Source organism: Doryrhamphus excisus, chromosome 14 (assembly GCF_030265055.1).
Source record: "Doryrhamphus excisus isolate RoL2022-K1 chromosome 14, RoL_Dexc_1.0, whole genome shotgun sequence".
Taxonomy (NCBI): Eukaryota; Metazoa; Chordata; class Actinopteri; order Syngnathiformes; family Syngnathidae; genus Doryrhamphus; species Doryrhamphus excisus.
Window position 1 is genome coordinate 6,397,515 of NC_080479.1, and position 204,130 is coordinate 6,601,644.

Below are 204,130 nucleotides of genomic sequence, written 5' to 3' on the forward strand. Positions count from 1 at the left end.
AATGACGCGCCGTATCATCCTTTGCGCACAATTTAATTGACAGCGAATAAAGTGCTGTTTTGAACAATGGTTGTGTGAGCCAAGCAATAAAGCACATCACACTAAATGTGTTCCATAAGTGCCAAAACGCTTTTCTTTGAGCAAGTTGAGTCCTTTTATGGACGTGGCACACATGTGCCATATATGGAGAACATTTTTACCACAAAGCCTATAGGTTGCTTGAAATACATTATCACAGCGAGAGAAACACATTTTCTCATTTTACCTGTAACTCCACAGCAGTGCTTTTCAGCCACACGAAACTGTTGCAGATAGAACGGGATGAGAACCTGCGTCAGGCACACTTGGAAGGAGCCTCCTGGCACCTTCCGCTGGTTCACAATGACGCGCCGTGACATCCTTTGCTCACAATTATTTGAGAGCGAATAAGTGCTGTTTTGAACAATGGTTGTGTGAGCCAAGCAATAAAGCACATCACACTAAATGTGTTCCATAAGTGCCAAAACGCTCTTCTCTGAGCGAGTGGAGTGCTTTTTTGGACGTGGCACACATGTGCCATATATGGAGAAAATTTTTACCACAAAGCCTATAGGTTGCTTGAAATACATTATCACAGCGAGAGAAACACATTTTCTCATTTTAGCTGTAACTCCACAGCAATGCTTTTCAGCCACACGAAACTGTTGTAGATAGAACGGGATGAGAAGCTGCGTCAGGCACACTTGGAATGAGCCTCGTGGCACCTTCCGCTGGTTCACAATGACGCGCCGTGACATCCTTTGCTCACAATGTATTTGAGAGCGAATAAGTGCTGTTTTGAACAATGGTTGTGTGAGCCAAGCAATAAAGCACATCACACTAAATGTGTTCCATAAGTGCCAAAACGCTCTTCTCTGAGCGAGTGGAGTGCTTTTTTGGACGTGGCACACATGTGCCATATATGGAGAAAAATTTTACCACAAAGCCTATAGGTTGCTTGAAATACATTATCACAGCGAGAGAAACACATTTTCTCATTTTAGCTGTAACTCCACAGCAGTGGTTCTCAGCCACACGAAACTGTTGCAGATAGAACCGGATGAGAAGCTGCGTCAGGCACACTTGGAATGAGCCTCCTGGCACCTTCCGCTGGTTCACAATGACGCGCCGTATCATCCTTTGCTCACAATGTATTTGAGAGCGAATAAAGTGCTTTTTTGAACAATGGTTGTGTGAACCAAGCAATAAAGCACATCACACTAAATGTGTTCCATAAGTGCCAAAACGCTCTTCTCTGAGCGAGTGGAGTGCTTTTTTCGACGTGGCACACATGTGCCATATATGGAGAAAATTTTTACCACAAAGCCTATACGTTGCTTGAAATATATTATCACAGCGAGAGAAACACATTTTCTCATTTTAGCTGTAAGTCCACAGCAGTGCTTCTCAGCCACACGAAACTGTTGCAGATAGAACGGGATGAGAAGCTGCGTCAGGCACACTTGGAATGAGCCTCCTGGCACCTTCCGCTGGTTCACAATGACGCGCCATATCATCCTTTGCTCACAATGTATTTGAGAGCGAATAAAGTGCTTTTTCGAACAATGGTTGTGTGAACCAAGCAATAAAGCACATCACACTAAATGTGTTCCATAAGTGCCAAAACGCTCTTCTCTGAGCGAGTGGAGTGCTTTTTTGGACGTGGCACACATGTGCCATATATGGAGAAAATTTTTACCACAAAGCCTATAGGTTGCTTGAAATACATTATCACAGCGAGAGAAACACATTTTCTCATTTTAGCTGTAACTCCACAGCAGTGCTTCTCAGCCACACGAAACTGTTGCAGATAGAACGGGATGAGAACCTGCGTCAGCCACACTTGGAATGAGCCTCCTGGCACCTTCCGCTGGTTCACAATGACGCGCCGTGACATCCTTTGCTCACAATTTATTTGAGAGCGAATAAGTGCTGTTTTGAACCATGGTTGTGTGAGCCAAGCAATAAAGCACATCACACTAAATGTGTTCCATAAGTGCCAAAACGCTCTTCTCTGAGCGAGTGGAGTGCTTTTTTGGACGTGGCACACATGTGCCATATATGGAGAAAATTTTTACCACAAAGCCTATAGGTTGCTTGAAATACATTATCACAGCGAGAGAAACACATTTTCTCATTTTAGCTGTAACTCCACAGCAATGCTTTTCAGCCACACGAAACTGTTGTAGATAGAACGGGATGAGAAGCTGCGTCAGGCACACTTGGAATGAGCCTCCTGGCACCTTCCGCTGGTTCACAATGACGCGCCGTGACATCCTTTGCTCACAATGTATTTGAGAGCGAATAAGTGCTGTTTTGAACAATGTTTGTGTGAGCCAAGCAATAAAGCACATCACACTAAATGTGTTCCATAAGTGCCAAAACGCTCTTCTCTGAGCGAGTGGAGTGCTTTTTTGGACGTGGCACACATGTGCCATATATGGAGAAAATTTTTACCACAAAGCCTATACGTTGCTTGAAATATATTATCACAGCGAGAGAAACACATTTTCTCATTTTAGCTGTAAGTCCACAGCAGTGCTTCTCAGCCACACGAAACCGTTGCAGATAGAACGGGATGAGAAGCTGCGTCAGGCACACTTGAAATGAGCCTCCTGGCACCTTCCGCTGGTTCACAATGACGCGCCATATCATCCTTTGCTCACAATGTATTTGAGAGCGAATAAAGTGCTTTTTTAAAAAATGGTTGTGTGAGCCAAGCAATAAAGCACATCACACTAAATGTGTTCCATAAGTGCCAAAACGCTCTTCTCTGAGCGAGTGGAGTGCTTTTTTGGACGTGGCACACATGGTGCCATATATGGAGAAAATTTTCACCACAAAGCCTATACGTTGCTTGAAATACATTATCACAGCGAGAGAAACACATTTTCTCATTTTACCTGTAACTCCACAGCAGTGCTTCTCAGCCACACGAAACTGTTGCAGATAGAACGGGATGAGAAGCTGCGTCAGGCACACTTGGAATGAGCCTCCTGGCACCTTCCGCTGGTTCACAATGACGCGCCGTATCATCCTTTGCTCACAATTTAATTGAGAGCGAATAAAGTGCTGTTTTGAACAATGGTTGTGTGAGCCAAGCAATAAAGCACATCACACTAAATGTGTTCCATAAGTTTCAAAACGGTCTTCTCTGAGCGAGTGCGAGTGGAGTGCTTTTTTGGACATGGCACACATGTGCCATATATGGAGAAAATTTTTACCACAAAGCCTATAGGTTGCTTGAAATACATTATCACAGCGAGAGAAACGCATTTTCTCATTTTAGCTGTAAGTCCACAGCAGTGGTTCTCAGCCACACGAAACTGTTGCAGATAGAACGGGATGAGAAGCTGCGTCAGGCACACTTGGAATGAGCCTCCTGGCACCTTCGGCTGGTTCACAATGACGCGCCGTATCATCCTTTGCTCACAATGTATTTGAGAGCGAATAAAGTGCTTTTTTGAACAATAGGTTGTGTGAACCAAGCAATAAAGCACATCACACTAAATGTGTTCCATAAGTGCCAAAACCCACTTCATGAGCGAGTGGAGTGCTTTTTTGGACGTGGCACACATGTGCCATATATGGAGAAAATTTTTACCACAAAGCCTATAGGTTGCTTGAAATACATTATCACAGCGAGAGAAACACATTTTCTCATTTTAGCTGTAACTCCACAGCAATGCTTTTCAGCCACACGAAACTGTTGTAGATAGAACGGGATGAGAAGCTGCGTCAGGCACACTTGGAATGAGCCTCCTGGCACCTTCCGCTGGTTCACAATGACGCGCCGTGACATCCTTTGCTCACAATGTATTTGAGAGCGAATAAGTGCTGTTTTGAACAATGTTTGTGTGAGCCAAGCAATAAAGCACATCACACTAAATGTGTTCCATAAGTGCCAAAACGCTCTTCTCTGAGCGAGTGGAGTGCTTTTTTGGACGTGGCACACATGTGCCATATATGGAGAAAATTTTTACCACAAAGCCTATACGTTGCTTGAAATATATTATCACAGCGAGAGAAACACATTTTCTCATTTTAGCTGTAAGTCCACAGCAGTGCTTCTCAGCCACACGAAACCGTTGCAGATAGAACGGGATGAGAAGCTGCGTCAGGCACACTTGAAATGAGCCTCCTGGCACCTTCCGCTGGTTCACAATGACGCGCCATATCATCCTTTGCTCACAATGTATTTGAGAGCGAATAAAGTGCTTTTTTAAAAAATGGTTGTGTGAGCCAAGCAATAAAGCACATCACACTAAATGTGTTCCATAAGTGCCAAAACGCTTTTCTTTGAGCAAGTGGAGTGCTTTTTTTTGACGTGGCACACATGTGCCATATATGGAGAAAATTTTTACCACAAAGCCTATAGGTTTCTTGAAATACATTATCACAGCGAGAGAAACACATTTTTTCATTTTAGCTGTAAGTCCACAGCAGTGGTTCTCAGCCACACGAAACTGTTGCAGATAGAACCGGATGAGAAGCTGCGTCAGGCACACTTGGAATGAGCCTCCTGGCATCTTCCGCTGGTTCACAATGACGCGCCGTATCATCCTTTGCTCACAATGTATTTGAGATCGAATAAAGTGCTGTTTTGAACAATGGTTGTGTGAGCCAAGCAATAAAGCACATCACACTAAATGTGTTCCATAAGTGCCAAAACGCTCTTCTCTGAGCGAGTGGAGTGCTTTTTTGGACGTGGCACACATGGTGCCATATATGGAGAAAATTTTCACCACAAAGCCTATACGTTGCTTGAAATACATTATCACAGCGAGAGAAACACATTTTCTCATTTTACCTGTAACTCCACAGCAGTGCTTCTCAGCCACACGAAACTGTTGCAGATAGAACGGGATGAGAAGCTGCGTCAGGCACACTTGGAATGAGCCTCCTGGCACCTTCCGCTGGTTCACAATGACGCGCCGTATCATCCTTTGCTCACAATTTAATTGAGAGCGAATAAAGTGCTGTTTTGAACAATGGTTGTGTGAGCCAAGCAATAAAGCACATCACACTAAATGTGTTCCATAAGTGCCAAAACGCTCTTCTCTGAGCGAGTGGAGTGCTTTTTTGGACGTGGCACACATGGTGCCATATATGGAGAAAATTTTCACCACAAAGCCTATACGTTGCTTGAAATACATTATCACAGCGAGAGAAACACATTTTCTCATTTTACCTGTAACTCCACAGCAGTGCTTCTCAGCCACACGAAACTGTTGCAGATAGAACGGGATGAGAAGCTGCGTCAGGCACACTTGGAATGAGCCTCCTGGCACCTTCCGCTGGTTCACAATGACGCGCCGTATCATCCTTTGCTCACAATTTAATTGAGAGCGAATAAAGTGCTGTTTTGAACAATGGTTGTGTGAGCCAAGCAATAAAGCACATCACACTAAATGTGTTCCATAAGTTTCAAAACGGTCTTCTCTGAGCGAGTGCGAGTGGAGTGCTTTTTTGGACATGGCACACATGTGCCATATATGGAGAAAATTTTTACCACAAAGCCTATAGGTTGCTTGAAATACATTATCACAGCGAGAGAAACGCATTTTCTCATTTTAGCTGTAAGTCCACAGCAGTGGTTCTCAGCCACACGAAACTGTTGCAGATAGAACGGGATGAGAAGCTGCGTCAGGCACACTTGGAATGAGCCTCCTGGCACCTTCGGCTGGTTCACAATGACGCGCCGTATCATCCTTTGCTCACAATGTATTTGAGAGCGAATAAAGTGCTTTTTTGAACAATAGGTTGTGTGAACCAAGCAATAAAGCACATCACACTGAATGTGTTCCATAAGTGCCAAAACCCACTTCATGAGCGAGTGGAGTGCTTTTTTGGACGTGGCACACATGTGCCATATATGGAGAATTTTTTATCACAAAGCCTATAGGTTGCTTGAAATACATTATCACAGCGAGAGAAACACATTTTCTCATTTTAGCTGTAACTCCACAGCAGTGCTTCTCAGCCACACGAAACTGTTGCAGATAGAACGGGATGAGAACCTGCGTCAGCCACACTTGGAATGAGCCTCCTGGCACCTTCCGCTGGTTCACAATGACGCGCCGTGACATCCTTTGCTCACAATTTATTTGAGAGCGAATAAGTGCTGTTTTGAACCATGGTTGTGTGAGCCAAGCAATAAAGCACATCACACTAAATGTGTTCCATAAGTGCCAAAACGCTCTTCTCTGAGCGAGTGGAGTGCTTTTTTGGACGTGGCACACATGTGCCATATATGGAGAAAATTTTTACCACAAAGCCTATAGGTTGCTTGAAATACATTATCACAGCGAGAGAAACACATTTTCTCATTTTAGCTGTAACTCCACAGCAATGCTTTTCAGCCACACGAAACTGTTGTAGATAGAACGGGATGAGAAGCTGCGTCAGGCACACTTGGAATGAGCCTCCTGGCACCTTCCGCTGGTTCACAATGACGCGCCGTGACATCCTTTGCTCACAATGTATTTGAGAGCGAATAAGTGCTGTTTTGAACAATGTTTGTGTGAGCCAAGCAATAAAGCACATCACACTAAATGTGTTCCATAAGTGCCAAAACGCTCTTCTCTGAGCGAGTGGAGTGCTTTTTTGGACGTGGCACACATGTGCCATATATGGAGAAAATTTTTACCACAAAGCCTATACGTTGCTTGAAATATATTATCACAGCGAGAGAAACACATTTTCTCATTTTAGCTGTAAGTCCACAGCAGTGCTTCTCAGCCACACGAAACCGTTGCAGATAGAACGGGATGAGAAGCTGCGTCAGGCACACTTGAAATGAGCCTCCTGGCACCTTCCGCTGGTTCACAATGACGCGCCATATCATCCTTTGCTCACAATGTATTTGAGAGCGAATAAAGTGCTTTTTTAAAAAATGGTTGTGTGAGCCAAGCAATAAAGCACATCACACTAAATGTGTTCCATAAGTGCCAAAACGCTTTTCTTTGAGCAAGTGGAGTGCTTTTTTTTGACGTGGCACACATGTGCCATATATGGAGAAAATTTTTACCACAAAGCCTATAGGTTTCTTGAAATACATTATCACAGCGAGAGAAACACATTTTTTCATTTTAGCTGTAAGTCCACAGCAGTGGTTCTCAGCCACACGAAACTGTTGCAGATAGAACCGGATGAGAAGCTGCGTCAGGCACACTTGGAATGAGCCTCCTGGCATCTTCCGCTGGTTCACAATGACGCGCCGTATCATCCTTTGCTCACAATGTATTTGAGATCGAATAAAGTGCTGTTTTGAACAATGGTTGTGTGAGCCAAGCAATAAAGCACATCACACTAAATGTGTTCCATAAGTGCCAAAACGCTCTTCTCTGAGCGAGTGGAGTGCTTTTTTGGACGTGGCACACATGGTGCCATATATGGAGAAAATTTTCACCACAAAGCCTATACGTTGCTTGAAATACATTATCACAGCGAGAGAAACACATTTTCTCATTTTACCTGTAACTCCACAGCAGTGCTTCTCAGCCACACGAAACTGTTGCAGATAGAACGGGATGAGAAGCTGCGTCAGGCACACTTGGAATGAGCCTCCTGGCACCTTCCGCTGGTTCACAATGACGCGCCGTATCATCCTTTGCTCACAATTTAATTGAGAGCGAATAAAGTGCTGTTTTGAACAATGGTTGTGTGAGCCAAGCAATAAAGCACATCACACTAAATGTGTTCCATAAGTTTCAAAACGGTCTTCTCTGAGCGAGTGCGAGTGGAGTGCTTTTTTGGACATGGCACACATGTGCCATATATGGAGAAAATTTTTACCACAAAGCCTATAGGTTGCTTGAAATACATTATCACAGCGAGAGAAACGCATTTTCTCATTTTAGCTGTAAGTCCACAGCAGTGGTTCTCAGCCACACGAAACTGTTGCAGATAGAACGGGATGAGAAGCTGCGTCAGGCACACTTGGAATGAGCCTCCTGGCACCTTCGGCTGGTTCACAATGACGCGCCGTATCATCCTTTGCTCACAATGTATTTGAGAGCGAATAAAGTGCTTTTTTGAACAATAGGTTGTGTGAACCAAGCAATAAAGCACATCACACTAAATGTGTTCCATAAGTGCCAAAACCCACTTCATGAGCGAGTGGAGTGCTTTTTTGGACGTGGCACACATGTGCCATATATGGAGAATTTTTTATCACAAAGCCTATAGGTTGCTTGAAATACATTATCACAGCGAGAGAAACACATTTTCTCATTTTAGCTGTAACTCCACAGCAGTGCTTCTCAGCCACACGAAACTGTTGCAGATAGAACGGGATGAGAACCTGCGTCAGCCACACTTGGAATGAGCCTCCTGGCACCTTCCGCTGGTTCACAATGACGCGCCGTGACATCCTTTGCTCACAATTTATTTGAGAGCGAATAAGTGCTGTTTTGAACCATGGTTGTGTGAGCCAAGCAATAAAGCACATCACACTAAATGTGTTCCATAAGTGCCAAAACGCTCTTCTCTGAGCGAGTGGAGTGCTTTTTTGGACGTGGCACACATGTGCCATATATGGAGAAAATTTTTACCACAAAGCCTATAGGTTGCTTGAAATACATTATCACAGCGAGAGAAACACATTTTCTCATTTTAGCTGTAACTCCACAGCAATGCTTTTCAGCCACACGAAACTGTTGTAGATAGAACGGGATGAGAAGCTGCGTCAGGCACACTTGGAATGAGCCTCCTGGCACCTTCCGCTGGTTCACAATGACGCGCCGTGACATCCTTTGCTCACAATGTATTTGAGAGCGAATAAGTGCTGTTTTGAACAATGTTTGTGTGAGCCAAGCAATAAAGCACATCACACTAAATGTGTTCCATAAGTGCCAAAACGCTCTTCTCTGAGCGAGTGGAGTGCTTTTTTGGACGTGGCACACATGTGCCATATATGGAGAAAATTTTTACCACAAAGCCGATACGTTGCTTGAAATATATTATCACAGCGAGAGAAACACATTTTCTCATTTTAGCTGTAAGTCCACAGCAGTGCTTCTCAGCCACACGAAACCGTTGCAGATAGAACGGGATGAGAAGCTGCGTCAGGCACACTTGAAATGAGCCTCCTGGCACCTTCCGCTGGTTCACAATGACGCGCCATATCATCCTTTGCTCACAATGTATTTGAGAGCGAATAAAGTGCTTTTTTAAAAAATGGTTGTGTGAGCCAAGCAATAAAGCACATCACACTAAATGTGTTCCATAAGTGCCAAAACGCTTTTCTTTGAGCAAGTGGAGTGCTTTTTTTTGACGTGGCACACATGTGCCATATATGGAGAAAATTTTTACCACAAAGCCTATAGGTTTCTTGAAATACATTATCACAGCGAGAGAAACACATTTTTTCATTTTAGCTGTAAGTCCACAGCAGTGGTTCTCAGCCACACGAAACTGTTGCAGATAGAACCGGATGAGAAGCTGCGTCAGGCACACTTGGAATGAGCCTCCTGGCATCTTCCGCTGGTTCACAATGACGCGCCGTATCATCCTTTGCTCACAATGTATTTGAGATCGAATAAAGTGCTGTTTTGAACAATGGTTGTGTGAGCCAAGCAATAAAGCACATCACACTAAATGTGTTCCATAAGTGCCAAAACGCTCTTCTCTGAGCGAGTGGAGTGCTTTTTTGGACGTGGCACACATGGTGCCATATATGGAGAAAATTTTCACCACAAAGCCTATACGTTGCTTGAAATACATTATCACAGCGAGAGAAACACATTTTCTCATTTTACCTGTAACTCCACAGCAGTGCTTCTCAGCCACACGAAACTGTTGCAGATAGAACGGGATGAGAAGCTGCGTCAGGCACACTTGGAATGAGCCTCCTGGCACCTTCCGCTGGTTCACAATGACGCGCCGTATCATCCTTTGCTCACAATTTAATTGAGAGCGAATAAAGTGCTGTTTTGAACAATGGTTGTGTGAGCCAAGCAATAAAGCACATCACACTAAATGTGTTCCATAAGTTTCAAAACGGTCTTCTCTGAGCGAGTGCGAGTGGAGTGCTTTTTTGGACATGGCACACATGTGCCATATATGGAGAAAATTTTTACCACAAAGCCTATAGGTTGCTTGAAATACATTATCACAGCGAGAGAAACGCATTTTCTCATTTTAGCTGTAAGTCCACAGCAGTGGTTCTCAGCCACACGAAACTGTTGCAGATAGAACGGGATGAGAAGCTGCGTCAGGCACACTTGGAATGAGCCTCCTGGCACCTTCGGCTGGTTCACAATGACGCGCCGTATCATCCTTTGCTCACAATGTATTTGAGAGCGAATAAAGTGCTTTTTTGAACAATAGGTTGTGTGAACCAAGCAATAAAGCACATCACACTAAATGTGTTCCATAAGTGCCAAAACCCACTTCATGAGCGAGTGGAGTGCTTTTTTGGACGTGGCACACATGTGCCATATATGGAGAATTTTTTATCACAAAGCCTATAGGTTGCTTGAAATACATTATCACAGCGAGAGAAACACATTTTCTCATTTTAGCTGTAAGTCCACAGCAGTGCTTCTCAGCCACACGAAACTGTTGCAGATAGAACGGGATGAGAACCTGCGTCAGCCACACTTGGAATGAGCCTCCTGGCACCTTCCGCTGGTTCACAATGACGCGCCGTGACATCCTTTGCTCACAATTTATTTGAGAGCGAATAAGTGCTGTTTTGAACCATGGTTGTGTGAGCCAAGCAATAAAGCACATCACACTAAATGTGTTCCATAAGTGCCAAAACGCTCTTCTCTGAGCGAGTGGAGTGCTTTTTTGGACGTGGCACACATGTGCCATATATGGAGAAAATTTTTACCACAAAGCCTATAGGTTGCTTGAAATACATTATCACAGCGAGAGAAACACATTTTCTCATTTTAGCTGTAACTCCACAGCAATGCTTTTCAGCCACACGAAACTGTTGTAGATAGAACGGGATGAGAAGCTGCGTCAGGCACACTTGGAATGAGCCTCCTGGCACCTTCCGCTGGTTCACAATGACGCGCCGTGACATCCTTTGCTCACAATGTATTTGAGAGCGAATAAGTGCTGTTTTGAACAATGTTTGTGTGAGCCAAGCAATAAAGCACATCACACTAAATGTGTTCCATAAGTGCCAAAACGCTCTTCTCTGAGCGAGTGGAGTGCTTTTTTGGACGTGGCACACATGTGCCATATATGGAGAAAATTTTTACCACAAAGCCTATACGTTGCTTGAAATATATTATCACAGCGAGAGAAACACATTTTCTCATTTTAGCTGTAAGTCCACAGCAGTGCTTCTCAGCCACACGAAACCGTTGCAGATAGAACGGGATGAGAAGCTGCGTCAGGCACACTTGAAATGAGCCTCCTGGCACCTTCCGCTGGTTCACAATGACGCGCCATATCATCCTTTGCTCACAATGTATTTGAGAGCGAATAAAGTGCTTTTTTAAAAAATGGTTGTGTGAGCCAAGCAATAAAGCACATCACACTAAATGTGTTCCATAAGTGCCAAAACGCTTTTCTTTGAGCAAGTGGAGTGCTTTTTTTTGACGTGGCACACATGTGCCATATATGGAGAAAATTTTTACCACAAAGCCTATAGGTTTCTTGAAATACATTATCACAGCGAGAGAAACACATTTTTTCATTTTAGCTGTAAGTCCACAGCAGTGGTTCTCAGCCACACGAAACTGTTGCAGATAGAACCGGATGAGAAGCTGCGTCAGGCACACTTGGAATGAGCCTCCTGGCATCTTCCGCTGGTTCACAATGACGCGCCGTATCATCCTTTGCTCACAATGTATTTGAGATCGAATAAAGTGCTGTTTTGAACAATGGTTGTGTGAGCCAAGCAATAAAGCACATCACACTAAATGTGTTCCATAAGTGCCAAAACGCTCTTCTCTGAGCGAGTGGAGTGCTTTTTTGGACGTGGCACACATGGTGCCATATATGGAGAAAATTTTCACCACAAAGCCTATACGTTGCTTGAAATACATTATCACAGCGAGAGAAACACATTTTCTCATTTTACCTGTAACTCCACAGCAGTGCTTCTCAGCCACACGAAACTGTTGCAGATAGAACGGGATGAGAAGCTGCGTCAGGCACACTTGGAATGAGCCTCCTGGCACCTTCCGCTGGTTCACAATGACGCGCCGTATCATCCTTTGCTCACAATTTAATTGAGAGCGAATAAAGTGCTGTTTTGAACAATGGTTGTGTGAGCCAAGCAATAAAGCACATCACACTAAATGTGTTCCATAAGTTTCAAAACGGTCTTCTCTGAGCGAGTGCGAGTGGAGTGCTTTTTTGGACATGGCACACATGTGCCATATATGGAGAAAATTTTTACCACAAAGCCTATAGGTTGCTTGAAATACATTATCACAGCGAGAGAAACGCATTTTCTCATTTTAGCTGTAAGTCCACAGCAGTGGTTCTCAGCCACACGAAACTGTTGCAGATAGAACGGGATGAGAAGCTGCGTCAGGCACACTTGGAATGAGCCTCCTGGCACCTTCCGCTGGTTCACAATGACGCGCCGTATCATCCTTTGCGCACAATTTAATTGACAGCGAATAAAGTGCTGTTTTGAACAATGGTTGTGTGAGCCAAGCAATAAAGCACATCACACTAAATGTGTTCCATAAGTGCCAAAACGCTTTTCTTTGAGCAAGTTGAGTCCTTTTATGGACGTGGCACACATGTGCCATATATGGAGAACATTTTTACCACAAAGCCTATAGGTTGCTTGAAATACATTATCACAGCGAGAGAAACACATTTTCTCATTTTACCTGTAACTCCACAGCAGTGGTTCTCAGCCACACGAAACTGTTGCAGATAGAACCGGATGAGAAGCTGCGTCAGGCACACTTGGAATGAGCCTCCTGGCACCTTCCGCTGGTTCACAATGACGCGCCGTATCATCCTTTGCTCACAATGTATTTGAGAGCGAATAAAGTGCTTTTTTGAACAATGGTTGTGTGAACCAAGCAATAAAGCACATCACACTAAATGTGTTCCATAAGTGCCAAAACGCTCTTCTCTGAGCGAGTGGAGTGCTTTTTTGGACGTGGCACACATGTGCCATATATGGAGAAAATTTTTACCACAAAGCCTATACGTTGCTTGAAATATATTATCACAGCGAGAGAAACACATTTTCTCATTTTAGCTGTAAGTCCACAGCAGTGCTTCTCAGCCACACGAAACTGTTGCAGATAGAACGGGATGAGAAGCTGCGTCAGGCACACTTGGAATGAGCCTCCTGGCACTTTCCGCTGGTTCACAATGACGCGCCATATCATCCTTTGCTCACAATGTATTTGAGAGCGAATAAAGTGCTTTTTTAAAAAATGGTTGTGTGAGCCAAGCAATAAAGCACATCACACTAAATGAGTTCCATAAGTGCCAAAACGCTTTTCTTTGAGCAAGTGGAGTGCTTTTTTTTGACGTGGCACACATGTGCCATATATGGAGAAAATATTTACCACAAAGCCTATAGGTTTCTTGAAATACATTATAACAGCGAGAGAAACACATTTTCTCATTTTAGCTGTAAGTCCACAGCAGTGGTTCTCAGCCACACGAAACTGTTGCAGATAGAACCGGATGAGAAGCTGCGTCAGGCACACTTGGAATGAGCCTCCTTGCACCTTCCGCTGGTTCACAATGACCCGCCGTATCATCCTTTGCGAACAATGTATTTGAGAGCGAATAAAGTGCTTTTTTGAACAATGGTTGTGTGAGCCAAGCAATAAAGCACATCACACTAAATGTGTTCCATAAGTGCCAAAACGCTCTTCTCTGAGCGAGTGGAGTGCTTTTTTGGACGTGGCACACATGGTGCCATATATGGAGAAAATTTTCACCACAAAGCCTATACGTTGCTTGAAATACATTATCACAGCGAGAGAAACACATTTTCTCATTTTACCTGTAACTCCACAGCAGTGCTTCTCAGCCACACGAAACTGTTGCAGATAGAACGGGATGAGAAGCTGCGTCAGGCACACTTGGAATGAGCCTCCTGGCACCTTCCGCTGGTTCACAATGACGCGCCGTGACATCCTTTGCTCACAATTATTTGAGAGCGAATAAGTGCTGTTTTGAACAATGGTTGTGTGAGCCAAGCAATAAAGCACATCACACTAAATGTGTTCCATAAGTGCCAAAACGCTTTTCTTTGAGCAAGTTGAGTCCTTTTATGGACGTGGCACACATGTGCCATATATGGAGAACATTTTTACCACAAAGCCTATAGGTTGCTTGAAATACATTATCACAGCGAGAGAAACACATTTTCTCATTTTACCTGTAACTCCACAGCAGTGCTTTTCAGCCACACGAAACTGTTGCAGATAGAACGGGATGAGAACCTGCGTCAGGCACACTTGGAATGAGCCTCCTGGCACCTTCCGCTGGTTCACAATGACGCGCCGTGACATCCTTTGCTCACAATGTATTTGAGAGCGAATAAGTGCTGTTTTGAACAATGGTTGTGTGAGCCAAGCAATAAAGCACATCACACTAAATGTGTTCCATAAGTGCCAAAACGCTCTTCTCTGAGCGAGTGGAGTGCTTTTTTGGACGTGGCACACATGTGCCATATATGGAGAAAATTTTTACCACAAAGCCTATAGGTTGCTTGAAATACATTATCACAGCGAGAGAAACACATTTTCTCATTTTAGCTGTAACTCCACAGCAATGCTTTTCAGCCACACGAAACTGTTGTAGATAGAACGGGATGAGAAGCTGCGTCAGGCACACTTGGAATGAGCCTCGTGGCACCTTCCGCTGGTTCACAATGACGCGCCGTGACATCCTTTGCTCACAATGTATTTGAGAGCGAATAAGTGCTGTTTTGAACAATGGTTGTGTGAACCAAGCAATAAAGCACATCACACTAAATGTGTTCCATAAGTGCCAAAACGCTCTTCTCTGAGCGAGTGGAGTGCTTTTTTGGATGTGGCACACATGTGCCATATATGGAGAAAATTTTTACCACAAAGCCTATACGTTGCTTGAAATATATTATCACAGCGAGAGAAACACATTTTCTCATTTTAGCTGTAAGTCCACAGCAGTGCTTCTCAGCCACACGAAACTGTTGCAGATAGAACGGGATGAGAAGCTGCGTCAGGCACACTTGGAATGAGCCTCCTGGCACTTTCCGCTGGTTCACAATGACGCGCCATATCATCCTTTGCTCACAATGTATTTGAGAGCGAATAAAGTGCTTTTTTAAAAAATGGTTGTGTGAGCCAAGCAATAAAGCACATCACACTAAATGAGTTCCATAAGTGCCAAAACGCTTTTCTTTGAGCAAGTGGAGTGCTTTTTTTTGACGTGGCACACATGTGCCATATATGGAGAAAATATTTACCACAAAGCCTATAGGTTGCTTGAAATACATTATCACAGCGAGAGAAACACATTTTCTCATTTTAGCTGTAACTCCACAGCAGTGGTTCTCAGCCACACGAAACTGTTGCAGATAGAACCGGATGAGAAGCTGCGTCAGGCACACTTGGAATGAGCCTCCTTGCACCTTCCGCTGGTTCACAATGACCCGCCGTATCATCCTTTGCGAACAATGTATTTGAGAGCGAATAAAGTGCTTTTTTGAACAATGGTTGTGTGAGCCAAGCAATAAAGCACATCACACTAAATGTGTTCCATAAGTGCCAAAACGCTCTTCTCTGAGCGAGTGGAGTGCTTTTTTGGACGTGGCACACATGGTGCCATATATGGAGAAAATTTTCACCACAAAGCCTATACGTTGCTTGAAATACATTATCACAGCGAGAGAAACACATTTTCTCATTTTACCTGTAACTCCACAGCAGTGCTTCTCAGCCACACGAAACTGTTGCAGATAGAACGGGATGAGAAGCTGCGTCAGGCACACTTGGAATGAGCCTCCTGGCACCTTCCGCTGGTTCACAATGACGCGCCGTATCATCCTTTGCGCACAATTTAATTGACAGCGAATAAAGTGCTGTTTTGAACAATGGTTGTGTGAGCCAAGCAATAAAGCACATCACACTAAATGTGTTCCATAAGTGCCAAAACGCTTTTCTTTGAGCAAGTTGAGTCCTTTTATGGACGTGGCACACATGTGCCATATATGGAGAACATTTTTACCACAAAGCCTATAGGTTGCTTGAAATACATTATCACAGCGAGAGAAACACATTTTCTCATTTTACCTGTAACTCCACAGCAGTGCTTTTCAGCCACACGAAACTGTTGCAGATAGAACGGGATGAGAACCTGCGTCAGGCACACTTGGAATGAGCCTCCTGGCACCTTCCGCTGGTTCACAATGACGCGCCGTGACATCCTTTGCTCACAATTATTTGAGAGCGAATAAGTGCTGTTTTGAACAATGGTTGTGTGAGCCAAGCAATAAAGCACATCACACTAAATGTGTTCCATAAGTGCCAAAACGCTCTTCTCTGAGCGAGTGGAGTGCTTTTTTGGACGTGGCACACATGTGCCATATATGGAGAAAATTTTTACCACAAAGCCTATAGGTTGCTTGAAATACATTATCACAGCGAGAGAAACACATTTTCTCATTTTAGCTGTAACTCCACAGCAATGCTTTTCAGCCACACGAAACTGTTGTAGATAGAACGGGATGAGAAGCTGCGTCAGGCACACTTGGAATGAGCCTCGTGGCACCTTCCGCTGGTTCACAATGACGCGCCGTGACATCCTTTGCTCACAATGTATTTGAGAGCGAATAAGTGCTGTTTTGAACAATGGTTGTGTGAGCCAAGCAATAAAGCACATCACACTAAATGTGTTCCATAAGTGCCAAAACGCTCTTCTCTGAGCGAGTGGAGTGCTTTTTTGGACGTGGCACACATGTGCCATATATGGAGAAAAATTTTACCACAAAGCCTATAGGTTGCTTGAAATACATTATCACAGCGAGAGAAACACATTTTCTCATTTTAGCTGTAACTCCACAGCAGTGGTTCTCAGCCACACGAAACTGTTGCAGATAGAACCGGATGAGAAGCTGCGTCAGGCACACTTGGAATGAGCCTCCTGGCACCTTCCGCTGGTTCACAATGACGCGCCGTATCATCCTTTGCTCACAATGTATTTGAGAGCGAATAAAGTGCTTTTTTGAACAATGGTTGTGTGAACCAAGCAATAAAGCACATCACACTAAATGTGTTCCATAAGTGCCAAAACGCTCTTCTCTGAGCGAGTGGAGTGCTTTTTTGGACGTGGCACACATGTGCCATATATGGAGAAAATATTTACCACAAAGCCTATACGTTGCTTGAAATATATTATCACAGCGAGAGAAACACATTTTCTCATTTTAGCTGTAAGTCCACAGCAGTGGTTCTCAGCCACAGGAAACTGTTGCAGATAGAACCGGATGAGAAGCTGCGTCAGGCACACTTGGAATGAGCCTCCTGACATCTTCCGCTGGTTCACAATGACGCGCCGTATCATCCTTTGCTCACAATGTATTTGAGATCGAATAAAGTGCTGTTTTGAACAATGGTTGTGTGAGCCAAGCAATAAAGCACATCACACTAAATGTGTTCCATAAGTGCCAAAACGCTCTTCTCTGAGCGAGTGGAGTGCTTTTTTGGACGTGGCACACATGTGCCATATATGGAGAATTTTTTATCACAAAGCCTATAGGTTGCTTGAAATACATTATCACAGCGAGAGAAACACATTTTCTCATTTTAGCTGTAACTCCACAGCAATGCTTTTCAGCCACACGAAACTGTTGTAGATAGAACGGGATGAGAAGCTGCGTCAGGCACACTTGGAATGAGCCTCCTGGCACCTTCCGCTGGTTCACAATGACGCGCCGTATCATCCTTTGCTCACAATTTAATTGAGAGCGAATAAAGTGCTGTTTTGAACAATGGTTGTGTGAGCCAAGCAATAAAGCACATCACACTAAATGTGTTCCATAAGTGCCAAAACGCTCTTCTCTGAGCGAGTGGAGTGCTTTTTTGGACGTGGCACACATGGTGCCATATATGGAGAAAATTTTCACCACAAAGCCTATACGTTGCTTGAAATACATTATCACAGCGAGAGAAACACATTTTCTCATTTTACCTGTAACTCCACAGCAGTGCTTCTCAGCCACACGAAACTGTTGCAGATAGAACCGGATGAGAAGCTGCGTCAGGCACACTTGGAATGAGCCTCCTGGCACCTTCCGCTGGTTCACAATGACGCGCCGTATCATCCTTTGCGCACAATTTAATTGAGAGCGAATAAAGTGCTGTTTTGAACAATGGTTGTGTGAGCCAAGCAATAAAGCACATCACACTAAATGTGTTCCATAAGGGCCAAAACGCTTTTCTTTGAGCAAGTTGAGTCCTTTTATGGACGTGGCACACATGTGCCATATATGGAGAACATTTTTACCACAAAGCCTATAGGTTGGTTGAAATACATTATCACAGCGAGAGAAACACATTTTCTCATTTTACCTGTAACTCCACAGCAGTGCTTCTCAGCCACACGAAACTGTTGCAGATAGAACGGGATGAGAAGCTGCGTCAGGCACACTTGGAATGAGCCTCCTGGCACCTTCCGCTGGTTCACAATGACGCGCCGTATCATCCTTTGCTCACAATTTAATTGAGAGCGAATAAAGTGCTGTTTTGAACAATGGTTGTGTGAGCCAAGCAATAAAGCACATCACACTAAATGTGTTCCATAAGTTTCAAAACGGTCTTCTCTGAGCGAGTGCGAGTGGAGTGCTTTTTTGGACATGGCACACATGTGCCATATATGGAGAAAATTTTTACCACAAAGCCTATAGGTTGCTTGAAATACATTATCACAGCGAGAGAAACGCATTTTCTCATTTTAGCTGTAAGTCCACAGCAGTGGTTCTCAGCCACACGAAACTGTTGCAGATAGAACGGGATGAGAAGCTGCGTCAGGCACACTTGGAATGAGCCTCCTGGCACCTTCGGCTGGTTCACAATGACGCGCCGTATCATCCTTTGCTCACAATGTATTTGAGAGCGAATAAAGTGCTTTTTTGAACAATAGGTTGTGTGAACCAAGCAATAAAGCACATCAAACTAAATGTGTTCCATAAGTGCCAAAACCCACTTCATGAGCGAGTGGAGTGCTTTTTTGGACGTGGCACACATGTGCCATATATGGAGAATTTTTTATCACAAAGCCTATAGGTTGCTTGAAATACATTATCACAGCGAGAGAAACACATTTTCTCATTTTAGCTGTAACTCCACAGCAGTGCTTCTCAGCCACACGAAACTGTTGCAGATAGAACGGGATGAGAACCTGCGTCAGCCACACTTGGAATGAGCCTCCTGGCACCTTCCGCTGGTTCACAATGACGCGCCGTGACATCCTTTGCTCACAATTTATTTGAGAGCGAATAAGTGCTGTTTTGAACCATGGTTGTGTGAGCCAAGCAATAAAGCACATCACACTAAATGTGTTCCATAAGTGCCAAAACGCTCTTCTCTGAGCGAGTGGAGTGCTTTTTTGGACGTGGCACACATGTGCCATATATGGAGAAAATTTTTACCACAAAGCCTATAGGTTGCTTGAAATACATTATCACAGCGAGAGAAACACATTTTCTCATTTTAGCTGTAACTCCACAGCAATGCTTTTCAGCCACACGAAACTGTTGTAGATAGAACGGGATGAGAAGCTGCGTCAGGCACACTTGGAATGAGCCTCCTGGCACCTTCCGCTGGTTCACAATGACGCGCCGTGACATCCTTTGCTCACAATGTATTTGAGAGCGAATAAGTGCTGTTTTGAACAATGTTTGTGTGAGCCAAGCAATAAAGCACATCACACTAAATGTGTTCCATAAGTGCCAAAACGCTCTTCTCTGAGCGAGTGGAGTGCTTTTTTGGACGTGGCACACATGTGCCATATATGGAGAAAATTTTTACCACAAAGCCTATACGTTGCTTGAAATATATTATCACAGCGAGAGAAACACATTTTCTCATTTTAGCTGTAAGTCCACAGCAGTGCTTCTCAGCCACACGAAACCGTTGCAGATAGAACGGGATGAGAAGCTGCGTCAGGCACACTTGAAATGAGCCTCCTGGCACCTTCCGCTGGTTCACAATGACGCGCCATATCATCCTTTGCTCACAATGTATTTGAGAGCGAATAAAGTGCTTTTTTAAAAAATGGTTGTGTGAGCCAAGCAATAAAGCACATCACACTAAATGTGTTCCATAAGTGCCAAAACGCTTTTCTTTGAGCAAGTGGAGTGCTTTTTTTTGACGTGGCACACATGTGCCATATATGGAGAAAATTTTTACCACAAAGCCTATAGGTTTCTTGAAATACATTATCACAGCGAGAGAAACACATTTTCTCATTTTAGCTGTAAGTCCACAGCAGTGGTTCTCAGCCACAGGAAACTGTTGCAGATAGAACCGGATGAGAAGCTGCGTCAGGCACACTTGGAATGAGCCTCCTGACATCTTCCGCTGGTTCACAATGACGCGCCGTATCATCCTTTGCTCACAATGTATTTGAGATCGAATAAAGTGCTGTTTTGAACAATGGTTGTGTGAGCCAAGCAATAAAGCACATCACACTAAATGTGTTCCATAAGTGCCAAAACGCTCTTCTCTGAGCGAGTGGAGTGCTTTTTTGGACGTGGCACACATGTGCCATATATGGAGAAAAATTTTACCACAAAGCCTATAGGTTGCTCGAAATACATTATCACAGCGAGAGAAACACATTTTCTCATTTTAGCTGTAACTCCACAGCAGTGGTTCTCAGCCACACGAAACTGTTGCAGATAGAACCGGATGAGAAGCTGCGTCAGGCACACTTGGAATGAGCCTCCTTGCACCTTCCGCTGGTTCACAATGACCCGCCGTATCATCCTTTGCGAACAATGTATTTGAGAGCGAATAAAGTGCTTTTTTGAACAATGGTTGTGTGAGCCAAGCAATAAAGCACATCACACTAAATGTGTTCCATAAGTGCCAAAACGCTCTTCTCTGAGCGAGTGGAGTGCTTTTTTGGACGTGGCACACATGGTGCCATATATGGAGAAAATTTTCACCACAAAGCCTATACGTTGCTTGAAATACATTATCACAGCGAGAGAAACACATTTTCTCATTTTACCTGTAACTCCACAGCAGTGCTTTTCAGCCACACGAAACTGTTGCAGATAGAACGGGATGAGAACCTGCGTCAGGCACACTTGGAATGAGCCTCCTGGCACCTTCCGCTGGTTCACAATGACGCGCCGTGACATCCTTTGCTCACAATTATTTGAGAGCGAATAAGTGCTGTTTTGAACAATGGTTGTGTGAGCCAAGCAATAAAGCACATCACACTAAATGTGTTCCATAAGTGCCAAAACGCTCTTCTCTGAGCGAGTGGAGTGCTTTTTTTGGACGTGGCACACATGTGCCATATATGGAGAAAATTTTTACCACAAAGCCTATAGGTTGCTTGAAATACATTATCACAGCGAGAGAAACACATTTTCTCATTTTAGCTGTAAGTCCACAGCAGTGGTTCTCAGCCACACGAAACTGTTGCAGATAGAACGGGATGAGAAGCTGCGTCAGGCACACTTGGAATGAGCCTCCTGGCACCTTCGGCTGGTTCACAATGACGCGCCGTATCATCCTTTGCTCACAATTTAATTGAGAGCGAATAAAGTGCTGTTTTGAACAATGGTTGTGTGAGCCAAGCAATAAAGCACATCACACTAAATGTGTTCCATAAGGGCCAAAACGCTTTTCTTTGAGCAAGTTGAGTCCTTTTATGGACGTGGCACACATGTGCCATATATGGAGAACATTTTTACCACAAAGCCTATAGGTTGGTTGAAATACATTATCACAGCGAGAGAAACACATTTTCTCATTTTACCTGTAACTCCACAGCAGTGCTTCTCAGCCACACGAAACTGTTGCAGATAGAACGGGATGAGAAGCTGCGTCAGGCACACTTGGAATGAGCCTCCTGGCACCTTCCGCTGGTTCACAATGACGCGCCGTATCATCCTTTGCTCACAATTTAATTGAGAGCGAATAAAGTGCTGTTTTGAACAATGGTTGTGTGAGCCAAGCAATAAAGCACATCACACTAAATGTGTTCCATAAGTTTCAAAACGGTCTTCTCTGAGCGAGTGCGAGTGGAGTGCTTTTTTGGACATGGCACACATGTGCCATATATGGAGAAAATTTTTACCACAAAGCCTATAGGTTGCTTGAAATACATTATCACAGCGAGAGAAACGCATTTTCTCATTTTAGCTGTAAGTCCACAGCAGTGGTTCTCAGCCACACGAAACTGTTGCAGATAGAACGGGATGAGAAGCTGCGTCAGGCACACTTGGAATGAGCCTCCTGGCACCTTCGGCTGGTTCACAATGACGCGCCGTATCATCCTTTGCTCACAATGTATTTGAGAGCGAATAAAGTGCTTTTTTGAACAATAGGTTGTGTGAACCAAGCAATAAAGCACATCACACTAAATGTGTTCCATAAGTGCCAAAACCCACTTCATGAGCGAGTGGAGTGCTTTTTTGGACGTGGCACACATGTGCCATATATGGAGAATTTTTTATCACAAAGCCTATAGGTTGCTTGAAATACATTATCACAGCGAGAGAAACACATTTTCTCATTTTAGCTGTAACTCCACAGCAGTGGTTCTCAGCCACACGAAACTGTTGCAGATAGAACCGGATGAGAAGCTGCGTCAGGCACACTTGGAATGAGCCTCCTGGCACCTTCCGCTGGTTCACAATGACGCGCCGTATCATCCTTTGCTCACAATGTATTTGAGAGCGAATAAAGTGCTTTTTTGAACAATGGTTGTGTGAACCAAGCAATAAAGCACATCACACTAAATGTGTTCCATAAGTGCCAAAACGCTCTTCTCTGAGCGAGTGGAGTGCTTTTTTGGACGTGGCACACATGTGCCATATATGGAGAAAATTTTTACCACAAAGCCTATACGTTGCTTGAAATATATTATCACAGCGAGAGAAACACATTTTCTCATTTTAGCTGTAAGTCCACAGCAGTGCTTCTCAGCCACACGAAACTGTTGCAGATAGAACGGGATGAGAAGCTGCGTCAGGCACACTTGGAATGAGCCTCCTGGCACTTTCCGCTGGTTCACAATGACGCGCCATATCATCCTTTGCTCACAATGTATTTGAGAGCGAATAAAGTGCTTTTTTAAAAAATGGTTGTGTGAGCCAAGCAATAAAGCACATCACACTAAATGAGTTCCATAAGTGCCAAAACGCTTTTCTTTGAGCAAGTGGAGTGCTTTTTTTTGACGTGGCACACATGTGCCATATATGGAGAAAATATTTACCACAAAGCCTATAGGTTTCTTGAAATACATTATCACAGCGAGAGAAACACATTTTCTCATTTTAGCTGTAAGTCCACAGCAGTGGTTCTCAGCCACAGGAAACTGTTGCAGATAGAACCGGATGAGAAGCTGCGTCAGGCACACTTGGAATGAGCCTCCTGACATCTTCCGCTGGTTCACAATGACGCGCCGTATCATCCTTTGCTCACAATGTATTTGAGATCGAATAAAGTGCTGTTTTGAACAATGGTTGTGTGAGCCAAGCAATAAAGCACATCACACTAAATGTGTTCCATAAGTGCCAAAACGCTCTTCTCTGAGCGAGTGGAGTGCTTTTTTGGACGTGGCACACATGTGCCATATATGGAGAAAAATTTTACCACAAAGCCTATAGGTTGCTTGAAATACATTATCACAGCGAGAGAAACACATTTTCTCATTTTAGCTGTAAGTCCACAGCAGTGCTTCTCAGCCACACGAAACTGTTGCAGATAGAACCGGATGAGAAGCTGCGTCAGGCACACTTGGAATGAGCCTCCTTGCACCTTCCGCTGGTTCACAATGACCCGCCGTATCATCCTTTGCGAACAATGTATTTGAGAGCGAATAAAGTGCTTTTTTGAACAATGGTTGTGTGAGCCAAGCAATAAAGCACATCACACTAAATGTGTTCCATAAGTGCCAAAACGCTCTTCTCTGAGCGAGTGGAGTGCTTTTTTGGACGTGGCACACATGTGCCATATATGGAGAAAATTTTTACCACAAAGCCTATAGGTTGCTTGAAATACATTATCACAGCGAGAGAAACACATTTTCTCATTTTAGCTGTAACTCCACAGCAATGCTTTTCAGCCACACGAAACTGTTGTAGATAGAACGGGATGAGAAGCTGCGTCAGGCACACTTGGAATGAGCCTCGTGGCACCTTCCGCTGGTTCACAATGACGCGCCGTATCATCCTTTGAGCACAATTTAATTGAGAGCGAATAAAGTGCTGTTTTGAACAATGGTTGTGTGAGCCAAGCAATAAAGCACATCACACTAAATGTGTTCCATAAGTGCCAAAACGCTTTTCTTTGAGCAAGTTGAGTCCTTTTATGGACGTGGCACACATGTGCCATATATGGAGAACATTTTTACCACAAAGCCTATAGGTTGCTTGAAATACATTATCACAGCGAGAGAAACACATTTTCTCATTTTAGCTGTAAGTCCACAGCAGTGCTTCTCAGCCACACGAAACTGTTGCAGATAGAACGGGATGAGAAGCTGCGTCAGGCACACTTGGAATGAGCCTCCTGGCACCTTCGACTGGTTCACAATGACGCGCCGTATCATCCTTTGCTCACAATGTATTTGAGAGCGAATAAAGTGCTTTTTTGAACAATAAGTTGTGTGAACCAAGCAATAAAGCACATCACACTAAATGTGTTCCATAAGTGCCAAAACGCACTTCATGAGCGAGTGGAGTGCTTTTTTGGACGTGGCACACATGTGCCATATATGGAGAAAAATTTTACCACAAAGCCTATAGGTTGCTTGAAATACATTATCACAGCGAGAGAAACACATTTTCTCATTTTAGCTGTAACTACACAGCAGTGGTTCTCAGCCACACGAAACTGTTGCAGATAGAACCGGATGAGATGCTGCGTCAGGCACACTTGGAATGAGCCTCCTGGCATCTTCCGCTGGTTCACAATGACCCGCCGTATCATCCTTTCCTCACAATGTATTTCAGAGCGAATAAAGTGCTTTTTTGAACAATGGTTGTGTGAGCCAAGCAATAAAGCACATCACACTAAATGTGTTCCATAAGTGCCAAAACGCTCTTCTCTTAGCGAGTGGAGTGCTTTTTTGGACGTGGCACACATGTGCCATATATGGAGAAAATTTTTACCACAAAGCCTATAGGTTGCTTGAAATACATTATCACAGCGAGAGAAACACATTTTCTCATTTTAGCTGTAACTCCACAGCAGTGGTTCTCAGCCACACGAAACTGTTGCAGATAGAACGGGATGAGAACTTGCGTCAGGCACACTTGGAATGAGCCTCCTGGCACCTTCCGCTGGTTCACAATGACGCGCCGTGACATCCTTTGCTCACAATGTATTTGAGAGCGAATAAAGTGCTGTTTTGAACAATGGTTGTGTGAGCCAAGCAATAAAGCACATCACACTAAATGTGTTCCATAAGTGCCAAAACGCTCTTCTCTGAGCGAGTGGAGTGCTTTTTTGGACATGGCACACATGTGCCATATATGGAGAAAATTTTTACCACAAAGCCTATAGGTTGCTTGAAATACATTATCACAGCGAGAGAAACACATTTTCTCATTTTAGCTGTAAGTCCACAGCAGTGGTTCTCAGCCACACGAAACTGTCGCAGATAGAACGGGATGAGAAGCTGCGTCAGGCACACTTGGAATGAGCCTCCTGGCACCTTCGACTGGTTCACAATGACGCGCCGTATCATCCTTTGCTCACAATGTATTTGAGAGCGAATAAAGTGTTGTTTTGAACAATGGTTGTGTGAGCCAAGCAATAAAGCACATCACACTAAATGTGTTCCATAAGGGCCAAAACGCTTTTCTTTGAGCAAGTTGAGTCCTTTTATGGACGTGGCAAGCATGTGCCATATATGGAGAACATTTTTACCACAAAGCCTATTGGTTGGTTGAAATACATTATCACAGCGAGAGAAACACATTTTCTCATTTTACCTGTATCTCCACAGCAGTGCTTCTCAGCCACACGAAACTGTTGCAGATAGAACGGGATGAGAAGCTGCGTCAGGCACACTTGGAATGAGCCTCCTGGCACCTTCCGCTGGTTCACAATGACGCGCCGTATCATCCTTTGCTCACAATTTAATTGAGAGCGAATAAAGTGCTGTTTTGAACAATGGTTGTGTGAGCCAAGCAATAAAGCACATCACACTAAATGTGTTCCATAAGTTTCAAAACGGTCTTAGCGAGTGCGAGTGGAGTGCTTTTTTGGACATGGCACACATGTGCCATATATGGAGAAAATTTTTACCACAAAGCCTATAGGTTGCTTGAAATACATTATCACAGCGAGAGAAACGCATTTTCTCATTTTAGCTGTAAGTCCACAGCAGTGGTTCTCAGCCACACGAAACTGTTGCAGATAGAACGGGATGAGAAGCTGCGTCAGGCACACTTGGAATGAGCCTCCTGGCACCTTCGGCTGGTTCACAATGACGCGCCGTATCATCTTGCTCACAATGTATTTGAGAGCGAATAAAGTGCTTTTTTGAACAATAGGTTGTGTGAACCAAGCAATAAAGCACATCACACTAAATGTGTTCCATAAGTGCCAAAACCCACTTCATGAGCGAGTGGAGTGCTTTTTTGGACGTGGCACACATGTGCCATATATGGAGAATTTTTTATCACAAAGCCTATAGGTTGCTTGAAATACATTATCACAGCGAGAGAAACACATTTTCTCATTTTAGCTGTAACTCCACAGCAGTGCTTCTCAGCCACACGAAACTGTTGCAGATAGAACGGGATGAGAACCTGCGTCAGCCACACTTGGAATGAGCCTCCTGACACCTTCCGCTGGTTCACAATGACGCGCCGTGACATCCTTTGCTCACAATGTATTTGAGAGCGAATAAGTGCTGTTTTGAACAATGTTTGTGTGAGCCAAGCAATAAAGCACATCACACTAAATGTGTTCCATAAGTGCCAAAACGCTCTTCTCTGAGCGAGTGGAGTGCTTTTTTGGACGTGGCACACATGTGCCATATATGGAGAAAATTTTTACCACAAAGCCTATACGTTGCTTGAAATATATTATCACAGCGAGAGAAACACATTTTCTCATTTTAGCTGTAAGTCCACAGCAGTGCTTCTCAGCCACACGAAACCGTTGCAGATAGAACCGGATGAGAAGCTGCGTCAGGCACACTTGGAATGAGCCTCCTGGCATCTTCCGCTGGTTCACAATGACGCGCCTTATCATCCTTTGCTCACAATGTATTTGAGATCGAATAAAGTGCTGTTTTGAACAATGGTTGTGTGAGCCAAGCAATAAAGCACATCACACTAAATGTGTTCCATAAGTGCCAAAACGCTCTTCTCTGAGCGAGTGGAGTGCTTTTTTGGACGTGGCACACATGTGCCATATATGGAGAAAATTTTTACCACAAAGCCTATACGTTGCTTGAAATATATTATCACAGCGAGAGAAACACATTTTCTCATTTTAGCTGTAAGTCCACAGCAGTGCTTCTCAGCCACACGAAACCGTTGCAGATAGAACGGGATGAGAAGCTGCGTCAGGCACACTTGAAATGAGCCTCCTGGCACCTTCCGCTGGTTCACAATGACGCGCCATATCATCCTTTGCTCACAATGTATTTGAGAGCGAATAAAGTGCTTTTTAAAAAAATGGTTGTGTGAGCCAAGCAATAAAGCACATCACACTAAATGTGTTCCATAAGTGCCAAAACGCTCTTCTCTGAGCGAGTGGAGTGCTTTTTTGGACGTGGCACACATGGTGCCATATATGGAGAAAATTTTCACCACAAAGCCTATACGTTGCTTGAAATACATTATCACAGCGAGAGAAACACATTTTCTCATTTTAGCTGTAACTCCACAGCAGTGCTTCTCAGCCACACGAAACTGTTGCAGATAGAACGGGATGAGAAGCTGCGTCAGGCACACTTGGAATGAGCCTCCTGGCACCTTCCGCTGGTTCACAATGACGCGCCGTATCATCCTTTGCGCACAATTTAATTGAGAGCGAATAAAGTGCTGTTTTGAACAATGGTTGTGTGAGCCAAGCAATAAAGCACATCACACTAAATGTGTTCCATAAGTGCCAAAACGCTTTTCTTTGAGCAAGTTGAGTCCTTTTATGGACGTGGCACACATGTGCCATATATGGAGAACATTTTTACCACAAAGCCTATAGGTTGCTTGAAATACATTATCACAGCGAGAGAAACACATTTTCTCATTTTAGCTGTAACTCCACAGCAATGCTTTTCAGCCACACGAAACTGTTGTAGATAGAACGGGATGAGAAGCTGCGTCAGGCACACTTGGAATGAGCCTCCTGGCACCTTCCGCTGGTTCACAATGACGCGCCGTGACATCCTTTGCTCACAATGTATTTGAGAGCGAATAAGTGCTGTTTTGAACAATGGTTGTGTGAGCCAGGCAATAAAGCACATCACACTAAATGTGTTCCATAAGTGCCAAAACGCTCTTCTCTGAGTGAGTGGAGTGCTTTTTTGGACATGGCACACATGTGCCATATATGGAGAACATTTTTACCACAAAGCCTATAGGTTGCTTGAAATACATTATCACAGCGAGAGAAACACATTTTCTCATTTTACCTGTAACTCCACAGCAGTGCTTTTCAGCCACACGAAACTGTTGCAGATAGAACGGGATGAGAAGCTGCGTCAGGCACACTTGGAATGAGCCTCCTGGCACCTTCCGCTGGTTCACAATGACGCGCCGTATCATCCTTTGCTCACAATTTAATTGAGAGCGAATAAAGTGCTGTTTTGAACAATGGATGTGTGAGCCAAGCAATAAAGCACATCACACTAAATGTGTTCCATAAGTGCCAAAACGCTCTTCTCTGAGCGAGTGGAGTGCTTTTTTGGACATGGCACACATGTGCCATATATGGAGAAAATTTTTACCACAAAGCCTATAGGTTGCTTGAAATACATTATCACAGCGAGAGAAACACATTTTCTCATTTTAGCTGTAAGTCCACAGCAGTGGTTCTCAGCCACACGAAACTGTTGCAGATAGAACGGGATGAGAAGCTGCGTCAGGCACACTTGGAATGAGCCTCCTGGCACCTTCGGCTGGTTCACAATGACGCGCCGTATCATCCTTTGCTCACAATGTATTTGAGAGCGAATAAAGGTCTTTTTTGAACAATAGGTTGTGTGAACCAAGCAATAAAGCACATCACACTAAATGTGTTCCATAAGTGCCAAAACGCACTTCATGAGCGAGTGGAGTGCTTTTTTGGACGTGGCACACATGTGCCATATATGGAGAATTTTTTATCACAAAGCCTATAGGTTGCTTGAAATACATTATCACAGCGAGAGAAACACATTTTCTCATTTTAGCTGTAACTCCACAGCAATGCTTTTCAGCCACACGAAACTGTTGTAGATAGAACGGGATGAGAAGCTGCGTCAGGCACACTTGGAATGAGTCTCCTGGCACCTTCCGCTGGTTCACAATGACGCGCCGTATCATCCTTTGCTCACAATTTAATTGAGAGCGAATAAAGTGCTGTTTTGAACAATGGTTGTGTGAGCCAAGCAATAAAGCACATCACACTAAATGTGTTCCATAAGTGCCAAAACGCTCTTCTCTGAGCGAGTGGAGTGCTTTTTTGGACATGGCACACATGTGCCATATATGGAGAAAATTTTTACCACAAAGCCTATAGGTTGCTTGAAATACATTATCACAGCGAGAGAAACACATTTTCTCATTTTAGCTGTAAGTCCACAGCAGTGGTTCTCAGCCACACAAAACTGTTGCAGATAGAACGGGATGAGAACCTGCGTCAGGCACACTTGGAATGAGCCTCCTGGCACCTTCCGCTGGTTCACAATGACGCGCCGTATCATCCTTTGCTCACAATGTATTTGAGAGCGAATAAAGTGCTTTTTTGAACAATGGTTGTGTGAACCAAGCAATAAAGCACATCACACTAAATGTGTTCCATAAGTGCCAAAACCCACTTCATGAGCGAGTGGAGTGCTTTTTTGGACGTGGCACACATGTGCCATATATGGAGAATTTTTTTATCACAAAGCCTATAGGTTGCTTGAAATACATTATCACAGCGAGAGAAACACATTTTCTCATTTTAGCTGTAACTCCACAGCAGTGCTTCTCAGCCACACGAAACTGTTGCAGATAGAACGGGATGAGAACCTGCGTCAGGCACACTTGGAATGAGCCTCCTGGCACCTTCCGCTGGTTCACAATGACGCGCCATATCATCCTTTGCTCACAATGTATTTGAGAGCGAATAAAGTGCTTTTTTAAAAAATGGTTGTGTGAGCCAAGCAATAAAGCACATCACACTAAATGTGTTCCATAAGTGCCAAAACGCTCTTCTCTGAGCGAGTGGAGTGCTTTTTTGGACGTGGCACACATGTGCCATATATGGAGAAAATTTTTACCACAAAGCCTATACGTTGCTTGAAATATATTATCACAGCGAGAGAAACACATTTTCTCATTTTAGCTGTAAGTCCACAGCAGTGGTTCTCAGCCACACGAAACTGTTGCAGATAGAACCGGATGAGAAGCTGCGTCAGGCACACTTGGAATGAGCCTCCTGGCACCTTCCGCTGGTTCACAATGACGCGCCGTGACATCCTTTGCTCACAATGTATTTGAGAGCGAATAAGTGCTGTTTTGAACAATGGTTGTGTGAGCCAAGCAATAAAGCACATCACACTAAATGTGTTCCATAAGTGCCAAAACGCTCTTCTCTGAGCGAGTGGAGTGCTTTTTTGGACGTGGCACACATGTGCCATATATGGAGAAAATTTTTACCACAAAGCCTATAGGTTGCTTGAAATACATTATCACAGCGAGAGAAACACATTTTCTCATTTTAGCTGTAACTCCACAGCAATGCTTTTCAGCCACACGAAACTGTTGTAGATAGAACGGGATGAGAAGCTGCGTCAGGCACACTTAAAATGAGCCTCCTGGCACCTTCCGCTGGTTCACAATGACGCGCCATATCATCCTTTGCTCACAATGTATTTGAGAGCGAATAAAGTGCTTTTTTAAAAAATGGTTGTGTGAGCCAAGCAATAAAGCACATCACACTAAATGTGTTCCATAAGTGCCAAAACGCTTTTCTTTGAGCAAGTGGAGTGCTTTTTTTTGACGTGGCACACATGTGCCATATATGGAGAAAATTTTTACCACAAAGCCTATAGGTTTTTTGAAATACATTATCACAGCGAGAGAAACACATTTTCTCATTTTAGCTGTAAGTCCACAGCAGTGGTTCTCAGCCACACGAAACTGTTGCAGATAGAACCGGATGAGAAGCTGCGTCAGGCACACTTGGAATGAGCCTCCTGGCATCTTCCGCTGGTTCACAATGACGCGCCGTATCATCCTTTGCTCACAATGTATTTGAGATCGAATAAAGTGCTGTTTTGAACAATGGTTGTGTGAGCCAAGCAATAAAGCACATCACACTAAATGTGTTCCATAAGTGCCAAAACGCTCTTCTCTGAGCGAGTGGAGTGCTTTTTTGGACGTGGCACACATGTGCCATATATGGAGAAAAATTTTACCACAAAGCCTATAGGTTGCTTGAAATACATTATCACAGCGAGAGAAACACATTTTCTCATTTTAGCTGTAACTCCACAGCAGTGGTTCTCAGCCACACGAAACTGTTGCAGATAGAACCGGATGAGAAGCTGCGTCAGGCACACTTGGAATGAGCCTCCTGGCACCTTCCGCTGGTCACAATGACGCGCCGTATCATCCTTTGCGCACAATTTAATTGAGAGCGAATAAAGTGCTGTTTTGAACAATGTTTGTGTGAGCCAAGCAATAAAGCACATCACACTAAATGTGTTCCATAAGTGCCAAAACGCTTTTCTTTGAGCAAGTTGAGTCCTTTTATGGACGTGGCACACATGTGCCATATATGGAGAACATTTTTACCACAAAGCCTATAGGTTGCTTGAAATACATTATCACAGCGAGAGAAACACATTTTCTCATTTTAGCTGTAAGTCCACAGCAGTGGTTCTCAGCCACACGAAACTGTTGCAGATAGAACGGGATGAGAAGCTGCGTCAGGCACACTTGGAATGAGCCTCCTGGCACCTTCGGCTGGTTCACAATGACGCGCCGTATCATCCTTTGCTCACAATGTATTTGAGAGCGAATAAAGTGCTTTTTTGAACAATAGGTTGTGTGAACCAAGCAATAAAGCACATCACACTAAATGTGTTCCATAAGTGCCAAAACGCACTTCATGAGCGAGTGGAGTGCTTTTTTGGACGTGGCACATATGTGCCATATATGGAGAATTTTTTTATCACAAAGCCTATAGGTTGCTTGAAATACATTATCACAGCGAGAGAAACACATTTTCTCATTTTAGCTGTAACTCCACAGCAGTGCTTCTCAGCCACACGAAACTGTTGCAGATAGAACGGGATGACAACTTGCGTCAGGCACACTTGGAATGAGCCTCCTGGCACCTTCCGCTGGTTCACAATGACGCGCCGTGACATCCTTTGCTCACAATGTATTTGAGAGCGAATAAAGTGCTGTTTTGAACAATGGTTGTGTGAGCCAAGCAATAAAGCACATCACACTAAATGTGTTCCATAAGTGCCAAAACGCTCTTCTCTGAGCGAGTGGAGTGCTTTTTTGGACATGGCACACATGTGCCATATATGGAGAAAATTTTTTACCACAAAGCCTATAGGTTGCTTGAAATACATTATCACAGCGAGAGAAACACATTTTCTCATTTTAGCTGTAAGTCCACAGCAGTGATTCTCAGCCACACGAAACTGTTGCAGATAGAACGATGAGAAGCTGCGTCAGGCACATTTGGAATGAGCCTCCTGGCATCTTCCGCTGGTTCACAATGACGCGCCGTATCATCCTTTGCTCACAATGTATTTGAGATCGAATAAAGTGCTGTTTTGAACAATGGTTGTGTGAGCCAAGCAATAAAGCACATCACACTAAATGTGTTCGATAAGTGCCAAAACGCTCTTCTCTGAGCGAGTGGAGTGCTTTTTTGGACGTGGCACACATGTGCCATATATGGAGAAAAATTTTACCACAAAGCCTATAGGTTGCTTGAAATACATTATCACAGCGAGAGAAACACATTTTCTCATTTTAGCTGTAACTCCACAGCAGTGGTTCTCAGCCACACGAAACTGTTGCAGATAGAACCGGATGAGAAGCTGCGTCAGGCACACTTGGAATGAGCCTCCTGGCACCTTCCGCTGGTTCACAATGACGCGCCGTATCATCCTTTGCGCACAATTTAATTGAGAGCGAATAAAGTGCTGTTTTGAACAATGGTTGTGTGAGCCAAGCAATAAAGCACATCACACTAAATGTGTTCCATAAGTGCCAAAACGCTTTTCTTTGAGCAAGTTGAGTCCTTTTATGGACGTGGCACACATGTGCCATATATGGAGAACATTTTTACCACAAAGCCTATAGGTTGCTTGAAATACATTATCACAGCGAGAGAAACACATTTTCTCATTTTAGCTGTAAGTCCACAGCAGTGGTTCTCAGCCACACGAAACTGTTGCAGATAGAACGGGATGAGAAGCTGCGTCAGGCACACTTGGAATGAGCCTCCTGGCACCTTCGGCTGGTTCACAATGACGTGCCGTATCATCCTTTGCTCACAATGTATTTGAGAGCGAATAAAGTGCTTTTTTGAACAATAGGTTGTGTGAACCAAGCAATAAAGCACATCACACTAAATGTGTTCCATAAGTGCCAAAACGCACTTCATGAGCGAGTGGAGTGCTTTTTTGGACGTGGCACACATGTGCCATATATGGAGAAAATTTTTACCACAAAGCCTATAGGTTGCTTGAAATACATTATCACAGCGAGAGAAACACATTTTCTCATTTTAGCTGTAAGTCCACAGCAGTGGTTCTCAGCCACACGAAACTGTTGCAGATAGAACGATGAGAAGCTGCGTCAGGCACATTTGGAATGAGCCTCCTGGCATCTTCCGCTGGTTCACAATGACGCGCCGTATCATCCTTTGCTCACAATGTATTTGAGATCGAATAAAGTGCTGTTTTGAACAATGGTTGTGTGAGCCAAGCAATAAAGCACATCACACTAAATGTGTTCCATAAGTGCCAAAACGCTTTTCTTTGAGCAAGTTGAGTCCTTTTATGGACGTGGCACACATGTGCCATATATGGAGAACATTTTTACCACAAAGCCTATAGGTTGCTTGAAATACATTATCACAGCGAGAGAAACACATTTTCTCATTTTACCTGTAACTCCACAGCAGTGCTTCTCAGCCACACGAAACTGTTGCAGATAGAACGGGATGAGAAGCTGCGTCAGGCACACTTGGAATGAGCCTCCTGGCACCTTCCGCTGGTTCACAATGACGCGCCGTATCATCCTTTGCTCACAATTTAATTGAGAGCGAATAAAGTGCTGTTTTGAACAATGGTTGTGTGAGCCAAGCAATAAAGCACATCACACTAAATGTGTTCCATAAGTGCCAAAACGCTTTTCTTTGAGCAAGTTGAGTCCTTTTATGGACGTGGCACACATGTGCCATATATGGAGAAAATTTTTACCACAAAGCCTATACGTTGCTTGAAATACATTATCACAGCGAGAGAAACACATTTTCTCATTTTAGCTGTAAGTCCACAGCAGTGCTTCTCAGCCACACGAAACTGTTGCAGATAGAACGGGATGAGAAGCTGCGTCAGGCACACTTGGAATGAGCCTCCTGGCACCTTCGGCTGGTTCACAATGACGCGCCGTATCATCCTTTGCTCACAATGTATTTGAGAGCGAATAAAGTGCTTTTTTGAACAATAGGTTGTGTGAACCAAGCAATAAAGCACATCACACTAAATGTGTTCCATAAGTGCCAAAACCCTCTTCTCTGAGCGAGTGGAGTGCTTTTTTGGACGTGGCACACATGTGCCATATATGGAGAAAAAATTTACCACAAAGCCTATAGGTTGCTTGAAATACATTATCACAGCGAGAGAAACACATTTTCTCATTTTAGCTGTAACTCCACAGCAGTGGTTCTCAGCCACACGAAACTGTTGCAGATAGAACCGGATGAGAAGCTGCGTCAGGCACACTTGGAATGAGCCTCCTGGCACCTTCCGCTGGTTCACAATGACCCGCCGTATCATCCTTTGCTCACAATGTATTTGAGAGCGAACCACCGGTCCTTGTACAAACGGGGCAGGAGTCTGGTTCGCATTGCCAGTAGTATGTCAAGCCTGTTTCAGGTAAACGTTGGCCTCCGCCAAGGCTGCCCTTTGTCACTGATTCTGTTCACAATTTTCATGGACAGAATTTCTAGCCGCAGCCAAGGTGTTGAGGTAGTCTGGTTCGGGGGCCTTAGAATCTCATCGCTGCTATTTGCAGATGATGTGATTTTTATGGCCTCCTCGGGCTGTGACCTTCAGCGTTTACTGGGACGGTTTGCATCTCAGTGTGAAGTGTCTGGGATGAGACTCAGTACCTCCAAATCAGAGGCCATGGTTCTCGCTGTACCGGACCGTCGTGGTGAAAAGAGCGTTGAGCCAGAGGGCAAAGCTCTCAATTTACCGGTCGATCTATGTTCCCACCCTCACCTATGGTCATGAGCTTTGGGTCATGACTGAAAGAATACAGGCGGCTGAAATGAGTTTCCTCCGTAGGGTAGCTGGACTCACCCTAAGAGATTATCAGGTTCAAACTCCTGTGACACTTGTAAAAACACTTAATTACAGAAGAGACGGACAACAATATTCAAAGTTTCTCGCAGCGAGGAGAGTGAAACAACATACCCAGTGACATGCCACTCCACTTTGAGTATGCCATTCATGCTCCTCTCTTTTTATTTTCTTTTGGAGGTCCCTAATACATGGTCGTGCAACTCTAAGGGGAGGGGGAAGCAAGCAGTTGCACAAGCTGTACTTGTTGTCTATGTGTGTGTGTATGTGAGAATAATTACATTTTGTGCATGTGTTCTTATCTTGGCACATTTTGCATGATGAAACTTCTTCAAGGTTGCTGCTGGCATTCCCAGGCACCTGCAAGATTAGTGGTGTTGGGAGTAGCTGGTCAGTGTCCGGGAATGTTCCGGCTTCAAAACACTCAAGACTAATGTGTATTGTCTAAGCAAACGGATATAAGGGTGATAACTTAATACTATAATAATTGAATTTACATTTTATTCTAACAGAGATAGGGTGAGAGCTCAGTCATCCGGGAGGGGCTCAGAGTAGAGCCGCTTCTCCTTCACATTGAAGGAGACCGGGAAGTCTGGGCTTCCCTACTAAGACTGCTGCCCCCGCGACCCGGACCCGGATAAGCGGAGGAAAATGGATGGATGGATGGGTGTTCTATGTAAAAAAGAGGGATCGCCTCAAACCAAAAATTGTGAAGAAAAAAATATTATTGAATAAAAATCAATAAAATCTCCCATATTCTGTCCAAGTTACACAAGCATACACCTTCCTAGTTACACAAGCACTTTCCCTGAGCCCATGCCAGCTAGGTGACATAAAACCATGATGAAGCTAGCCATATCACATGATACATGGCATTTATGGACAAGAAAATATTCAGTATTTTATATATACTCTATATTTTATTTTACGCTTTGTAGATCAATCATTTGGTTCTACAGTTTTTTGTAGTACTGTAGGAATTGGCCACCTTCACCTTAGGCCTCGTCCTAGTGGGTGTTGAGTTGGAGAAAGGATAACCACATGAGACTACAGTATGCAATAAGTATGCAAGTATGCAGTATGCAATAAGAGATTTATTCCTGACAGACAAACCTAATACAACGGATTTCCGGTCTTAATGTCTTTCCCTGTAGGCCTATCGAGAGATTGTTCTTAATTCAAAGCCAGACAAAAAGAGCACAGCTAACTTAGACTGTGCAGTTGCAGCGGTTGCCGGCGGCCAATGGGTGAAGACAGCGCCCTTCCATGGCAGGCAGATGTGGAGCAACCCGCAAAGGGGTAGTAAGGAGAGGGGTGAGGAGAGCCTGGAGCGTGTGGCATGTCCTTCACCCTGGGTGTCTAGAGATTTGCTGCTTGTGTGCTCCTTTGATGTGTCTATGCCATGGTAAGTCACATGTGTGGGTGTATTAAGATGCTGCAAATCACACAAAGCAGTGTGGGTGTAACTACCTTTAGATAACGCATGTTAAAGTTACATACAGGCGTGATGCTGTAATCTCGCGAGAGGGTACGTGAGGCGTGCAAGTCAGACAAGCGGAATACAGCACTCCCAAACAATCTTAACTATTTAAACATCTGCAAAGTATATCTAGATATAAACCAACATATTTAACGGCTGAAAAAGTTACAGTTCACAAAAACCTGGAAGATCTGGAGGAGTACATCGACGGGTGCTTTGATAGTATCGTCATGGGCAAGTCACCCAAGACGCCAAACTCAAAGCGTAGCCGTCCTGTGGACTCCCCTGGGGAGACGTCGCCACCAGGCAAAGACATCAAGGACATCCTCAATTCCATCAACAAGAGGCTGATTTGCTTGGACGGCCACCTGGCTCTTATGGAGGTACTCCATGTAGAATTTCAGGCCATCCGTGAGTCTCTGGACTTCAGCCAAAAACAAATAATCTCCTTGGTGACGGAGAATGCAACCCTCCGCGAATCGGTGAAGTCCCTCACCGACAGAGTTTCACAACTCCGCCAGGAAAACAAGTCCATGAAGGAAACGATCTTGGACCTTCAAGCTCGAAGCATGAGGGACAACCTCGTCTTTGCAGGAATTCCAGAGAAATCTGAGGAAGACCCAGAAGAATCCGTAAGGGCCTTCATGGCGCAACGGCTCAAGCTCCCAGCTGACGTCACCGGGGACATCACCTTCCACCGCGTCCACCGCCTGGGAGCCAAGAAGCCAGAAAACAGAAGGCTGAGACCCATCGTGACAAAATTTGAACACTTCAAGCAGAAGGAACAGGTGAGAGGCCGAGAGCTGAAGGGGACGGACTTCAGCGTGAACGACCAGTTTCCAAGGGAGATCCTCGACAGACGCCGTCGCCTGTTCCCTATCCGAAAAAAGTTCATCACAAAAGTCATCACAGTGGACAAACTCTTTGTTAGTGCACAGCTAATCTGTTAAGCTGTTAATGGTAACTGAATATGCTTGGTAAGGTAAGGTAACATCCTACTTTTTCATAGCAACATGATAAAGGTTCGTATATCATAACACGCTCATCCCTTGTTAACGCCTGCACTCTGCCTTCAAATACCACCTATTTCTCTCCCTTGCATGTCACCTCATTCCTTTCCTCCCTGTCTCACACTCTTTCTCACTGTCTTTCCCCTCTTTCACTCACTTATATTCCTGTTTGTCACTTGTCTGTTTACTGCACCAGCATGTCTATACAGTTCACACACACTCACTTAATCACAAACCGGCAAATACAAACATTGTACATAAAGACACACATGCATGCACACAGGTGACTCGTACTGTACATCTGACACATAATCACTGCCACTTAAACACACGCATATCTCACACATGCATACACCAATATTACACCTTCACTAGTCAAATCAGGAGGACTACATTATTTGCAATTTAAGCATATATTTAAATGCATATGCTTACATCACCTACAGGTACATATACTTCACATTTGCACATCTATACACACACATCACCATAAGCTAGTCTAAGATGTCCTCATTGCAATTTGTCACTTGGAATGTCAGGGGAGTCGGGTCTCGAGAAAAAAGACAAAAAATGTTTAACCATCTAAAAAATATCCAAGCAGACATTGTCTTATTGCAAGAGACTCACATCTCCAAAGCAGCTGCCCATACATTTCACTCACCACAGTTTCCACATATATACTTAGCAAATTACAACTCCAAAACAGAGGGGCGTAGTCATTTTAATTAGCAGGAGGGTCAATTTTACACTGCACAACAATATTACAGACATAGAAGGTAGATATATAATAATTGATATATCTGTGGACAATGTAAAATTTTGCATTGCCAACATATATGGCCCTAATGTTGATGACACCTCTTTCTTTCACATCTTTTTTTCTTCTTTCTCTGCACACCTGGATTCAAGCTTGATCTTGGGAGGGGACTTCAACTTGGTAATTAATCCAGATATAGATACGTAGGTCTAGCCCAGATGGGGGACATCGTGAGTCTCAATCAACAACAACACTGAAGAAATATATGATTGATTTAGGTCTTTGTGATGCTTGGCGCTCTTATCACCCAACTCACAGAGAATATACTTTCTCACCAGTGCACCACACTTACTCTCGAATTGACTGCTTCTTAACAAGTAGCTCAATCTTATCAGACATATCAAATATTCACATACACCCTATCATTATTAGTGATCACGCACCAGTCTCTCTCTTTCTCACTAACCAAACCACAAGTACACCTACTAAATGCTGGAGATTTAATACATCATTGCTTAAAGAATCTGACTTTCTAAAAGACTTTGAGAGAGAGTGGACAATGTTTTTAATTTTAATGACCAACCGGAAACCTCGGCTTGTGTTCTCTGGGGGACAGCAAAAGTAGTAATGCGTGGAAAAATTATCTCCTATTCATCATATAAGAAAAAGAAAGAAAGATTATTGGAATTGGAGAAAAAAAATCAAACTCCTTGAAATTGCTTATGCGGATTCACAAGATGAGAATACTCTGAATAATCTTAGAAAATTGAAATTATTTTTAAAAGAAATTACTGATAAGACAATTCAGTTGCAATTATAAAGACTATGTTTGGAGAAGTGTGAACATGCCAATAAATTTGGAAAATACTTAGCTAACCAACTAAAACTTAATAAAGAAAAAAGCTCTATCATCTCCATTAGAAACTCAGAAGGAGGAAATTAATTCAGTTTTTAGGGGCTTTTATAAAAAACTATACACACCTCAGATTAACCCTTCTGTTCCAGACATTGAAACATTTCTTAGCACCATAGAATGACCAAAATTGGAAAAAAATCAGGTGACAACCCTGGACTTACCCATTTCACAAACAGATCTTTATGATGCTCTACAGCAAATGCCAAATAACAAGGCACCAGGACCGGACGGGTTCCCTGACGAATTTTATAAAACATTCTGGTCATTGCTAGCCCCAGTATTTTTTTTAATGGTTCAGGAAATAAAAGAAAATACACGTCTACCCCCATATATGAACTCTGCTACAATCAGTCTCCTGCTAAAACCAGAAAAGGACCCAACATTACCTTCCAGTTATCATCCAATTTATCATCCTTATTAATGCAGATCTTAAATAATATGCAAAGCATTAGCTAGAAGACTGGAAAAAGTTACCCCTCATATAATACATCCCCATCAATCAGGATGTATCAGAGGGAGACACTCTGTTAGCAATGTACGCCGCTTAACCAATCTGATTAATCACTCTATCATCCATAATTTGGAAACCACAATCGTCTCACTAGACGCTGAAAAAGCATTCAACAGAGTTAACTGGAAATTTCTCTTAGCAACCATACAGAAATTTGGATTTGGAGAGTCATTAAGAACGTGGATCCAAGTATTATATAGCACTAAAAGGCCTCCGTTCGAATCAATAATCTGATGTCTCCAGAATTCACTTTACAAAGAGGTACTAGGCAAGGTTGTCCACTCTCTCCCCATTGTTTGCTATCTTCATTGAACCTCTTGCAGCTGCAAACATGTAAATATTAAAGGGATCCACACAACGAATGTTCATCATAAGATAAGCCTTTATGCTGATGATGTGTTACTCTTCCTAAAAAATTCACACTCCTCACTTCACCAAGCTATCACACTCATCAATAACTTTAGCACCTTTTCGGACTACTCTATTAACTGGTCCAAATCTACAATATTGCCCATTAATTTCGTTTTCCAGAGCACCCCCTCTATACCACTGCGCTCAGGGAATATCGGGTATTTGGGTATCAACATTTCCTCCAATCTGTCAGACCTGATCAGCTTGAAATATACCCCACTGTTGAAATCGATTGAGGATGATCTTGAACGTTGGAGAACTTTGCCGATCACTCTTATGGGCAGAGTATCCACTGTGAAAATGATGATATTTATCACATGGTTTGTCTGGTATCAGGCCAGGTATCATGCCCCCAAGTGTCAGATACTGGCACGCGGGGGGCCTCATACCAGACAAACCATGTGATGATCTTATTATCACATACTATTTAATCATGAGCTTATTATCACGTACTATTTAATATTTACTATTATACTAATATTTACTATACTATTTACTATTTAACCGCTAATATGTTGACAGAGCACAGACGGCAGCAAAACAAACACTGAGTGTTCACGCTTGTGCGCTGTTCTCTGATTGGTTGTTTCATGGGCACGATACCAGAGCAGCGCGCTCTGAGTGGACAGCTACGCGGGCTGATACTGGACATGGTTAAACTCTATATTTTATCAGTATCACTGCCCTGGGCTTTGACACAGTATCATTTCGGCCTTTTCCCGTAACATTCATGGGCGCTTTCAGGGCCAATTAATACTGTCGTATGTGATAATACCAAGGATCAATTATCTGTTCTCTGTGATCCCAACCAAACCATCTATAACTTGGTTTAAGTCATTAGATTCATATTTTAATACATTTATTTAGAAAAATAAGCCAGCACAAATAAGCCTAAAAACATTACAAAAATCTAAAAAATGTGGGGGCTTAGAACTGCCAAATTTCTCCAATTACTTCCTGGCAAATAGGCTACAGTATATCTTAAAATGGATAAAACCTAACCCATTGGATCAGTTATGGCTAGACATTGAACAATCATTTAGCCAAGAAATCCCCATCTTTAACTTACCTTTCATAAGTCAAATCCTTAGGAAAAATGATTGTTTTAAAAGTATAAATACAAAAATCACTCTGACAGCTTGGTGGGAATTTTTAAAAATAACTAGGTCCTCGCTCACTCCTTGCCAGTACACTCCGATCTGGAATAACCCTGATATATTGCTTTAAAAAACCCTTGGATTTTACAACATGGCATGAAAAATCAGTTGCATGCAAGTTGCATGGAAAATGTCATAAGGGGGAAAAAATTGTGTCATTCAAATACCATATTACACAGTATGGATTAAGCCAGAATAAATTTCTTGAATACTCACAAATTAAATCCATAATTAGAACTAGTTTCCTTAACATATCTTGGGAAAGCTATCCCACCATTGACCAATTCTTAAACGTATCCGCTCCCCAAACATTATCCAAGCTGTACATTCTATTGTCAAAGTGTGACACCGTTGGGGTTCCAGTCTCCAAATGGAACCGAGATTTCTCCACAATTTCTCTCCAAGATTTCTGGAAGCAAATATGCCTTAATTCTTCCTGTCTAATAAAAAATCCCAACCTACAGTTGGTTCAGTTCAAAACCCTTCATAGAGTACACTACACAGGACAGAGAATGTTTAAAATTGGTCTAACTGACTCTAACATCTGTGTACACTGCCCAGATCATATAGTAGATGATTATTTACACTCCATGTGGGCTTGTGCCCCCATTAATAATTTCTGGCAAGCAGTTTGTGAAGACAAGAATCTTTGGCACTTGGGACCTCTATTCCTTCCTCACCTGTATTATGCTTGTTGGCCGATCTTTCTACAATCAACGTAGAAACAAATCACACACAACTCCTCATCACAGCGTTAAAAGCATCGCCAAGAAAACCATTCTCAGCAATTGGAAATCCAAAAAAGAACTGAACATAGCCCTTTACAAAAATCTTCTGTTAGATCATATAGCAATTGAGAGAATGTCTGCTGAATCCAAAGAACAACTGTCAGAATTTCAATCTATATGGGCTCCAATAATCAATCTCTTAATCTAATTCTCGAAGGGCTGAGTGTGCCTGTCTCTGCCCCTGGAGGTCTCGTTCCTCTGGCTTGGGGCATGGTCTTGGTCGCCGGGTTGCCCTGGTGTCTGGGGGGTGGGCGGGTGGGTGCCATGTATCTCTGTCCCTTCTTGCTGGGCTGACCTGGTTTCTGTTGAGGGTTGGTGGGGGGCTGTCCGGATCTGGGGATGGGGCGTGGGTGGGGTGGTGGTGGTCGTCCCGGGGGCGGTGCAGGCTGTCCCTTGGGGTGGTGGTGTAAACGGGGTGCTGCATCCGGTGGGTGGTGGGCGCCTACTGCTGCTGGGGGGCCTGTGTGCACCCGGTGGCGCTGGTTCCTCCGCGGCCCCCTCGCCTCTGGGAGTGGGCCGGGGTTTGCCCTGGGTGCTCTGGCTTGGCTACTGTGTGGGACCGTGGGCGTGAGCATAGGTGGCTTTGGCCTGCCCTTGGTGTGGGCATGGGTGGTTGTACCCCGCTGCCCTTGTGGAGCCTTCTCCCTTAGGTATGTATATGGCTATATGTGTATGTATGTATATATTTATTATTATCATATCTAAAATACCTAAAATATCTAAATTATTAAAATTATATTGTATATAAATTATTATTATATATTAAGTATTAATAGTAGTATCGTTATTATACATACATAACTACTATTATCAATATATTATTATTATCAATTACTTTATTTTTATATATTATTTTTATTCTCTACTTTTATTTTTGTGTATGGAAGGCATGTGTGATATATGGGGACCGTGTGCTATCGTCCCACTCTGGCTGTGGCCATTTCCCGGGTGGGGCACCTGGTGAGCGCGTACGGGAGGGGGGGTCTCGTTTGTGCAGCTTGGGCTCTTGCCACGATGGACTGGGTGGGAGTTGTGTCCGGTCCTGTGGCCCACGGCTTGCTCCGGGTGGCTGGCTTGCCCCGCTCGGTTGGTCGGTAGTGTGGAGTGGGCGTGTGTGGTTCCCCGGTCCTCCCTGCTGCACTGCACCATCTCACATACATGTAGGACCTTGGGGGTGATCTGCAACTGGTTGTGCCGGGGGTGAGAATCAGAATCAGAATCAGAATCAGAATCAGAATAAGAATCAGAATCAGAATCAGAATCAGAATCAGAAAAGGGTTTATTGCCAGGCATGATCAAACACATACTAGGAATTTGTTTTGGTATAGTAGGTGCAGACACATCTATTAAAAAAGAATGAAAAATACAAAATATACAGAATAACAGTATAAATATATGTACACAGTCTGTTTTTTGTTTGTTATTCCGGAATTGCAGTCTGATTGTTTTTCCTAAAAGTCCAAACTGGGCATTAATGTAACGCTTATAGTGAAAGTGTCAAAGTGGCAGGATGAGGCAGAGGTGGGGTGTGAAGAGTGTCAGGTGGGGTTCCGGGCCTTGTTGATGAGGCTGACAGCAGACGGGAAGAAACTGTTCTTGTGGCGTACTCGTCGCCGTCAGAGATGAGTCCGATGAGGGTGGTGCCGTCCGCAAACTTCAGGAGCTTGACAGACTGGTGACTGGAGGTACAACTGTTTGTGTACAGAGAGAAGAGCAGAGGAGAAAGAAAGCAGCCCTGGGGGGATCCGGTGCTGATGGTTCTCGTATCGGAGAAGTGTTTCCCCAGCTTCACACACTGTTTCCTGTCAGACAGGAAGTCTGTAATCCACCTGCAGGTGGAGTCAGGCACGCTCAGCTGGGAGAGCTTCTCATAGAGCAGAGTTGGGAGGATGGTGTTGAAGGCAGAGCTGAAGTCCACAAACAGGATCCTAGCGTAAGTTCCTGTGGAGTCCAGGTGCTGGAGGATGAAGTGGAGGGCCAAGTTGACTGCATCGTCTACAGACCTGTTAGCTCTGTAGGCAAACTGCAGGGGGTCTCGGAGAGGGTCGGTGATGACTTTGAGGTGTGAGAGCACAAGGCACTCAAAGACTTCATGACCACGGAGGTCAGGGCAACGAATCTGAAGTCATTAAGTCCTGTGGTCCTTGGCTTTTTGGGAACAGGGATGATGGTTGAGGTCTTGAAGCAGGCAGGCACATGGCATGTCTCCAGTGAGGTGTTGAAAATCTCTGTGAACACTGGAGACAGCTGATCAGCGCAGTGCTTCAAGGCGGACGGAGACACAGAGTCAAGTCCAGCTGCTTTCCGGGGGTTCTGTCTCCTGAAGAGTTTGTTTACGTCTCTCTCGTGGATGGAAAGAGTCGTCACTGAGGTGGGTGAGGAGGGGGAGGGGAGGGCCTTTAAGGCAGGTCTTGGTGGAGATGGCTGGAGCTGGAGCTGTTTGCAAGGTGTCGAGGGGGATGGTTGCTGGACTGTCCCTTTGTCTTTCAAAGCGGCAGTAGAACTCGTTCAGGTCTCTGGGCAGTGGGGTCCATGCTGCTGGTGGCCTGAAGTCTACGGTGGTGGCTTGGGATTGCTGTGTGTTGGGCTGGGGCCTGATCTCGCTTATGGGGACGGAGGCCTGGGTGGCGTGTGGGGATGGGGGGCATGTGCCTCAGTGTCGCGCCTGCTGGGGGGACGGTGCTCTCCTGGGCGTTTGGGTGTCTGCTGCCACTGGTCCTATGCATCCCTTTCCTTGTCTTTGTCCATCCCCAGTCTTGCCTTAGGGCTCGTCGGGGATGGTTCTTCGGTACGTGGGTAGTGCGCTGCTGGTTCTGGGGGCAGGGAGGTCGGGCCTCCCGGTGGATGGTGAGGTTTGTTGGTGGCCTTGCGCTGGTCTTGACTCCTCGGCTCTGGTGCTTGGCCTCCCCGTGACTTGGAGCTATGGCTCGTCCTGTCCGGGGGTGAGCTGCCTGGTGGGTGTCGGCCGGCGCGGTGGGACGCCCTCCTGCTCGCATGCACCCCTCCCCCGCTTGCTCGCTTTGTCTGCCACACTGCTGTAGCCCCGACGCCGTGGTCGAGGGGGGGTCTGGGGGTGCTATCCCTTGGCGATCCATATCTCCCTGGGCTCAGGGCATGGTTGTGGGTCTGGGACCCCTGGGTCCCCCGCCCTTTGGTGCCCCGGACGCCCCACCCAGGGAAGTCCACGGTGTGTGCTTGCGTGTGTGCATATTGAGTGGATGGGGTGTGCGAACGTGTCTGAGCTGATTTTATGTATTTATTGTTTTAAATACTTAAATAAATAATTATTTGTTATATTATAATTATATATATACATATATATGTGTGTGTGTGTGTATGTGTATGGCTATATACAGGGTATACAGGGGGTGGGCTCTGCGGGGGTTTGGCTCAGGGCGTTCCATCTCTGCCCCCCGGTCCTCCATGGGGCAGTGGGTCCGGGCCTCTTCTGTCCTGGCCGGGGCAGTCCTGTGTCGGTGGTCCGGCCTGAGGTTACCTGGGGCGGGCTGGGTCCCGTTTCCTGGGGGTGTGTGGGGGCGGGGAGGCGGCCCCTTCAGCCGTGGACGGGCTCCCTTCCATTGTGCCCGCAGGTGTGTAGCCCTTGATTCCCTTCTGCTCTAGTGGGGTATGGTCTCCCGCCGGTCTCAGGGGTGTGGCTCTCCTCCGGCCTGCTGGCGCCCTGTTGACGGTTGGGATTGCTCCTCCATGGCCTCTTGCTGGTCTCTTCGGGGGGATGCTTTGGGGCCGGGTCTTGGGGAGTCCACCCACGGCACCCACGGGGCCGGTGGATCTCTGGCGGTGGGGGCTTGACCTGGCTGCATGGGGTGGGGTTTACTGGGTGGTAGAAGGCAGTCTCTCGCCTTTTGTCATTCTCAGTGACAATTACACATTCACACACACGCATAACCTTTAACTGATGCAATCCTTTTTGTCACTGTTGTTGTTATGGGAATTGTTGTTGCTGCTGTTTTTGTCTCTCTTTACTGTCTCCCAACCCCCACCCCAGTTTCTCTTCTTCTTTTCTGTGTTTCTTCTTGCTCCGGTCCGGTCGCTCCAAATGCGCATAACAAAAACATCAAATAACGGCAAATAAAATTTTATGATACAGGGAAGTTGTAGCTTACACCTCTCCTGACACAGAGCAAATCTGTTTACCATGTAAGGACCAACAATACTATCTGCCCCAATATCTGCCCCAATGGCTGGACAGGACAAAAAGAAAGTTTAGATAACGGCTAAACAAGTAAAACTAGGATAAAATATAAGTCCCTTCATTCCTTCAATACATAATCATTTCTAAGAGCCAAAACAGGTCAGCATTCAATGCATCACACATGAAGATACAGCAACCTGTAATTGTATCCAAGGCCAGCAGATGGTTTCGTGTTACCGTATGACCGCAAGAGCAAAAACATACAAAATTGAAGAGTTTCTAACATGGGAGTCAATGGCAGAAATTCTTGACTTTTGTCGGTTATAAGCGCCACAGAAGGCAATCCGTACATATCTCAGACATAAGAGTGACATTTTTGGAAAGGGAACGAAAATTCCCAAGTTTTCACCAGAATAAATCAATCTAGCTAAAACGGTGTGGCCAGGAAGATGAGTTATTTGCAAAAAAAAGTTTTTTTTTTTGCCTCCCGTGCTCTAGCGTCAGAGTGCGAGACGAGGGCCCTGCGCACCTCATTCTGACGAAGACAGAGCCAAAACTAAACATCAGCAAACTAGACAGCATGTTTTGCAGCTGTCAATGGGTGTCTGCATTGCAGTACAGGACTAAACACAAGGAACAATAAGATGGGCTGCTTTGCAGTGAATTACTGCATTATTTTTTTATGTATATTTTTTTCTTGATAAGTGAAATTTTAAGAATGGTCGATAAATTGCTGCGGGGCGTAAACGGTCGCTGAGTGGCATATTTGACACCCCCGTGGATGAGGGTTGGAGCTTCAACTTCTTGTGGAGTTCTGTTGCTGATTTTGTCTTCACTAGTTCAACTTAATGTAACTTTTTCTTGTTACAACTTTTTGAGCAAACACAGAAGTTTATATATTCTAATAATAGCCTTTTTACCATCTCACAAAGCTGAAATGCGCTTCGTCTTGAGTTATATATAACTTCATTGGATATTTACAAAATAGCAGAGTGTCAAAAGTGTCACTATGTGGACACCTCCTTAAATAAACAATACTCAGTGTACACACAATAAACAATTGCAACTCCTCGTAGGAGGTGTCACGTGACCGCACCTTCAGTGCATGAGCTAGAAAACATCCAAACCTGCCCAAACCAAATACTCGCTTGACAGGTGCTGATAAGCACCAAGCAAACAAAACTCGCCAGGGGCTATCAGGCTTGTCTTCTTGGCTTTCGGATGCCTGACTGCAGAAAGACTGGGTGTGCCTGTAATCACACAGTGATTAAATAAAACTAAAAAACCTGCCTGGGGTGGTCACGGTATGCGTAAACTGCCACTGCTTGTGTTTTTGGGTGAGTGGGTCAGACTAGAAGCTAACATAAGATGTGACTGTTTGCTTAGTGTAGCAGGCAGATGTTAGACTGACCTGCAAAGTGGGTGTGGCGCTGACAAAAGTGGACAATGCAAACGCTGCTGCAGACATTCCTGGCTTGGGCGCATCACTTGGAAGGCTTCTATCAGGCACGGCTCAAAAATGATTTGGAGGGGAAACAGAAGAGGTGAGGAATGTGATAAGGAAGGACGATTCAACTAAACTGTTGTGGGAAATCTAAGTAAAACAAACATATGTTAGCATAAAGCTGTTTTTAGGAACCTACTCTTAAAAACACCAATCAAAGATCCTCTATATGACAGGAGCAATTGCTATCTACTGTAAAAACACCAATCAAAGAATGGAGCGCTCTCCTGCGTTTTAAGCACCATACTACAGAAGTGCTATTCAGAGATCCTTTATATGACAAAACGCTAGTCAAAGATCATCTATATGAAAAGAATGTGCTGTTTTTAAGGAGTGCTCTGTTGCGTTTTAAGGACCACACTGCCAAAATGCTTGTCAAAGATCCTTTATAAAACAGAAATAATGCTTTACTGCAAAAATGCTAATCAACGGCCCTTCATTTGGGAGGAGCTCTGCTATTTTTGGCATCTCCTGACAAAACGCTCGTCAGAGAACTTCTATTAAAGAGTGATCTCCTGCTTTTACAGATTTATGGCAGAAATGCCAGTCAGAGATCTTCCATAGGAGAGTAGTGATCTGCTGTTTTTGTGCCATTGTGACTCCCCGGGTAGGGCATCCGGGGCGTTACAGGGCGGGGACCCATGGGTCCCAGACCCACAATCTAGGCCCCGAGCCGAGGGAGACGAGAACCAAGGGACAACAACACAGCACGGCAACCCACCATGCCAGCCGACACCCGCCGGGCAGCAAATCCTCGTAGTGGAAGCCCCACAGCCCCAAGCCACCAGGAGGCCAAGCACCAGAGCCAAGAAGTTAAGACCAACCGACGGGCCACCCCCAGCCACTGGGGGCCCGTCAAATGACAGCAACACTTATTTTTAAAGATCCTTTATGTGAGAGGAGTGCTTTGCTGTTTTTAAGATTGTACTGTAGAAATGCTATCAAAGATCCTCTATATCAGGGGTGCTCATTAAGTCGATCGCGAGCTACCGGTCGATCGCAGAGGTGGTACTGGTCGATCGCTGGTCGATCGCGGCGTGACATTAAAAAAATATCATCCCAGCATCAATGCCGTCACTTGATTGATATACAGGGCAGCCATTCAGATGACAACTGAATGTTGCCGTTCGGGCGACCAATCAAATCAAACAACGTCTCTAAGTGCAGCAGAACTTACGATGTCAGCCTATCATCCATCCCCGTTACTTGATTGACATACAGGACAACCAATCAGATGACAACTGAATTTTGACCTTTAGGTCACCGCTCATGCGTAAACAACGATGCAAAGTGCTAAGCTAGTCGGCGAATTGCGAGATTTTAAAGCCCTCGCTAAAGTTTATGGACCAAGTAAAAAGGCAAAAACTGGACCAAGTAAAAAGGCAAAAAACATATCACTTCCATACGGATATGGAATATTATACGGATATTGTGATACGGATATTATCCATGACTGATAAACATTTGGAAGTGTGCTTGAGGCTGGCTATCAGCAGCTACTGTCCGGACTCTGCATCCCTGACTGGTTCAATTCAGTGCAAGTCATCAAAGTAAACTCAGGTAATTACAAAAATTTTAATAGTTAATTATGTGTTTTGCAATATTGGCTCATTTGGTTATGTAAGGTACATCAACATACATTGTACGTACAAATAATCCTCAATGCATTTGAAAATAAATAGATGTTTTGCATTTTTGTAGTGGGTAGATCATTTTGACTCGGTCATTTTAAAAGTAGCTCGCCTGCTGAAAAAGTGTGAGCACCCCTGCTCTATATGATAGAATGGCTTTGCTGTTTTTAGAAATGTGCTGTAAAAAGGTGCTGAGACCAGGGATGCTGAGTCAAACATGAATAAACTCCAAAGACAACGTCATACTCCTCTTGGCGTCTTGGTGAAGTTGTTTTACGACTTGGAAACGCTGCTGGTGTTGTGTGGAAATCCATGATTGATGCAACACGCCTGTACAGGAAGGTAGCATGTTTTATGATATACGTATTTGATAAATGTCATTTTAATAAATGCGATATAGGAGCTTTATGATCATCTTTTTAATTTTTGTTGATTTTGTTGAAATGACTGGTTAAAGGGCGGATCGTGTTTAATTTCTCATTGCTAACTAAATAAATAAATTGCAATCCAAGGCATGACTCTTGTAGAGTTTCACATTTCCACAAAGCCCCTGAAGGTACCACTGTGCATTTTTGCCGGATACAAGTATAAAACGAGTACATATCGTCATGATCCGTAATCGTGTTTAAATAAAATGCTTATTATGTATTCACTCTTCACACTCTGTGATTGGCCAGTCACACACAGCCACCGCCTCTCCCTTGACGAACTTTGCAGGCGTCAGTCACAGAGGAGCTCAGCGGTGCCACATTCACGTACACGCTGCGATTGGCGAGTTAAAAACGAACGGCTCATTTTGCGTTGGTCACACTGCCTCCACTTTATTAGGTTTTCTTCAGCTCACCTCTATTTGGGTTTGTATCTGAAGTTACTAGGTCAACTTGTCTCAGAGCATATGGTGCATTTGACAAGACAAATGTACAGGCTTGTGTTACGTCAGTCGCTTATGCATCGGGGGTAGCATGACCGCTTTTTCCTTGAAATGCATGCCCATGACTAAGCAGATTACAAAGCATAAAAGTTAGTCTGTTGGTCTGGCTGCTCAAGTTCCACAGTCGATTAACCTAAAGATTCATGGCTGATTATCATCGATACAGGAGTCTTGCCAACGGAATGGTTCGCTCCTCTTACCGGATATCCAGTTTACATCCCTATTATTGGTGTACAATGTACTAACATTATTCAGATGAATAAAATGTATATATTTCATAAGTCCTTCTTCCCCAATCTGTTTGAAACACTTTTGTTCTGAAGAAATAACTTTGAGGCTAACTGGTAAGCTTGGTAGCTCCCATCTGGAGTCCCAGTAGGATTCCGGTGTAAACACTAAATCATAAGAGCGTAAAGGTGACTGTAGGGGTGTTATTTTATTTCATTTGAACAGATCAGATTACAATTGAGTGCATCACATAATCAGTTCATTTCATGTCTAGAGGGCTCTAATAATTTTAAAACAATACTTACAAAGTCATAAACAGGTTTTCTACGCTCTTAACTACAAAAGTATTTCATTTATGAACGATATTTTAATTTATTGATAACATATTGCGGAAATTCATTGATCGCAGAACTAGTATATAAATACTATTGTTGGTTGACATTCCCTTTTCTTTTTGCACTTTTGTTGTGGAAAATCATCTCAGAGATAAAAGCTGTTTTAAAGCAATTTTTTAAAAATGTCGTTAAGTCCACGCCTTTTCCGAGGAACTCAAGAACAATGAAAGACCGATGCTTATCTGCTGGAATGTGACGCCCACGCTGGCGTTTCTCCTCCTCGCTGGCAATGCAGTGGAATTTGTGCACCTGGAAACACCTGCACATGCAGTGCAAAGACCATAGCGCTAGGTTTCAGTGTGAGTAACGTCCGCTTCATCAAAACCCAGACACTCACTGTCTGTTTTCTGACGCAACCCTAGGAAGCACGGAAGCTTACCTGTCAACATTTGCATTTGAAAAGCAGCACATTTGACCTTTTTGGCCCCAACTGAAGCATTTCAAGCATAATGAAATGAATTAAAATACAGGCTTTAGAAGACCCATTCAAAGGTGTTGTGATATGTAGTATTCTACACTGGCCAATAGGTGTCAGTAATGTTGGGTGGGACACACAAGCACCAGACCTGACCAACATGCTTTTATTGCTACAATGATCTCAAAACAGGCACAATAATTCCCAACTCGGGCTCTGAGCCCCTGATGTCACTTCCTGTCCACCCTCCACTCAGCTCCCCAAGTGTTGGAACACAGCAACAGACACATTTTATTTAACATTTTAACATCAAAAATTCTTCTTGTCTTCTTGTTTTCTTCTTAGTCACATTTTAGTCAGTTCTACGTATGATACTCTAGTTTTATTTGAGGAAAATTATCAAACTACCAATCAAATGTTGGTATGACATATCTAATAATATACACATGTATATATTACTGGATGTATGGATTATATATATACAGTGTTTGCCCCCTTCCTGATTTCATTATTTTTATCAAACGTACCGATTTTTTTTATAGGAGAGCTACTTTTACAGAATTAACATTTTTTGTAACGTTTATTTCCATAGCTTATTTCAAGCCAAACAAAGCCAATATACTTGTTTATATACATAAACAACATGCTGGTACCCACAACTCACCTTTTCTATTTCCCAGTGGATTTATTTCTAGTCTTCTCACATTATTCACTGAAATCCTGAATGAAAAGCAGGTTCATCCACCTCTGCTGGGGCCCCTCCAGCTGCATCCGCTGCCTTCTGAAGCGCGGATGCAGCCGACTCCCTTTTCTGTGCCAGAGAGGAGATACAATATCAGTGTGCACAAAGCCTGTTTAAGCACAGCGCAAACGCTGATTCTTTCCGCATCACCTTTGCAGCCCTTTTTGTTTTTTACGATACTACCTATTGGGGCTCTGATACTGTATGACACTTTCATACAATTTACTTATTTTTTCATGTAAGATTAACATCTACATTGACAAATGTAATCGTTGAATCATATCAAATCAAGTCATATTGTTTGTACACTGTACACTGTAGGGTTGGAACCTATCCGAGTCTTCGGGCGAGAGGCGGGGTACACCCTGGACTGGTGGCCAGCCAACCACAGGGCACATATAGACAAACAACCATTCACACTCACATTCATACCACCAATTACACCAATTAACCTGCATTTTTTGGTCTTCCTGATCTCCTGACTATGTGTGCAAATGAGCCAGACTTTGAACATCCCTGCAGTAAAGCATCAAGTGAGGGTAAATGATTTACCGCTCCTCGTTAACAACAATTTGAAAATGTCATTATGCATACACCTGTCCACCATGAGATGACATCTTTTAGCTTTGAGTTATTCTTTCAGAACACAATGGAAGCTCTGAGGAAGTAGATAAGAATTCCTGGCATCCTGACTTTGGCGAGGAAACGTCTCCGGCTGCGACTGCCTCAGAGAGGGGAGGAAGTTCCTCTGAGGGGGGAGGGACTTTGCCGCCGGGAAGGCCTTAAAAGTGACCAGCCATGACCACCCCGGGATGTCACAGCAGAAGACGTCGGCTGCTGACACGGCGAGGAGTTCGGGCTCAAGTAAGTATATTATTTCCCTACCTATGTACTGCATGTATTATGTGTGTACCGTTCTATTCATTATGTACATTTATTGTTAGAAGTGGCTTCTGACATGGGAGTTACTTTCATTCTAGCCTGAATGAGACGTGCCGCTCTGCCGGGCCAACACCCTCTCGATAAAAAACACAAAGCAAACATTCCTTCCCTCATCACCTTTGACCACACTTGTGTAAATGTTCCAAATGTTACGCATTACTCAAATGACTGCTTTGATGCTCACACGCCACTCACCTCTGATGGCTTTCACTTCTAATACTTCTTGTTCTGGGGTACTGTCTTACTTCTACTGCTCTTGTACTAGGTGTACTCTTTCACTTCTAATACTCTTGTACTGGGGTACTCTTGTACTTCTAATACTCTTGTACCCAGGGTACTGTGTTACTTTTACTACTCTTGTACTAGGTGTACTCTTTCACTTCTACTACTCTTGTACTGGGGTACTCTTGTACTTCTAATACTCTTGTACTGGGGTACTCTTGTACTTCTAATACTCTTGTACTCGGGGTACTGTGTTACTTTTACTACTCTTGTACTAGGTGTACTCTTTCACTTCTACTACTCTTGTACTAGGTGTACTCTTTCACTTCTAATACTCTTGTACTGGGGTACTCTTGTACTTCTAATAATCTTGTACTAGGGGTAGTCTTGTATTTCTACTACTCTTGTACTAGGGGTACTCTTTCACTTCTAATAATCTGTACTAGGTGTACTCTTGTACTTTTACTACTCTTGTACTAGGGGTACTCTTTCACTAGTGAATATTCATTCATTCATTTTCTACCGCTTTTCCTCACAAGGGTCGCGGGGGTTGCTGGAGCCTATCCCAGCTGTCTATAATATAGTATAATGTAATTACAATACATATAGTGTATTTATAGTCTTTATAGTCTTTTTACAATTAATCAGTCATTTATTTCTTACTTTATGGAAAGAAATGACTTATTAAATATTACAATTATGATTATTCTTGTCTCCTGTTGTGTAAATGTTGACAGGTATGATTTTAGGTTGATCCTGAGCGACTGAGTTATTAGTGGTGTACCTCCTCCATTAGGTTTGTAAAACGTGTTTTCATTTGTAGACGTGTTTTCCATCTCTCGCTCCATGAAGTCTTCTAGCTTGGGGGCTGAGGTTTGCGTGCGGTATGAAGTATTGGTGTCTTCCAGACACATCTCTAGGTCGGGCTGCACGACGCTTGTAACTCACAAGCTGACGTCAGTGAACACATCAAAGTCTTGCTGGTTTTTGTGGGATGTATGTTTTAATTGTTGCGTGTAACACGGAGGGACTGACAGCTGCTATTTGTAAAGTTGGCTGACAGGAATGATGACACATTGCTGCTGCTTGTTAGAAGGATTTTATATACAGTATATTGTATTTGTTATTATACGGTGTAAAGTTGGCGTTGTTGAACAGAATGGTTTTGGCATCAGACAGTGACTTTTGTTTGCAATGATTGCAGCAAATCCTGCTTTTGGAGGCCCGGGGTTTTCCAATGAATTGTACTTTTGATATCATTACTCAGCAATCCCTTGCCAGTTCACACTTTTAATTTCAATAACACCCCTATCGTCACCTTTACATGCTATTACCCAATATACTGTAGGTGGCATAATAATAAGGCATATAACATATAAAAAACCTGTTTACGACCTTCTTCAGGGAATACACTTTATTCTACATTATTAGAGCCCTCTTGACATGAAATAATGACAATGGCCTTTATCCGTCACCCTTAGTTACCTTTACACTCCAATCCAAGATAGTAGCCATAATAAGACATTTAAGCCTTGAAACATTGACAAAGTGTGTGTGTGTGTGTGTGCACATGCGACTTTGTCAAACAAGGCTGCCGGTGAGCTGCTGTGTGTGTTGCACAAACACACTCGATGCTCCAGCCCACTCTGAGATGTGTACAGACATGCGGGTGGTTGGGCCTGTAGGTTCTCATTGTGATGTCGTCATTGCCACAACAACAAAGCCATTTCACACCTTTAGTCCACTAAGATGAAGAATGACGACTTTAAACATAGACCTTCTCATTAGCATTCACTTGGGAAAAAACGACTTGGATAGTTGACGGGCAGATCTTAGCATCTTGTCATTACGGATCAATGCCATAAAAGGTGATACTACGAGTCGATAATGAGGTGACATTTAAATGACAACATTAATTATCGGCAGCAGCCAATGAGCAAGCTTGTCTTATCTCCTCCACAGGTACAGATAAATATACACACAAAGCGTCTTGGATTCTGGCACAACCAAAGGTTTCCAGCACACGCAAAAGGAAACGTAACTTCAGGTGTGTATTTTCATATTTTTCCTTCAAGTCATTTAGAGTCTTATTTCTGTACAGCCTCCACCTCTGTCTGGAGTATGCTTGGTCACTTCTTGATCCTTTCATCGTTCTTTGTCAAGGTTGAGTGCATGATGTTTGATGTAAAAATTATTGCAAAAATATTGTAAAATGAATGTGAGTGTGAATGGTTGTTTGTCTACATGTGCCCTGTGATTGGCTGGCCACCAGTCCAGGGTGTACCCCGCCTCTTGCCCAAAGTCAGCTGGGATAGGCTCCAGCACCCATGCGACCCTCGTGGGGATAAGCGGTAGAAAATGAATGAATTAATTTAACATGCTACAGCGGAGGTGTCCACAATGTTGTGGCTTGATTTTGAACCCGAATGAGAACATGACAAAGGGGGATTAGGGACAGTTAGCAGAGCATAACATGCATATTTTGATATATAGTGGATTGGTTTTTATTTTTATAAAGAAAAGTTGAAAATCACAGTGGCACGCCAATCCTTCCATTTTTGTGTCTGCGGTTCATGGTGGAATGCGTTAGGACACCTCTGCTCTACAACATTAATATTTATTACTACTGTATGACTACTGCTGGTTGAAAACAATATTCAAACCAATTTTCAGCATATGTTTTTGTTACACAGGTGTAGCCTATTAGGCCAAGATGGAGTCTATTAACCAAAACCAGAACATGAACGCTAAATTCCATGGACCAGTGGCGGGTATTTATCTGGAGGCGACCAAGGAGAAGATCACCATATACCAAGCCATGAAAAAACGCCTGCTCAAACCAGGAACAGCGTTGGCCCTGCTTGAAGCACAAGCTGCCACCGTGGGCATTGTAGACCCGGTGAACAACCGAATATTACCTGTGGCGGACGCCGTCAAAGAGGAGCTACTTGGACCCGAGATGAGAGAGAAGCTCCTGATGGCAGAAAAAGCTGTCACTGGCTATGTGGACCCATACACTAACGGAACCATATCTGTGTTCCAAGCTATGCAGAAGGATTTAGTGCCAAGAGATTACGGCTTGAGGCTCCTGGAAGCACAGTTAGCCACCAAAGGCCTGTTTGATCCCGTTGCAAAGACACATCTTCCTGTTGACTCAGCCATCCAGAAAGGCTACTATGAAAAAGGTCTGTTGGATGACCAGATGTCCGAGTTGAAGGTGTTTTACAATCCAAGCACACAAGAACACGTCAACTATAAAAAACTCTTGGAGAAATGCATTGTGGAACCTGACACAGGCCTGCTACTTCTACCTGTCTTCATCACCTTCAAAGGTCTGAGACGAGGCATTTCCTCAACACAACTTCTCGATTCCAAGATCATTGACAAAGACATTTATGATGATCTGCAGAAGGGAAAGACCACGACTCAACATGTGATGCTGATAGAGAGGGTGAGGGAGTATCTTGAAGGTAAAGGCAGCATTGCAGGCATCGCAATACTCTCCACCAGTCAGAAAATGAGCATTTATGAAGCCATGAAGAATCACATTCTGATGCCTGGAACGGCACTAGTTCTACTGGAGGCACAAGCTGCAACTGGATTCATGATTGATCCTGTAGAAAATAAAAAATTCACAGTGGACCAGGCTGTGAAAAACAAACTCTTTGGCCCGGAATATTACACTAAGCTCCGCTCCGCTGAACGAGCAGTAACTGGATACAAAGACCCGTACACAGGGGAAATTATTTCCCTGTTTCAAGCTCTTTCAAAGGATCTCATCGTGAAGGAACATGGGATCCGCCTACTTGAGGCGCAAATCGCCACAGGCGGAATAATCGACCCAATCAACAGCCACAGACTTCCCACAGAGGTGGCCTTCAAAAGAGGATATTTTGATGAAGAAATGAACACCATATTGGAGGATTCAGGAGACGACACAAAGGGATTCTTTGACCCAAACACAGAGGAGAACCTAACTTATCTTCAGCTGATAGAGAGGTGTGTCATTGATCCTGTCACTGGACTGTGCCTCCTTCCTCTTCGTGACAAATCTGATGGATTCAATTTCAGCTTCATTGACTACCAAACTAAGATGGTCTTGAAGAAAAAGAAGGTGAGTGTGACATGTGGCAAGTACATGGGGATGACTGTATCACTGTGGGAACTGCTGATGTCAGAATACTTTAATGAAGAACAGCGTAAGGACATTATACGGAAGTACATACAGGAAAAGCTCACTATCGAGATGATTATCTCAACCGTTATGGAAATCATAGAGACATCTGTTAAAACAACAAAGGTTGTCTTTGAAGGCATCAGAGAAACTGTCACAGCCAAACAGCTGGTAGAGGCTGATATCATTAGCCAGGAGGTCCTCGATGATCTGAAAAAAGGAAAGAAGTCTGTCAAGGAAGTTATAGAGGATCAAAACGTAAGTGTGTACCTTCAGGGGAAAGACAGCATTGCTGGTGTTCTTCTTCCTGACTCCCAAATCCTGACTATCTACCAGGCCAGACAGAAGGGGAAATTAATGCCGGGAACAGCTCTGATATTACTTGAGGCACAGGCAGCAACAGGGTTCATCATTGATCCCATAGGAAACAGGAAGTTTTCCGTGGATGATGCAGTCAAAGCCAAGGTTGTTGGTCCTGACATGTGCCAAAAGCTGCGCTCTGCAGAGAAGGCGGTGACAGGCTACAAAGACCCATATGATGGGAAAACAATCTCTTTGTTCCAAGCCATGCAAAAAGACCTCATCTTAAAAGATCATGGAATTCGACTCTTGGAGGCACAAATTGCCACCGGTGGGATCATTGATCCAGTAAACAGCCATCGCATTCCAGTCCAAGTAGCTTACAGGAGGGGCTACTTTAATGAGGAGATGAATGAGATCCTGAGTGATCCCAGTGATGACACCAAAGGATTCTTTGACCCCAACACCCACGAGAATCTCACGTACTTGCAGCTCATGTCCAGATGTGTCACAGACCCCAGCACTGGACTCTGCCTTCTGCCACTCAAAGGCAGAAGTAACAAAGTCAACATAGACGATACCATGAAGGAGCTCTTCAGGACGACAACTGTTTCAGTCAGGTATGGCCGATTCAAGGGTAAGCACACAACGCTGTGGGATCTTATCAATTCAGAGTATCTGTCAGAGGAAAAAAGACAGGAGATTTTCAGAATGTTCAAGTCACGGAAAATCACAATTGAGGAAATCATTGTGCTTATTTTAGACATCATTGACAGCAAGGAGATAAAACAGCAAGAAGGGCTGAGCTTCAAAGGCCTGAGGGGAGAGGTTTCTGTTGTGGATCTTTTGGAGCTTGAAATAGTGGATGAAAAAACATACAGCAGCTTAATTGATGGAAAGATTAGGAGCACTGATGTGTTGAAAATGGACAGCGTGCGAGCCTACCTGCAAGGGACGAGTTGTGTGGCTGGGGTGATACTGCAGTCCTCCAACCAGAAGCTAAGCATCTGGGATGCACAGAGAAATGCTATCCTAACACCCGGCACCGCTCTTTGCCTCCTTGAAGCACAAGCAGCCACAGGGTTCATTGTTGATCCTCTGGCAAACAAAAAGCTGACAGTGGAACAAGCGTTCAGGGAGAAGTTAATTGGTCCGCAGATGTATGAAAAGCTTTTATCAGCAGAGAAGGCTGTAACTGGTTACATTGATCCATACACTGGCCAAAAGATTTCTCTTTTCCAAGCCTTGCAGAAGGATCTCATTGTGAAAGAGCATGGCATTCGTTTACTTGAAGCCCAAATTGCCACAGGAGGCATCATTGATCCCTTAAAGTGTCTTCATCTCCCTCTTGAGGTCGCATATAGGAAAGGTTATTTTGATGAAGAACTTAATCAAATTCTGTTGGACCCGACTGATGACACAAAGGGATTTTTTGACCCAAATACCAAAGAGAATCTGACATATTTGGAAATGTTAGCTAGATGTGTAAAAGATAAGGAAACCGGATTGTTTCTCTTGCCAATGACTGGTACACCAAAAGCTTCAAGGACAAATGTGAAAATGTACACTGATGGCCAGATTAAACAGGAGTTTGTCGAGACAACCGTGAGCATATCAGTTGGACACTTTGCGGGAAAATCTGTTTCCCTTTGGGACTTGCTCCACTCTGGCTATTTCACTCAAGACCAGCGCCTTGAACTGATTGAAAAATTCCGAGCAAGAAAGGTTAGCATCCACAACATAATCACAATTGTCATTTCAACAATTGAGAAACTGGTGAAGAGTGAAACCCCCCAAATAATCATGGGCCTCAGAAAGCCTGTGTCTGCCAAACAACTGCTCGATTCTGGCATTCTTAATGCTGATATGTTCAAACAAATCGAAGAAGAGAAAGTGACTCTTGAAGAAGTTGGCCAGCGTGAGCATGTGAGACGATACCTGAATGGAACCACAAGCATTGCTGGGGTTAAAATGTATCCATCCCAGACAGTTGTGAGCATATATGCTGCACAGCAGGACGGTGTGTTGAGTCATGGCATTGCACTTTTACTTCTTGAAGCACAGGCATCAACAGGATGGGTTATTGATCCTCTCAAGAATAAGTTCTACACTGTTGATCAAGCTGCCCGAGAGGAAGTAATTGGACCAGATGTACATCAGCAGCTTCTGTTAGCTGAACGAGCTGTCACTGGCTATAAAGATCCCTACACTGAAGCAACAATATCCTTATATGAGGCCATGGATGAACAGCTCATTCAAAGAAGTGGTGGCATCCGTCTTCTTGAAACACAAATAGCAACAGGTGGAATAATAGACCCAAATTTGAGCACCAGGCTTCCTGTTGACGTGGCCGTCAAAAAGAGGCTTCTGGATGATGAACTCAGAAATCTTCTGCTGAGCTCCACTGATGAAACAAAGGGGTATTTTGACCCAAATACCAAAGAAAAAATATCCTACCTGGAGCTAATGCAGAGATGTGAAAACGATCCAGAAACTGGACTACTTCTTCTACCATTGCAAAAAGAGAAATCCAACATTCTTCACACAGACGAACAGATACAACTCGAGTTTCAAAACACAACATTTGTCATGACTGCCGGGAAATTCAAAAACAAAAAAGTGACATTATGGGAAGTGTTGTTGTCTGAATATATATCCCAACATAAAAAGGAACAGCTCGTGCGGCAATATAAGACTGGTACCATGACGACTGATGAATTAATTGAAATACTCACAGTCATCATTACAGAGGTGTCATCTAAAGAAATAAAGTTCAAAGGACTGAGGAAGCAGGTGTCTGCAAGTGAGTTGTTTGAGTCCAAGATCATCTCAAAAGACATTTTTACACAAATCATACAAGGGGAAGTAACTGAAGAAAATGTAAACAAAATGGAGTCCATACAGAAGTATCTTAGAGCTACAAACTGTATAGCTGGTGTCAGAGTTGAGTCTACAAAGACGGTTATGAGCATATATGAAGCAAAGACGAGAGGCCTGCTGACCCCCGGTACGTCTCTTGTGTTAGTGGAAGCACAAGCTGCCACTGGCTTTGTCATTGACCCACTCAAGAACAAGAAACTTACGGTAGAAGAAGCTGTGGCCCAGGGAGTGGTTGGTCGTGAGTGGAAAAACAAACTACTCTCAGCAGAACGAGCAGTTACAGGATACACAGACCCCTACACTGGTGAGACGATCTCCTTATTCCAGGCATTGATGAAGGATCTCATCGTCAAAGATCATGGCATTCGTCTCCTTGAAGCTCAAATTGCCACAGGAGGCATCATTGACCCAGTACACAGTCACAGAGTGCCAGTGCAGGTGGCTTACCAAAGAGGATACTTTGACGAGGAAATGAACCAGATCTTGTCTGACCCAGATGATGACACAAAGGGTTTTTTTGATCCCAACACACAAGAGAACCTCACCTATCTCCAACTAATAGAGAGGTGTGTCACTGACCCAATGACAGGCCTCAACTTACTCTCAATTGTAAAGAAAGGCGAGTTCTATTTCTTTGTTGATGAGGCCACAAAACTCATTCTGAAATCTACGACAACCACCAAAGCAGGAGGCAAGTACCAAGGAATGACAGTGTCTCTGTGGGATCTGCTCTACTCCAGATACATCAATGAGGCTAAGAGGAGAGAACTTGTTCAGCAGTACAAGTCTGGAGCCATCACAATCCAACGCTTTCTGGAGATCACCTTGATGATCATTCAGCAGCAGACAACCACCACCTCATCATCAGTCGTCACATGTGTGACACCAGAAACAACACTGGACAGCAGCAACTCAAAAACCACCATCACCACCACCGTCACAGAGACCACAGACATTGAAAACTTCCATGGAATAAGGAAGGATGTCAGCGCATCAGAGTTGCTTGAATCAAAAATCATCGATGAGGACGTCTACAAAAATCTCTCCGCAGGAAAAGTCACAGTTGAGCAAGTGAGTCAAATGTACTCTGTCCGCAAGTACCTGGAGGGGACAAACAGCATTGCAGGAGTGTACTCACAGTCAACCAAGGAGATCCTGAGCATCTACGAAGCCAAATCCAGAGGCTGGCTGACTCCTGGTACGTCTCTGGTTCTGTTGGAAGCCCAAGCGGCCACTGGCTTTGTCATTGACCCGGTCAACAACAACAAACTTTCTGTAGAAGAAGCTGTGGCCCAGGGAGTGGTTGGCAGCGAGTTTAAAAACAAACTACTCTCAGCAGAACGAGCAGTCACAGGATACAGAGACCCTTACACTGAGAAAACAATCTCTTTGTTCCAGGCCCTGAAAAAAGATCTGATAGTCAAAGATCATGGAATCCGTCTCCTTGAAGCTCAAATTGCCACAGGAGGCATCATTGACCCAGTACACAGTCACAGAGTGCCAGTGCAGGTGGCTTACCAAAGGGGATACTTTGACGAGGAAATGAACCAGATTCTGTCTGATCCAGATGATGACACCAAGGGCTTTTTTGATCCCAACACACAAGAGAATCTCACTTATCTTCAACTAATTGAGAGATGTATCACAGACCCCTCCACTGGACTTAGTTTGTTGGTTATTGTGAAGAAAGGGGAGTTCTATTTCTTTGTTGATGAGGCCACAAAACTCATTCTGAAATCTACGACAACCACCGAAGCAGGAGGCAAGTACCAAAGAATGACAGTGTCTCTGTGGGATCTGCTCTACTCCAGATACATCACTGAGGCTAAGAGGAGAGAACTTGTTCAGCAGTACAAGTCTGGAGCCATCACAATCCAACGCTTTCTGGAGATCACCTTGATGATCATTCAGCAGCAGACAACCACCACCTTATCATCAGTCGTCACATGTGTGACACCAGAAACAACACTGGACAGCAGCAACTCAAAAACCACCATCACCACCACCGTCACAGAGACCACAGACATTGAAAACTTCCATGGAATAAGGAAGGATGTCAGCGCATCAGAGTTGCTTGAATCAAAAATCATCGATGAGGACGTCTACAAAAATCTCTCCGCAGGAAAAGTCACAGTTGAGCAAGTGAGTCAAATGTACTCTGTCCGCAAGTACCTGGAGGGGACAAACAGCATTGCAGGAGTGTACTCACAGTCAACCAAGGAGATCCTGAGCATCTACGAAGCCAAATCCAGAGGCTGGCTGACTCCTGGTACGTCTCTGGTTCTGTTGGAAGCCCAAGCGGCCACTGGCTTTGTCATTGACCCGGTCAACAACAACAAACTTTCTGTAGAAGAAGCTGTGGCCCAGGGAGTGGTTGGCAGCGAGTTTAAAAACAAACTACTCTCAGCAGAACGAGCAGTCACAGGATACAGAGACCCTTACACTGAGAAAACAATCTCTTTGTTCCAGGCCCTGAAAAAAGATCTGATAGTCAAAGATCATGGAATCCGTCTGCTTGAAGCTCAAATTGCCACAGGAGGCATCATTGACCCAGTACACAGTCACAGAGTGCCAGTGCAGGTGGCTTACCAAAGAGGATACTTTGACGAGGAAATGAACCAGATTCTGTCTGATCCAGATGATGACACCAAGGGCTTTTTTGATCCCAACACACAAGAGAACCTCACCTATCTCCAACTTATAGAGAGGTGTGTCACTGACCCCTCCACTGGACTGAGTTTGCTCCCGTTGCACAAGTAAAAAGCAACTTTAACTTTTGCTCTTGTACTTTGTTTGCATCTTGATATATACTGTCATGAATACATTTTTTAATCTGATTGCACTGAATACTTTTCTTATAATTTTATAAAAAATACTTTATAATTTTGAAAAAAATACAGGACATTGGTGTGTTTTTAATTACCAGCAACATACCTTTGTTTCATTGTGATAAGGAGTGATTGAGATCCAAACGCCATTCTATCCATTCAATCACTTTTAGTTTTAGTTGAAGTTTACCAAGCCCTTTTCTATAATTTTGAGATAAATGTGAGAACTAATTCTTGTTTTCATTGAAATAATTAAATATTTTAAACATGTTTTCCTGCGTTGTTGAAAAATCAGCGATTGAATAAATGAATGTGAGAACTTATTCTTGTTTTTTATTTAAATAATTATGCCCACATATATATTAAAATGATCCTTTATGTCCAGTATATTCAAATATGAGCCTAATAGAGGGAAAATTGAAGTACACATACAATGTTGTCCGGTAAAAAACATACACACACACACAACAATAGAGGAATGTATAGATTTATTGTTATTTCCCTGTAACAATAGCAATATTTCCATCTGGACAGACTGTTATTGTACACCATTATCATTTACACACTACTCCAACTTGTCCAGCAACTGTCGAATGTCTTCTTGTCCACGATAAATCCTCTTCAGTCCTCTTGGAAGATATCGACAGGAAGACAGATTGAGATAGTTGAGTGCCGTTGTTTGGCTGATGAGTGGTCTGCAAACAGTAGAGACGATGGTAAAACTAGTAAATGGGAAGTACGTTCAGTCCATGCGTTCCTGGTACCTGAGGGCACATGTCGTGATCCTGGTCCCGCTCAGGTTGAGTGAACGCAGAGTGTTGCCTTCAGTGGCTCGAGCAAGGTGGGACATGGCGACCTCCAGGTCCTCCTCTGAGAAGAGCTGATTGGCGATGTCCAGCTGTTGCAGTGTCTGGTTCCACTTCTGCGTCACCATGTGGAGGCCCTTCTTCAGGGACGACGAACCACCGTGGCTGCTGAAATATTGTCCCCAGAACAGACATTCCAGCTCTGCCGGGCACAAAGTAAGCACCATTCATTAGAAATAAACACAATCCAGATTTCACAAGGTGGAAATAGAAAACATTTAAAAATTACCGTATTTTCTGGACTATAATTCGTACCAGAGTGTAAATCGTACAAGGCCAAAAATAAACAATGGGGTCGAATAAAACATACATAAGTCGCACTGGAGCATAAGTCGCATTTTTTGCGGGTAATTTATTTTACAAACTACTTGACCAAAACAGACATTAAGACATCAAGTTCTAACAATAAAAGAATAGAGAACAGGCTGAATAGGCGTAAGATATGCTAACGCAATGCTTATTCAGCTCCACGAAAAATAAACATGAACAGAAAAGGTGTCCAGTGTTTATGTAACATCAACAGGTTTTTCATTAATAAGTCGCTCTACGTCGCAGGAACAGCCAAACTATGAAAATATGGTATTTGTATTTTTTTTAATTGTCTTTTTTTTCCTCATAATTAAAACCCATAATGAATGAAATTCCAATAAAAGAAATGTATTTTAAAACATATTAAAAATGTTTTTATCATACAATTAAAAAAACAACAAAACAAAACAAAGACACTACAAACATTGACATTGGCAATAAAAGCGATTGTTGTAATTATTAGTTATGTTTAGAACTCTACCTTCTTCTCCTCACTCGCCACAGAATCCAGGTTTAAGTCCTAAATCTTCCTGACACACTTACTAAGCACATTGTACATAAAGAAAATATAGCTACTCATCACTACTGAATGATAATATAAAATGATTCATTGACAGATGGAATCTGAATCTAGCCAAAACTAAATTATTGCATCTCAGCATACAATTATGGTGCATTCAAGAACTGTGGGTCAGCTATTGAAGCAAAACAGTGTCAGTGTCAGCTTTGTGTCAGACGTGGAAAAGCAAATCATGAGTGCAAAATGTTATAATTAATAAATAACTGAGTAAATTCACAATTACCAATATAAAATGAATGGCCAACAGGTCACACTCTAGGCACCCTGAACTAATCTTTCCTTCTCCACCACCAATGAAGAGAATGCTTTTTCATCAAAATAAAAATAGAATAGATAAAAATATTCCTCACTACATATACAAAACAAGGCTAGAGTAAAAACCTTTTCATTACCATGACAGGGCAAAGCCGCAAGACCAGCCGACGTGATTCGCGAGCAGCCGCGCAGGTCCAGCACTCGCAGCTGGGTGGAGGCAAACAGAATGTCCCACAAGTCTTTGTCGTTCATGTAGGAGTAAGATGTGGTGGCAATACAGAGCTCCTCCAGTGAGGGGAAGCCCAATGACAATTCGGTGCCGCTACGCATGGTCTTGTGCAGAGGTCGGACGTTCAGCATCCGGAAAGTCTGACATCAAGTACAATCGGTGGATGGATATGCCGTGCGAGTAGTCAGGAAATAATCCTCCAAACAAATATTGTATTTACCTTAAGTTTGGGGCATGCAGTCTGTAGCGCCTGGATGCAAATGGGAAGTTCGCCATCTTTACTGTCCAGCTTCGTGTTGACCTCCAACAACTCCAGATCACGACAGCATCCCCTCTGAAAGGCCAAAACACGGTGAACGCTTTGATGCTATGATGCTTTGCACACATCCACGTGAGAAACATGTTCTTACAGAGATGGCAGTCAACAGTCGGTCATTCTTCAGGCCGTGAGTGAACCAAATCTGTCTTATCTGACATCCGTAGAGTTCCAGGTAACTCAGAAGACCCTCCACCTGAAACTACAGCACAAAATAATATGTATACACTCACATAAACGTGAATTATGCAACAAAGGGGTGGGAAACAAGAATTACCTCTGTGTACTGGAGGTTTAAGCTCTGCAGAGAGCGGCTGTGCAGGCCGAGGCTTTGGAAGCCCACCTCCGTCAGGCCCGAGCAGTAGGAGAGTGTGAGGGCACCAAGATGAGGGCAGAACTTGGACACGACCTACATGTCATCATCATGTCACAAACAAGGTGGAATTATTAACCTGAATTATTTGTTATTTATTTGATTGACAGACTCATCACAAAATGACGCATACCTCTAGGCCAGGGGTGTCCAAACCGAGGGTTGCATGCTAAAAAAATATGTTGGGCCACTTGGATATGAACTCCATTCATTCATTCATTTTCTACCGCTTATCCTCACGAGGGTCCTCGCGGAAGGTGCTGGAGCCTATCCCAGCTGTCTTCGGGGGAGAGGCGGGGTAAACCCTGGACTGGTGGCCAGCCAATCGCAGGGCACATATAGACAAACAACCATTCCCACTCACATTCATACCTATGGACAATTTGGAGTGGCCAATTAACCTGGCATGTTTTTGGAATGGGGGAGCAAACCGGAGTACCCGGAGAAAACCCATGCAGGCACGGGGAGAACATGCAAACTCCACATAGAGATGGCCGAGCGTGATTGAACTCAGGTCTCCTAGCTGTGAGGTCTGCGCGATAACCACTCCTCCACCGTGCAGCCTGAAGAACTCCAATTTCCTCCTAAGGTTTCGTTAGGGTTTTCAATATTATTTAATGTAATCAAACAAACACCCCCTCCCCAAATGCCTCTATGGAAAATATAAAAAGTGCATGTCTTCAGAGCCTTTCTTGGGGGAGCCACATGATCTTGTAGCTCCCCCATGTGGTTACGGCCTTAAACAACAGCATAAAGTGTTCATACCTGACGCTCTTTACACTGTATCATTTTACTTCCACTATGTGCTGACCAAAAAAAAAGAAGCAGAGACCACACTTTTGACATCCCTGATTTAACAGCCCTTCATCAAGGTCAAACATGCAACATGACCTCAAATCACGAGAGCAACCGCAACCTATTTAGCTTGTTAGCTTCTTTGTGAAAACACATAAGTCGACAATGGTAATTAAAGAGAGAAGGGGAGTTGATTCAAGTAATTGATGGGCTTAAACCTGCATTGTATGGTGAGTAAACAATGACAATTGAAGATTGAAGATTTTATTTTGAATGGGTGTTGCTTACTTTGTGCCTGACAGAGCTGGAGAAACAGCTCTTGTTTTGTAAATGTTGATCCGAAATCGGTGCAGAAGGCGTTCATGTAGGTTCATTCACACTCACATTCATACCAATGGACAATTTGGAATCGCCAATCAGCACCCCCCGCGACCCTCGTGAGGATAAGCGGTAGAAAATGAATGAATGGATGAATGAATACACATCATGCCACACAGAAGTTTGCAAGGCGAGGAATGAGTCAACATATGCTCCAGCGATGCGTATTTAGCCTTTTCAAGGGTCAAAATGGGTGCAGAGTACCAAAATGTTTACATGTTGGCAAGTCTAAAGTCCTTAATGCATGTTTGTATCGGCACTGAAACATTATCAGTATCATGCACACATCACAATAACTCAATTCTAAGTGTGAGTATATGTTTTGGTGACTTACATCTACTGCATAGTTGACATTCTTGGTCCAGTGATGGAGGGAGAACTCTCGCAGTTGTGAGAATCTAAGAAAGCAAATATTTTTTTGTGCTGAATTCGACACAGCTCATCCAAATACCAAATCCTCATTTACCTCTTCTGTGCCAGCCAGTCTATCGTGTACTTGATTTTGCTCTCGGTTTTCGGGAGCTGAGTCTTCCCCGTTGTGATCCAGCAGTGGCCGAGTGAGACCTTTCGCCACAGGATGGGGCTGGAGGCGGCAACGTTCCACAGGCGACAGACTCTCCCTACCCTATGTGACAAACACAACCCAGCTTTGCAATGCCATTATTTATGTCAGAGAGGTGCAAAAGTAAAACTACCTGCACAGAAATGGCACAGCGCCATCTTGGGTAACCACCATCTTGAAAATATTGACCAGCACCTCCTCTGGAAGCATTTGCCCCCAACTGTGGTCACTTGGTGCCTCCAGTACAAACTCAGGGATCTCCTCTTTTTGCTTGACAACCGGTGCACTCATCAACTTTTTTCTCTTAGTTGGAATGCTTTTCCCTTTTCCTTTAGTCACCTTCCTCTTTTTGCATCCCTTCCTCTTGGGGGCCCAGGCAGAGCCGTCATATTGAGCGGTGCTGCTGGATATCACTAAGAGCATGTCCTCACCCTCGTGGACAGTGTAGTTGGGCTGAGCCACCCTGTTCACTCTGGCCTTCTTCTTCATTTTAGCCTTTTGAGGCTGACTAGAGTTCCTATTCAAAGTAGAATTTTTTTGTGACGTTTCTCCATCTCTTACTTGGCTGGACGCATTCAATTTACAGGCACCAGCGTCCTTGTCATCTTCGCTGTGGACTGAAAGTGCCCCATCAGCAGAGGCCATTGTGATGATGTTATCTTGTCTTTACCTCAAGCTTGATCCAGAGAAAAGCAGACAATGGTGAAGCTGTCCATCTGAAAACAGAATGGGAGTCATGTGAGCAGGCTTGAGAGGATCCTTTGATTAATTCATTGTCCAAGAAAAGTAGATTCGGGATTAACTCATTGTTATTTCTTTTGGATCTTTAATTAAACACAAACCTCAATAACTATGACCTCAATCCTAAGGCGAGTGCTCCATTACTTTCAAGGTGATACGGCATTTTGTTTGTAATCATAAAATATGATTATGTTAGTCGTATTATTAAATTACCTTGAAGCTCTTGTGGTTGAACCATATTGCCAGACCCAAACGTTTAAGACAGATTCAGTAAAAAAAAGAAAAACCCGGAACTACTAACTTTTCATAACACAACACAAGACAAAGCCAAATTGACAGGCTAGCGCTACAGCTAGCTAAAGAAAGCTAACTACAACACGCGGCATTAAGACAAAAATCGTTAATTCCTTAAGCGTGAGCCGACGTTAAATAGTATCAACCATCCTATTTTAAAAGATACGTTATTTCAGTAGTTTACAATATATTGTCCAAGCCTCAATGAGCTGTTCTGCAGTTGCTACTAAACGACTAGCATAAGGAGCGCTATGCATAAGAATCCTGCGATTGGTGGAACGTTTGCCTAAGGCCCGCCTTTCATGGTATTGTCCAATCACAATGTGGTGTTTTCTTCCGGGGTTCAACGACCAGCAAAGACGCGTTGCAGTGGTGTGGGACTTTTGTTACGGTAAAAGAAAAAAAGATTAACGTTTCAAATGTTATTCGGATAGCCTGCATGCTATTTAGTCATACAGAAAGTGTACAGCAGCAGCACTAAATAGAGAGTGTTCGATCATCAGAATGCTGTCTTTGATGCTAACTTTAGCTGCTGGTGTGGCTGCTAAACAATTGTAATATTGTATAATATTATATATTATATAAATATATATAATATAAATATATATGATTATTAATATTTTATATTAATATTGTGACAACAATTTACGGTGTTTGTTGACAGAAAGTGCTGGAAATGGAGGCGAACGGAAGTCACTCTCTCAGTGGAAAAACAGCTGTAACTGAAGATAACTTAAGTACAAAGACGTGGATATTGCACTACTGAAATGACCCTGACCTAATCAGCCAGTGTTTGTATTTTTCAGGAGATGAGTATTACTGGAAGCTGACAGCAGAATTTATTGGTCCTCAGTCGGGGGAAGGATTGGACCTCGGTAAAGAAACAGAATATTAATTCAAGTCGGGCTGATGAAGGAGGACAATAACGTCCCATGGATTGCAGTCATTGATTGGCTGAAGAGGATCTTCCCAGCTCACCGGTCAGCTGACTTCTGGCAGCTAATTGAAAGAGGCAGTACAGCGAACTTGAGTTTGGAAGGTGAGGCCAGGCTGACATTTCTGGAAACGTAGTATGTCAACTGTAACTTCTGTCAGCCCCATATGCAACAGCATCGAAGTGGAACGGGAACATCTTTTGAAAATGAAAGACTTTTCCGAACAGGCCAAATCTATCGAAGTGACGAACGGTTTGATTCGGAGTTGAGCAACTTTGTGACGAAGGAGAGGATTTCCCCGATCAACTTGCTCACTTGGCTTAGAAACGTCAACTCGGAATTTGGAAAGATGGGAAAATTGTGAACTCGGGGGCGCCCTACCTGCACAAGGTAGCTCACCTGGACATGCAGCTGTACCGCGACTTCTACGCCGTGTGGGTCTCCCTCATGGTGAGGCCATGCAGGAAACCCTGAAAAGTGTGTGTCTTGCATAACGATGTGACCTCACAGGCGTGCAACAGCGTGATGCTCGTTCTGGGCGTGCCCCTCAACAGCCTGGCTCTGTACATCTTCTGCGGCCACCGCCGCTCGCAGTCGGCAGCATCAGTATTGACCGCTACCTGGCTGTGGTGCACGCCTCAAGCACGCAGCATCCGTGGCGGAGCGCAGGTGCGGCCGGGTGCGTCAGTGTGGCCGTCTGAACTCCAGCGGTGGTGGTCACCTACTCTTTCCAGGTCAGTGCACACACACACACACACACATACACAGACACTCACAATACATTCGAAATGTTAACCCTGTTACAGACCAATGCACTAGAGCTGAGCACCTCCTGCGCCCTCCTTCCTGCCCTCCTCATCCTGGAGTTCCTCCTCACGCTCCTCTCATCCGGCGGGGTTTGATGGCCCACCAGCACAGACGAGGGAGAAGGGCACGCGCCGTCAGGCTGCTGACCGCCGTCCTCCTCATCTTCACCGTCTGCTTCACGCCCTTCCACGTCCGCCAGGTGCTGGTGTACTTCGGCGTCCACACGGGAGCGGGGGGGCACCCCGGCACGGGTGACGTGCTGGCTTACCATGTCACCGTGACACTGAGCAGCCTGATCAGCTGCCTGGATCAGGTGGTTTACTGCCTGATGACAGACAGCTTCAAGAGGGTGTGGAGCAGGGGTGCTCACACTTTTTCAGCAGGCGAGCTACTTTTAAAATGACCGAGTCAAAATGATCTACCCACTACAAAAATGCAAAACATCTATTTATTTTCAAATGCATTGAGGATTATTTGTACGTACAATGTATGTTGATGTACCTTACATAACCAAATGAGCCAATATTGCAAAACACATAATTAACTATTAAAATGTTTTGTAATTACCTGAGTTTACTTTGATGACTTGCACTGAATTGAACCAGCCAGGGATGCATAGTCCGGACAGTAGCTGCTGATAGCCAGCCTCAAGCACACTTCCAAATGTTTATCAGTCATGGATAATATCCGTATCACAATATCCGTATAATATTCCATATCCGTATGGAAGTGATATGTTTTTTGCCTTTTTACTTGGTCCAGTTTTTGCCTTTTTACTTGGTCCAGCTCCTTCACTCATTTTAGTGACCATAAACTTTAGCGAGGGCTTTAAAATCTCGCAATTCGCCGACTAGCTTAGCACTTTGCATCGTTGTTTAAGCATGAGCGGTGACCTAAAGGTCAAAATTCAGTTGTCATCTGATTGGTTGTCCTGTATGTCAATCAAGTAACGGGGATGGATGATAGGCTGACATCGTAAGTTCTGCTGCACTTAGAGACGTTGTTTGATTTGATTGGTCGCCCGAATGGCAACATTCTGTCACTTGATTGATATCAATCAAGTGACGGCATTGATGCTGGGATGATATTTTTTTAATGTCACGCCGCGATCGACCAGCGATCGACCAGTACCACCTCCGCGATCGACCGGTAGCTCGCGATCGACTTAATGAGCACCCCTGGTGTGGAGAACCCGCAGGAAAGGAGCACCGGCGCTGCGTTGGCGATAACTCACCAGGGTGGCTACGCTCACGCTGACCAGAGCGCCCACGTCTGCCGGCGTCATGGAGCAGAAACATGGACATGAGTGATGGAAGGATCTTCTTCTCAATCTTTGACGCATTTCCTCAGTGAAGCAAATATCCACTTATTGTTTTGATTTGCATTTCTGTTTTAGACCAGGGTCACCAACCTTTGGGGAACTGACACTTACTTCTTGGGTCCTGAATACCAAGGGGTACCAGTTTGATACACACTTCTCAAATATTAATTGACGGTGCCAACAGCGTCTAGCATTGAATAATAACCAGGTTACTCACATTTATAAGCCACACTGTTAATTGGACATCAAATGTTAAGACAACTCTAAAATCTGCGCGGCTGCCCTGGTGCATTCATGTGCCTGTGGCAGTGGTAGGGAGTGAAAGAATACTGGCTTACACCAGAGATTTTCGAGGACCAGACAACGCCACCCTGGGAATTTCACCCAGAGAGTCAATTTCTTTTTTTTCCCTTTCCCTCTTAAGGCATACACAGGTTCATTATACTCATGAGGCTGGAGACATGGTTCACATTATAAAAAAAAAATTAATAGATTTTATTAAGTTAAGTTAACATCCGTTTAAAATACCACACACAAGAAGGGGAAGAGGGAAACCTAATCAGGTGCTGAGGCTTACCAGGTGGACAATGGGCTAGTGAAGGGGGGAGGGATCCACCCAAAACAACTCAAAAAGCACCCAGTCACACGTGACACACTCACACAGGGTTGTGCAAAGAAAACCAATCCCAGAGGAGCACCGCACACGGAAGGCGGGGATACCGCCACCCAGACCACCAGCACCACCACCACCGATCCTCAGCAACTGAAAAGGGAATAAAACAATTAGTGGGGTCAAAAACAAAATAAAGCAATTAAACAAAAAGTAACAAAATTGTACTAACTAAATTAAAGGTAGAGCCACTAAACACAAATTAAACAAGCAAAACAACATGATAAACAAAAGAAGAACTATTCAAGGAAAATCCACCCAATTCCCAAAATCAAATAAAACAACTAGACTAGAAAATATAACTAAGTCAAAATAACCCTAAAACAAAAGGTAAACCTATAAAAATAATCTAAACAAGAGCAAAACCTATACAATTGTAACTAAACAAAAAGGGATCTACAACCCCACCATTAAAACACACACATAAAAGCGGAATTCTATAATAATAATAGAAATTGCACGTAGTGTCCGTCAGGAGAGGCCGAGCGGCCTGGCAAGTCAGTCACAGCCCAGCACGCGGGCCGACCACAGCAGGCAGAGCAGTCCAGAGCGCAGACAGAGGCCACCAGCGCCAAGCTCCCAGCCAGGCGAAGCCACAAGACCGAGCAGCAGCGGGACAGGTCAGCGGCAAGCCGCAGCACAGCGGCGGGAAAGCAGCCAGCCAAGGCAAGCAGCGGATGCGCAGACGAAGCAACGAGAGCAACCACAGAGACAGAACAGCGGAGACAAAGCAGTGGAGACAAAACAGCGGAGTTCTCAGACGGCTGGCATTCAGGCAGATTACACCTATCGCAGATGTTAAAATTAATTATAAGGCCGACGATGATGCGGTTATATTAGTACTCTACATACCTTCTAAGCAGATACACAGGCACATGAGAGGAGCGAGGGAGTAAACCCAGGCGGCTACGGGCGTCTCACCTATGACCACACTCGCATTAGCAAACTACAAGCATGCACAGCAACGGAGAGAGAGGGAGAGATAACACTCACCACAATAGGACGCCGAAAGACACGTATGCCCCAACAGCACACCGGTCACTGTCTCAATCGAACACTTGACCCCGGAAGTACACAGACGGAAGTGCAGAGAGAGAAGCAGTGAGAGGAGCGCTGCTTAAATACTCTCCACCTACCCAATGATTGGCCGGCAGTGAACTCTGTTTAACGGGACACGCTGCATAGGGGGATATGAATATACTCCTATGCTGCTACATGCCCATCTAGTGTTGCAAAATTCATTCATTCAATCACTTAAAGCAGCAAAAGAGGACACAAGTAAACCAGTCATTTGTACAAATGTTTAAAATATATTGCCCTTTCCCGTTTACATGTAATTGTGATTTAAACAAGAATAACAACGAAAAAACTGAGCTGCAGCTCGCAGGTTGTTGTGATGTTCGGGGTATCAGTGAAAGCATCTCGCGATCTGTCAAGTGAGGAAGTGTTGGAATGACGAACGGACTACAGACGTGTTTTTTAGATACATAAATTGTGTTTGAATTGCACTGCTGTTGATGTGTTCAGCTGAGAATAAAGTTCTAAAGAGCCGACAGTTCTGTGTGGAGCTACATTGTACCGCCATCTGTCGTCATAACAGAGAGCAGTGGCTTGCCATGATGCGCATGCGTTAATTACGCTGAAAAATTAACGTAATGAATTAAACAAATTAGTTACTGCCGTTAACGCCTTATTTTTGACAGACCTAGGTGAAACACTGTCGAGCTTAAGAGTGTTCCACGGGGATCCACTAGAGAGCAGTGTTTGTCCTGCCCCAGGGACTGTGTATGGACCATACACTTGCAAGAAGTGCAAATAGGAACTTCCTTTCACCTTCCAGTCAACTCCGAAGAGCTCTGACAAGATTTAGTCGTGTGTGTAAACGTACAATCAGATGGAACACCAAAATATAAACGATGGAACTATAACAAACCCCGTAGAACCTTTAAGAGTGTGTCATGAGAGCAATGTAGGCGAGTGGCGGTCTTCGGTTGTCAGAGTTCACTCGGTGTCACTTTCCACACTCAGCAGGCAGGTCACATGGTACACTTACACACACATTGGTTTCAGTTTCCTCGTCCACCGTGTACACTGCTGTGTTTTCCCAAACCCAAGATGGCAAACATATAGAAGAGGTCAGGTGACCTCTCCAGTGACCCCTCCCCGCCTGCTTTGCTCGTTTTGGTTTAGTTTGTTCTTAATGCTGCAAAACGTTTTCCTCTCAATTACTGGGATAGTTGGGAATACAAAAAATATAAAATATCTATAAATATTTATAATTAATTAATTATAATCTATAAAAATTGTTTCTATCCAAAGGAAACATTTGTTGGATGGCACGCATTTGCATATATATATTACACATATAAATAAAATTGGAAACAATATGCAAATTCATATGAAGTAATTTATGGGAAAATTTCCACCTTTTTTGCAACCCTGGCCTTATATTGTGCATGCTAACACCTCTTCTGCCATTTTTCTTTCTTTGTTAAATTTCTGTAAAAACTTCTGTAAAACGTAGGAAAGAAGAGTCAGAGCTGGTTTGATTTTGAAAAGGTGCGTTCATACAGTGTTTCATCATCCAGAGTCATTCTACATATTCTATGTGGTGCGTATTTACACAACATTAAGATATAGATTTCAATATCTAGGATATATACAGGCTTTATATAGAAAACCAAAATAATCATCTTTTTTTCCATAGCAGCAAAAAAAGAGGAAAGTAAGAGTAGGTAATTACACCTCTTTCCTAATGACAAAAGGCATCATAAGCACATTAAGAGTACACTTCCCATTCTTGAAGTAGTTCATTTCCAGGTACTGTATATACTGTGTATGTATAGATTGAGTTCATTCATCATCATCATCATCATCATCATGACAGAGTTGAGCAGAGGCGGAGTCACGCAGGCAACCGAAGAACAGGAAGACGGCCTCCACCAGGTGAAACGTCCAACATCCCAACCGAACGTGCATGGAAGTCATCCATCGCAACCGAAAACACTTTTTTTAAACATTTGCTCACACGTGTACCCCCAGAACGCAATTTATCCTAAAGCTACATCACATAATAATAATAATAATAAGAGGAATAAATATTCACTGCTAGTTTTCAACATTTTCATGTGCAAGATTTGTGCAACATCCAAACATTCATTATGTTTTAGTTTTTCTTAAGAGATGGAATCCGAGGTCCTGTACATCCGAAGCCAAGCTCCCAGCATGCCAGCAACATTCCGGCACAAGGCGTGGCACTTACACAATAAATACATCTTCCAAATCACCACACAGACGCCGACAGGGAGCCTGTCCTCCTCAACATCCTGCTCTTACTCGTACTCCTGCTCTTACTCGTACTCCTGCTCCTGCCCCTGCTCAACTCTTCTTCCTTTCTAGAAAAAACACCAACTCACCACATCTTATTCAAAAACCCAACTAAGTGTTAACACGTTGATATCAAGGAATACTGGGGCCACGCTCAGAAGAAAAAATACAAATGCCAAAATAAATCTATCAAAAAAACATACGATGGATGGGTGGGGGGATGTGTGGGTGGGTGAGTGGATGGGTTGGTGAGTGGATGGATGGATGGGTTGGTGGGTGGGTGGGTGGATGGATGGATGAGTTGGTGGGTGGATGGATGGGTGGATGGAGGGGTTGGTGAGGGGATGGATGGGTTGGTGGGTGGATGGAGGGGTTGGTGGGTGGATGGATAGATGAGTGGATGGATGGGTTGGTTGGTGGATGTGTGGCTGGATGGGTGAGATGAAAGTGAGATTTCTGTGAAAGAAATGAAATATTACTGGAATAAAGTACTTTCCCTTTAGGGCGTTAGAGTTGAGGTATGGTGAGAATAAAGTCATTAACATACGTTTACACAAAGTGTCATTTTCGAACACTAAAGTCACACAATATCTTTATCTTACATTTCTCTCCTAATATTCCCAGAATAAAGTATGGTAGTTTCATTTCAGGATGTTGAGGGTGGAAGATTAGGGTTTTAGATTGGATTGGATTCGATTGGGGTTATATTAGCAGAAAAAGGTGCCATTTAAGAATAACAACGTGGCAATATCGTTGAAGATTTCATCTGAGAATCAAGTAGTTTCATTTTTGGGGAATAAAGCTGAGTAGAATGACTTCCAAGGAGAGTCAGGTGGGAATATTCCAAGGTGAAGGAGTTTTCTTTTCAGTGTGGCCCCAACGTTGCCGTAACCGCAGTCACGGAATGACCCCGAGGGAACGCCACAGCGAGCGAACAAAGGCCCCACCCCCAAACTACCTTTTGACATCAGTACTGAAGTCAACATTCACAGAGCAAATACTTGTAATGCATTCAAGAAGGACCTCATCAAATGCTTCCAAAGTTCAAGTTTGTCCATCCAGCATTGTCGACTGTGGAGACATTCGTTTAAAAAACAACAACAACAACAAAAAAACCTGACTGAGCTTTGCCGCTTGGTCTACTTCCTCAGAGTTGTGAAAGCGGGAGCAAAAGTTGCCAAACGCAGCAGTTAAAAAAAAAACACCTTGCATGCAACTCTCTTGAGTGCCTTTCCAGCCGGAATTCCGCTTCTGAGTGCAAGAAGAAGAAGAAGAAGAAGAAGAAGAAGAAGGCTTGAAATTCAACTGGGTAGTTATAGCTTTTCCCTGAAGACGCAGGACGGATCCCACCCACATGCTGCCCTGCATTTATCCATCCATCCATCCATCCATCCAACAACTTCTCCCTTCTTGACGACTGTTCAGCACAAACAACAGAAGAAGCTAACCCACCAATACTATACTACCAGTACTATACTATACTGCCAGTACTATACTGTACTGCCAGTAGTATAGCTTTTATGGGTGCATCATTAGGGGGGAAGGGATCTACAGTACGCTTTTTTGTAGTTGTTGTTTTTACGGCAGGTGTATTGTTGTATTGCAACAGACCCCCCCCTCCACCCCAGGTAATCTCTTTGCAGCTCCCGTGCAGCCATTCAGCAACAGCGATTAGCATTTTGTAAAAGCTAACAAAGAGAAGCAGAAAAGAGACAAACTTCCTCTCTGGTCGCTTGGCTAACATGCAGCATTTGTCTTATGATCACACGTGAAGAGGTCATGCAAATCATCATTTGGGATAATAACACTAATACTAATAATGCCCTGTATAGTCCATATCTTCTTTATATAATCTCTTATGGAATTTGACACAACATGTGATATACTGGAGGCAGCTCCGTGCTCCTTCTCTTGCCTTGTCCTGGAATGACAAGATTTCCTTAGCAGTCCAACAGTATGGATTTGGGCTCCATCGGTGTGTTTGCAGGATGTTTCATCTCCCGCAAGCAGGCTTTGGGCTCTTCTTTTCAAGTCAGAAAGTCTGGAGAGTCTTAAAGCTTCAGAGCGGCGTTCATCAGGCATCCAAAGTGAGGAAGAACCACGTTTTGGAAACAGCTTGGAGGACTTGGGAGTTCGTCAGTAACGTTTGTGTGTCTGTGCGTGTGTGTGCGGGAGCGCGAGTTCCCCCTGAGGTTTCCTGAGAGACAACGACCACCCCCCCTCCCCTTTTTTGACCTGCAAAGCGGCTGTGGAAGGATTTGGGGTGGAGGCCAATGAGGATGCAGCAAGATGATGGCAATGGCTGGCCAATCACAGGACTGATTCATTCTCCGAGTGACAGGAAGTGGTGGTAGCGGTGGCCTTTCCTGCCTTGTTGAGTTTTAAGAAGCTGGGTTTCTCCTTGGGTGGCGTTTTGTTGCTGCTGGGAGTCAAAGTCAAAGCCTGTTTCTCCGACACTTTGGTCGATCCCGCCTCCCTGTCAATCACAATATTACAATGTTACGCCAACAAACATATTTATATGGTATGCTGAACGTGGTGGAAGCAGAAAATATCCCAAAACACCTTTTTGCCTCCACCAACACAACGTAAACAACAGGAAACGTTCCCAACAGATGTGGACGAAATTGTGAGCAATTGTCGGAATTGGGATATGGAAGAACTGATGACATTTTGGGGTGATCCGGTACATACATGTGTACATACATGCATGCGTCTCCCATGGTTTTGCCTTTTTATGTGAACTAATCCAACAACAATCAGCATTTCTGTCCTCATTTTGCTGATAAAAGCTTCTTACCCGCTATGCGGCGAGGGATACATGACCAAGAAGCAGGCGCTGAGGAATCCCAACAGGGAGCCCCCGGAGGCCACCACGGGAATAACACGCACGCTGCCCACGGCTTCCACCACAGAACCCAAAGCTGAAGCCACCAGGATTTGACTGATGTACACCTAGGAGAGCGGAAGGCGTCGTAAGCGTATGGTAGGCAGCCGCGTGTGGGGGTTCAAAAAGGGAGAAAACGCACTTGGCAGGACAAGATGGCGCAGTCGATGCCAAATCCTCTCCGGGAGTTGCCGGGACTGTGATGGATGTACTACCAACAGAAAAAGTCCCATCATAACCCAGCAATAAGGGATTAGGGCGGACATTCACACAGCTGTAGACAATAATAACACCGCAATGCAAAACATTGCCTTAAAAAAAGAAGAGGAAATGTCCAAAAAATATATAGCAATATAATAAAATAGCAAAGATTGGAATGAAATGAAACTACTGAAAATAGAAAGCATATACACTTCAATATCTTGTGTGTGAAATAGAAATTAGTAAAAGGCAACTTAGGACAAATGGGTTACTACTACCTCTTTCATTTCGTGGTACTGTCCCAGCAGGGCGTAGGGGCAGTAGGAGATGCTCATGGACATGATGCCCATACTGCTGATCATCACCATGGCAACATACACATTGGGGAATAAGGCCATGACAGCGGTTCCTGGAAGCAAAGGAGATGACGCGGCATGGTTTTTAGGGCGCTCATTCCCACATGAGGCCGGCGTTCTTACCGATGGAGAATCCCAGCGTGCCCAGGATGTAGATGACCTTGATGCTCAAGTCAAAGTTATCCAGGTACTTTTGCAGGAGAGCTACATAGATTGGAAGAAAAGGAAGCACATGCGGCCAAGCGCTACTCCGGGTACATCATACATGTTGCTACCTGAGCACGTAGCAGCAGTCATGGCGTATATCACCAGACCCCAGCAGCCCATCTGAACGCCTTGGTGGTAGTTAGCCAGGGCGGTGGAGTTAGCTGCAGCCTGGGATGACAAAACACTTCATCGAGCATGCCCACTAATATGTCACAAATCTGTTGTGAAAGAATACGATAATGAAACTACGATAGAGGTACTAGCACGTTTGTTCTTAATTCTTGTACTGGATCTTTGACGGTGGGGTATGCTAAGTCAAGCCCTTGTGCTGGTCATCAATAACATCTTCAGTAAGGGTGTGAAGCAGCGTTGGGCCTCACAGTAGGATCTCCATGGTAGATGACTTGTCCCATGAAGTCGGTGAAGAAGACGGCCTCGGCGATGATGGAGAACCACGTCAGCAGGTGACAGGCGCAGAGACGCAAGAGCTCCGGGGGCATCTTCAGCATGGAGAGCCACAGCAGACGCACGGTGGTCTCCACCTGACCAGACCAGACCGGCGTTTATTCGCCATGGCGACCGGCGCGTCGCAACAGGGTATCCTCACCTCGCCCTCCTCGCTCTCGGCGTCCCCGCTGGAGGAGTTGGTGTTGCCGCTGCGGTGCCGGTGGCGATGGCGGTTCCTGCGCCGGTGCCGCGCCTCCACCTCGTACAGGTCGTTCATGCTGCGTGACGGCTTGATGAGAAATGCGGCGTTGGCACGCCGGTAGCGGTAGCGGCGGCTGCCCACTCTGCCATAGTAGGAGAAAGTGCAAGATGGCTGGCGGTAGAAGGTGTGGTGGTGGTGGGACAGCCGCAATGGGGCGCCCGTGCTGGCAGCTGCAACAACAGACCAGAAAACCGCCATGACGTTCGCCCTTCCAAATGCTGCGCCACAGCCTATCACAGCCAGGACAATAATACTGCATGGCAATATAGTATATTGTTATAGTACATTTAGCATTAGCACACGCTAACTACCTTTGACCATTCCGGCACGATGAGCTTGTCCTTTAGCGCTGAGCCCAGCACCTCTGTCCGTGGAGTCGTTGCACGCCAGCAAGCGTCCATTCAGCGCACGCTGCTCATTGAGCTGGTTGTTGAGCAGCGCCTCCTCCCCCTCGTCCTTCTCCATCTCCTGCAAGAACGCAGACAGGCGGCAAATCCTGCCTCCCCCGGTGGTGGTGCAGTGTCTTTGGTGGTTAGCATTTTGGGGACGGAGCAGGTCTTGGCTCCCTGTGCCGCTGCTGCTGCGTCGCACGGCCGGCGGCGGGGTGCTGCGATTGGCGCGTAGGAAGTGGACGGCCGGCGGGGGTGAGCCGTGATAGGGCGAGAGGCGGTCGGCAAAGATGGATGGCTCGATGTGGCACAGGAACAAGGCCTCCTGGTCCAGGGTGGCGTCCGTCATGGCCAGAACGCTGTCGCTTTTACCTGCAGGGAGCATGTCCAGTTATTTTGGAGTCCGTCTATTTGAATTTGACTGGCCACTCTCCCTGTCCTTCCACTTCCGTTTGTGGCAGCAGAGCCTTCTGTTACCATGGAAACATGATAGCAAGGGTTTTGCTGCATAGCATTTCTTTAAGAGGCTTTTGAGCACAATTTGAAATTCTGCCAAGCAGCACAACGGACAAGAAAACAAACATTGGTCAAACATTTGCCTGCCGACTCTCCCTGTCCTTTGCGGCATAGGACAGTGCAACCGCCTGAAAACATCATCAAAGGGGTTCGCTGTGGCTGCTACCTAATTTTCCAAAAGTCCAATTTTTGTTTGCCGACTTTTCCTGTCCTTCCTTTGTTGCCATAGAAAGATGATAGGAAGCGTTATTTGTCGTTTCTTTTGTGGAAACTCACTTCTAACAAGCTCCACCTCCAGGAAATCCATCTCCAAATCCCCGCGCTCGGACAGGTCGTCTCTGTAGGCGTCATACAGGTCGAAGCTGTCCATGGTGTCGTCCTCGCCGATCATTCCCAGCTTTGGAGCCAGAAATCCCGTCCTGCTGTTGGCTGGAGGTTGAGGGTGGCCTGGATCGGGACTCTCCTGTCAGGAAGGCCACACGTGACACATGGTGCCGGGTTTAAGGTGCCCAGAATACCCCATGAAGGTGTAGTACCTGGTCCAGTCTTTCATGTTGAGGTACGTACTGCTGCTCGTCAATGCTGAGCAGATGCAACACCACCGACACAGAGAAGAGGACGGCGGCGAAGAAGAACAAAATCTGCTCCTGAGACTTGAAGATGGCCCCCAGAAAGGTGTTCGTCCAATTGAGCCCGCCCAGAGCATAGCCCACAGCCCCACCGAGACCTGCCAAGACAAACCAATATTCATGTGCGCCACCGACACGAGCGTCGGCAACGTCGCGTCTACTCCGCATACCCGCCGAGGCTGCATGGATGTTGAGCGCCATGTCCTGCTCCTCCGTGTCGGCCACGTCCAAGAGGTAGGCTCTGATTGGGCCCTCCGTGGCATCAGCGCAGAAGTCCAACACCACCACTCCCAGCACGGTGAGGACGATCCCTATCGGTTGTCTTCCCGGCACGTCCCCCAGAGACAGACCTAGCACAGCACGGACGTCCTTTGGTCTCTTCTACAACTTCATTTGTCACATCACCACTTCAACTTGCATTGAAACTTTCAATGCAATTCTGCCATTTTGCAAGTTCTCCCACTTGGAAAATAGGGAGAGATCCGAAATTTTCAGAGATGCATTTCCACTCTTAGAGACATAATCAAAAAAATAAAATAAAAAAATCTCATTGTATGATTTTTTTAATGATTTATTTGGAAATGGTTCGTAAGTATTTGCACCATTGAGATAATCAGTGCTAATATTTAGTGCAGAAGCCGTTATTTGCAATTCCAGACGTCAATCGTTTCCTGTAGTTCCTCGCCAGGTTTGCACATCCAGCAACAGGGATGTTGGCCCTCTCATCTACACAAATCCACTCTAGATCTGTCAGGTTTTGGGGCTGTCGCTGAGCAACACAAAGTTTCAGCTCCCTATAAAGATTTTCTATTGGATTTAGGTGTGGAGACTGGCTAGGCCACTCCAGACCCTTGATAGGCTTCTTACGCAGCCACTCCTTCTTCTTCCATCTTGGCTGTGTGCTTGGGATCATTGCCATGTTGGAAGATCCAGCCACGACTCATCTTCAATGCTCTGGCTGAGGGAAGGAGGTTGTTGTCCAAAATCTGACGATACAAGGCCCCATTCACCCTCTTTTTAATACAGTACAGTCGCCCTGTCCCCTTTGCTGAAAAGCACCCCCAAAGCATGATGTTTCCACCCCCATACTTAACAGTAGGGATGGTGTTCTTGGGATGCAACTCAGCCTTCTTTTTCCTCTACACACCACGAGTGGAGTTTGAACCACAAAGCTACATTTTTGTCTCATCTGACCACATGACAATCTCCCATGACCCCTCTGGATCATCCAGACGGTCCCTGGCAAACTTTAGATGAGCCCACATGTGCTGACTTCAACAGGGGAACCTTCTATGCAATGCATGCTTTTAAAGCATTACACCGTAGGGTTCTACTGTGACAGTAGACTTTGAAGCTGTGGTTCCAGCTCTCTTCAGGTCATTGACCAGCTCCTGCCATGTCATTCTGGGCTGATTCATCACTTTTCTAATCATGAATCATGGCCCACGAGCAGAGATCCTACATGGAGCCCCAGTCCGAGGTAGATTAGCAGTCATGTTTAGCCTTTTTCCTTTCCTTTTCTAACAATTGCAGCAAGTGTTGATTTATTCCCACCAAGCTGCTTTCCAATTGTTCCATAGCCTTTCCAGCTTTGTGGAGCTCTCCTATTTTGTCTCTGGTGTCTTTGGAAAGCTCTCTCGTCTTGCCTATGGTAGCAGTTGGTTTATGACTGACTGTGGGGGTGCACAGGTCACAGGGGGGGGGGGGTTGCTCGTGGGGTAAATGTGGACTTTTTTAGGGTGGACTGAGAGCTCTTTGAGAGTCAAAATTGTTGCTGATTTGCAAGGGTGCAAATACTTATGAACCATAGTCATTTACAAATAAATCATTTTAAAAAATCATACTTTTTTTAGACTATGTCTCTAAGAATGGAAATGCATCTATGATGGAAATTTCAGATCTCTTCCTATTTTCTAAGTGGGAGAACTTCAAAATCGCAGGGGCAGGGGTGTAAATACTTATGACGTTCGCTGTGTGTATTTCCTGTCCTGAAATATACTTATTCTTATTGACATGCTTGTGTTGATTTGATTTGAGTTGGCTTTTTGACCATGGGAACATTCTACCATCATGTCTGAGGGTCGAAGAAAGGTTATCGTGTCTGTTTCTGTGTGAGAGCGAGAGAGAGAGAGAGAGAGAGAGAGCGTAAGAGAGCGAGAGCAACACAGGATGACATGGCAGAGCTTTGTCATGCCGTTATAAATGTGTGTTTGTGTGTCCTACAATGGAAGTGCCACTAGTCGCTAGCTAGCAGACAGGAAGTGGTGCGTGATTGGTTGACAGGGAGACGCAAACAGGAAGTATTTTCTTGTGAACTGCCTGCTGCTGGGTTCCCATGTCACCACACACACAGGCACACACTGGAGGTGCCAGGGTCTCAGCAGGAGATATGAGTGGGAAAGAACGACAATGCTTTTTGTGCGTGTGTTATCATTGGCGTGATGCAAATAATAATGGCAACCACGACTACACTGAACCACTACGCTCAATATTTGCATGCTGTCGGTCAAACTGTCAATCAATGGCTTTGACTTTGAAATGACCTCTTGGTGACACCCTTTGCACGAGGAGGAGGGCCTTTGCTATGTGATGGCCATTTGCCTCCGAGGGAAAGTCTGTTTCCACTGTGAGGGACAAAGCGGGGTTTGCTTGTCCCACGGACACTTTATAAGGTACGGAACATCTTTTTCACAGTTACCCATCAGCGAGCCATTCAGGAAGAGCGCCACTCCGATCAGCGTTCCGATGCACAGAGCCAGGATGAAGGGCCTCCGCCGGCCCCAGCGCAGCGAGCAGCGGTCGCTGGCTGAGCCGATCAGTGGCGTGAAGATCAGGCCCAGGACGGGACTCAGGAACCACGTCAGGCTGTTGTACTGCTCCGGAAGACCTGCACGCACACATACATCCACACCCACAGTTAGTGGGGGTGGGTGACTTATCACGTCAGTGCCATTTATGTACATTGGAAACCATGTAACAAAACTACAGTCTCATCTCCATAAATGCTGAGAGTCCTTTTGTCAGTCATACAGTCTCTTTGCCTGGGTGGGCGGAGGCAGTGCCGCTAGCTAGGGGAGTACCGCAAGGTAACTATTGTATGAGTAGATTGCAATATATTGTCATTGGACTTTCCTTAAAGGTTGAGGCTCCTCAAGCATCATGGGTCTCCTTTAATGCACGAGCACGCTTGAATGGTAGAGCAACAATAATGCAACACCACGCCTGGAGTGCAGTGGACTTACTCAATGTCAACATTAACACATGTTGCATAGAGGGTAGGTGTGTGTGTGTGTGTGTGTGTGTGTTGAGAACTACTGAGTGATCAAGTTCCTCAGGCTGTTTGACTGACAAACACAAGAGCCATAGAAGACTGCAATAACTTTTAAAGTCCAGCTTGGACCTGAAGACTAGCAGCGTGGGAAAAAACAAACCTCCAAATGCCCAAAGACAGCTGGGATAGGCTCCAGCGTAGCTAGTGAGGATAAGCAGCATAGAAAATGGATGGATGGATGGAGGTTATTATTCAGGGATTTTCATCTCTGCCTCGCCGACCTCCCGTTGGCCGCACGTCACGAGTGGCTCTCATTTCAAGTCTCACATTTTCACCCGGCTGGCGTGGGAATCCAGGCAAACCAGACAAACGGGAAATTCAAAGCCATTTTTTGCAAATTGCTGACACTTTGCAGAGGTTTTTGTTGCGGCAGCAGCACAGGAATGCCGTCAGCACCGAGCTGTCACTCCAACATAAATTTAAAGAGAGTCTACCTCTGAGAGTCAAATGGGGCTTGAACCCTGTCATCTTGGCGACCAGGTCTCGGGAACACCATCACCACCCCACCCCAACAGCAAGGTAGCCAGAGTGCTTCCTGTTGTGGGAAACTTTCTCTTGGACACACACACACACTCCTACTCCATCAATAGCAAAAGAGAGCATTAGTACTTCAAAAGGCCAGGATTTGGGATCCAGCCTTACTTGTTTGACTTGTACATGTGTACCAAATGATGTGATGCAAATCATCCGTGTGTATATACACACACAAACACACACACACAAACACACACACACACACACTCACATTCAGGCAAAGCAGCAAACACCATCCTTGTTCCCACACCCAGAAACGCAGACATCGTTCCCACACACTTGTAGGTCCTCACACAAAAAGCAAACAATACTGAGAGAATTTGCACGGCAGGAAGTTTTTTAGAAAGAGAAAAGGCCGAGACCAGGGGAGGGGGACTATGAGAAAGGATTGGGGGTGAAAGACAGGGGACAAGAGGAGGATGGAGATGGACAGAATGTTTCTGCTCCAGGATGTATGTTGGGAAGCGACCGACCCTCATGTCTATCCTTTACATTTTGCAGGGCTGGCAATAAATGTGCAATCGTCACCACAGTCAGCGCGTCATGTCAGAGGGGGAAAAGTATCGACATTCTGCTGTTCAAAGAGCCTTAATGTTGCTTCAGCACGAGGAAGCAAAACAAAAGTGAGGCAGAACTTCCATCTTGCGACAGCAACAGTCACCTCCTTGTTGTCAGAAGACCCTTAACAAGGCCCACTGTATGTCTGCACTCTTTCCCCGGGGGGTGCCACACAATGAAATGCACCCCTGTGTGTGTGTGTGTTGTTCTAGAAATACAGTGAGGTGCACAACAAGCGTTTGGATGCTTTTATACATGACTAGTCACAGATTTGGACATACCTGGTCTTGATGCTGGTGTCGGCATCGTTTTAATGATAAGACTCGGTTTTGTGTGTCTGTAGCTTTAATGCTAATAGACTGTCTTTGTGGCTCCAAAAAGCGCTATCACCATCTTCATCCACTTGACATATACACTGTAACTCATAGAAGCACATAGAGTACAGTATGCAGGCCTGCCAGCTCCTTGACTACAAACATGGGCCACCTTGGGGCCACCTTGGGGCCACCTTGGGGCCACCTTGGGGCCACCTTGGGGCCACCTTGGGGCCACCTTGGGGCCAAATAAAGACAATTATGATGCCGTGTGTCATTTTCCTGAATGGAGAAGAAAACAGAATACCGTTTTCCCAAAGGCAATAAAAACGTGCCAAAATGAGTCTCTCTCTTTCGGCAAGCTGTAGCGCCACCTTCCCCTCATAATGAGTCTCTCTCTTTCGGCAAGCTGTAGCGCCACCTTCCCCTCATAAAAAAAAGAAGAAAAAAGGCTATTCGCATCCTGCCATGGTGTGAGAAAAGGAGAGAGCAGCCAGGAGGACTAAGAGGCGGAGAGAAGGATGGATGGGGGAAGAGAAAAGAAAAACAGCCTCAGGTGTGACAGATGGTGCTGATTGCGTACAATATTAATATGGGTGTTGACGGCCATGTTCAATGCTACAGATTTCACAGCAGGCAGGTTGGGGGCATGAAAAGTCAACCTGCCGCTGGAGCAGAATGACTTTTCGGGACCAGCACCTTTTGGCCGACGAGGAGGAGACGATCCCACGTCTGGTCAGCCGGCTTACATAAGAGCACCACAGGCAAGCAGAAGTCAGCCTGGGAGGACGCCACCGACCGCAAACATCCCGCACTTTATTAATCAGCAGTAGAACACAGGTACGCTTCAGGAAAATATCCGTTCCCCACTAAAAAAGCCAAACATAACTTTCACTTTGACACAAATATTTTTTCTTCAGCTCAAATATCTAAACGATACAAACATAAACTACACAAAACATCAATACAAGACTTTAGTTACAAATATATCAACAGGAAGTATTTAGTGTGTGCATGCGTTAAAATTTCCCTCCAATGCAACACTCCTCCCCACAACACTCTCACTTCCTCCTTCCCTCGTTCCTCCTCATGTGTGTTTTTGCCATCCACATGCTCTCTGCTATGCTCTTCTCACGTGACTTCTGCCACATGGTGGCCCTTTCTATGGCTTAAAGGTTAAAGCCATCAGTGCATATCCTGCTAAGTCATTTGGCTAACTGACGCTTTGCTTGATGTTTCCCGAGCCAACTCTGCTGGTCGGTCGACGGAAGGCGTGTACACATTTCATGTCCATTCCAAGCCCCGAAAGTTACACAAGGTGTTTCGCAGAGCCGTGTGAGCATTTTCAAGTCAAACGCTTCAATAACAGCGCTACCGTGTGGTGTGAAAAATAATAGCAGAGGCAACAAAATGGGGGTGCACATGTTGAGAAATGTTCACCGTTTGAGGAGTTAGCTTACGCAAACATAAAAATTAGGACACTGAGTCAACAATCAGGCAGAGCAGATGCTTTTGTAGCTTTTTTAAATCACACAGACAAAAATAAAAAGCCCTCCAGACCACTCATAACAGCTCCTGTGCATGGAAAGCGTTCATGCGTGTGAAGAACGTGGATTTAACATTTGACCGGCGCACTGCAGCCTCAATTAGCCTGCCTTTCAGCTGCACACCATAACCCGCACAGAGAGCTTTGTAAATCTTCCGCAATCTGCACCTATTCCAGCTGGATTTCCAAAACGGTCTGTTTTCATTTATTGCACCCAGGGCCCTGCCCGAGCGCTCACAGCCATTCCAACCTTCTTTCAGGGCTCACCAAATGTCTGGAACTTTGGCATGGAGAATGCTACATTGTACCAACACTAATAGGTCAGAAAAGTGGAAATGCATCACAGGTCCCCTTTAAACGTCACTAAACCACTAAAGCACCTGAATGGAAAGGCCACGAGCAGCACTTAGGACAGCCAAACTTCCTCTGTGACCCCTCTGGACCCCCATGGCGGTAAAATTTGTAAAAATGTTTGGAAGAGTTGAAATCATTCCAAGAGTACTCAGAGAAAAGTTAGCAGGGTCTTATGTAAGGGCTATGAATAGGCCTGGGCTTTAAATAAACCAGCAGACTGGTGTGTGTCTGAGTGCCGCGTGCCAGCAGGGGTGCGAAACACACAAGATTACGGCCAAAAAGCCTCCAAAGTGGTCACAGGGGGACAACCCACATAGCCGGCAGCTATCATGTCCCACAGACTCTCCTCTTGCAGCGTGCAAACCAAGACAACATGACTGACTGAGTCAGATTATGCTGATTAGCGGGCTGGGTGACACCCTGTGCTGCACCGTCTGCAAGGTCATCTGGATAGATTATCTAACATGACAAGATCATCTGGCCGCTACCTCGCGTGGAGCAGGACGACAGTCGCTCCTCTTCAGACAGAACGGCCTCGCCACTGCTGTCCTACAACCATTGGGAGGTTTGTTGTCTTCCTGGCTCTTCGTGCAGTGTTTTACATCTTCGAATGAAGAACTTGTGCCCCTTTACACAACCTGCCCTCAGGATGGACGTGAGGAAGCATCAGAAATGAAAGGACAAAGCTGAGGTTGCATTAAGGTTGCCATGCTTTTTAAGTCGCGGTGCCTGAGCGGATGTACCGTAAGGACATTTCCCCTTCCGGTAATCCCCTTTAGTAAAAGCCAAGGTGGCCTGCTAAGGAGGTGTAACGGTGTCGCCAGCTCCTTAACCGTTTCTCAACGGCAACTTGTCAATGGAACCTTGGTTTCTGTCCTCAATTCCTTTCCAAAAATATGAAACCATGTCAAGTAGACACGCGCTTCAGCATGCAGCATGTCTTCCTTGGAACGTGGACGTTTGTACAACTGACAGAAAGGAACTTCTATTTGACAGCTCTAATAGTGACAGTTCATTTTCTATGCCGCTTATCCTACCATGCTGGAGCCTATCCCAGCTGTCTTCGGGTGAGAGGCGGGGTCCACCCTGGGCTGGTGGCCAGCCAATCCCAGGGCACATATAAACAAACAACCATTCCCACCCACATTCATACCATTTTTGGAATGGGGGAGGAAACCGGAGTCCCCGGAGAAAAGCCACACATGCACAGGGAGAAGATGCCCAAACCCAGCCCAAGCGGAGATAGGAACCCAGACCTTTCCAATCTCCTGACTGTGTGGCCTGCATGCTAACCACTCGGCCAATAGGACTCACCATGACGAAATTGGAAGATGCACAGGTAATCCATGTGATATCTCGCTCATGGTTGATCGGTATCGGTATCGGCATAGGCAAAATTAAAACCCAGATGGTGGCATTCCTACGCACTGTGTGCAATGTGTGTCCCTAGAGTCAATATATGACAAAGCTAGCACAATGTATGGGGGGGGGGCTCCTTCATTCTCCACAATCTCACAGTACATGGTGGAATTCATCTTTTCCCTTCAATAAACCACAGCCGCCCAAGGTCAGTGGCACTCGTGCAGCCCCAGAGCATCACACCGCCACCACGCTGGACTTGTCCTGAAGACACAATTCATATTTCTACTTGCTGTTGTTGCCATGCTATTTCGACAACAATGGTTAACGGTACACATGGTAAATGTGTACCGCTCTATGAGCCGTACGCTGACTTCTCCACAGTCTTGACAGGAATGACCCGTCACTTTGGTCAGATACTGGAAACAGTTTCTAGAAGACTCGGGAGTGTGTCCGTTCATGCAGAGAGGTCAGAACATGACTGTGGAAGGTTTCTTGTCTTTTCACCGAGAGCTGTGTAAACATGGGCCGCTACGCACGCACACACACACACGTACCCTCACTGAACCACAAGAGATAGGGTCTCACACACACACACACACACACACACACACACATTCTAGGAGAGCGAGCTCCAGCACCTGCACTTGATATCTCCTGCACTTGAGACGTTTTGCCCCCCCCCCTTTGCTTCCCACCTTGTATGCCTTGCAAGAACATCCTGTCAGCACATTTGTAGCACTGTTATGATTTTTGGCATTGCATGGGTTCTTCATCATAGGAAGAGTCGGGTTTGTTAGCTGGATTATGCCAGAACTCCGGTCCTAACCCGAAACCTAGCCCTAGCCGTAGCCCTAGCCCTGCATCCATGTTCCAGCAACACAAAACAGGCACCTCCAGCTCAGTGACGGAGACGTACGGGTGGGTGCCTTCCTGAAGGAAGTGAAGCAACATACGTTGTGGCAACATCCGGGTTGCGTTCCAAATGCTTCGGAAGACACGCTAGCATCCAAGCTTTATCACCATTGGACATATGCTCAATGACTTATGGCCAAGTTAGACATTTAGCTTGATGGCAGCCATGTTTTTCCAACTAATCTTGCTCACTTTTTAAACACGCATGCCTGTATGTCGCCCAAAGGCATGCACCAATTTCCGTGGTGATTTGGCTAATCGCCCTGAAGTTACAGCCACGTGAGAAATTTCAAGTCATTTGGGGTTTAATAAGGTCAGGTGACTCACCAATCTGCAGCAGCACGGGCGTCACCAGCGCCGTCTCCATGGCGTAGCAGAACTCCCGGCCGAACATGACGGCGCCGTGCATCACCCATCTCTTCAGCGGGATGCCCTCGATGGATCCCTCACTGGCAGACTCTTCCCCGCCAGCGCCGCCGCTCCCTCGCCCCAATCCATCCGTCTCGCCGCCTCCTCCTTTCTCCTCGTCCGACGCTGTGGAGTGTTTGGCCTCGGCGGCGCCGCCCAACAGAGATCCCACCTGCATGGCGTCCGCGCCCGTGTTCTGGGGAGGCATGGCGGGGGGGGGCATGCAGACGAGCGCCCTTTCCGAGCTCGAGCGCTGCCCTCTTTTTTGTCAATTCTTTACAACTGAATGAAAATTTAATTCCAGCTGATTTGCTTGGAGATGTGAAAACTCCCAAATGGTTTCCTATGATCTAGCATTCCCTACTTAATGCCGTTAGCCACTCAACATCCAATCCCAAATCCTTGTCATGCTTCCATGTTTTTCTCCCAAACAACAAAATCAGCTTTTCCAAGAATTATCAACCCCCCCCCAATAAAAAGGAAGCAGCTTAATTTTCACAGGAAGAGACACATTCAAAGATCTTGTGCAGTTTTGTGAATGTGTGTGTGCGTGTGTGTGTGTGTGTGAGGTGAGCGTTTATGGCTTCTCGGTCATGGAGGTGCCCCCCCCCCCCCCGTCTTCCTTACTTTTGTTTTTGTCTATTACAAGGGGTGAAAATCCATATAGAAGACCATTCGGTGAATTCCAGAGTCATTTTGTGTATGGAGGGGGGTTGTCTAGAGCCGGCGGGGGCGAGGGAGAGGCCGCAGGGGGACGGGGAGGGAGGCGGACAGGCGGCGGCGGATGGCGGAGCTCCTCGTGAAATCCCCATCGATGGGCTGATGAATCTGACGTCCGCCAGGAATCGCAGAGGCGGTCGCCGTCGGGGGAGAAGAGAAGAGGAAAGGCGTCATTGGGCGGTTTCAAACATAGCATGTCATGTCAAGGTTCAAAGGTTCCAGCCAACCACCTCAACATCGGAGTGGTGAACTGGTTTGGCCTTGCATGCTCCAGGCACAAGTTCTCGCCCGTCACACAGGCGCGTCTACTCTGGCTGTGAAAAGAGGCCATTCAGTCTTTATTGTTCTCAGGCCGTCATGGCTGCCAGCACATGATCCTTCACTCGAAGATGCTCTCGGACAGGCAAAAGATAAAAGCCGCGTCTGAATGGCCTTGCCGCTCTTCGGGACGAAGTGACCGACAGAACCAAAGAGGCGGGGCTATGTGGACTACCAGAAGTGTTGCCATCGGGCGCTCACGTGTCGCCATTAACATTCATGAAGCACTCGTTAATATTTCATAAAGATGCGCTGATCTGACCTCACGGATTGCAGTGGATTACATAACAGAGATCTCCTTCTCCTTCTCTTGTGCAAAGTGGAGGATCTGTGACCAGCATTTTGCATCAGGTCCTTAGAAAAATATCTTTGACTAGCCTTTTTGCAGCATCTTCCTAAAAACAGCAGAGCAACCCCATCATAAAGGCCAAGATTTTTTGGCAGTAGATCCATAAAAGGAGCAGAGCACCCCCATTAACAAGCATCTTTGTGGCAACACAGCATCCCAGTTGTATAGAGGATTTTTGACGAGCATTGACTAGCAGTACGTTCCTAAAGACAGAAGAGCACTTCTATCATGCATAGAAGGTCTTTGACTCGTGCATTTGGAGTAGGTCCTGAAAAAGAGAGCGTACAGAGCCTCCTGTTCTCAGACAATCTTGGGCAGATGTCAGCAAAGCACTGCTGTCATACAGGCTAGCGTTGTCTGCAGTACATTCGTGAAAAGTCTCCATCTGTCCATCTATACGTCTCCGTCTATACGTCTCCGTCTGTCCATCTACACATCTCCGTCTGTCCATCTACTGTCTCCGTCTGTCCATCTACACGTCTCCGTCTGTCCATCTGGACCGCTTGGTCTTCCAGAACAGTCCAGCCTTGTGTGTGTTATCTGATTTTAGTGCTTGTGGTATGGGTCAGTCCTCCCTTTGTGTCCGTGTGTGTTTGTGTGGAACATGAGCTCAGCTAATATGGAATTAGACCTCAGATTTCTGGGCAAAGGGGGGGGGCAACATTAACAATGACCCTCTCACGTGTGACTTAAGGGGGCGGATTAAGGAGGAAAGCGTGCCTTAAATGAGAGCGGAGAGGTTGGGTAGCAGCTTAGAAAAGGTCAAGGCCACGAGGGACGAGGACGTACAAGGAAGGACGAGGGACATCACCCGTGTCTCACAGGCCCCCCACCAGCCTTCTCAGTCTGCAAATAAACACACGGGACCCCACAGCCCACGGCCCCCCACTCTATTTCGGTGAGTGTTAACTCTTGTGACCAGATCACCTGCGACATCAGGTCGGAATCAGGAGGAGCTGGCAGGTGCTGACCTCTGCCAAGGTCAAACAAAGCTGAGAGGCATTGGCTTCCCTCTCCACTGGGGAGGCAGTTTTTGCCGGGTGACGCAAACCTCTTTAGGTCATCTTTTACTATGAGTCATCTTTTACTATGCAAAAGCTTTGATTGATGCAATATGTAGCCCTAGATCCTGTTTCGGAAAACACGGAATGGGAGAAAAATCTCCCCGACTTGTTTGCTCCACATCTGAGAGATGCGACCCTCAACTGGTTCCTCCTGAGGTCGGGGCTTTTCATGACGTTGTGGAGGAACGACCTGGTGGCATGTTCCAGCATTCATCCAGCATGACTCGCCATGTACATCAGTGGTTCTCAGCGACCCACACGGTAAGGTATTCCTATTCCTCAGCTCTTCTCGGAATGCCACGGTGATGTATCCCTAATCCAGACTGAAGATCAAGGGACAGAGGGAATGAAACTGATTTCAAACCCTATCGAAGCTACTTTGTGGTGATCTACCTGGACATTGATTGTCCTAAAAAGATCCGCGAGGCACGTAATCATCTGTCGACGTGCAACAAAGCTCTGACCCAAATAGAGCCGAGTATGGATTACAAGACTGGAGACCTCGGATCAAGTTCACACACCCAGCCGGGGCTCGTGGACGTTTGCCGCTGAGAGACAATGAGGAAACCAAGAGGCCTGGTGAGAAGGCCAGCGCTGACTCCCATCTGCTTTACAGTCTCTGTTGAATTATGTGGAACATCAAGGTTGGATGAACAAGACGATAAATGAGGTCGCGATGACGGCCGAGGTGTCCTTACGGTTGACACACTGTAAGGACAAGAGGAAGCTAGATGGAAAAGCGGTTGCCAACACAACAATAAAGGAGGTGATTTATTCAAAAGGAGACTGAAGGCAGCAAGACGTGGGACTATTTCTGAAATTATAGAGAGTTTACCGAAAAAGGAGACTGTAGCATTTGGGAAGGGTTGTGTTTAGTAAAGAGGCCTACAGTTAACTTGACATCCCTGCAGTCACGCAGCCATTACCATCGCCATTCCAGTGTGGAACCACGACCAAGTTCCGGCCATAGCGTACCGTGGCTTGGCTGAAAAGCCACTGTAGACCAACCCGTGTTGTTACCAGGCAAAGAGTTAAATGTACTCGGGCTAAATGTCACCGACATGTTTATTACCCTTCCAGTTGTTTTCTTTCTCGTCAGATGGCGTGACTCGAGTGCAGAGTGTGTTGGGTCTGTATCATGGACTCCTTCAGAAGCTTTGAGAACCGAGAGAGCTGGCGTTGCCTTGTCGTCCTGCACGCAAAACAACATTCCCTTTCGGCTTCTTGTGTGACTCCCGTGGAAAAAACATCTAGCGTACATTCCCAGCAGTGGGAAGCAGATGGATGGCAGGGAGAAAGAGCGAGGGGGGTGAGATAAGTGAGAGTGATGCATTTGGGTGCAGTGCATCTGCAGTGCAGTAAGTGGAGACAGGAGGCACGTGCGTTTCAACGTGCGCTCGCTCGCGTCAATGACAAATCCCGTACTCGTCTAACAGGCGGATTATGGCTACACGGCCAGTTAAGAGATGTGACATAATATACCTGCTGTTCCTACGGACACCACCACGTTGTGAAAGGTCTGTGGTGGGGGGGGTCAGCACACACATGCTGATTTAGCATCACCAGAACCCTTAGCTTCCCCTTTTCTTGTTTTAATGATCCTGTGTTATGAGCTGAAGCAAAAAGCTTCCTGAGTTCCGACCTGAGTTCCTGTGACTTGAGGTGGACAACGACCTGACTTCCTGCTTCGAGTGATGGACAACGACCTGACTTCCTGCCGCTAGTGATGGACAACGAACTGACTTCCTGTGACTTGAAATGGACAACGACCTGACTTCCTGCCGCTCGTGATGGACAACGACCTGACTTCCTGCCGCTCGTGGTGGACAACGACCTGACTTCCTGCGACTTGAGGTGCTCGTCAATGAGTCACTTTTGAGGCAGTTTTCTTGAGCCGGGTGCAAATCTGGCAAGCCAGTGAGAGACGCGTGTAAAGATTCATTCCTTCACTCGTCAACACCGTCAAACGCCCCCCCCCAACACGTGCACAGTGCACGACCAAACTCAGTATGGCTTGTGGCCAAAATGCTCTTGGAAGACATGCTAGCATACGGATCTCCTCAATATTTCACAATCGTCAGACAAAAGCGACTCATGGAGAAAAAACATCTTGGTGGTTTGCACGTCCCTCAAAGATGGTGAATGTAAGAAATGAATGCGATGCAATGAAGAGGAGAGGAGGTTGTGACGCCGAAGAGGCCCATTCTGACAAGTGCTTGACGGCCATGTTGTCCTACTTTTGGCTGGGTATCGCCCTCCCCACAAAAACCACACATAAACGCACCTCAGGCTTGTCTTTCTTTGCCTTGTTGTGTCTGTGTTTACTCCCACACGCCTACAGGAAATCACAATAAGACGCAGGGTGGGGGACCTGTACCGTGCTGTACAAGGTGACCGGCTTTAGGCCCCGCCCACGTGTTTGCTAATGGAATATTCCACTGCGGAGCAAGTGCTCACTCAGTCAGTCACACACAGGCTGGCAGGCAGGCAGGCCCGGGGGGCCACATCGGCACACCTTCTGCTTCCCAAGTCAACTTTTAGCATAGGAGCTGGAAACGTGACCTGCAAGCAGTCAGTCTTTTGGCTTTTGATGGCTTTTCACACGCCGCTGTCCCAGACAACCACCGCAGGGGCACAAACCAGCATTTGGTAACCATTTACACACTTTACACTTTGCACATACTACTTCCTGCCAGGAGCACTTCACCTAACAGAACATCCATGTCCATGATCCAAATGTCCTGTCAGCTCTGTCTTCTGTCATCTGGAATGTTACAGACTGCCCCATTTGGAATTCTATCATCTGGAATGTTATAGACCAGGGGTGCTCACACTTTTTCAGCATGCGAGCTACTTTTAAAATGACCGAGTCAAAATGATCTACCCACTACAAAAATGCAGAACATCTATTTATTTTCAAATGTATTGAGGATTATTTGTACGTACAATGTATGTTGATGTACCTTACATAACCAAATGAGCCAATATTGCAAAACACACATAATTAACAATTAACATTTTTTGTAATTACCTCCACATTACTCCACATTTCCCTTCTTTGGTACTGCGATGGTAGAATGGCATATGAGGCAAACGCACTTAGAAAAAGACATTGTGAGAAAAAAAAGTCCACCTCCCATTCCGTATGGAAGTGATATGTTTTTGCCTTTTTACTTGGTCCAGTTTTTGCCTTTTTACTTGGTCCAGCTCCTTCACTCATTTTAGTGACCATAAACTTTAGCGAGGGCTTAAAATCTAACGCAATTCGCCGACTAGCTTAGCACTTTGCATCGTTGTTTACGCATGAGCGGTGACCTAAAGGTCAAAATTCAGTTGTCATCTGACTGGTTGTCCTGTATGTCAATCAAGTAACGGGGATGGATGATAGGCTGACATCGTAAGTTCTGCTGCACTTAGAGACGTTGTTTGATTTGATTGGTCGCCCCAAAGGGCAACATTCAGTTGTCATCTGAATGGCTGCCCTGTATATCAATCAAGTGACGGCATTGATGCTAGGATGATATTTTTTTTAATATCCCGCCGCGATCGACCAGCGATCGACCAGTACCACCTCCGCGATCGACCGGTAGATCGCGATCGACTTAATGAGCACCCCTGTTATAGACTGACCTATTTTCCACACACTGTACCCACCTGGAATTCTTTGCAGCGAACTGCATGAGCACGAGGAAGGCTTCCATGAGAGCATGGCAGTTATGGAGAAATAATAAATAATAATCCCACCGTGGAGTTTGAATCTTCTGACCGGTGTTGGGAAGAATCTGGCGTCAGAGAGTAGGTAGCGTTGTGTCCAAATGTCCAAATGTTCCAGATGTAAGAGCTTCCGTTCGAGGCAAGTCTTATCAGAGACCTGTAGACCGGCGTCATGTGGGCCGTCTAGCCATGACACACTAGCTTTACTGTCAACCTCGCCAAAGTGTGGCGTCATAAAACCGTCACGCACGGAATTCTCTCTGGTTTGTTTTCAACAAAGATGAGTTTTGAGTGGGCCACCCAACCCTCCGCCTGAATGTGCACATGCTGGGTGCAGATAAGGGCTCCAGGAACAGCGCCCTACTGTTCAGACCCGCTAACAGGTTTGTTTAACAAAAAGCAGAATCAGGAATAAAAAAACTGCTCTGAAGGGAACGTCACATGCACTTCCTTCCGACGGTGATGGGGGTGTGAGGGGGGTTAGTAGGAGGAGGAGCCAAACATGACAAACACTGTCTTTCTCAAAGTCAGGACAGATCTTAACTTCTTATCAAAAATAAATACTTGACTTTCTGCTGTCTCTTTCACGCTCTGACCTCCTTTCTTCTTTACAGCAAGGTAGTCATCCATTGGTGACATCATCATAATGCTGATATTCCTATGCAGGATGCTGACGGCTAACTGTGGTGAAAAGCCGCTCTACTGGACACCTTAACTTACCACTGCATGCAGTCAGCCATGGCATGAGAGTGAAAAAAGGTCCTCCTCCCACCCCGTGTGGAAGTGGTAAATTTTTTGCTACTTAAGTTTGGAAGAAATGAATTCAAGGCCAACTGGTTAGCTTGCTATCTAGCGGCCATCTGGAGTCTCTGCAGCATAAGAGCTGCAGTGTGTTGTAAACAAAGAATAATAGGCGTGTAAAGGGGACCGTAGGCGTGTTATTTCACATCTACTGGGCAGCTCTAAGAATGTTAGAAACAAGTTTTGTATGCTCTAACTACCAAAATATTCACTTTTTTTTTTAAACAATGAATCCTCTTTATTTATTGCAGTCGGGTTTGGAACCATACTATATATTTTTATTTGATACCAATTTTCTGCTGACATTGAATTAACAACATTTATCTTGTGTTTATATACGTAATAAGATTTTTTCCAGCTAGTTGAAGTTGAATCAACAGCGCCTCTGCTGGTTGCAGCCCAGTATTGCACTCCATTTCGCCTTGAACCAAGTCATCAACTCCACACAACCGACCCAATTCTTATACGCATCCCCTCGTCGAGAAGCGTATGAAGCCAACACAATGGGCACAGTCGGATCTTTTAAGGATGCGATCAGTGTGGAAAGATGATTCAGTCGCTTCATCAAAAAACGGGACATTTTGACCGCAGAGGATCCCGCCATCGCAGAGCAAACAAGCACTTGAGATGGTTTGTGGCGTGGAGTGAACCCAAAGAGCAGTTCAAAGTGCACAAGTAAAAGCGTAAAAGCACAAAGCGGCCCATTGATGGCGAGCGTTGGCATTCGCCTCCGAGGCAAAAACACCCAAAAAACTCTTCAGCACAAAGTTCAAATACGCTCAAACCGACCGTGAAGGCGTTCAATCAGATGGTGGCTGGGAATGTAGCCTCGTTTGGACCAAAAATCCAAAACAAAACACTATCTCCACGATTACTTACACATTTGAAACCGGTTTGGATGACAACCACGTTGTGTTCTTGAGCCACATTTTATAAATAAAGATTTCTGGCTCTGGGCAAACAAGGTGACAACCGTTGGTGGGCTACAATGGAAAACACTCACACTGCACCGGGAGGATTTGGGTTGTCTCCGCGAGTCTTAGCGACCTCCGTCCACACAAGAAACCTGAACCGGTCGTGGCAAATCAAACTTGTCGGTAGGAGGACAAGAGCTAGGAAAGAGGATCCAGGATCAACACAGACCGGACTGGTCGCCGACCATCCCAACGCTGCACACAAAACACAGGCCACGCTTACGTTTGCATCTTCTTCAATCTGATGACCCGGAAATGTGTGTGTGTGTGTTGAGGAAAAGCAACAAGGGTCCTTAAACAGTACACAGACCGCCATCCAAATACATGCTTATTTTTCACAAAAACAACATTTTCCATACAAGCAAGATTCAAGGAACCCATTGCAAAAAAAACCAAAAATACTTTCTTCTCAAAGACACATGCCAGCTGCTGTCGTTGAGGACCTCCTGCAAAAACCATGAGTCAAAGATCCTCTATATGACAGGACTGCTCTGCTGCTTTGTTGAAATATCAAAACAAGACCACCACCATGCGATGACTGTCCCATACATTCAGTCCTTTTTGACTCGCTGGTTGCCACCCACATACAATGGATCCACGGCCTGCTTTTGGGTCCCGACCCACCAGTTGAGAAGCCATGCTCTCCACGACAGGAGCCCTGTGCTGCTTTCAAAGACATATTGGAAAAAGACCTTCGAAGGCATAGGAGAGGAAGCCCTGCTGGTCCAAGATCCTCTATAAGCTCTAAGTCGCGCAGGGCCGGCTTTGCATGGCCGCGGTGTGCTCATGTGACCATCCCGACACCACAGCTCCTGTCAGGATGCATCGCTGCGGTTGTCAGCATCCGTGTGCGTCTGTGTGCCGACTCAGCAGTCAGCAAATGTGTCATCAAGAGGAAGTCGACGGCAAAAGGAACAACACACGGAACCCGACCGAGAGGACCGCGTCCCAGAGCGGGCGTGGTGCCAATGCTATGAAACAGATTTGGAAAGCCTCATCGGCCACAAAGGGCCCTCCTTTCTTTTTACCAACAGAAACCTCACTTCGCAAAGCTAATTTGAAATATAATTAGCTATTTTGTGGTCTGCAAGCATGAACAACGTCTTCATGGTTTTCATCATAAAAAGCGCTCACTCACCAAAAAGGCTCTGAAAGCTTCATCAATGTTGCGAGACGTTTGGACCAGGCTGCTGTCCTGTACCTGCTCCACAACAGCGTTAGGACTCCAAGGAGGTCATCCTGCCAAGACAAAGCTTGTTATGCCAGATATTCCATATTCCATAGTCCAAGGTATAGTCCCAAAATGTAAAAAAAGCAGTTATTCTCCTATCCGGTGTGGAAGTGGTAATTTTGGCTTCTTTTTTCCCCACTCCTTGTTGACCTCCTTTCTTAGGTTTATAATAAATAAATTGCTAGCATGCTTTGTGGCCGCGTTCCTGCGTTGATCCTGTTGCCTAGGCATTAGCAATGTGGCGTGGATAACAGGAGTGGAAAGGTGACCATAGGGCTGTTGTTTCATGACTACGGGGCTCTAATAATGGTCATAAACTGTTTTTATTTACTACTTGCATAGCATCAAAATCTTTTGTTATTCACGTTTTACGCTCATGAGAAGCCCACATTTATGTAAATATGATTATATCGTACATGATAAATGAAAAATTGTCACATTTACCCTTAGATCCCAAAATGTTGCCAACAACTGATAACGACATTGGTTATTTGGGGATAAAAACCCGGAATAGTCCTTGTGGTGATGTGATGTCATGGTTCAACACAGGAAGCCAAGCAAACCTTAGTAAGCACCAAGGTGGTGGAGGGTTAAAAAACTTTGATCGTTCCTCTGATGAATCCATCAATAAACAAAAGAAACAATTCCAAGTCCCGTGGGGGAAATTAGGCTTATTGGCTAGCTAATCCGGGTTGCATTGGGGTGCATTGGGGGTGCAGCCTGCGGTGCAAACATAAATAGCCAAACAACACAGTACAGATAAAAATACCAACATAATGAAAAAGCTTGAGCCACTCCTCTATTTTTGTTTTTGTCATAGGCCTGCACAAACTAGTGGAAATAAGCCCGCCCCCCTCCCTCACTGCTTCTCTGCACCAGCAACCTGAGATGCTGCCCGAGTGCGCCGGTCGGAGGATCAACAGTGGCTACAAAACGCCATAACACCCCCGATCCCCCGGCTCCCTCGGTCGTCAAAGCTGCTACGGGTGGACACTGGGCTCACCTTGCCGGTCGGTTCGGTATCGTGGCCCGCTGGGCTGCTGGGACCGGAGGAGGGGACTGTCGCCGCTTACGTTGAGCAGCCGGGCCGCCGTGCCTGCAACTGAAGCCGAGCTGTTTAAATACGCCTTTAAAGTCCGCACTCGCTTCCGTTGACGTCATCGCTCGTTTGCATAAGAGGAGGGTCCTTGTGGTGAGGCTCACAAAACAAGCCAAGCAAGGGGGAGCCTTCAATTGGGAGTATATTCATTTGGAAATATATATATCGGTTTCCTGTTCTACGATTAACCCTGAAGACGTGGGTGTTCGAACTTTTTCCACCAAAATCATCTTTCGTCAGTGATTTGTAGGCAGAGATCACTCGGTCAAGGGATTTAATTTCCCATTTCGATTTTTTTCATTAAAACATTCTATATGCCATGAAGTTGTGTTAGCTAGGTTGGTAAAATTAGCATTTAAACAATATTTTAGAGCCTAATATGGCAACGCTACACACAGGACACCACAATTGTTCCGAACCAATAAAAGTCGATTCCAGACTGACCAGCAGATGGCGCCACTTCTCATTCAAAGTCTGCACAGTGAAGGGCTAACATAAGATGTTAGTCTGTATTTTTTTTCAAAGACACTTTCCAGGTGACTTGACTGAGAGGCGGGGTACACCCTGGACTGGTGGCCAGCCAATCACAGGCAAACAACCATTCCCACCCACATTCATACCTATGGACAATTTGGAGTGCTAATGTGGAGTTATGCAATTCATATGGCCACTTAGACACTCCAGCAGCGCCATCCTGTGGTAGAATGAATGCAACAGACAGAGAAGAATGTTTTAAGTAAGTATTTACTGTGCACATTGCCTTTACTGCTAAAAATCTCAACAGCCGTGTGCACTTTCAACAATAGTGTCATCCTGACGTAATAAAAAAAATGCAATGCCTGTGGATGTACAGTACACACATCAAATAGGTAGCGGCATAAAAATACGCATGAGACATCTTTAAAGTGATCTTTGTTGCAAAACATTCAGGCTTCCGGTGTCCTTGCCCATGCGTAAGTCGTGAATAGAACATTCTAGCAAAATGGAGGCGATGATCTGTGAAATATTGCAGTGCTGATTTGACAAGGTCACATGTTGAGTCACAGGTTCAAGTGGGATTTTCGATATCCGTACGCAGTATAACAATGTTTCATTAAATAATCTTCATTGAGGGTGGATAAATGATGTCATCCCAGCTTTTTTCCAGGTGAATTCAAAGCCTCCACATGTAAAGCATGCGTTTCTACTGACGCTGAGATACATCAGTTCCATCACTCCCATCAGTCTTCTCTTTTCATGCTACAAGTGAACACGCTGCAGATGTAAACAACAATGCACTGCTGCGTGTTACGCTCCTACTCCACCTTCCAGATAGCGACCTTCCCGTCGTGCTTGGCGGCACCGCTGAGCACGTAGCGGTCCTCCGCCGAGCACAGCGTGGTCACTTTGTCGGTGTGCCCGTGGAGCTCCTTCAACACCTGGCGGCGCTCCGCGTCTAGGACGTAGATCTTACCTTTGGTGGAGGCACGACCGACCGCGCCCACCCAAACCTAGAAAGAGGTGTGTATAGCAGAGGCCATATTCATCACGCATGTTACATAACAGGCAATAGCATACGTACAATATAAAAGAGACATGTAGTGGAATGTAAATGTAGTGTATAATGGCATGTGTATAAGTACAACACCTGTGTTTTCACTTTAATCATGCAGTGACAGCCGGTGCAGTCCTGTAGCGCCACACGGTGGTAGGGAGTGGATGTGTCCTTCATGTGCCAAATACAAACATCTCCGGAATCTACGCACACGCTCCACAGCTCCTCCCTCTGTCATACAACCAAAACTATCATCACACAGCTGCCGGTAGGTGTATAGAGTGTGCGTGTGCGTGCAGCACCTCAGGTAACAGCAGCACGGAGCTGAACGTTGCCGGGGAGCCTTTGTGTTGCTCGGGCAGGTTCAGACGATGTTTGAGAGAACCATTCCTCCACACCTCCATGATGCTGTCCCTGGAGCCTGGCGAGGAAGACAGATACGTGACAGGAAGTCTGATGGGGTATTTTCATGGTCCAAATGAGACCTACAGCACCACAGCGTCACGTTGCAGCTGTACACTGACTGCAGCCGGTCGCAAGACAGACGAAAGTTCTTCTTCACCTGAGAAATGACAATCCATAATAAAATCACTTCCTGTGCATGTTAGTAAAAAGGTGCTGTCATCCTAACCTGCAGTGTTGCCACGTCCCAAACCATGATGGTTCCCTCTGCGCTGCAGGAGTATGCCACCTTCTGGCTAAAATCATACATTACAAAAATTTAATATTTTAGCAGTTAAAATATAGAAAACCTGTTTATGACCTTCTAAATACTGTTACCATTAGAGCCCAGCAACCATGAAATAACACCCCTATAGTCTTCCTAAGGTGAGACGCATTCTTGCAGCCATCTTCTCTAGCTACCTGTACTTGTCGGTGTCAAGAGCGAGCCCGGTGACCTCCGACCTGTGCTCCGTCAGCTGCCTGTTGCAGACCATGGCCACCATGCTGATGATGTAGATGACGGAATCTTCTGAGCCCATCCACACTTGGTCTTTGTCCACTGCCAGCATGCAGTTCTGCACCAACAGAACGGTGGGTGTTGATATGAAGACAAACATATCTTATTTATGGCTTAGAATGAACAAAACGTGCCAGTGCGCACAAGCACTACCCAAGTATGTCCACTGGGTGGCACTATAGCAGCCTAAGAAGCTCCAAGCACCATTCAGCATTAGAGGAATCCCACAGAATGGGCATCAGCTGATTGTTAGTGTCAGGCAAATATTTACATGCCTGCGTGGGAAACCCACACAGAGCTAACATATGTCACGTGACCGAGACCTGCATGCTTGGGGGCAAAGGTCAGCAAGAAGAGCGGCGCAGAGTGGAATGAACACACAGGCAGTGGCCACTCCCCAAAAGGAACCTGAAGATAGCACACATTCTGTTTGAGTGGTTGAACGTGAGGATGCGTGTCCCATGTCGGTGGCATGCATGTGCTTGTGCACGTGTTCAGTCAGGTGGTTCTTATGCATGGTTGTTTTACCAGTCGTGCGTTGCCCACTTGGCAGGTGTGCGTCAGAGACCAGCTGGAGGCATCGAACACCATCACCTTGCCACCGCTTACAGACACCCACAACCGACCTGAAACACATTTCAGTGTGAATAAACACTCGGCTAGGACCAACGCTCGCTTCAAAGTCAGCCGCTTAGCCCGACCCCACCCGCCGCCAGCCAACGTGCATATTTCCTGCAACCTTTATGAAACACAAACAAGTGACAAGCCAGGGGTGGGGGCGCATGAGCAACATGGAGGGAATGAAAAGGCGGTTGACAGCCGGTGTGGGAGCGAACTGGACGAGCGCCAGGAATCCGTCTGAATGACCTACATTCAACAGGGCCGGCACAGGAGGCGAGGAGAGAGGAGAGGCCGGCAGCCAGTGTCTGAATGGACGGATTTGTTCTTCTCACCCACAGAAATACAAAATGTTAGCGGGTCGGCCCTGCTACCAGCCGGCCGACTTGAGTGGCACCAGATGTCCACGGGAGAACATCCTCCAGTCAAGCATTGCTGCGGTCGTGTCATGGTGCATGAGTGCTGGGGGGAGCTGTGGTTCATTGTGGAAAAACATGAATTTCAACACGTGCTGTGACGTGCCGAAGCAGAACTCTTGTTTTCCAAGGTGAATTAGGGCCCAAACAGACCGCCAAGATGGTCAAGAGCCTTGCCGGGGAAGCTGAAGGTGAAAGGAAGGACCGTGGAGGACCTCCACCAGCTCCACCAATGATGTGGAGAAGTGGAACCCGTGCAGTTCTGGTGAAAGCCATGCCCAAGAGGATCAAGGCGGTGCTAGACAACACACTAACTATTCACAGGCAGGACATGCCCACTGTGAGGTGGACACACGTCATAGGCAGGAATGGTGCAGGAACGCATGAATGGATCCTGAAACGTTTGACCAGCTGATGAAAAGCCTGTTTCCCTTGAATGTTTGTTTGTGTGAAATTGCTGACTCAATGCATGTTTTAGTCTCACTCCCATTTCTTCTTTTTGCAGCTCTACTTAGAACCTCCTTGAGATCCGACACTGCAAGAACAAAAGCGGAAGTGCTGATGGGAATCTTTGGTCACAATGACACTCAGTGGGGGTTGGGAGGGCCGATGTGTCATGTGATGACAAAGGGTGGAACTCTTCTCAGGAGTTGAATTGCTATACCTGGCGTGTAGAGCAGAACGTCCACGGCTCGGGGCGTGGCCAGCTCCAGGGAAGGGTTGATTTTGTGCTTGAGCGTCTCGGCGGTGGTTCTGGGAACCATCATGGGTACTGAAGACGCACAGACCAGCCCATTAAGAACACCAGCTGCAATACGTTTGTTATTTGCCATTTGTTTACCTTCCATCTTGATGCGGTCAAAGTGAGCCAGTTTGGAGGCAGCGTAAGTGGCCTTGCTGCTCTGAAGGCTGCCCACCACGGCGTCCATCAACAAGGCGTTGGTGAGGGCTTGTTGCATGTACTGGGGGTCCTGGATGCAAACAGCCAGTCAAGGCTTTTGTCCCGAAAGCTCACGTGGGAGTATTTCAGGTATTTACTGCTGCACTGCATCACAACCACCCAGCTTTCCAGGGGTGCACCCCTGGAAAGCTGGGTGGTTGTGATGCAGTGCAGCAGTAAATACCTGAAATATCTGAAAGATCTGGATAAAAATGCTGCTTTATGGATTTTTAAGTTGATTTATTTATCTTTTACTGAAGACCAATCCTACGCAAGAAAATTGCATAAAAAACAATGCGGCTGAGACACTTTGTCATGACACTAAATAAGAAAGTGTCTAACGGACTGGTGCTGTGTACTATAAGCATGGGCGCCACAATAAAAGAAAAGCAGTATGCCTGTATATCAACTGCTTCACAGCGGAAGCAGACAGGAAGCCAGGTCCAGCAAACAGGAAAGAGTGTGTGATTATGATGTGTGGCAAGGCTTTGCACTGAGCTCGCTACTGCGAACAGTGGAGAGCAGCAGAACCCACCAGGTTCCACCTACACCCAAAACAGTGGAGGATCCTCCACGCCCCTCAGCGGTGGGGACCATGCGGACAGAGCCCACTGTGAATGTGGAGACCCCCTCCAGACTTTTGACCACGGCTTGCTGCAACAGAGGTGAAAATCTGAAGACATCCTCTAGAGAGAGAGCTTACCTTGTGCTGGTCGGCCATGTCGCGTCCTGCCCACATCTCCTTGACCATCAGGTGCCACAGTTCGGTCTCTGTCTTCAAATTTGCCTCAAAGGCCTCTCTCCTGCCCCGGACGCGCAGCTTCAAGCTGGGGATTCGCAGGAGCAGGAAAGGAGCCGAGGAGACTTTCACCTCCTTCAGGCAAAGTCAAGACTGTCATGGCGTCCTTTGAATACATCATCTGGTCATTCACCGACCGGTCTACCTCCAAGTCTCTGTACTGAGCCACCTCCACGTATCCCGGCCGCCCCTCGGTCAGCAGGAAAAGGCGCCGCTGGGTCATGGCGATCTTCCCCACGCCACGGCTGGTCTTGACCGAGGAGGACAGCTTGAAGACGCATTCACTGGCTTCGATGTGCTCCAGCACAGACGCGGGTAAACACACCTAGAAACAAAACACTCTAGCTACCTGCACAATCGCTACTTCACTTTAGCTAACATTGATACACACCTCCTGTGCTTCCGCCTCTGTCTCCTTCCAGATGGTGTAGAAAACCCGAAACAAATCTGGTCCAACTTGCTTCTGATGGCCTGAAAGAAAGACCTTTTTATATCTCAGTCAGTCGGTCAATTACAGTCCTCTAAAACAGGCCACCAACAACTGTGTCCAAATAAAACCTCCGGTTCTAATTAGTGCCAGGTCAAAAAGCAGTTTTAAGATGGAAGTATCATGAATGATCAGCATCCTGCAGCTTTTAACGACCTGTTCATGTTCCTCATCTGGAGTCACAACATTGGTTCTATCCAATAAACAATAAAACATAAAAGATACACTTTTCCTTTTTTTTCTCATGCACTCCAGATCCTCCTCGGCATATGATGATCAATGCAGCCCGTAGCAAGCCCTGCGTGCAGAGGCGTGCCCTAGCCTCTTGGGTCGTGTCCTCGGAGGCTGACGGCGTGATCGTCAGTCAAATGGCAGCTAATGCAGCCAAAACGCTGGACAACGTTGGCCCGTATGTGCCTGGCAGTCTGGATGCCACTGGACAATTAGACCAATCAGATGAGCAGCCTTCGTCAGCAGGGGGAGATACCGGGTTGGCCGACACTCCCCCACTTGGAATTAACCTACGTGCTACCAGGAAGTCCTGCTGGAGCTCTTTTAATTAGTAATGACCTCTTATTTAGGCCCATGTCAGTCGGGGCACCTCGACATGACGTTGCCCCAGGCCAATAGCAGCCGTCAATGAATGGATGAATTTAAAAAGAATCCATGTTATCGCTATCGGTTGATTTCGCTCATGGATGGTCGGTATTGGAATCAGCAGCAGAACACCCTAATGGGAGTATCCCTCGTTAAGAGATTTTTGACACATTTTGGAAATAACAGCTTGGCACTAGAGAAATATTAACACTCCAGCTCTTTCTGCGCTTATCTGGTATTCTTGGCTCCTTGCTAATCAGTCACAGGAATGCCGTCAGGTCACAGCAGCACCAGGAGCTACTGGGCTTCAAACCATTCCCTGGATGACAATTTGGCATCCACAGGACCTGCATGGAGATGATTTGTCTTCAAGAATGTGGGTAAATAATTCACCTGAGGTCGATGTTTGCTAAGACGAGTGTGCACTGAGGCTGAAAAAGGCCTTGGAATCTGTTGAAAAGCATCCACAAGATACCGACCACACTTACCAACAGTGAGTGCATCAAAAAGCCTTTGAATGGTCCCTTGGTCTTTCACCATCCCCGACTCCTGCACGCATTTCACAAACTCATCCAGCTGCATATACTTTTTCGGCAGCTGGAAGCGCTTTATGGCGCCTTCCTCGTGCCCGCTGCCACGGCGCTCCAGCTCCCGCTCTTGGTCCCGCTTCAGACGGCTGATGAGGCGCTTGAGTTCTGGCCGTCTGTCCGCCTGAGATGAGCAATGATCACATGACTACCCCTTCTGGAGCAACAACACTACAAGGGATAGTCTTTGCAGCCGTATAGATCTACTAACCATGAAAAAACCTCAACACATGGAAATAGGCAAGAAAGTACAGTGAACATGTTATATATATTGATATGCAAGCTGTACATTGACTACTCTAAAGCATCCATGCACACTGACCTGCAAACGTTCAGCTTCTGGAAGGGAGTCCACCAGAGACTTAACCATTCGCAAAGGAAAGATGTCCGAGTCTGTCTTATAAAGACTCTGGAAGTCCTCCAGAGCATCCAGGCGTCTGTTTGACACCGTGTTGACCAAACCACGCAGGTAGTGGTACCTGGACAGAGAGCATGTGTCAGTCGGCCGTTGGTCTCCGTCGCTCATTTTATTTCAGCACCTGGCCAGCAGAGCGGCTTCATCAGGAAGTGTGGCGTTGATGGCCCGGCCGAGGCGCGCCACCATTTCCGAATAGTAGTTCTGGACGTAATGATATGCCAAAGGAGGGGGGAACTCTGGGAGGTGGAAAACCTTCACTGCTTTCTGAGGGAACTTCAGCCCTAAAATGGAGGGGGATAAGGAACGTTGAAAAACAAGTAACAGTGACCATCAAGCCCTTGCAGTCCACCCACCGATGTCAGGGGTCATCTTCCTGAGCGAGGCCGGCCTGACAGGGCTGATAGCAGCCAGGGTTTCGTGGACGGACTGGTCCAGGTTGGGCATGCTGGCTCCCAGGCGCCTGCTCAGCCGGTGGTCTGGGCTGGCGTAGCTGCTGTAACCGTTCCTGGCCAGCTCAGACATGGGGGGACGCCGAGGCGAATCCGTCACCGCTCGGTTCCTGCAGGAACAGGACATTTTTGGCTCTTATTAACGTCACGCTCCAGCATTTTTGTTGAATAGGCGCTGCCTTTGACATGTCATATTGCTACGCTTGTCCATAATCTGGATTTCCCATAGCATAAAGAGAGGAAGTGGGCTGACTCCTGCTCAAAAGGGACCATTAAAACACAAAGGTCCTGCTTCAAGTGGCCCTCCTCATACATCCAAACAGCGTGTTGACTTGCACCTGTTCACTTGTTTGTCACACGCTGATGACATCACAGCATCACCTGTGCGTGAGGTTCCGTGTGCTCTGCTCCATGCGACTGAAGCCGTCCTGTTTCCTGTTCAGCCTGTCTCGCAGGAATGAGTGGAAGATGTGAGTTTCTAAAACCTGGAGGGCAGAAAAAGCCCAAAAAGATGGGACAGATGAGGAGGAGGGGGGCCAGCGTGCTTGCTAGGCATAGACAATATATCTTTGTGTTTTATTAGGTCACCTTCTTGTAGAAGAGCTGGTCTGAAGGCTCCCTGCTTCTTAGAAACTCCTCGCTGTTAAAAACTCTGTGCTCGTGGTTTAGAAAGTCCTGGACACCCCTGAGAGAAGACATTTTATTATCTGTTATTACATAGCTCTTTTCTTTGACTTGTACCAAAACTGTTCTTGCACGTTGGGCAAAAATCCCACAGCCCCCAAATTTGACACATGTACGCATCCCAACATGTTGGGATTACTTTTATCGTGACTATTGTAAATTCCAGATCAATGCGAATCAAATCTGGATTTGATGTTGATGCTACTTTTGGATGTCTGACCATGCGTACACACACATTGAACACAATTTGGGGAAAAAATTGGGGCGATATCCAAAGGATAGATCTTTTTTTTTTTTACTTTGTCTTATTATTCTTATACTGCCTTGATTTAGATATTTTTCATATTTTTATACACAGCATATAAAAAGAAAATGTCAATACATATAAATATAAATAAAAAAACAAATATTACATTAAAATGTGTAAAAAAAAATACTAATTATACAACTTATTATACAAAAATGATTAAAATTTGATTTAAAAACATATAAATAATATCATTTGAATTGAAAGAAATTCCACTTTTAATGACATCAGTAATAAAAATGTAAAGCTATGACACAAGTAAATGAAAAATTACAATATGTATATATAAAATACATAATAAACAAAATTATTGAAATGTAAATGTACATTCATCAATGTGGAGCCAAAGAAAAGCCACCTTTCCCTTCCGAAGGCATCTCGGTGGCGGTAAAAAGAATGAACATGCCTGAAGATGTTGACCACCAGCTCCAGGCAGATGTTTTGGATCTGCTTGTTGAGCCTTCGCTGCCAGTCTCGCCGCTGGCACCGCAGGATGTTGGCGTCGGTGGCAGATCCCAGGTGGCACAACTCCAAGTCGTAGTGGAGCTGCAGCGACTCGGCTCTGACAAAACAACAAACACGCAATTTCCAATCAGGCTGTAGCGGGACAACGGACGAACGCTGCGTTACCTGGAAATAAAAGACTCAGCCGCCGTCAGCGGAATGGCGGGTAGGTCGATGACTTCGGCCCAAGACGACTGAATGAGGCCCTCATCAATATTGACCAGGATGAGATCCTCCGTCTCCTAGATTGAAAGAGTTTGACACAACATGTCAGGCTGGACGTCTCCGCTCCAAAACAGGAGGGACGTGCTGTTTTTAGAAACCTCTATGGAAAAAAAAGATCTTTATCAGTGCATCTACTCCAAAATCCACTCCTCCAAGGAAGGACTGCTTTGCTGTTTTCAGGAATCAACTGCAAAGATCTCCTTCATGAAGGAGCACTGCTGTTTTTAAGGATCGACAACAAAAATATGGCAGGAGTGTTGTGTTGTTGTTTGGAATCTATGCAACAACACTCATAAAAGATCCTCTTTAAAGGTACCGGACACCACTGTTTTTAAGGATCTATTTCTAAAACGCTAGTCAGAGGTCCTGTATTGCGACAGGAAATGTATGTACTCACTGCAGCCACCTCCTCAAAATGACTAATGTGGCAGCCCATCAGGAAGGCTGTGGGCGCCATCAGGAAGTCCAGCATTCCACTAGCCAGCACGGGAACGTAGGGCTGCTGCCAAGAGAGAGGCTGCAGAGGACAGGGAAAGACGGTGGACACAGAGATAGCAGAGAGGTGCATGCAGGGCTGCGAGCAGACACCCACCTGCAGATAGAGCAGGAGACACTCCGCCACCAGAGTGAGTCTGGCCCAGTCACACGAGAAGAGGACCAATCGCTGTTCTTGGAGGAGGCAGGACAAGATCTAAAAGAATGGCACAACATCATAAGTCCTACACAAACAGCGGACACGTTTGTGGGCGTCCGGGAGGGCAAAGCCAGCTTGGCGTTACCTGCAGGAGTGTTGCATGGGAGAAAGACAGGAAAGGCAGGTGCAAGTTGATGTCAATAATGGGGCCGTCCTGGTCCTCCCGGGATGGAAGGACCACCTGCAGGGGACGCAGGCTGAAAGACTGGACACACACACACACACACACAATTTGGTTTGACTGAGAAGATTCTGACAAAAGCATGATATCGTTCCAAGCGTCCTGACCACGTGGAGCTGTCCAGAAGGAGGTATTGGGACCAGGGACAACTTGGCAGAAAACTCCTTCATTGACTCCTCAAAGTCAGCGTGTCTGGCGGGCCGCAACTGGACCAGCAGGCTAAAAAAACAAGATGTAAAAAAAAAAAGACACAAACAAGCATGTCAAAAGCCGTCATTTAGCAGTAGCAGAGCTGTTCAACTGGCGGCCTGGTGACCAAGTATGGTCCATAGATGATACCAGACCGGTACACGGTTCACTTCAAACCAACATTTGTGCAACAGATTCCTAAAACATCTGATATAAAGGATCCTATTTTTGTAGCAAAGTAGTCCTGTAATGACTACCATCTCAGCTGTAGAGCATTAACAACAGTAGCATCTGGTCATAAAAGCAAAAAAAGAGCAAAAAAAAAAGAGCAAAATAATCCCGCCATACGGAAGGTATTACACTCCTGTTCTATGTGGGATCTTTAGCTAGTGCTTCTGTAGTCAGCCCATACAACATACAGTATAGCCAGTATTTTGTCAGTATTACCAGGACAAGCAGTCCCTCAAGGCGTTGTAGTAAGGGAACTTGGAGATGACACACACCGCGAAGGGCGTAAAAAGACGGGACTTTGATGAATTCCACCGATGTCCGTTCTGGCTGGCGCCATCCTGGCAGGACTGAGACCACGTTGCATGTAAACATGTAACATGTAAAAAGCACCCACACCCCTGTTTGGGAATATCCATGATCTACCTGTACAGATCTGTGGTACTGCGCTACCACACCGTGAGTGCGGTTTCCAAAGAGGTCAGTAAAAACCAGGAAATGATAAGCATCTTCTCTCTGCTCACTGGCCAACTGGAGGCCACCTGCTCAAGAAATCCACCATGACATGACTTGCTGCCAAGTGTAGCCGCATAAAAGTCAGATTACCAGGAAAGCAGAGCTGCGGCAAAGCGATGAGGTCCAGATCCTTCGGGACGCTGATGTCCTCTGTTGTCGAGGACCCCTCTGAATGATTGGCGGCTTCCCCGTTATGTACAGGGTCAGGCACGCGATCTCGCCTTTTCTACAAGACCCAAACAAGCTTTCAAAATGTACAAAAAAATATCTTAATGATGATGATGATGATGATATGGACACAATACCTCAACATACCTTCTTGATGAAGCTCCTCCTCCTCTGCACACGGCTAAATGCCGGACCGATAGCCTGACTGGAGCTGGTCTCCTTGGAGACAAAAGGCGGGATGTGCACCTGCAGCACCTCCGCGTCCAGCAGTCGTGCTTCCACTGATTTCTTTTGCTGATGTAGCTGGTCACAAGGTTGGGTTGAGACAGAGACTCACTTCATCAACAAATCACATTTTCAAAATATCTTTGAAAAAATGGATACGGGTGACTGGAAGCACGTCATGTTCCAACTGAAAGACCAACCACAGCAATGTGGAGCCATGAGTACCTGGTATACGTCTCGGAGCTTATCACCAGAGGCCCCGACCACCACACATGCCTCCAACAGTCCAGACGGTAGTTCTGCCATGGCGCAATCTGGAAACAACACAATGTGTGGTGAGACATTCACCGCATCCCAACGTCATGACAAACCTTGACTCCCTCCTAAACTTTCCACAATTGTGTGGATGGGGATGGTGGCTGTGGTGTGGAGGGGTGGGCGGTGAGTATGCAGCAGCAAACCAATTAAAAGCCAGTATAGTCACCACGTGAGGGTAACACACAAGCTTGCATATCTGCCTTTGTGAAACTTCCTGCTCATGAACTGCAAGACAGGCCTTCCTGTCATATAGAGGACCTCGTCTTTGACTTGTTGGACTTTATGCAACACTTGCTTCAAAAAGATGACTGGCCATTAATGACATCATGTGAAATGTCGGCGAACCTCACAGGATCTCAGATCAGCCAGCTCTCGCAGGAGTGCTTTGCATTTTCTTTGGCTTTTTGTTTGGCTTGCAAAAAGACAATCGAGCGGGAGAGTGTTTGTTGTTTTCACAGTGGTCAAACCCCCCATTATATTTTGTGATGGAACTTATGGCTTAGTCTTCTTGTCTTTGCTATGGTGGTTAACTTCTTTTTACACTTGTATAACAGTTAAGCGTGCACAAATCCTACCTTAAAGGCAGCCAGTACAGTCGATATGGTTTTAATGGCCAGCGCCGGACACTGGAATTTGTATTCCCATCTATCCCAAGAGGTAGAGTCTTCACTGTATCATACAGTAGACTGCACCACTGCTCTGCACTGAGGACAGCAAGGCGGGTCCATTCCAGCCCGACATCTGACTTCAATTAGTTGCAGGCACCAGCAAAAGACATTTTTGTTCATACAAGAGTCATTCTTTGCTGCTTTCATGTTTTCTCCTGTCATTTTTCTCAACTCAAAGCCTCTATTTTGTCATTTTCCATTCAACTTCCTCCCCTCTTGCCATGTCTATCTCCTGTGTTCTGCTTTATCTGACGCCTCACCTTCAAATAGGCCTTCTCTTCAGGCCATTCCGGCCTCCGACCGACTGTGTCATGGAAACACACACTTAAATCACAGGTTTCCCCTTAACCCCCACCCCCACCCCCCACACACACCCTCCCCGTTTGTAAAACTAACAAGATCCAAACACACACTTAACAACATGCAGATGTGACACTGAAAGAAAGAGCAATGGAGAGCTTATGTGGGATTCTATTTCATGAATGCACACATTTGATGCCACCCCCTCCAAGGAAAAGGACAATAACTGCAGGATACCTTTAAACATCAGTCAAGCCAATAACAAACGCTTATTGGGCTTTAGCAAACGAGTTTGGCTTCATATCTTTCAGTGGAGCAGTCAGTGTTTTATAGCAGTGAGATAAGACAGGCTGGAGGGAGAACCTCATGGTTACTCAAGGAGCAAGGCATGTTTATTATTCTATCATAAACATTACATCCAAGTAACCAGCAGGTACCTTGAAAGTTCACGTTTGCAAAATAAGCCGTTTTCTTAGTTTGATTCATTAATTCATTCAGTGAAAACATGTTTCGCCCTAACTTTAGTGAGGTTTGGACTGAAAGTGTATGATTTACAGAGTTCCTCTTTGTTTTCATGCACATACATTGATAAATCAATGATCCTGGCCGACTGGCGTTATTTTGCTGTCTGACAGTCAATGAAACTTACCTGAAATTAATCAAACATCTCCGCTGATTGCTGCTATTTCCACTCACGACGTCGAGTGAGCAGGCCCTGCGGCCATTCAGGAGTTCACACGGCGTGGACGACAAAAAAAGTGCGACGCAAAGCTGTCAACAAAAGTTAGGTTACAGGTTTGCCCGCTCAAATGTCAAACTAATTGCTGTTATCGGATTAGCAGCTACTTTTCCGGTTACACTTTCAACATAAGAGAGACTCCGAGGCCACGTTCCCGGAAGTGGAGAAAATATCGCAATGGCGCTACCTGCTGTACATTCGCTGCCTTACACCGGGGGAAATGCTCTAAATTAGAATAAACTGTGAATTTGCACACTATAGCCTTTGGTTTGTCTATTTAGCTACCATTACCATACATATATTTATATATAAACTGTATTCCTACACATATGATTATCTTGCAGGCAAACACCCTATCAGAAGGATTGCGGTGGCCATTGCTGTTGTCTGCCGTGATCGTATAGTGGTTAGTACTCTGCGTTGTGGCCGCAGCAACCCCGGTTCGAATCCGGGTCACGGCATGTGTACGATCTGTTTGGAAAATTGTATTATTGTATATTTGCCAAATGTAACGATTTAAATTGAAAGTATAGTCTAAACGTAATGCTGCCCAATCTCACACGACATGCCCATGTGTTGCTGAGTACCACTAGATGGAGCCCGCTAGACGGAGATAGACCTTGGCCTGGCTCGTCATCGCCATAGGTGTCACTTTTAAAACTTGCATGCAATGTCACTAAAGTTATATCACAAAAAAGTTTACATTTACAAGGCTGAACTCACTTAACTTCTACAAGCGGGTTCTTCGTTGATTCATTGATTAAAAACAGTAAAAAGTTTAGTTAGTATTTTCGACAAACGGCAGTCGAAGTTGAAGCCGTACTGGCTGAGTAAATTAATCGGAGATCCCAGAGGTATCCTTTTCATTCTCCCATTCATTCATAAAGTGGGCGTGTCTTGTTGAACCCGAGGCAAGGATTCAGACGCGTGCCAGCGCCTTGTTTGTGCACGCGCCCAGGAGTGCGTTCGTGTGTGCGTGTGTCTCCCAGCGGCGGCCATGTTGGAATGTTGGATGTGGACGAGGCGAAGAGGGGAAGCAGGAACAGGCGACTCCGGAGCGAACGAAAGGGGGGAGAAGACTGAGGAGGCGAGATTGGAGCGATAATACACCGCCAGCAGCTATCATTCTTCCGGGATAGCGGATCTTCCAGCAAGTTCTTTCAGTTTGAAAGCCGACTGAAGGCTGAACGTAGGACGTCCACAGGAACCAGTCAGCGGTAAGTTTACTTTTTAAGAGGTGGGATTACTTCAGGAGCTAAAAGGAAATGATGCGTTCATTGCTTTGGGGATATCAGCCCATTAGCAGTATTTGTCGTTACTTTTTCCACTGTCATTCGCCGTTAAACATGAGTTGAATTAGCTTCTAATAGCGACTAAGCCAGGGGGGTGTAAAATAAAGTAAGTCACATGGAGTAACGTTACCTCCACGGAGGACGACTGGAGTGGATTAACCCACTTTTCTCTCCTAAATCTCCCTCCCAGGTGGTTATTTGAGCCACTGGGCACTGTTTTTTGTTTTTTTTTTTAAAGTGAAGCGGTTTTGAAGTATTTTTCACCTGACAGAAAGACCCGTGTCTTTATGTGGTCCAGTTATAAATCCTCACCTGAGGCTTTTTAAGGCAGCCATATTCAACTTGCGGCCCATGGACCAGTTCTGGCCCGCAAATGACATTAGGCAGAGCACAGCAGAACACTCACTCTGTCTATATATATATATATATATTTTTTTTTTGTCGAAGGTCATTAAACAACAGGGCAATTATGATCTGCTGTATGGAGGATCTTTGACATACTTTTTTTGAAGATGGCAGGGCACTCCAATCGAATAGGATGTCTTTGACCTGCTTTCTTGCACTGGTTAAGCTAGTCCTTTAATATGGAGGATTGCTGAGTAATTTTTGTAATCGGTCCCCTCACATACAGTATAGTGATGTGGTCCTTTTAAAAAGAGCAGAGCGCTCCTGTCATGTGAAGGATGTGTAAAGTACTTCTATTTCCCTTAAAGGTGTGTTGATACTGCACTATCTGTACCTTTTATTATATTATTTAAATAGCCCCTAGTGAAAAGAACAACGCTATAGAGGTGAGAATGAGCCGCGTTATGGATTGTGTCGATGTAAATTGACCATCAGTGTTGTGTGGTAGTGCTGCGGTTCGCTGCATGTATGATTTGCTTCTACTTCACATTCCAGATGCAAGAAAATGCTAATGAACTGCAGCATCCACTAGTGAGTCCCTCTGTGCACTAATAAGAGCACAGGACTTCTTGTGCAGTCCTCATGTTTGCATCATTTCCTCCACTGGTGCTAGTGAACAAGGGCAGTGGCATTGGAAATGATTGGATGTGGTCCTTAGGTCAGGCGTGCTGGTGAATCTTAAACAGTGTAGTCCGATGTGGACCACTCAGGTGATGCGCACGTGTTTCCTCATGTCAGCGGATTTGTAACACTCCCTTGTTATGCGTTGTGTCCGTACGACCCTGCTTGTGGGTGTCACAGGACCAGCTTGAATGCAGGCTGCGCAAGGACACAATCCACTTCATTATGATGTAGTCATGCAAGTGTAAAAATAAGTGAACCCCAGTCGATGGTAACACGTACGTGCCTGGAATGAGAAATCACTCTCTTGGAAACTTTCAAGTGTAAAAAGAAGCTAATCGCTGTTGAGATGGTGTGCCACGGCCGGCTGGCTTTGCCTCTTTTCATGTGCTTGGTTACAGCAGGCTAATACAGGCGTGGCAATGGTGTGTGTGTAAATTGCAGAGCAGCGCTTGTATTTATAGAAACACTTGACGGCTCTCAGAGATCTTACAGAGGCAGTCACTCCTGCAGAAAACAGTCTCAGCTTCAGTTCCTCCCATTTTAGTGTTATTTTTGTCAAACCAGTGAAGCGACTTCCTGCCTCTGTTGGTCATGGAAAGCGAGTAAGCGGGAGAAAGGGTGACAAAGGCAGCAGTCTAGTGCCAGCCGGCTGCTGCATGACTCTGCTATGATAGCAATCAGTGTGTCAGGAGGAATGTCCAGCTTCCCAATAAGTGCTGGGATTCTAGCCAGGGAGTTTATTTATTTAAACCACAACAAGGACAGGGCGTTAATTGGGAGCCGGCGATCAAGTTCATTTTGTATCACTTTAGAATTGATTTGAAGCTCATGAGAAAGTGGAAAAGAAAAAAACATTGCTTTCCTTGACCACACGGTTATTTATGAACCAGCTATGTATGCATCTCATCTCAGCATTGTGAGATAGCTGAAAAAGTCCATTATTGTGTGTTTCAGTGTTTCCTCTTTTTTAAAATTTTTGCTCATTTAAAAAAAAATTCCAAAAATTTCCTAAACATTTCAGCTTTCTTCTACAATAACCTTCATAAATCTTCTTTTTGTAATATTGTGACTTTATTCCCTTAATACTTTGACTTTATTCCTATCATATAACCTTTCCCCCTGCCTTATTTCTCCAAAATGACAACGTCATTTAGTTTTGATAACATATTTCAAGAGGAACATACTGTATATTTCACTTCTATTCCACAAAAATGACTTTTTGCTCATATTATTTTCATCAATTTGAGACTTTTTTCTCTTAATATTTAAACAAAATCTTGATAAATTATAACTGCAAATGTGCAGGGGGGCAATAAAAAATAGCCTTGGCAAATGGCCCCCAGGCTGCACTTTGGACACCCCTTTTAAAACGTGCATGCAGAGGTAGACCAAGCTGCTACTTGAAATACGGCTACTGCCATATTGTGGAGGCTGCCTACAGCCACAGCTGTGCTTGTTTTTTGATCCAAAAATTCAATTCATTTTAGTGTCCAGTGGGGCAGTGACCCACCAGATCCAGCAGAGATCTGATTATTTTCATTATTTTTCAATTCATCTACAGTGACTTTTGCCGATGGGCCAGGATTAGGATTCACATTTTGCATGGTGCATATGATTACATGGAGATGAAAAATTGTCACTGTGCACACCCTCTACTCTTCTTTGGGTATACATGCAGGAAGTAAAGCCTGCACTTCAAGGCCGTATAGTGTAGTAACCATGTCGCATCTTCTTCCTCTGTGTCGCATGTACATGTATTTTCTTCACCTCACTATTTTTGGTATTTGTGTGGATGAAACCTGTGTGCAGGGTAGACTGCGGTCTGTCTTACAATGGCAGGAAATGACATCATCATCGCTAATGACCTTGTGGCTCCTTGGGGGCTTGCACTTAGCCGGACATGTGCACAAAAACACACGTTTCTCACATTGGCACAAACCCAACATTAAACATCCACACTTTTGTCCACGGAGGCCTGCATACGGAATAATCCATTCTGCACTATAAATCTGATGTGTAAATATCCTACCATGTAGATATACTCTGATTTTTTTCATCAAGCTGCACTTTGGACACCCCTACCCAATGCCTTTTTGCTTTTTTCAACTTTCGTGTAGTTTTCTTGTTTAATTAAAGCAATAAAAATGCTGCATGGCCAAAAATGAACCCCAGGGCGCACTTTGGATACCCTTGTCTTAAAGGGAAACTGCACTTAAAAAAAAATTGACCATCATTCGCAATCCTTATGTGAAACATAAACACATATTTATTTCCTTTTTCTGTACATTATATCACCAGAAATTAAGTGAATATGAGCTAGCTAATAATGCATGTCATTGGGACACAGCTATGTTGATGCTCAAGCCCTAACAAAAAATGTCAGCAGTGTTCAATTTCCATAACTGACCTGTATATTAACCCAGCTACAGCCATATTGTTGTTGTAGCAGCAAACACCAAATACTATTTGTATTTCTGGTGCAATAACGCAACACCAATGATGGGCAAAATTCCCCAAAAAGTGCAGTTTCCCTTTAAAGCAAGCCTTCTTGACTCTCACTGGAAGACAACTTGGAGACTAATTGGTCGTCTGAAGTGCACACGCACACACACACGGTTGAGAGAGCAGTGGTCTTGAAGGTCAGTGGGTGCTGCATGTCAGCCGGAGGAAGAAAGCCCCAGGCAGAATAATAGGACATAGAAATCTTGGCTGCAGTCTCACTCCTTTAACATTTTCGGAGGCATTTTTGCTGAATTGCGAAAAAGGGTGCACATATTGTAAAGCTGTTGCCTCCTCGCTCCCTCTGTCTGTGTCTCTTATTACATGAGCCAGAGACAAAAAAGAAAGGCGTCATTGTCATAAAGTGAAAGGAAAAACAGAAACTGTGGGGAAATGATCCATGCAAATTCCCTATGGCGTATATGTATGCTATTTTATTCAGTTTTGTGACGGGATGTTGGCTCTATTGTTCAATAAATAGATGAGGTTTAGGGCCCCCCCTGCAGTTCTTGGCCTTTGTCCACCTGCCTTCAAAGGCTTGAATCTCAGGCTACATCTCAGACGTGCAGGGGTGTATGGATATGTCAAGTTCAATCAAAAGTTGGAGTTGGAGGGAGGATGACCAAGCGCGTTGTGCATCAGCGTCTGCTTAGCAGATCACATGACCTCATCTCTGCTCCTCAACACACACAAACACACACTCACAACAGACACCGTCCTCACAGCTATGACATCACACACACTTGCACGTTTGGACACTGGAGAAGTCAGGCTTGGTAAAATAGCGCTTGGTGTGTCTGTGTGTGTCTGGTTGTGTGATGAGTCACCCGCAAACGCCGTCCTTTTAGACAAAGCTTCATTCAGCCCCCATTCCTCCTCCTGGTTTGAACCCGTTTTATGGCGGCTATTTTCACAGCATACACAAGACGGGAAACATTGAAAGTGCAGTGCCACTAGAGGGTGATGGTACTCCATGCTGGCAGCACACCTTATAGCAGGGGTCCCCTAACTAAGGCCCAGGGGCCGGACATGGCGCGCTTCCACATATGAACAATACGCTACCAGAGATACGCGTATAACCCCACCACCACTCCCTTCAGCTGTTTTGCTATGGTACAACCGATGTCATGACAAAAACTGTACCTGCTCTGATAGAGACAGGGTGCGGTATCTGTCACAGAACCAAAAATTGAGTTGTCTGTTTATTTTTCTATTTCATCTAAATGCTATTTGCCATTGTCTGTAGTGTGTGTGTGTGTGTGTGTGTGTGTGTGTGTGTGTGTGATGTCTTGGCCTAGTAATCCAGTGGCCCATTAATCTGCTTTGGTCTTGAGCAACTCCGGCCTGGACTGTCAGGCTGTTTGCTTGCTTGGGATTCTGTCCACGAATAACCTGCTAGCATACTGTACATGTGGTCATATTGGACCGTCGCCATGCTGTTGTTTGATTCTCAATGTGACACTGTGCCATCTTTTCTTCAGAAATAAAACAATACATATGCATAAATCCGTAAATGGTGTCAAGCCATCCTCTAATATTTGGATGAAACTAGTTGCTGTGGCGGCTGTTGCCTCTATCTGTCTGTTTCAGACGGGCAGTGAGGTGAACAGCCTGAGCGATAGCCTGTTTCACTCGGACTGTACTGAGAATGTCACATTATGACTAATGGAGTAGCCCCCTCGGGGTGGTGTTTGTGTCTGAGAGGCAGGAGGGCTCGAAGGCAACAACGCAAGCAGGATCGCGCGCGCACACACACACACACACACACACACGTCTGTTTTAGCAAGGATTTTGTCGCATTTTGGGATGTAATATGCTATAAAAATATTAGTTAGTAGGATGATGCAAAGCCTTTACAGTTTAAATGCTCAAAATTATAGCTGGGGTGTCTAGGCCCTTATTGGAAGCAGACAATAATTGAGAGAGAGGTTGCTTGATCAGTAATTATTGATAAAAACTTCATTTTTTGTTGTCAGTCAGGATTTGGACCTGGAGCTGGACCGGTAGCTGGTTCAAAACCCTTGCTTTTGTGGAGCATGCACCCACCAACTATGGGAGACTTGGTGGTGAATTGAAAAAATGCAGTTAATTTGCAGTTAATTTTAATTGAAAAATTTGGTTTTATTTTAACCATAGCGTCAGTGGGGCAGTGACCCAGCAGATACAGCCACCTGTAAATTATGTCTAATCTACACCCATAATCATGATTTGGAGTGCATGAGAAAGTGGAACAGAGAACCTGTCTCTCTTTGACCACGTGGTCTTCTGGCAACAAGTATATTATGCACAACGTGACAGCATCAGAACCAATGTTGTAATAGCCATCAGGACTCGCAAACTGCTCATCCAGCCTTAATACCGCTGATGAGTTCATTGTACATCACAGTACGGCAACCATAACGTGCAAGCAGAGGCAGTCAAAGCTGCTCAGCACTGCTCAGTGCTGCTCAACTACAGCCATAACCAATATTTTTTTTTGCTAGTGTTAATTAAAGACCTCAAAGGGAGACTCAACTGGCTCATTAAATAGATGCAAATTGATAGGCATAAAAAATGGAAATGGAAAGAGAGTTGTAGAGTCCGCTTATGTTATGGTCAGATGGGGCAGTGACCCACCAGGTCCAGCAGGCAGAGCTTCAGGAAAAATGTACCTGCTTTATATTGTGAAATACCGCCACCTGCAGGACTCGAGTAGAACAGTGTGTTGATGCTCTTGAGTCAGTGTGACTACATCTGGTTGCCCCCCCCCCATCCCTCCTCTGGTAGACAAAGATTCCCCTTCCCCCTCCTTCCTCCTCCATGCATGCATCCATCCATTCCTATCTCCCTCCCACTTAGGATGCTGTCTCTGCTTCCCACTTATGCCACGCTCTGTCAGTGTCGTAGTAGAAGTCAGGGATTAGGAAGGGGAAGGCTGGGTTTAACAGTGACCACACAAGCCCGGGATCTGGGCTTGCCCAGTTTAGCACCTTTTTTTTTCTACTATTCTGGACTTGAAATGGAAGGATTGTACCATGGTAAGGAGAGGCCGTGGTTCACTTCATGTGTTGTTTTGTCTTGCCCTTTCTTATGAAGGTTGTCGCAATCAGGACTTTGTTGACACTTTTAAGGATTGACACAAGCGTGCAGTTTTGATAATGGTGTGTGTGTGTGTGTGTATACAGTGTTTGTGTGTGCATGTGGTTGGTTTGAAGTGTGTGTGGGAAGTTGCATGTGTGGGAGAGTAGATGGATGTTAAATTAGAGGCTTGTGTTGTGCATTCTTCTAGAGTATTTGGTTTTGTGTGTAGGCATAATGTATTTCGGTTTTAGGCTTTGGGCATCTGCAGACGTGTACTGCTGAAAAGGTTTTCAAACATGTACCCCCTGCTGAGTTGCCTGTGCTATTATTTTCTAATAACGCTAAAGCCCTATGATTTCCGAGGAAACAGAATGGTTGAATTGGCCAATAAAAACTACTCTTAAACCCAGAATGAAATACATATTATTCACATGATTTATTCTTGCCAGCTCATCTTAACCGGGAACAGACATTATCACCTCACACAACACACTTGTGGCCTTCAAAATAAGAGCAGTTTGTGTGCAAAGGATGACGTCCCTTTAGCAAAGCCGGCCAAGCTCCATGCATTTGTGAAGTATGTAATATAAGCAAGGAATTTCCTATCACAAAAGTACACACTTTATTCTGGTAAAATAAGCAGAAAGAGTAAAAAAAACAACAGATCTTAAAAACTGGGGGGAAAATGACATTTGGAGAAAAAAACACAAGTGAACCAAATAAATCCAGATGCCCTGTAAGTTGGCTGGACTTGAAATTTTCCCACATCTTTACATTAGACTGTAACTTGATGGTGTCCAGCCAATCACAAACATTGGATGCACACCTTGAGGCCATTGCCAAGCACATATCTGTACATGGCAGGACAACATGGCTGCCATCATCCAAAATGCATGCTAGCATGTCTTCCATAGCAATTTCAGTGTCACTTGCAGTTACTAGAATAACTGCACATCAATCATGTCCTTTCCTCCTAAATGGATGCTGAATAAAAGATGCTGAATAAGTGTGTGGCTACCACGTTAGCGCCGCACCTCCACACCTCCACACACTTGAGTGAGCATGTGTGTGTGTGCTTCTGCAGATAAACGCCAACGAGCACTCATGCGTCGACATGACCTTATTATGGTTCATGCATGCAAGATTTATGCATCGTCTGCGTGTTTAATGTGACGGTCCATTCTCATCTATCCCAACATAGTCATATATGTACGTCTCGTAAGTCACAGCTGAACTTCTGCATACAAAAGAGTGATTTCCACGCTTCCCTGCTGTCTTTTTGAGCGGCAGGTGTGCCGGTTGCCTCGGGCACTGTGTTGTTGCATGCTAGACTGCATGCTCCACTAACACGTCTTTGTCCGCAGGGTCGCAGAGCAGTGACATACTCCTCCTGAGGCAGTGAGGCAGACTGCTTGCATCAAATGACATTAAGAACTTGCAGGAGCTTTAGCGGCAAGTGTGTTTGCAGCTTTGAGGTGCTTGGCTTTGACTGACCTCGCTTGTGAAGCTGTCAAAGCAGCATCAGTAGAACAGATGGTGGGCTTTGGAGTCCATCTAGATGTCATTATCGTCACACCAGCACATGAACGGATGAGTTCTCAGGGTCCTTTTAAGCCACTATAGTCACACTTATTTCACTTTTCCTCAGTCAAATCTTGGATTTTCACAGGACAACAACAAAGGTTCAAGTATGAGGCACATATGTTGACCTCATTCTTGTAAAAGCTTAATTTTACAGTTTATTCTTGCGTTTTTTAACATAATTAATACTTTTTTCTTGTAACCAATGCTTCATTTTTGTATTATTAGTGTTATTTCCTGTCTCCACTACACACACACACTCACATGCACACTGTGGTTTCATATTACACTAGTGTTTGTCCATAAACTGTACTGTTTATTTGCATGACATCATCCTTGTTCAGGACCTCCTGTGTGTGTGTGTGTGTGTGTGTGTGTGTAGACCTGGGTGTCTACACAGCACTTATCCTCCTGACCTGTATCACTGACACACTAAATGACACCCAAAAGGCTTCTCCTGGACTTCCTGTGGCATTCATTTGATGAGGCATTTATTCCAAAGTACTGTACGTCTCAGTATATAAAGTCTAGCAACCTGCTGAGGGGTTTTTATAGACCCCATAGGAGTCCTATAATCATTGTGCTTGTTTATCTTTGTCCGCAGCACCACATCATTTATCAAGGAGAAAACTTTTAAATGAGCTCTTTCAGCTGTTTATCTGACATCTGATGGCCTGTTGATTTTTCCCAATCAATATCCCCTGGCGTAATCTCTGACCATAAAGCTAATACGATGACCGCTTTATGCACTTTAACAAGCTTAGTGAACCCCCCCTCCGTTTGTCTTTCAGATATTTCCAGGATTGCCTACTACACAGGTGAGTCCCATTTCATTTGCCATTCATTATCATACAGCTGCTTGCCCACCAGAAGCCCCCCTCACAGGGAACAGAGGTGTTACTCAGATCGGTGCACCGCAAGATGTTTGATGCTCATGAACGGGCTCTCGGACCCATGTGACTGTTAGAAGGTTCCTAAAAAGTCCATTCGGCATATTGGAGACACTTGAATATGATTTCCAGTGAACATGAGGAAAGGTGGTTGCGATGGTAGCACTTCAAACATGGCGTGAATCGGACGTCAGAAGCAGCAGCTTCTGCTTAATGAGTGACCAAAAGGTTTGACGTCGCCACTCATGGACAAAGGTGGGAGTGGCTTTTCATTGAACACCAGAGCTTAGCAGTGACCGGCATGAAGCTCCTCCCGCTCCTCTCTTGCTCCCCATTCAACTTTCATTTGCGCTGCTTTTGCCGTCCTCTTCCTCTCATTCTTGCTGAAACAATGTCAGCCTTCCCCGGTCTCCCTGCACCTCCTCTGCCTCCCGTCCCCTGCTGCTTTTGTCTCTCTTTCATGGCATGCCGCTGTTGCTAAACAAGAAGACAGCCTTCTACTGGTCGATCACTAATTAATTGTCTGTCTTTTTGGCTCGGACCGCCACTGCGTGTCCACTGGTTTGGAAGAGGGAACAAGGAGTCCAAATCCTCTGCTGAGGGACGGTCTCCATACACTTCCAAGGCAACTGTGTTACTATGGCGTGCAGGCATGGGCCAGGAAAGACCCGATAGCTAGCAAACAGTGTGTTGTCGTCAGAGAGGGGCCGCCAGGGAGCACAAGGGAAAGTGGACAGAAGAAAAGCAGAAGTGTCCGAATCAGTGTGGTTGTGGCTTTCTCTGCAAAAGGACTGGAAAGGATGGGATCAGACTGCGTTGTCACACAAACTTTTTACGGATGTTCCGCTGCTGGAAGCTGCAGGCTCAGGTTGGATCTGTGGTTTTTGTAACTCCTGCACGGGAGCAGGTGCAGAAAGGGCGTCATGCGTGGTTGCGAGGCCGCCAGCTGCCTGTCGGTGCTCAGCACTGACGGAGGCAGGCGGGGACGGACCTGCGTTTCCATGGCGACGAGCAGCTGTAGCCCCTTCCCCATGTGTTGGAGCCGAGGTATGCACGGAAGCTCCTGGATAAGAAGAATGGGAGTTGTGTTAACACACAGCACCGCATACTGATGGCGTGGGGAGGGGAAGTGTGTCAGTGTAGGGGATTTAGACAGGAAAAATAACCACCTCAGGTCCATTGTTTTCATTCTGTTGGAGAATTTTTTTGGAGTGTTTTTTCATGCCAATGTTTCTTCCTTGTCCTTCCAGAATATGACAGACACCTAGCAGCGGCGGTATCGGCAGGGAAAACCATGGCCACGCCTTACATGGACCCCAACCTTAACCACTCGCTCCTGGGTGGCGCCCCAAGGCTCAGTGCAGGGGGGTCGGACCGGACAGTGGCCGGCTCCGTGGACAGGGTCCTGAAAGTCTTCCATCACTTTGAGACCAACACGGAGCTCAGCAGCTGGTCCTCTAACATTCGATACGGGGATGCCACTGATGTCAGGGTAAGATACCTTCCTGTTCCTGTTGCACTGCGGGACATTGCAAATGTTCTACGCTAACATTACATTGCTAACATTACATTCGCACTTCAACTTCGACATCTTTAACATCTCAGACGTTTGACTGACAGAGAAGTGATGTCCATATACACAGGGCCTTCATTACACCTTCGAGTACCCCTTGCTGTGCTGGAGGACACCAACCCTAGTACTAGTAGCTAATGCTAACATAGCAGTCACATTTTAACATTTTATTCTCAAAGCGATAAACACAAAGCGATCAAACCTACAGCTCCCATGTCTGGCGGAGATACAGTAGTTTACTGACTGGGCCATTCGTCATTTTAGATGTGTAGCGAAGCCAGCTTTGTTTTTCTTATACCATATGCTTATGCTGTTGCTGCGCCTTAGCTCTGGATGCTTAGGTATTATGATCTTCAGTCTCCATCTTGCTGCAGTGGTATCTTTTCCTACTGCACTGGTTCTCCTCTTGACAATTCCTCAAGATCCACTTTTGTAATGCATAAAGTACCAAGCACCCCTCCAACACCTCATATCTGGGTCAGACCCACCCCCCAAGAGTTTTACATGGCAACACACATGCTCCTGTGAGCATACTCCACATGTGATGTCTGGCAACATGTCTGTAATCTTAAATTGACTGCATGCATGGAGTGATGCCCTCAGGACTCCCATAATCCAGTTGTCAGAAACATCTGATCATCTCCAGGGGATCATCCAGAAGATCCTGGACATCCACAAAGTGCGCTGGACGTCCTGCTTCGGCCTGCGTCTCAGCAGCAGTGGCCAAACCAGAGACCACCAAGTCCACTGGCTTCACCCGGACCTGGGCGTGTCTCACGTCCGCGAAACATATGAACAGACACATCCCGGTGAGGAGTGGAGGTGAGAATCCATGAGACCTTTTGTGTGGCTGTTAATGTGCAAGATGCTTTTAAAAGATAATGCGTCTTAAAGATTCATCTGTGTGGATGCGCAAAGGATGTCACGTCATTTATATTTGAAACCAAGTAGAAAAAGAAGGAATAGTCTGTTTCCACTGACACTGACACCCAAACTCTAACACTGCTCATACGGCCTTGCCTTATGAAAACCAGCTTACTCACATACAGCCCTTCATTCTGTTTGGCCCGGGACCGTAAGGAGGATAAGCGCTATAGAAAATGGATGGATGCAATATGGCAGGAAGTAGGGCATTGCCCCTGCAAGATAAGATGTGAGCTTACGGTTGGGCTTGCACAAAGTCCCAGCCAGCATCCTTTACTCAGCGTCCTGTAGCCAATGAACAAAGCCGCAGGAGTGAATTACTGCCTCATGAAAAATATCCAGCAGGGTCCGTCTGTCGTGCACGCCGTGGATCACTTTTATTGTGGCCATCTTGCTACAAATGCCATTGTGCATTTAAGACCTTTTGCACCGCGGAAAAAAGAAGGGAGGCAGATGTCGCCTTTTGGGCGACTTAAGTCAGCAACTTTTTTTGGCTTTAGGGATGATGTAACCTCTTCTTTTGGCATACCGATGTTCTCCTCTCAGATTAGCTAGAGAATCTTTAAGTTGTGTTTTTGTCAGAAGAGCTCTAATAACAGCTGAGTGCTCCTCTCAAATAGACAATCTTTGTGTTTTCTTTATGAATGTGTTACTTTATGGACTATTTTAGCCATTGTTTAAGTATTTTGAAATATATAATGTGGCCTTAGCTATAGAATAACTACATAAATGTAGTAACTGGTGCATTCATGATGCATGCAACCCTTATACAATATTGTGCCACATTTTGGTCATTTTCAGCATTCGCAGAACTTCCTTCTTAGGGTCGGGCCTCATTTGAAGATTCTGGTTCTGATTCCAATTCCTCATTTTGATTCCGGTTCCCATCGATTCTCGATAATGTCATTGCAGGTCTCATTATGTGAATAGAGTGTTCTTGTCGCTCTTTGGAGGTTCTGAGCAGCCTCCTTTTATCTCTTTTTCTATCTTTAGAAGGCGCAGAGAAGAGACAGTTGTTTATTCGTGTACTCGTGCACACAAGGATTGTGGATGATGGGCAAAATTCTGAAAATAGTGCACTTTTGCTAGTCACAGGCGGCTCCGTCTTGCTTGTGGCATACAAAACAAGCCACAGAAGAAGGTTGTCTCAATGTCTTTGGCTTTTCATGTTTTTTTGCTTACTTTTTGTCTCCCACTGCTTCCATAAATATGACATGCACATGCAAATTAGACGATGCCATCCGTCATCTTAATCCTTAACTTCTTCAAACTGTGCCCCCCAGAGGTTGAATAGACCATTTAAACATTGCTTCTTTTATATTCTTGTATATGCTATAGGTACGAGCTGAGGATCCGGTATCTGCCAAAAGGCTTCATACAGCAGTTTACAGAAGACAAACCTACACTCAATTACTTCTACCACCAGGTACTCACACACACACACACACACACACACATTTCATCTCTCAACACCAAGGCATATGGCACTGATTGCCGCCTGTGTTTTGCCTGGGAGTCATCTAGGTCAGCAGGCTTGTTGCAGACTTGGCCTTCCAGATTGTTGCTGGGAGATGTAAATATTTCATTCTCTTTGGGTAACAACATATGCTTATGTTTATTTGCATACATCACATCCAGGTGAAAAATGACTACATGACACAGATCGGGGATCAGTTGGAACAGGATGTCGCCCTCAAACTGGGCTGTCTAGAGATCAGGTGAGACACACCGCAGGGTATTAAGGTGAATAGAGTAGAATGTTGACCGGGATGGCTGACTGTACTCTGCTGATTTCCAGGAGGTTCTTCAAAGAGATGCGAGGCAACGCCCTGGACAAAAAGTCTAACTATGAACTACTGGAGTGAGTGCCCGTTTTCTAGTTGGACGATGTTTTAGAGATTCTTCTATCATTGCTCAGTGATGCAGTTGTATGCCTCCAGTGTTTGCTCAATATGTCAATGACTTGATGTAAGTTTGCTCCAGCCAGCGCTAACGAAGGGGGCTCCTTAACGAGGATTGGCTCCCACTCTAACGAGCTGCTCCATTCTACCCGAGTCTTTCTTTCAGCCCATTAGCCTAACGAGCGCTCCAGTCAACTGAGAAGATATGTCCAGTCGTTATGGCTCCCACTTCCCATCGCCGCTTGTCTCCGTTGTCTTTCCCCCGTCCTTTCATTTTGGTTGTCTTTGTGGTTTTGTCTCAGTCCGTCCCTCATCCCTGCAAATGTGTCACTTTCAAAGGGGGGGCTGCTGCAAGGACCTCACACTTGGCCATTAGTGTGGCATCTTCACCATAACTTATGTATTGCCATAATGTCATGAATCCAACAATTCTTAGTCCAATTATGTCGGGTCGATAACCAATTAACCATGATAAACGAGGGGTGACTGTTCTTGAAAGTAATGTTCGAGCCTCGCCTCGTCTCGTTCCTGTAGACCTAAGATCATGTATGGTCTTGTAAACTAATGATAATCAATATTTTAGATAAACATTTACTACAGACCCATTTTGGTTCTCCAAAACCACAGTTTGGAAACCTGAGCAAGACATGGTTGCTGTAGGATTCCCATCTCCTGTTGTGCAACCGAGCTTTGTCGGTCATTTGCCAGCTGAAGAAAAAACAAATTGCTGATCAGATAAAGACATTAACATTCCTGTGAGTATTTACAAGATTGTAAAGATTGTGTTCCTGATGGCGGCTTATTTGTCTCTCTCCAGGAAGGATGTTGGTTTGAGGCGTTTCTTCCCCAAAGACCTGCTGGATTCAGTCAAGGTGAGGAAGCCACACTAGCCATTCCTGTATTGGCCTTGACTGTACCACATGAAATGTCAATTGACAGGAGACTTCATTCATTTTCACACATTGGGTGGGTGCTCATGAGCAGTGATAAATTTAAGGCACACGTTGGTAGGCAGGGTCCGTGTGTGTGTGTGTGTGTGTGTGTGTGTGATCCCAAAAAGGTCCTGATGTCAGAGGCGGGGAGACAGATGCTCTGCAGTGGGGAGCGGAACAGCTCGTGTGCGACCCCCGGGGTCACGTTAAAGCCCACTTTTCTCTTTCCAACAATGAAGTGGGAAGGGGGGAGGTGCGCGCCTCCTTTCCTGGGTCCACCCCTTCTGCCTATCAAACCCAGCTGCCCACCTCGCCGCTTCACAAACATAAAGCGCTGCCTTTGAGGGACACACACACACACACACACACACACACACACACACACAAACATCCATAAATTGTCTGATAGGACTTGAATGCAGAGATCTATGTCCCATTTTCATCCTCTTTTTGTGGACAGCGCAGGGAAACTTCCATAGACTACACAGCTGTTCATCGGGGGAAATATACCATAGAGCGTTAAAAAAAATCATCATCTATATTTGCACATATACAATTAGGTATTCCAAACATATACATTGGAGCACATCTGCTGTGTTACATTTAGAGTTCAGCTGAATGGGAGTCATTTAATGTGATTATTCCCTCTCAATGGACTCCACTTGCTACACACGTGCACATAAACACACGCAGGAAAGAACAGATGGCTACAGTAGTAAAGAGTGACTTATGTCTGTGCCGGTCAAAGCCTTCTCAAGACCAGAGGCTGTTCATTCATGCTCACAGCTTTGCTAAACATGTTTGTGTGCGGATTTGGGGATGCTAGTGTACATATCTTCCATAAATGTCCCTCCGCTGGTATGGCCAGATGTGGTGTTGTCATGGCAATGTCGGCACGCACAGTGATGGAGTGCGATGGCTACTTCCCCTGGACACTTGAGTGACACTTGAGTTTTGAGGGGGGGGGGGGGGGGGGGGGGTGTACACTCCTGATTAAAATTTTAAGACCAGTTGAAAAATAGCAACAATGTATATTTTGCATTTTGGATCTTAAAGAGGTTAAAAAAAAAACAAACAACAACATACAAGATGAAGAAAATGGTGCAAGACAACAAATGTTTTAGTAAGTAAGTAATTTATTGCAAACAAGCGTTAAAGTGAAATAGGCTGATCATCAGCTGCTGATCAGCGGGCTATGTGGCGATGTTGCAGGGGGCATCCATCATTTTTCAACACTTCCTCCAGAGGGATAAGCTCACTCTTTTGGGCCATTCTGCACGTTCCCCTCATCTAAATCCAATTGAGAAGGTTTGGGGATGTGTGACACACCTCCCACTCCACTCCTGGAAAGACTGGCATCAAGCATGCCCAAAATGTCCGTTCTTCAGTAGGTCTGAAGTTTGTGGTGCTGGCGGACATATATTACTGTAAGAACATCATTAAAAAGCCAATTGTTCTTGATAATTATAGGTTATCACATGGTTTGTCTGGTATCAGGCCAGGTATCATGCCCCCAAGTGTCAGTATCAGCCTGGCTGATACTGGCACTTATCTTATTATCACATACAGTAAACCTCGGATATATCGGATTCAATTGTTCCCACTGTTTTTGTCCGATATAAGCGAAATCCGTTATATGCGTATACCGGAAAATGTCCGTTTTACGCATATATCGGATTTATATCCGGTATATGCGTAAATCGGATTTTATCCGTTATAAAAAGGCACTTCCTTGACTATGTTTCCAATGTACCTGGACTGGGCAATGAAAAGAGACGTAAGGTAATGAGAATTTAACTTTATTGGACTCTGAGCATAACAAATTGTTAATTAAGCTAGGCCCTGTTACGCCCGTCAGGCCTACGTTATTTCCAATAGTGAGGTTAAGATCTCATTCACTGCTGTGCTAGTATTATTGACGTCACTCACTTTTATATTTGTCCTAAATCTGGAGCCAGGAGAAAGACAATAGCCAGTGACATCAACAAGATTAGCATAACGATGCGGCCATCCGATATATGCGAGGGAAATTTAATGGAAATGCATTGGAACGGGACTGGAGATTTTGTCCGAAATAGGCGAAATCCGTTATAAAAAATCCGATATATGCAATGAATTTTTATTGGAAATGCATTACAGAAAAATCGGTTCTTTTTTATCTGTCCGTTGTGAGCGAATTTCCGATATATCCGAGTCCGATATATCCGAGGTTTACTGTACTATTTAATCATGAGCTTATTATCACACACTATTTAATCAAAAGACCATTTTGTTTCCCAAAAAATTTCAGTTTATTACATGTATTATATCTAAACAGTGTAAACTGTGTGTTCGCGCTCGTGCGCTGTTCTCTGATTGGTTGTTTCACGGGCACGATACCAGAGCAGCATGCTCTGAGTGGACAGCTACGGGGGCTGATACTGGACATGGTTAAACTCTATATTTTATCAGTATCACTACCCTGGGCCTTTACCCGTATCATTCATGGGCAGTTTTTAGGGTACAGGGCCAATTAATACTGTAGTATGTGATAAGATGGTCATACCGCTACAGCATGTCGGTTCGAGCCTGTGAGAATTAGATACTTATTTAATGCTGCCAGCTATATGTTGTCTTAAACCTGCTTTGAACCAAACTCAACCTCCAGACTGAATCTCCTTTATTCCTAATCTATATATAGTGAGCCGTTTATAGATGGGGGGGCTTTTCTACGCCTTTACTGTACTACTTCCACTGCATGCATGCTTGTGTGTGTGTTTGGATTATTCTGCCCTCCTGGTGCTCAGTGGATTAGTAAAGTTGCTCATCAAATATCTTAGCGATGATTACAGCCTATATGTCATGGTTTAGGCATAAAGCGGTGAAATGGAAAGTTTCTGGATGGATTTTCTTCCCATTGTCAAAAGCATGATGGATGGCTGATCAATTCCTTCAGGCTAAGACTCTTCGTAAGCTCATCCAGCAGACTTTCAAGCAAGTGGCCAACCTCAACGACGAGCAGTGCATCCTGAAATTTCTGGAGATCCTCGCTCCCATCTACCGCTACGACAAGGAATGCTTCAAATGTGCGCTGGGGGTGAGTCGTATTTGCTGAAGGCTTGCGTTAGGTCGACCCCTTGTGGCGGCATTGATGGTTGCACGCATTCAGCTTCCATGAATGCATTTTTCTCCTTTCTGATTCATCATGCAGTCCAGCTGGGTGATCCAGGTGGAGCTGGCCATCGGGCCAGAGGAGGGGATCAGCTACTTGACGGACAAAGGATCAGCAGTGAGTCCAAGTCCTCACCCCTGGACTCACACACACATACGGTATGAAGTAGTCATGTCTCTTTCACCTCTTCAAGCCCACCCATCTGGCCAACTTCACCCAAGTTCAGTCCATCCAGTACTCGGCCATGGAGGAAAAGGACAGGAAGGGAATGCTGCAAGTCAACGTGGCGGGGGCTGCTGAGGTAAATGGTCACAGCAGCTTTCCATGGATGCTATCCACGCTGTATGACACTGGTGTCTCTGCCCCTACAAACTATACATGACATCTCTGGAGATAATGACCATTTTTATTTGCAGCCTCTCACCGTCACGACAGCCTCTCTGACCATGGCCGAGAACCTGGCCGACCTGATTGATGGTTACTGTCGACTGGTTTCCATGGAAACGCACTCTTTCATCATCAGAGTGCAGAAAGGTAAGGATGTGCAGGCCGCAGCTGAGTGTTCAGAATGTAAGATTCCTTGCATAGAGAGCATGATGACACATCACTACATTGACAAAACATGCTGCATTGATAGACTTCATTGTTATTTGCATAGTTATGGTTTTGCACTACATTGCCGATATGTAGTGCATCACACAGTGAGGCATTTATAATTTTGTGTCTGTTTAATGATGTGCTCCAAGATGAGATGATCTTGGCGTCTACTACGTCTATAAAGGCTGTCAAGTCCATATTCAATAAATAATAAAATAAATAATAATAATAATAAAAGATATCCAATGTGCAAAATATATTGGACAGGAGATCCTGTCATATAGAATATAGAGGATCTAGAGGATCTGTAACTGTAGAGGATCTTTGACTGGAGTTTTTGCAGTAGGTGTTAAAAACAACAGAGCACTCCTGTCTTATAGAGGATCTTTTGCTGTGGATCCTGAAAAAACATTCATTCATTCATTCATTCATTTTCTACCGCTTAGCCTCACGAGGGTGGGGTGCAGCTTTCCATAAAAAAGCTGGCTTTGGCATGTTGTAATGTGTTTGTCATCCTCCAGAGGGCGAGAGAGCGCTGCCTTCCATTCCAAAGTAAGTCCACTTCAAGCAGTATTCTCTTTTTTTTTTTTTTTACTTCAGTTGAGTTCAGTTTCAGCAGCGTGTCCAAATCCCAGTGCCAGTCACTTGGTTGGTTAGCTTGGGGCCTTCATTGTGTCTCTCCCTGCTTCACCTCCTTGTCCTTTTGCTAATTTTCACCTCAAATCTTTGTCTTTACCTCTCTCTCTGTCTCTTGCTCTACCTCCCCCCCATGCCTGCTCAAATAAGGAGATAAGTTTGGCAGCCAAATATTTTCCACTTGTGTGAGTCTCCTCCTCTTTGCCGCGGCCTCTCAGTGTTCCAGCCTTTGCTCGCCACGGCTGGAGGAGGCAGGGATGATTGATGCACTTCTGGAGGTGGTGAGCAGGTCAGTAATGCGGTGTTAATACATATGCTTGTATTTGCAGAGTGTCTAACAATGAGAAGAAGTTGGAGGCGGTGAAGAGCGGAGTGAGAACTATTTCCATCTCAGGTAGGCCAGAAATTCCCTCTGCTCTGGTTTCCTCCAACATCTGTTTTTTCTCTTTGTTCCTGTCTGTCCCTGTTTGCTGACCCCACCCCCCCCCCCCCTCCGCATATCCGCCTGTCCTCTTCCATTCACGATGTACAACTCTCCTCCAACCAACCCACCGCGTGTCCTCTTTGTGCTCTCTGATTGGCCGAAGACCCGGTGCCATCATCCACACTTCCTAAGCCAGCCAAGGCGCGGCGTTTCCTCCTCCCCTTTGTCTTCTGTTCAGAGTCGCCACCCAATGGTATTCATTGGCTGTGTTGTTCATGGCCGGCTTGTGATGTAGCATTCAGCTAACACCGGGACTGAAGTCCGTTTGAGCAGCTGTCATGACAACAGGCTGCATCACAACCTACCTACCCTCTCTTCCTCCCTCCTCACCGCCTGTTTTTAACACATTCACAACACTTACGTTTGTTTCTACATTCTTTTTACGATGTTTCTCTTGGTTAATATTTTTTATCATTCTACTAATATAATGCCCTAATATTGTACTAACAACCTGTTACATGCCCTACTTGTTCAGGTTGCAGCCTGGAAAGAGAGTGTGTAGTGTCAGCCCCATACACATGCACACAGTTGTTGTTATTATTATTAATACATTATTATTGGTGGAAGCACAGCTGCAAGCTCAGCAGAGCACAGAGTCATAACTCATCAATCTGGACGGCAGCTTGGAATGCTGTAGACATTTTCCCAAAGCTGGTGACTTCCAATTTGACACGTAGATGTTGCACATATTCAAGCATTGCTCTTCCAAAACAATGAGGATATCCAAGCAATGAAGATATCCCAAACCTCTCTGATCGCAGCAATGCTATGGGCCAAACCCGGCCCTGAAATGACGTCAGCCCCCATGTTCAGCTCAAAATGTGGGAGAGATGTTTTTGCAGTCGATTCCTTTGCATTTGCATAGTATTTATTACTGGTTGATGATGTTGTTACTATACAGCATATGGGATGATTTCATCAAGTAAACCTTACCAAGTAAACCTTAAGATGTGCATTGAATCACACATAAAACAAGAATAATACTGAAGGGAAAGGTGCAGCCCCTGGTTCTTTGAATCCTGAATACATTGTAGCGGACTCGTTTCGGCTCAGGGTTCACAAGAGAACACTGAGGGTCCGACCCTGCTCTCGGTTTAAAGTCCACCACTGGAATTTCTGCACTCACCTCAAGCTGCATCCACGGCTTCCTCTGAGAAATATTTACAACCGGCCGCAGACGGCAGCACTGGAAGCCACAGTGGCGTCTAAACGCTCTTTCCACTCGCCGTCCCCCTCCCAAGTTAACACATTCATCGTCTTAACTTACTGCTGGCTGAAGCCTTTTTTTGGCTTTGCAGGCTGTGGTGCCACAGCAGCCATCTTGTTGTAACCTCTGCTCTCTCTCGCTCTCTCTTCTAATCTGCTTTCCTGTCTCTTGCATGCTCTCCTGGACCTCGCAGAAGTTCTTAGCGGGGATGGTAACGTTATCAATCTTTCTTCTTTCATGGTGCCCCAGCTGAGTGCACCCTTCTGGGGGGGTTATGCATGCATTCCTCCTTTTAGCCGCAACAACACTATGTACTGTATCTTGCATCTTTAAATTCCAGTATGCAGATGAATGTTGGTCATGTTTCCCGTGCTATTTCTCTTTAAGGGAATTCCTCCAAATGCTTCTCACTCTCCTCATGCAGACACACAATCATGCACACGTGGCCCGACTGTCATATATTCATGCGGGGAGAGGTTTGCATTCCATGGCTATAACGGGCAAACTGGAACACACTCACTCACACTTAGCCTCCACTTAAAAGTGCTCCAGCACGTTGTATAACACTTTTACAGCTAAAAGTACACAGCCCGACCCCCCCCCCCTTTTTTTTTTAGTATCACTGACAGTATAGCTTTGAGTATTGCGCAATGGTTAATGTTTCTGGTAGTGAAGTGAAAATGTCCTTTCATTCATTGACTTTATAGAATGATTCTATTCCTGTGGGATGCAGCGCTGTAGGCTATTTCATTAATGTTTTGTGAGCCAGTGTCATGTTCCTGTCCACGTTTCTGTAGTCACTCAGCCCCCATGCCGCTACAGGAGTGCTGATAAACTGGTGTCCAGTCTTCCCACAGCGCCTGATGAGTCCTGTGCAAAGTGGTGCTGGACAGCAGATGTTCCACTCGTGTTGCTAGCAGCTGTCCCCGTGCGCCCTGATTTTATTTTAAACACCGCCATCTGGTTAGGAGAGATCCGTCCATCCTTCCCTCCCTCCCTTTTTTCTTCACTCCCTCCCTCCTCCTCCTTCTCTGTCTGTCCTCAACTTGCAAACATCTCTTTGGGTCTGCTGCCTTTTTCTTTCTTTTATCTCCTTTTCCACTCTTTCCGCCCTCCTCTACCCCGACCCCACCCATTATCATCTCCTCCATCGCATCGCAACCCAGCTGCTCTCCACCAGGCGGGCGGACACACCGAGCCGTGTCTGTGTGTGTGTGTGTTTGTGTGTGTGAGAGTTGCATGGGTGCCGCTTTGGGCAGGAGTTCTCCAAAGAGTGAGACTTTTTACAGTGATGGCTTGCCCCTTCCTTTCCATTGACAAAGTCTTCATTGTCATCCCCACCTTGCAGAAACTGATGACTACGCCGAGATAGTTGACGAAGAGGACACTTACACCATGCCCTCCAGTAAGTCTGTGACTAGCGCATGGCTGTCCCGCTGTCAGCCAGTCTGCTCCTCTCTCAGTATCCGCTACATCCCTGTCTCCTTGCTACACGTTTTCCAACACAGAGCATGCATGTTCGTCCTTCCTGTCTTTCTCACTTTTCACCTTCCTGTCTTCCTCTTCTCTTTCTCCCCTCCACCCGTGGCCAACGCAGTGACCTATGGAATAGTGGAAGGTAAAACCAAGCTTCAAATGCTCTTGTGGATTTTTCTTTGCCAGACAAAAAGCTAATATTTTATTGTAGCATAGACTCGGATTCCATATGCACAGCCTTTAGGGAAGTTTTGATGTAATTACGGAGGAAATGCAGGGCATTTTCGTAAAGCTGAAAGCTCAATATTTTAACGTCACATTTTGGGATCAACGTGCAGAGATATGAGGCAACTACCTGAAAAGGAAAGGTTCATTTTCATCTCCAAGAGACAAAGTAGTGCTGCATGCCTCTGACAGACTTTGTCTTTCCGTCTTTCCCGCATGTCAGCATGTCCGGCATTCAAGCTTAGCGTTGGAAACTATTGTTGAGATTGGGGGGCTAATAATTGTCTGGCCAAGAAAAATTGTTTTTATTCCTCAATACGTTATTTCAACTGCTGCTAGCTCTATTTTATTTGACGTTGCCTCTTCTCTTTTTGCACATGTAGAATGGGTAGGTGGTTAGAACACAAGCTTATGAAATGCTGCCTTTCAGCATTCTCATGATTTCATTTGTCCTTGGAAGCGCGGGACTACGAGATCCAGAGGGACAGGATCGAGTTGGGTCGCTGCATAGGAGAGGGTCAGTTTGGAGATGTCCACCAAGGAGTCTACAACATCCCGGTAGGTACCTGTATCTACCTCTGCATGCGCTGCAAATCCTTGCTGTTGTACTGTACTGTTGTTCATAAACGAGCATGTGGCCTTTTCCTTTCCACTTTGGCTTTGATTGGTGGAACGCCGCTGTTGTTGTGCAGGACAAGCCGTCCCTCGCCGTCGCCATCAAGACGTGTAAGAACTGCACTTCAGACAGCGTCAGAGAAAAGTTCCTGCAAGAAGCACGTAAGGTTGCACCCCCCTGTGCTTTTTGCTTTTGGCTCTCCTTTGCCAAACACCAGTCTCCCTCCACACGTGTCCTGCAGTGACCATGCGCCAGTTTGACCACCCTCACATCGTCAAACTGATCGGTGTGATAACGGAGAACCCGGTGTGGATCATCATGGAGTTGTGCACACTCGGAGAGGTGGGTCCAAAGCTGTTCTTTGCACGCTATAGAATGGCATTTTTTACAAAATGTATTTAATATACGAGTGCTGTTTTGTGAAATGTGACGTAAACAAAGCTTAATCAGAGGGTCTTCTCTCCCCAAACAGCTGCGCTCCTTCCTTCAGGTGAGGAAGTACAGTCTGGACTTGGCCACTCTCATCCTGTTTGCCTACCAGCTCAGCACCGCCCTGGCTTATCTGGAGAGCAAGCGCTTTGTGCACAGGTAAACCCGTCCTTCTATCCAGCATGCTCGCCTTGGGCATCTCAAGCATCATCTTCCGCCTCTCAGGGACATAGCCGCACGCAACGTGCTGGTGTCATCGGTGGACTGCGTGATGCTGGGGGACTTCGGTCTGTCGCGCTACATGGAGGACAGCTCTTACTACAAAGGTGAGTGTCCCACAACGCACCATTGGCGGTGTTTTGCCAAAATCCAGCCTTGATGCCGGAACTCCAGCTCTGCTGCCGTCTTGAAATCTGGACCCTTTGAGGGCCGCTTTTCTCAGTAGAGCAAACAAGTGCTCCCCTTTGCTGATGAATAGGCTTCAGAGACACCATTCAGAGGCCATGTTCGCATAACAGGGGAGCTTTTCACGCAGAAGCAACCTACCCCACTTCAGTGGGACCTTTGCACCAAGATTCAGCAGCTATTTGAAAGGCACTTCCTGTGTGTCTACACAGCCTCCAAAGGGAAGCTTCCCATAAAGTGGATGGCGCCCGAGTCCATCAACTTCAGAAGATTCACCTCCGCCAGCGACGTCTGGATGTTTGGTGAGCCAGCCTCTCATTTGCATCCCATGAATCCAAGCGCCGACGTCACTTCTTGCCGTCTCCTTCGAAGGCGTGTGTATGTGGGAGATCCTGATGTACGGCATAAAGCCCTTCCAAGGGGTGAAGAACAACGACGTCATCGGCAGGATCGAGAACGGAGAGCGGCTGGCCATGCCCCCACAGTGCCCGCCCACCCTTTACAGCCTCATGACCAAATGTTGGTCATACGACCCCAGCAAGCGGCCGCGCTTCACCGAACTCAAAACGCAACTCAGGTAATCCTCTCGCCACGGCGTGTAAGCCCGTGTGGGAAAGCATCAGTACGACTGCTGTCGATGCTCTCGTAGCGCCATCCTGGAGGAAGAGAGGCTTCAGCAGGAGGAGAGGCTGAGGATGGAGATGAGAAGACAAGTCACAGTGTCTTGGGACTCTGGTGGTTCAGATGAGGCTCCGCCCAAAGTGAGACTCCTTCTGAACTTTGTGTACTTCTTCTGTCCGCTATGGAACGCAAACAATTTTCCATTTGACTTGCAGCCCAGTCGACCCGGTTACCCCAGCCCCCGCTCCAGTGAGGGCTTCTTCTCCAGTCCGCAGCACAACCACTTGCAGGTACACACACATACATCAGCATACCCTAGGGAGACCCTCAGATAGGATTTACTCCTGTGTGTCTTTTTGCAGTCACTGCCTGGCCTTTTTTAGTGGACAGCTATTTGTTTCTAATGCATTGACCATAAGTACTGTATGTCGTTACAGATCGTTAAATCATTCTCGTGTATTGTATTTGCTACCAGTGCTGTTGTCACTAAAGGTCTTGTTTCAGCATGGTTTTGCATCTCTTGCTCACATTTGTCCACCACCAGCCCACGGCCCACGGCGGCTTCCCTGCCGGCGATTCCTGGAACCAGCACAGACCAGAACATCCGGTGCTGTGGAGCCCCAACATGGAGGTACGGCACGGCGGGTGGTGGAAAATGAACCAAACATGGTGACGTTGAAAGACAAAGATGCATTGCTGCAGGACACAGGATGCGTGGGCCAAGCCCTCATGGAGGAGAGGCTGATGATGCAGCAGCAGCAGATGGAGGACGACCAGCGATGGTTGGAGCAGGAGGAAAGCTTCATGGTAACGTGTGGTGGTCAAAATGCTAGCGTACATCCTCAATGTTTTATCGTCTTTACCAACTCAGGGTGTTCCGCTTGAGGATGGCCATGTTTTTCAACTAATCTTGCTCAAATGAAACGCCACTATGTCCCCTAAAGGTGTGTAGCGAATGTAGTGTGGATTCAACTTAACACCCTAAACCTACACACGGACACCTCCAGGCCAGAGTGGAAGGCTCCATTAGATAATGGCGCCACCATGTGGATAATGGCGCCACCATGTGGTGGATTTATCAGAGAAACAATAGCCGAGGAGGTGTCCATGTTGTTGTGTGTGTGTGTGGATTCAGGAGTAGAGAAGCACTTGTTGACGTTGAGGAGTTTAGCTAGGTTGTGATTGGCGGAGCCCACAGTGGGCTTGGGAGACGGGAAGTGGGCTCGGGAGGAGGCGTGGATGGAAGGAATGAGAGGATGCTAAATGAGGCGGTGTGTCTCCCTTGGAGCTGGAAAATAAAGCCTCCTTTTCTGTCGCCTACTTCCTTTCTTGTGGGAATACTTCTCCCAAATGTAACTGTTCAAGGCGTGTGTCAGCACAACGGTAGGCGGAGAGGGAGGGAGGAGGCCATTGAGTTGAATTCCACGCCTGGCATATTGTTCATCAGCTGCGTGGCTCATAAGAGTGTTGTTCTGCTGCAGAAGGCCGAGTCCAGGAACAGTCGAGGAAGCATCGACAGAGAGGACGGCAGCCTCCAAGCGCCGGTCTGTGCTTCACACGCTTTCCTCCAATCCCCCCCCCCGCCCCATCCATCCCCCCGCCGTTTGCGTGACACTGTGTTTGTGTGTGGTACAGGGTGGCAGTCAGCACATCTACCAGCCCGTGGGAAAAGCAGGTGACTGCTCCAGCTGACTCTCGCCTCACATATCCACACGCGCTGGCTTTAACCGTCTGTCTCTTTAAGACCATGTGGCCCCGCCTAAGAAGCCGCCCCGCCCCGGAGCGGGCAACCTGGCCAACCTGGCCAGCCTCTGCCCCGTGGACAGCTACAACGAAGGCGTGAAGGTACGCACCCGACGGTCCTGCTAGCGGCGTCTTAGTAGCGCTGTGTCACGCTAACGTGCTGTCCCTCGCTCTCTCCCCCCACCGCCGCCCTGCCTCCCCACCGTAGCCGTGGAGGGTAAGATGACCCGTGCGTCCCTTGTAGACATCTAGTTGGCTCAGTCGGCCACAGTAGCTCCGCAACAGTGTCCTTAAAGGTCCCCTATTATGTCATATCTCCTCCATCCGCTTGGTTTGCTGTGGACCTTTTGAAGGCCTTCCACGACGTCATGGCGCTTGATGAGCTCGCTCCGTCACAGAAGACCAAAAAAAACAGGCTTTGCTACAAATCTGAGAATTATCTACAAACGTGGGAAACAACACAGCATGTTCCAGTGTCCACGCGCTTCCGATGCTGTTCCATCCTTTCTTTTGGAATAATATGGGACCTTTACCGAGGCTTATCGACATCACAGTAGAACGTCTTGATGGGTCTACACATCTAGATAGCTCTCCGCTGCCATCCAGTGTGCAGTCCGTGGAAGTGCAGTGGCTGGCTGCTTGATTAAAACTCAAAGGTCTCTGTCTCACGGTCCAGTTGCAGCCCCAGGAGATCAGCCCGCCCCCCACCGCCAACCTGGACCGCTCCAACGACAAAGTCTACGAGAACGTGACAGCCCTGGTCAAGTCCGTCATCGAGATGTCCAACAGGATCCAGCCCGCAGCCCCCGAGGAGTACGTCCCCATGGTCAAGGTATAAGGGGGCGGGGCAGGGTCGTGATTGGCAGACAGCCAGGTGCATGTCCGCTAAAGACCGTGCGTGTTTGCAGGAGGTAGGGCTAGCGCTGCGGACTCTGCTGGCCACGGTGGACGAGACCATTCCTGTGCTGCCTGCGAGCACCCACAGAGAGGTCAGAGAGGTCAGAGAGGTCAATGTGGTAAACACCACGTCGCTAACGTGTAGCCGACTATCCACAGGGAACAAACGTCCAAATATCAGTTGTGCTTTCTTTGGCTTGCATCCAACATCATTGTCTTCACTTAAAGATCTGTTTCATCACTTCAAGAGAAAATTATTTTTTTTTAATTTGTACAACATTTTGTTTACATTTGGATTTCATATAATGACAAAATATACACATATTTAGATACATATGAGTATGTAGAAAAATAAGAAAATATATATCTTTGTCGATTAATATTTGTATGCATAATGGTATTAATTTGTAGAATATTTTGTCCGTATATCATTCTATTTTTCATGTTGAAAAACACCATGAAATATGGCAGAGTATAAAATGTAGTACTATATTTTAAGATACAGTTTGTATTATTGGTTTATTCATTTATTATCATTTTATTCATTTTTGTAATTGAGAAATAAATGGAGAATAAAAGTGAATTGTTTTTTCCAGATCGAGATGGCCCAGAAGCTGCTGAACTCCGACCTGGCGGAGCTGATTGCCAAGATGAAGCTAGCTCAGCAGTACGTCATGACGAGGTATGAACACGGCCCTTTTCCTCGACTTTGGCTTCCTCCGTGCTGACATCCCCCCTCAACTCCAGCTTGCAGAAGGACTACAAGAAGCAGATGCTGATGGCGGCCCACGCTCTCGCCGTCGACGCCAAGAACCTACTGGACGTCATCGACCAGTCGCGGCTCAAGACCATCACCAGGCCACATTAGCCTCCGGACAGAGGCAGGGGGTGGGGGGCGCGCCGCTGGCGAAAGGATGGACAGCGGACAATCAGACACCAACGCAAGACCTTCTTGTGAAAAACAAAGAAACACAAAAACTCCTCCTTCATCGCATATCCTTTTTCTTTGGATTTATTTAACACGTGACTGCTCGTTTGAAGGACTTGGCACGTGACCAACTGGAGGATCATGAAGATATTTCCTTTTTTAAAATAACTATACATCTATATATTCATATTTGCAGCCATGCCTCTTCATAGGATGTTATTTTTTGGATAAATCTCCCTTTACAGTTGTCATGCTTTCTTTTCTCAGGCTTTAAATGATCCACGTGGGAATTTTTACAAACATTTTGGAATGGAGAAAGGCCACTTTTCAAGTTAACATGATAAATATACAAGTAGAATCTATATTTTTAACACCTTTCCCAGACATTTGGAGACAAATGAAGGAGGTATAAGGACACCGAAAGCCATACATATCTATCTATTCACAAACGTATTGCTTGCTTTTAATGTACTCTTTAGTTTTTAGAGAATGTTGACTTCACACAGCACATTGGCAACAGCCATTTCAAAGTACCATCCAATACTGTGAATAGTACATGATTTATTTATTGGCTGAATGGATGTTTCAACCTGACAAACTCACTTTATTTCACCAACTTGTTCTTCCATTCCACTGTTCACTTTTGCCTCTGCCTGGAGGTGAGGAATTCTCTCAGGAAAGAGTTGCATGTACAGTTGCAAATAAAAACACTGTTATAATGAAATTGGAGTTTTCTTGGCCTGAAGCCGTACGTGTGTGTTTAATCCATCTAACGTGTTCATTCTTTCTAGAAAGAAAAGTGTGTTTCCGCCCGGTTTCGAACCGGGGACCTTTCGCGTGTGAGGCGAACGTGATAACCACTACACTACGGAAACCTGTCGATGATGGTGGGTATCTTACTCATTTATCAGCACGCGCTTGGCCTTAGAACGCCTGATTAGGTTTGGTCTTCGAGAATTGTTGTGTAAGAAATATATCAACTTTTGAAGATAAAATGTTCCAGTGGCACTAAATGCAGTCCTCGTAACAGCGGACTATGTCATTGACTGCCCCGCTGCGGCCAAGGTCAGTACTACACAGCACAGCGCCACTGTCCTATCCGCTCCTGTTGTGGCCGAGGGCGACCGTCCAATGCAAAACTAAACAGCGCTACAACCCATTGACTACCATCTTGTGGCCAAAGTCAGTACTACAGGGTATGACAAATACATACCCTGTAGGCGCCACATACACATAGGCGCCACGTGGTGGCCGAGACAGACACTACCAAGTCAAGCATAAACGGTGGTAGTTTCTGCGTAGGTTATCGAATACACTTTGCTGTCGTACTTTAATGTTACCAACATGCATATATCGCATTTACATCATATGCATAAGTGGTGCTTTTAGTCAAAATGCACATATTAACTTTGATTGCTTCATACTTACACTGGGATTAAAATATCACTTTCACATAAGAACTACACAAATGTCATAGCTGTGAACTCGTGTTTTTATCAAGGGGGAAAGTAAGTGCAAGAAGTCAAGATAACGTTTTTGGAATAATTTTATTGTGTTTTTAGAAAAACAGCCATTTAATCAAAAAGACCGAAGCCCATGTCATCATCGGACTCCTCTGACTCTTCTTTCTTCTCTTCTTTCTTCTCCTCTGCCTTGGCTGCAGGGTCAAAGACAATGGATGAGAGGTTAAATTGAAAAAACTGAAAACCAATTTCCCAGCAACTAAATTTGTCCATCCACCTGGGGCGTCTCCTCCAGCTGCAGCAGCAGTAGCACCTCCAGCAGCCGGGGCTCCAGCTGGGGCTCCACCTCCAGCACCGACGTTGCAGATGAGGCTGCCAATGTCGATGTTGGACAGAGCCTAGAAAACATCAACATATGTTAATTTTGCATCTTTTGTGCAAGTGTGCGCCATGACAGTTGTGTTTTCCATCTGGTGTTTACTCACTTTGGCAAACAGACTGGGCCAGAAAGGCTCAACTGTCACTCCTGCAGCCTTGATCAGGGCATTGAGCTTGTCCTCCTGAAGATACATAATGGTCAATATTACATTTACGGATAATAAAGGAATGGTACACACTGTAAAGCTGCATTCATCTCATGTTTTGGTGTATTCGTGTGCGATAGTAACATCTGAGCTGGTCCCGAGACTTGATCACATTGCGACGACTCTCGCATTTAATCATCGGAAATAAACACTGCGATTATAAGGTGGCTACTTCTCAGCTAGTTCCAATACAGCTGGTCCGAGGAGCGGTCACTCATGCTCGACGTTAGCCTAGCCTGCCATTCGGAGCTTGCATGGCGCCTTCAAACTCTGGTAAGAGCGGTTTCGTGTTTAAAGACATTTTCATGACTTTCTAATTCAAACGTGTTGATATCATTTCACTACACATTTACGGTGCATTTTCCTAGTAGCTAACATGGTTAGCATCGAGCGGGACACTTACAGTGACAGTGACTTCATCGTCATGGAGGATGAGAGCTGAGTAAATACAGGCGAGCTCTGACACGGAGGCCATCGTGGATGTTTGTTTTGACGTTTGTGGCGTCGGATGCCTAAATTCGATGGTGCTAGTCGCCGGATTGCGGGCCTTAGCTTCGGGTGAAGAACCGAGCACCTTAGGCACGTCGACTTCCTGTAATTGGAAAGGGACGGGAGGGGGCGGGAGTTTGGCATTTATAGTGTACGTCAGCTGCGTGGAAGTGACGTAACGACGCACAACCACAACGGATTCGACGTTGCCGGCTCGGGGTCGGTGCACAGACATGGCCTCGTGTACAAGTTTTTCTCTGATCTTAATGTGAAAGAATTCTACGACAACAGATCACAACAGTAAGGATAAAACATGTAGCTTTTCTACATTGAATAAATCCAAAATAATTCATTAAAATGTGACAAAATATTGTCCATGAATTTATTAAATTAATATCTTAATTATATTGAACCATTTCAAAAAGTTTCATTTTTACTTGATTAAACCACAGTGTGGTGTAAAGAATAATGTATTATTTATTATTATTTTCTTCAATGTGCAAGTGGAAATGTGATGTTCCTTATTGTAATTTTAAACTTGTACAAAATCAAACTATGACAATTACCGTTATTGAATGTCATTTTATTTGTAATTGTGTAACGGCATATGGCAAATTGTTGCACAGGTCAGCTGTTGGTTCCTGCTTCGACCTTCCGGCCTGTCGCACCCCCTCCGGTGCCGATGCAGGCAGTTGCAGGGTCATCAGCTGGAGGCCACCGTTCACAGATGTTTCGCCCCCATGCCAGTACATCTCCCGGTGGGGGGGCAGTGGCGTATGGGGACATCTCCCCGCCACTCCTTTGACGAAAGTAGCTAGCTTACTATTGCCTGGCTGTGGTTTGCAGCCAGCCACCCTGCATCTTTCAAGGTGCTCTGCCAACTTGGCTAGCACCTGGTCGTGGCGCCACCTAAACCGTCCCGGGGTCAACGCCACCTTGCATCCTGACAGGATGTGCCGGAGGCTAGCCTTGGTGGGACTGCAGAGCGGACAGCCTACCTCACTCCCGAACCACTGAGTGAGGTTCCGGGGGCATGGGAGGATGTCGTAGGCTGCTCTGATCAGGAAGCTTAGTCCACTCTGTGGTGTCCTCCAGATGTCTGCCCAGCTGATGCGCCTCTGCACAGTAGCCTCCCATCGTGTCCACGCTCCTTGGCTGCCCTGGGATATCGCCTTTATGTGGAAGTGCTCCTGCTCCACCCTGGTGACTTCGTCCACTTCCATGGTCTTCCTCTGCCTCATGGTAGCTTTGGACCAGAACTGTTGCGGCGCTGCCCAGCCTAGGCCAGTGCGACCTATCTGGGTTGACCCCATCACCTCTTTGTGTTGCAGGCTGGAGATGGTGTTAATAATAATAATTAATTAATAGTGATTCAATTGTAAATAAAATATGCTTCAAAACCAATTCACATATTTAGTCAGTTTTATTCCAGCTCATATCATCACAATTCACAGTCAAGTAACATCATTAAAAAAATTATACCAGAACAGAAAACCTTCACTGAGTTTATTTAATCTGAAAAACAAACATGTTATTTTAGAAAAATGGAAGAGAATGTATCATGTGACCGTTAATACTTGGCTTCCTGTGAGTGTGCCTGTTGAAACATCAGAGCGTCGGTGGGCAAGTCAAATCCCGCTCATGTTTGCCACTGATGCGTTGTCTTGCTTGTGAGATGTTAAACAAAAATACTTGTGCAACATTGAATTAGGCGGCAGAAATGACACAATTTCAGATCAGTACACACAAAAGTTCCTATTTAGTCCTTGTGAGTTTTCCCTCTTGGTTTGTCATCGTATGAAACGCCATATTCGTTAACTCTTGTCTTGTCCACTGGGTAGAGCCTGTGAAGGAAGAGACGTTTAGATGCGAATTGTGTATGTTAGAGTGTGTTTGTGTGTACCATCGCTGGTAGAGGTAAATGAGAAACACAACGTCGTCTCTGAAACAGGCCAGTCTATGAGATGTGGGCATGGTGATGATGAAGGCAAATACGTCATCGATGAAGGTGTTGAAAGCCTGGAAAAACAAAGGGAGAAACGATTCTGATCTTTTTTGAAAAAGAGTTTGAAATATACCAACATTTCTATCCGAAATGTTTCAGATGTACAAAATGCATACTTGTAAACAGCGGCAGTATGCTGTTGGCTGCCACCTTGTGGCCAAAGTCAGTTCTAAAAGGCAAGACTAAACAGCGCCGCTTCCCCATTGGCTGCCATGTTGTGGCCAAAGTCAGGACTACAAGGCAAGACTAAACAGCGCCGCTACACCATTGACTGGCATGTTGTGTCACTAAAGTCACTAAAACTATTCTGTTAGGTTTATTCAAAATTCAGATAAAAAAAGACTCGGATTAAGCCTTTATTCTTAGAAAATAAATATTGTAAAATGACTTCTCTCATAGTAATGCAACTTAATTTTCACCAAAATCCAAACAGGCTTTATTCGTGTAAAAATGATTTGTCTCTTTGCATACAATTCTGACTTTTTACTTACAATATTAAGACTTTATTCTTAAAGTTGTCTTAAAGTGAGTTCCCAATATTTTTAAATTGACTGCCACAAGCCCCCCCCCCCTTTTCAGTAAGGTTTTCATCCATACGGTAAATGTATGGTATCTAAATAAATTAATTTCCTTTCAGTAAATTGGGTAAAGTGTTTTCACCTTGTACATAAAGGCTTTCCAGGGCAGATGGGCCACCGATTTCAACTGTTGAAGAAGAGAATGTGAAATGTTGTAAACAAAAATCCAAAACACACACACTATTATTATTTGTGATCTGACCTTGTAGTTGACAAACAGTTGGGGCAGCATGAAGAGGAAGCCAAAGGCGTAGACACCTGCAGCACAATACATGGGCATTACATGAAATAATGGCATTTATGGTTAAACGGAGGTCTTACCGTTAACTAAGCTGTTGATGAGCCACGAGTACCAACTACAAAGTCAAGCAAAGTCAATGAGGATCATGTGATGGGTCAACCTCCAGTGTGTGAACGCACCTCTTGTATCGTAGGAAGATGAGCGCGTACAAGGCTCCCCCGAAGCACAGCGGGTAAAGAAGGTAGGACAAGTACTTCATAGCCTACCAGAAGCGACAAACGTGACCCAATGATGAAAGGCACATCTTGGTAAAATTGTAAGGAGAACACACTTTCTTACCAGAGTGTCGTACTCTTCTGTTCTTCTCTCCGACTCGTCAAGTTTGCCAAACTGTAATGAAAAACCAGGAGAAGAACATTTGGCAATATTGCATTAACACCAGCATATTTTTTCCCTGAAAAACAGTCGGAAAAAGACAGGTCGTCTTATATTCTGAGTCGCGAGAACGGTATTTTATTCCCTTTGAAAAACATCTGAAAAGATGGGTCGTCTGATTAGGGCTCCGGAGATTCATATAATGAAAACCAAAAGGTGGTGCCGAAAGACTTCTTCAGGAGCAAAACTTTTTTCCCCTTCCCCCAAAAAGGAACATAGAACGTCTTATATTTGGAGTGTGGAGATTTATACATGCAAACCTGAAGGTGGCGCCAAATGACTTCTCTCCTAAACAAGTCTGATTACCTTCCTGTGGCGTTTTTTTCCCCCTATGAAAAAAGTCTGAAAGACATGGGCTGTCTCATATTCGGCGTCTAGAGATTTCTACATGTAAAATAACTTTTCTTCCCGTCAGATATTGTCTTAAAAATCACGGTATATGGAAGGTTGTCTTCCACTGTTGGGCTTTATTCAGCACATTACGCACACCCGAAACCTACCAGGAATGTTGGTTTTCCTTCTTTCCACGACAGCTGAATCTTCAAGGCCTTTTTCACTTTCCATACCTGCAAGCACGTTCATTATTCCAAACATCCAACAGTAACATCCTACAGCACCTCTTTAAGTAGGAAACAGCATTACTGAAGAAAAAAATCCATCACAGTAAAGAGCAGCCGTGCTTTGCATACAGAGCGCTTACCTCAATGACTGCGCCGATGCCGGCGGGGATGAGGACCAGCAAGCTGGTTTGCTCGTCAAACAAGTAGAGGAAGATGACGATGGTGCTGAAGCAACGCCACAGCACTGGAAATAAATGAGCATTATGATTATTTCATGCAAACAATAAATGCATGTGTAATGTATACATGATGTACATAATCCCAAAGTAGCAAATAAATATAATTAAAAGACCTGTCGTTCCTATTTTTTTGTGTTCGAGGATCTGCTTTCTTCACTTTCACATCTTGTGACCATACACAAATACCTACCAGCTTTGCTCGACATTCCCACCATGCTTTTCTTCTGCTTCCAGAAGCTGATGTCGTTCTTGAAGGCCAGGAAGTCGAAAAGGAGCTGCAGACAAAAAAAACGAAAAGGACACTCACTTGAGCTTTTCATGAATTTAAGCTGGAGCATTCCTCTTGCAGCCACGCTCACGTGGAAGGCGGCCACAAAGAAGGTCAAGGCCAGGAAGTACAAGTTGGTGTCCGTGAAGATCCCTTTAATCTCGTCGGCGTCCTTCTCTGTGAAGCCTGTTGGCCGAGGAAGAGCGTGAGACGGGCGCCATGACGCGTGAATGCGCTGCGAGGGAGAGTGCGACATACCAAACTGTTGCAAGGAGTAGACAGCATCCTGCATGTGGATCCAGAACCTAAGTCGTCCCAAGGAGATGGGATCATAGGTGATGGTCAGGGGGAGCTCCATGGTGGTTTTATTTATCTCCTACGCACACAAACAGCAATATCTCATTTAAAATAGGACTTGTGGCTCCACACAGCACAGGACAATTTCAAGCCGTCACGTGCGTGCCTCTTACCAGGAGGTCCTTGACGCGGTTGCTGAGCTCATCAACAAACAGCAGAGGTAGATACACCATCTTCTTGCCATTTTGGAGCCTGAAACCAATATCCTCAATATCATCTTTGTCACGTTTGAGTTATTCTTTTTTTTTTTTTTTTTTACACTCTTACACTCTGAGGTATCTGTGCACGTCACTCGGAAGGGATTCCCTGTCGAACACGAAGTGGTCGCCCACAATGTTGAGCGTCAAACGAGAGCGCCAGTGAGAGACGGGCTGATCTGACATGGAGGCTCCTCCCCCTCCTGCTGTAGGAACTCCCTCACGCCGTTTCCTCTGCTGGGTCTCTTCAGCAGTGTCCTGCCCCATTTCAAGAAAAAGGGTAAAAGTCCAGAATTGTCTATGAATATTGGCTCACATTATTGCTACCATCACCTGACCCATACCAGTGTTCGATCCTCCCTGGATATGAGGGAGATTTCGGGTGGTTTGGGCACCATGTAGGTGGTGAGCTGGGCCACCAGGTGCACCTGACGTGGATCCTGCCACGGCGTGACGCCGGTCTGATGGACAAACACCAGTGCGTACAGCGTTCCGTTATTGCGCGTCTTCTTGGGCAGAGAGACGTTCACTGTCCTGAAGGATGCAGTTTATGTTAATGTTATGGGAGTATGTGATGTATTTTAGTGGGCTTGAGCTGTCCTGCAGACCTCTCAAACTTGTCTTGGACATCAAAAATCTCCTCCTTGTGGATGAGAGCGTGCCCGCCGTCTGCATTGGGCCGAGGGGCGGCGTAGATGCTCATCTGGCAAACACACACACAAATAATAGCAAACATGTCCTGCAATCACAGACAACGTTACACGTTTCTTACCTGAAGCTTGGGCATTCCTGCCAGGTACGGCGTGATGCAGTTGACGCCGCTAGGTGGGTCGCAGGGTTTGGTGTACACAATGCCGTACATGACCCAGCAGGTGTGTAGCACGTACACCACAAACACGCCCACCACCAGGGTGGTGAAGGACGATTTCAGGAACATGGCTCGACTCGCCGTTTGTAGTCGTCTTGCTGGCTAGCTGGAGGGCGGGGCCATGTGTCTGAGGCGGAGTTAGCATTGGAGTGAACATGCATGTCATTAAAACATTTGATGAACCTGATCTAATGGTTTAGCAAAAAAAAAGTTGTGTAGGTGCCGATTGTGCCAAGCTCCCAACTACGACATTGGAGAGTTTCTCTGATTTCGACTAAACAGCACAGTATTCAATCGCTCGATGTTACATAGTAGCACATAATAAGCACACAACATTTATCACAACAATGGATACATTTTAAACATGCCATGGCTTATCTAACTAGCGTGTCCTATGCATAGTGTGTGTTTATAGGCGTGTCTGGTAGAATGTTTCAGATACATAAATAAGTAACCAAACTAACCGTTTTTCGAAAGCGTCGGGCTGTCAGTGACCGGACACTCGTAGCTCTTGCATGAGCTAGCGACCGGTTCAATCACCGCGTTGACATCGTCTCTTGCTTTGCATCCCCCGCAGCGCCTCGGCTGAGGACATAATTCAGATACGAATTACCTCCTGTTGCCGTCGCTCCATCCCGGGAAGACAAGCCAGTCCTACGGAAAGGAATCGATAGTAAAATGAAAGCGTGAGGTGGATTTACGCTACTTCCGGTATGCACTTCCTGGTTTGGCTCGTTGGTCTGCTGCTGGTAACGCGAGAAATGGCGAGACTACGAGTGGTGCGGCCGTCACAGCAGGTTTTGAGCTATCTTAAAAGCTTCGGTGTTGCCACAGGAGGTAGGCAATTTCTACTTTTTGAATATTAAAGTTTGGACATGCCACTATATTACGTATTATTATACACACAGACTTGTAAATGCACACGCTGTGTAATTCATCTATTTAGTTACTTCGCCCCATGTATTTATTTTTATTTAATTGACTTTGTTTTATGGTATAATTTTAGCACTGTGCGAATAATTTATTTGTTTTGTTGTTTTGAGGTTTTCTACAAAATTAAAATGCCGTGACCCGGAATCGAACCGGGGTCGCTGCGGCCACAACGCAGAGTAATAACCACTATACGATCACGGCTCATGTCGTGGAACGGAACATTCGGCTACAAGATGAAGTGGCTACGTCATCACCAAGCGACAAATGACAGCCGGCACAGATAATGCCAGTTTGACCCAAATCTACAACGAGGCGTCGTTGAATTACAGATACATATTATTACATTAAATATACACACTTAAATATAATTACACAACATTTGGTACATCGTGGGTTCTGTGTGGGCTGCACGGCGGACGAGTGGTTAGCTTCATGTTAGCTTCATTGGCAACCCCAAATTGTCCATAGGTATGAATGTGGGTGGGAATTGTTGTTTGTCTTTGTCTTGTTTGACTTTATGCTGATTACAGACACAATTTGCATGGTGTCAGGGCTTGGCTATGGTGTATTAACTTAATACACTTAATAGTCTTAATTTTTGTCATTTTGTTGGGTGGACAGCATTCCTGCACCATTTCTAGCTGTCACTTTTGATGCTTCCACCAGCACATTTCCAAGCAGGGCAGAGAATATGCCCGCCTGCTTCAGATCCCCAAAGTAAAAAGCCGAACTCTGTGTGCTACTGAGCCTTTGGGCGGAACAGAATGTCAAGAACAGTGCAAGAGTGTAAAAAATGCAAAGAAGAATGGCACCATTTCAAAGATGGGAGCAAAGAGAAGGGCAGAATTCTCCCTGATGCATTCACAGCCCGTCGACTTGTCAGAAGTGATTAAAAGGCTTCAGCCCTTCGCATCCCCATGATGTACTTCCTACCCTCCCCCCCGGGACACCTGAGTCAAATACATTAACCAAATTGCTGAATTTCCGCTCCCCCGTGAGACAGAAAGCAGGTGGAGATCCTCGGGCAGATTCTCCGTCCTACTTTCAGGCGAAAGGTGACCAGACTTTTGCTGTCAGGCTCACTCGTCTCGGAAAAGTCATGATGGTGGAATGTTAAGATGCCTTCATTTCACATCATACTCATCAAACATCTTAACGTCTTAATGGCCCGTTTGATGAGGTGTCCTCACGGCGCTTTAAGGGATATTAATCGCTACGCCACCGCTAACTACTTTTCTTCAACAGTAATGAACTCTGCTTGAATAGATTTGTAATACATATGCCAGATTAAATAAGTTTCAGACAAATACAACACTTTCTGTTTCTCTTCTACTCCTAAATCAGTGAGAAAATAAGAAAAAAAACATGCACTCTGGCTGTGGTGCCTGTGCTGTGATCTGTCTGACAATTTCCGTCTTGGAAAAATGTTTCCTCAACCTTGATTTGATGATTCTCAAAACATTCTGGACAATTACGACTTTCCATGTTAAATCCTAACTTTTTTTTAAATATATATTTTGACTTTATTCATGTCAAATTTCTTTGTTTTAAAAAAAATATATATTTTTTGCTAAATAAAATTTTATTTTCAGACCCCCAAAAAACAAACAAACAAAAAACCTACCCGCGGCTGCACTTTAAACACACACGCTGTAGGGTTTTTAACCGAATCACCACAACATCTGGCACACACCTTTACGGGATGAGTAAAATGTGCGTAAAATTTGAGCAAGATTGGTTGAAAAACTGATAAAATAGGGATATTTCCACCACTGCATCCTTACCTGCATGCATTTATTGTTGATTCCATCTTCATATCTGTCTATATCTATGAGATAAAATATAAGATTTGGTCCTAAACATTGTTATACGTATGACTACATTCTCATTTCCAGCACCACTTATAGGTGACGCAGCAGCTTCGTGGCCCCCCTCCCGCGGACAACCTGACACTTTCGATCCCGCCATTGACCATTCCGAGGCAGCAGTCGTTTCTTTCTCTTTCTCTCGTCTCTGTCCGTCCTTCCACATTGCTCCGCCATGATCCATAATCACCCCGTGGTGTGTCTCCATTAACATCCATCACTCCTGGAGGAGTTTTGCGCTCAGGTTGGCGGGGGAGAGAAATGGACATTGAGTGGTTTCCAAATGACCTCCCACACAGAGAAAAAATGTCTCCCCATGTGCACATTTGCAAGCGTTGGGGAACATGGACAGACGTTTTGGACTTCCGGGCTAGATGAGTGAAAAGGCCAAAATATTAGCAACACCGTGTGGAATGATGCATTACTTGTATGGTCGCAAGAGGAGAAGGGCAGGTTTTGCCATTAAACGCCTGTGGCCTCAAACACTCCACACGAGTTGCTCCACTTTTGATTAAAGCTTCGCCACTTGAGCATAACTTAGTTACGGCAGCAGGACTGGCGGAAAAGTCAAAATTCTCCCTAGAGTGAAGGGTTGGTTGGATGCTGAAAATGGTGGCCTCTTTCATGTGGAAATTCATCACATTCTATCCCCCCCCCCCCCCCCCCCCACCTGCACCACATCATTACACTTTCTACAGCAGAACATGTATTAAAGACGACTCACTAGATAGGACAGCCCTAGTCTAGTTCATGCTGAAATACTAGGAGGGAGGGATACACAGCAGTCAGACCAGATAGGACAGGGAGCTTGGTGCAAGATCCAACCTATTTATCCTCTGAAGGAGGAGGCAGGTCCAGACAGGAATGGCTGTCTCTTTAGTAGTGTCAAATGACGATGTTTAGGATTCAATGGAGTGGGGCCATCTGGTCGTGGGGCCATCCGGTCGTGGGGCCATCCGGTCGTGGGGCCTCTGGTCGTGGGGGACTCCGGTCGTGGGGGCTTCTGGTATCACCTTCGTTAGCATCCCATTCAGGTGTAGCAATGGTCATGAGCCCTTCTGAAACATGTGTCGGTCCGACAATCATCATGCAGCCCTAATCCAATTGAATATTTCCAGAATGAGTTTAGTTTGTAATAATGTACCACCAGCTTTCCATCTCTTTGCAAGCCTAATTAAGAATCTAGTCATTCATGTTGGGACTATTTACCTTCCTTGTTCTCGACCACCTCCTCCCTTGCCGCTGGTGGTGTTGTTTCAGTCTCCTTGCATGCCTTCATTCTCATTCTGGACTGTCACTCTCCTCATGTGCGCCCAGTGCCCCCCCCCCCACCTCGGTGTCTTGTTCCCAATGATTAAGCAATGTCTCCAACCTCCCGAGCGCACCCTATTTTTCCTCATGTCTCCCGTCTGTCCATCTTTGCCCCGTCTATCGGAATCTCTTACCTCTCACCATCCGTCTCGTGGAGGCCGTCATTATTTCTTCCTCTCAGCGTCCTTCTTCTCTCTGCAGCCTCCCTCGCTGCATCTTCTGCTGATTGAGTGAGTGGAGAAGGTAGTCGGACGCCCTTCCGCCGTCCTCTAAGGTTACACACACACTTGACCTTCCTGTGACTCCTCGGCTTCTGGAGGCTTTTCTGAACTTTTATTACTGGGGACTTTGTTTTTGTCCCGCTGCGCAGGTGTCTGTATGCGTGGACACTTCAACAAGAAAATTACTAATTTCAAACGGGCTTGCAAGCGAAGGTCGCCGCTTGACGAAATGTCAATCATCTGTCTTTCTATGGGTGGGGAAGGACGGACACAAGATGGACATTGTCTCATTTGACTTGACAAAACACACACACACATGCAAAGTCACCTTAAAGCCACCACACTGCACGCATCATCAACAAGAAGTTAGCCATGCTGTCAATCACTGCCATTTCCAATTAGCACTACCGACTCCTAGACGTGCTCATCCTTCTGGTACTTACTCAATTACACCGCACCGTGTCCTGCTGGAGACAAGAAGTCAAGTCAAATGTCACTTTTTTGAGCGACCACTCAAACTCTCGCTTCCTCAGGCTTCATTGCGTATCTTAAAATGCCAAATATCAGTTAGACTCTCTTGATAAGACAATCAATAGCTTCTATACTTTATGATGTGTATTTCCTCATTGTTCTTCCATTTTAATTGGTAATAATGATATTATTAAAAAGTATATATCCTGAAATGATATATATATGTATATAAATTACATATACTGTATTATTATAAATTGACATAAAGCCTTGTGTAGCAAAGAAAATATCATTGTGTTGTAGTCAATTCTATTAGCCCACAAAGGTGTGTGTATTTTTTAAATTACCCACATCATTTAGAAAAATATTGACTATGTAAATCAATATTTGTGGTCATATAGTCATTATTTTTGTACTTTTAATTTACTACCTAAATGTGAGCATGTGTTAACGTAAAAGTAAAATGTGTTAATCTGTGTGTAACTTTTGGACATTTTGTGTATTTCTGCAGACTAATGAGCCACCAAACGGCCATCAATGCACGGCTTCCTGCTTCCTGCTTTGCACTTGGCACACATGCATAGTGTGTGTGTGTGTGTGTGCGAGTCCCCAGGCTGCGTCCTGATAGACCACTACTGGCTGTTGTGGAGATGAAAGGGATGCTGGGAAGTCATCTCACGCTATGAATTCTGGGTAAGTGGCGTGTGATGTGAGCACATCCTCATCACTGGCTGAAAGGAGGCTTTCATCCCTTATCCCTTGGCCTCCATCAGCATCCCGTCTTTTTGTCCACTTGCCCCGACTTTTCTTTCTCCCCACCCCCGCGGTCTCGTTGGTGCCTTTGTTGCCCCCCCCCCCCCCCCCCCCCCGTTTCTTTCTTGCCTTCATTTCTTCATACCATTTGGATTTTGCCGCTCACCTTCTCATTCGCTTCTTTTTGCTTGTCCTCTCACCTTACTTCCACCCGGCTCCTCTTTCCTCTTCTCTGGTTCTCATTCTTTTTTTGTAATACCCACCCACCCCACCCCACCCCACCCCCAAATTGTCTCTTCATCCTTCTTTTTTCCTTCATTGTGAACAGGAAATGATCAAAGTGCCCATTCTGGCCATTACAGTTCAATTTTGCCAGGTGCACCATGACCGTACACACGCACCCGCACATGGCCCGCACATGGCCCGCATATTATTTGACAAAGTTTAGTTAACTAAGGTTTGCTATCGTTAAATGTATAGCCAACAACTGGCTGACTGAAAATTGTGATTTGGCTCTTTGACATTGCGTGCGTGTGTGTGTGCGTGTGTGTGTGTGTGTGTGTGTGTGTGCCTTATGGCCATACAAATATCAGACACCCGTGAGTGACCTGTCATGTTATTCGTGCTTAACGTACGCTTGCAACATCCGCTATCAGCTGGTAGTGTTCATTATTTGTAATCAGGCTTAGACATGCATCTACATTGGCTAAGGCGCTAAAGCAAGCGTACAAATATGCCCCCTAGTGGCTGCAACAAATGTGAGGACACGATACCACAACTTCATCATTTTCTCAAAGTCAGAAGTGAACGCCATGAAATCGTCCACTTTATGCATGTCGGGGACTTTGTAAATGCACGCGGTGTCCTTCCAATAGACATCAAGCTGTTGAAATTAGTATGCATGCCCATTCATTCATACTGCAGCACTTTTCAACTCAGCATGTGTGCTTTCTTTAAAAGATGCAGGCTGTGTTTGTCTCTTCCTCTTGTCTTCCATCCATCCATCCTGATGAGACGTGTTAAGCTGAACTAATAGTGAAACAAGTTTCCCTATCCCTATTCTTCTCTTTCTCCTCCCTTTCCTGCCTCCCTGGAGCCCCCCCGCTTTCTGTCTCTTTCATTAACAAGACTTATCTTTAGCAGTAATTACAGCACACACAGTAATCATTTATTTATAAGTGCTGCAGCATCACGGTCCCACCAGCGAGGGGCACTGTGGTGTTGTTGCCATGACACAGCTGATGGAACATTGTTTCACGTCAGTCAGCTTTTAAATTTGTTTGGGGCCTGCCCTCCCATACTGACTCATTGGCACAGCCTATAGCTGCAAACATTTGTACTCTAGAAGGAGCTAATGAGACGCTCATTTCGGCAGGACCCATAGTCTCCGACCAGCGTGTGGGTGTGGGTGTGTGATGTAATCCCTCTAAAGCAAACGTGGCCCCCGCTGCTGACAGGGTGTGATTGATGTCCCCTCTGCCTCCGTGCGGTGCTTGCTAGCTGCTTGACATTGACAGAGTGACTGACAGCGAGCTTGACAAAGTGACAAAAGCGCCAAGACCGGCGTTCATCATTGCCCCTTTTCGTGGTGGGGAGGGCGGGGGATGAAGTTTTACGACCCCTCCAAATACCAATGAGACATGTTGTGTTCTTCTTGGGCCAACTGGAGTCTACATCCAGGCTTTAAACAAAAGGATATGATAGGTTTAACACACGCATGTTGGATTCATTGACGTGAATCTTTGGTGTCTTAGGTTCATTAAGTTCTTGTGTCGTCATTGCTTTTGTTTACAAAAACCTGTTTGGCTCAAGTATAGACAAGTAAGCAAAAATGTATTGATGACTCCATCTTGTCTTTGAAGTTTATAAGATCCCATTAACACACGCTCACCTTCCATGATGGCACGCACACTCACATAGCACAATCAGAGTTGAACAACACTCGCTATGAGAGCCACACTTCCATACATAATACATTTATTTGCATGCCAACGTGCCATAACAACACTGAGATGCTCAGCCCTCAAGTGCGGTTCACATGCACACATCCACCCCCCCCCCCCCCACCCCCACCCTCGTGCAGTGATGTGCACTCAAGCCGAGAGTGTATTATTGTCACCTCAGGCCCCCTACAGCATTTATGTGGTTTGTGCCCACCCACACGTAGACCAACACACACACACACACGGAGGGTAACAGGTGTGTGTGCGGTATGTGCGGTGGTGTGCGGTTGCAGGTGTGTGCTGGTTGATAAAGTTTATCTGCTCAGGGTGCTGCAAAAGGCAACGGAAAAAGGTTAAGTGCCCTCCCCGGGGGTGCCACAAAGGCCCATGTCAACAGTGGGATTTGAACACATACTGGCCACAAACCCATATCAGCCCTTTTCCACTGCGTCATCCAGAGAGGTGTTCCTAATATTTTGGTTCCAGCTGCATACACGTGCACATTTACAGTCTGCAGGCATGCTGATGTGTGTGTTTTTTTTCCAGGGAGAGGGAGGAGAGCTGGGACAGCTTGAATCTTCCGAAAAGGTATGTGTCCCTGCATCCTTGAACGCACCACGAGAATGTGGACTGATGAATGAGCGCACAGCTATAGTTGAGAGCAGCAGCTGAATGATGATCATATACTGTATGTCATGTGACATCATCCACTAGATGGCACTGTTGATACACACACACACACACACACACACACACACACACACACACGATGCACACAAGTTGGCAACAAATGTTGTTGAGGAGTGTTTTCCATCATATTCTTTCTGCTGCCTTCACAGGCTTACATTAGCCGTCTGTTCATCCACTGTAATTCGCTCCTCTTATTAGAAAAGCAGACACAAGATGATGTGCACATCTATACTGTGGGGGGGGGGGGGGGGCAAGCCAGGGGGGTAAGTCCCTGTGATGATGCGCAAGCAGGCATTTGGAGGCTGTGGTGTGATTCAGCCAAATTCCATTATTAATCATATAATGCTGCAGGACACTCACAAGCTGTCTTACATGCTTTTGTAAAGTCACTCCACTTGATTCTTTGCTGTGTGCGCTGCACTGAAGGGTACTTCAGAAGAGAGGATTGCTTCTCAGCGATGTGGTCATTTTAATGAGGCCGGCGTTTGCACACGCATAAAATATTCTGCCTCTCCAAAGATAACAATAGTCATGTTTGGTTGGCACTGACAGAGCTATTCATCCAACATGATTACAGGACTCCGTCATCCCCAGGCTTGTTCCTAATTATTTGGTTGCCTCCTTTCTTAAAGGTCCCCTCTTAAAGGACCTTTTCATGATGCCTAGAACTGTTTTATCAGCACCAAACCTGAGAAAAATAAATCATCGCACTCTACCGGTCGATTTTTGAAGTTGCAGATTTTCAGCGGAAAGCCTCCTCCCACTTGGACATGATACCACCTCTGACCCGCCCCTAGCGAGATGAGGCCGCCCCCTCCATGTATCCACCCACCAAAAAAGAGCAGGCTTCGCTATAAGTCCTTAAAAAGCCTGTCTGTTAGCCAACTTATAACATGGTAGATGTAAGTTTGAGCCGTTCGGATTTTTAATTAATTCATAAATCACCAATGAAAGTTCACTTATTCATTCATTTTCTATCGCTTATCTTCACAAGGGTTGCGGGGTTGCTGGAGCCTATCCCAGCTGTCTTCGGGTGAGAGGCGGTGTACACCCTGGACTGGTTGCCAGCCAATCCTAGGGCACATATAGATAAACAACCATTCCCACCCACATTCATACCTTCAGACCATCACACAGAGATGGTCGAGGGTGGAATTGAACCCTGGTCTCCTAGCTGTGAGGTCTGCGACCAATGAAAGTGAACTATAGTAATAGTTAACTAAGAATTTAGAGACCAACTGGAATTGGCTAATTTCCCATAACATAACTGGAAATCTGATGGAGATGGTATATCCAGTGTCTTAAACAACTGAAGGATGCCTGATGGGATACATGGTGGTTGCCTTCCAATGTAACAAAGAGTTTATCATGTGCTTATGCACCACATCATCCTGTGAGATGTTGGTAATCTCTTAGCCCTCCAAAAGATGAAGAAAGAGCTGAACACACCTTTTCATGGCTACCATTATTACGTCTCTGAAAGAAGACCGCTCTCATCAGATGCTGCCGTCTGCTCGCGGTGATCAAAAGTCAAGAGAAAAGACCCACGCCGACACAAAAGACAGCCTCTCCTGTGCAGACAACCATCATCATAATTCATGGTGAAAAGAAACATGTTTGCTGGTCATGTGGGCTCCCTGCGGTTCAGCCAATCACGAGTGTCCCCCGTCACGAGTCAAAGTGGACGCGGGCGTAAATGTTGTTGTGGCGCCATGAAACCCCAAGGAGAGGCGCTTTGGGAGCGGACGGCTGGCAGGGCTGGTGTGGTGTCGTGTAGTGTAGTGAATGTCCATGTGTGTGTGTGTGTGTGTGTGTGTGTGTGTGGGTGTGGGTGTGTGCGCATACAACGGACAAACACCAGCGGTTTGCATCCTGCTGTCTCCTGCCGGCGGTGAATGTGTGGTGCAGGATCAGAAAAACTTGCGGTTACGCTGGAGGGCGTGCTGCATGCTGAGTAAGATGCCTGAAAAACAACATATCCCTTTGCTGACTCACTGAGTCAAATATAAACAAGCAGTGACAAACACTTTGAGAAATGGTTCATCTTGTCTGTAATTCATGAAGAGCAGATGCCAGCCTGAAAAGTCGTTACCTTTAGCTGTGTTTAGTCACGCGGTTACCATGGAAATGCATTAATACTCTTTGTCTGCTGTTTGGTCAGGTTTCAGTTATCTTGTTTATGCGCACTTGTCGTAAGTCTAGATGAGCCTTGGGAACCGGAAAACGACGTTCTTTCTTCTTCTATGGTTGGTGGTTCACGTGGTTCCGTCTGCATGTGCGTGTACAATGCCACACATAGATGTTCCTTGTGATTCCATCCTTTTCACCCAGTGATCCATTCCTGTCTGGATGCAACTGTTTACTAGCTATGCAAAAAAAAAGTCCCAATAACATTCCAGTGTGGACAGGACCTCGGACAATTGAACAGTGCACTTTGGATCATGGTCTGGTCTGCTCTACTTTCCAAAGCCCTGCTCGCTTTTGAAGCTCTACATTTTCATAACGTTACAAAAGACCTCCCCGAGCTTGGCTACTCATCTTCAAATCAAGCTCTGCCGCCTATCTTGCACTTCTGGTTGGATGCTAACTGCATTTTGTTGCCCTGTACCAGTGACATGAGCAATAACAATAAAGATGAATCTAATCTAATCTAATCTATCCGTCAGTCAACTGAAGGTTTGATTATTTAGTTGTTTGGGCAAATAGGCTAACCGAGCATGGCGCTGCATGATGTTGTTACAATGTGAGAGGAATGTTTTCCTCTGTAGCACACATAGCTAGTATGCTAGTGTTGCTTTCTTGGCTGCCTGGTCTGCATTAACTGCTTTTCTGTCCCATGTCTTTCCCCCAATGGCCATGATGCGTTTATGAGTCCATATAATTCAGTCTTTGAGTTGTCCTCGTTTTCCCTATCTCGCTAATTTTCTTTTAGCTTGACTTTGCCTTAGCCTCGGGTTAAATAGATGATAAATAGATCTCTTGCTGTAATTCAAGACAGCCGGGACGCCTATACATCAACCAAATTTCAAGTATGACCTCTGCTCATCTTTTTCAGTGAGCCAGAGCATCAATTTTGCTTTGTGTTTTTTTGGGGGGAGGGGTTTATCTGACAGCTAAAACACCAAGACGCTTGCTGCCAAGATTTGCTGCAAGTCACCAGAGCAGCGCAAGCAAATCATAAATTCAGAAGAGTCGCAAGGCACGTTAAACCAAGTTGGGCGAAAAAGTTGTTGATCTCGGCATATATTTGCGGCGATCATCAAGGACTTTCCGACTGCGAGGAGGTGGCTGCAGCAGTTTGGATGGCGATGCCGAAGCGGTGACGGCACAAGCATCACATCTGATTTGCCAGATGGTTGCCTCGTGGCGACGGTGTCCAATATGGCTGACGCTCACGGTGCTGCCAACTGCTGAGTATCCTCTAATCCTGCTTAAAGGAAGGACATGAAACCTCCAGTCTAACATTTCCTTTAAGTGTTAAGTAGCAACTGGTTTTCCTTGTATCTTCTTTTGTACCCACATCTTTGCATGATGCTGGCAAATACCGTTTCCACGCAGACGCTTCTTATCTTATTTTTTAAGGCTCAAAACCTTGACGTTGAGATCCATGACATTTTCTTTTGCCCTCTGGTCAGGCAACACGGATAAAATTCATTCACAAGGTAAAAGAAAAAAAGAGACATTGTGATTTAGACAGTGCCAATTTTCTAAAGGACGTGATAAAATAATAACGTTTTGAAGCTATTGAAAAGCTTTAGGGAAGCTACATACAGGATGCTTACTCACTAGTGAGCATGCTATGCGGGCTATATGGATGTATGGATATATGACTATATGGATAAATGGACAATATGGCTATATGGATATATGCTATATGGACTATATGGATATATGACTATATGGGCTATATGGGATATAGTATGGCTATATGACTATATGGATATATGACTATATGGATATATGGGCTATATGGATATATGACTATATGGATATATGACTATATGGATATATAGCTACATGGATGTATGGCTATATGGACTATATGGATATATGGATATATGGATATATGGATATAAGACTATATGGATACGCCATGGCTGACTCCATGCAGTGTGCAGGTCATGTCTCATCAATGTAACATTACTGACACTTAGTGACCAGAATCCCACATAGAACTAGTTTCTGGCCCAATAATAGTCCACAGTCAACCACAAGCAGCAGTCATTTGTTCATTCATTCATTTTCCCAAAAAAGACGATAGAGTGAGGGAGCGATGTTGGAACCACAATGACGCAAGGGAAGACTATAATTGCATTCTTTGAGCTAAAATTCTGCAGTTGGGAGACTCTTTTCAGCTCCTCAAAGTCACCGTCCAAGAAATGTGACCATTTCCTCCCGGGCCTTTGTATTATAGTGGAGTACAAAACCTTGCTTAATGGGGCCAATGCCTAGAGAGGGAACATTTATCATAGCGTCTGCACATTGGGGAGTCGCTCCAATGTAAGCACCTGCACAGAGATCGAAACCTGCACGTGTAAGGGGAAAAGGAACATTTAAAGACGCCTGTGTTTTCCATCAAGAGAGGCAAACACAGCTACAGTATATCAATTCCGAGCTGTATCTTTTTGACCCGAGAGAAGGTCACATTCCTGAGAGTGCAGTCATTTTAGCTTCTTGGTAGGAGTTGCGCTTTTTTGGTTGAATTTAGAGCAAATAGTGCTTGCAGTGGAGTCCTCCATGCTTATGCACTAGCCGTCTTAAACAAGGGCGTCTTGGCTGACGTGGCAAGGAGAGGAGCAAATTCCCGCGATGGCTATAATTTGACAGGGGAGGTAAAAGGCTGCCGACGCTTCTCGAATTCAGATTGCTGTGTTGGGGGTCAATCCATAAACGTCATCCTCCCCTTTTTGACAATTGGAATTGTTGAGGCAGCGTCATGTTGCCTTTGGGGGGGGGGGGGGGGGGGGGGGGGGCAAGCTATTTGCACGCTAGAGACACATGGTTGCGGCCACGAGAAAGTGATCATGGAAATTTATGGCGATGATATCGTTGGCGGTTTGATCCTTGGCCTACACCATGTACAAGTTTGTGGCGCCTCCTATGGGTGGTGCGGAAAATGGTTTGCAACCCTGCTACATTAAATACAGACAGATGTATAAGCATTAGACCAGGGGTGTCCAACTGCAGACCGAAAATCTCCCCACACCTCCCTGTGGACTCGCGACGCAAGTGAGACATTTTGCTTGATGGCAGCCATGTTTTTCAACCAATCTTGCCCAATTGGTATACACACCTGCTTGCCAGTCCCCTACAGGTGTGTACCACATGTTGTGGTGATTTGGCTAAACACCCTAAAGCTACAGTGGGCGTTTTGTAGAATGCAAGAATGCTTAAGGGCTTCAATAACTGCGGCACCATGTCTTGTATTCCTCCGAAAAATAATAGCACAGGCAACACAGTAAATGTGCAAGTTTTGACAAATGCAGCAGTTCAGGAGGAGAAGAGTTGTCTGAAACACATACATGTGAAGTCATGTGAGCAAGATACGAGTGTCAAGAAGAATGAAAAGCTTCTTATTATTTTTTGTCAAGGCAAACACAGTTTGTGTATGCAAAGAGCTTCTGTGACATCAGTAATACTCATCCAAGGAACCTCTTCTGATCTTAAATGATGTTATAGAATAACATTCATGTGCCGTATAGGATCACACAACCTGCCACTCATCAAAAGAACCCCTGGATGATATGAAGCCCACTCTTTGATCCTGCCGCTGCCGTGGTTGCCGAGCCTCGCTAGATTGTCTGGTGTCCCTGCAGAGACGTTTCAATTCATTTCCATATACGGCGCACATCAAACGCAGCCCTGGACAAAGCAAAAGTCTGTCAGGGTGGACAGCAGCGGGAACATTCAGGCTGCTTCCAAGCTGGTCTAAGATGCCTGAATTGGTGCGAATGTGTCACTCATGGGTAGGAATCAGCCTTTTCCAGTTGTTTCCAGTTCAGGTCAGTCGAGAATGGTAAACATCTCCATCACCGCGTCCATGAACTTCAATAATGGAGCATTGTTTCTCATTGGCACCTTAGTCTTAGCAAAATATGTTTTGTCTTCTTCTTCTTGTCTTCCTCTTCTGAAGATTGCAGTATCCCACTTTAGTACTGTCGTGCACATGGCGCCCAATTCTACCTCGACCTGAAGTGGACTGTTTGTTGAAAAGGAGCAATTGACACAAATATAGTGTATTAGTTCCCTTGTCAGAGCTTTTTTTCCCGTCACTAACACACTACAATGACTTGGAGACCAAAGACCCGCTGGATGAGACATGCTGGATGTTTAATCATCAGCTCGGTAGGAGTCTCCTATGGCTACTCGGACGCCTCCCAGAGAGCAGGTCAGCTTCCAGGTTGTTATTTGAGAGGAAAGTCGTTGAGGTGTCACAGGAAGTCCATTTTCCACTCCAGGTAGTGCAGCTGATTGGAATTTGGGACTTACCTGACACCAATTAGCAATTGGCACACGGCCCGTTTGACCCGTCAATCACTCGGTAGAGTTTGCGGCTGGTCGGGGTCAGGTGGCGGTGCCGCATCCTGGTCCCACGGGGGAGAGCTCCATCCTCTATCCATGCGCAAACCTCTCATATCGAGGTCACTTAAGTAAGCCTAAGTTAGCGTCATCTTGGATGCGAGTGTTGTCCCGCGACTCGCCGGTTCCTGCAAAACTGGGAAACGGACTCATACAGAATAGCCCGTATTTGCTTGTTTATTAAACAGCTGTCAATCTTAACGTACTCAGAATTTTAACAGCAGCTTCTTTTTGCTTGTGGATTTGCACCTAACAGTAAAATTCCATGTCCAGTCTGGTTGGTTTCTGAAAGTAATTGGAGTAGATTTTAAGTATGACTACTGTATGCAAACTGTCAAACTACCATCAATTTTAACTAAACTTGGCCAAATAATAGGCCTTTTAGATCAGGTTTCTAGAAAAAACTTCATTCTTGGCTTATGTCGATAAGAAAACAGTTTTATTCTTTTTTTTTCATGCTGACATAGCGACCCAAATACACTCCTGATCAGAATTTGAAGACCAGTTGAGAAAGGACCAGAAAGTATTTGCACTGTTGGACCTTGATGAGGTCTAAGTAGAGTTTGAAAACACAATAAGAAGACATTTTGAGTAAGCAATTTATTGCAAGTATAGGCTCAGCTGAGCAAACGTTTAAGCACACAGCCTTTAAACGCCAAAAATGGGGATTCCGTTCAATTTTGCGTCAGGTATTCACACTGCCATGATCTCTTGTTGGAAAAGGCAAAGAAGCTTTCTCTCTTTGTTTCTCTCACTGTAGAAGCAGTAATTTCTTCTTCTACTGTGGATGCCCTCCGTGGTGACCGTGACACCATCCTCACCGCATGGAGCGTCACCTCTACTGAGAACCTCCTGAATGAAGATCCAACAGCGCCAAATGTCCATTTTGATCAGGCGTGTAGAAGGCCGTACAATCGGACTGAGAGGGATTGTCTGCTATGCAGCTTCTACATATTTTATTCATGCAAACCAACAGGTGGCAGTAAATGACTTCTCCCAGAGTGTTTCTTCCAGTCACTCACGTAAATACGCACACACGAGGTCCAGCGTAAATAGTGAGGAATTATACAGTGCTTTTTTAATGCATGTCCACCCCCCTCACCTGCTTCCTCTTACCTTAGCTCCTTTTTCCTTGTCTCCTATCGCCATCCTTTTCCCCTTCATGGTCTTGGCAGTGCTTGCCGCTTGCCCACCTTGTCCAGCTAGCAGGTCGCTGTGTGTGTGTGTGTGTGTGTGTGTACGCAGTCTAGACGTGGTTTCCTCTGCAGTGTTTGTCTTTCTCCTCAGGCCAGCTGATCTATTCAGCCAGGAATGTTCCTGCCCTCCTTTAGTGCTCGTTCTGTGATGCTGGTTCTTATCTAAGGCTGACTTTTTAAAGCTTTTTAGCGCCACCTGTCTATGTGGACACCCCCCACTCCCCCCCGCTTGCGCTCAGCGGGAATTAAATGTGTCATTTATCTTTTTTTTAAATGATCTCTCCACATTTTTCCTTTTTCACCTCCTTCCCCGGCTCTCTCCTCCCGCCTGCCGAGTCATCATTCGCTGGCAAAGGAGCAGCAGCACACCTTGGTATGCATGATTAAGTAGCCTTCATCTTAGCACGTGTTTTCTCATTTCCTACCAGATAACATGCGGTGGCGCCCCAAATTTCACCACCTTTTGTGTTGGGCTTTCGGCAACAAGAAAAGCTGATTTATTGATGGTGTTTATCAATATTTGCACACACCAGTCACTCATCGGCAGCAAGAGATCCAAAACGTCTGCAGGGACGCTCTTCTTAGCCTCCCACCATCTGCTTAACTTATCAGCCGCCTCGCTTGCTGTTGCTGCGGCAACCCAGCAAACAGCGGCTGCCGCGCCGCACAATGGCTCTCTGTTTTCCCTCCATCATCTTTGCCTTCCTTTCCCTTCTTTTTTTCTCACACTTTATTTCTCCTCTGTCTGCCCTTTGCCTTTCCAAAATCGACTCTTGCTGGAAGTCAATGAGGCGTTTGTTTTGCCACCAAGGTGTCCAGAGGGACTATCTAGTGCTGCTTAAGAAATATTCATGCAGTCTAATCACTTTGGTTGCTAATATTTGAATATCCAAGACTCCAATCACCACCGAAGCCCTATCCCTCACGTTTGATCATGAATCTTTCATTTACTGTCTTTTCTAATAAATCATTGATCATTCCACTAATGGAAAGGGTTGGTAGTTTGGAGTTTGTTAAGTTTTGGAAAGTCATTAAAGAAGACAAATGTAGTGATGCATAATGATTTAATAGCCTTTACATTTTCTGCCACCAAGATGTCCTGAAGGACTATCTGGTGCGACATCGTACAATTCTAATCCAATCACATCAACGTTACTGCTAATCTTTGACAGACTCTAATCCCATCTGCCTGCTATTTACTCTGTTATACGGAAAAGGATTCTTCTTCAAATGAACCCAAATGAACGGCTTCAAAAAGGTGGGGTTGCGGGGGCAGCAGCCCGAGCAGGGAATCCCAGACTTCCTTCTACCCAGCAACTTCGCCCAGCTCCTCTTGGCGGACCCCAAGGTGTTCCCAGGCCAGTTGAGAGACATAGTCTCTTCAACGTGTTTGGGTCTTCCCCGAGGACTCCTATCGGACGCACCCTGAACACCTCCCTGGGGAGGCGTCCTGACCAGATGGCCAGGCAGTGTTTCGTTGACTTCCACCACATCATGTGATGGCGTGAGAGAGCAGAGTGTTATATTTCACTTTGCTGGAAGGTGTCAAGGTCTTTGATGGATTTAAAATGGATTTTCCAGTGTAGAGCAGTGCTTTTTTTGCATCATTAGCACGTGCACGCTTGTGCTGGCGTTGCCGTGTGGTGGCTGCCCTTGCCCAGGGCGGCAAACGAGTACACGCCCGTCGAGTGAGTGATGGATGTGTCAGGTGAGCGGGTTAATCTCTTGCTAATGTGGATGAATTGTTCAGCATCCAGATTATGGCAAAAGTGCAGACGCACACTCAAAGACAACACGGCTGCACACAATGCATTACCGCTGCATTAGCCTGTTGCTCTTAGCGGAAAGGAGCAGTGCAGAAAGGCTCTTCTCAACCCGCAATTTGCAGAATGTGGCTTTATTTCTTTATTTCTACCTACGACTGCATGCACACAAGTATTGGGACACTCGGCCATTTGAGCACAGGAAGGGGGAATGAAAGAAAATGTCCCTTTGTTGCATCTTGAAAGGATGTTTTTGCGTTGCAGAGGTGGTTTTGGCCAGGCAGATAGCTTAGGAACAATTACTCATCTAATCCACATAGAGAAAACCCAGCTCCACCTCTGGCATCGTTATTTCTTTCTTTTACAAGTGGAACAGCTTGACAGCGTTGTCGATGTCTCGCGTGTTGCACGGCATGCTGGGATGCCAGGGTCAAATGACTCACTGAGAAGTCGGCACAGCCGCACCGCCGTCAATTAGAGAGGCAACAGGAGGCGCGTACAAAATAAACAACCTGTTATGTTGTTGCCTTTTTCATCTCTGATGGAGTGCAGTTCAGTAACACCCCACCACGGCAATAAGAACCATATTATTATTATTATATGTTATTACTTCATACACCCTCCCCAACCTTGGCGAGTGCCAGCATGCATTTAGGACACTGACCAGTCTGCATCCAACCCCTGGACTGTGTGTTCTGGACTCAGGCAGCAACACTGTTGTATTTTTCTTCTTCGTTGGTTCTAGACCCGACCCGTTAGAGCATAGGAAACCCGTTTGATGTTCTAAAAACAGTTTTTGATATTATTAGAGCCCCTGAGACATGAAATAACACCCCTATAGTCATCTTTGTGTGTCTGTGTGGGGGGGGGGGGGGGGATGTTAGGGATGCTTGTGCCCGTTTCAATTGCTAGCCTAGTATAAAAGCCTGTTGTTCCAGCGATCAAATCTAGTGTTTGTGTGTCTCAGCCAACATTACAGTAACATTACTGACACCTTGTGACCAGTGTAGAGTACTACATATCATCACAAGGTCTTTTAATGCCTTATATTTGATTTTGCCTCATTTTTTGGAAGTCATTCATTGAGAATGACTTCTCCATGTCAAGACGAACCGTGTTTGTTATTCGCTGATTGCTTTCTCCTCCAACGCTTTTCACTTCCGGATGTCAGTCCAACAGTCCAACTTGTAAACAAGTTCAAAAATAGATGAGTCGTTCATTAATGATTGTATTTATTTGGTCCGTTGAGGAAATGTAATTTTCATATCAGGGCTGAGCTGAGGGTTGAGGTCCTCGCTCATGAAGACAACTTGCACCCCCTTTGCAACCATCCTCAGTTTTCAGCATTGTGTGCGTGTGTGTGTGTGTGGGTCTCATACTGTGAGCCCAGTCCTTATGGCCGCCCCCTATAAAGAACATATTGATTAGCACCGTGCGGCAACAACACATCTTAATGTCCATCGTAAAGTATTCTGTTCCCTCTCTGTGTGTCTGGGAGAAGTGTGAGGATAATTTAATGTACAGCGGAATCCGTTTGCTGTGTTTGTGTGTGTGCGTGCCTTTTGTGTCCTGGCTTCACCTTCCTCCAATAAGCATAAATTCCGCGTGGAACTGACTCCTGCTGTCAAACACGCACGCTGCCATAACTATAATTTTTCTCAAACTGCGTCGGCCTGTCCAGAACGCCAGGATATTTATACACACATTCCCTTCCGACGTAGCAAATGAACTGCCCCTAAACACAACATTAGCACTTGCTCTCACGTACACGCAAGACTGTCGACAGTCGGAAGGGGTGTTTGCCGCTGGTAACGGTGGACGGTACAAATGTGGCTCTAGTTTCCACATCCAAGACAAACTCTCATTAGGTTGACTCTGTCATTACTTTTGTTCTTTCCGACATCCAAACAGGCTGCAGGACTGACTTTTTATTGCTAAAGGTTCGATGGGATCCAGTCAGCCTGTTCCCATGGAAGCACAGGCAACCACAAAAAGAAAACACCCTGGACGCTGGAGTCTCCTACTCCATAGTCTCCACTTTGCTGCATGTGTCTCTTCATCTCTACTGCAGATGCGCCATCACGGGCACGGCGTCCTGCTCGGGAACCAAAGGGTGGCACTGGGCTTCTCTCAATGTGTTTTGCTTCTGGCGGAGGTCTGTGACAATCTGGCGAGCCCTTTGTCGGTCAAAATAATCCATTGTCCGTCTTTTGATCTTGCAAGATCACGTAAGAGCTGCGAGTTGAAGGCCGCCGTCTCTTATGCAGCTTTGAAAAACATCCTAACCAGGTTGGCAACTTTTTGGACTTCCTTCACTGTTGGGACCGAAATCCTCACATTGCAAGACAAATCCTTCAGCTGCTGCTGGAGTGGTGGCGAAAAGGAAGTTGAACTTGTGGTCACAGCAGAAGCAGCCCGAGGGATTTGTCAGGGATACCGGGACATTTGGCTGCTTAAGCTCACTTGATAACAATTTCACTCCGTGGGGCGCTGCTGCTCTTATTTTCCACCAAAGACAAGTGGAAGTCCTCATTCCAGGAAGACACTTGGCGTTTTACAGGGACGACAGTATCATCAAAACAAAGTCATTTCAGTCATTGTTTTAAGAATAGCACATAAACAAAACTGAAAAGTCATTTTATTACAGTGAAATTGTCATTTTATGAGAAAAACAAGTAGCTACAACTAAAATAAAGTTGTAACTTGTACGAAAAAAGAAGTGATTTTACGCGAACCAAGTCGACATTTTATGATAATAAAGTCATTTCATTACAGCAAAGTTGTCATTAATGAGGAAAAAAAGTCGATATATGACTAGAAAGGGATAAAAACCTCAAAGAATATCATCATTTGTATGAAAAATGAAATTGTTATTTTCCAAGAATAAAGTCCAAATAGTGTGAGGACAAAGTCGTCATTTCAGGAAAAAAGACATCTTATTACAGTAAAGTCTACTTTTTTGAGGAAAAAGAGTAAATATATCACACGAGCAAGAAAAAAGTTTAATAAATTATTTATGAAAAAGAAGTAATTATTTTCTAGGAATAAAGTTATAAGTCCTAATTTTCCCCCCAAAAGTCATTTACACCAAAGTGCAGTGCAGGGGCGGCCTCTGCTATAAGCATTAGCATGCTACCGAGCTACGTAGTTAGTCTGCAATGTATTTATTCTAAACTAAAAGAAGAACAAAGCAAGCAGGCAAAAATGTACCACTTCCACATGGAATGAGTGAAGAAGCCAGGACACGCCATGGCTGACTTTGTGCAGTGTTGAGGTCATGTCATGTATTTAATGTATGCAATGTAACAGTACTGATGGCTAGTGGCTACTTCAGCACATATTGTGTGGAGTGAGGGAGCGATGTTCTAACTGTGAACTGGCGAGGGATGGCTTTATAAAATGTATAACCCGCAAGGCATGCTGGGAAGATCATGCTAACACTTATGCAGTTTTCCCACAAATAGAAAAGAATATTTTGCTAAAAAATCTGCCAATTTGCAGGGTCGGAGATGCGAAATAATGATCCACTACATAGCAAAGGAGTATTTTTCCCCATAGACGATTGCATGCAATTAAAAATAAATGATGTTCTTTTTGGCGTGGCCCTAACACTCCTTTTTATGATGAAAAGTTTCTGAGTACCGCAATTGCCCAGCAAGAGTAGTTAATATTTTTTTCTTTCATGAAGTTTGGAGACAAATGGCGTCAAATAGTAACCCTGCCATGGTTAGCGGGCAGCTTTCTTCTTGAGCTCCTGCAGGAAACTGAAATCAAAAGGAGCCTCAAAGCCAGAAGCTGTAAATCCAAGAAGAAACGCGAGCCATGACGTAAAGCCGTGATGCGATATTGACATCTGCGAGGTAGTCGTCGGCAGCGGTGGCCTTGGGGGGGGGGGGCTCGCTGAGTAACTGTTTTGGGGAGGCCTAAAAGAGAGGCCTGGCGAGGATAGACGCTCATTATTCATGTTCCCTAAAACAGGGTGTTGATTCACAGCGGCCGCTCATCTCATCTCTGGATGCACGTTTACTGTGTTTCCCTCCAATTTAGCGCACTGGCACGGCACAAGGGGCGCGTACGGTTAAGGTCAAAAACTTCCCCAGAATGACAAGCGTGCGTTGACAATCAATTCAAAGGCAACAAGCGCATCAACTTTGAACGCGTTAATGGAATTCAGCTCGGCAGCCTCAATCTCAATTAATTATTCACGCGTGAAGAAGCAGAGGGAGAGACACAAACATGGTGCAACATGTTCAACACGACCCAAATTCATAGAAACTCCACTGCAGAAAGCCACTGCAGCCATCATAATAAAGAGATAAGAAGCAAACTTGAAAAGAACTTCACAAGTTTTACATGCCACAGCAGCGCTAATCGATCATTTACAACGTCAACACGAGTCAGCCGTGCATTCACGTGCAGCCACAGAAGAAATACGCAAGCAGAAGAAGTACCACGTCTTTGTCAGAAGAAGCGTGCGTTTCAAGCAGCCTGTGTGGCGTACCAAAGGTCACAAAAAATAACTGAGAGCCACCGCATGAGACAGTAGCCACGGTAGGACTTACGCTATGTTCTATGTTCTGTCTTTTCTATTCCTATGTCTATTATATTGGGTAATGGTAGGAATGGAAAGGTCACTATAGGGGTGCTATTTCTTGTCTGGTGGGCTTTAATAATGTGAGAAACTCTCTTTTGAAAGTTTTGTACACTCAAACTATGAGAATATTTCACTTCTTAGTAAGAAATCCTACTTTGCAGAAATTGGCGTATCAAGAACCGCGGGGGGGGGGGGGGGGCTTGAGAGGTTGTGCTGTGTATTGGTGATGTGTTACACTCATCACTCATTTGCTTCTAGCAGTTTGTATCTTTAATGCCCTAAAACAGTGACTCCCAGAGTGTGGGCTGCGGCCTCCTGGTGGGCCGTGGTGGTACTGCAGATGGGCCATGAGAGGTCATTAAAAATATGATTCATTTTTGCAAATATTATTTTTAAAATTATTTTTATTGTAAAATATTGCACAATTTAAAAAATATTTATAGGCCTAAGTAATAACCTATTGAGTGTTATTGACCTGTCACAATATTTTATGAACCTGATACAGTTTATGATTGGAACGTAGCTCTCTGGTCATCATGCCAGTCTTGAATGCAGTTATGAAGTATGAAGTATGATAATTAATTCTGTCTTGTGTGTACACCACAGATTAAAAGTTTGAGCTTCCTTCATCTCCCTGCTTTCATTTCAATTCTGAATAATAATAATAATAATAATAATAATAATAATAGAAGCAAATATTTATTATTGTTATTATTATTGTTGTTGTAATTGTTATTGTAATTGTTTGGGAAAACCTGCCCTAAAAGATGATGCCCACCCTGGAAAAGGTTTGACCAGACCTGATTTTAAGACACCTTGGCCTATGGGGAACAAAGTGTATCATTATTTATTCTTAGTAACATTTCCACTTGTTCCACTTCTGTGACGCTTTTTCACTCTCTGTTCTTCAACGTTCTTTTGTTTCATTTTATTTCCTCGATGTGCTGCAGGCAGCTCATTTTGTGCGTGATGATTTCATTTTCATATGTTTTGCTTTTTGCACTCAGTTACACAGCGAGGGAGCGTCCATAATCCATCATTTTTCAAGGCTAAAGTCGTCTCTGTGAGGGCCAACATAACGCAGAGAGAGAGTACCAGTAATTAAAAATAAGGTTCCATCAGCGTGATCCCGTCCCCTATCCTCAAGCTGCCGCGTTCTTCTTGCATATCAACGTGTGGTTCATGCACGGCTCCCTTCACAAATATTCCGCCCGCGTTTTTTTATTTTTTTGCCAAGCAAATTGCCAAAACTCTTCCAGGAGGTTGGGAGTTTCAAGCCTCACCTTCAATATTTCATAAGCCAATTTGCATAAGTTCAAATAAAAAGTCATCACCTCGACGTTTGCATTTTGATGCGTGCTCTTTGAAAGAGGAGGCAGCAAGTCGCTGCCAAGGACAACACCATCGTTTTAGCTTCTTACCGTTCCATCAATGTCGCGTACGTAAAAACAAACATTTGGGGGTACAGTACGTACGTACGTATGTACTGTACCCCCAAATGTTTGTTTTCATTATTTGGTCTTAAACTAAACTTGTTTGGTGTTAAAAACGTGCATAAATGTAACCATATTTCCAGTGTCCTAATCCTGTAGAAAAAGCACCAACCTGAATGATGAGATCAAGTGGACCACTTATCCCTGTCACCGTTCTGTATAAAATGCACCAACAGTGAAAGTCGACCCAACGTCGTGATGCATCAACAGCTCTGACATGCAATGGGGGACTAAGTCCACCTGCCATTTTTACATCTTTTATCCCGTGTCGCTGTTCTGTGTGAATGGCACCACCACAGGTCCAGGGTGGACCCCGCCTCTCACCCAAAGACAGCTGAGATAGGCTCCAGCATGCCCCCACCCTAGTGAGGATAAGCGGCATATGTTTTTTATGTTTTTTTGCTTTTTTACATTTTTGATTTTCATCCTTTTTTTTTTTACACTTTTAAGTCATTTTAAATTTTCATTTTCTTCAGTATTTGTTTTTTTTCCAGTTTTACCATACCAATACCGATATGTGTAACTTGACATCTGCTGTGGTGGGAGGAAGACGTATGTTGTCCACAGCAACAGGACAAAATCGGATACCGATGTCGACCAATATCACCTTTATGCTGATATCCGGCTGATACTTATCAGTGCGGACAATTATTGGACATCCCTAACTTTGATGTAAGTCAGAAAATGCGTGGTTAGCATGTCGGCCACACAGTCCCCCGTGACCCTGCTGAGGACCGGCACTATAGAAAGTGGATGGGTGCATAGTGCAAGTCTAGATAAAGGTGCAGTGTGGGGTTTGACTGTCAGCTAGGATGGGGAAGTCCACCCTCAAACCAAAACGTCGATGTCTGTCCTTTCATGACATCACAGCGTTCAGACTGAAGCGGGAGCTAGCATAAAAGCTACCAACCAACATGAGCCATCGGCTTCTGCATGACTCCACATTTCTCCCAAGTTTAGACAAAGCGTCTCATTTCCTTTCCGTGGGGATGAGCTGCAGTCATTCCGGGAAGACGAGAGACAAAGCGTCGTTAGCGGAGATGACGACAGATTGAGTGGGCACGCTGAGCGAGTCGATGGACGGCGATTAATCGCCCAATAAGAGCCCCGATGTATCCGCACATCACAGGTTGATGACGTCTCAAAGGGAGAGAGCACTCGCGGATGGAATCTTCCATTCATTTTGTGCACTTTGACGAGCGCTGAGTCACGACGCTGACACATACGGTGGCTAATATGAGGGATGTGTGCGTGTGCGTGTGCGTGTGCGTGTGTGTGTGTGTGTGTGTGTGTGTGTGTGTGTGTGTCAGTGCGTGGGAGGCACAGACGGGAAACAAACCGAAACCTCTGAAATATCAACAAGTAGCCACCAGGCCACAGATTTTTCTGCCGTTGGCCAAATTAATGATGCCAGCAGAGGACAGCCGCACATTAATTATTCATAGTGGGAACCCGAAAAGGAAAAAAAAGTTCCGCAAGTTGCCCTCCACGTTTAATCCATCGCACATGACTGATATCCTGGCTTTAGAACAGCAATCGGTCACCGAGTGTGAATTTATTTTTCATTACGGCGCCTAGCCACCCCCGCGGGTCATCCATTACGCCAATATGTAGCTTTTAAAGAGCCCATGCTCACATTTATTACATTTCCTCCTGTGCCTGCCTCCATCTGTCTGCTCCTTCAACATGCACGCTGTCGTCAACATCGCTCCTGCTCGTCTTTGCAGCACAACAATTCCATCATTCCATACCTCCAACCTCATGGAAGTATATTTCGTACCAGAAAGAAGTGTTTGGGATGGAGATGAGCATCTTACCAACAAAAGCTTTGAGTCGTACATGAGAGTGCACTACTCAGCTTCAGCCAGCAGAGGCGCTGCTGACATAGGCTCAACGTGACAGTGTCATATTACAAATAGACTCTTCCTCATAGACTTCCTGTGTGTGGTTGCGTCTGACAGAGGCTGTCCTAACAGTGCCTTGACTGTGTGAGCCTTCCATGGGTTTAGCGTGTACGCGCACCATCGCCGTGCTTGTACGGCAGAGACTGCCATTATTGACACGGCACAGACGCGGGCCTTTTCTACTTTTCCACATGGTATATACGCTGACACAGGCGCAGGCCTGGACGCATGACAGCTGGGGAAAGTCTGGGAACTGGCTGTGTTTTTAAAGGAGGTGTCAGCTCAGTGGAGCGTTACCATGGCTCTGCATGGCTTTGGCCGCAAGCTTGTGTCCCTTTTCCTGAGCTAACTTCAATAAATACGCCTCTGTGTTCTCCACGCGTGGGGAAGATGAGCAGCGTTAATAACGATGTTTAGCGCTGAAGAGGCTCGTCTCTCACGCAAATAATAAATTTCATCATCAAAATCGTCAAAATTTCCGTTGTTCTTGTTGTGTTTTCCACCATTTAACTTCCTTTTACACTTGCAAAAAAGCCAAAAAACATGGCTTTTATTCTTTATTCAACTTCTTTTTACGCTCGTAGGAATGTTGGAAAAAGGAGCATCATCTGTTGATAAGTTTACATACTTGTTTCAAAAGTGGAACTGGGACCGAAATCCATTTCATTTTTATGACGTCGCTTGGCGTTGGAGATGTCAATGGAGCGTTCATGGAACACCCCCTCAAACGCCATTCCTGTTTCTTACCCAGCGCATTCCCGCCGAACGTGGCGCGAACGTAAAGTGAAGCACCATCGAGGTCTGCTTAGTCACTTTCCAGTTGCGGCCGAACTGGAGGGAACACCAACGTGGACGTGGAACACACACATGGATGGCTCGCCAAGTCCAGGATTATATACGGTCGGGCTTCGCCGGCCTCGTACAAACACGTGATGCCGGCGTGCACTGGAGCGGAGAGGGAAAGGCGGGCGTGGGTTTGCGTATTTATGATAGCCCCGTCAAAGCGGTCGCCTCCCCCCGGGGGGGCATTTGGCTTCCACTGTACGTGCACAGCCTCATGCACGCTTGGCCGTGTCTGTGTGTGGTCCTCCGCCGAGACGGCGTAGCGTACTTACCTCAAACCTTCAAGGTCAGATTCATGGCCCCAGAAATGGGGGGAGCGGCTCAAAGCCATTCTTTCTAAGATGGCGTAGGAATATGAATTCATTGTGTTATGACATTCAACCTTACTGTGCTTATTTTGGAATACAACATATACATAACTAGCATCATTTCATATGTTTTATGATGATTATATTGTCTAAAAATGCAATGAGAACGTGAACAAGGTTTTTTCATCCCAAGATGGTGTTGTCATTAAGATGAGATAAGACTAAATAATAAGATGGTGGCAGGGGGCCAACTTGTTCCAATGAACAACTAGGAGCTAGGAGCTAGGACGTAGCAGGTTGAGGGTAGGACCTAGGAGGTAGGACGTAGGAGGTAGGACATAGGAGCAAGGAGCTAGGAGTTTGTAGGTAGGATTTAGGAGGTAGGATTTAGGAGGGAGGAGGTAGGAGCTAGGAGGTTGGAGGTAGGAGGTAGGAGGTAGGCGCTAGGAGGTAGGAGCAATGAGGTAGGAGGTAGGAGCTAGGTGCTAGGAGCTCAGAGGTTGGAGGTAGGAACCAAGAGCTAGGCGCTAGGAGCTCGGAGCTAGGAGTTAGGAGGTTGGAGGTAGGAGCTAGGCGCAAGGAGGTAGGAGCAAGGAGCTAGGAACTAGGAGCAAAGAGCAAGGAGCTAGGAGCTAGGAGCTAGGAGCTAGGAGCTAGGAGCTAGGAGCTAGGAGCAAGGATGTTGGCGGTAGGAGCAAGGAGCTAGGAGGTTGGAGGTTGGTGGTAGGAGCTAGGCGCTAGGAGGTAGGAGCAAGGAGGTTGGAGGTCGGTGCTAGGAGCTAGGCGCCAGGAGGTAGGAGCAAGGAGCTAGGAGGTTGGAGGTAGGCGCTAGGAGGTAGGAGCAAGGAGCTCGGTGGTAGGAGCTAGGCGCTAGGAGGTAGGAGCAAGGAGCGAGTAGGTTGGTGGTAGGCGCTAGGAGGTAGGAGCAAGGAGCTAGGAGGTAGGAGCAAGGAGCTAGGAGGTCGGAGGTAGGAGCCAGGCTTTTGAGTGCGCCTCTGTAGTTAAAGGGCAGCGTTGATATCAGTTTTGATGCCCATCTTCTGGATTTGTGAGGCGCAGCCAACAAGAGGCTGGCGCGCTCACCTCCCGTTGATCGGGCTTTTCCAAAGTTCAGGCGCCGATCGTAGACGTCGGCCGTGATTCACCTGCTGCTAATGATTCATTTGATCCTCTCCTCCAGCGCAACAGCAGGCAACACGCTTAACCGCAAATCCCCGGCTCGCTCTCACAAGCGTTGGTTCAGCGGGTGGAAACGGATTACAGCAAAGGCGCAATTAATGAGCCTCAGTGTGGCACCTTCGCATATTAGCGCATTACAGCACGCCGCTTGTCGCTGGGTTTTACCAGTCACGCCGCGCAATTTGTACGGGCTGCTGAAAAGCCTGCTCGGAAACCCGCTGACCCCAAAGTGGTTAATGACGGCGAGCGGAGCCGAACGCGGAACACGGAGACAAGAGATAAGCCCAAAGGAGGATATCTGAATGCTGATTAGTACGGCTGCTTATTTTATTTACCCGCCGGCTGTTTGTCCAGGGTCCGGCCTCTTCATCACGGCTGCTTTGGCTCTCATTAGCGCAGTTCAGTAACTCCTGCACTGTAAAAACTCATTAGAGGAGCTCATTCGCCGCCCCTGAAGAGCAATGCTCTCGCGCAAATGCTGGGCGGCACTCTTCCATATTGCATCATCAAACCAAAACTCCTCATAGCTTGGATTCGGAGCAGGGACTTGGAATCCATTTCTACATCTACAAAAACTGGCGTTACCGCAACGGAGGCATGGGTTATCTCTCTACCAACAGAGGGCACTCTTGGTTCAGGCAACTGCTAAGCTGCCTAAACGGGCTGCCACGGTATCGCCTGGACTTGGGCAGGATTGGTAAAAACGGAATGGAGTGAGGTTCCTCCTGGCTGGTGAGGTTAGCACATCAACCCTCTGGGGTGAAGTTTAGCATCTTCACGGAGAACCGGATGGGAGTGACCGGAGTGAGGCTCCCCGAGCTTGTGAAGTTCGCATTTTTGCATCCCCCTCAGCTACAAAGTTTAATGTAACACTTTTTTGAACCGACAGAATAGCAACATTTGTCATAAATATTGCAGTATCACCCGTATCTACACCAGGTTTGGTAAAAAGTGAATGGAGTGAGGTTCCCCAGGCTGGCAAAGTTAGCGCATGAGTATGCCTGCATTAGGTTTGTGTACAACCAGTTTGAAGTAACATAAATAGCTACAGTACATTTTTGTAAATATTACAACACAGAGAAGACAGATTAGTAAAAAGTGACTGGAGTGAGGTTCCCAATGTTGAAGATACGTACCAATAAGTAGAATTTAGGGGCAAAAGCACCACTTTTATTTGGAATATTACAAAGCCATCTTTATCTAGATGATAAAGACGGTAAAGGAAGTACATTTCAATTTTAGAACTATAGCTGGAAAGAAAACAAAACCTGAATATTGTAATACCCTTTCCCAGGGTGGTAAAGTTAGCGCATGGCTACCTCTGTTATTTACGTCATGGCACCAGGGCTAAACACCTGCTTATTTAATGCAGAGGGGAAACGCCATTGAAAGTGACTTGTATTTTACCTGTGTGTGTTATTGCTGAGCTATTACCACAAAACATTGTTTGACAAAGTTGACTCAGCATTTTGTCTGCCGCAGCATAAATTGCTCCCTCATTCATCTTCCTGCCGGGACGCTCGCGGCCTCCGCCGAGGTTTTGACCCGTTGACTCCTCACATCTCTTGTCAGTGTTCCAAGGCAACAGCGGCGTGTTGGACCTAATAAGAGCTCTTGCTGGCTAACGTGCCTTAATAGGAATTCTATGCAAATGACAGCGTAGTCACCCTTCACGCCGTCTGACAGCAGGATGAGTCTGTATGATCTCTGTAGAGAACCGCAGGGCTAATTCATTCCGCGCTCAAAGCTCATTATCATACTTTTGGGAGGGAAGTCATTTGCTTTTCTTTCTCGGCTTGATGACGAAACTTTATGCGGAGAAAGCAAACATTTGCATATTTATAACATTTATATAATGTTTTTTGCCTGTCGGTTGGTCTCGCCATCTGTCCACCTGTTGGCCGTCTCTATCGGTCTTCCCTGTCTTTGGTTGGTCGGTCTGACAGGCCATCTAACGTCTATACGTCTGTCTGTCAGTTTGTCCATCCATTCACCCGTCCAATGCTACTGGCTAGCAATCTATTGCCTGGTTGGTCCATCTGACGGGTCCATCAGTCCATTGGTCCATCAGTAGTGTCCATCTATCTTACAATGGAGATGTTGGTCCAGCTGTATATCTCTCCATCGTTTCATTGCTCTCACAGTCCATCAGTCCTGTCTTATCAATCTACCGCTCGGTTGGTGGGGGCGGTCTGTCCAGCAGTCCGCGTGTCTACCTGTCTACCTATCCCCCCGTCTGTTTGTCTGTTGGCCCCTCAGTTTGTCCGCCCTACGTATCTGTCGGATCGAGTAGTCCATATTTAGTCCATCTGTCCGTACGTCTGGGGCCCCTGCCAATTAATCAATCTATCTGCTGGATGCTTGGTCTGTCAGTCTATCTAAATACAGTATGAATGTATGTATCTATGTATGTACTGTATCCATCCGTCCGTCCATCCATCCATCCGTCGTTAATAAGTTGTGGTCCATCAGCCCACTGGTCGATACATCGGTCCATCAATGTCATCATTAATGCATCGTTTGTCAGCATTCATGCAATGTTTTTATTACGTTGTTATTTAGGGAGATTTTACCGTATGCAGCAACATTTTGTTCTAGTCATGTCTCGCTGAGTGTTTGTGTGTGTCAATAGGTGTGTGTGTGTGTGTCAATAGGTGTGTGTGTGTGTGTGTGGGTGTGTTTATGACCAGGTATTTCTCTCGGTGGTGGAACTGCTTGTTAAACCATTTTTCAAAAAACAGGTGCAGTTTGTCTGAATGACTTCTCTGTTTTCTACCCCCCCCCTTCAAAAACCTGTGTGTGTGTGTGTGTGTGTGTGTGTGCATCTAATGAGCGCAACCTCAGCCGTCATGTCTGACAGCTAGCTTCCTGACAACACACCTAAGAAAACACACTGATGCAGCACACATGTGCAGGCACACACACACACACACACACACACACACAGGAGCAGATGTGGTTGTGTACGGGTAAACACCCCCTTTTTGAAAAACAAGACACGGCTCACGCCGCTGACAGATGAAAACACGACTTCTCCAAAGTGTCAACATTTTAGTGGCCGCCCTCCCCTGATTGATTGTCGTGTTTGGGAAAATGGCGGAATGAGGCGATGGAGCGCGGCGGCTCAAAGCAGCAGATAAAGACCCCTTTCAAGCCCGAAGTTTCCACGTGTAGGGCAGCCACTGCGCTGAGCTCTTGGATGGAACACCGTGTTTTGGCGGGCTTTGCGCTGATTTTAATGGTAGTCCTCCACGGAAGAAGACTGCCTTTTTTATTTTGCAATCAAACAAGTGGATTTGTGATTTCTGCTGTTTGTTTTTACTCATGCTTGGACGGGGCTACGTTGATGCTCTATGGTAAAAGTAGCAATAACAGAATGCTACGTGCATGTCATTGTTAAGTCATTTTACCTTTCGGATCACACTAATTGTATGATCGGAAAGGACTGGTGTCAAATCGTTCACTGGGCTCGATGAATTGATGAAATGACAAAATCTAATGTGGGGGATTTATTTACACCGAGCTACCCTCAGTGATCACATTACTGTCATATGATAATTATGATAATTATATGGCATCATAACCACTCCTCTGTTGTTTACTTCCTTCAAGCAGCTGCATCTCTGTGAGTGCCAGGAAGAATAGCTCCGACTTAAAATCTATTTTGGACTTTTCTAAGGAAAACATAGCGTCTCAATAAGGTTTACTGGCGTATTTTCCGCACTATAAGTCACATTTTTTTTCCATAGGTTGGCTGTTCCTGCGACTTATACTCCAAAGCGACTTATAAATGAAAAAACTGTTATGTTCCATAAACACTGGACACCTTTTCTGTTCATGTTTATTTTTTGTGTAGCTGAATAAGCATTGTGTTAGCATATCTTACACCTATTCAGACGGTTCTCTATTCTTTTATTGTTACAACTTGCCTTCCAAGAGGACGTAATGTCTGTTTTGGTCAAGCAGTTAAAATAAATTACACAAAAAATGCGACTTATACTCCAGTGTGACTTATGTATGTTTTTTTCTACCTACTGGTGCATTTTTGGCCTTGTGCGACTTATACTCCGGAGCGACTTATAGTCCAGAAAATACGGTATATCATCTAAATGTATAGAGTATAATGGAATACTTTGATGAGTGCACTCGAGTATGAAGCGTTAAAATGCCACAAATTGCCAGGACTGCAGGGGGAGCCGAAGGCCCCAAACCTAAATTAGCATTTAGCATAAACAATAGGATGCTAACAGCATGAGGTGGTTCTCATTATTCTCAACTGTCTGAACCGTTTTTATTCAGAAAAAAGGTCAAATTAATTTTTCACACAGATGGGAATTTGATTAGAGTAGCCCATCTGTTTGGGGCGGTAGAACAAATAAAGGGCAAAACCAAATACAACAATCCTCCTATTCTCATGCGTGTGTGTGTGTGTGTGTGTGTGTGTGTGTGTGAGATGGTTGGTGGATATAAACAGACAGGTAGCCGTCGCTGTATGGCTGAGAGAAAACACACACGGGAAACGTTCAAGACATCAAAATGTGTGAAAAGGAGGTTTAAAAATAATAGACCCCGAAGGCAGAAGTACGGGGTCAATAATGCGCTGAGCTGCGGATATCCTGATTTACAGCCGCTGCGCTGCGCTCCAACAATAATTAACAATCAAGCAGACACTGGCTCTCCACATCTATTAGGTACACTTCCATAAAACTAATGCAGCATAATACAACAGAGCCGCGGTAAATCCTCCCTAATGGCCTTGAGAACGCTGTCTCCATTCAGTCCCTTTGAAACCTCCATTTATTTCAACTGACGCTTTTTTGGGGGGTGGGGGTGGGGGGGTGATTTACGGAGCGGTTGTGGTGAGTGGAGAGTTTTGCCCCCAGCAACAACCCGCCCCCCTCCCAAAGTTAGCACAATATTATTACATGGAAGAGCACCTGTCCATCAAGCGTGCGGAATGCAAGGGGGCGTTCCCATAAAGTTAAACGGTGCTGATCAATAACAAACGCCCTGCGCTAGCTCACCTTACATAAACTATGCTGGACCTGGCTGGCCCCTTTTCATGCATTGTATAATTAATCATGTATCATTTAATTGCTTCTGACCGTAGCCGTTCCCCCCACAGAGGTAATAAAGCTGATGCTGCGCTGACAGGCCACTAATGAGGTGCGCCGCATAAATGGATGCCAACGGAGAAGCCCCCGACATTCACCAGAGGCCGCATTCACACTCGGGCTTCAATACCCAAAAAAGACACTTGGGTGTCAAAATCAGGGGTTCTCTGCCGGTTTGGCTACTGGGACCCGCCGTCATCGCTCAATGGAAAGAGGCGACCCACCCACCCATCTTCTTCTGCTTATCCCAGGTTGGGACTTCCCTCTACCCGGCTACTTCATCCAGCTCCTCCCGGCGGATCCCGAGGCCTTCCCAGGCCAGTTGAGTCTCACCAACGTGTCCAGGGTCTTCCCAGAGGCCTTCTCGCGGTTGCACGTGCCTGCAGGTCCAGACCAGATGTCCCAGCCTCCTCCATGTTTATGTTCATCCTTATGGCACGCTCCTCTCCAGCAGACATCTGCTGCTGTGTGTCCAACTTCCCCTTCTGCTCAAACCTGACAAAGTTGTCATGAACTTGGCACACACCCAAGATGGCGGCCAATAGCACATTCGTTTGTGGCTAGGCCTACACCCCCACCCTTCCCAGCCCACTTTTGTAGAGAATCCCTGCCCTCCCATGCTTTTGGAGGCGGGAGGGGGCAGGCCACGTTCTCTTAAATATTTGTCATTTCTGCACGTTTTTTGCTGTCATTTTAACACCTGTGCCACTGATATCAGGAGGTTGCCTACAGCCACAGCCAGCACTGCCAATGTAATGTAACTACGGACTACAGAGCATTTTTATTGATAGCATTGACAAGAATTAAGAAAATGTAAATAGAATTTCATTTATTACATTTTGTTGACGTGACGCCGTCCCACTTGGAGCCGCTGTGCACATGCTGTATGTGGAATGTGGAATTGCGTCACGCAAACAGTAACGTTGGCACACCGTTTGCAGCGGGTGACATCTGACGTGGCGACAAGCAAGGCTGTTTATCAAGTGGGGGGAGGGGGGTGCACATTAACAAATGCCAAGAAGTGGTCCCATCTATTCGGAAATATGCTGAGCCAAGCAACTTCTTTTTCAATTCTCGCCTGCTGTGTTGATATTTATTGCGTGTGAATAATACGTGTCTAGTACTGTTTTGTACTTCACACCTGACCTCAATTTAGCTGCTGCGTGCGTGTCGATGCGGCAGTGGCAGCGGCAGCGGCAGCGGCAGCGGCGGGATGCTGGTGGCTTCATTTGTCCTTCACTTGTTTACACCAGCATCCCGAGATAATGAAAGGACAGAAGATGGAGGAAAATAAAATACGGTACATTAGATCTTCTTTTTTTTCAAACAAAACTTTATCTCATTGTAAAAGTTCAGCATTGTTACTGTCCCTTTCTACCCCGTCCCAGTCCCATGCGGCTTTGTGGGTTAATAGGAAAAACATTCATTCATTCATTCATTCATTTTCTACCGCTTATCCTCGCGAGGGTGCTGGAGCCTATCACAGCTGTCTTGGGGCGAGAGGCGGGGTACACCCTGGACTGGTGGCCAGCCAATCACAGGGCACATATAGACAAACAACCATTCACACTAGGGATCGACCGATATGTTTTTTTTCGGGCCGATGCCGATTTTTTCCCATCACCCTTAGTTGATGCCCGATTTTGCTTGGGCCGATATTTGTGGCCGATACTGCTTTTGCTCCCTCAAGTTACATGAAAAAAATGACAATGGTAACAAATATTACAGGTTATAGGATTCAGCTTTCTTAAACACACATTTAAACGGCATTATCAACTTGAAAAGGAATAAATATTCAACCATGTGCAAAACATTCCTGTCGTAGTTTTATCCAGCATCGATGTGATGACTGCTCCTCCGCAGTGAGACGCACCCCCCCCCCCCCCCCCCCCCGCGCCTCCACCACGCAAACACATCACACTGACACAATTTAGTACGATATATAAAATATTTCTCTTATCATTAAAGTTGGTGTTGTGCACGCTAAAGACCTCTGATAACAGACATGGCTGCTCCAATTCCTTCTGGGTGTGCGCGTGTGCGTGTGCGTGCTCGGAGAGAACGCACACGCATAACACGATACGCATTTAACCTCACTTGGCCTTCATGGTTCCTATTTCAAAGCAGGTGGCAATATTTGAACCAACTTTAACTGTTAGAGACTAAAAGTTGAAAACGTACCCTTGTGATTCACCACTCTTGCAGTGGGGGAGGGGTACCGCGACTGCGTGTGCTGCAGGGTTTTCAGGCAACACAAAGCTGCCCGGCGGATGCCTGTCTGTAAATCATGCGGCGGAAAAATATGTACATTGGCGAACCCACGCGCGTATCGGCCTATACCGATTCAAGTAAAGAACGCAAATATCAGCCCGATGTATCGGCCGGCCGATGTATCGGTCCATCCTTAATTCCCACTCACATTCATACCTATGGACAATTTGGAGTGGCCAATTAACCTAGCAAGTTTTTGGAATGTGGGAGGAAACCGGAATACGCGGAGAAAAGCCACGCATGCACGGGGAGAACATGCAAACTCCACACAGAGATGGCCGGGTGGGATTGAATTTGGGTCTCCTAGCTGCGCTAACTACTTGATCACCGTGCAGCCTAGGAAAAACAAAAAATTGTAATTTCATGGACTTGGATGTGTTGTAGTTATTATCTTTAGATGATCATCTTTTGATTTTTAAAAAGTCAAATCGTGACGAGTACCATCCAGTACTGCAAGTACATTTGTACAAGTACAATTGGGGGGTGACCTTTTCAGGTCATGTGACATCAGTACGAGCTGATTTGGTGATCAGTAAATAATCTGCAACTGTAATGTTGGTTGTTGTTTTTTATTTCATGTGAAAGTTAAGTTCGAGAGAAGAAGGCAGGAAATGTTTGAATGATTTAAAGTGACGACGTGGCGTCCAACTTTTAGTCAAAGTGCAATGACTCAAAGTGTGGAGTGGAGCAAAAAGTGTCTATATATCACCATGCTGCCTGGCTGCCAACTCCTGCCTGTGGCACCCAATTTAATCATTGTCCCACTTCAGACGCCCCGCTGCCGCCGCCAATGTGTGTGTGTGTGTGTGTGTGTGTGTGTCAGAGAGGAGAGTAACTGTGTCTCCATTGTTTAGGTGTCAACAACTCACGCTGGGCGACTTGTTTGCATATTGGCAATTTCCGTCTCTCAGTGCCGCCCGCCGTGCATCTCCGCGTGCTGCATGTGTGGATGTGTGCGAGACACCGCGTTTGACATGCTAGCATTTAGCCGCACGTGTACGCACATGTGTGACAGCGTGTGTGTGACGCCCTAGCATTTGTCTGCTAAATGCCAGGAGCGCAGCGCTGACACCAAAGGGCAGTCGCAGAAGGCCAGAGATGGAATTATGGGATGTAGGAAGAGGTTGGCGCCATCTCGGCGCCCGTTTTACTCCAGCGTCTTCACCTTAGGCGACACAAAGCTTAAAAGAGTAGATGATCTAAGCCCTGTGGTTGGTCAGTGTAGTTTGGCATCGTAAGGAGCTGTCCAAGGTGATTTTGGAGCTCTTCTACTCGTCAAAAAGGAGGAACCGTGTCAAGACATGCAGTCATGTGTTTCCTGCGCTATTATTTTTCAGACCAATACACCACATGGTGGCGCTGTTATTCAGGCACACATTGACTTGAGATTTCTCACACAGCTCTTATAGAACACTCACTGTACCTTTAAGGTGTCAAGAGTCACGCAAGGTTTGGCACGCAACTTTAGGGGCATGGAAACCGGCATGGAAACTTACAGCAAGATTGCGTGAAAAACATGGCCGCCATCAGGCTAAACATGTGACTTTGTTAGCAACTCATCGCCCATAAGTCATCTTTTGTCTAACGATGAGAAGCTTGATGGTAAAACCCACTGGGGGTGTCACATGTCATGTACATGTCATGTACATGTCATGTACATGTCATGTACATGTCATGTACACGTCATGTACATGTCATGTACACGTCATGTACACGTCATGTACATGTCATGTACAAGTATGTGTGATGCTAGTATTTCCTAGAGACTAATCATCGTCGAGCAACTTGGCTCTTATTTGTGCTTTTGCCCACTCATCTGTTTCTAGTTTAAGCTGCCGTGTTGCCTTTAAAGGTGACATTTGGTAAAAGCAGACATCGCCCCCTACTGGGGAACGTCTTCACGCTTTCTAGAAAGCCCTGCAACATTGGTTTGTATGAGCCTGCGTGCGGCGCTTGGCAAATGTGTTTCATAAAGTTTGCCCATAAACTACATTATTCAAGACAGAGAGACGCACACAACACACACACACACACACACACATGTACGCACGCACACACAGGAGGCAAGGAAGAAGAGGAAAAATCTTATCTTCAAACACTGTGGCTTCCGCTCCTATGAGATTCTTGTGGTGTGTGTGTGTGTGTGTGTTTGTTGTGTGTGTTCTTTCTGATGTGGTTTTGTAGAACAGAACAACAAGTCTTTTTAAGTTTCATACAGAAACTCTTCAATCCCCTAACCAATTGATAATTACAAACAGGGCCCAAATTATACACTCTATATGTACACACGATACTGTATGTACTGTATGTACTCTGTGTGTGTGTGTGTGTGTGTGTGTGTGTCATGGGGCTGGATCTGAACATGTTTTATGAATTTAAAAGAGAAATAAATAATGACAAAGGCCCCCCACAGATGAGCAAAAAACACAAAAAACATGAAAGATGGGAAAATAAATCTACAATATATATATATATATATATATATATATATATATATATAATTTAAAAGGGGCAGGGATGCCCCTTTTGATATGAGAATACAATTAAGAATGACTCCAAAATAAAGGAAGCCAAGAGCCAAAAATAAATCACACATTATCACATTTAATTAAAAGGACAGAAAAAATCCTTAAAAAACCCCCCAACAGTCTATATAATTTAAACATATTTTTCTCAGCTATGATGAGGAAACAGAGAATATGAAGTCAAGTTCCAAAGCTGCCCCTTTTAGACCAGTAGAGGGCGCCCGAGAGCACAATGGGCAGACACTTAATTAAAAGCTGCTTCATAAATAGAAATAAATATTATTTCGATATAAATAAATGAATATCCAAATAAAACCCAATCAGGGGTCAACATAGGTGTTGGTTATTATTGCCCATAGCAGTGGTTGACCCATGGGGGGGTTGCGGTGAGTGACCCTCCTGTACATCGGACACGTACCAGCCCGGCGTGTGTTTAGTGTTGGCTTGTGCCACAACATGAGTCCGGGACCCCTGCTCTACATGAATCGGGGAGGGTGCAGAGGGACTTCCACCAGTGGAGGCAGCGTCGACACACACACACACACACACACACACAAGTGTACAAACACATCCATCCTGGTGCCCGCCTGGTCCTTAAGGCCTTAACTTGTTAGCTGTGATGGAGTGTTGCACACCTTCTGTGCCTTTCTCTATTTCATTCTCCCTTTTATGCTCCTGCTCCTCGCCTAGTGCTCTCTTAATCTTGCCTCCCCTCACCCTAAATCTCCACGGCCCACCTCTCTCTCCTTCTCCTGCCCCCACCCCCACCCCCACCAGCACACGCTCTCACACCTAATTCACGCTCCTATTGCAGGGGTGCTGTGCTGGGGACTTGTGTATCATGTGGAGCCTCTGATGTCACGTATGAAGTAGATGGCAGGGTACATTACTCTGAAATTACTGTGCTGGCAATCAGCATTGCCGCCTCATACCCCCCCCCCCCCCCCCCACCCCAGCCCCACCACTTTTTCTCCTAATTGAAATTGCTGGCTTTCCAACTGGAAGTCATCATTGGAAAGTTTCTCATATCAGGACAATGTCAAGACTTAGTTTTGTATTTATTGTTCCTCATGGGGCCGCATGGTGGACCAGTGGTTAGCACGTTGGCCACACAGTCAGGAGTTTGGTAAGATCTGGGTTGGAATCTTCCCTTGGTGGAGTTTGCATGTTCTCCCCGTGCGTGGCTTTTCTTCAGGTATTTCCACAAATATACGTGTTAGCGTCATTCTAATGCTGGCTTGTCCATATGTGGCCTGTGATTGGCTGGCCACCGGTCCAGGGTACCCCGCCTCTCACCCAGGCAGCTGAGATCGGCTCCAGCATGATAAGCGGCACAGAAAATGGATGGGTGGATATTCGCGAAGTTGCACGTTTGTGGCGCCCCCTATGAGTGGTGGTGAAAGCGCAAGGGAAGACAGGCAGGCGTCGTCGTAGTTCACGTTACCTCAGAGTCGAACCATCGTCACATACACGGTCCATGATTTCTGGGCAATTAGTTGCTCGGTAGGTCGTAGTAGTAAGACCTTTGCTTGATGGCGGCCATGTTTTTCAACTTTTTAATATTTCCTCAACTTTATTATACTACCTCCTAATATTACGCCTTCAGTGTACTATTTTAGTTATTCTCTGAATACTTGGATTTTATTCTTGTAAAATTGGCCATTTTGTGTTGGGATTTGTTGTGTTTTCTCTGTGAGCTGATATTTTCAGAGCGTGCCGGGGGCCGCACCCGGGACCCCCCCCGCTGGACCCGGCAGTAAGGTGGCGTATGAGAGACCCAATTTGTGTGTTTCTGACGTTGTTTTCAGTGTAAAAGTATTTGATTTCCGTCCACATTGAGTCAAATCTGGGAAAGCCGATGCGTTTACTGTAATTGGCGGCTTTTGGGCCCTTTTCTGCTGCAGTTTTCCAGATGTGTTCCACCCATGGATGACTATTGGATGTGCTTAAGTTGAAGTCTATTGTGTAAGTAATCAGCCATGGCTCGTTTGACGGCGTCCTATCGGCCCGCCGGCCTCATTTCTAAAAACAAACAAGTTTAATCAAAGCAACATGCTTAGAGCATGTCACGGGAATTACTTTGGAGGCCTTGAAATCGGCACGGAGCGACGCGAGCGCCATCCGGCGCGCCGTTTGCGCCTCCACTCAGCTTTGTAGCGGCGAGAGGGAGGAAGTGTAATTATCACGCTGCGTTCTGACAGGCCAAATCTGCCAGCTTACATGACGGGCTGATTACCGAGACGACTAATCACGCTGGAAATAATGATCTGGGCTTTTTTGACGATATGTGCGCGTTTATCTGCTGTTAATGAGGATGGGGGGCTGCTGGGACGTCTGGGCTCTCCATGGGGGCCTTTCTGCTTTGGGATTTTTGCAATTCATCAAAGACAAGAAGGTCCAGGCCCGACATTGTTGGTTGGTAGCAACACTCTCGCACATGCTGGACTACCAACCTGTCATGCACGCATTACTCACTCACTCACTCACGCAGCATTACTCACTGACAAGTCAATCAAACCTAAATATTCCTACGGCTCCTTGCTGCTAAAAGCTGCCTTTTCCACCGTTGGAGGCGGGAGAGCGCAGTGCTTTTTATACAAAACACAAGATGCCGGTGCAGACATCATCACGCATTCAATTGTTGCTCATTCGCCAACATGTTGCTCTTCTGTATAAAAGGTCAAGGAGGAGAGATGCCAGACCTGGGTTCTGTATAAAAGGTGCCTGATCTTCTCTTTCTTCTAGGTTAATTCTGGTGGGGTATCTGTGTGAAAGTGCTGGGTTCTGTATAAAAGGTGCCGGATCTTCTCTTTCTTCTAGGTTAATTCTGGTGGGGTATCTGTGTGAAAGTGCTGGGTTCTGTATAAAAGGTGCCTGATCTTCTCTTTCTTCTAGGTTAATTCTGGTGGGTTATCTCTGTAAAAGTGCTGGGTTCTGTATAAAATGTAACGATAAATGCCTCAGCCTCTGTTATGGCTGATTTTTCACAGGAGTGAAAAAAACACTGCGTTCTGTATAAAATGTAAATGTTCAATACGATGTTTTTCACTGGAGTAGCAAAAACTTCTGTGTAAAAGGTAAAGGAGGATACATTTCTTGCTGGCAGGATTTCTGTGTAAAAATGCACAGGCTTCAGTATAAAGGCTAACAAACGTGGATCTTCCGTTCACTATGTCTTCTCTATGCTCTATGTTGGAAACTAGGTCACTTTTGACTTGATTGAATGAGAAGAAAAGAAAACAGGAAAACATTAAAGAGTTGAGTCAGTTACTGTATTTGGGAAAAGGTTACTCTAGCCGCTGAGTGTAGTCCTGTGTGAAAGCAGCAGTGTCTGGGATTGGAGTGTCTGGTCAGTGATGCTAAGTGTGCTGTTCCGATTCCAGGTAGCAATAACAAAGCCATCAATGTGCCCCACGTGATGATGACGAGGGTGGACAATGGCGTGAATGAGAACTTTACACCCAAATAGAGCTCTCACGTCTAAATACACACCACGGGAAATGTACATGCCTCGCAAATTAGATTCATAAATTAACAGTTTGAATCCTTGCCCACACTCATATGGCAGCCTGCTGAACCGGAACTCAGCCTGCAGTGGCGAGCTCGGCGGGTCTTTCCGTTGAAGGTGATGTGAGCGATAGCATCCGCGTGGCGCTGCAAAAAACGTGGGGCGAACACATGGGCAGCGAGCTGGCAAAGCCAATTTTGTACATGGATAAGTTTTCTCTTATACGGTACACCTGACTGCATACACACACACACACACACACACACCGTATGTACAAACACAAACATGCACACACACCACAATTTCAACATTTTTTGTAATCCTCTTTACCGCTGTGATGATAACTGGCGTTCATTTAATGATGAAAAAATCCATCTGCTGTTCTACTCCCTGTTATCATACTTTGGATCAAATATGGAAAGAATTCACCAAAATGAAAACCTGCCTTCCCAATCATGTCAAAGTGTTTAACTGCGCTATTTTTACACATTTATTTTAGCCACAACAATTTTTGTCTACATTTTCAGAAGACAAAGAATTTAAGAGTAGTTTCTCCCAATGGTAATGTTCTACCATTTCTTGAAGAGACACGTGCCTTTAAACTTTGAACATCCTATTAATGATCCAGTCAAACCTCGCTTCTCATCCACCGCAGGTTTCAAATGATTTGGTTTTCAGCAAAAAATATCTGCCTTGTTTTTTGTAGAACAGAGCACATAACAGACCACCGTTGTCCCAAGCTTGATTGGCTCCAACCCCAGCCAAAAATCTACCACTTCCACATGGAATGAGAGGAGAACCTTTTTTCATTTTGAAAGGAAAACTGTCCATCATCCACAATCATTACGTAAGACATCCTAAAACACACACCCTTCCTAAAAATAGACAAAGAGGCATACAGGCGATTAGGTGTGTCCCATCACGTGCATCGCTAGCTGCCTCTTTTCATATCATATATTATATATCATATATGTCTGACATAAGGATTATAGATGATGGACAACATTCTAAAAAAGGACTCAGGGAGTTTGTGCGACGAGAAGCCATGGCTTGCTGTGCGTTCCGACCACATGACATCAAAGTGTACATCGGCGTGGACCTCGTTTGCTTTGAACGCCACACGACACAAAGAATATACTGAAACCATCAAGCCCTTTAGTCATCTCTTTTTTATATTCTCTGTTCTCTTTTTTATACTCTCTATTATATATATATATATATATATATATATATATGTGTGTGTGTGTGTGTAATTATCATCACTAACTGCAGATAAAAGTATCCTGTGTGTGTGCCGCCCGTAGTGTACAGTGTGCGCTGTGAGCCCTAAATGACACCTGACAATGTAATTGCCCATCAAAATAAAAATGGGGGGGGAAATTAGACTGTAATTGCAAAATGATGTGTGTGTGTGTGTGTGTGTGTGTACCGGCAGCCCTTCCCATTTCCACTCGGGGTGTGGTTGCACTTACAGGAAACATTTGCGTTTAGCTGGGGCCTCCTCGTACGGGACGCCAACACGCCAACATGCCAACACGCCAACACGCCAACACGCCAACCCGCCAGTACAAACACAGGAAAAAAAGATGACTACATTAGTCTACGTACGGTATAGATATTTACCACCTGCAGTGAATGAGACATTCATGGCATTAACCCATCTCTATCGGCCCCCCCAGTCCCGCCCCTATAAATCCATCCACGTCTTAAATTGCCGAGAAGGTAACCCCACACCTCCAGTGTCACCTCCAATTCCTCAGCTGTCTAAAGTGGAAAATGTAAACAGGGTGGGGTGAACTTTCTTTTTCTATTCATTTGAAATCCATATGCTTGTTTGAAACTAGTCGTTTGACCACCAAATAACAATACCTGTGGAAATATAGATGCTCTATGCAATCATAATGCTATTTATTTTGAACATGCTAAAGTTGAAGTCCTGTAATCCATGTGTGAATCTTTGCAAAGTTTGATTCCTCATTACAAATAGAATTTTTTTCATAGGTCGGGTATAGAAAACCTGTTTACCATCTTCCAAATACAGTCTTAACATGATTAGAGCCCTCTAGACATGGAATAACACCCCTATACTGACCCAGTATAAGAGACACAATAAGATAGCATTGCATGCTAGCATCATGAGAGTTCCTTGGTTTTTGCTTCGTGGTCTGTCTAGTCTGTCCTGTGGTGTTCATGGTCTCATCATTGTAACATGACTGACACTAACATGACAAGACAATGTCTTAGTTAGCCATTTTTATGCTTGGAATGGACATGAACTTTTCTTAAATATAAATTAAATATAAATAAATTAAAAATATTAAATAAATTAAATATAAATTAATAATAAAATGAATAATATTGGAAGTCAAGGTGTGAAAACGATTTATTTCTTTGTTTATACTGGATGTTATTTCTCATATGAAATGGACTTGTTGCATTGCTTTTTTACATTAGGAAACAAATTTTGCTTGTCAAAAATGAAGAATTTAGCCAGAATTTGTTGATTAAAAGGTGCACCATCACGTCTGGACGATTTACTGTCCGCCCCTGCAGCAAAAACAGAGGAAAAAAGAATGGAGAGGACATGCCGTGGCTGACCAACGTTGCAGTAAATGTGCATATTTAGACATCTTTGCTCAGGTTTTGTAGGAATGGATGGCTCTTTGAACAGCTTGTCATCCAAGATGTCATCTCTGCTAAATGGGTTTGTTGTGGTCTACGGATGTTTTCCTATTCTCCATTGATTAGACTTCGGGCCTAATAAGCCGCCATCTTTAATGTCATCATTGGCAAGAAGAAGAAGAAGAAGAAGAAGAAGCCAGTGTGTCTGCGCCCTTCCATGAACGTCTCCTTCCTTTTCTTCCTTTCCTACGTCCGTCCCTCCGTCTCCCAACGTCGTCTCCATTCGGCCCTTTCATGAGGTTTGTTTTCCTTCTTTGCTGTCCCACTCGCCAAGGAGCGGCGGTGACCTCTACGACCGAGGCCCGCTGGAAAGCTGATGCTGCCTGGCCGAAATGACGCTGTTAGCGTCCACTGCGGGCTTTCGGCTGGGATGATCCCACAGGGACTAAACCACCTGATCAGACCTCCACTCTTCGGTAACCGGGGGTAGAAGTTTGCAAAGTGCTTGGGGAAAATTGTAGCTATTTCCGTATTATCCTATTTTGAAGAAGTGCTTTGAGAGTTTGAAAGTGCTTTTAGTAAGCCCCGCCTCCCGCCTGACCATTTGGTGTATGAGGTGTGTTGGGCCAAGTGTGTTTGTGTCAAAGAGTTCTGCTTGAACGATGCATCCATTGAGTGGCTCCATGACTCTGGTTGTGCTATGTGAGTGTACATCATCATGCTAGGTTAGCCATGCGTACAGCTTGCACGTCTCAAGGTGACGGATGCATAGTTGGCATAGCTTGATTTTAGGATGTGTAGCGAAGCCTCCGGGGGTGGGCGTATGCACAGGCCGAGGTTTGTCCGAGGTGGAGTCACGTCCCCGAGGTAGGGTTTTTTCAACTTTTTCACCTTCAGAAGTGCCGGTTTGAGCTCCTCTTCTCTCACAAGTGAAGGAGATGATAGATTGTTGTCTTGTTTGTGCTTTCGGGACATCCGGTATCATACTCTTAGAACAGCATTCAAACTTTGTCATAATGGCGGCATATTTTGCTTAGGAATTTTTATGCTATTTATTTATTCTTCATTTGATGGAAACGGAAATGGAAACACATGGACAGGGCTCGACAATAACGATGTACCGATGGCCCGGGGCAAGTTAAAACAAAATTCGGGCAAGTAAATCCAATCAGTGATATTCCCGTAGGGCAAGTGTACTTTGTTTTTTTTTTTTAGGGTTTTCTTAAAGCGGTTCTTGTTGGGTGTTGGTAAAACACGGACTGCATAATTCCGGTGGTAATTTGCAAACCAAATCTTGAAATGGACCAATCAGAATCGTTTATTTAGATCAGGGGTGTCCAAACTTTTTGCAAAGAGGGCCAGATTTGGTAAGGTGAAAATGTGTGGGGGCCGACTATTTAGCCTGACATTCTTTGAACCATTAACATTAAATACAAATTAACTTTTTGGGATTTGTTTTAATTACAAATGGCATACTTTTACTTTTACATTTTTTTTTACATTTAGGTTTTTACCGAAATCACAAACCACAAAAAATTAAGAAAACTATAAAGGATATCTAAGTTCATGTGAAACATTACATATTATTCACTATTATATGCTCACTGTAGGAAAAGTGCTGAAAACAAAACAATGATCACTGCATATTCAAACTGTGATTTTGACCATCACAAAAAAATTAATTAACTGAGATTTAACAATTTATTCAACTCAGAGGACTTAACAAAGGTCTTGCCTGCACTAATGTGAAGGGTGATACTGGGATCTTGACTGCAGTATGTAGTCCATGTCTGGCTCAAGAGCAGTGGTTTTGATGCGCAAGACGTCACGCAGGTGAGAGTCACTCAGTCTCGTCCTCATGCGGCTCTTGTTAATGTTCATAACGGAGAATGTCTTCTCGCACATGTATGTGGAGCCAAACAAGCTCAGCATTTTCTTAGCAAATGTCCGAATTGCTTGGAACCTGCCTTCATCCAGCTGGCGGTAGAAGTTGACAAGAGGGAGCTGTTGGTGCCGACTGCGATGCTCGGCGTCACACTGCAGCTCAATGAGCTCCAGTTGCAGGTGGTCTGGAGCGTCATCAGGGTCCACGGAGAAAGGAGAGGAAAAAAGCGTGATCTCCTTTTCAATAGCTGCAAAGTCCCGAAAGCGCTGCTGAAACTCCTCAACCAGAGATGAGATGTCTGCTGCATACTTTGTCATTTGCGCATTGATATTGATCTGTGGGAAACTGGTCACAATTTCCTGCAGCGACGGGAAATGTGCGGTATTGGGCTGCGCCTGTGACAGGTGTCTTTGGAAAAGTAGCAGCTTGGTCCGAAAGGCTTTGATGTGTGAATACAGTTGGCTTACCACTGCATTTTGCCCTTGGAGGCTTGTGTTCAGCGCATTCAGATGTTGCGTTATGTCAACTAAAAATCCCAAATCAGCCAGCCAAACAGGATCATTTAATTGTGGCATGGGTTGTCCCTTTTTAGTCAAGAATTGTCCAATTTCCTCCCTGAGAGAGAAGAAGCGCTGCAGCGCAGACCCCCGACTGAGCCACCTTACGTCGGTGTGATACAAAACATCTCCGTATTCAGCCTGGATGTCGAGAAGAAACTGTTGAAACTGGCGGTGGCACAGCGCTTTGGAGCGAATATAATTAATAGTCTTTATCACCGGTTTCATAACATTATCATATTTCATATATTTGGCACAGAGAACTTCTTGATGAATAATACAGTGGAGTTTAATAGCGCTGCCTCCTTCTTCGCTGACTTTGTTACAGACAAGGCTTGATAATCCACTCCGCTCGCCAGCCATGGCAGGTGCGCCGTCCGTAATAATCCCGGTGACTTTATTCCACTGTAGTTTCATGTCATCTACGGTGGAACAAACAGAAACAAATAAATCCGTTCCTCTTGTTTGGCCCTTCAGACTCTGGAGGTCCAGAAGCTCTTCACTCACGTTCATGTCATTGTCCACTCCTCTTAAAAAGATCAGTAACTGAGCGGTGTCGGACGCATCCGTGCTTTCATCGCACGCTAACGAGAAAAAGTCAAACTCAGTTCCTTTTGCCTCTAACTGTCTCTTAATATCTAATGAAACGTCTTCAATTCTCCGTACCACAGTATTACGAGCCAGGCAAATATTGGCAAACTCTTGCTTCTTCGCGGGACAAATTTTCTCAACCATTTTCATTACACAGTCTTTAATAAATTCACCCTCAGTGAAAGGTTTGCAGTGCTTTGCAATCAGCGTTGCCACTTCGTAGCTTGCCTTTGTGGCATTTTCATTTGACTCACGGACTCTTGTGAAAAAGCTTTGCTGTGCCGTTAAAACAGCTTCCAGTTGCTTCACTTTTTCACCGCGTTCGTTCCCAGTTAGCTTGTCGTAGCTAGCATGTTTCGTCTGGTAGTGCCTCTTGATGTTGAATTCCTTGAAAACAGCCACAGTCTCTTGGCAAATTAGGCAGACACAGTTGTTTCGTATTTCAGTGAAAAAATACTCAAATTTCCACTTGTCCTGGAAGCGGCGGCCCTCGCGGTCAACTTTCCTTTTTTTGTTTACAGACGCCATGTTAGAAATGGGCTGGGCTGAAACGATCACGATCACGGCGGCCAGAGTGCGGCCACAGGGCTACTGCCATCTTCTGGTGAAATGAAAAATAGCTTTTTGTACACATGTATTTTATACTGTGGTCAACAGTGCTGGCGGGCCGCATATTATTGCTTTCATGATAGAGGCCGCGGGCCGGTAAAAATTTGTCCACGGGCCGCAATTGGCCCGGGGGCCGGACTTTGGACATGTCTGATTTAGATGGTGGTCCGCGGTCCACAGTCCACGTTTTACCCACACCCGTTCTTGTTCGTGATCAACCAATCAGCGATGGTTTGACTAGGAAAACATCTATCATGGCGTCCCTGCCAACATGGTCTAATTCTTCAACAACTTGTGAAGGAAAACAGCAAAAAGTGATGAAGCAGTGCCTCCTAAACAAGTATTTTATTAGCGGCAGCAAATCAAATGATGGCACAGGTGAGTGAATCACATTGCTGTGACAATTTGAAGTGGTCACAATGAAACACCACCCATTAGATCCAATACCAAGTGCTGATTTTGAACAAGCTACAAAAATCTAGCGCTTCCATTTCTCTGTTTTTTTCTCACCTTTGCTTCACAAATTATTGTTTGACCATTGAGCATTTTTTTCTGGATGAAAAACACTTTACTAGTACACAAATGTGTCTATTCAATAATGTTCCATTGTGTTGCACAACTTATAAATATCACTGCTTACTACGACTACCATGTGTAAGGTAGTATGGCATGCCATGTTAACATACATCTCCTAAATTTTTCAGACATTCCTCCAAATACAATGCGTCAGTACTATTATCTGATGAATTATCAGCATATATTCATATATGATATCATTATGGCAGTCTTTTCATTTTACATGGGGCAGGTTCGGTCAAGTAGCTCTCACCTTAAGGATTCCCCATGGGCAAGTCATTTTTGTTTTTAATGTAGAGCCCTGCATGGATTCCAGAGGTGATGGTGCGGTGGTAAAGAAGTCAAAGTCCAGTCATCGTCATCTTGTGATGCAACATCATGTCTGGAGCGCCGAATTGGGACGCAGCTGTAGTCCATTTCAACCTCTCCGGCATCAGTCAGCTTTGTCATCTCGCCACTTTGGCACGACGCCGCCCTCCCCCCCACAAACAAATCAGCGCCTCGCCTGCAATCACGTCCTGCCACCTGTTCCTTGTTAAATCATCTGCGCCGACCTGTTGTCGTTGAGTTTTCATTTTTCCTAGATTTCAGGGTGAAAGCAGAGAGGCCTTTGCGGGAGCTGTGGGCACCGTGGGCGCCGTGTGTCAGTGATGGCGTGTATCTCATTCATGTCAGTTTTATCCTGGGATTGAGACCAGAGTCGAACACCAGAACAAAAATATGAATATATGGCATTCAGAAGATGCATTCAAAGACTTAATATGTGGTATTCAACACTTGGATTTGTCACTTTGTGGTAGTAATGTCACTGTGATGTGCTCTACAGGACCTACGCCATGCAGAAAACATTCCCACTGCAAACACGTTATCATCTTATGGTATTTATGTCTACTATGTTATTATATCTACTATATTGGGTAATAGGAGTGTAAACGGGTCTAAAAACAAGACTTGATGTTGTGCATTTGTTATGAACACACGTCCACACACATACTGAAGGCGGAGTTTACTTTTTCCAGTTTTTAAGGACAAAAATTAACATTTTTGTAAAGGAGACAAGTCAATCCAACCCAAAGGATAGTTCTGGACAAAATGTCCAGCTTGTACAGAAAGAGATGTTGCTACATTTGGGGGAGGGGGGGCATCTATCGGACTCAGGTGATAAGCATGTGGAGGATTTGGTTTGGATACAAGCGGCCTATAGCCTGGACTGGATCATCATAGCAAGTCAATGCGGGTGTGAACCAGGGTCCAGAATGTGTCTTTGCAATGTGGGTACTGGTGTGGACGCGGCTTTGGAGAGGGACCGTACTGGTAGCCGCTACTTTGTCAAGTATACGCTGGGTATATGAAGAATTACGCGGTCTGGCTCGTCGCTGGTTTTGATGGGAAAACATTGTGAAGCAGCACAACTTTTTTCTTCAGAAGCGTTGCCAGAGCCTCTAAACGTTCCCATAAAACGTCGCCTTGGCATCAGCTAAATGGCTTCTTTTCAGCTAAAAGGTTTTTTCCCGCTTATTTTTTACGTCTTGTTGTTTGCAGGCGTCTTTGATGCCTGGCCGGATGCTGTGGCTCAGCTGATTGACTCGCAGCGCCTGCCACGCCGCCACGACTGTTAGCTTTGAACGGCGGTGGATTGGCGTGAAGAGACATCAGTGATTGTGCTGTAAATGTTCCGGGAACCATCAGCCATAACAAGGGGAGGCGCCCACGAGGCACACGAGTATTTCATGCTGAAATGAAATGAATGGGACTTGAATTCTTGCAGCATTCTTGGGACGTTTCTAGCTGATAAGACGAAGTTCCTCTGCTCTAATCAGCTGGTGGGCAAGAGAAGCCAAACTCCTGGTGGAAGTGGTCTTGGTGCTTTTGATTTGGAGGGGAACATACCTGAGTGGCATTGTATTTAAAAGGTGATAGTCTGAAAGCATCCTAAAAATAAACACAAACACCACAAATTGGTTTAATGTTAGCATACTACTTCCTAGTAAAACGACCATCTATGTTTGTTAGCATGCTACTTCCTGGTTTGAGGCGGCCGTCGCGTGACCACCTACACGACACTCTCGCAATATCATGCGATGAAATGAATGACTAAATGATGCCTGTTTGGTCCAAACATACGAGGATATTTAGTCTTCTGGCCACTAGGGGCACATTTGAGCACA

The 204,130-nt window shown here is 45.4% G+C and overlaps 9 protein-coding genes and 3 non-coding genes across 38 annotated transcripts; 5 read left to right on the forward strand and 7 right to left on the reverse strand.

The window, feature by feature from the left end:
• The first annotated feature begins 53,722 nt into the window (after window positions 1-53,722).
• On the forward strand, window positions 53,723-64,608 carry eppk1 (epiplakin 1). 3 transcript variants are annotated; one of them, XM_058047369.1, is made up of 3 exons: window positions 53,723-53,803; window positions 56,066-56,150; window positions 56,797-64,608. In XM_058047369.1, the coding sequence occupies exon 3, from the start codon at window positions 56,817-56,819 to the stop codon at window positions 64,215-64,217; it is 7,401 nt and encodes a 2,466-aa protein (XP_057903352.1). In that variant the 5' UTR covers window positions 53,723-53,803; window positions 56,066-56,150; window positions 56,797-56,816; the 3' UTR covers window positions 64,218-64,608. The 3 variants fall into 3 exon arrangements, with proteins under 3 accessions (XP_057903352.1, XP_057903354.1, XP_057903353.1); XM_058047371.1 differs by lacking the exon at window positions 53,723-53,803 and adding an exon at window positions 54,065-54,899; XM_058047370.1 differs by lacking the exon at window positions 53,723-53,803 and adding an exon at window positions 54,961-55,971.
• A 158-nt stretch (window positions 64,609-64,766) lies between these two features.
• fbxl6 (F-box and leucine-rich repeat protein 6) lies at window positions 64,767-70,240 on the reverse strand. Of its 4 annotated transcripts, XM_058047629.1 has the most exons (11): window positions 69,903-70,240; window positions 69,619-69,664; window positions 69,082-69,565; window positions 68,853-69,011; window positions 68,721-68,784; window positions 67,118-67,249; window positions 66,935-67,042; window positions 66,745-66,858; window positions 66,433-66,664; window positions 65,050-65,293; window positions 64,767-64,980 (listed from the first exon to the last, which is right to left on the reverse strand). In XM_058047629.1, the coding sequence occupies exons 3-11, from the start codon at window positions 69,435-69,437 to the stop codon at window positions 64,851-64,853; spliced, it is 1,539 nt and encodes a 512-aa protein (XP_057903612.1). In that variant the 5' UTR covers window positions 69,438-69,565; window positions 69,619-69,664; window positions 69,903-70,240; the 3' UTR covers window positions 64,767-64,850. The 4 variants fall into 4 exon arrangements, with proteins under 4 accessions (XP_057903612.1, XP_057903613.1, XP_057903610.1 ...); XM_058047630.1 differs by having other exon boundaries at window positions 66,433-66,502; window positions 69,082-69,664; XM_058047627.1 differs by having other exon boundaries at window positions 69,082-69,664.
• Window positions 70,241-70,892: 652 nt separating this feature from the next.
• LOC131102172 (G-protein coupled receptor 20-like) lies at window positions 70,893-72,674 on the forward strand. Its single transcript, XM_058047678.1, is given in 7 exon segments — window positions 70,893-70,963; window positions 71,079-71,170; window positions 71,268-71,368; window positions 71,429-71,492; window positions 71,495-71,652; window positions 71,725-71,803; window positions 71,806-72,674. Coding segments are annotated over 7 exon segments (888 nt in total). The 3' UTR covers window positions 72,129-72,674.
• An 849-nt stretch (window positions 72,675-73,523) lies between these two features.
• On the reverse strand, window positions 73,524-102,580 carry LOC131101418 (solute carrier family 45 member 4). Of its 7 annotated transcripts, none has more exons than XM_058046540.1 (18): window positions 102,431-102,580; window positions 101,335-101,435; window positions 85,636-85,824; window positions 85,004-85,044; window positions 83,108-83,287; window positions 82,845-83,035; window positions 82,585-82,771; window positions 81,715-82,164; window positions 81,302-81,573; window positions 81,075-81,236; window positions 80,763-80,862; window positions 80,611-80,691; window positions 80,410-80,540; window positions 80,073-80,141; window positions 79,844-79,998; window positions 74,710-79,519; window positions 74,569-74,637; window positions 73,524-74,502 (listed from the first exon to the last, which is right to left on the reverse strand). In XM_058046540.1, exons 2-16 carry the CDS (start codon window positions 101,355-101,357, stop codon window positions 79,354-79,356), a joined length of 2,397 nt encoding a protein of 798 aa, XP_057902523.1. In that variant the 5' UTR covers window positions 101,358-101,435; window positions 102,431-102,580; the 3' UTR covers window positions 73,524-74,502; window positions 74,569-74,637; window positions 74,710-79,353. The 7 variants fall into 7 exon arrangements, with proteins under 7 accessions (XP_057902523.1, XP_057902522.1, XP_057902518.1 ...); XM_058046535.1 differs by lacking the exon at window positions 85,004-85,044 and adding an exon at window positions 92,176-93,084 and having other exon boundaries at window positions 73,526-74,502; window positions 102,431-102,495; XM_058046538.1 differs by lacking the exon at window positions 85,004-85,044 and adding an exon at window positions 92,176-93,084 and having other exon boundaries at window positions 73,534-73,809; window positions 102,431-102,495.
• A 672-nt stretch (window positions 102,581-103,252) lies between these two features.
• On the reverse strand, window positions 103,253-116,423 carry dennd3a (DENN/MADD domain containing 3a). Of its 3 annotated transcripts, XM_058046533.1 has the most exons (30): window positions 116,189-116,423; window positions 114,479-114,567; window positions 114,176-114,331; window positions 113,951-114,086; window positions 113,771-113,886; window positions 113,564-113,694; window positions 113,035-113,146; window positions 112,832-112,951; window positions 112,645-112,743; window positions 112,450-112,569; window positions 111,954-112,069; window positions 111,730-111,885; window positions 110,921-111,017; window positions 110,714-110,817; window positions 110,237-110,442; window positions 110,005-110,164; window positions 109,788-109,944; window positions 109,367-109,589; window positions 108,186-108,265; window positions 107,940-108,119; window positions 107,699-107,869; window positions 106,897-107,026; window positions 106,720-106,827; window positions 105,550-105,647; window positions 104,925-105,079; window positions 104,692-104,758; window positions 104,550-104,622; window positions 104,363-104,481; window positions 104,154-104,291; window positions 103,253-104,016 (listed from the first exon to the last, which is right to left on the reverse strand). In XM_058046533.1, the coding sequence occupies exons 2-30, from the start codon at window positions 114,557-114,559 to the stop codon at window positions 103,822-103,824; spliced, it is 3,804 nt and encodes a 1,267-aa protein (XP_057902516.1). In that variant the 5' UTR covers window positions 114,560-114,567; window positions 116,189-116,423; the 3' UTR covers window positions 103,253-103,821. The 3 variants fall into 3 exon arrangements, 2 of the variants coding, with proteins under 2 accessions (XP_057902516.1, XP_057902517.1); XR_009119198.1 differs by lacking the exons at window positions 103,253-104,016; window positions 104,154-104,291; window positions 104,363-104,481; window positions 105,550-105,647; XM_058046534.1 differs by lacking the exons at window positions 103,253-104,016; window positions 104,154-104,291; window positions 104,363-104,481; ... (2 more) ...; window positions 104,925-105,079; window positions 105,550-105,647 and adding an exon at window positions 105,701-106,590.
• Window positions 116,424-116,667: 244 nt separating this feature from the next.
• On the forward strand, window positions 116,668-116,739 carry trnah-gug (transfer RNA histidin (anticodon GUG)). The gene has a single exon. It is a non-coding gene; the product is annotated as a tRNA-His (tRNA).
• A 430-nt stretch (window positions 116,740-117,169) lies between these two features.
• On the forward strand, window positions 117,170-146,098 carry LOC131101502 (focal adhesion kinase 1-like). Of its 14 annotated transcripts, none has more exons than XM_058046737.1 (35): window positions 117,171-117,495; window positions 126,531-126,557; window positions 127,880-128,121; window positions 128,849-129,024; window positions 130,465-130,552; window positions 130,765-130,844; window positions 130,925-130,987; window positions 131,845-131,899; window positions 134,895-135,035; window positions 135,150-135,227; window positions 135,304-135,411; window positions 135,527-135,644; window positions 136,229-136,259; window positions 136,673-136,737; window positions 138,228-138,245; window positions 139,383-139,439; window positions 139,632-139,652; window positions 140,196-140,293; window positions 140,428-140,512; window positions 140,593-140,693; window positions 140,824-140,939; window positions 141,006-141,106; window positions 141,398-141,487; window positions 141,558-141,762; window positions 141,835-141,946; window positions 142,022-142,096; window positions 142,351-142,437; window positions 142,509-142,613; window positions 143,288-143,350; window positions 143,442-143,481; window positions 143,551-143,651; window positions 144,226-144,381; window positions 144,458-144,547; window positions 145,043-145,128; window positions 145,194-146,098. In XM_058046737.1, the coding sequence occupies exons 3-35, from the start codon at window positions 127,924-127,926 to the stop codon at window positions 145,312-145,314; spliced, it is 3,129 nt and encodes a 1,042-aa protein (XP_057902720.1). In that variant the 5' UTR covers window positions 117,171-117,495; window positions 126,531-126,557; window positions 127,880-127,923; the 3' UTR covers window positions 145,315-146,098. The 14 variants fall into 14 exon arrangements, with proteins under 14 accessions (XP_057902721.1, XP_057902720.1, XP_057902713.1 ...); XM_058046730.1 differs by lacking the exon at window positions 117,171-117,495 and adding an exon at window positions 123,972-124,115; XM_058046731.1 differs by lacking the exon at window positions 117,171-117,495 and adding an exon at window positions 123,973-124,115 and having other exon boundaries at window positions 144,458-144,538.
• Window positions 146,099-146,176: 78 nt separating this feature from the next.
• On the reverse strand, window positions 146,177-146,249 carry trnav-cac (transfer RNA valine (anticodon CAC)). Its single transcript has one exon. It is a non-coding gene; the product is annotated as a tRNA-Val (tRNA).
• Window positions 146,250-146,902: 653 nt separating this feature from the next.
• On the reverse strand, window positions 146,903-148,042 carry rplp1 (ribosomal protein, large, P1). Its single transcript, XM_058047133.1, has 4 exons — window positions 147,825-148,042; window positions 147,323-147,397; window positions 147,115-147,235; window positions 146,903-147,031 (listed from the first exon to the last, which is right to left on the reverse strand). The coding sequence occupies exons 1-4, from the start codon at window positions 147,894-147,896 to the stop codon at window positions 146,949-146,951; spliced, it is 351 nt and encodes a 116-aa protein (XP_057903116.1). The 5' UTR covers window positions 147,897-148,042; the 3' UTR covers window positions 146,903-146,948.
• LOC131102173 (uncharacterized) lies at window positions 147,930-149,201 on the forward strand. Its single transcript, XM_058047679.1, has 3 exons — window positions 147,930-147,979; window positions 148,028-148,210; window positions 148,537-149,201. Exons 1-3 carry the CDS (start codon window positions 147,930-147,932, stop codon window positions 148,925-148,927), a joined length of 624 nt encoding a protein of 207 aa, XP_057903662.1. The 3' UTR covers window positions 148,928-149,201.
• A 113-nt stretch (window positions 149,202-149,314) lies between these two features.
• clptm1l (CLPTM1 like) lies at window positions 149,315-154,415 on the reverse strand. The gene is made up of 18 exons (XM_058046936.1): window positions 154,123-154,415; window positions 153,563-153,785; window positions 153,399-153,493; window positions 153,135-153,324; window positions 152,861-153,048; window positions 152,707-152,785; window positions 152,495-152,612; window positions 152,328-152,422; window positions 152,159-152,243; window positions 151,870-151,973; window positions 151,670-151,735; window positions 151,074-151,124; window positions 150,914-150,996; window positions 150,815-150,849; window positions 150,696-150,751; window positions 150,576-150,620; window positions 149,814-149,929; window positions 149,315-149,754 (listed from the first exon to the last, which is right to left on the reverse strand). Exons 2-18 carry the CDS (start codon window positions 153,725-153,727, stop codon window positions 149,670-149,672), a joined length of 1,656 nt encoding a protein of 551 aa, XP_057902919.1. The 5' UTR covers window positions 153,728-153,785; window positions 154,123-154,415; the 3' UTR covers window positions 149,315-149,669.
• Window positions 154,416-154,720: 305 nt separating this feature from the next.
• Window positions 154,721-154,792, reverse strand: trnah-gug (transfer RNA histidin (anticodon GUG)). Its single transcript has one exon. It is a non-coding gene; the product is annotated as a tRNA-His (tRNA).
• Window positions 154,793-204,130: the final 49,338 nt, after the last annotated feature.

Coding starts and splice junctions, on each gene's coding strand:
- LOC131101502 (XM_058046739.1), top strand. CDS start 127,553: ATGCGTGGTTGCGAGGCCGCCAGCTGCCTGTCGGTGCTCAGCACTGAC. Junction 130,553..130,764: donor TCAATTACTTCTACCACCAG/GTACTCACACAC, acceptor CATCACATCCAG/GTGAAAAATGACTACATGAC. Junction 142,438..142,508: donor TGTGGAGCCCCAACATGGAG/GTACGGCACGGC, acceptor GCATTGCTGCAG/GACACAGGATGCGTGGGCCA.
- clptm1l (XM_058046936.1), bottom strand. CDS start 153,727: ATGTTCCTGAAATCGTCCTTCACCACCCTGGTGGTGGGCGTGTTTGTG. Junction 150,752..150,814: donor CATCAACAGCTTAGTTAACG/GTAAGACCTCCG, acceptor ATTGTGCTGCAG/GTGTCTACGCCTTTGGCTTC. Junction 150,621..150,695: donor AACTGTTTGTCAACTACAAG/GTCAGATCACAA, acceptor CTTCTTCAACAG/TTGAAATCGGTGGCCCATCT.
- LOC131101418 (XM_058046535.1), bottom strand. CDS start 92,479: ATGCCCCCCCCCGCCATGCCTCCCCAGAACACGGGCGCGGACGCCATG. Junction 85,825..92,175: donor GCCCGTGCTGCTGCAGATTG/GTGAGTCACCTG, acceptor GTGTGCGTGCAG/GTCTTCCGGAGCAGTACAAC. Junction 81,237..81,301: donor CCGAGAGCGAGGAGGGCGAG/GTGAGGATACCC, acceptor TGGTCTGGTCAG/GTGGAGACCACCGTGCGTCT.
- LOC131102173 (XM_058047679.1), top strand. CDS start 147,930: ATGCCTAAATTCGATGGTGCTAGTCGCCGGATTGCGGGCCTTAGCTTC. Junction 147,980..148,027: donor ATTGCGGGCCTTAGCTTCGG/GTGAAGAACCGA, acceptor GTAATTGGAAAG/GGACGGGAGGGGGCGGGAGT. Junction 148,211..148,536: donor TACGACAACAGATCACAACA/GTAAGGATAAAA, acceptor ATTGTTGCACAG/GTCAGCTGTTGGTTCCTGCT.
- dennd3a (XM_058046533.1), bottom strand. CDS start 114,559: ATGGCAGAACTACCGTCTGGACTGTTGGAGGCATGTGTGGTGGTCGGG. Junction 114,087..114,175: donor GGAGGAGCTTCATCAAGAAG/GTATGTTGAGGT, acceptor TGGGTCTTGTAG/AAAAGGCGAGATCGCGTGCC. Junction 109,590..109,787: donor CAGAAGCTGAACGTTTGCAG/GTCAGTGTGCAT, acceptor TGCTCATCTCAG/GCGGACAGACGGCCAGAACT.
- eppk1 (XM_058047369.1), top strand. CDS start 56,817: ATGGAGTCTATTAACCAAAACCAGAACATGAACGCTAAATTCCATGGA.
- fbxl6 (XM_058047627.1), bottom strand. CDS start 69,593: ATGGCCTCTGCTGATGGGGCACTTTCAGTCCACAGCGAAGATGACAAG. Junction 69,012..69,081: donor GCTGTGCCATTTCTGTGCAG/GTAGTTTTACTT, acceptor TTTGTCACATAG/GGTAGGGAGAGTCTGTCGCC. Junction 66,859..66,934: donor GACTGTTGACTGCCATCTCT/GTAAGAACATGT, acceptor TTGGCCTTTCAG/AGGGGATGCTGTCGTGATCT.
- rplp1 (XM_058047133.1), bottom strand. CDS start 147,896: ATGGCCTCCGTGTCAGAGCTCGCCTGTATTTACTCAGCTCTCATCCTC. Junction 147,236..147,322: donor GGCCCAGTCTGTTTGCCAAA/GTGAGTAAACAC, acceptor GATGTTTTCTAG/GCTCTGTCCAACATCGACAT. Junction 147,032..147,114: donor AGCTGGAGGAGACGCCCCAG/GTGGATGGACAA, acceptor TTGACCCTGCAG/CCAAGGCAGAGGAGAAGAAA.